This window comes from Lagopus muta, chromosome Z (genome assembly GCF_023343835.1).
Source record: "Lagopus muta isolate bLagMut1 chromosome Z, bLagMut1 primary, whole genome shotgun sequence".
NCBI lineage: Eukaryota > Metazoa > Chordata > Aves > Galliformes > Phasianidae > Lagopus > Lagopus muta.
This window is the reverse complement of record NC_064472.1, coordinates 65420943-65709300: the sequence shown is the minus strand read 5'-3', so window position 1 is coordinate 65709300 and position 288358 is coordinate 65420943.

Genomic DNA, 288358 nt, shown 5'->3' with positions numbered 1-288358 from the left:
CTTTTCATTTCTCTTCTGTTTTCTTTAGCTGCTTTCTTACTACTTTTAACTTTGGGGCCTTCTGCAGTTTCCCATCAATTTTTTAGTTTTCTTTCTTCATCCTTTCTTTCTCAATAAAGATCTTTTTATGCTGATGTCTGATATAGTTTATCTAGGGAGTATGTTACCTTCCTAAAACTACTGTAATGTCCCATCACACCGATGCAGAAGCAAGTTTTCTCGGCTGTTTGAAGAAGTATGTCCATCATACATATGAATATTTTCTACTGCGTTCCATAAAGCTGCATACAAGTATCCATATATGCTGATGCTGGAAGAAGAAAGCAAGCCCTAATGTTAGTCATGTTAGTCATTTCCCAATAACAACCACTATAAGGTAATTAATTGTATTCAGCATAGGTATGCTTTATATAATAACTATCTTCTTATCCCTGCACATGCATTTGCTATAATTTTTTTGTGTTTTAAATAAAACGTGAATTGTTATATATGTAAATGAAGATTTAATTGATGTTATTGGCTGGTTAGATGAATGATTTAGCAGGTGTGTCTGCAGGCATGTAAGGGATGCTGAAAGTGTGCTTTTGCACAAAATTGTTTCTACATAAATATGTTTATTGCAGGTGAGGACCTGTTCTCAAGAACAGCAGTATGGTAATTTTTCTATTGTTGGTGTTCTTGGGTTGAAATCTTGGAAAGGTAAGTTGCCACAAATTTAACAAAATGATGATGTTTTGGCATGCAAATTTTAGAAGCTGTGTAAAAGATCGAAAATAGTTTAACAGGGATCTAATAAATATTTACCTAATTCAAGGGACTGTCTGTAGGACTTCTACATAACTTCCCTCAAGTTCCAGCTCATTATCAATTCAGCCATTTGAATGGTAACCAAAAACTACCATTATCCAGATGTCCTGTTGTGAAAGGAACAATCAAGAAAATGAGCAGAGATTATGATTCCTACACAGATATACAGAGAAACATGGTAAGGAAAAGAGATGAACAGATGGAAAGAGCTGCAAAGAAGGAAGCCAAAAACCAATCAACCGACATAGCAAACAAGCACCCTCAAGAGAGACTGCGGTCCAGGCTTCAAAATTGCTTCTGAAAACATGCAAAAGAAAAAGCTCTGCAATCTACTTTTGCCTTGTCTGCCCTGTGAAGAAACAACTCTGTGGAGCCGCAGGCTGTTTCTTTACTGTGGCTACTTGCAACAGATTCACTGTGCTTTATTTTTGAGTGACACAAAAGGAAAAAATGTGCATGATAAGCAAAATCAGTATGTGTAATACAGCAAGAAACAGTTCCTCTGGAGTTCTGGGGTTAACCACAGACTAATAATAAAAACAAAGAGTAGTAGTAAAAACAATTATACAGCCAGAGCTGTATAACAAAACAAAATGATATCACTGGTGCTTGAATTGCAAAGGTCAGATGTGCAGTCCTGCTGAAAAACCTTGCATGTAGTAGCCTTGCCTAACCTGCTCATCAGTTGCCATAGCCTAGAGTGAATCAGTCTTGGTGGATTCAATTCCTTCTGCAAGGTTGAGTAATTCCCCACATACAAATGTCATTATTTTCTACTGAACCATATGCTTACATATGCACTGTATTTCTGACTCTTTAAAATGGTCAAAGCACTCAGCTTGAGTTTAACGAATGATGTTCTTGTCCAGAAAGCAACAGAAATATAAAAGCTGGGCCACCATACAGTCCCCCATCAGAAAGGAAAGCGGCAGAGACCCATTTACAGTCCCTTATGCATGTGACCAGCCCCCAAAGCACTTTGCTTTGTCAAATCTTTCATATAAAATTACAAAGAGACAATGAATTGCATGCGAAGGGCAAGGGGTATCAAAGATGCCTCCAGTAACATAAGTCTCTGCTATTTCAAGGAATTCCTTACACGTGAATGCAGAGCAATAGGATAGGTTTTGTCAGTGGTTAGAAAGAATGAACTGGTTGGAAATTTGCAGAAACTCAGGTGTTATAAGCAACAGACATGACATTTAATAAAAGCTCCAGCACTGTGTGAGAAGATTTCGGTTTCTTTTGAATCTCTGTAACAGTTTTCCACTAGTATTCATTGATATGCAGTCATGATGCATGGATATATTCTGATGGCAATCTTAAGATGATCTCTGCAAGGAGAACAAACTTTTCCTGTCTAGAAACTCTTCATCTCTCTCCACAGAGACTTTCCTTGGCTTCTGATGAGGATTTCAGTTAACAAGTGAAAAAGCTCAGCTTTTTTACTTTGTAAAACAATTGTACTGGCTTCTCAAAGACTTTCTGTGTAAAATTAAAGGAACATGCAGAACCTGTGACATCTTGTATGTACATACATGCAGGTACATGGAAAACTGGCATTTGTAAGCCTAACTAGCCAGCCTGCAAGTTCCTGTTTGCACAGGCTTGAGTGAGCATCAAGCTTACCCATCAGCCTAATCTGATAGCCTACCTTGGCAGCAAAGCTCTACCAAGAGCCCTGGGCTGGTTTACATCCCAAGCAGAGGGAGATGCAGAGATAATTCACAGATCTCTATCTGTAAAGAGAAGCTCAGTTGATCTAAGGGCATAGTAAAAAACAACAACCACAAAACCACAAGATGATAAAGACTAGAAGCTGCTTAGATTTGTCCTACTTATGCTTTGTAAGCATTATTTTGAGGTTATGCAAAATAACTGTGTCAAACCCACAAAAAAAAAAAAAATATATATATATATATATATATATATATATCAACACAAAAATACCCCTCTAGATCTAAGATTTTACTGTACTATGTGTTGTTTTGTTAGAGCTCAGTTCATGGCCATATGATTAAAACAGCCTTGTTCCCCTAAAAAGTATAAAATCACATAGGCTACCTTACAAAAGCAACAGTCAAATCCTGGGGTTTGCTGTAGTATATAAAAACACTTAGCACCATTAACCGTTTCCTGGGATAATCATGCAGCAGTGGGGTAAAGTAAAAGAGTGAAATACCACAAAAGATTTTTCATTTCTTGTATCTGAAGCTATGTGTAGAATTGCATAAGGAAAAGTTGCAGGGGTGGTTCAGCGACGACTAAAACAGGAAAAGCCAGGAGAATGGAGATACTGATCAGACATAAAAAGGGATAGGGGGACATCAAACACATAAAACATCATTTGGCAGTTTCCTACAAAGGTTTGTCTTCGGGCTATGTGACAGCAGTTATTATTGGCTTTGAAACTTTTTCCAGATCCCAAAGTGAGGGTAAAATGTTACTATTTCTCTGGCTGCAATTTTGAGAAAAATGCAATAAAGGTGGTTTTTGTTCCCCACCTCTGAGCATGCAATTGCTAATGGCTGGATACTGCATGGTGCTGGTTGACCTCCACTCGTGAGCCAACAGAACACTCAGCAACACTCAAAATGTTTTTTTTTTTTTCTTTTGTTTCTTTCTTTTTTTTTTTTTTTTTCCTAAAAGGCAGGAAAAAAATAGGCAGTAAAACCAACAGCTGTTAAACGGAAAAGACAGAAGACGAAAGAGCAGAGGAATTTTCATGGTTACGATCTATAGATCTGCCACAATGCCAGCCTTTCATCTCAGAGCAGCCTCGGCTTTGTTCTTGTGTCAGGACTCAGGAGCTGTGCTATGACAACTCTGCCCACCGGTGCCTCATAGAAAGAGCTGTTCCTTCACCCCAGCTTCATCTTCCACCGTGCTATGCCAAAATGCAGCATCAAGAGGTGTTGATTTCAATGACATTGTGATGCTAATGGGGGAAAGGAAAAAAAAAAAAAAAAAAAAAAAAAGGAAGCATTCCCTCTACAAAAAACTGTGTATTAAACCTGTGATGTCTAATTTGATTCTGCTGAACTTTGGCTGGCAAGGACAGTCCAAAACTCCATCCAGCATGGGATTTAAAACCATAAGGAGATAATTAACAGCAGCTTAATCTTTGCCCCAGCACCTCTGCAAAGAATGAGAGCTAGGGCAAAACTGGCTTGTATGCCAGTTCCCTGCAGCACAGCTACTGCTGAGGATGTTACAATATGAAAAGCATGTGCTGAAATACTCATGTCAAATGAGGAGGTGTAGTAGTAAACAAACCAGAAAAAAAAAATACAGCTTTCAAATTGGAACATTGCACCTTAGGAAGATGCCATGTCGTTCTAAAGTACCTTTCCCATTGAGGGAACAAAGCCATGTGCACAGGTCAGCTGCCAATCGGGGAGCAATACTCTGAAGTCTCCAGGAGAAGAAGCTCTTTCAGAAACAGACCAGCATACATTAGTACTGCTGGAAAGTTGCCTAAGTCTCAGAAAATGGGGGTTTAAATAGAATTATAGAATCATAGAATCGTTAAGGTTAGAAAAGACCTCCGAGATAGTCTAGTCCAACTGTCCTCTACCACCAATGTTGCCCACTAAACCACCTGGGGTGTCTTAGTACCACCTCTACACATTTCTTGAATACCTCCAGGGACAATAACTCAACTACCTCCTTGGGCAGCCCATTCTAGCACCTGACCACGCTTTTGGAGAATAATTTTTTCCTAATATCCAACCTGAACCTTTCCTGGTACAATTTGAAGCCATTCCCTCTACGTGTATCAGAAGTTACACTGGAGAAGATCCAACTCCCACCTTGACAGAACCTCCCTTCAGGTTACTGCAGAGCAATATTACCACTCTTGAGCCTCTGCTTCTCCAGACTGAGCAATCTTGTTTCCCTCAGCCTCATCTCATACGACTAATGCTCCAGACCCCACACCAGATCTGTTGCCCTTCTCTGAACATACTCCAGGGCCTCAATGTCTTTCTCGCAGTGAGGGGACCAAAACTGAACACCAGTTCTTGAGGTGCAGCCTCACCAGAGCTGAGAACAGAGGGATGATCACCTCCCTGATCTTGCTGGCAACACTATTTCTTATACAAGCCAGGATGCCATTGGTCTTTTTGGCTTCCTGGGCACACTACTGGCTCATGTTTAGCTGAGACCAACCAGCACGCCCACATCCTCTACATGGTATTCCAGCCTCTCTGTCCCAAGCCTGTAGTGTTGTCTGGGGTTCTTGTGACCAAAGTACAGGACCCAGCACTTGGTCTTGTTGAACTTCATCTCACCAGCCTCAGCCCAGTGATACAGCTTATCCAGTTCCCTCTGAAGGACCTTCCTACATCCAGACTAATCAACACTTCCTCCCAGATGGGTGCCATCTGCAAACCTGTTGAGGGTGCCTCAATGCCTTCATCCAGATCATCAATAAAAATATGGGACAGGACAGGCCCCAGCACTGATCCCTGGGGAACACCACTCATGACCAATCACCAGTTGAATTTAACTCTACCATCACTCTCTGGGCCTGGTCTTCCAGCCAGTTCTTTATCCAGCAAAGAGTTTACTTGTCCAAGCCATGGGCTGCCAGCTTCTCCCAGAGAATACTGTGGGAGACAGTGACAAAGAGTTTGCTGAATCTAGGTAGACTACATCAACAGCCTTTCTCTCATCCACGAGGCAGATCACAGAATATCATAGGAGATCATGTAGGCCAAGTAGGACATGCATTTCATGAACCCATGCTGGCTGGGCCTGTTCCCCTGGTTGTCCCTTCCACACAGCTGAATTCCCTTGCTGGGGATGCTCCCAGCAAGCTAGTGGGACTGAAGATACACTGTGAGTGTGACATTGCAAGTACATTTGTTATGGAAGTAAGAAGGTCACTGACTATTCAGCTGCAGGAAAAAACTTGATTAAGATCGATGATAATTTTTTGAAAGACAGTAATTTATTTCCATTTGTTCTACAATTTTAAGAGAACAAGATTAACAAATATTCAGTGATGAGTTTTTGATATTTTTAGTCATATCTTGTACATTTAAACCTTTCCACAGGACTATCAAGGGCAAGGAAAAAAGTGTCAAATTTGCACATAGACTTACCTAATGGCCTTTGTCTGATAAAGTTGTTTATGATTAATGCCATCTCTACTTTTACTTAATTTCTCTTTCTCCAGCAGTGAAGACTATCTTCTGGCACTGTTCACATGGGGGAGATTAGCCCCAAAGTCTGATCCTACTGAAAGAAGTTAGAAGACTCAAAACATTTGGAGACATAATGCAAATCGATAACCAAGTTTTTTTTTACTAAATGCCAGCTCATTGGCATTCTGTAGTGCATTCTAATTGAAAGCATTTGTGTTTTTAGCATGTTCTCTATTCTCCTAAATTTGCAGGTAGAATATCACCTTCAATGGCCATCACAAAAATCTGAGTAAAAACGTACATTTTCTGTCCTTGAATTAACATTGGCAGAGTAAATAGATAAGAGTGAGAGCTCCATATCATACACAAATTAATGGAGCTCCTACTCCTAAAGAAAAGAACAATAAGTGAATACTGAATTAATGAGGAAGTTACATTAGAATAATCGGTGCCATAAGAAGTAATGCTATGTTAGTTCTGCATTACTACACTTACCACACTGTTAAGAAGTGACACTGATTCTTGTGTCTTCCTGGAAATCTTTTGCTGCATGTAACTTGTCTTTTTCGATATATGCACAAGTAAATTATTTGTATTTGTGCATATAGATTGTATTGGAACTGTTGAATCATGGCCTAAACCTCTGATTGATCACTTGAGGTGAGCTCTGAGTCAGCTACGGGAACACAGGTGAAGGCAATTCATCTGTGTGATCGGAAGGGGTGGAGCCAGGCTGCACCTCTCCTAGACCCCATTTAAGGGCCAGTGAGGAAGGATCTCTCTCTGGAGATTGCTCCTTGTGGAGTTTCTTGTGAACCTATAGCACTGGTGAGCACTTTTCATTTATCTCTGATTATCTTTCCCAATCTGCTCTAGTAATCTAGTGGCTTTACTAGCCTTATATCTTAGTGATGTTACAAGACTATACATATATGTATGCATGTATATATTATGCATATATATATATATATATATACACATGATACGCATTTGCACACACATATCCATGTCCATTCTTAGTTCTTTCTTAATTTTAGGCATATATTAGAATTAAGAAGCAGTACATAAGCATCACCAATGTAAATGTTTTTAAATGTATTCATACTGGTGAAATACATGTGCAAGTGTTCTGTGATCAAATGTCCTCAATCGATGAGGGTATGAAGTATATTGGATTGACTTCAGTGAAAAGTATTTTGAGGCTACTTAAGTATAATGTTATATACATGTTATACATTACATATAGAGATTGCAACTGAAATTTAAACAAGACCATTCATAACTTAATACCATTTGAACTGAGAATTTGTAGCTCTTCTATATTTTCCAGAATCTAGTTATCAGACTGCAGATAACATGTTTTTAGTGTTGGAAACTGGCTTCCTGGTGAACCCAGTTGCCAGTTGTTTTGGTAGCTTTGCAGGTATGAGAATTATCTCTGTTGAAAGTGTTCCAAAGCCATCTTGTACTTAGAGATAATGTTTTTCCCTGGCTCCTTTTTGATTGGCAGTCCTATTACAGATATCATGTGGAATTTCTAGAAAGGATTATGGACATAAGGAAAAATATAATATTTGTGGTACAGTTACAGCAATGTATCAATTATCAAGTCTGTAAAATTAAAGGTAAGTGCAATAATATTAGTTGTATTTAATTTACATTTCTAGTGAAATCAGGGATCCAAATCCCAAGAGAAAATGAAAATAATAATGCATCTGTCATGTGATAAATGATTTCCGATATGGCCATCCTATAGTTTACGAAGTATGTGGTTTTGCAAGCCAGTCGAGCATGGTTACAAGGCAAATGTAGCTACAGTCCAAATCAGTAGAGGGAAATGAGACTGAGCTAAAAAGAACTGCAGCAAGTGATGTGGGAGATAATGTGTGCAGCAAGAACAAATGCACATGTAATTTGAATGATATTCACAAGTCTAATACAAAAGCATGCTTTAAAAAAAAAAATAATAATTCCCATGAAGGCAGGCATAACAATGTACTTACCATGCATGTAGAGTAAGTCTGACTTCAGATGAATGCACTGAACTGGGGCAGACAAGGGAGAGTTCTGGTCAACTGAAATACAGTAATAACTTTGCAAATCTGAACTTCATGTTAGCTCACGTTTAAAAGCTTAGTATCTAAATGCCAGGGCATTGAATGGCTGCCCATTTATTTGTCTTGAGTCATATCCTCAATAACATCTATTACAGATATAGAATAATATGCTAGTTGAGCATCTAGGAAGTGAAATACATTGTTAGACCAGCATTTCTTATATTTTCTCATTTTATGGTTATTACTGTTGCAACATTCTGCAGTGAGACAGTCATAATTTTTTCCTATGTCATTTTAAGGATTAACATGTGAGACAAGAGAGATTTGAGAGAAAATACATGCTACATTACTATTATGCTTGACCTTATCTCCGCCCATTAGTACTCCAAAGACTAATTGACTGATGTTCTCTTTTAATACAAGAAAAGCCTGAAAATTATAGTAACTTTAATTATTTCAGGCATTTTAACCTTCATGCATAGTAGCATTTGTCTCTTTAAAAGTACACAAACAAAGCCAAAAGGCTGATTTCTGGTGTCACAAAGTACAGACAGGGCAGACGATGAGAGATATATGTATCTCCACAAGAGAAGGCTGCTGGTTCAGAACTAGGTAAGACTGATGATGACCAAAATTTGCTGTGATAAGCTGTGGAGCAGAGTGCCAGCGTACCTCAGTAGACCTGTGCAGAAGCAGATTTACAGCAGCACAAATCAAGCACTTTATGGCCTCACTTGGCGGTTCTCCTACTGTCTCCACCATCCCATTCTGATCTGATTCAATAGCAGCCTGTCCAAATCCTTTATAAGAACTCTCCATGAAGCCAGAAAATGCTCTGTGGCAGATATGCAAGAGGACCCAGACCCACCAGGATGGTGCTATCAATCAACGATCTGACTTCACTCAGTGAGGACATGTGCCCACTCCTTGTAGCTCTATCCCTTGCCTAGTGATTTCTGTTGCAGGAACACACAAGAGCTGTTGCATCCAAGTTGGATTTGGACATATGGTGGGGATACTATGTATTCTGGATTATTGATTGCAGGAAAAGAAGCTGAAAGGGCATACAGGCACGTGGAGAAGGAAGGACTACCTCTCACTCACAGACCAATGTCCAGATAGTCTCTATGGAATTGTTTGGGGTTTTTTGAGACATCACTTTTAATTTCATTGCTGAGCATGTTGTTATGCAGTCTGTAATGTTGCTCTGATCTGCTGAAATTAGCTCTTGCCTAGTCCTAACCTACTTGCTGGTGGTGCAGATCATGAAGGTTTTGCATTGTCCCTACACAGCAACAGTCAAAACACAGCTGTGGTATCAGCACTGTTGGTCACAAACCCAAAAGACAGCAAAACAGAGGTTGCTATGAAGGTTAACTCCATCCCGGCCTGGCCCTGTGCACAAGTCAGTTTATCAACATGTACATGTTCTCCAGACATGTCAACTGATACTGAGAAAGCAGCTCTGTCAGCAACTTACTCCTCAGACTAGCTCCAGTATGTAGGCGTTGATAACAGAGATGGTGCCTTCAAACTGATTCCAATTGCTTTTTGAATAACAGGCAGTGATTCAGGACATCAAATTTTTGTTTGCATTAATAAGAATGTTGCTAGATAGCACTATTAGTACAACTTTATGTCCTATGGAGTGGAAAAGAAATTAATGTTGTGGCAGATCAATTTTCTGAGATTTTTGCATTCAACAGTTTATATATATGCATTTTTGTGTGTTATTTACTTTTCTGAGTACTTCAGGCCATACTTAGCAGTACATTATGAATTAGTATATAAGGTCCATAGAGGTTAGAAAAGGTCAGCCTAGCTACTGGGCCAAGCTGAAGTATAATGATCCATATTGTATGCAGTCTCTGCAAAGACCAGTTCATACAATTATTTATTTATGAGAGTACTCACCTTAGTTTTTATACAATGTGTGGACTACTTATGCAAAACTCTTCCTCATTAATAAATGGATTTTCAAGCAGTTTGATTGCAGTAATAAAGCAGATTTTCAAGCTGTTGGTGCCAAAGGCAGAAGGAAAGTAGCTTTTCTGAAGCGCTTGTTCACGCTTGTGGAGGAATTTTGAGACATCAAAAGATGGAAGAGGTCATTTAGGAACAATGGGGTCATCCATTAGCAAAATAATATTCTAATTGCTTTCCTTTTAACTCTTTATTGAGTAAACACATCCTCTCTCCTGTCATCCACTAGTTCTGAAGTTTGTGCTCTTGATTCAGATAGAAGATTGAAACAGAAAGAAACCCGTTTCATGTACCTGTGTACATATTCAGGGGAACTCACAGTGTCCCTGATCAGTCTAATTTCCATCAGTCAAGAATGATGGGAGAAATCAGGTCAGGACTACCCAAAATTGAAGCTATTTAAGTCCCTTATGTAAAAAAAAAAAAAAAAAAAAAAAAAAAAAAAAAAAAAAAGACTGTTGTTGATTCAAATAGTGAACATTTTTAGATGTTTTTACTGAGACTCAAAAAGGTTCTGGAGCTTAGACATAAACTGATAAATAATACTGCTTGAATATATTTGAGAAGTTATGCTATTTAAGCAAAAATAAAACATCTAGAAATAATGGAAAATGAAACTAGTATATCAGTATTGACAAGAAATATTATCAGCTGCGGTGAAAATCAATTTCCTCATAGACACAAATGTGGTTAGCATCAGACAGCACCTGGGAGACTAAACAGACTTTTCAGAAGACGAAATGGAGTCCCAGGTTGTAGAAGTGGATTCTTTCAGATCACAAAGAATTGAAGAAGCTGAACAGAAATTGATCACTGTGACAATATTAGTTGAATTTCTGTTCCTCTAGCTCCCAATTCAATACTTTAAACTTAACATTCTCTTCTTTTGAAGTTGATGATGCATATAGCCAGTGTGAAATGATTTAACTCAACATACACAATAGCTATTAAAAGAATTTTAGATTCAGGAAGAAAAACATTCTGGTGATTGAAAAGGAGAAAGAGAAATGTCACATTGCTCAGTTCTGAATAGAACAAACCCTGTTAAACTCTACTTGTTTTCAAACATCCATTCTTAATTTATCAAGATGATTTCATTTTGTTTCTCTGTTTTTTGCAGTGAGTTTAAATCTTAATTATTCTTCCCTACAGTGGACTTAGCTGTTTTTTCTTTTTCTTCTTTTGTTTGTTTTTCCACAGAAGGCATGAAGAATAATGGCCTAAAACCTGAAGAATGCATATGTAAAGCCTAATCAATAGCTCTAGTCAATTTCCTCTGGCCTTAGAAAGCACTGTAGGTTCAGGTATTGCTTTTGAAGGAGAGAAAAATAACAATTATCCAGAATTATTTAGATGAGGAGAAAGACAATTAACTGATAAGTTAGTGTTACCGATTTTATTTAGGACATACAAGTGCCATACTATCTCATCCAACTAGAGCAGTAATACAAGCAAATTATTCATTGTCATTGAATCAGCATTGTAGCTGGGAGGAAAGATTTTAATGGCCAGTTGGTTTAAAGAAGAGTTCTCTGAAAGGAATTGGTCAGCTGCCAGAAGCTGTTTGCAATGACAAATTGCTCACAATGGATTGTTTAGAGTGAAAACACTACTTTTTGTTTATGAAACAAATCTGCATGCCAATCAGTCAAGCATGGTTATGAAGGATGTTTACTGTAAGGTCATGAATGCAACAATGGTTTGCCTTCCTAAGTACATGCCATTTACTTGAAGCCCAAACCAACAAGTAGAATTAAAAGGAGTTAGAAACTTCAGAATTAGGTCTGCTATTGTCACAGAGGCTGTCTGGCACTCTTTTCATGTCCAATTCTTTCTTCATTGCCAATCTTCCTGTATTCAAGGGATAGTCTGAAAATATGTGTGCAATGGCTTGTGGACATTTTCAGGAATTCTAGTGATTGTGCTGGATCATTTAAATTCAGTAGCCTATCTTTCACAGCTGCAAAGCCTCTCTGTGTTTCATTCATTCAATCATCCGGTGTCTGTGAAGAAACAATATGACTGCCAATGCTCCCTTAGAGCTGCTAAGAAGTAAAAGTTGAAATTTGTTTTAAAATGTATTTCTTACAGCACAGCAATTTAGTGAGATATGCATGGCTCCCAGATGTTGCAAACAGATTATTTGCACAGTAGTGAGTAAAGGCAATCATTAATATTTTTGCCAGCAAATGTTATTGTGAATGCACAGAAGATTGCAATTAATTTTCTGTGCAGCAGAGAATGCAACCGATGTTCAACTGCACATTATGTGACATTTTCCTTGACTAGGTAGCAACAATTTCCAAGAGGCCACACTGAATCTCTATTTATTATTGCCTTAGTCTAAAATAATATATACCTGACTATTCTTTAAACTTTTATATATGGAACAGCTTCTGTGCAAGAAAAATGCTATGGAAATGTATAGTTACATTTTCTGACTAAAAACATTTTCCAGACAGATCTGTGTCACATCAAAATTTGCATTTCATGTTATAGCTGCCTACAAGTGTATTAATACATATCTTATGGGCATGGGGGGGATGTTTTGCATTAAAATCAATCCCTCAGCAGAGGGAAAAAGTACATTCTGCAGTCAGTGAGCAAGTTTTCAACCACAGGATCCTATACAGGTGTACAAGGGAAATAAAATTCCAGTGTATTCAGATGCTTTGAAAGAAAAAAGAGAAATATCACTACAGCTGTAATGTGAACTGAAACTGAGCTGTCTCTACAGTAGACTTTACTAAGCACAGGTGTCTAAGGTGCCCTTCTCCCCCACATTCTGATCAGTAGTGTGAGCTGGATATTCCTGTACTTGCCTGGCAGCAGGACTGTTCAAGCATCACAAAAAGTATAATCAGTTCAGCACAAAAGAAGGTCAAATCAGTTGGATTTTTTTCTACTGCCATCAGTAAGCCAACTGCAGAGGTAACAACTGGTCAGACATTGAGTACTTCAGTGTAAAATCTACCAACACTCTGGTTGAGAAGTCGTCATTCTGCTGTACTTCAGGACAAAGAATTATTGTTTTGGGGGAACATTTGCTCTTCAAATGCTTTCTTGAAATCTTTTATCTTGATATTTCCAAATTTAAATGCCAGTATATGTAAGTTTCTGTTTCAATGAAAGCATTACTACAGTGTCCAGACTTATTTTTGCATTTTGCAATTTTTATATTTCCAAGTTGGTCACACAGATAAGCTACTAAAACATGTGTGATTTGACATTTGCAAAAAAGCAATGGCATATTCATTTTGAGAGAGTGTGATGTCTTTATCTTCACCTATACTCAGGTTTTTGTTGTACTGAAGGTTACTCCAGTGTGCCAGTTCAATTATTTGCTCAGCCATGTTTTAAAGTATCTCTCTCCAGTAAATACATTTTGATTAAGTCAAGTAATTTTATACAGCCAACAGTTCCTCAGTACATTTCAAGAAGCATGATAGGAGCAGGTAGAGTGACCTGGCTTAAATAACAATTGACACAATCCCTAGGTCTAAAATGATCACACACATTTTTGTTGTGAAGCTCTTTGCTTATTTAATTCACACAGTTACCTGAAAAGGATTAATTAAGGATTCAGAAAATCTGTCAGACTGTTTATGCTTTCTGAGTCCCTTGTGTCATGGAACAGCATTAGAAGAAAACACTCAAAAAATTCAAAACAAATCTCTGCTTTTGACCACAATGATAATTGGTTTTATAGCCTTTTGAAAACAAAGCGGGACTTGAAATTGATAACATTTTCTCTGTTCTGGAGTAGAGTAAATATTTAATTTGCCTATAATCTTTTTCATGATAATATGTACTTCTTGTGCCAAGTTTAGTCTGAAAATTATTTGATAGTGAGCTTTGTGTTTCTTTTGTAATTGTCATTTAGTAAGAAAGCTCTTAGATAATTTCAAAATAGAGCCATAGAATCACCAAGGCTGGAAAAGACCAACCTTGGAAGGGAGGAGAGGAACCACCAAATAAACAAACATCCACAAACAACAACAACAGCACAAAACCAAACAAAATAAAACCTTGTTGGATACCTCTGCTAGAGACTCTGGGTCCTGTAAGAGTGAACTTTTTTCACAAGTATAAGCAGATATTTGCAAAAGACCCTCAATTTTGTGAAACTTATCACCTTGCATTGTCAGGTAGAAATACTGGGCTGGTGAGAATACTTCTTTGTTCCAATGTCTAGGGATCAGTAAGTGAGTTTATTTTTTACTCCCCTTCCAAGTACTGATTTCCTTTCCTATAACTGAGTAATAGCAGAGGAGGAGGAGGAACAGCAAAATGGAGAGGACTCTGATCTATGTGAACATTATTTTTGTGGTTTGTTTTCCTTTTTTAATACTAGTTTTGACAGACTTAGCTATAAACACTTTTTTGTAGGCTTTCTAATTTTGTCCATTACAATTTCTCAGCAAGTCAAACAGGTCTTGTAACTGGAGTAGATAAGCATGACAGAGAAAGGATTCTATAAACAGAGACAGAAAAAAATACAAGTTCACATCTGGGTCAGTGAACAATCACTGGTGTCTGAGAAACAATGTCAGTGAATAACAGCACTTAGCATTGCTTTAAAGAAATAAAGTGTTCTGGTCTGATCCACCCCTCAATGAAATCAGAGGGAATCTTTATCTTGATCATAATGGGAGCTGTGTAGAAATGTAGTCCAAACACCAAGATGGTTACATCTTTAACACATTCCACAGATCTAGCCATTTATTAGAAACATGGTATATTATATAATATTCAACTGGGAATCAGAGTGACTTTGGATGTAAAAATTAGCAAAAAGAAACAGAAAATGAGGGGAAAATTCATTTGCCATTGGCAGAAAATTGACTTTGCAGTGTTTTGTTATGTGAACATTCACAGAAATGTAGAAGGGGGTTCTTCTAATCCTAATTTTCATTAAGAAAATAGTGTAGAGATTGAAGATAAAACATTAAATATGTGCCAACATTTCTGAACTGAGTGTAAAGGGTAGTTTTGCACTGGCACTTAGCTAACAGTGCAGAACTTTAGTAAACATTTGAAATGTGCTTATACAAGCCCTGGTTTGCACCTGGCAGGTACGTACGAGTATAGAGTCTTGAAGATGTGCTTCATCTCTTGTTAAGGCAAAATTTGAATATAAGTTCTTATTTCCAAATTCTGCCCCTTACAGGGTAAAAGCAGCTGAAAATGTTGATTTCATAGGACAGGGAATGCAGTAGGCTGACATCACTTGCTGAGGTGAGCCATTTCAAAGACTTCTTGTTGAAAAAATTCTACCATACTTAATACTGAGGACTGTCCTCCTAGTGATGCCAGCTTAACCAAGACATTCTGGTGACTGAGTGGGAGACATGAGGAATATTGGCAGCCATAGATGTGTGGGAGTGGATTTACTCTGCTGTTGTCTTCCTGCCCAGATGCAGAGCACCAAGAGCTCCAGGGTGTCACTAGTCCATCTGCAATCAAGAGAATTGCTATGCACGTAAGTCAGCAAGGAATATGAGTCTCCAGACACATCACTGATTGATTAGCTGCACCTACAGCAATGACCCATCTGCTTCTAGCAGATTAAGCGGTGCAGCACTTAACCACATTGGAGTATTTGATGTTTTTAACGCATTCTTCCATTTTTTTTTAAGCCTTTTTTTCCACATTAATTATGAAATTAATCTTTATGTCACTGATCCTTCTGAAGTCTCATTATGTTGAATGAAAAATAAACAATTCTTACCATACAGAAATTATTCTGGAGTAAATATGTTGTGAGTGGAAAAACCCTGACAGAAAGAGGAATGACTGGACTGAGAAAGAAAACACAAGGCCTTCACAAAGGTACCTGTGAAAATTCAAGAACAGGAATTATCTCATACATAAACTAACAGTAAGAAAAATAAGTTGAAAAACCCAAAACTGATAGTTTACTAAGATCTCAGAGGTTTTATGTCTAGACTTCTGTTTTTGGATGCATATTTTGGCACTAATACATAGGTCACTGGCTTCATGCTCTCAACTGTGCAGTCTGATCAGTTTTCTGACCATTTAAAGATGGATCTTTCCCTGGGTAGTCTTAAGATGATTATTCTTCAGGTTGCTTCTTAGAACTTGAAAATAAAATCAGATAATACATTAATATTTCAAATATATTTCATGCATTCATATTACCAGGCATTACTACGTTAGGTAATTTTGATAGTATAATTAAAATGCTTAAAACTTTTCATTAAAGCGTCTTGGTTTATTTAAAATGTAATTAAATTATACTGAATTTGCAGACTTCATTAGATCTTCTTAAAGAAGTAGCAGAATATAGTTGTATAAACAACATAAATTCCACAATAACTGTTTTGCTCTACTGCTTAATGGAAAGGAAGTAAAATCTCAGATGTTCTAATGCACCCTATTGAGGTCTGTGTGTGTGTTGTTTTTTTTTTTTTTTTTAAAAAAAAAAAAGTACTCCACATTACAAATTACATTACAGCTAAAAATGTCAGGATGGCTATATTAACAATTTTTAAGATGAGCTGTGCAGCTAAAATGGAATCATTTAGCTTCACAAAAATCAGTTACCACATAATCAGATTGCTCTGTTGGTATATGTATGCTCACAAAAGTTATTCTAAGTGTTGTTAAATTTGAATTCATCTTTATTTAAATATTACTTGACTTCTCTACTGCTCAGTTTAGTCTGATTTTCCAAAGTTTTCCAAAGAATCTGTCATTTTTCCATGTTAGTAACTCTGACATGAAATTCTTGAAAACAATGGGACTTACCCATTATTTTCAGAGCAAAAGTCTAATATTTACTGCAGAAAACCCATCCTGCCCCATGCTGAGCTCCTGGTAGCAACTCTGGCAAATCATGAATCTGAAGAAAAAGAGGAGAAAGAATACTGTGGAGAGAGGCAACATTTATTTTTTTTCTTCTTTTTTCTCTCAATCAACTGCTGAATTCTGTTATTTAAAACAGGAAATAATGAATTTAATATGGTCTTTTTTGGGGGTGGAACAACATAAAGTCTGTTTGTGCCCGATCTACAGAACTTGCACTTTGAATTTATAGAAGGAAAAATGTAATAAGCAGATAAATCTTGTTTTCTTTTGTGTGAAGGTTTGTAGTTTTCCTGGTTCTTTTCTGTTGAAAGCTGTGTGATGTTACAGAGTGAGTACTGTTGAGAGCCTGTGCCATTACCTTGGCTTGCTGAAAGAGCAGGCATTGATATTTACTGCTGACCCAGTAACATCACACAGGGAAAATGAACAGCTTTCCAAAGGTCAAAACAGAGCCAGGAGCTGAACCCAGATTCCTGAATCCCATGCAAGTGTGAACTGTAACACTATCAATTTATTATAGTCATAAAATTAATTACTTTAACTTGAGCTTCTAGCATGCACAGAGCCAGCAGTACCTGTCCCTTCAGCTTTTTTGCAGGTTATTGCATCTGACTCCTTAAGAGCAAACTCTGAACCACAGAAATAAAATAAGCAGGGATCTCCAAATCCTCAGTGCAATTTTTTTAATTCTTCTTCTTTCGTTTGGAAATAGCATTAATCATCTTGCAAGTTAAACGAAATAATATTCTCATAGGCTCTCAGTTGCTCCTGATCAGATTATTGTTATTTACAAATTACAAAGTAAATTACGAATCTCAACCAGAAAATAATGCCAGCAGGCTAAATGTTTCATATTGTGGTTTCTGTTTTACCAGTTCTATTATGCCAGCATCACCTCCTCCATGACTGGCAGTTATTACGGAGCAATGTTAAAAAAGAATCCACTCAAGGAAACGTCTCTGTAGTACAAGATCATGTTCAGTTTCTATTATTGTTTGAAATATACAGCTCAGGTTCAAGTGGGGTTTTGCAACCAGACGGAAATCTTAGAGCTTGAAATGAACTCTCTCTAACCCAGGACCTTTCTGCCTCTCGCTTTCTCACTCTTTCTTTTTCTCTCCACCAAGCCCAAAGCCAGATAACACTTTCCTGCTGTGAATGTTTTAAAGTCATCCAACAGCCCTGGCAAATGAGAGAGCTGTCATAGTTTTTGGATGAGAAAATCATCTGTAGCTTGCACAGATCTATGAGCTGATAGGAGTTAATTGACAGCTTGCAGGATTTGGTCTCCAGGCAGTGTGAGAGGGAATGGAAGCCCTGCGGGTTTCATTTGGGCAGAGATAAAGTGGGTTTTTATTCAGTGCTCATGGAGAGAGCATAATTAACCTTTTAGAAGTTTTAAGAATTATCAAATTGTTATTCATTTTTGCAAATGAGAAACGAGATCTTCCTTTTCTGCCAGGAAAATGCCAGTGCAGTTTTCAAGGTCACTCGGTGATTTCCTTTGACTAAAAAAATGGGAATTGAAAAAAAGAAAATAGAGAAGAAAATTTGAAGATTGATAAGTAATATAAGGTCATGCATCATTTGTGATGTGAAATGAACAAATGCCTTTTTCTAATGAAATATATGTCAGTTAATACTTACTGTATGTTCATATTAACATGCTGGACACTACAGGTGATTAAGGTTTCAGTAATTATTGTAAATAAGGAAGTTGTCATTAGCCTGTCTTTTATGTTGCTGCAATAATATAAATACTTTTTATTTCTTAAAGGGAAAAATGCATGGGTATGCAATTTAAATGGCTTGATATTCAAGATGTGTAATACAATACTTTTAGATTCCAGGTTCCTGGAATTATTATATTACAACAGGGTTTATTAAACCTGTATTGAACCTTTTTTTTTTTTTCCCTATAAATTGAAAATAAATATGTCCCCTTAAACATTAGCATAAAAATTTGTGATGCCCTCATCACTTTTTAAGGAGGGGGGAGGGGAGGGCAACAGCTTCCATGAAATTATAGACTAGTGGAGCCATGTTTTAGATTCTATATGACTGAGTTCCACTTTTCTAAGTGAGCAGATGCAGGGAACAAAATAGCTTTTAAATTATAATCTTTTTTTCCTCCTAATATTATTTGTTGCGTATGTATCAGTTGTAGAGCAGTGTATTTCCTGCACATAAGAGTAGATCCAGACTCTGGTGTTGAATAGAGGAAATATGGCAGTCAGGAAAAGGCAGCCAGGACCATCACTGTCAGTTCAGCCATCCTTCCCATATAAGCTCTGCATTTTATGATGGAACACCTTTTCTGTCCACCCCTTCAATGGTGAAGCTCTCTATATGCACTACTCCTCTCTCTTTGCTCTTTCTCGCTCTTGCTCTTTCCCAAATTGACACTGGACTTTTCAGACCCGAGAACTGCACAGTATGATCAAAATCACTATGCCTCAAATCCTTCACGGTGTGGTGGCACTTGGTGACCTCCAACCACTCAAGTCAATGCAGTTTTTCTGCTACAGTGGGGGAATAAAACTCAGGTTGTGCGAGTGCTTTCTATAGGTGAGTTTCTGGCCTCTATACTGTAGCCTATTGTGGTAGAGTGTTCTCACTCCTCTGTTATTTTTTTCTGGGTGGAAATGAATGTCAGAACTGTGTAAACTTATGGCATGCTACTTTAATAACAACCTTGTAAATAAGTTTTCTGCTTAAAAAATGAACTTAAGCAACAAGGGATCCTAGACTTTGCAACAAGACTTTGAAGAACACTTATCTTTAACTTGCAAAGATTATCTTATCTTGTTTTGATGGAATCAATATTACAATTCACAAGAGAAGCTTTATTTCACTTCCTAAAACCCACAAATGGGGGGGAGGAGGGGGAAAGTATTTTTGGCATGATTTTTGTTTTTGTTACCTGCTCTTTGTAAAAATGAGGGCTTTTTGTTATTTATTTATTTATTTTCCTTAATTCTTACTACTTTGGTCCTTTTGATTTAGGCAGGATAAATGGTACGCTGATATCCTTGGTAACTCAAAAAATGCTGAGACTGCTGAGCTTGTTTTAAAGCTACCTCTTCAATTTTAGAATGTATCTGAGTATGGTAGTATAAGGGAGTCATAAATAAACATTTATCCTTCTTGTGGCATGGTCAGTGCTGTGCTTTTGACTTTACCGAGAAAGAATGCAGAAGGTTAGGCTAAGAAAACCTCATTTTTCAGACGTCATTAATCCAAAATTCATGGCTCCACTCTTCACTTAAGTGAATGGAAAAGCTCTACACACTTTAGCTTAGAACATGTGTGCTTTCCATTCTGGTTAGAAACAACCTCTTTTCTCAGAAAACAGTACAAGTCTCCCTGCTGACATATGATAGCCTCTTGTTACTGGAGGAAAATCATATTGCTTAATCAGACAAATGCAAGTAGCTTCTCAGTTTGATTTCTAGTGAATCTGTGAGAGGAGAATATTTCTGATTAGATTCTAGAAGGTTCTCCAGGTAAATCCTTTTATTACCATGAATTATTCATGCTCCCATCACAGTACAAGCAAATATGAAGAATTTCATTAATAGCACTGCCAAACAGCTAAATGTTCAACTATACATTTTAGCCTAAAACTCACACTGTTTTACAAAATGTATCTCTCTTATAAGTTTCAAAAAACTAATAATGAGCTAACATATCTTCAGACTTGCAGCAGGCCTTTAGGTTTTTCATTTCAGAAAACTTATTTAGTTTTTACAATATGAAAATTATAGACACAGTGACATTTAAACCTTTGCTTTTCATAGCATTTCACACTTACACCATTTTAAAAGACAGTTATTAACATTTACAAAAATCTTTCAGAAACCAAATGTTCTAACATGCAGAATTCCAATTATACTGTGTAAGAGGGTTATCGACTATTCTACAAGAATACTTTGAAGTGCTTGGTATTAAACCAAGAGCTAAAATGTCAGTTGCACATAGGCAATAAATTAAGGTTTATAAAACCATGTAAGATTTATTTAATATTACAATTTTGACCTTTAGACTGCCTTAACCATGGCTTGCTTAAATTTCTCTCCCTCTTACCTCCCTTCTTTATCTGTCTAATCTTACTTGAATGTTAAACAAACATTGTGATACCAGTTTTGCAAAGTAATGCAAACCATTTGTAGCATCAGTACTTCCTTCCAGCTGTTGTTGCACAGCTATACAATCCGTGTTCCATTTTTCATCAGAGGTTTTCTGACTTGTCCAGGCAGCAAAATGTGTAGCATTTCCAGGGCTGTCAGGCCACAGATGTTTAATTTTCTGCTTCTCATTACAAACATCCAAAACTTTCAATGAAATGTAAAACTAAAAACACAAATGCAGGTCAGCTCCTGCAACTGACAAGCAAAGACCTCATAACAGACCCTGAGAGTAAGACAGACAAAATCAGAAGAGAAGTGGCAATAGTTGGAGAAGAGGACCTTGCTGTTGAAGGAATAAACAATGCTTGCTGCAGAAAGGTTTAAGCGAATGTCAGTTTGAAACATATTTCAGCTTAGTTCACAGTGAACAACTTGCTATCCTGGAAATGTAAGGAATGAATTGACTGTTTTTTCCAACAACGAGACTCACTCCCCCCAGGTAAAGAAGCATCTATCAGAGGCTGGGTATCTAATCTGTTTTTTCCTTCTCTTGTTTCTGAGGTATTATTGATTAGTAATGACCAGAAAAGCCTGGAAAGCAATTAAGTATGGAAATAAATGCTGAAGAATCTGTAAATAAGGTCTGCAGTCACATAACACTGAGGAAGCATTGATACACGGGGAGGAAGGGAAGCCATCCGGAGGGACCTGGACAGGCTGGAGAAGTGGGCCCATGAAAACTTAATGGGGTTCAACAAGGTCAAGTGCAGTGTGCTGCATTTGGGTTGGGGCAATCCCAGGTTACAAACTGGGGGAAGATCTCCTTGAGAGCAGCCTTGCAGAGAAGGACTTGGGTGTCCTGGTGGGCCAGAAGCTGCAGATGTACCAGCAGTGTGCACTTGCAGCCCAGAAGGCCAACTGTGTTCTGGGCTGCATTAAAAAAGAGGTGGCCAGCAGGGAGAGGGAGGTGATTGTCCCCCTCTACTCGGCTCTTGTAAGGCCCCATCTGCAGTACTGCATCCAGGCCTGGGGCCCCCAGCACAGGAAGGATGTGGAGCTCTTGGAATGGGTCCAGAGGAGGGCACTAAGATGATCAGAGGGCTGGAGCACCTCTCCTGTGAGAAAAGGTTGAGGGAACTGGGATTGTTTAGCTTGGAGAAGAGAAGGCTCTGGGGAGAAATCATTGTTGGCCCTCTAGTACTTGAAGGGAGCACGTAAACAGGAGGGGGAATGGCTGTTTACATGGGCTGATAGTGATAGGACAATGGTTTTAAATTGAGACAGGGTAGGTTTAGGTTAGATATTAGGAAGTTCTTTACACAGAGGCTAGTGACGCACTGGAACAAGTTGCCCAAGGAGGTTGTGGATGCCCCATCCCTGGAGGCATTCAAGGCCAGGCTGGATGTGGCTCTGGGCAGCCTGGTCTGCTGGTTGGTGATCCTGTACCTAGCAGGGGGGTTGAAACTAGATGATCATTGTGGTACCTTTCTATAACCCAGCCCATTCTATGATATGATATGAGGCATGTGCTAAAAGGTAAGACAGTGTATACCCACTGAGATTGAATAATGCCCAGAGAACGCACATGGAAATTAGAAACTTAGCTTGATGAAGTTTTTTTTTTTTTCTTTGAAGAATAAGATAGGTGGTCCTGAGGAGAATTCATAGAGAAAAATACGCCAGACTGGTAGATATCACAAAGGAAATGGAAGAAGCAAATGTGGAAAACTGCACTAAAGCTTTACTCTAAATAAGATTCTGCCATCAGTTGAGCTGAGTGACTAAGTTGACTAAAAGGGCAAATAAAGAGCTAAAGCAGAGTCACTATCTGGGAGCTTCCCCTAGACGTTTTTCTTCAGATGTCTTAACTACAGAGATAAGGTTAAAATGTTGAGATTGACTGGACAGAGATCAGAAATTAAATTCAAATCCACGTTCATTTCATTTTGTCCAGACTGTAGTTTAAAAAACCATAGAGGTTACTCATATTTTCTTAAATTTGAAGATGTTTTTCAGAGATCAAAATATTCACTGTGTCACAGAATATTTCTTTTTCTGAAATTGAAAGATGAGCCACTGTAAAAGGGAACTCTGTTTTCTAATTCCACTCAAAAGCAACATAGAACTTTGCTTTGACAACATTTTTTTTTTCAGTTCGCCTTAGAGTATGAGTTTCAAGACAATTTGTTTAGGTTTTCTTTGTTTTAACTTCAGCTAAATATCTAAATAACTGTGCTGAACAAGATCGTGTAGTTACAAGATAACACATTTTTCCTCCATTTACTCCTTTTACTTTGCCAATGGGGATGGCAAAGTAAATGTAGGTATTTTGTTTTTCTGATTGCATGCCTTGCTGAAGGCATATGACTGATAACTGCTTTCCTTCCTCAACACGAGCATGAAAAAACCATGCCAAATTCTTAGCTGCAATTTGATCTATACAAGGAAACTATTCAGGTCGAGCAATTGTGCAGCCGTGCCACTCATGTACTGAATCCACCTTTTCTAACACTTTCCAGCTTCTCAGATTCCAAGAAAAAGTGTTTTTGGGAAGAGCTCAAACATCACAGGAAAGGGTTGTGTTGCCTTCTCCCATAAATCTTCCCTTGGCCCACACAAGTCTCTGTTTTAATTCACTTGCTGACATTCATTCTGCCCCTTTCAGCAGTCTTCAGCATAGAGAAGGGCCCCTTTCCTTTCTCTCCCTGTATAAACCACAGCAATTGCATTGTTCTGCTAACAGACAAATAAATAGCTGTACTGGAAAGGTAAATCTTAAATCACTCCACAGGCTTAGGTTTTTGTTGTTGTTGTTGTTGTTTTCAGCACAACTGAAGATTTTCTTTAAATGTTCCTTTCAGGAAACTTTCCCTCAGGATTCTTAACTGTCTCAATGCCTCAGCATGAACCTCAGAGCTCTGCTACACAAATTGCAATAATCTGAGGTGTAGCATTCCTGATGTTATGTGAAGGAAAATTAAGAGTCAGATCATAATAATTTGGATGAAATGGGTTTTCCATGAAGAGACACTTCATTCAGTCTAGCATTAAAATTGGCAGCAATTATTTGCAGGATCGTGGTCCCAGGAGAACTGTCATTTCAGAACAATACAATGGGCAGCTTTTCTCAGAACAGTGCAACATTCAATACTGCAGAGAGGCAATATTAGGGAGCTGCAGGAGAGGCAAGAAAGTGAAAAGGTTTATGTTATTGATTGCAGAAAAGAGGAACCTTCAGTCACATAGCAAATCAATCAGCTACTCTATTTTGGTCTGGTACATTATTCATTCACCACATTTTGTAGTGCATTTAATTGTTTGCTGTGTAATGAGCTTTGTAGACTTCTTGAGAAATTCCACAGGATTGAACTCAGAGAACTAACAGTTAAATCTTTGTTATCTTTAGGTTTTTGATTGTTTGTTTGTTAATGTTTCATCTCTCTCTTTCTCTTTTTCCCCTGACTGTTGCTGTACACAGGGGTTGAGGGCTCTCAATCAACTTTATTGAGTCACAGCAGTTTCTATACCTCTCAAGTGTCTAGATTTTATTGGAAAGTCCTCCACTTACAGGAATATGAATTATGGGCTATATGGTGTTTTCATGTTTTGTTCCAATTTTTACCCTGTGACCACTGAAGTTGCAAGCAGATATCTGTAAAAGCCTAAGAAATGCAGTCATATTCCTGTAAATTATGTTTATTATGTTCATTCAAATATTGTACAATTTTTTCCTGTCACTTAGAACTGACATTGATTTAAAGAAGAAAAACAAACAAACAATTAATACAATGAACTAATCCATTTAATTAACATAATCAGCATCATCACTTCCGTGTCCAGATTTTCTATATTTATATTTGGCTGGTAAAGATGCTGGCAGAAGTATAAGGCCAAAAATGTTAGAAGTAGAATTTGCACATTGAATCAGTGCAAAACTGATTTAGAGAACAATTAACATTACCAAAATTTGTAGGAAAACATAACTTCAGGATTTTAGCATCATTTGATATGTGTGGTTATTACATGTATTTGGAATTTTTCTATTGTTTACCCCAGTATGCTTAGCTCCATATTAAGCTAATTAAATAAGTGAAATAAACTATTTTCTTGTGGGACATAATCACTTTCTATTCAGTATATGTTGTGTTGCTGAACATTAAAGAGCAACCTAGTTTCCTGGAAACTAATGAGGATGTTGTTTGACTTAAATGGCACTACAGCCAAGGATCCTTACAGTTACTGTATGCTTTAAACTTTCCTTATATAATTCTTAAGTCACCAAAACCAGCCACAGAACTCCCTACATCTTTTCAACCCCTAACGCCTGGTCATCACTGGTTGTAAATGTGTATTATAAACAGGCTTATAATTCAGAGATATTAAATTTTGCCACCACATGATAGTTGGGATTTTCTTTTTGTTATGAAAAGGAAAAAAAGGTTAAGTGGACAGAATGAGAATGGAAGGAAGAAATTTGCTTCATCCAAAGGTGGTTTGTGTAGGGAGAAGCTTCTCTTCATTAGTATGATATACAAAGAATGGGGCACAAGTAACTGGTGTTACTTATTTTGATTGTTAGAGCCCTATTTTCTTATCCTGTACATGCGAATTACACCTGCTGTGCAAGTGCAGTTGAGGTGGTTGCATATATGAATGAAATAAGCAATTGAAGTAATTGTGCTCACGTGTTCAGAATAGACTTTGGCTTTGTGCCTTTGAATCTCTAGACCTCCAGCTGTCTGTAAGAGCTACTCATTCCATCATCCACTTTGATCAGACAAAAAGTGTAACTGTGGCGTAACAATATATAACAGTTTGGAGCTAATCTTGGGAGCATTAGTGAATGCTGTTCCTCTTTAACATCAAGACTTCTTCACCAGCACACAGGGTGAAGAACGTTGCATTTAAAGAAATTGCCAGGCAAACGTAGTCAGATAACATATAACTGTACTCTAGTCATTCCTTAGGGCCACCTGGGAACCACAGCCTGAGAGGATGTCATGTTATCTGGTCTCAGGAATTGTTCCCAATTTAAGTGATCTGTGTACCACATGTGATGCAGGCACCTGCTCAATTGGTTGCGATAAATACTGTAAAGCAGTGCCCACGTTATTCTAATGGGTGAATGGATAGTTCTAACTGTGAAATGCTCTTAGGATAGAGGGCCAGAAGTTATACTCTGTGGCAAGAGATTGCTCCAAATGAGCCCAAAGAAAATTTGGTCTGAAGGAGATGCAAAACCAAGTGTACACTTGGACACTGGCTCTGGGAGGATGTGGAGACGAGCTAACATAAAATTACAAAGAAAAGGTGCAGAAAAATGCAGAGAATAAGCAGGAAAGTGGAATGCAGGAGGGAGTTAAGGACAAATAGGAGAACAAGGAATGGTCAAGGAACAGTGAAGGTAAAGGAAAGAGAAAAATACTGAGGTCAGTGACAGTGTAGGTGAGCAGAAGGCTTTGGTATGAGAGAGTTTATACAGTGAAGCATAGGAGCTAATGGAGAGTCTGAAGAATCAGCCTCAGAGGAAAAGAAGAGGAAGAAAATTTTCTCTAGCCCAACATACAAAAAGAGAATAATGCTATTCCCAAAAGTCATTTCATGGGAGCACACTCCTGTGTGTTTTTTAAATAAGAAGGTTTTCATATAAAGCCTGTTTAGAAATAGAACAGTCTGAAAATTAAAAAAAAGAGAGAGAGAGAGAGAGAAAGAAAAAGAGCAGTAAAACTTTGAGCAGACATCTGCTATAGCAGCTGAGTGAGGACTCAGCTCTCTCATGGTTGTGACAAGGATTCTCACTGGGCTTAGCTTGGAATTATACCAGTCACTGACCATGCAGGCCCACTTTCATAGAGCAGCCAAGAGGATTGTAATGGACTGGAAGACCAGTCTTCTAAACAGCACAGATGGCATTGTAATACCAAGTATGAGAGCATGGTAAAAGCTGAATATCGGATTCTTTTTTTTTTTTTTTCCTTTCTCTGCAAGATGTGAGGTTTTAGAACATTTTGTCCTCTGCATTTTTTTTTAACAGATGTAAAAAGCAAAGTGGATGGAACCAGTAATTGGATAAAAAGCCACAATGCAGTCTCCTGCTTGTCTGGCTAATGTAATTTATCTAAAAATGCATCTCTTTGTACATTTGGGAAGCTGGGATGAGTTCGAGTGCTTTTCAAGTATGTTATAATTGTACACTTCTCTGCTGTAGAAGACCAACAGAAAAGTGGTCCCAGTAAGCAAAACAGATTTTTTTCTCCTTTTTTCTAATTCACCATAAACACCCATTTTCAGGACTGGTTACTGCACAAACAAGATAGAGAGGACTGAAAATCACTGAACATCAGTTATGCATTCTGCTTTAGGAGCAGCTTTTTCAACTTACGTTTGTATTTATAGATGCACTGCTGGACCAGACCCTATAGTGAGCTGTAACTGAGAACAGATTCAAGAGGAACATCAAGTACTTTTTAAAACTTCAGCACAGCAACAAAACTATTTGATCTTTCATTGGCAGAGTGTGGCTGTTGTAAAATAAAATAAAATAAAACACAGTCAGTACTCATTGCTGACTGTAGATGCATCCAGTCTGAACTAGGTTAATATAATTCCTTAAGTATTTTATGCATTACAATCAACTATTGGTCAGATAAACATATGTGCACATGCATGTGTTTGTGAGCTCATGATGCTTAACATTTTTCCTGCGTTATATTTTTTTCCCCTCTTAAAAGGATACTTTTCATTTTAACAGACACACTGGAATTCATAGGCTGATAAAAGTCTTTTTCACAAGCAGATTATTTTTGAAGGATCGTTTTATTTTATATACTCACAGAAAAATAACATGTAAATAATATAATATATGCCTCTTTTGTATCTGGAAGAAGATAATTTCTTCTAATCCCAATTTAATTTGTTAAGTGTAAGGCCATAACACAACAAGATACTTTAGGCTATGCAAAACAGTAGACGGCAGCTACATTTAATCATGACAAAGCCACTTACACATCCCCTGAGACAGGTTGGTGGGTTAGAATAACAGCTCCATTATTTGGAGTTTCATGTCTATCACCCTACTTATTAGCATAGTTCTGAGGTTAAACAGTGGTGTTAGATTTCTGTGTGCATCCTCCTACTTACTCATTATCAAATTACTGTACAATGTTCATTTAGAGTCATAGAATCATAGAATGACTGAGGTTGAAAAAGAAAATTCAGTTCAACGGTCCACCCACCACAAATATTTTCCACTAAACCATGTCACACAGTACTGCACCTAAACATTCCTTGAACAGTTTCAGGGTCAGCACTTCCACCACATCCCTGGACAGCCTGTTTCAATGCTTGACCGCTGTCTCAGAGAAAAAGAATTTCCTAACATCCAACCTGGATTTCCCCTGGCACAACTTGAGGCCATTCTCTCTTATTCTAATACTAGTTACATGGGAGCAGAGGCCAACCCCCACCTCACCACAGCCTCCTCTCAGATAGTTGTAAAGAGAGCTAAGGTCACCTCAGAGCCTCCTCTTATCCAGAAAGACCACTAAATACACATTTGTGGTCACATTTAGACCACTTTTGCTTAAATCAAGAAAATCCTGTCCTAAAATTGTGACTTCCTCATCAACAAGACCATAATCAATGCACTCAATTAGTATCTAACTTCAACATGGAACTGGAATCTCCTCAAAAACAGGTTTTGAAAATGTTTTACAGGAACAATATACTGAGTGTTTCAGTGATTTCAAGACTAAAGTCTCATCTTCGGAAGGCACTTAAATTCTTGCATATATCTATTTTTATTCAATGAAAGCATTTAAGGACAGAGGTCACTGACTCTTGTTTCATGACTAGAGCTCAAGTAGACTCACAAGTGATTTTCTTATCAAATATTCAGTGTTGACAAAAATATCCATCTTTAAGTATATAAATGCAAAATTCGTTATAAATTCCATGTGTAGGCTTCTATATGTGCTAGAATGAGACAAATAAATATTGTCCTCTGTGTTTAAGGGAACGTTTTGCTTCCTAGCTAATTTGCTCTCATCACATCTATTCAGAACATTAACTCCTAATACAAATATTCTACCATACTGCATGTCACTCTTTAACTCATGAGCAATGAATGCATGGCAGTCCTTACTCCCACCATGGTGATTAACATTTTTTCTGTAAAGCCTTCAAGACTGTCTTTAATTAGTTAATTGCCATGTTAATGTCTGAAACATAAAATAACAATGACAACTAAAAAGTGGGAACAACAAAAAAACAGCAAATGTTAACCTTGTAAGATATCAGCCAAAATATTTTTATTTCAGTAATTCACAACTTATTAGTATTTGTTAATACTTGTATGATATGACACCAAATGTAGGTGTGCATATGTGCCTACCTGGGCAGTGGCATTAGGTAAGCACAGACAGCAATAAATGGCTGAGATCTTAAATTACGAAACACAAAAAGTGTTCAGCATCTGTATATACGTCTATAAATGACAAACACATCTCTGAGTGTAGCACTATTTTCTCTTTTTCATAAACAGTTTACTATTTTAAGGACCAGCCTCTGCTTCTTCAAAGCCATGGCTGTTTCTTGCTCCTCTACCTCTGACTCCAACCAGGTTCACCAACAAATGATTTAGGAAAATCTTGAACAGAGCTAATTTAATTTATTCCTGCATGCAATTCAAACTGAACTAGAGGTGAACTGCATTAGATATTCCCACGGTTTGTGTGTGAAGCAACAAACAAGCAGAAATTGCAGATCACTATGAAGCTCCTGTCAGCTGTCATTTCCCACCGATATATTTTACAGTAATCATTACTTTTTGAAAACTGGTATACATTATAAATTACAAGGTTTATTTAAGTTTTGAAAATGTACTACATTCCTGCTCTGAAGTTTCTGATTTTTTTTATTATGTTTTTACACTAAATCTCTGCAAGTGTCTGCAAGACAGATATTATACTGTGTTTTAAATTGGTGTGAGATTTACATACATGCATTTCATTTTCTCTCTTTGGAATTGCTTGGTTTTTTTGTTTGTTTGTTTGTTTTTAAGCAATACATACAAAGAGGCTCTTTTCCTCTCTTCAGGATCCAAACTAATGTTTTTGTAAAATGCATCATGCCCAGAATACATGATAATGCATCTGTTTAACATGCAGCCTTACCAGAAGTACAAATTTGATATGTTTCACTTCTCTAACCTTATATTTTCAGTACAACACCATGCCTTTTTAGCACTGACTAGGAAATCAGATTGAATATGTCTGAGAATACAGTTTCACATTGTGCATAATCCTGCTTCTGCAATTGAAGAAAATCAATGAGGGTGAAGCATTGATCTCCTTGCAGAGTGCAAATGCAGTTAACTCTGAAACACACTGCAGGGAATTTTGTTATTTGAGCCATTTCATTGCTCGGTGTGTTTGCTAACCAAGTTCTTATCATGCAGAACCTCACTAGCTGAAGCATAGCTTTGGTTACATCTGTAGCAAAAACGATCCCCTTTGGAAGAAGAAGAAAGCTTTGCATAGGGACAGTTCTTCTATGAAGGGTATGTTTGTTCAAGGCTAAACTGAAATACTTTTTCTTCAATGACATTTCACAATGTCACCAAATATATGAAAGACTCAGGGAAAGATATATGAATGTGAATCGTTTAAGGAAAATGTTCTCTTCTGTTATGATGAATTATATTTTCGTCTCTGATAGTTTGTCAATGTTTTTTTTCTTACAAAAGGAGATGTGGACAAGTATTTCTTTATGATATTCCTACACATAGATACCTTCGTAATTATGGGAATGACAAATGCACATACACACATATAAACACAGTCCTTAGAGAGATGCAGGTTTTTTTTTTATTATTATTGCTATATAAGAACTATATTTCATTCTTGTCACCAGAAGTATTTTCATAACTTACAGCCTTCCAACAGAAGCAAATAAATAAAGTATTTTAAAGGTGATTGCAGATAATTCATTTACTGCTGTCATGGAATGATGTTTTCTTTAATGAAAATTTATATCATTTCCCTTGAAATAAAACTCTGTTAAATAATTTGTATTGAATGATGCAAGAGAAGTGACACATTCTGCAGTAAACACTGGCTGATATTTAACATTAAGCAACACTCTGACTTGCTGAAGTATTCTGACATCATTTGATGCACTGGCTCTGAGTTAAGATTTTCCACATTATTGCCTTTGTATAAATATATGTAGCAGTACCAGGTGGTATTCGTATTAAAACCTAATGCTCACAGATAAACATAAAGCTGCTGCTAGATAAAGCAGATCTTCAGAATATTAACAAGATTAAGATAATGAATTCTGCATACTAAGGGCAGACAGCAGCTCTAGTATTAGAAAAGAAAAAAAATAGAAAGAATGCTTTATTTAAAAATGTTTCATTTTGAATGCTCAAAATAGAGAAAGAAGAAATATTAACTGAAATGTTATATGAAGTATAAATGAAGAGGATACCCTAGAAGCATAGAACTGTTATCAGTAAACTTATATATATTACACACTATTTATCAAGGCTGCTCTGAAAGTAGTACATCTTATTTTATGTTTGCCTGTAATGTTAGAGGCAGATATTGCTGGCATGGTAGAGGCTGAACCTTCCCACCAATATCCCATTCAATGTTGCTGCCATATGTCAAATGGCAGCAGAGGGGCACTCGGACAGAATGCCATCTGACATGGGAGCGTGGATGAAGCAAAGGTGTGGAACTCAGTTCCTCCACGAGGAAACATGTCACCCATCAACATTTATCCATGCTTAATGAATACTTAGGGAGACCACTGATTTATCCAATCAGTGGATGAGAACACAGTGAGGCAGAGTGTGGAGCTTTTCAGCTGTGGCAAGGCTGGGTTGCTTCCTCTCATGTAGATTGTTATGAGCATGGCATGCAGGCTCTTGTTCATCACTGGTGAAGATGCGCAGCTAATGGTGGTGATTATGTTGAAAAAGAGTGCTTTGCATTTGAGAATTTGCTCTATCTAACGGTGTTGTTGTGCTCTTTGTAACTGCTGTAGCTTTCACAGAAATAAGTAGGAAGTATTACTACGGGAGTGAGCTGTGAATTAGTCCACATGCTTGGCATTATTATAGTGAAAAAATAAACAAAACAGGAGTTTCAAAATAAACATTTATTGTGGCCATTCTGTGTTATGCCAGAAACAGTGAGGCTCATGAGACTAGACTTTCTATTTTTAAGCAAGGAGCTGCTCTATACCAGAAATGATTACTACAACAACAACAACAAAAAACAACATGCAGAACTCAGTTGGAATCAAACCATTCAATACTAGTTCAGGAGCAGTGCAAATTATTAGTGAGCTCTTCATCTGTCACTAGTAGCAGTGGATTAAATCCACTCACTTTAAAATGTGAATATTTGATAAATTTTGATATTATACAGTGTGGCACTTTGTAACAACAGTGTGCAAATACAACAAAAATAATGTCTCTCAATGCACATAGCTCAAATATAAAATGTTACATTACCATATATGTGAATAAAAATGAAAAATACACTTTTAAACAGCAATCAAATTGAAGAGATATTCCCTTTTATGCTCACTGACTTTTGTGTGCCCAGTCATTTAAAATTTGATCTCACAAAATATGCAGTGATGAGATCTTCCCTAATAGACAGCCTAAGCTTGTTTTAAGCAATGTCTGTGAATGAGTATTAAACACCCATAAAACACCCAAACTCAACCCATCCTCTTCCAGATTCAATTGGCAGAATCCATGCCACTCGAACCTGCAGCTGTGACTTCAAATAACAGGAAAACCATGAACAATGAGAATCTTCACATGAGAAACACCTCCTCCCCCATCTGTTACTGATAGTGATTCTGTAATTTCTATCCTCTTTCCTTTGAAACTGTGATTTTAATTTCAGTTTTTTTCCCCTTTGTTCATGAAAATCATTGGCAAGATCCTGCTAGATTTCCTCCTGTAATGTTTCTAAGATCCACTCATTTCTGTAGCCAAAATTTACACACATTGCCCCATGAATACTGTATATCCAGAGAGAAGAATTTAACCCTAAGTTAAGAAAAAAAAGAGCTCAGTATTTCATCTACCTTATTATTAACACATCTCCACATACAAACTCTTGGTACTTTCCTTACATTTTTGTTCCCATCTTTCCCCACCTTCCCATAGCCTCATGAAATTCTTTTCTATGCATGTCCAAGATGCTTGTATGCAACTAATTCCTGAGCTCTGAGAAGTGGACCATAATCATGCTTTCTTCCCCCCCTCACCCCCTCACTTTTCCCATGCAGACTCCAAAATAAAACATTTCTTCAGCAAATATGGGAAACCCAATTTGCTTCTTTGAAAAATGTATGTACCAGTGAAATAAAGATATGTCAAAATGATATAGAATTAGACCTGTTTTTTCTTTCTTTTTCCCTCAATTAATCTCCCCACAAATCTCCAATCATTAAATAGTGCTTTCCAGATAAATGCCTGGAAATCACAGAGTCACAGAATTGTAGGGTTTGGAAATGACTTTAGGAGATGATCTAGTTCAACCCCACTGCTAATGCAGGTTTCTTATAGTTGGTTTCACAGTGAAGTATCCAGATAGCCTTTGTGCATCTCCAGAGGAGACTCTATCACCTCTCTGGGCAGCCCATCCCAGTGCTCCATCACAAGTTTTTCATGTTTAGATAGAACTTCTTGTGTACCATTTTATGACAATTGATCCTTGTTATGTTCAGTCACTGGGCACCAATGAAAAGTGCCTAGCCCCATCTCCTTGACACCTGCGTTTCAAATATTTAAAGTGTTGATAAGATCCCCTCTCAGTCTTCTCTACTCCTGGCTGAACAGTCCCATTTCTCTCAGTTTTTCATCTCATACAGGAGATGCTCCTGGCCCCTAATTATCTTTGTAGCCCTCCACTGAACACTGTCTTAGAAAGTTTCCTCTCTTTCTGGAACTGGGGAGCCCAAATGGACATAGTACTCCAGAAGTGGCCTCATCAGGACAGAGTAGAGGGGGAGGATCACCTCCTTGCCCTGCTTGTCATGCTCTTTTTAATGGACCCTAGGATACCATTCAACTTCTGGCCACAATGGCACTCTCCTGGCACATGGCCAGGACACCTAGATCCTTCTCTGCAGATCTCCTTCCCAGCAAGTCAGTCTATAACCTGTACTGATGCATGTGGTTATCGCTCCCCAGATGTAAGACTACACTGGCCCTTGTTCAACCTCATTAGTTTCCTCTCTGCCTTTCTCTCTAGACTGTCCAGGCCTTGTTGAATGGCAGCATAGTCTTCTGGTGTGTCAGCCACTCCTCCCAGCCTCATATCATCAGCAAACTTGATGAGGATGCATTCTGTCTATCTTCCAGGTCATTGATGAAGCCATCAAACAAGATCGGATCCAGTGCCAACTCCTGGAGAACACCATTAGATACATGTCTCCAAACTAGATTCTGTGATGCTGATCACAGAACTCCAAGCCCTGCCAATCAGCCAGTTCTCAGTCCACATCACTATCCACTCATCCATCCTACATATCTTAAGCTCACCCACAATGATGTTATGAGAGTGCTGAAATCAAGGTACAGAACATCCACTGCTCTCTCATCATCCATTCAGCCAGTCATAGAATCATAGAATCATAGAATTGCAAGTTTGGACATGACCTGCAAGGTCATCTAGTCCAACCATCCTCCCATTACCACTGCTACCACAGTCCTGTAAACCAAATCTTGCAGCTCCTCATCCAGGCGCCTCTTGAACACTGCCAGGGACAGCAACTCCACCACCTCCCTGGGCAGCCATTCCAGTGCCTGACCACCCTCTGAGAGGAAGAGTTCTTCCTTATGATTAACCTAAATCTTCTCTGGTACAACTTGTGGCTATTTCTCTAGGTCCTGTTTGTTGCCTGGGAGAAGAGGCCAAACCCCTCCTCGCCACAACCTCTCTTCAGCACAACATCATTTAAGGCTACCAGATTGGTCAAGAGTGATTTCCCCTTGGTGAATCCAGGTTGACTACTCCTGATAACCTGCTTGTCTTCCTTTTTTTTTTTTTTTTTTTTTTTTGAGGTAATATCCAGAAGAAATTGTTCTATCACCTCCCTAGAGGCAGAGGTGAGGCTAACTGGCCTGTAGTTTCCCAGATTCTCCTTGCCCTTTTTGAAGACTGAAGTGACATTAGCTTTCCTCCAGTCTACAGGCACCATTCTCCATGACCTTTCAAAAATGAAAGAGAATGAATTGGTAATCACTTCTGCCAGCTACTCTAGCACTCATGGGTGCATCCCACTGGGGCCATCGATTTATGTGTGCTTAGTTTGTCTAGATAATTTCTAATCAGATCCTACCTACTCAACCAAGAGGAATTCTTTCATTCTCCAGACTCCCTCTCTTACTTCCAAGATTTGGGACTCATAAGGGTCAGTCTTAGCAGTAAAGACTGAAGCAAAGAAGTTGTTCAGTAACTTCTGAGTTCTCTTCTCTTCTCAGTTATCAGGACACTCATCTTATTAAGGAGAAGGCTTTTTAGCTTTTTAGGTATGCCAGTAGCAAGACTAGAGAAAATGTGGGCCTCCATGTCTATGTGAACATCATGAGATTGTGGCCCTGCAACTGCACAGATTTCCAGTTCTTTCTGTTTATTCCCCATGCTGTGTGTGTTGGTATACAGGCACTACAGAGAAGAAAAGGGAGCAAAGAACTGAGGTTTCCCTAGAGGGATGCAGGAAGACCCCCCCATATATATACATACCCTTGGCGTGGCTAACCTTTTGACTCGTGGGCTTCATCAAAAGAAGTGCAGTCTGCAGGTTGAGAAAGGTGATCCTAACCCCTCTGCTCAGTGCTGGTGTGGCCTCACCTGGAGTACTGTGTCCAGATGTGGAGTCCTCAGTATGGAAGAGATGTGGACCTGCTGAAGCATGTCCAGAGAAGGGCCACAAAAATAATGCAAGAGATTGAACATTTCTCTTATAGGGACAAGCTGAGAGAGCTGGAGAAGAGAAGGCTCTGGGGAGAACTGATAGTAGCTTTAGAATGTCTAAAGCAGGGAAAGGGGGAGGGGGGTACAAGAAAGAAGGGGACAGACTCTTTACTAGAGTCTGTGACAGGACAAGGGGAAATGGTTTCCAACTAAAAGGGGAGATTTGGATTGGGTGTAATGAAAAAAAATAGTATGATAAATGTGGTGAGACACTGGAACAAGTTGCCCAGAGAGATGGTGAATGCCACATTCTTGGAGATGCTTAAGGTTGAGATGGATGGGGAACTGAATACCTGATTGACCTGTATATGTTCCTTGTTCCTTGTGTATGTTCCTATGCCATTGTGGAGGAGTTGGACTAGATGAGTTTTAAGGGTCCGTTTCAACTAAAATGATTCTGTGATTCTGTGTCATGCAAGGCAGCTAAGTAACATTCATCAATGTTCTGGTTAGTTTGGCTCATTCCCCAGTTGTTTACAGTGATGTAAGCACTGCCATTCTGGACCCTAACCCCTAGTTTAGAGGTCACCTCACTGATTTTGCCAGCTTACTGCCAAAGATTGCCCTGCTACTTTTATACACGTGGAAGCTAAAATACAAACATATAGAAAATCTAAAAAATTGTTAGTTTTGAAAACTCTACTGAAGTTCAAAGAGGCACTATTGAAGTTCATCAAGGGAATGAGAAAGGGTGCTCCTGTCTCTAAACTGCTTCCAAAGGGTACTGAGTATTGCCACAGACTATGGGGGCAGGCAGAGTTGTAGGCAGTCATCTCATTATTGTAAAGTCAGTCTTCCTGACTACCCTTTTTTTTTTTTCACCCTTGTCAGCTCTGGAGCTGAAGTTCAAGTCAAATTTCTTTACTTTTGTGCTTATTATCCATGCCACTATTGACTCACCTCAAAAGTAAATAGGTCACTGTGCTGTGTTTCTTTTTTTTAAATAAATATGTGATAAATCTAGCAGAAAAAATGCTATGTTGATATTGTCAGTAAAATATGTGATATCTCCAGTTTTTTGTTGTGCTTATGTGTTTTTCTTTTATTTTTTTTTTCTGCAGGTCATTTGTAAATTAATCCTGATTCCCACAAAATATCTTTTATGCATCTGTACTGAATAGTTTATGCAAACAAATATTAGTCCATGGCTTGTTTGCAAACTGCTGACTTAAAATGTTTGTTATTCATGGCAGATGACTGACAAGCGAGTTAACACTTTATTGATTTAGTGTTCTGATAATGTTTAAATTTTAAAGATGCCACAGTTGACTTTGAACTTTATGGGGAACTCTTTGGGTAGTTAGGGGGAAAGGAAGCATGAGCAGCCTAGATAAAAATAAAGCTAGCATAAAAATAAAAATATGAAACATAGGATCATAGTAAATCTGGCTTTAAAAAATAAATAAATAAAAATAAAAAATAAAAAAATAAAAAATAAAAAAAATAAATAAACACAGAAATAAGTCTTAAATATAAAGTATTTTTAGGAGAAAAACAATAACAACAACAACAAAAGAGCATTCTTAATCTATCAACTCAGCATGCTAATACGTTCATGTTATGATATGTCTCATACAGATTCACAAGTGAATTTCTTCTATTCTCTGAAATACTAAAATAATCTGAGTTTTGAATCACAAGGTTTCTTTAGACAATATATGTATATTACTCAATGAATCACAACAAAATATTAACAGTCATATATACCATTGAGATGAACATTCACTATATAAATACAACACAGCAATCCCATACGTAACATTTTTTATCATACTATAAAACATTTTACGAAAACATACCTAAGCTAGCTCTCTTCCTGTGAAGAGAATCAAGGAAAGATAAGCCAGAAACTTTTGCTAGTTAGAGAATGGCACCCAAAGACTGAGACCTGATGTCCATTTGCTGCCACCTTTGAAAGAAAGCTATCACTTCAGTTTCAACATCCTGCTATGCCTCATTGGCAGGCCTCAAGGAAAAAGTAGATTCAAATATTCATAATTTCCAGCTTCACAGGAGATATATGTGTGAGTTATATTTTCTTGATGGATAAGAAAGTGATGATAATTTTCAGTGACATCTTCATCACTTTCCTTGTGGGAGGCATAGTAGATTGCTATCTCAATGAAATGTTTTTGAGGAAGAAGATGATTCTGCATGTTTCTGATGAGGAATTGCAATAGAATACCAATTTTGAATTTTGAGTGTTGGAAGGAGAAGGAATTTACAAAGAATGGGTTTCCTAGCATTAAAGCCATAAACCCACATTGGGTGAAAGCTCCATTTAGTGTTTGTATGAAACAACGCCAAAGCATGTAACTTATTACATGCCAGTGAATTACTAATTGAATTGACATTATGCCATTGTTTTGTATACATCATAGCAAGTAATTGCTTACTTTTCCAACACGCACACAGAGATTGCAGTATTTCCTACGTAAAACCAGAGATATGTGGTACACAGTGCCCTTGCTGGTCAATGTCATACACTTAATCTAGACTCGAACTTCATGACTGTGTAGTCATTTTTAGTAAATGCATAGAGACTTAACTGGATTACAGGCCAAAATCTTACATACTGGGAGTTTTTGACCATTCAAAGTGTTATCAAAATATAAATAGATGTCTTTGGCTGAACTCTCTGCCACACCAGCCTTGGTCAGCACAGAGAGATTTGATCCGAGTCTGTGGTTCTTGCTGAGATATGCATTGCATCATTGTCAATTTTCAGCTTGTTACATTAATCAAAACCTATCCCATTTATTAAACTGCTTCCTGCAGCTCAGGTATTTGAAATTCAGAATGCCAGCAAGCAGCTGCCAGGCACCATGAAGGAAAGAGGTGGGGCAGATTTTAGTAATGTACAAATTGAATTTCAAGTAACTGAGCAGCCTCTTTATCTCTTAGTGACACAACCAGTGATTGTAACAGAGCCACAGTTCAATCATTGAGTAGTTACTATAGCCTTTCCCAGCAGTTCTTCCGGAACTGCTGATGAGTGTGACCTTTGCAAAAATGCACAAAGCCTTGATTTCTGCGTGGTTAACCTTTACAAGCTGGAACCCTCCTGTGGAACCTAACCACAAGGGAGGGATGCATTGGAATAAAAACACACTCACATGCATTTTGTGAAAGAAAATTAAAAAAAAAGAGAGGGGGATGGGGGGGAGGGTGGGAAAGAAAACAGAGAAAAGAGAGAGGAGAGGAAAAAAATGACCTAGGATAGAGGCATTTTAAAGTTTTTTCAAATCTTCAGTTACTTACATCTCTATTTTTGCACTTTGTACTTTGCATGCCCATTACATTCTATTATATTCCACGTGTAACAGTCAATCCAGAAGTCTAGCAACAAGGCTATTTTTCTCAGATATACTCTTTGTTCTTTAGAATTCAGATAAGAAGCTGGCAAAATGAAAATTAAGAGCAATCTTAACATTGTGTGCTCTGTCAAAATCATAGCATGTAATAGAACAGAATATCGAGTTTCCACACCCTGTCAGGGATTGGATTCCTCCATCACTGTTCCTCCTCTGTGTACCTGAAACCTTAGAGGTTCTAGCAGTCCAGATTTGTATATGAGAATAATCTACCGTAAGAGATTTTAGAAGAAAGTGAATGATAGTTCTCCCATTCTTAAACTTCAAAGCTTGAGCTCAGCCAAGGGCACCGTTTTCATGAATCATAGAGGAAGCATATTGCCTTATGCCAGGGATCTGTGCATCTCTGAGTCTTTCAAAGTTGGCTTAGAAAGCCAAAGCCAAAAATTTTCCTTACCAAGTTTTCTAGCAATGCCAAATGAATTATGAGTCAATTCCACAGCAAGTAAATGGGGATGAAAACTAGTGGAACATTTTGCAAGCTCTCCTAGAGGAATCTTGATGATAACTTACTTCTGTTCCAAGTTCCACTTTTATGGAATTATTATTATGATTAATAATAATAATATCAATCATAATAATAATGTATTATTGCTCCATCTTATTATGCCACTAATTGCTGTTTGGAAAGCTATACAAATATATCTTTGAAAAACATGGAAGGCAAAGTGAGATTGATCATATTTTATTTAGATCAGATTGATTTTATTCATTGGGTATGAAACATTGCAGAAATTAAATTTGGGATTAGAAATTTGGAAACATAAAAATATCAAAAACTAATACTTGCGGTGTAAATTGTGTATTATTTGATCTCATTATACACTATTCAGATTGGTGTATCAAAATCTTCTGTCTCAAATTTACTGTCCCAGAGCCTCTCCTTATCATACTGGTAGAAGAAAATGTGTGCTGCTGTATTGTTTTGGACAGTTTCATTGAAGTCAGGATATCAGCTAAAATATTTAATGCAGAATGAGAATGAGCAATATTAAAATACGAGAAGGATTAAGTGACAAAAGGCCATCAATGAAAGAACACAAACTAGATAATTAAGCATTTTTTTGTCTTTAATAACAATTTAGAAAATTTCATCCTTGGGAGGCCGTGTACTAATAGTTGCAATTTTTGACTGAATATATGCCAATACATTCTCTGAAACATTGACTGTAAGATACATGTGTGAAAACAGCTCCATTATAGTCTTCAAAGTGAAGCCACATGCTTCAACCCCAGCAGGAAAATGATTTTTAATTCATTCTAGATGACCTTTCCATTGAAAAGAAAAGCCCTGCCCTTAGGCTATTTAGAAAGGTTAGGTACACTTGCACTGTTATAAGGCATATATTTATTAGTGTTCTCCAGTGTTTGTTTTTTTTTTTTTTCACACCAACTGCAGTTAGCCTTAAGAAAAATCAAGCAACTCTAACCTTCATCCTTCCCATTTTCCCTTTTGTAGATCATTAACAACTTCCAAATGCCTGCTTTTTAGATCTGAGCGTAAAAAGTTTCATTGAAAAAAAGAGAAAAAGGAAAAGGAGCAACTGCATTACTGGTACTATTCAGCAAATTTAAAGCTTGTTTTGCTTGTTCTAAATAGAACAACTTAAAGGAAAACAAAAACAAAACAAAACAAAAACCTCTAGTGAAATACTGTTACATTTGCTGCTTTTAATCTCTGCCAATGAAGATTTTAGTATGGATATATGGAGTTAGCACCCAGGGGAGAGTGTTAATTACCAACAAAAGAAATCATGTTCTGTATGCAGAATGGTGAAAAGTCTTTATTAACTGTTAAGAAATAGTTAATTTGTCATTAGTCACAACACTGAACCAGAGGCTGCTGCTTATGAAGCATTGATTAAAGTTTATGGTAGCAATAACCTCACAGAAAAACATTTGTTACCGTACTTAATGACCAGATTTTAAACCATTAATCTTTCTCTGCTGATTAACCAACCAAATGGCTGTTAGGTATTTTTAACAACCAATATCACTGGTATTAACATTCAAGTTTTTTAAACATCAAGCAAGAATCTTAATGTATAGTCAGCAGAAATTTATTTATGTATAACACCGATGACAAGAGAAAAGAGCTTCTGTTCCAGACAGAGCAAATAAAAAGCTATAATTTGGCTTCTCCATGAACAGAGTACAAATGTTATGTGAGCATAGCTGCCATCAACCTCCTTCACAGAAGTAGTCAGAGATGAAGTGATTTACAAACACATGGAAGAAGTCCATAGGAGGGACTGGTATCAAGGTCAGCATCCCAGGGTCAGCAGCCACCTCTTTGCCCATCCCTGTGGTTACAAGAAGGTGAAATCTGCCTTAATAATACAAAGGCAGACCCACTCTATCTGAGAGGCCAGTTTCAGTTTCCACATGGAACAGCAAGTAAGTCTATCTACCAGTGTAAAGACAGGAGACACTACAACAAAAACACAATTTATTCTGGTTATAAATTCTTCATTAAGCCAATATCGTCACAACCAAATTCAAACTAATACATCCATCACTACAGCTGCTACTCTCCTTGTTTTCCCCTCACTATGTCTGTCATGTACTCTGCTGTAGACAAGCCTGTATTACAAAGCAAAGAACTTGTGTGAGTAATCCCTTTTGCTGAGTTATCTATTCTGTCCAAGTCTTGTAAAATAGATGATAAATTTACTCTGAAACCAGTAAAGCAACATTTCTATCAAGAGTGGTTCTGGAATATGAATTCCTCCCAAACTACTGCTTATCCCCTCTAGAAACATTTTTATTAGGTTGGTATATAGCATGTACTTCACTCTGAATGTTTTTAGTTATTAGGTCAATGCTCAAAGCAAAAAGAAATCCTATTGTTAGAAGTCCTGTTTGAATGTTACAAAACACTGCAAGACTTAAGACATGTTCCCCTGTGCAATGGTATATTGCAAACAAAGCAGAAAGACCTGTAGAGGATGAGTATCTCATTGTTACTGTTTCATTTTAACTTGGTAGAATATACATAGTGGTATACACCTGCACACATATGAGTGGCAGCCTTGCTGGATTCGAGGTGGAGTACTGGTAGCTTTAGTTATGCCTAAGCATCTGCCAGTTTATTGAGGTAAGGAAAATCAGACACAGAGAACAATGCTGGTGCAACCATAGCAGTAAAAACCTGCACGGTATCTGCACCATGGCACTCTGCTCTCTGGGACCTTAGAGTTTGGTTCTGAATGAGTTTTGATGCCCTCCTTCCTCAAAATTCTTTTATGCTTTCTGTTGACTCTGTATAGCAGTTTGATGAGCTTACACTTCTTCAGTATTTTTGTATCAGAAAACAAGAGCAAAGCTGAAACAAAGTGAGTCATCTATTTTAGTCTTCGTTTTCATTGCATGAGATAATACGGAGGTGTTAATTACAAGACTTCACTGAGACTTGACTAATAACAGTGTGCAAACAAATATATGTCAAACTCAGCTGCAGAACGTTTCTTCTAATAAGGTAAAACTAGCAATTAGAGCTGACAATGAAGTAATACTTTCCTTGAATATTCATTTATGAAGTCATTGCTTGAAGTCTTGCTTCTGTTTTCTTCAAGAAAACTAATGGGAACTCCTAGTCATTCATTAAAAATGACTTAAATATCATTTGGTGAGCAAGCACACTGGATTAATTCTCCTTTGTACTAATCCACTGACCCTTTGCATCAAAGGCAGAGAAGTAATGTTCTCTAAGATTCCCCAATCTGTGACCTTGACATAATGGGAACAAATTGAATTCCCAGAAGAAGAAAAATGACACTGACCATATAAAATCACTAACCGTGTGTCTGAAACACCATTCATTTCATTTAAATTCTACAGCAGGACTCCTTAGGTTACAAGAAGAAAGAATATGATTAGCACACTAAACTTAGTTCTGTCACTCGGTCTATGGCTTTTTTCCCCCTTCTTCACAAAGCAGTTTTGACATGCTTCTTTAAGCACACAGGCTTTGCGTTCCCATGCTGGATGAAAGCATACCAGGAGGAAGGAGGCTGCACATTCAAATCTATTTGTGTGCTTAGATGTCAAAATAAAAACAATTGCAGGCTCAAACTCAGCCACGCTGACTAATTCCATATCCATGGATTAATCATAACAATAAAAAACATTTAATGATTTCTCCTAAGTCTATTAAATAAAGATCATTCCGTTTACTTTCTTATGGTATGTTTAGTGGAAACTAGAAAATACAACCTGGAAAATCATTCACAAGAAAATATTTCTCATGTAATTGGCAAGCCAAAGATAGAGATTTGTTTAAAAATGTGAGAAAGAAAAATGATTATTCTGTTCGAAAAGATCCTTTCTTTGGTCACCAATATCCATTTTCTGTCTAGGTTACAATGTAAACTATTTCTAGTGTTAACATTTGGTGTGTATACACCGCTGCTGAGCATTGCTGAAATCATGTGGAATACAATGCTGCTCTAGAATATTTTTCTTCACTGTGATATCTTTCTGATATCCGAGTAATAGTTTGGATTTATACCATTTTATCTATTCCCAAATTCACTTTTATTTATTTGTTTGTTTCTAGATAACTAGATATCTGTGATAACTACTAGATAACTACTGAATCTAGATAACTACCGAAATCTGTGGGGAATTTTGTATCAATATCTGTATCAATATCTTTACACGCTGACACACTCTATCAGTTTCTAATACTTCAGTTCAATTCCTATCCTTTTCCACAAATTCAATTTTCATGCTGGCCTACTGATCTGAAAAGGAGAAGAAGAGGAGGCTAAAACTGTGACAGTAGCATTCTCCCACTTCTGCTTCCATTTGTGTGTTGGCTCCAGTGATAACAATAGACAGAGCTGATAAGCATAAATCTGTAAGCCTGTTGCAGAGACATAAATTGGAATGGCTTTTATTCTATGAGAATCTGAAGAATGGGAAAACTAAGATTTTTGTAGCTAATCCTGCTGCTCTAACTCAAAATACATCTACAGAAAAGGAGACTTTATAACACCTCTGTTACTTTCACAGACAACATCACACTGACAGGAAAGCTTTGATTAACTTTGAATTTCTTTTTGTAGTAAATCATAAAACCATAAAATGGCTTGGGTTGGAAGGTACCTCAAGGATCATCAGGTTCTTCCCACTCTGCTTCAAGCAGGATTGCCAATTGCTATATCAAGTTGCCCAAGGTCCCATGCAACTTAACCTTAAACACTTCCAGGGACAGGGTATCTCTGGGCAACCTGTTCCGCATGTCATCATTCCCTCTGTGAAATCTGTCTAAATCTTCCCTTCTTTACTTAATAACATTCCCCCTTGTCCTATTTCTATCTACCAACATAAAAAGTTGATTTTTCTCCTGCTTATAAGCTTCCTTCAAGTACTGGAAGGCCATAATGAGGTCACCCTGCAGCCTTCTCCAGAATAAGCAAGCCCAGCTCCTTCAACCTGTATTCATAGGAGAGGTGCTCCAACCCTTTGATTAGCCCCCATTTTTGGTGCCCTCTTCTGGGCCCTCTCCAACAGCTTCACATTTTTCTTGCTCTGGGATCCCCAGACTTGGATGCAGTACTCTAGATGGGGCCTCAAAATGGAAGAGGAGAGAGGGATAATCACCTCCATCACTCTACTTGCCACCTCTCTTCTGTTGCAGCCCAGGATACTATGGCTGCAAGCACACACTGCTGCCTCACATTTAATTTTTCATCTACCATGACCCCTAAGCCCTTCTCAACAGGGTTACTTTCAAGGAGTTCTTCTCCCAGACTGTATACGTATTGGGATTTCTTCGACCCAAGTGCAAAACCTTGCACTTTTCTCTGTTGTACTCATCAGGTTCGCACAGACTCTTTCAAGTTTATCAAGACCCTTCTGGATGGCATCCCTCCCTTTTGCTGAATCAACTGCATTATTCAGCTTGGTGTCATCAGCAAACCTGTGAAAGGTGCACTCAATCCGTCATTGATGTCATTTTTAAAGATGTTTAGAGTACCAGACTCCAGAAAGACATCTGTCAGACACCACTCCTTACCAGCCTCCACCTTGACACAGATTCATTGAGCACATCCCTCTGGCTGCAACCTTCCAACCAATTCCTTATCCACCAAATAGTCTACCCTTCAAATCCGTAACTCTCCAAATTAGAGATAAGGATGTGGCAGGGAGCATTTCAAGCCTGAAAACAAATAGAAATTAAGTTAGTAAATTCAAGATGAGGTCTGCAGGTAATAGACTTCATTAGATCAGTATGGTTGGATCATCAGCAATTTATTCATTTTTAAATAATTTATTTGCATATGAGATTATGAAGAGCTTTGCAATAGTAGCATTTTTCAAATACTGTTCAAAGTGCCTATCACTTGATTACACCTGTAACAAGGAGTTGATGTAGTGTTTTATGTATGCATGTTTCGTTCGTACATTTGTGACTTCTTAAAGCTACTGCCAACACATCGTTTCAGCTATGCAAAATTCACCATAAACATGGTTAAAAGCAAACAATTTTAAAGGAAACAAAATCAAAAGGAAAGCCTTTTTTTCAGTGAAAGAGAAATTTATACGAAATGTTTCTGTTAATTACTTCTTGCAGCAGGTATTGGCTGCCAAGGTAATGCATTACTATATCATTTGGAAAAAACTACAGTTGTAATTAGATGAGCAAATAAATGTTCATTTCAATTTATTAATATAGCTGCAGGCCTTGTTGCAATTTGTCTCATTTCTGAGACCAAGGCATCACAGGCTGCAAATGATTGTGGCAAAGTAACTGGCTTTAATAATGGATTCAGGAAGTGAATTATTCATGCAGAGGGGAGCAAGCCTTGATACTTTCCACTCCTTTAATTAACTGTGAGATTCTGACTAGCACTATGGTGTGTTTAAGCTTTCCAAGTTTATCTGCCCTAGAAATGTGAATTTTTCTTGTAACCACACACACACACACACACAAATCTGTTTATCAACAGCTTAATCCAGAAAATGCAATCCTGACAAAATAACTGCTCTGTCATTGTTATTTTCTAATCCTCACATTTGTGATCTGTCATGAAAGCACCATTTCTACAAGTTGTGTTACAATCTCAGCCCCTAAATTAACTCAGCTCTCCTCTGTAAAATATGCAGCAAATTCATGAAAAGGTTACCTTATAATTGCTATCCAGTGCTATTTTCCTAACTGGAGCACAGGATGAATTTGGAGTCCCTGTTGCCCTCCCCTTTCCTCCTTACCCCTTTCCTCCTTACCCCTTCCCCCCTCCCCTTTCTTCCTTACTCCTTCCCCCCTCCCCTTTCCTCTTTACCTCTTTCCCCCTTCCCCTTCCCCTTCCCCTTCCCCTTCCCCTTCCCCTTCCCTTCCCCTTTCCCCTCTCCTTCCCCTCTCCTTCCCCTCTCCTTCCCCTTCCCCTTCCCGTTCCCCTTCCTCTCTCTCTCTCTTTTTCATTCTTTCCATATCTGTGAGCCCAGGTATATATACACATATTCATAATTTCTTGCATCTGACTTCAAAGCAGGAAGAATTAGAAAGAGTATATCTCAGGAAAGATTAATTAAAATATACAAAGTAATTGAGCTGCTCCTCTTCATATACTAGAGAAAACTTTTGTTTAAAAAATTGTTGGTTTATAACTGCTTAATGAGCTATAAAATACATTTTTAAGCCTGTATTTGGTGTAGCATCAAACAAACATTCTAAACTCATACCAAATGTAAGCACTGCAATTATTTCTATGGGATTTGGCATGTTATTTATGTGGGTTTACCAGTGTGCCTTAATTGCTTCCTGCTGAGGGTCACAGATTACAGTTTCTAAATGGAAAAAACATATTAAAAACAAACAAACAAGACAAAACAAAACAACAACAAAAAAACCTTCAAAAAAAAAAAAAAAAAGAAAAAGCCTTCAGAATTTTCCTAATTTTTATTATTATGTGCAGAACTGAACAAGAGAAAAACACTTCAGATATGCTTTCTGCTGAGATATAAATCAATGGTTTTGTTGCAGTCACATTAGTAACATGCTTAGATAATTGACTGCCCCTTACCTGACAGATCTACACTGCTATTACCTGTTACTAAGCAAGTTAAAAATGTAGTGCACATGAACATTTATTGAGCAATTTTTGTATTGCAGTGATAGGCTTCTTTTGACTTTCAGCATTTTTGAACTAATGAAAGAATCTGGGGGAGGTCTTATTCTGCACTTCTTTGTAGAAATTGAATCACTATTTCTATAAATCAAATACCATGTTAAAAGCTCTGTGAAGTAAACAATGTATGTGAATTAGCTGCACAATCTTAGTCAATATAAATCAAAGTGGCTTTATGAAGGTATTGATGTTTTCAACTTTTGCGAAGGTTGAATGCATTTAGGCATTTACCCCCAGGGAGACTTTTGATCCAAATGAATCTATTCACTTTGAAAACAGATCACGGTCACGGCAGCAAACAGTCTTCTATACACCCGACTAAATGTGGTCCCTGTATTAACTGTAGTAGATTTGTAGCAATATGAGTGCTATTTTTGACACGAGAAAAATAAGTGTTGAAAATAAGTATTTGATTGCAGTGTATGGGTTATATTTTAAATCATTTTTTCCTTTTTTTTCTCCTTAGTTTTAGGTAAAGTGAACTGCGATAAAATGCAAATATGATAACATTTTAATGTATTCCATGCAAAAGAGAGAGGTGATTGTAATAGTGGATATGTTATTCTCTCGCTTTCTTTACTAGATTAAAATAATGCCTCCTGTAAATTGTGAAACTGTATTTTAAAATTGATAAAGTGTATTTTGCATTTCTGCAAATGTTCTGCAAGATGTGCCAAATCTACTCTGGACTGCTGTTTGTAAATCTTGATTAACTCCTGTGAAGCCTTCCTGTTGGCTTTAACACATCTACTTGACATTGATACTGATGAACCAGATACAGTGGGATGTTGTTATCCTGGAAGCTGCACGCATCGAAAGTGGTATTTATTTCTACATAAATGATGACTGTGAGAAAAATACCTTATTTCTGTTTGAATAAGATTATGAAAACAGCCAGGCTTTAGAGCAGGCATGCCCAACACATGTGCCACCAGTACAGCCCATAATGCAGACACCTCCTGTTCCACACCATCATGCCAATGTCTCTTCCCTGCCCAGCAACCCAACTTAGCCCCAAGTGTGCACCAACTGCTCACCAGCAACCACACATTGGTATGCAACTGGCAGTGTCTTGAGCTGAAACCAAGGCAGGGTGCAGTACAGTGCTAACTCAAGTTATGCCAAATAATTGTACAGCTTCTGATATACTGCCTAAACACAGACCTGTAAACAGCAAAAAAATGTGCAGCCCTTGCTTTTTGTTTTGATGAAGGAACTTGAGAAATGGTTTCAAGATTGCTGAGAAAATCATTTGTTTGCAGTTTGTGACTTCGTTTTAATCAACATAAATACAATACCTGGAAAACTTCAAATGGAATATATAGAGTTGCAATCAGATATTCAACTAAAAGAAAAATTCGATCATTAGGCTTCTATCTTACCAGAGGAAAATGTCCCTCACAATCATGTCTTGCATGGCACCGCTTTTTGGTAGTATGTGTATTTGTGAACAACTGACTTTAAAGGACAATGTATAGGAGAAGTAAACTGGGTGGTGAGGCCCTGGAACAGGTTGCCCAAGGAGGTTGTGGATGCCCCATCCCTGGAGGCATTCCAGGCCAGCCTGTATATGGCTCTGGGCAGCTTGGTCTGGTGATTGGTGACCCTGCACATAGCAGGGGGTTGGAACTCGGCATCATTTAGGTCCTTTTCAACCCAGGCCATTCTATGATTCTGTTTCATCATAAATCTCTGATGAACACGTTGGGAACTCACCAAGTACTGCATGCACTGCCACTGAGCAAGCCTGATGCATTAATTTTACAAAAAGGATAAATATCCTACTAATTTTATGGTTTTGTTGCTATTTTTATGTTTTAATAAAAATATTTTAAAAATAACTTTAGTTATTTATATGCATTAACTACGCTATACATTTTAGATGCAGCCCAAGATAATCACTCTTCTCTCGGTGCGGCCCAGGCAAGCCAAAATGTTGGACACCCAAACTTCACAGGATTAGCTCTAGAACAAGGAACTTCATGACTGCAACCATACAGCAAGATTGAGGTATCATATGATGCCTTTTTTGATAAAGAAAGCTACACCTTTTGGCTCAAACATAAAAAACAAACCAACAAAAAATCCACCAACAGCCTACCAACCAACCACCAAAAAACCTGTTTTGCTGTATGCGTTCACCTGACATTTTTGAACCTTCTCTCTCTACATTTCTTTGTAGAAGCACATACCATGGGATACTTGGGCTTAAAGTGCAATGCATTGCCAGTACATCAGAGTACATAAGGGCAAGCCTCCTTTGAATCACTTTGCCTTTCTCTCCAATAATCTGGAAATATATAAATATCTCTTCAAACCCATCGTGCTTAATAAATGTCAGGTTGCCTCTGAGGGTGCTTGCAAGAGACAGCTACGGATTGAAGGAAACACACAACAAATGAAAAACAAAAGTAGTGTGCAGTTGGAACATACAGATCTTACAAAGCACAGACGAAGGGTCGTAAATTAAAATATCCTCCACAATGCTTTTTTTTTTTTTTTTTTTTTTTTAATCTCTCCTTCTCTAAAGAATAGTGCAGCATTCAAGTGTGGGAGCGTTCCTCTTAAACCTGTAAATCACGCATTTAACCGTGCCGGCTGCTGCAGAACCATGGCGGTGGGGGAGGGGAGAAATAAATACTGGTCAGGCAGTGTGTTAATAAAACATTTACACGAGCAGTTTATGTGGTAGTAATGAAAAAGGCCTCTTTCATCCCATCCTTTCATTACTTAGCACAATCTTTAAGAGGATTAAGCTTAAAAAAAAAAAAAAAAAAAAAGCTGTGAGTGGGGGGAGGTGGGTAGAATGTGCTTATCAGTTGATTCTCAGGATCGGTGGTGCTGAGTTCTTAATAGATTGCCCCTGGATTTGGGATTATTGCAGCGCAAACTCTTTCAGGCATCGCTGCAGAACAGAAAGCAGTTTGTTTTAGCAGCGTTCTCACCCTTGGATGAAGAGAGCTATTGACTTTGTGATTAAATGACACAGGACTTTAAGTCGCTGCAGACTGATCCCTTCTGCAGCTTCTTCTTTCCCTTAAGGAAGGGACTACACGTTTACAGTGATTTATTTAAGGTGGATGATGCAGACTGCAATGAGACATGCACTGATTCCTCAACGAACACGACTAAAAGCTGCTGACGCTTTGATTTTAGGAACATGAGAAGGTGATTCACTGAGAAAATCACTGCACGTGAGCTAGGGTTCACTTCCATAGGTGATAATATATCCTCCAGGAGACCCTCTGCAACTCCTTGTCCAAAGGTTTTTGTTCTGCGTGGATGGGGAATCATTCAGTGTAGGGGCAGGCTTTGCAAGATATGTGCACACCTTCCCCTACCTCCTGCAGCCCATGTGCCTTGCACTGTGCTGTGCCTAGCCCTGCACTTGTGGCCATTGGCCACTGCTCCTTGGGCTGTTTTGTCACAGAAGTCAGGCATGCTTCTGTGAGGATGTCTCTGATCCAAATCTGAAAATGTGAGCTTAGCTCACTCATCTACTTTGATGATGAGAGGGCTGGCCTGAAGCTGGTGCAGGCTGCCATACCCTGTTTGAAAACTCTTCTCTGCTGGCTAAAGAAATTAAACAGTAAAAGGAAAATAGCCCAAACCTGCAGATTCAATGTTTCTGAAATCCATTTCTCATATAGCAGTATAGTGTTTCTTTTAGTATATCATTTCTTATAGTAGTATAATCTTGTTTTCCATTAGATATTTAATTTTCTATTAGGTGTGAGGACCTACAGCAGAAGAAATCAGCTATTTATGTTTGATTGCCTGGCATGTATCATGACGTTAAAAAAGAATATTGGATTACATGAGAGGAAGTAAACATTTCTATTCATATTTCCACTCTCAAGGGAAATTAAACGCTTTATTTTCTCTATAACTGCTAATGACATTGTATGGGAGTAGTTCTCAACAACAATGAAACAAATTACAATTAATGATCTATTTAATCTAGTGATTAAGTAAGTTTTCCAGTACACTTAAAAATATGGAAAAAGACTCCCTGCATCTGGAAATATCAAAGGGTGTAAATATAAATAATAAATGTACTTTATAATTCACTAACTGTCTGCCCATTGCTGATAGGTTTGGAAGCTGTTTGGACAGAGCATCTGAAACAGGTCTAAAATGGCACTCTCTTGCCTTTGAGTTCTCAATTTTAGTGTTTCTATGCTTTTGTTTCTTGACAGAAAGGAATCAAAATGAGATGTTTGGGCAGGGTTGTAGGATAGAATAATGAACCCTGAAACCTTTCCAGCTGTCATTTTTCTATTCGTCTTTTGACTTAGTCCTGGAGATATTTATTTATTGAGCTTTTCAGTCTGAATGGAGCTTTTAACTAAGAGCAAACATTTCACAACTGAAAACTGCTCGAGTTAATTATTTTGCAGCATTTAGTATTTTCTTTTTATTTCATAGAGAAGTCTATTATTAACAGAATATTAAAGTAGCATAGCTAAGCATTTAGTTGTCAGAATACACAAACTCAGCACCGTATCCTGAACATTTTCACTTCAATAGACTTTAATTACATAATTATTCTTCAGTATTGCTGGAGTTTTGTTTCTTTTTCTACAGTCTGTATATAACATATAGTAAGATCCTTCCCCAGTATTTTATAGTCCATTTCTTTCAATATGACAGCAATTTTGTATATTTCAGTAAGTTTGTTTTCAGATAGCACATTTTGATTTGGTGTTTAAAGAAATTTAGATACATTTCTATGACAGACAGCGTAGTAGTTCTTGTTACAAACATTCCAGATAGAAGGATTAGAACATAGCAAGAAACATAACGTCCCTGGGAAATGTAGGTATATATGCATATTAGTGTTAGTGCATGCACTTATGTTAATGTCTAAGTGTATGCACACATGTAGTCCATGTAGAAACACACATATTCATGGCATTCTTAAAAAAAAAAGAAAACGTCGAAAAAACAGGTTTTACTAAAAATGAAATCATCAGTGTAACTTGATTCAAAGTGAACATTTATAGACTTATTTTCTATTTAATCAAGTAAAAGTGACATTTTAAAACTTGTACTTCAAATATTATTTAAAATATATTTTAAATAAAATTTTAGAGGTGAGGACTGCTGAGCAATCTCACCTTATGATCTCCAGGAAGTGAGCAGCTCTGTTCTCTTCATATCTTGTTCTTTCTTTTCCTGGCTTTGTACCGGATCAAGTTGTATTCAATATGTCTTCAGAAAACTGACCTGGATAATGTATCATAAACTTAGCTAGCTTATTGAGAGGTGTATGAGAGAATTCAGGATTGTACCACCAGATGCAGGGAAGTGAAAGAGAATTGAAAAGAAATGGAGTGGGGAGATTAGACCTGTTGTTTGCAGTGATGGGGGAATTTTACATTAATCCATAGAGACTGCAATACTGAAAATAGAATGTTTGAAGCATGTCGTGCTAAATGGTCATTTTAAAAAATATTTACCTTAAAATTAATAATAATTAAGGAGAGTAATTAGTTGCTATTCATAAATAAACATACAAAGAATCTGTATCCTTTGAGTGTTTCCTATACACAACTTCCAAGCAGAATTTTGTTCACAGCCTTATTGCACCAGACAGCTATTGTGATTTTCAAAAAAAGCAAAAAATACCTGTGTAGAATAGTAGTCCTGCAAAAAAATGTGCAGGACTGCACATTTGATTTGCTTTCTGTGATGCTTTGTTTTGAGTCAGTTCAATCTCTGCTTTCTGTGATGCTTTGTTTTGAGTCAGTTCAATCTCCATTCTTGCAAGTTTTCAGACCCTGATGGGAAAAATGTCCTGAGCACCATGGTCTGCCCTCAGACCTGATCCTGCAGTGAGCAGCACATTGGATCAGAGACCTCCTAGGGTCTTTCCCAACCTGAATTATCCTATGATCCTGATCTGTCTCATGTAATTTAAATCATAAGTCACAAAATATATGTACGAGTCTTTTTTAAGATTGGCTCATGAATGTTCAGTGACAGCAGTAAATATTCTAAAAAGGAAATTGCATGTGACCCCATAATCAAGCACCACATGTAAGTATCAAAAGGCAATAATAGTACTGGAAATGTGACAATGATGGAAACAAAAGCTAAACACAAACACTTTATGAAAAGGCAAAATCCACGCTACGCAAAATTCAGAGCAATAAGGTAAGAAACATGTTTGGTAGGAGTTCTTGATTATATTTGTAAACTGGCTCAGTTCCTGTAAACAAGGGCAGAAATCATCAGTGTGAAATTCTCAGCCTCCCATGGAAAAAAATGAAATCAATCTACTTTGCTACTCCAAATGCAAATCAGGTAAAATTAAGAAAGAGAGCAAAGATTATTTCGTGTGGTTGGACTTATGCTCACGGAGAGATACAGATGTAAATAGGCTAGGAAACCAAAGCTGTTCAAATTTAAAGTCTAAAAGGTCAATTTAGAGAGAAACAAAAGAAATCCAAAAGAAAAGATTTGGGAAGCATGCACCACACAGTCACCATCTCAAGAAGAGATAAAGTTCATAGAGAAGTGTGAATTTTAAATTCATTTCCAGAACAGCTCAAAATTGAAAATTCTCAAACTTAACACTGCCCCTCTTCTCTAAACACAAAAATCTCTCACCTAGGTTGGACAGTAAATTAAATCCAGGTTTACCTTGCTGAGGATGCACATAATCCCCTGGCTCCTCCCACTCTTTCGCAAACCAGAAAACTGTAAAACAGTTCCTCTTACCCCAGAAGAAAGAACTGTGAAATAAATTTCCCATTGTTATCACAGCACAAATAAAGAGTACATTAGCTGTTTGTATCTTAACTGGATTAAACTAATATGGGTCCTCTGGCAAAGACACAGCAGTAAACTTGCTGTGCAATTTACACGTGCCTTTTATAGAAACAAGGACAATGCACTTTGTATTTCTAATCCTATCTCATCCATTTCCCCAAACTCAAGTAACAAATGTAATATGATCACGTCCCTTTACAGTATGGTGGAAATGCACAGCAGTCCTATATCTCCTACTCTCTCTCTGTGAAGGTGCAAGCAATTAAAAATTCTCACACCGTCTTTAAAATGGACAGTGTTCAAGAACTCTCAAGTAAATAAAGCTAAGCTTTAGAGAATAACAAAACTGAGACATTCTCTTATCATTATAATTAGTATTTCAAGACCGAAAGTTCCCAGGTTTGGATCTGGTTCACTCCTAGAATTGTAATGCTGGCACAGAAAGGGACACCTTTTGTTATCATATTATTCCTTCTAACATTTTGGATACATATGGCAAACAATTGACTATGGCATTAAAAATCTGTGACTAGAACAAAAGGAGGTGAGGAAACTGAATGTGAAGACTTTTTTCTCGTATCTTTTCTCAAAATATCTCTGTGAAACAGATTTTTTCACAACTGACACTAGTATAGAGTGATATTTTTCTTCTTTGAGCAACTCATCCTGAAGTAGAATTCTCCTTTCCTTTTGTTCACTGATCTTCTCCAACAATGGATTGCAAAAGCTTTGTTATGCTGAGTAATAACAAGGAATGTGCATGGCTGACTTGATTTATGCAGATATGGAGAAGATTGTTAGCCCCTCTCTAGCTTAATTTCCTTGTCAGTAAAATGTTTCTGGAGGATTTCATTTGTTATCATTTATACAATACTTTAACATTTCTAGATGGTTAGAAGTGCATAAATATACAAGAACCGTTCCAAAATTAATGCCTCCTGTTTTATTATGTTGGCCCACAGTGCCAGAGGCAGATGTTGCGGTATGACTGCAAAGGATGAACCTTCACAGCAATATCCCACTTTGTTTTGTTGGATATTCATGCAACAGACAGCAGAAGAGAGGCAGTCTGGTAAAATGGCATCTGTCATAGAAGTGTGGATGAAGCAAAGGAGTGGAACTGAATTTCTCCATGTGGAAAAAAATACACCCGTTCACATTCATTGGAGACCAAACAGTGGATGTGAGCACAGTGAGGCAATGGGTGGTGTGTTTCAGCTGTGGTGACAGTGACATGGTCACCTCTGCTCTTGCAGATTTGTACAAGAGCAGCGTGCAGGCCCTAGCAAAAAAAAAATATATAGTTAATGCTGGTGATTATATTGAAAAATAGCGTTTTATAGATGAATATTTGCTCTATCAAACAGTGTCACTGTGCTCTTAATCTGTTGTAGTTTCCATGGAAATAAATCAGAGACTTACTTTTAGAGTTTTCTATGAATGAATGATATGTATGTATATATATGCTGAAGTCCTCTTTTGTCCTAAATGATGCTTATAAAAATTTTTATCTGTTTGATGTAAATAATGAATTTTCCTCTAGTGAAAACCATCCTTAACTCTTTTTTTTTCCCTTTTTTCTTCTTCTTTTTATTTATTTATTTATTTATTTATTAAATATCTTTTTAACTATATGCCCCTAGAATATTTCACCTCATGTTTTTTGGCAATGAATTAGGAAATTTGTTGAGCATCCTGAGCACCATCTTCTAGACTTCTTAAGCCTGTAAATCTCCTTTCTTGGTCTTGCTGGTATGGCCTTTCTGAACCAAAAGCATAACAGTTTGACAATCATAACTGTTTCCTACATAGCACAACCCTCTGTATTTCTTGCCTGTACTATAGTGATGAAGTCATACAGTAACAAATTGTCATACTTCACACTGAACATTGTTAAGCTACTAGTATTTCACACCAAATATTACCTCATAATTTCTCAAGAAATGTTGGAATTTAAAATACCAATGTTATCTATTGTTGTATTCTTGTCACAGTTATTCTCCGTACAGTAGTAAGCACTGTACCAAATTAAAGACAAGCTGGAAAATAAGAGAAGGTCTGTATTCCTGAGTCACTGGTGTCTTTTTTTGTGTGTTGGGAGGCACTGATACATGAGTGTTACAAGTGTTACAGAAATGTCTTTGTTTAAGTATGAATTTATGTATAATTTATATACATTTATATATTTATTTATATAATAAATGCCTTTCACATCCACTAATAACACAGGAATGCTTCCAAGTTTTTTATTTCTTTGAAAAATAAGAAAATTTTCTCAGCTTCAGCGGAGAACCTTATTTGGGAAAGAAAAGTAAGGGTAAAAGTCCTAGTAAACTTATGCATCGTTTTAGATATTCTTTTAGATATCTTAGATATATTCTTTAGATATCTTAGATATATTTTAGATAAACTTTTAGATATTCTGAAATTCATTTCAGAATTAAGTATTTTATTTAATTTCCTGATCTTCGAAATTCCCTAAGCACTCAAATCCCATAGAAAAACACTGTTTGTATGTGTATTAATTTGATTCATTATGACAATGCTATAATATGCCAGAAACAAGCCATGAGGTAAGCCTTTAGTCTGCGCTACATTTTATACAATTCAGAAAATCAATAGTAATGGTCAAAAAACAGTAATTCAAATAGGTGAATAATACCACATCCACACATTTTCTAGTAAGTGGAAACATGAATCGTAAAAGAGAAACACAAAAATTGGTCTGCAATAGTATCTGCTCTACAATAAATGGCAAGACATAAAGTAGCATCCATAAAAGCAATGAATCATCTAACTCTACAGGAATTTACCAGCATTGCCTGTCTGATAAGTGAATTTGGTGTTCTTGATCACCTGGGGTAACATCAAACAAGTCATATGTTTAAAAGGATCTTCCCAATAGAAATTTTCAACCCCTGGTAAATACATGGAGAAATTTTTTCAAGGAGTTAGAGAAGAATGCACAAAATGGTATCTGTCTCTCTTTCATGGGTTTGTTTAGCCTCTGAAGGCTAATATAAACATTTGAAAATGATAGAAGGACTCTCATTTCAGTGGGATTTGGAATATGTACTACAGGAAGTGTCACTGTATGCTTAAGATACTTCTCCAGTTGAAGAAGTTGACTAGTTTCTGTTCAACACCCTGAGCTCTGAACTAACTAACAGTATGAAATTATATTGCTGTCATAGTCTATGCATGCAACACAGTGCTAAAATATACACTTCTGATTTTGTTATTGCTTACATTTTGTAAGTAAATTTCTTCTAGAATTTCACCGTTTAGAATACTCTGTATGTAGGACCAACATACAGCTTCAGAAAAACAACTAAAGCAATAGTTGAGAAGCTAATGTTAATATATTAATTCTTCCATCACTTTTCACTACCAAAAGAAATAGAGTGAATCTAAGGTAAGCCATTTTCATAATGACTGGATGTGACTTGGAGTCCAGGCTGCCTATAGATCTCCTTACTAACTGAACTGATTAAAGAAGAATGGCTTTCGTTTGCACACAAAGGAATATTGCTTCAGCCACATTTAAGGAACAAATATATTTATATATTTCTTCATTCATAAGCAAAACAGATTTTCATAGAACCTATATCCCCACACACAGACAGCTGAAAGTATAACAGTCACACTGGCAACAACATTGCAATTCATCTGCTTTGGTAATGGTGAATAAAAATTTCCATGATGAAGTCTATGTGTGTCAGGCAAGATCATACAAACCAATCAGAAAGATTCTTCTCTGACAAAAGCATACACCTTGAAGTTGTTAGGTATCCTACAGGTGACACCATCGTGGGCACCAAAATAGACGGGATGCCCACGGTCTTAAACACTGGAAGCCTAAGAAAAAATAATTGTAAGCAAGGCAATTGGAGCACTGCATATAGGAGGAAATCTCAGCAGCCTGGCAAACTTTCTGCTTTTCTTTTTTTTTTTCTTTGGGGAATGGATTTTTACATATGTTACTTTACTTTCTACTCCTTACACAACATACTGTAGCACTTGTCAAGTGCTGTATCTCTTCAATCTTCTGTAAGGTTTAATTCCTTTTAATAATTAAAAATAATGATTTGATTGAAGGCCTGGTTTCTCTAGGAACTACATTTTTCTGCTGAGGGTCACTGAGCCATGAGCATTTCATGTACACACAAACACTTTTACAATTCTCTTTGTGAAAACTACATCAACTTCTGTGTTTGTAATGACATCTGAGACAGCCTGGCTGGCAAAATTCCTGAACTAGTAATGAATGCACTAAATACTACAGACATTTCTGAAGTTCCATCTGAGTAGAAGGGCAGAAAATCAAAGTTATTGTGATTGAAGTGTATAGGCAAAGTGTTTGGACCTATGCATAAATAAATGAAGTTGGTTTTCTCTGGTATCTTAAATTTCTGCAACTTAGAAAAAGAGATTCGTATGATAAAACACGTTGCTATATTATCGGATAACAAACTTCTTACTTCATCTATCTATGTGGCATCATATTGATAATGGTGATCTAACACGCAACAAGTTATCAGAAGTTTTGTGTCAGCTGGAGGAAGTTTTTCACTCAAAGGTTGGTGATGCACTGAAAATGTTGCCTAAGGAGTTTGTGGATGCTCCATCTCTGGAGGCATTCAAGGCCAGGCTGCATGTGGCTCTGGGCAGCCTGATCTGGTGGTTGGCAACCCTGCACATAGCAGGGGGGTTGAAGCTAGATGATCATTGTGGTTCTTTCCACCCCAGGCCATTCTATGATTCTATGATTCTATGATTCTATGATAACAGGATCACATCTCTGAGGACATTAGCACTACAGGGAACTCACAATAGTTCGTGGAACTTATCACTTCTATTTGAAAAAACCCACATGCTGAAAACACTGATTATTGTCTAGGAGTGAAATTCATTTCTTCGCACATGAAAATTGCTCAAGGACCTCACATCCCTCTGATCCCAATTACATTCTTAGAGGAGCAATGCTAAAGCGGTGTTAAAAGATGTCAAAAAGGTGATTCAGAAGCACTAAGCAGGAGAGGATTTATTTCCCCTTGAATATGACTGCTGGAGAGTAAGTTGATCTGATAAATTTTTTTCTCTGAGGAACTTGTACTGTAAGGCTTACACAAATGAATTCACATGAGTGTGAATGCATGTGTACTTTGTCAACGAAAGCCAAAATGTCACGCATCCATCTCTGCAAGTTTAAATTAAAATCACAAACTGTAAGAACAGAAAAAAAAAACAACCATATCTTATTTAGAAATTGTCTCTAATCTCATGTAATAAAAGAAAAGTAAAAACTATGACTGCCACCATTTTTTTCTTAGCCCTCACTAGCCTCTGGGAAGTCCAAAATCATTATAAATTTTATACCCTTAGGAAGAAAGAAATGACACATGAGAACTTTATGCAATAGATACAATATGTAAATCAACGTACTAGAGACAATAACATTGCTGTAAGCTAATATAATCAGAAGTGTGATCTTCTTTTTTCTTTTCATGAAGAATTTTGTAAGGTGAAAAAAGGAAACTCAATTCTGAGAAAGCACCAGTGAAGAACAAGTGGCTATCTGTGACATTCCATTTCTTAGCAGCTTAGAGATTAATGCTCTCTTGTGTAGCTTATGCATTACTATTCCTAGCTATCCAGAAATGAAAAATCATGTACTCAGCTCATTCTTTGCTGCATAAATGTTATACAAAGAGAATGGAAATTTGCACATAACTCTTCCTTTCTGTTAAAATATTCCAGACTTGATAATGTTAGGATGAGAAATACCTTAATGTCTGTGTGCTTTCCTACCCAGGATCGGTGATACAGCTTAATACATTCTAATTGTAGGATGGGAAATGAGAGATTTAAATTTTATTACATGATGGAGAGGCCATACTGATTTTAAAAGTCTTGACGTATTATATTACATAGAAAATCTAATAATAATCTTTCCACATCCAAAATCACTAAGGGCAGAACTGTCTGACTTATCAACAACTGACAACTAAGGAATAACATAACGATGCCAGTTACATTGGAAGGAAACTGAACATCAGAGACTTAGGCTGTGTCAAGGAGATTTAATGCAAAGAGCTATTCAAACACATGCAGCAAATATTGTGCTAGAAAAGACTGTGCATCCACATCTTGTTGAAGAATGATATTTTGGACGTATAATGCAGTTCAGTTAGGCCTCCCCTTGAAATGGAAAACTTTGTTCTGTCAGCAAAATAAGTGAAAGTTGAGCCTGATAGAGTAAGCTCTTCTAGAGACAAGATTGTCAATGATTAATTTGTTACTAGAATCAACAATGTAAACTGAATTTACTTTGAGTATTGAGGTCAGGAAGATAAAGTGATTCCATATTCAATAGTGTAAAGAAAGACATCTAAGCTCTCAAATATCCTTCTTTGCAGTGCTCCTCACTCCTTCTATAATAGTTTCTTATAAGAAATTCCTGGTGTAAATTTATCAGAAAGCCAATATTGTCATGACGTGTTGTAATTCTTCAAGACAAAGCAGCTCCTCAGCTTTGTATGTTTGTGTTTAGTTTCCATGCAGTGAACTATTCAGATAATACGCTGTCAGGCGAAATAAGAAAATCAGCTAGTTTCTAAAGCTGGGAGAAAAGTGGAAAATTGATTGTGAATTTCCTAAGACTATCAGTTTTAGAATTATTTCAGAATGTAAGGCTTTAGAAAGACATTTCTTTATGTATAGAAACTAGGCCTTCAGATTCAAGTATTATCACACTGACCAAATGAAGAGATTTTCATCCATTATGAACTGAGTGTTATTTAAGATAGCAGAAGTCATCCATGGGAAGCTCGTCCTCTGAGTTTCTTTTTCTTTTTATATCAGAAGCATAAGAATGGAAGAAAACAAGATACTAAAGTTAAAATTGAAGGCTAGGAGAAAGGAAAAAGCTAGTTCCTCTTCAAAGTGCTGCGTATATGCTAATGATAAGAATAAAGAGGGCCAGGTTTCTGCCTCTCTCTCCAGACTTAAAATCTGTGATGCTACAAAGACTTTCAAAAATCTTTAGGAGGTTGTTGAACTCAAATTTTACATTTTTAGAAGTTAAATATATCTTTCTGATTTTTATTTTTTTTTTAATAGAATATCCCAGCTTCGTCTAAATCTTGAATCAGGCAGAAAGTAAAAAATTGTATGAAAAAAGGAAGGACTAGGAAATATACTAGCTTTTATCCAAACTAAATTAATTTCATTGCTCTTAATATCAACCATAAAAATATATTAACTTGTTAGTACTAGAAATCTGTTCCTCCCGTGCAATAATTTCTACCCCTGCAAAAATAAAGATGACTGCTGGTGCTTACTAGACTGTAATCCCCACATTTCTCACCAGAGATCATCTCACAGTTTGCATTTGGCCAGCTCAACTAATCAAGTACAAAATGCGTATATTAAATTTGAACTTCCTGATTCTGTAGTAATTTTAAACCTGACATTGCAAAATCATGTGTGTGAGTATTCTGCTTTCAAATTATTTGCTTTAAGGGAGAAAACACATGGATGACATTGTATATATTCACAGCTCTAATCACTTTAAAATTGCATTTGATGTAACTGATTTTCTAAGATATTTTAAGTTTGAGCATTACCCATCTGTTGTTAATTGGGATTTGTCTACCCACATTTTTACTCCTCAACACATTGCTTTTCATGACATGATAGAAATTACATTTTAAGTTTAGATTTTCAAAGAGCCTCATATTTCATAATGATTTTTCACACTCAGAATTCATTAGTTCTGCTAGCTATTGTGCCATGCAATGGCGTAATATTGAAGAAAGCAGAGGTCAAACTTTTCAAACGGTTGTGTTAAACTAATGAAAGTACCTGGAAGAGAGGCTTTTGTTTTATACTTCCTGCACTTTTGAGTAATAAACGTCTAAGATTTTGACAATTTCATTAATGTTTTAAAACAATGAAGAAAAACAAAGCCATTTCACAAATTAAGAACACTTCTTGCTTTTCCAGCTGTAATTCACACTTTGAATGGATCAAAAAGAAATGTAAAGAAACTTAAGAAGGAGAAAGGAGAGAGAAGATTTATGATAGAATAAATAGTAAAAATAAGAAAGTGTTATTTCTCTTTGCCAAGGAACAAGAGCCTGTCCTTTTGGAATACAATTTTTCATTTTCCTTTGGGAAAGCCGTCAATCTCTTAGGAACTTCAATGGTGTTTCCTGACAAGTTTCCCTGTGATTTTACTAAACATCTGGCCTCTGTGGTATGCAATTATATTACTCTTTTCTCTTCACACTGACCTCCAAGTTCAACTGCCTCTGACCTGAGCAGCAGGAGAGAGTAAGCAACTTCGTACTGTGTGAAAAGAAAATCACTGAAGCTGGAAGTTGAATGTGAAGTCATTACTGGGGCATATGGAAATACAAGAGAGTTGCTCAGCATACAACCTAGCAAGAAAACACAACACAGAATCTAAGCAGGGCCAATGGTACTATTTGTCAGTTTCGGAATACATGGATCAAGGCAAAATCTTCTCATACTACCTTAACTCTTGATTTTTCTTGTGAAAGTAAGCTTTCATATTGTAGTAGAGCAAAAGAGTCACAGGCTTTGAAACAGGTAAAAGAATATAAGGCTAATTGAGGGCGCATTGCTCAGATGAATATTTTTCCCATCTGAAATGATGGAGAAGAACAATTCATTTGCTTTGGCTAAAAAATATATACCAGAGGCCTCATTCTGTCAGAGACATGCACTTGTTAAATGCTCTAAGTGATTAGGACATTAACCCATATAACATCAGCAAGCATACTTCTGTACATGCTTCAGTCCTCCTCAAGATAAATTACACCCAAATCATGTTAATCTTCCTCGTGTAGAGGGAGTAGGAAACATGGACCAATATTACAACTCATAGAAGAAGGAATTGTGCATTAAGGATGCATAACATCAGGTGCATGCAGAGGGCACATCATTGTAATTCTGCCCCAAGGGTTAAAATTGGACAACCAGTGTCATCATTAATCTTGTAGAACTGTCTAATATGGTACAGCCATTTAGTCCAACAAAGCCCTCCTTAAAAGCCAGAATACATATTTGATTTTGATCCAGTGACAAATGCCCTTTGATAGCTTTCTGGCAGGCCAGTAACTTGCTAGATTTTAGTATCTGTAGGAAAGCTGAACAGAAGTGTCATTACAAAGTGCTCCAAGTTTCAGATCATTTCTGATATGGCCCATAGGCTTTTATAAGACTCACTTGCAGAGGACAGTCTTTGGAGTCTACTATGAAACGGAAAGCACCAATACTCATTCATACTCCTGTTATACTATAAACAAATGAAGAATATGCAATCACTGTAGTTTCTTGCAGATAATTCATTCAGTATTTAAAAATTAGTCATGCTAAGTTTTTTATTCAGTGTGCTATTTGCATACCGTTTAGAAACCAGGCATCAAATGAGCACTGAACTCTCTCCAGCTTTTGAATAATTAAAAGAATATTAAAGAAAGCACAACTTTTTTTTTTTTTTTTTTTTTTTTTCACATAATCATCCTTTGAACATTAGGAATCTGTTCACAGAAATTAATTAGGTTATGCGCATGTCAGTTCAAATGTTCCAGCCTTTAATCACTCAAAAATATTTGGAAAGGGCTTTTATTTTTTTTCCTCTCTGCGTAGAATTTATTTATGCAATTTATCACCACAGACCCAGTGTTGCAATACATTGCAACTCTTCATTTGCTCCCACTGAAACATATACTACTTCCAGTGAAAACAGAGAGAATGGGATCAAAATAAGATTTCTGTAAATATTGAACATTTTCATAAAAGTTCCATTAACTACAGCTCTGTAGAGCAGGCAGTTCAGAATATGCCAAGAAGCTGTATGCATTTTATTTGCCTTAAACTCAACAGTTTGATTAGGAAAAAGCACTTACTGTGGTAACCCTTGTGTAACATGGAGACTGAGAAAACTTTTTTTAAGACACAGATACTACACATAACATATGTGGCTTGTGGATTTGCACACTGCCCTATTCATGAGCAGTGAGAATGAAACCATCTTACCCTCAGCAGCTATGTCTTGAAAACCATACTTCTGGAAAAGAACATTATTTATGTTACGTATGAATAGTTACAGTTTGTGTGTTTAAGATGTAAATACCTCCTTTTGGTTGAACACCCACTGGAATGCACAAGATATCCTTACCTCCTTCAATGCTCCAGGAGTGCAAAGTTGGACTAAATGACTAGTGATGTGGAATAACATTATGAACATCACAAATGGGACTTTTATACATTTTCCATAATGAATGGAGAGAGCATAAAGCCACTGCACATGCAGCCATATCCCATGAATCCACAGAAGTTCAGATCAGGAGTGGTATAACTGGAAACATATGATTAAAATTTAGTGGAAGGTTATTTTTTTAAGTAGATACCTATTTGAAATCAGAGAAAAGAAAACATGATTAAATACACACACGTTCATGTCCTTTTTACAGTTGTGCTTACACACAGATATTTCTGTGAATAAATGCACACATCTAATTTCAGCATTGAATCCACTAGTATTGAGATGAGTTTCCAGTTCACAAGGGGAGGGTTCCTTATAAAAGAAGATATTGGTTAACTCTGTGAACATTCATTCTTGTCAGCCAATTATAGGTGTATTGTTGTCTTCCTCAACTACCTTTTAATTTTTCCATAGAGGTCCAGATAGTCCTTTATTGTATCTTTGCATTCAGTGGATAGCAGGTAACTATTCTTTAGCATTTCTTACTTTACATGGATACTACTGACTATTCTCCTCTAGAAAAGGTTTCAAATTATGTCATGTAGAGACTTGCTCCCGTGGAGTCTTACAGGAGGCATGCTCTATTCCAAACTATTTCCAGGAGAATGAAGGAAAATATAGCTACCTACTTCCAAATATGAGGACAACGTGAACAAATATGGTAGCAGAGTCTTTAGGTTAGGAGGCCATCCCATCCTATGAAACTCCAGAAATGAAACACTTTTCAAAATGCAAATACACATGACAGGACAAGAGTTTGTTGTGAATATGCAATGTGGCACATGTGAAAATAATCAACAGAGAGTTATTTAAAGCATATATTCCTAGAGTTGGGACCATCTGTTTTGTTCAGCACTGGAAGAGGATTTAGTGCCATGAAAAATGAGAGTATTCCTTGATCCATCAGGAGGTTGCTGTTCATAGCATCTTCCTAATACAACAACAAATGACAGTGGCATAATTCCACAATGTGCACTGCAACCAAGATTAACTTTTTTTTTTAAATACACAACCCATTTGCTGCAATTTGCATAAACCTGGAAATGAGAGAACACAAAATGGAGATAAGACATTTCCCCTACCATCTCATTACTTCAAGATGTGCCACATATTGCTTTCAGTTATTTATGTTATCAGTTTTTAATCTCTTTCCTAGGAAATAAACCAAATTATAATTTAATACTAAAAGAATTTTGTTGGCAGCATGTAGTCAAAGAGGATATTCCGTTTAATTTCTGTGGAGTTATTCCTTCTAAACTAGACATGTCTGAAGAGCTTCCAGTTGGAATCTAAGGCAAACAGTACAGGAGAATAGGAAAGGAAGCAAACAAAAAGAGAGAGGATGAGCACAAGCATGCCTTTCTGATTTGCTGTTTTGTTTGTTCAACAGAACAGCAAGGATTATCAGATAGACTATTGTAAACCATTGCCTTTTCCTTCTAATGTAAACTCAGAGTGGGATGGCTACATACTTTAAAAATTATGTCATGCTAAATAATTATTTTGCAGAGCCACTGGCACAAGAAAGCAAATACTCTTCTATTGCCATTCTTCAAGAAATAAGAAAAGCCCAAATGAACATGTTTTAGGGAGGGCATGCATGTAAGAGAAAAATGGTTCAGTAATAAGTAATAGGCGGATAAAGTGTGAAAGTCTTCTAATGTTACTGTGCTGGCTAGCTTTGATAAATTGCCACATAGAAGAAGGAAGAATTGGAATTAAGAGCTTGCTGTTTCTCTGGGGGCTATGCTCCTGCTGGAATCAAACCTCAAAGCTATTAACATGTCCAGCTGACTGAAAAAGCCTGCACCAAAGGATATTTTAATTTTTCATAATGTCTAAGAGATGCCTAAATAAGCTCAAACAGCCAAGCCTTTATTCTAGCATCCATGGAAATCTTCTATTTAAGGGACTATGTGACTGATGCAGTGTATTGGACCCTCAGGGGAAAAATCTCAAGACTAAATATGAATTCATCAGTTTCTAAAACACAGCCACATTTCCAGGAAAGCATATACATCACGTTTCACTAAAAAATACCTATTTCCCATGTTTTTCATGTACCAGGAGTAAATGACTGGCTTAACAGATGTAAGGATTAATATTAGTCATGGGAATGTGTAAACTAAATACTTTTTAAAAAAACTACCCTTTAAATCCCATTAGTTCAATCTGACATTGAACGCGACCTGATTTAGAAATGATTTACACTGCACAGATTGTTTGTCCAGATTTAGAGTTCTTTTATGAAATGAAAAACGTGACGACTAATTTAATACTTCTCAAATGAATAGGCATGGGACTTTAAATCTTCCTGTGACAGAGATAACTGCATTTTGTCTTAGTGTTAATAAATTCACTTTTGTAAGATTGTTCCTTTTTCCATGATTCATTCCTGGTTACTACCCATCAGTCTTTGTGTAAAACTATCTACTCCATCGGAAAACAAAAACAAGAAAACACAACATATCCAGCCAGAGAACAGATACACGGGATTAGTACATTATTAAGAATAAAGAGCAGCTTTCAGTTCCCTGTCATGGATGATATTTATCACATTTCTCTCTACCCAACTCTTAAGAGCACTGAAGAGATAAAGTGGGCTGGGTGTATTTTTCCTGCCTAGCGTGTTTTACAGCAACAATAACAATCAGAAGACTGCGAGGAGATGCACGTATTCTTCTTCTTCCCAGTTTTTATTTTTCTTAGAAATGAAAAAAACTACTTATGCAAAAAATGGGCTTAGACTTTTGTGTCTGTTATGCTAATATATTCATAGAAAAAGCTGATGCTAAGGGCGGTTCTCCAATTAAGACAAATGAGGCACATTGAATTTCTCCCTCAGGGCACAGTAGGGGTGCTGGCAAAATCTACTTTATTCTTTTCTGTCAGGGCTGAACTGGAAACAAAAGCATGAAAATTCAACACATCCACTTACAGAATAATAAAGGCTGTTGTTTAAAGCGTGAAGAGTTTTGGCACCCTTCTGGGGCCTTATGCAAATCATTCTTCCTCTCAACTGTTACCAAGCCATCGGTCTTGGAAATTAAAGATGTACTTGGTCGGTTAACAGCTGAAAAGAGAAGAGCAGCCTGAAAGTCAATTAGATTTGCATTAAGCAAATAAATCAGGTCTGACTGATATTGGCTAAACTAAAATGCATTATTACAGTCTGACAGTAATTCTAATTTGATTGACAAATGTATGTAGTGTATTATTAAGCTAAATGAAAAATGAGAATAATCCCATTATTTTTTTAGAACTGCTTTCAAGGAAATAGCCTTCCCCTCCCCAAAAACACAATAAAGACCACCAATGTTGTATCTACAGCAGGGATTTAAAAAAAAAAAAAAAAAAAAAAAAAAAAAAAAAAAAAAAAAGCAAGCAAGCATGTGTTTTATGAGGCTGAAATTTTGTAGATTTTTTTTTTTTTGTCTGCGTTCCTCAATGCAGAAATGCATAAGATGCATAAGATTAAGGTAATCTTATTACTACTACTACTGTTATTATTTTTTCTTTGTACTTCCTTCGTACAGAAGGCTTTATCCTAGCATGTTGTTTGGAGTAGCATTATTGTTAGCCATTGCACCAACTTTTACAATAGCAGCAAATTTTAAGGAAAATAAAAAGGGTTAGCAGATAAGAAATTAATAATCAGCTCAGTACTATCAGTGCCAACAGAATGTGTAATTAAGAAAAATGCCCAGATTTAGCCTTACAGGACAGCGTATGCAACAGTATGTGAACGCAGTTCAGACAACTATTCTTTATGTAAATGTGAAATAGGATTTGTAATGTAAATGATGCCGTAGACCTGTTACCACTGGTACTTGTGTACTAACAGCCAGTCTCTACCTTCCAGCCAAAGGCTGGTTCCCTTTCAGAAGCCAGGCATATGCAGGCATACTCAAGCATGTGTTGAAATCTGACAGCCAGTTTTATTATCCCTTCCACTTCCTGATAATAAAATATTAATGCTTCACATTGTTTGTTTTTATTGTGAAAGGGAAAGATAGTGCACGGCACTAAGACAGTCAGGAGCCAGGACCTGCCTATCAAAATATAACACAAAGCGCAGACAGATCAGTGCTAACTTTAGGATAATCTAATCAGAAAGTACAATGGTAGCTAATAAAGTGGCAAGGGAAAGGTTTGTGGTGCAACTGGTGCACCAATAAGTGCACAGTTTTAGTCACTGCTTTTTGGAATTAGTTTTTATATATCTGAAGGATATCACAAGAATTTTAATAAGGAAAACGTGTCAAGTGTTGCCTCAAGCTTTTTCTGCATTCATAGTTTTGAGGAATCCTGTTTTTTAGAGATAACATATGGAAAACAGAAGATGGGTGTGAGTGAGTAAATGTGGCAGAACAGAGGGAAGTGGAAAAAAAAAAATTGTAAATGCTTTTTAAACTCCAAATTCAGGGTGAGAGCTGGCAGCACATTGTAAGAAAGTATTCATAAACATGGCCTGGAATAAAAATAATGCATCCACTTTGATGGTGTTTACAGCTGGCTTTATCTGTTTTCCATAAACATTTGTACAAGTGACTTTTTTTGTTGTTTTATTTTCAAGAATGCTAATTGAAAGCAAAGAGCTGCACAATAACTATGCGAACTTTTGAAGTAAAAGCTCATTGTTGTTTTTCCTTTCTGAAATGAATAAGGAACTTTCACAATAAAAAAATAGTGAACAACATGGTTGTTGTTGAAAAATATTGTCAAAAATTTGTTGTGCTTCTGGGTTTGCTTAAAATACTTGTACCTAGCTTTGTTATGCTAGGTATTTGCATTTGATATGTTTTATTACAAGACATAACTATTGAGGAATTAAATGGTTTACAATTTCAAAATTATCTATATGTATATATAGATTCTTCCTTACATTTTCAAAAAGATTTCTTTTCCATCCATCCATCTGTCATCCAAAATCCGGGAAGAAAACTCGCTAACTCCAATGTGGTGTTAGAAAGCAGCATTCCTTTATTCCTCACAATATGTACCAGGTGACTCAATCAATCAGGAGTACATTCTCAGAGTCTGAGTTCTACATTTAAACAGTTAAGATGTATATATGCAGTACAATGGCATACATATCCATTCTTTTTTGCAAGAACTTATTAATATATGCTTATGTCTCTTTGGGCATATGTGGTAGGGGCTTCTGGTAGTCTTAGACCACTTACTTCCTCCTCATTTTACCATCAGCTTCTTTCCAGTGCTCCTTGGCTGACCTCTTAACTATTTCACCCGAATTTGGCAAATTTTCATTGCTTGTTATGCCATAATGAGCAACTTTCTATCTTGGCGCACTATGACCCAAAACAATATGTACGAAATCCTAGGGAAAAGTCCTTGCGTCTGGTGGGTGCAAAGATAAAAGTGGTTTATTGTGACTTCAGTGCTTCTGTGAAGCGGGATCGTGAAAAGCAAGGCTGTTCACATACAACACAAAGCTAAACTGGAAAGTTTTAGAACCAGCACTCATTGATTACTTTTGCTAACATATTTGTCCTTAAACTAATATACTGATTCCTTTTGCTAAACTGACCAATATCACATCTTCAGAACCACAGTCACGAGATAACTCCTGTAGCAGGGAGGTGGAAAGCAGCATGGTGGCCAGAGCTGCTTGCCAGCAGGATCACCCCTGGTGTCAGTCCAAGCCTCCCATGAGGGATCTTGCATAGCTCCGGGCAGCCCATCTCCTGGGGAAAGGTTTCCCAGTGCCAGCCTTTGGTCCTCCTGCAATGCCCTGCTGAGAAGAGCCCAGTTCTGGCTCCCTAGCCAGAACTAATTTATACAAAAAGCATACATACCCACGAGTATTCTAGAAATACTTATTTTCAATTACTGTTACCAGTTTTTTGTAAAGGAACTTTGATGGTTAACACTAAGGACACATAACAGACTGTGTCACAAACACTGCGATAAACATAGGTGTATTTGGGAAAATCAGCATTCATTCCTTTGTGACCAGTGCTGTACTTGAGAACACTGGTTCTTTGACACCTGGTAGCCTACAGGTTGGATAGATAAGCATGGGGAACTTCTGCTCTCCCTTGAGCATCAGCACTTGCTCAGGTGGCATGGCTGAGGTAACATTTGAAGTCTTCTCACTCGGTGCAGCCAGAGTCCACTATTTATCACCTGCTTCATATGTCAAACTCACTTGACATAATATTTCTTTAAAATGTTAGATTCTCACAGGTAGTAGAAAAAAAGATTCTGTCCTCTCCCAACATCTTGTGCCCTTTTCAGTCCCCCTTACTGTCAGGACAGTATAAGAAGCTGAGAAATATCCTTGGTTCTGTACAGCACTGCTCAGCAACAACTAGAAAAGTCAGTGTTTTATTGACATGTATTTCTTCTGAAGCCAAAAACCAGCTAAACCAAGACACAAGACACATTAGACACAATGGACACAAAGACCATTATGTCACTAACATTGTGTATTTCATAGTAAATGACCGTCTTTTCCAGACATTGTTTGCTACCAAGGGTTGAAAAGAAATGGAAGTGCCAACACAGCAGAATTTGCTACCTGTATCTCTTCTCGCATGCATCTGGAACTCACTTAGGGAGCTGAATTTTCCATACTAGGTCACATATGTTTGCTGTACTGCCACTTTAATAACTGACAATGGAAATAGTATTAAAGAAGTCTCCTAACTTTTCCTACCTGTGTAGACATGCACTTTTCATCAATCGTCAAACATCTCCAGGAGTGAGACTACAGGCCTCTAAGATCTTTGATCCTTCTCTTCAAAGAGAAAATAAATGCATCTCTAGTTTCCATTTCATCAGTTTTACAAGTGCTAATGATGAAACACCCAAACTACTTACAGACAGAATTGATTTTGCTCTTCCATTCTTAACAAACCATCTTTTCCCCCACATTTGGCAAAAACTATTTTCAAGTACTCACAGTTCAGACTTGCTAGAATTAGAATTGAGAGTTATGTTGTTCTTTAAACACCTCCTACTAAAGCCCCAGTATAGAGTGAGGGCTGCATAGGTATTGTTTCTGGTTCAGCACATTGCACCTGATATATTGTACCCACTTAGATACCACTAAATATAATCTACTATAATCTATATAAAAATTGTTCCAAACAAGCAGCACTTTGTTGAACATAAAGAAAAAGTGAAGAGGAAATTAATCTCATTTGTGACATTTTAGCCCTCACAATTTTATCACAGCAAACTATTCTAAGTATAATAATGCTTTCTCCTCTCCTCTCCTCTCCTCTCCTCTCCTCTCCTCTCCTCTCCTCTCCTCTCCTCTCCTCTCCTCTCCTCTCCTCTCCTCTCCTCTCCTCTCCTCTCCTCTCCTCTCCTCTCCTCTCCTCTCCTCTCCTCTCCTCTCCTCTCCTCTCCTCTCCTCTCCTCTCCTCTCCTCTCCTCTCTCTCCTCTCCTCTCTAGAGAGTATCTCTAGAATTGTTCTCTTAATGTTTGCTTGATGGTTTTAGTTGTTCTTTTCTTGTAGGCACACAATTGTTGTCTTGATCTTTCCGATAAATAGAGCTACACTACAGCTTTGTAGTGAATCCAGTTGGCTTAGTAATGTGATTGTAGTCAGAATTCCAAGGAGAGGAGAAAAATAAAAATAGTGACACTGCTGCTGTCACTAGTGCTGAAATGCTCCACCCACCACCTGACTGTGCTCACATCCACTATTTGGTCTTCATAAATATTTAGCAAGCATCTATGAATATCCATGGATGCTTTTTCCCCACACAGAGGAATTCATCTCCACACCTTTGCTTCTTCTTTGCAATTTCATGCCAGGTGCCATTCTGTCAGACTGGCCCCCTCTGCTGCCATCTCTCACATGGCAACAAAATGCAATGGGACATTGCTGGGAAGGTTCAACCTCCAGTGCCATATCACCAGTGTCTACTTATGACATTGTGGGCCATCATAATAAAACAGGAACAACCTCCACATTTCTGGTACAACTGTACACCTACTGATGGCCTGTTTCTTACCCCCCTCCCTGTTCTTTATTTTCTTAGTAACTTAAATGGCTACACACGTCTATATCATAATTTTGGAAAATTTTAACTGTATGAAACTCAGAAAGCTAAACACAACAAGCAAAGAAACAACAAAAAATAATAATAATTAAGAAAATCTGTTTCTGAAATGTATGGAATATGTGAACAGTTTGTATTTTCCAGATAGTAAACATGTAGAAGCATGTTCCTTGTACCATGAAATATGCAGTCTCTCCTGCTATTCCCACATTTTCAGGATACTGGAGTTAGTCTTTTGAGTCTGAAAGAAGGACAGCCTTATATTAAATAGATGAAGTCTCAGAAGTGGGTAAGGGGCAGTGATTTCTTCAAAAGCTTGTGAGTTTAATCAGGTGGAGCTTTTGTCACTGGTTTTACCAGCTTCAGGGCATCCTGGAGGTGACAGGTAAAGAAAAAGCTTTGAATGCATTGCTATTGCGTATTCCTATAACCTTTCAATTGTGTGGTTGAGAAACCAAGGGACCTGACACTTATTTCATGTGGAAAGGGGTCACTCAGCTAATAGTTTCTCCATAGAGATCACAGGGGTTGCTGCTTTTCTTTTTTGAAGCCAGAGGAGGCAAAGAAGGCAAGGAAGGGTTGTGTGTCTACCCACACTGTGATGAATGGAAATGGAAAATTTTCTCTCCTTTGTCAGTTATAGGTTCTAAACAACAATTGGTCTGCTTCTATCGCACATTGCATGTACAGTTCATAATCAAACTATGCAATGGCCAAAAAAACAGTGTGAAACTACCCATGTCCAATTCACTCTATTCAAAATGAAATTACTGAAAAGGACTTTTCCAATCACGCTGGTGCCTTTCAATGAAAAATAAAACTTTGGGCACTGATTAACCCTTAACCATTCAAAAGCAGATCTATGAATAAGGTGGTGTTGAAGGGAAAGAATTAGGAAGTGGTAGGATGAGTTGTAGAAACTGTTTCTATTGCCAGAGCTAAAATAACAATGACCAGAGAGCCAAACAAAGTGTGTTTATTCTCAGTTACTATTGTCTTGTAGATTGTAACTTAAAATGTTGTTTTTTTTTTTGTTTTTTTTTTTTTTGGGGGGGGGGGGGGGGGGGGGGGGGGCATCACAAAATTAAGCATTTATTGGAAAAAAAAAAAAAGTAGTTTCCTTCCCCATACCCATAAACATCTCCAAAGTGTGAAACTGGGCTATTCTGCAGAGAAAAAAATGGTCAACTCTTATTATATTTGTTCAGCTGGTCATTTTGCATGCTTATGGAATGCATCTGCACAAATTCTGTACTTCTTTTACATTCAGAAAATGATATTTTAGAACAAGTTCTTGTAAAACAATACTTCTTTTTCTGCGGTTTGAGGAAAAGCCAACACAAATTTTAGATTTCTTCCTTTTTTAATATACAAACTCCATAATAAACAAAACTAACTCCATAAAGTAGATTTACAATACTGCCATTGTGTAGGGCTCAGCATAGCTACAAAATATTACGTTGGGCAAAATTAATGCTGCTGAAAATATATGTTGCCAACTGCTTGGATAATTACAAGGAAAAGCAGTCAGTAATGAATTCCTTAACTCAGAATTCAAATCTTGGGATTGAATGTTACCCATTATTGTAGTTCAAATGCAACTATCTCTAGAATTGTTCTTTTAATGTTTGCTCGATGGTTTTAGTTGTTCTTTTCTTGTAGGCACACAATTGTTGTCTTGATCTTTCCGATAAAAAGAGCTACACTATAGCTTTGTAGTGAATCCAGTTGGCTTGGTAATGTGATCGTAGTCAGAATTCCAAAGTGGGAAGACAAAAGCCTAGAAAATATAAGGCTGAGAGCTGTTTGTTCAGGGCTGTGGGAATCTAACACAGGCCTTCAAACCAATGACCTCTCTCCATTACATCCACATTCATAAAGTGACTATCCAATTCTACGCTCTTTTGTCTTTTCCCGAACTAGAGTTTGAACCACACTTGAAGCAAATGTGGCAATTTCTTTGTAGCTCTATTCCTACCAAAACTCCCAGCATGCTATAATTCTTTTCCTTCATGTTAAAGTTCAATTTAGTTTAGCTTGTTCTAAGTTACATTTATTTCTGTAAATAACCGTGCATCAACAAAAAGGGTTTTACTTGGACAAAAGCAGAAGCTGCTTTCCAAGGCAAGTGTCAGTTTTCACAGGGTCACAAATTACATTCCTAAAATATTTTATAAGGCTTTACAAAAAGTAAAATTAAAATGCATGTCTGTCATTCATGTCTTAATAGAAAACATGGGATTCTAAATTGTATCTGAGTAATCCACTGCATCTGTAGATCTCAAAGGACTTTGAAAAGTGCTCTGTGAAAGCTGAGGCACAGAGCTCATGTTCCAAGTCAGAAACAGAAAGAGGAACAAAATATGGGACTGGCAACAGCAGCTCCACCATATGTCTTGCTGCTACACTGAAATGCAAAACAGAAGCAAAAGAGCTAGCAGAAGGACTGAGAAGCTGGAAGAGTGATCGAGGCTTGGCTAACTTCTCAGCAACTGGAGCAGTTCGTTGCCGGTGGCCTTCTTTAAGTGCAACAACAGCTGAGATGAATGACAGAATGACAGCTAGAGCAAATGTGTGTCTGTCGTTCCAGATGAATGATATTTGGCTGGGGCATTGTGGCAAGATTTACACCTTGGAGAACCTTTGGAAAATATGCAAGGAGTGAGAACTGAGCCACTGACCTGGGATAAACTCAGAGGGAGTCAGCAAAACCAAGAAAGCATTTGTCATATTGTTTCAGAAGAGGGGCTGTCTGCCTTCTCAAGATGCCCAGAAAATTGACAGAAAAACATGGTTCAGCAAAGACAAGTTGCTACCAGTTCCTGAATCTGCAGGAAAAAGTGCTGTGGGAGGAGGGACCGAGCCTTTCCAGAAACACGTCTTACTCTGTGGTGTTGACAGGAGGTATGGAGGTATCTTAAGTTCTCCTTGACTTTACTTCTTCCCTGAATCATACATAGGATGTCAGGGAAGGATACCTATGAGATGTATCGCAAAGTCATATCTACTAGCACTTTCATTTATTTCCTTTCCTTTTAAGGAATGAAATATAAATAAATACATCAATCACAGAGTATCAGAATTGATTACAAAGACAGCTGAGATTGAGAGGGGCAACTGTGATACCTCACTCCTCCCCACCCCCGATACATTTTGCCTCATAACACAGAGATATCAACAATTACTGTCTCTGTTTTACAACGGCTTTCTGCTTGCAGAACTTTATTAGAACAGTTGTTGCTGCAGTGGTCTGGGCAGTTTCTGAGCTACCCAACCACCTCAAACTTGTTTTCTTGTTGTACATGGTCGATGTGTGGGTAGGGCACGTGCATGGTGACACGCTTAAGGATCAGTTGACTCTCATCCGAAAGACTGTGATCAGTGCCTGCACATTTGCACTATTCAGACCATGACCAAAGTGTGTGTTATGCCCAGGGCATCAGCCCCATCGACTGACTGCTGACCTTGTGAACTGAGCAATACTAGCTGTGGATTACCATCAGGAACATGTAACTAACAGGGACAACCACATTTTACCATTCCCTCACTCAGAGTATCAACTTAATGATACTAATGCCCAAGCAAGGTGGAGAAAAAGCTATGAAAGCCAAGGAGCAGGTTACATCTATTCTTATTCTTGTCTTGGCTCTCCATTCACAGTGAACAAAGCGCTCGTGTGTCCAAAATAGAAATTACCCTTTGTGTTGATTCCAGAGAAGCTGCCAGAATTTAAGTTCTGAAATAAAGGGAACTTAGGTGTGGATTTAGATAAATAAAATAATAGTAATTTAGAACATGTAATCCATGCACGTTGCACATACTCCTTTTAGCACAAAATATAAAGGTATCCTTGTCTTATCTCCATAAGACCAGATCTCTGGCCACAAGGATAACTTTCAAACTTCTAACATTTCTGCTGTTTTAATTCAGTGGCAGGTAAGCCTAAAAAGGCTGGAACTCAAGAAGTTTTCATAGTCAGATAAGTTCCTGATTGCACTGAAAATAATGGCTCCCACAGCTTTCAACAAAAGCTGATCTCACTAGTAGCAAGTAGTTTACTGTTGGGAATTTAATGACCACTTAATCCTGCTAAAGAATACGAGGAACGATCTTGTCACAGGTGATGCTGGGAGAAGATCTTTGAATCTGATAGAATATTTCTAACACTGTTCTTCTCTACCATCTTGAACCATCTTGTTTTTTTTTCCCCCTATGGTTTAAAAGATGTAGGTTTGGGTCTGTTTTAAAAAAAATCTTGGTTGGTACTCACTGGCATTTCAGTTACTTAAGCAGTACTAAAAGTCTGACCAGAAGCTAATGATTCCCATTCATATGAGAATTCTATTTTCTTGTGTTAAATTTCCAACAGAACTTTGTATTCAGTGGCTTCTTTGTTGGCAATCTATCTAATCTTACCTTCCTAAGCTTTACAAAAGACAGGCCATTTTATTTTTCTTTTGAAATTTTCCAATTTAATTTAGCAAAAGGACAAATGCAAGTTTTATTAAATGTCTCCTGTTGTTGCTCCTTGCCTTTGTTATATGTAGGCACTCCTCAACATTTCAGTTATAAGAAGCTTCTCATCAAACTGCTATTTCACATTTAACAAAAGCTTGCGCCATTTCATTACCATTTTCTGTAATGCATCTTTCTGAGATTTATGGTCTGTTTCCACCTCAACTGATTTCTGCCTGTAAACTCATTTATGAAGTTGTTCATAACTGTAAACAATTACCGCTCTCTCAGCAAGAACATAGTTGTGTTGCGTTGTAGTTAGTGTTTCAGAGGAATTAAGTTAATTTGTCAAATGAACAGATCTCAGCACATGTAATGTCACAGTGACTCAGATGTGACATTCCTTGTTAATCTCCAGCAATTGTAATACTTGTGCTTAGTAATGCTCTTGTTTAATTCCCCACAATTTCTTCTTTCCTACTTATGTAGTGCTACCCATTCCTGTATATAGATTAGTATTTGAATAAGTATGAAAAATTCAAGATGCTTGTGTGCTTATGAAACTCTTCAAGTCTGAGATCTTATTTTTAGTGTTTCTTACAAATTTTTGCTTCTAGTTGGGAATACGTATGATGAGGATATGGCCTCCTGGGTCATTGAGTCCAGCCAACTTCCTTTTAATTGTTCCTTTTTGCTTTTTTCCTTTCACAGCTTTATCAACTGCTTAAAATATTTTTTTTTTATTTCTAGTATTGGAAGGCTATATTAATTCTCTGAATGAGTAGAACGGAACAGAACAGAACAGAACAGAATAGAATAGAATAGAATAGAATAGAATAGAATAGAATAGAATAGAATAGTTCATTTGGAAGAGACCTACAGAGATTTTCAAGTTCAACTGCCAGACCACTCAGGGCTAGCAAAAAGTTAAAAGTCATATTATTTAGGGAATAATCCAAATGCCTTCTGAACACTCACAAGCATAGGGCATTAACCAGCTCTATATGAAATCTTTTCCAGAATTTGACTATCCTCACAGTAAAGCAATGTTTCCTAGTGCCCAGTCAGACCCTCTCCTGCTGTAGCTCTGTACCATTTCTATGCATACTCTCAAAGGTTACCATGGAGCTGAGACCAGCACATCCTTCTATGCTTCCCTTCCTTGGAAATTTTCAGAGAGCAGTGAAGATGTCTCTCAGTATCCTCTTTTCCAGACCAGTCAAGCCAAGACTCCTTTATCTCTCCTTGCAGGACTTGCCTTGCAGTCCTTCTGTTGTCTTTGGAAGATGCATTGAAGGGCCTTAGCATCCTTTTCAGAAGGGGTGCTCTTAAAGTGGTGTTCCCTATTTTATTGTGTTGGGTCCACAGTGTTACAGGCAGATATTGGTGGTTTGGCTGTAGAGCTTGAACCTTCTCACCAGTATTCAGTTACATGTCGTTGCCAGCTGACAGATGGCAGCAGGGGGGCAATCTGACAAAATGGTGTCTGACATGAAAGTGTATATAAAGAAGTGTATCACTGAATTTTTCCATGTGGAAAAGTTGCATGCCCTGATACTCATGGATGCTTGCTGAACATTTACAAAGAGCAAACTGTGGTTGTGAACACAGTGAGGTGGTGAATGTTGCATTTCAGCCATGGTGACAGCAACATCTCCACTGGTACAGACTTTTAAGAGCATAGCATCAGTTCTCCTATTCAATACTGGTGAAAATGAATTGCTAGTCATTATGACTTTGTTGAAAAGCACTGTTTTGTAGCTGAGAAATTGCTCAGTATTTGATAATACTGTTTTGTGTTCTTTGTATATGTTATAGTTTCCATGGAAATAAATAGGAGGCATAACTTTCAGAGCAACCTACATGTACTGCGAAGTCTAAAACTGCACTCCGTATTCAAGACAAGGCTGCACCAATGCTAAATGTAGCGGGAAAATAACCTCCTTTGACTGGCTGGCTGTATCATGTTTAATGTATCCCAAAATACACTTTGTGCTCTTGGATACCAGGACAGACTGCTGACTCATGCTGAGCCTGCTGTCACCAGCACCTCCAGATCCCCTTCTATTCAGCTGCTCCCCAGCCACTCACCTCTTATCAGTACTGGTCTCCAATATTACTTCATCCCATGGGAATATCCAGCATTTTCCTTTGTTGAATTTCATGTCATTGTTGATCACTCAGTGCTCCAATCAATCTAGATTCCCTGGCAAGTCTTCTTGTCTCTCCAGGTTGTTTTAATTTAGTGTCAGTGGCCAACTCCCTAAGTATGCATTCCACTCCTGCATCTAGGTCATTTAAAAATGCTGAACGGAACGAAGCCATGGGGAACACTACTAACCACAGGCCACTACATGGGTGTAGCCCCCTTTACTAAGGACATCTGGAGCTCTGCTATTCAGTCAGTTCATCACCCAGCATAGTATGAACCTGTTCTAATAATTTGTCCAGAAGCATGCCATGAAAAGTGATAATAGCCATGATAGATAAGTTTATCTATCTTTTTATAGCATACTTTGATAACATTTATGATTATGTAAACATGGAAAAATATTACTTAATCCACTAGGAAGTAATTGTAAAAACTTATGATGAATTTCTTTCTTCCTTTTACTTACACTAACTATTCTTTCATCTGCAATTTATTCTAAAGCTTTGCATGTTCCTGAAGTTAATTCTTGTCTTGATCACTTTCCCTCTTAAATACAAGTATTTCATTTGCATTTTGTATCTCTGTTTTCTCCTCAGTGGATAGATTCATTAAAAAAAAACAAAACAAACAAACAAAAAAAAACCAACAAAAAAACAACACTAAAGAATCTACTGCTTTCTGAGAAGGACCTTTTAAAGCTCAAGATGGAGAGTATTTAGCCCATTTATCCTGAGAGATAATGTGAGTCAAGATGTGCTGCAATTTCATGGCTGTGAGATTTCCTTCTATCCTATAAATCAAAATATCTTATTCAACTCAAATATTTTTATGGGAAGTTGTTTCCTTTAAAAACATTATTTTTAATTAACATAAAGAAGGTGTGTTTGGATTTTTCATAATCAAACTGAAAAACAGGCTATTTACTGAGATTTTATTTGAATCAGATAGATGCAAATTCTAGTTCTTATTTATCCATGTGGACTAGATAAATAAAACTATATTTTAAATTCACTGCCTAATTTATGGATGCAGCTGCAATCATATGTAGTTGTGCAATATACAATGATTTTTCACAAGTGAAATTTTCTCTTAAAATAGTTTTTAGGTGGCTAAAAGAAAGAGAAAACTAATGGTAGTAGTAGTCCACCAATCCTTACTTGAATCTGTGCTAGAATTTTTAAACAACCAAACATTTTTTGTTTGTTTGTTTGTAAATACAAATAACTAGAACAGAAAATGTAGGTCCTGCCATCTCCCCTTTTTCCCCCTATCAGGATTCTGTTACCATTTGCAAGACTGATGCCTGAGGTGACATCTTGCCCATCCTCAGCTGAGATTCCCAAAAATGGCTAGACATGCACTGCTGCAGACTGAGTTTATCTGTCTGCTGGGTTTCATCTCATATTACCTTATTGGTGTCAAATATTGTTTTGAAATCAGTTAAGATTAGTTATAAAACAATATCTTAAATATTTTTGCCCTTAAAGATTGATAGCAGTTTTCTTTTTCTCTGCTGTGACTGTGTTGTTTGTGCTTTCACATCTCTGTGTAAACAGGAACAAATATCTGAAGCATCTAACAGTGGAGGAGTGAACAAGAACACACAAGAAGAATGCTACAATGATTACATAGGAAGAGAAAGCAAATGTGGTATAAAGACTCGCCTTACTAATCAAGTTTTCAGTCCTAGTAACACATTTTTCACTGAGCATCTTGGTCAAAGTTTGGTCTGCATGGAGGTATGATCAGCTTATTCTCACTTTATATTTTGAACTCAAATATTGAACAGTATTTCAAATGATGTGATGAAAGAAGTGATAATGTAGCATTTAAGAGAGTATAGTTTTAAAAACAACAATCAAACCTAACAAACACAGTACAACAAATCAAAATACAACACCCGGAGCATTTTTAAGTTTATGTTCTTGAAAGCTTTTAAGACACAATGTTTGATTAAAAGGCCACTTCAGATATTAACAACTGGGTTACTTGACGGCATTTATGACATAAGAATATAATGATTAAGAGCCCCATGCTTCATGTGCAGAGTAGCAAAATGTGAAGTAACAAGCAGAGAGCTGCTGGGTAAGAGAATCAAATGTACTGCAGTTAAAAACAAAATTCTGCCTTCAGAGATTGTACTCTCTATGCACTAAGAATTATGTTCCATGCTTCCAGAAAATACATATATTCTTGCTTACTAACATTTTGTCATCCAAAATTTTAAATGAAATTAAAACTGCTTTCCTGTGTGCATCTGTTTCTATCAAATACACAGATACTTCTCTTTCTAATGCCCTTCCTCCACCAGTGATTCCTGAGCTAATTCATAACACTTGACATTAATCACATGCACAGATAAACAAAGACTTTGCTTTAATATAAAAACTAATTTAGAACATATTTCTAAATTACTGCTTGTTATTGCAGTCAATTTAATTAGGTAGTTAATGACAATATCTGTTCATAATCCAAGTAGTCAAAAATACGAAGTTCAGTAATTAGACCATATAATTCCTTAACAACTCAATTTTATAATGGAAAAGTGCTGTGCTTTAAGTCAATTTGCTTCTAATACTCTCTTACATTCAAAATTAGAAATTCCTTAGAGTATTATTTTGACATTCAAAGCCTGGGAGAGACTATTTGAGTTACAAAGCTCAGTTCCCCTCTACATTGCATGTAAGCTATATTGCATTTTATATATTTTTCCCAGACCTTACTGGCTGAATCCTATTTACCTATACTAAGTAGAAGAATCTGCTTTAAAATTGTCGCAAAAATGCAACCTTTATTAGAGAGCTATAATGATAAAATAATTACAGACCAATTTAGCAAGTAATATTTGAAGTTATTATCAACCCAGACATTATTTCATTAAACATGACAAAGGAAAGTATAGTTGAGCATTTAAAACTGTTTTAAAAAAATAAATAAAAAACAATAACACAACAAATTGAACAAAGGTAATACCACAAATCCAAACTGACACTTACAGCAACCCATTGCAATGAAAAAAATCCTGTCAAAGAAGTATTAGAATAAGCTAATTTCATTTCTCGCAGCTGCCTGCCTTTCAATTCTTCATCCCTGCTATCAGGTTTGAATAAATTTCATCTCTTTCACACTACAAGTAATGAGCAGGCAATGACTTATGGAGCAAAGGGACCAAGTTGAGGCAGAATTAGAATACAATTTTAATGAGACAGAGCTGAGAAAGTGGAAGTGTTACTCTTCTGACAGTCTTGGCAAAATACCCAACATTATTTCAAATGCTTTTTCCTCTCCATAGATAAATTGGTTTTTTGTTGTTGTTGTTTTTTAATGGGAATACTCAGGGGAATACTTTTAACAGTACATTGTCAATATGATTTAAGTAAAGAACAATTTATTAAAGAATTTATTTTATAGAAAACCAAATAAGACTTAATGTAAAGTACACTAGAAGTCATGCAGATCACACTGGATGACAAACAGGAAGCTGATCCTCCACTCTACTGGTGCCCTTCCAGAGAATCAGTTTCTTCAAAGTCTTCTTGTGGTCAACTGAATAAAAGTACAGCATCCTTCAGATGCTTACAGAATTACAGTCATGAGGCTTAGGAAGTCTTCACCTAATCTGGACATAGCAAATATTTCTAGTCGTGATAACTGTGTATTCAGCAGCAGTCCAACACTGTGAATTTCAAAAGAGAATGAGGCCTCCAGAAATTGGGTCCTGGATTAAAAAAGAAAAAAGGAAGGTAAGCTTATACAGAAGTAAACCAGCAGAATTTCAATCCAAGATCTAGTCACAGGATAAGATGCATTTAAAATAAGGATGAATTCTGGCACCCTTGAAAAGTGATAAGAGATAACAAACCATTTGCAAAAAGCAACTATGAACTGAGGAAAATGTATATATTAAATGTGAGGAAAAATATGAAAGACTTGAACAATAGTTAGTTTACTAGCTTTACTTAGTCTTATGAGCATGTCATTTGTGCCCAATATTCAAATGTTATTTACAGTCACTGAAATCAATCTATTAGTGGAAGAAGTTGAAAGAACAATAATTAGAACACGCATGTACTACTTTATTTCCTATGAAACCCTGAATCACAGAATCACAGAATCACCAAGATTGGAACAGGCTATCAAGATCATCCAGTCCAGCCATCCACCTATCGCCAATAGTTCTCACAACTATTCTCACTTTTCCTGACAAACCGAAGCTACTCTCCAAGCTAGCTGATCCAAAAGTTGTCTAACTACTTTAATGCTTCTTAATGGGTCTTATAATCCTGGGTTCTGTGCCACGACAATGTGGTCACACAGCTCCTACTCTGGATCAAGTTCAGGTTTGCTTAGATTTTGTTGTCATGCACCTGCTGCGTAGGTGTAACTCAACAAAACTACTTTCTGTCATTTTTACTCCATGAAGCCAATTCGTTCTCACTTTAAATATTGATAAGAATGAACATTTAAAAGAAGTATTTTAAAACCCCAGTGCTTTTAAAAACTAATGTAAAGCTAGTGAAACAAAGAAGCAAATCAGACTATGCAAAAAGGATTACAAAAAAGGGTTATAAAAATAAAATAAAAGGAAAAATCCAATAGTCTTAAATTTCACATATTAATCAAAAGAGGACTTACAATTTTACCTCAGTAAATTTAAGAATTTTGCAGACTCAGGCAGAACATGATTCAAATTTTCCTTGTGTTGGAAATATAAACAGTTAATTCATGCATTCCCTACACAAGGTCTGTGTAACAGTTGTGTTAAAAGAGAAGCCTGAAGATAGAGTTGTATGAAGGAAAAAAGATCCCCAATATAACTGTGTGAACTTAATTTCTGAACTCTTCTTTCAAAATGGTATTACACGTTCTTATTTTTGTTTTTTTTTTTAACCTAAGATATCTGACTGTAATGGGTCATTACTGACATGTACGCCATTGAGGTTGAAGAAGATTTATTTCATGATTTATTTCATGATATAGATTTAGACTTATACTAGATTTATACACATTACTAAGAAGGCTACCACAGCCATTTTCTTTCTTTTGAAAGGCTTTTGTTGTATTGAGTCTATATGCTTGACAAGTCTGAATGTTGTGCAAGGACAGCCTGTAATCTGCTAGTGAACACCATAAATTGCTTTGTACAAAGTATTAAGACAGCATATCCTTACCTGAAATATGCTCAGTAACTATATATATATATATATTTCAAATAAAAACCTAAAGAGGTTCATTGTGTTGGTTTACTGGACCAGAATTCTATAAAATACTAACTCTTATAAAACTAACAGAACTTGAATAAATGTCTCTGTTGTGGGGCAAATGTTGGCTTTCCCGTAAGAGACTTAGTTCCTTCTGTCTTCAGTTCTGGTTTCTATTAAGTGAGCTTGCTGGCTGCAGGCACCATCACTCTCATAATTCATTCACCTTTATTGCCATGATGCTCTTAACTTGCAAGAGGCATCAGTCCTGCCTGCCAACCACATCCTGTGTTGTTTGATGACAGAAGAGGAAAGTAAGGGCATACAGTCCCCAGGGACTTCCCATAAGGAAACACTTTTATGATCTTTGCCACAAAGATATAAAACAGTCAGAAAAATAAACTAAACAATGAAAGGTAAACACAGTAGGAGAGAAAACTGAAGTAAACTCATCCTGGAGACCTTCTCATTTTGATAGCTAGACATTGTTTGCTTCTGAGTGATTTTCTTTATTTGCCCAGAGATAAGCTGATTATGTGTTCATGTCCTTAAACCATTCTGAAATTTGTATAAACTCTCAGACTTCTTCCTAATGCAAACCAGTGCATGTTATCTTATCCAAGACACTGTGAGGAATGATGCTCCAGACTTATTCATCCGGTCATTATTGTGAGGTGAGTGCAGCCACAGTTTTGTACTCACAACCTTCCTTATGGGCTGGTGCTCTTACTGTCCTCAACGTAGTTAGTCATAGAATCGTAGAATGGCTTGGGTTGGAAAGGACACCAAGAATTATCAGGTTCCAACCCCTTGCACAGGCAGGGCCACCAGCCTCCAGATCTAATACCAGACCAGGCTGTACAGGGCCCACCCAACCTGGCCTTGAACACCTCCAGGGATGGGGGCATCCACAGCCTCTCTGGGTAGCCTGTTCCAGACTGTTAATAATATCACCGGAAAAATACTTTGATGAGAATTTATTCCCTACAGTGTCAGAGGGCCTCTTCATGTGAGTTCTATTTTTGGTAAATCATAAAAATCAGCATTTAAAAAATGACAATTGTTTCTCATTAAAGCTTTTGTCTCTTTGGCCTTGAAATATTTGAAGGAAGCATAAAAACAGGAAAGGGTACAACAGTTTACAAGGGTGGACAATGATAGGACAAGGGGGAATGGTTTTAAACTGAGACAGGGGAGGTTTAGGTTATATATAAGGAGGAAGTTTTTCACACAGAGGATGATGACACACTGGAACAGGTTGCCCAAGGAGGCTGTGGATGCCCCATCCCTGGAGGCATTCAAGGCCAGGCTGGATGTGGCTCTGGGCAGCCTGGTCTGCTGGTTGGTGACCCTGCACACATCAGGGGGTTGAAGCTAGATGATCATTGTGGCCCTTTTCAACCCAGGCCATTCTATTATCCTTTCCTAAGAATTTTGTATTCCTGACTCATATTCATCTCCATAACTATCTCCACAAAGCTGAAATAAACCAAATTTACATGGAAGAATAATGAGAGGCTGAGGTGATACAAGAAGTTTTATATAAAATAAAAGCAGTATAGTATCTGAAAGGATAGCTTTCTCATTTCTTTCAACATGTTTTCTCCACTTCCTTAGTAGAGATGTTGGCTGTCAGCTATGACAGTTTGGAGAGAGGTTTAAGAAAAACAAGGAAATTAGAAATATAACCAGTTGTCATTGTATTACAGAAAAGCAAAAAGAACTGTCCTTTCCCACATTTCTAATGGAAAAAACAATTAGTTGTTTGACTGGTTTTATGCTTGTCAAGGGAGAACATAACAAAAGCAAAGACATCCTGTATCTGCTAATCAAGACTTTAAACAGTTGTTCAAAAGTAGAGCACCAGGACACTGCTATGAAGAAAATGCAAAGGAAATAAAAAACAAAGTTTTTTCTCTCCTCTTTTGCCCTCTCTGCTCTGGCTTTGTTTTTCCTTCAGTGATTGCTTCCTGTACATTTTTCAGTGTGTAAAACATCTGTGATTTGCTGCAAGCACTGTCTATTTGTACTGAACCTCGCAGCAGGTGCCACTTAAAAAAAAAAAACAACAAAAAAACAGCAATACAAAAAAAAAAAAAAAAACAACAAAAAAAAAAAACACAAAAAAACAAGCAGCAACCCATGAGTGTTATCCCATGACCCTGCAGGGTCATTTTACTTGTTATTTCACAATGCATGTGAGAAGGAGGCTTCCTATGAAAAGGCTGTGTGTAGCCAGCAAGCAAGATAGAACAGCTTCCCATTATCATAGCAGAATGCGGATTTATATAACAGTGAACTTTGTGAAAGAAAATTTTACAAATAATTTAATATGTTAATTCAAAAAACAGGCCATGCTGAACAGCTGCATAATATATTGTCCATTTTTATATAGGGATTAGAAAATGTCTTTAAAGCTTTCATGAGAGCACAACCTTATTCTCGTGACTTTAATGTTTAACATCCGTGCAGCTGTTGAAGACTGGTATTTCTTAAATGAAATTGAAATGAAACATTTTCATAGGATAAAATTATACCTGATTACTACAGGATCTCTTTAATGCAGTGTGTATTTAACACTTCTCAAAAAAAAAAAAAAAAAAAAAAAAAAAAAAAAGGTGTACTTTAACATCATAGAGAAACATTGTCCTTTAAACATCATGTTAGGAATTCAGTTAAGGGAAATTACTGAATCTAATTGTAGTTCACCAATCCCCACCAGCTTTCTTTCTTCTTCTGAGCAATATTTATAAGGGTCATTGAATAAAAAGCCTGAAGGAACTTCCTTAAACTGGATATTTATTTAGCTCTTCCAGATCTGCCCTCTTCCCTTCCCCCACCGTTGTTTCCACTGCAGCTCATTGTGAAAACCAGAGCCGTGAAGCATGAAAGATTATGTCCTGATACAAGACAGTGCTGGAGTTTTAACCTTCCATGCTAATAAGATTGGTCTTAATTGTCCTCCCAAGTGTCTGCAACAAAGCTAATTTCAGAGAGTGAGAGATAACCCTTGTAGATGACCTAATTAAATTCTCAGGAAAACTATTATTTTTTAAGCTAAGGTGCTTCAGCCATTGGCTATTTAATAACTGAAGTTTAAAATGTCTAGAAATGTGGCATCTGCAATTTATGCTCAGCCAGAATACTTCTTTCATGTCAGTAGTATGTACAGACTCAGAAAAGTGAACCTTTCATTTTAATTCAGTATGGTCCTCACAAATCTGTAAAACAACCAAAATATTTGTTCCACACCAGCATGTTTAAATCTAGTTAGTGTATCATTTCTGTATGAATTAAATACACAACAGAATACACATGCCAAGTTGTTATGTTTAAAATAAAATTAGAGAAACTAAAGATGGGAACTGTCTCCCCTCTGGTCAAGTAATTGCAAAATTATGCATGTCAATTCATTAGCTGTACTGAAAGCATTCTCAGACTGACCAGCTCTCACTATGGTAACACTACATCTTACCATTATAAATGTTGGCTGGAATGCTGCATTTAAGCCTTTATAAAATGTATGCTGTGTGCTTTACTTAACACTGAACTAATATTTAGAACAAGCATTTGGAAAATTTGAATTGTCTAAGAGAAAAGCAATTTGTTTATGATCAGCATCTGGTTGTTAAGATAAGGAGCTATTCCCCAGACAGGTATGATTAGTCTGAAGAGGTGAAGAAGAAAGAAAAAAGCCCAAGGACAGTTCTGAACAGCTTTCAGCTATCAGGCCAGTGCTCCTGCTGTTAGATCAGTGGCTGACAGTGGCATGTCTCCTTTGTACCAAAGGAAACTCACACTGACATCTTAACTTGCTAAACTAGCCATGGCTATCATTTCATGCAGGGGAATAAGAGAATGAGGAAACTGAGAGAATATAAAATATTAAAGAAAAGGAAAAGAAAGCGCCCGATGTACACTTCAAACCTCTTCAGCATCCAGTTTTCTGTAAATAGCATGCATTCCACTCACTTTAGGCATTACTGGAAATGGACTCCATCTGGAAGGTTTTCTATGTTTGTAGCAGAAATGCAGGGTCCCCCAAATCCATTACTAAATGGGCTTTGGATTTTTTGCACTAAGATGGATGCCTTCTTTTCAATATCTTATCTACAATTCTAAGAGCTCCCTGCACCTTTGTTTTCTGTGATCCTAAAATAGAGAATGTAAGAAAGAATACTTATGCCCTATTTAACAAGAGGGCAAACTTTTTTTTGTGAGCATTTCTAACAATTCAACTGTCTTTAAAATGTGCACATTTTAAAAGCAAATATGCTAATAAGAGCATTACTTTAGATTGTGCATATAAATCAAGAAAGAATATGCTTTGTAAAACTCCCCTTAACTCACTCCGTAAGAGTAAAGCAGCACGAAGTGCACTCTGTTGTTTTAGTGCTAAGATCCTAGATCAATGAGGCTACTGGAAACTAAAGACCTCAATCACATTAGAGAATCACATGGGACCAGACTAAGAGAGAAAGTCATACCACAGAGATCCTATCTGGTTTAGGAAAGAGAAGGCGGTTGTCAGACTTCCTGTGCACACACTGGCTTCAGCAATCCCTTTTTTTTTCCATAATCAGAACAAAAATCTTTGCTTCACAAGACATCCTTAGGCATCAGTCCTGCTTGCTCAGTCCTGCTCCTTATGCCTTATTGACAGATGAGTTTTTCCTCCTAAGACAAAAATCAGTGCAAAATTTCTTGTAATATTCCCAAGCTTTCACTCAGACGGCACTTGTGCTGGCTCCTTGCTTAAGCTAAAACGAATGCCGAGTGACTTAATTACAGTCTGCATAAACTAATACACTAAAAAGTAAACACATATTGACAGAAGCAAGAGCTTTCTGATATGCCCTTGATAACTGAAATACAGTTCAGGATTTAAATGGTAAGATTATTCACATCTTCTAGCAACTCTTCTGTAACACAGCTCAATTATGCAGTTCGTTGATGCTGGTTACCCACAGACTCTCTTTACACCTTTTAATTCTCAAAACTTTTTCCAAGAATTGACTAAAAAACATTCTCAAAAGTGAAGCTAATGAAACCATAAACCTATTAACGAAAAGGTTTCCTTTATTGAATTTGTTAAAGACGCATCAATCTGACAAGCAGAGGTCAGTGAAGTTCAAACCCCAAATGTTCACATCCTCCAGGAGAATGGGACATTATTAATATTTTTGTACAGAGCTCATGAGTCAAGCAGCTTCTCAATGATGAAATGAAAAGGGTATTCCACTGTGCACTGTGAAATATATTATATATCTTCCACATAGTTGGTTGGGGATCAACTGCCAGCTTCTTCACGGTGTGAGCTCTTGATTGAAGCCCCAGCTGTGTTCAAGGGATTGAAAGAGACCTTGAAAATGGCAAAGCAAGAACTAGCATTCAGAGCTGACAAAACAAAACTGACAGGAGAAGCAATAGTTATTCGTTCTGAGTGCTCATCATAGGAAATGTCAATGAAGAGAAGAAAGAAAAAGAGAAAAGAGGGTGGGAGGAATCAAACAGAAGTTTTAGCATGACTTGAATATGCTCTTCTGTTTTCTCACTCCTTTTCTTTTCTTCTTAAATAAAAATAGAAAAACAGCTTAGAGTTTGGAGAAAAAATTAAATGCAGGAGTGAGAAGAAAACAAACTCATGCCTCGTGCATTCAGAGCTGTAATAAAAGAATGCCTGATTCTTAATACCACGTTGGTCTTAAGGAATTCTTTTTCAGACTTGCGTTTTTGTCCAGTAACAGTTTTGGTGACCAGGTGGGACAAAGCCTCTGAACTTTGCAGATTTGTAGGATCTCTGTATACTCCAGGCAGCATCGAGGGATTCTCAGACAAAAGCTGCTGATCCCAGCACTGTGAAAAGATTGTGGGCTTATGCTAAAACATTACATGGTATCGGTCTTAGGAAAGGAAAGTCAGAAATGCTGTAAGCACTGCTGCTCACTCTGCAGCACCAGTAAAGCATGGACTAGATACCAACAAGAGGAAAAATGGGGTAGAGGGGAGCAAACAGAAATCAGAGGAAGAGAAATACAGAGAAGTTCAAGTTTGGGGTAAAGGAGACCAAGCATGGACAAAATAGATTTTGAAATATATTTCAGTTTGGGAAAAGAAATATGTCAGCAAGAGGGAGAGTGAGAGATTTAAGTACAATGGGCACCTTTGAGGCAAACTCTAGGATTCAGCAGTGACAGATTTGTGATTGTGGAAAGAATTGTCCAGAGCATACAGGAAGCACACAGATAAGGCAGCAAAGGCAAAGGGAACTGTCATTAGAACTCAAGATCCAAACTGGAATTATTTGCAAGTAATACTGGATGTTTCGCTGGCATATAAGGAGAGGACTGTAGTGTTAGCAAAGCTGAAGGAAGAAGGAGAGAGAATCTGTGCTCAGAGAACACAACAGAGAACAGCACTATCCTCCACTGATCCTGAGTGGGACCCATATAACCCAGGTACTGACTAAATATCAGCTGGAAAAGGAAAGGGATGTTGAAGTGCAGTTATTGTCTATTTTGATAAGGCAGTCAGATCTGAACATTGGATGCAAACATAGTATCATAGAATCATAGAGTGGTTTGGCTTGGAAATGACTTTTAAGATGATATAGTTCCAACCCTCTGCTATAGGCAGGGACACCTCCCTCTAGACCAGGTTGCTCACAGCACCGTGCAGCTTGGTCTTGAGTGCTTCCATGGAAGGAGCATCCACAGCTTCTCTGGACAACCTGTTCCAATGTCTCATCACCCTCACAGTCACAAATTTCTTCGTAATATCTAGTCTAAACCTACCTTCTTCCAGTTTAAAGCCATTTCCCCTCATCCTCTTGATACATAAAATAGTCCCTTACAAAAAAGTCCCTCCCCAGCTTTCCTATAGATCCCCCTCAGATACTAGAAGGCTGCTGTTAGATCTCCTCGGAGCCTTCTCCAGGCTGAAAAGCCCCAGCTCTCTCAGCATGTCCCCATAGAGGAGGTGCTCCAGCCCTCTGATCATCTTTATGTCCCTCCTCTGGGCCTGCTCCAACAGCTCCATGTCCTTGCTGTGTTGATGCCCCAGAACTGGATGCAGTACTCCAGGTGGGACCTCCCGAGGGCAGAGTAGAGAGGCAGAATCACCTCCCTTGACCTGCTGGTCACATTTCCCTTGATGCAATTCAGGACATGGTTGGCCTTCTGGATTGCAAGTGTACATTGCAGGCTCATGTTGAATCTTTCATCAGCTAGAATTCGTAACACAGGAGGCTAGGAAGATGATTCTGGGACAAAAGGTGACAGTAATAGTGCCACATGTGGTTACAACTTTCCTGGAACAAAAAAGGGGACATCAGTTCCACAGCAGAATGCTGAAATACCTATCTTGTGTTACTGGAATGAGAGGACATGAGGTTGAAAGTACCTAATTTTTTGAACCCTGCAGTATATTTAATAGAGAGGGCAGGAGAACACAACTGGAAATTATTGAGCAGATGTATTCCAACTGAGTTGACTTGTGAGATGCTGCCTTTGAAGTGGTGGACTGGGAGCTGGTTGTAGGTGGCTTCAGCTTTCTGAAAGAGTGAGTTAAAAAGCAGGTTATGCTGTAATGACCCAAAATGAGGAGGTAGAGGGCAAAGATTTGTCTCCTAGTATCTCAGCACAAAAAGTTGAACTGACTGCCTTATTGCCACATGAACAAATGAAGAAACTGGCAGAAGGTTATCAGCAGTTGACACACTTGAGAATAGAGTCAATGATCAAAAGTATTAGATATGGTTTTAAGTGTGTGAGTGGCAGGAATAGAAAGAGTGTTGTGAATAGATATGAAATGTTCTTGAAAAACAATCCTCATCAACCTAAATGACCTCCACTCAGAGCAACGAAGAAAGGAAATTTTCCAGAAGATTATTAGCAGGTAGATTTTTTTTTAATTACCACAGTAACATGGGTAGAGGTACATATTGAGACTAGTAGATACTTTTTTATGATTTTCAAAGGCTTTTCCTTCTCTGACCAACAGAGCAAGGGAGGTAGAAAAATGTCTTTTAGAAAAGATAATTCTAAGATTTGGAGTCCCCATATGTATGTCTTAGGATAAGGGGACCTCACTTCATTGCACTTAACTATAATAATATATTACAATATAGTTGGAAAGGGATATTGGCAACATACAGGTAGGAATGAACAGTGAGCTGAATTGGGTACTGGACTAATTGGAATCATGAAGAAAAATTTAGGAGACAGTAGTCACATAACATGTTCTGACATTAGCAGAGCAATGTAAAACTAGTGTCTCAAAGGCATGTAAAAAAGAGATCCCAGCACCAGAATATTCAGTTTAGGTTACCTTAGATGGATATTCTGGGCTATGTGTCTACATCTGAGTTCTGTCACCCAACAAATAACCCTGGAATTCGTGACCCTCTGCCCCACATGGAAACGAAGCCCTATTAATAACAAGTTGTGAGGCAGAGTTAAAAGGGCGACTGAAGATCAGGAAGAATCTTGAACCAAGCCACCCTCAGCTGTAGAATTTGGGTGGGGACTTCATAGATTTTGTACAGGACAAAGAGTGTGTAGATTTTTAAAGTGGGACAAAGAACATTGTTGTATTCATATCTCTAACATTACACAAGATTTGCAAGCAGAAGACAGTCAGATAACAAAGTTGTCTAGATAAAATACTCCAGGTGATTGGAGAATCGTTCCAGGATAGCTTACTTCATTATTAGAAAGATTTATATTTCTTGATTTAATAATCATCATAGTCTTAGGTGTTTGGGCTGTGTAAAGAAAATAATAGAAAAGAATATGTGGTATTAACTTGAAAATTTGTCAGTGTAGCTTCGAAAGTTATTGAGCACAGTGGATGTGGTTATTTAATTATTTACTTTTGCATCTTAGTGATTTTGTAATGTATCGTTAAGAGATACATTGTTTTAATAAAATGGTCTGTTGAATTTTAATTGTAGATTTTTCTGCATAGTAAGACTACCAAAATATGTAACTTTGGAAGTCTCAGAGCGGGGGATTGTTGTGGAACATTGTGACTGTTTTGGATAACAGGAGATAGATTGTTTGCAGACTTCCTGCCAACAAAGCGAGACCAACACACAAGGCCACCCTAGAGATAACCACTAAGATCCACTTGCTTCTGTAGTCAGCAAAGCATGCCACAAAAAGAACTTTCCATCCCTAATAAGGTAAAAAGTTCAAATAAAGGACGAACTAAGATGACCACCATGGGTCCCAGGACCATCATCACAAAAGGATTGAGGATATGCAAGGAAGTGGAACTCTACGTTAATGATTTTGGGGAATTATTGATTATGTATGTACTGTCCAGGAAGACATTAACATATGTAACAAATAATGAAAATTAGTTGAAGATCTTTTGTACCAGAGATGCACAATTAGGTGAAGTTATACCTCATGCACCCAGTGCCATAACAAAAGAATTCCTGCTTCTTAATACCACATTGGCCTTAAGGAATTAGTTTTCTGGCTAGTGTTTTTGTCTGGTAATGCTGTGAGTTAGAATTAACCAAGGCCATGGAACTGTGTTAGTGTAAGACAAGTGTAAATTAAAAACAAAAACAAAAACAAAACAAAACATAAAAAGGTCAGCTTCATTACAAAATCTCATAGGAGAGTTACAATTTTAAGGGAGGTCTGCATCTTGTTATTCCAATCAGAACAAACCAACCTTAATTCCACTATATATCACAGAATCACAGAATGGCCTGGGTTGGAAGGGACCTCAAGGATCATGAACCTCCAACCCCCTGCCACATGCAGGGCCACCAACCTCCCCATTTAATACCAGACCAGGCTGCCCAGGGCCCCATCCAACCTGGCCTTGAACACCTCCAGGGACGGGGCATCCACAGCCTCTCTGGGCAGCTGTTCCAGCACCTCACCACTCTCTCTGAAAAGAATTTCCCTCTGACATTCAACCTAAGTCTTCCCTTGCTCAACTTAAAACCATTTTCCCTTGTTCTGCTGTTATCTACCCTTTCAAAGAGTTGATTCCCCTCCTGTTTGCAGGCTCCCTTTAAGCACTGAAAGGCTGCAATGAAGTCCCCCCACAGCCTTCTTTTCTCCAGGCTGAACAAGCCCAGCTCCCTCAGCCTGTCTTCGTAGGGGAGGCTCTCCAGTCCCCTGATCATCTTTGTGGCTCTCCTCTGGACCCTCCCAAGCAGCCCTCTGTCTTTTTTGTACTGGGGGCTCCAGACCTGGACGCAGTACTGCAGACGAGGCCTCACAAGAGCAGAGTAAGAGGGACAATCACCTCCCTGTTCCTGCTGGCCACCCCTCTGCTGATGGAGCCCAGGATACTATTTGCTTTCCAAACTACAAGAGCACACTGCTGGCTCATGTTAAGTTTTTCATCTGTCAGGACCCCCAGGTCCTTCTCTGCAGGGCTGCTCACAAGGACTGTTCCTCCCAGTCTGTAGATATACCAGGGATTCTTCCATCCCCAGAGCAAAACCTTGCACTTTGCTGTGTTGAACCTCTTAGATTCACCCGGGCCCACCTTTAGTCTGTTGAGGTCCCTCTGAATGGCATTCCTTCCTTCAACCGTGTCAACTGCACCACTCAGCTTGGTGTTATCAGCAAACTTGATGAGGGTGCACTCAATTCCATCATCGATGTTACTGATAGACAGACCCTTGGGGGACACCACTCATTACCAGCCTCTACCTGTACATAGAACCATTAATCACCACCATCTGTTTGCAGCCTTTCAACCAGTTTCTTATCCATCGAGTGGTCCACCCATCACATCTAAATCTCTCCAATTTGGAGATAAGGATGTTGTGGGGGACCGTGTCAAACAACTTGCTCAAGTCCAGGTAAATGACATCGGTTGCCTTTCCCTTGTCCACCAGTGTCGTCACTCCATCATAGAAGCCACCAGGTAGGTTAAGCATGACCTTCCTCTGATAGCCACGCTTCCTGTCTTGGATCACACACTCATTCCTCATGTCATCAAGCCATGTCATCCCGGAGGATCCGTTCCATGATCTTTCCAGGCACAGAGGCGAGAATCACCGGCCTTTATTTCCATTGGTCCTCCTTGCTCCCCTTCTTATAAATGGGAGTGATGTGATCCTTCCTCCAGTCATCTGGGACCTCACCTGACAGCCATGACTTTCCAAATATGATGGAGAGCAGCACGGCAACCAGCTCAGCCAGCTCCTTCAGAGCCCTGGCATGCACACCATCCCGCCCCATAGACCTGTACACATTCAGTCTCATAAGGTGGTCTCAAACTTGCTCTGCCCTTACAGTGGTGTGGAGGTTTGCTTCCCCAGTCCCCACCTAGAGGTTTAGGGATGCAGGGCTCAGGGACATGAAAAATACTGGAATCCTGGCTGCCAGTGAAGACCGAGGCAAAGAGCTCATTCAGTACCTCAGCCTTCTCTTCATCCACTGAAGCCGGCTCTCCTTTTACATTTACAAAAGGAGGTACTCTCTGGCCAATGTACCTGTAGAATGTCTTCATATTGTTCTTCACACTCCTCACCAAGTTCTGTTCTGCCTGTGCCGTGGCTTTCCTGATCCCACATCTGCAAGTCCAGACGGCATCCCTGTATTCTTCCCAGGTGACCTGCCCTTGTTTCCAGAGCATATATGCACCTTTCTTTGCCCTCAGTAACTCTTCATAAAATATGACTGAGATACTTATGACTCCTGGAAACAGTAGGTGGTATTTTTGGAGGGCAGGAAGTATCTAAGGTCAGCCTATATTTGTTATGTGAAAGATGCATAAAGAAAATAGACACTTTCCATTTGCAAAAGCATGGTACTTTTGTCACTGTGCTTTCAACTTTCAATGCTTCTAACATTGCTTTCCCCCCTGTAACATGTTTTTTGTTGTTGTTGTTGTTTTTTTGTGTGTGTGTGCAAGACCATTCTTCAGCAATCCAAGTGTTGAAATGTCAATTGATATCCCTGGAGACTTCATTTCCACTGTCTGACACTGCCAACATCATCATGTGGTTCAGGGTTTATCTTTCTTGCTGTGATTGAGCTGGAAAATCTAAATCAACCCTGCATAGAAATTTGAGTAGAGGCCAGCCACAGTCAGGTAGATACTATATATTTTTTGACCAATATATAGGAGAAAGTGTGAGAGCAGTTAGCTTTAAAAGAAATTTTATATGGGCTGCACATCTCATAGTCTGGCTGCATATAACAATTTGTTTAATAAAAACCATAGCAAGAAAATGAGAGAAAGAGAAAAGCGGTATTAAGAGAGCAGTGGTAAAGAGTCTTCTGACAGGAAGCAGATAGATTTTTAGGGAAATAAATGTATAAAAGAAGGCTACAGAGAAATTTCATGTAATCTCAGATGTAATTCAGTGTCATCTCTTATTAGGAGATGTGGCCAAGAGAATAGTTCACTGGAGTGGGATCTGGCAAAACTTATGCTTTATCTCTTGTTCTCTGCTGACTGAATCAGCACTGGGCAAATTTTCCTCACCTCACTGGGCTACCTCACATCTGTTTAGTTTGTAGAATTTATGGAAAAGAAGCATTTTTACAGTTTTTGTAATCTACCTACAAAAGAATTTCTAGGAAGGATCACTTCTTATACAAAAAGTTCAGTAATTATATTTCAAACACAGATTAATAGTTCCATTCTGATACCAGTGCACCGTATTTCTATGTTTGGTTAACAGGTCAACGCCTTTAACAACATATTTGTTCAGTGAAAGAGTGCTGAACTACAGGGACTAGAAATGGCTTTGTCACTTTCTAGATGACAGCTCTTATTTTACATTGCATTCTGGCAGAGGAATTGCCACAAATCGTCCATCTTTCTCAGCGAGACATTTGCTTCTCTAGCTGTTGGAAATGCTTTTGTTTAAATTGCACATGTATAACTCCACTGTGGTTGGAAGAAAGGTTGCTTGGTTTTCAAAACGAGCTTACACTGTAGTAACTCACGCATCTCTTGGTAAAATCAATCAGAAAACAATAGAAGAGCAAAATACAGTTATTAAGCATGAGACATTTTAAAAAATAAAAACAATCACTTTGCTAAAGGTTAAGAAACTCATCTTTTGTATTTGAAAGAGAATATAAATGTGCCCATGTTTAAAAACAACACAAAAAAATCTGAAGCATAGAGAAATTCTAGAGTTGTGGCTAGGCTGAAGTGTAAATGGGACTTAATTCATATTAGATGTTTCAGTTATCAATTAAAGACAGCCAAATAACTTGTGCAAGCACATGGAAAAGCAGACTTGAATTGAATGCACTTTGATAAGAAAAACTGTAAAAATTACCTTCATCTTTGACTAATCCTGAAGCCATTCTGTTCAGTAAAGAAAACATTTATGGTGGAAACTAGTGATTTCAGCACACAGCAATTTTGGACTTTTGCTGTTTGGTCTTTTTTGTGGTGTATGCTGCTTTTGTAAAGAGTGGTCTTGAATAATCCATGACAACTCCTTCTCAGTCATTCAGTACATGTGCTTCAGATAATGTTACCCTGGGATGAAATTTACTGTGAACAATGGTTGTCAATAAATCAACACTGTTGATTTGAGAGCAAACATTGTGGATGGTGAAAAAGGCAGAACTGACTGAAAAAGAAATGGTTGAGAACTAGAAAATCTGAACCTTTTGTAGTGAGATGACAGTAAAATGAGCTGAAATAAATACAACTGTATTTGTGCCTAATTCAGATCAACACTAGTTTATGAGGGGGAGATGCATTCTTAGAGCAAAATTAAAAATATCTAAAAAGTTCATAGTTTATTACTTCATTCCCCAAATAAATCAAAGGTAAGAAGGACGAAGTCATTTCAGTGCATTTATGTTTAATAAAACTATTTCTGTTAATAAATAAATAAAGCTTTTCCTACTGTTGAACAAGAACTAACAAATCCCTTTACTGTCACTGAATTGTAATTAATAGTACATAAATATTACTCACCTTAAAGTGAACGGGACTGTTGTTATTTGTGTAAGAATTGTAAACAGATTTCATAGAAAGGGAGCTTATTTTCAGTCTCATAAAGAGGGCAAAGTTTTGCCTTCTGCATATTTATAAGCACATACAATATCACACCTACATTAGTTCTTCCAGAAAGAGTGAGGGTCCGTAACAAGGAAAAGTGAAAATGAATTCTCACTTCTGTGAACCCAAGTTCTCATTTTACATCGAGTCCTATCAGCAAGTTGTAGCTGCTCGCACTGTGCCCCAACTACAATTTTGATCCTTCCTTATCTTTATGGTAAGGATTTTCAAGCTCTTCCTTGAAACTTGCTAATCAACTTCTCCTTGGACAATTTCTTTTTTCAGCACACAGTATCTTACTTTAATATTTGTGATTAATAAGTCTTTTCAAAGCAAAGTACTGTTTATTTTCAACAGTAGGAACAAACTAAGAACAAAAAGAAATTTTAATGCTATTTCCAATCCTTTTGTGGACCTCTACAAGAGCAAACTACTCAGCACGTTTGAACAGGAGCAGGGAAAATTTAGCTACTCAGTGAGATTTCCAAATAGGGTAAATTTGCAAGTGTTCTCTCTGTATCTCAATAACTCTCCACTTATCGGATAGAATGTTCAGTCTCCAGATGGTAATTTTTCTTCTCAGTTCACTCTAGGCTTTCCTTCACCATACCAATCAAAAAATCAATTCCCTGTGTAACTGCAGACAATCTGCCTAGGTATTTCACTCGGAACAAAGCATCCCTGGCCCAACTCGTATTTACAATTGAACAAACTCGTAGTTTTAGTGATGATTATCCAGTGCTTAGAGCAGTTTAAGAATATCATTCTGTTCAAGCCATTTTTTTTCCCCCACCAGAATTGTAGCCATGTCCACAGATAAAGTGTAATAATAACATTTGTAAGATCACCTTCATAGAACTGACAGGGTTTTTTTTGTTTGTTTTATATTATTTTTGATGCCACTTGCATAATTATCTCTGAACACACTTCTGTCTGCTCTTACTCAACAAGTTACAGGGCAGCAACTCCTTTGGACCAGCTGGGTCTCACTTAGAGGGTCTGACTGTAAGTGTGTCAAGAAAAGCTTTATATGTGCATATCTGTTCTCACATAAAGAAGCTTTGGAGCCACTCTCCAGTCATCCCTGCAGAGCAATGAAGTCCCATCACACCTTTCCTAGTTATGCCAGAATTGCTGTTTGACATTAATTGCTTTAGCTGCAACCCCCCTGAACACATCCCCTCCGCACCATAGAAGATGGAATTTCCTTCCAAACATATTGGCCATGAGGGAAAAGGCTAACTAAGAAAACTGAGTTTTCTGCTTCAGCTGAAAATTTCAGTTCAAGTGCAAGTCAGAAGTGCTTTGCTGTTCATAGTAATAGAATTAAAATCTGCTAGATATCATACTTAATCCTGTGTGCTTGTATGGGTTTTCTTTTCTCTGTTCCAGTGTTCTAGATAGTTATGTCATATTTCACAAATGCACAACAGATTTTTAAGAAAAATAGTCTTTCTTTTTGGAAAGCATCTACTTAGTCACCAGTGAAATTGTTTGTTTGATACAGATTCTCCTAGGAAAAAATAGCAAGTAAGAACTTGCATCATAGAATCATAGAATCGTCAAGGTTGGAAAAGATCTCCAAGATCATCCAGTCCTACCATCCGCCCATCATCAATATTTTCCACTAAGTCATGTCCCTCAGTACAACATCTAACCCCTTCTTGAACACCCCCAGGGATAGTGATTCCTCCACCTTCCTGGGCAACCCTTTCCAGTGCCTGACCACTCTCTTTTTTGAAGTATTTCCTAATGTCCAACCTGAATCTCCCCAGGTGCAACTTGAGGCCATTCCCTCTAGTCTGGGAGAATACTATAGGAGACAGTGTCAAAGACTTTACTGAAGTCCAAGTAGAATACATCTATAGCTTTTCCCTCATCCACCGGGTGGGTCACTTGATCATAGAAGGAGATCATGTTGGCCAAACAGGACCTGCCTTTCATGAGCCCATGCTGTCTAGGCCTGATCCCCTGGCTGTCCTACTCATCATGCTGTGTGGTCTCCCTCAAGATGATCTGCTCCACAACTTTTCCTGGCACTGAGTTCAGGCTGACAGGCCTGTAGTTCTCTGGATTCTCCTTGGGACCTTTCTTGTAGATTGGAGTCACATTGGCAAGCCTCCAATCCTCTGGGGCATCTCCAGTTTACCAGGAATACTGATAGACGGTGGAAAGTGCCTTGGCTATCACCTCCACCAGTTCCCTCAGCACCTTTGTTGGATCCTATCTGGTTCCAAAGGACTTGTGGTAGTCCAGGTGAAGTAGTAGGTCTCTAAACTGCTTCCACTTGAATCATGGGGGAGTTTATACTGCTATCCATCCAAGACTTTCAGATCAGGAAGTAGAGTACCTTGAGGATAACTGGTCTAACTTTTAAAGACAGATGTAAAGAAGGCATGGAGAACTTCTGCCTTTTCCTTTTCCTCAGTGGTCACGTTCCCTGCCACATCCAGTAAAGGGTGGAGCTTTTCCTTAGCCCTCCTCTTACTTTTAATATATTTGTAAAAATGTTTTTTTGTTCTCTTTTGCCCCAATGGCCAGGTTGAGTTCAAGGTGGGCTTATGCTTTTCTGATTTTTTCCCTGAACATCCTGTCTGATTCTTTGTACTATCTCAGAGTTGCCTGTCCCTTATTCCAGATTCTCTTTTTGTCTTGGAGACCAAGAATATTTTCTTGTTCATCCACACCGGTATTCATCTCTGCCATCTCATCTTGTAGCACAGGAGGACAGCCTGCTCCTGTGCCTCTAAGACTTCCTTACTGAGGAACAACCTGCCTTCTTGGACCCCTTTTCTCTTCAGGACTGAATTCCAATGGACTCTCCCTGCCAGTGTCCCAAACACTTCAAAGCCCTCCTCCCGGAAGTCAAAGGCAGCAGCTTTGCTGCTCCTCCCCCTAGCTTCCCCCACCCCAACTTCACCAAGAATTGATAATTCTACCACTTCACAATCACATTGTCAAAGACAGCTACTGACCTCCTCATCTCCACCAGTCCTTCTCTGTTTGTGAGCAGCACGTAGAATCTGTAGGTTATACACATTCAAAAAATAAATCTTAAACTTGTTTGTAAATGTATGTTGATCCAAATTGTTCTTTGTTGGAACATATACTCCAACTTTAAAATAATAGGAAGGTCTGTCTTTTCAAGCTGTGTGTACCTCATAATAGCTTCAATGTATTTGATTTACATGCCTTTATAGTTGGCTCTTATATTCATACAAATTCACTTGTATTAATTTGTTAGACATTGAACAACTTCAGAAAGAAAAAAAAGAAAAGAGACAGGATGTCTAAAGTATTTTATCTACCTGATCCCTTGTAGCTGTTAATTATTATTTTCTCCCCTCTTCCAGGTCCAATATTCAGTATCAATGAAATGAGAAATGGAAAAGAGTGGGGTGGAGAGATTTTGTGAAAGTTTAGGTAGGAAGTCATTGTAGGAAATCCTGATAATTCATCCTTTATCCTTATTGTAGGTGAATTTTCCTTTTCCATTGCTCTCCTAATAAGTCCCAGCTGGTTTTAATGACAGGATTTATAGGGTGTTTCCAGACTGTTGTGAATTGCAACCAACAGACCCTGCAGAAACTGTATCCTGCATCATAAGATCATTTTCACCAGGGGCATGAGTGCTGGGGTATCATATAATAGAGGCTATCATTCTTTAACTTCAAAAGAATTCTTATAAACTACATGGGCCGCCTTTTCCCCCCACTCTCACCTTTCTTCCTATGAAACAATTTCACAAATATTTATAGCCAAAGGGCATGGAAGTTACCTTCCATTGCCCATATGAGTTAGAAAAGGTTCCCTTCTCTTTTCAATTACCAGAAATTTGGCAGCCTTCCAGGTTTCCCTTGTAATTGTCCTAATAACCAAAAGAACATCTGGATTTCTACTTCATGTGCACAGTTACAACTTAGAGGGGGGGACAAAATCAGGTTACTTACTTGTTTGGTGTACAGAGGTAGAACCAATTCAGACCTTATTGAGGAAAATACTGGTGCACTGGTTTGGAGTCTATTCAGCTGGGAAAGATGAGTAATTTGTGATTAGAAACATACCTATTATACTAGGTCAACAGTCAAGGTCCAGTGCCTTCAACACAGATGTTACTGTCACTGTAAAAAATCCAGCTTGTTTGAAGTGAAAAATGCAGCTGATCATTTAAGTGGTTATCTACACTTCTACATAAAAAACAAACAAACAAACAAACAAAAAAAAACAATTGGTAAAAGGAACAGATTATATATATATATTTTTTAATATGATGTTAAGTCAACTGGCATAGTAATTCCTGTATTATACTACTGTAGATTTAAGTCTATGGTAGATCACAAGCATATATACATTATGCAGGAGTAAATGCTTCAAATTATGGGAAATACAAGAAAAAATATTTTCATAAGATGGGATTAATTTTGAAATTTACTGTAATACTGGAATAGTGATAACTCTGTAGAACGGAGCCATCATGAAGCAACAAAAGGACAACACAAATATGTGAAACAGTTTCACACTGCCTCATTATATTTGGTTTATTTTCAGATTATGAATTCTAACTATACTTGTTATTTACTTTGCACTTTTGGCTCATTTTATTCAATGTATGCCATTTATTCAATATACGCCATAGCGTATCAAACCACTATTAAAAAACAACAGCAACAAACTATCACCCTCCAGTCAAAAATAACTAGTTCAAGCATGTAATACGTAATACTTAAGTTCCCTGCAATTCTTGAGAGTATGCAGATATTTTAGAAATAGCACTGAGAAGAAATAAAGAGGAGAAAATTCTAAATCCTTCTAGGCTTTAATCCAGCAGAAAATATGATACTTTCTTGGCATTTTTAACTATTTCTCAGTGGAAGTATACTTGATAAGGATATTTGAAAGAAGAAAAACATCAGTAATGTAGGGAAATATTAAAGCATGAATGGCAGAGTGAGCATCTCCAACACTTTTTCTGGAAGCACTTCTATGCATATGACCTAATTTGTATCTGTTTCTGCAAATAGTAAACAACAAGGGAAGTAGACAGTTAAGTTTAACAGCTGTGGTAATAAAATGACTCAGCAGAAGAAAAATGAGCCTGAGAGAATATTGCTCAATTTTTGTATCTCATGGGTAAAGTTCTGGGTAATATTTTTGTGTGCCTCAGAATATGCTTAGAGAATCAGTTAAATATCGCAACACTTGAGATTTATGTATTTATACAATACATATATGCTCAGAACATTGGAATCTTAATTCTGAGTTTAAAAACATAATACATGCAGATTATGTTAGTACTTGGGCTGCTATGAAAATGATGCCTCCTGTTTATTTCCATGGAAGTTACAACAGATATGAAGAGCATAATGACACTGTTTTACAGAGCAATTATCAGATACAAAATGCTGTTTTTCAACATAGTCATCATAATTAGCTATGTGTTTTCATCCATGATGAAAAAGAACCTACATGCAGCACATGTAATAGTCTGCAACAATGTATGTGACAACCATTTCAAAGCTCTCTGACAAGTGTCATTGCTAGGACACTATTGCAACCCAATCCATCATTCATTGGCCCAAATAGATGGAAGTCAGAAGCTGCCAAATCCAGACTGTATGATGGGTGTAATAAAACAGTCCAGCCATGGTTGGTAATGTACCCAACAATCTTCAAACTGATATGGGAGGGAAATGATTTTAAGTTGAGGGAGGGAAGATTTAGTTTGGATGTCAGGTTAAAGTTCTTTACAGAGAGAGTGGTGAGGTGCTGGAACAGGCTGCCCAGAGAGACTGTGGATGCCCCATCCCTGGAGGTGTTTAAAGCCAGGTTGGATGGGGCCCTGGGCAGCCTGGTCTATCATTAAATGTGGAGGTTGATGGCCCTGCATGAGGTAGGGGGGTTGGAGATTCATAATCCTTGAGGTCCCTTCCAACCCAGGCCATTCTGTGATTCTGTGATACAGTTTTCTTTCTGTTCTGTGTGAGCATTCATGAAACCTACCTGGTGATACTCAATATTGCCATTGTTTCCAATGCACTGAAGCCAATACTGACCTTTGTACACAGTTCCTGGGTTGTTATCTGCTGATTTGTGTGGATGACCTGATTGAGATGCTGTTTATTTTGTGGTGCGACAGCTGTGTATGACCATCTGGAACTTCATTCATGTTGTTGTTATACCGTTGATACACAGAGCAACCACGTCACTATGCTCACATCAATTGTTCTGCCCCCATAAATATCAATGAATGTAAATGGGCGTCATTTTTTCTGCTTGGAAGGATTCAATTTCACATCTTTGCTTCATCCACATTTCCATGTCAGATGCCATTCTGTCAGACTGCCCCTCTGCTCCATCTGTCACACAGCAACAAAATGTAACGGAATATTTTTGGGAAGGTTCAACACCTACTGTCATACCATCAACATCTGCCTCTGACATCATGGGCCACCATAAAATAGGAAACATTTCTTTCAGAGCAGCTTCCATACACCTGATGGTGTAGGATCAAAAAAAACCTGTAAAAGTAAAGAAGTCATAAAAGCCTCCTGATTATGCAAAACTAGATTGCACAAGGCTTCTATTTCCTCACTTTCTTGAATAAAATAGGAGTCTGCAGAGGCTTCTTGGTCCAATAGTTGTGAGTTTGGACGTTATTCAGATATCTTGATAAGTCAAAGATACGAGTGGAACAGATTCAAATACACAAATGTCTAGAATACAATGAATTTTAAAAGACTTTCCCTTTTTAAGAGAGTTTTCCCTTTTCGTGGAAAAGGCTTGATGTCATGGTTTTGTGATTTTTGGTTTTCGGTATTCCACATCATAACATCATGTGGTGCACTGGAGTTAAAGTGTTAATGCTCCAATTCCTGGTACCTGTCCCTGTACTTCAAAGAAGTCATGGGATCTGGCCCTTCTGGGTTGGGTGGTCTCTTACAGCCTTGCAGGGGGGATTGGAGTGTGCTTTCCTAGCTGTACCAAGCTTTTCAGGTTTGACTCAGTCTCAGGAACTATGTCTTGTATTTTATTTGATTTATTAGTCACATATCATAGTTAGTAAAATAAGCTTTTCTCCAGAGATCGTTACCGCTGTTTTTCTTTTCCTTCCTTGAGCCCAGCTCACATCTCCCTACCCCTTTTCCCTTTCCCTTCCCATTCTGTGGGACGGGGAGCCTACTGCCCCCTGTCAAGTGTATAGATTGATCTAGTGAACTCTGTGACACTTGAGAAGGATAACCATCCTCTCACTACAAATCCTTTCTCAGGCTTCAATACCACCCTACCTTCTTCTTCCTTTTGATGTTGCGAAAGTGACCTGCTGAGAAACTGAATGTCATGATTCAAGAGTCATCCTATATGGAATTCCAGTTTTCATTTACATTTGGGCAATGATACTGAGTACCCAGCTACATCTACCCAGGAAACCAAGAGCAATCCAAACACCCTCACAGCAGTGCGCCCTTATAGGAACGCTCCACCTCATCAGCCAGACTTTCAGCACCTAAAGATTAAGGAAGATATATACAAACAAGAAGAATTTCCAAGTTGAAGAGAGGTGGGAAGAAGGTGAGGCTCCCATTTTTCAAGCAGTGTCCCTGATTACCAATTTCTCTGCTCCAGTGGAAGGAAAGGTGTACTTGTAGCGCCTATGCCCTAAAGTACATTTTTCAACTGCCTGGGACAGTGGTGCTCCATGGTATTCATGAACACCAAATCAGTGGGGGACACATTTTAGTGCCATTAGTTTCAGTGGAACTTCCTGTAAGTCATAGGTAATTATTCTAGTAATTCAAAGGCAACTACTGTCTTTGCTCAAGCACTATGGAATGTAAATAGATGCACACTCTCTGTGAAAAACTATCTTTCCAAGGATTAATTATTTAAGGATATTATCAATTATTTAAACTATCTTACATATTAATCTTGAGTTCAGAATTTCAAAATAGATCAGTATGAAAACCAAGCCATAAATGGAAAAAAACTTTATCAAATCATGTTTGACCATGTGATTGCTGCTTTCCAGAAATATACACATAAAGCACAAGTACCATGTGTGCTTGCAAAATTATAACCACATATCACTTGTACATATGATGCTACAGCCATCTATTTCTATAAAATTTCTATTAAATTTGTGTCACTAAATAGCAGTTGAGGTATCTATAATATTTATGTCTGTTGCACTCTTAGAATCACACAGAATTGTTAAAACTGGTAAGGACCTCTGGATGTCATCTGGTCAATCTTCCTGTTCAGGCAGGGTCACTTGGGAGTCGCTTGTCCAGAATCATGTCCAGACAGCTTATGAAGTTCTCCAAGAAGGGAGATTAGTGCTCAGTCATCTGCACAATGCAACAACTGTTTCCTGATGTTCAGAGGGAACCTGTTACACTCCAGTTTGTGCCCACTGCCTCTTGTCCTGGCACTTGGCACCTCTGGGAAGAGCATGTCTCTGTCCTCTTTATACCCTCCTTCCCTGATTGACAAGATCCCTTCCAAGCCTTCTCTTCTCCAGGCTGAGCAGTTCCAGTTCTATCAGACTCCTCTCATAGGAGAAAAGATCCTGCCCCATCATCCAGGGTCATTAACGATGATATTAAATAGGATGGGACATAGGATTTCCTTTGGGTGCATTGCTAGTTGCCTGCCTCCAACCAGGATTTGTGTCACTGATCATCATTCTCTGGACATCTGTTTCAACTAATTTTCAGTACACCTCACTGTCTGTTTGTCCAATCCATCTTTCAACAGCTTCTGTATAAGCATATGTTGGAAGACTCACTGAAGTGCAGGAAGACAAATTTCACTGCTTTCCTCTCATCTACCATATCTGCCATTTCATCACAGAATATCGTATTAAAGCTAGTCAAGTATGATTTTCCCTTGGTGAATCTATGCTGACTACTCCTGATGATTAGCTTGTTCTTTGTGTACCTGGAAATGGTTTCCTGAATTAGCTGTTCCATCGCCTTTCTAGGAATCAATCATAGAATCATTTGAGTTGGAAAGCACCCTTAAAGATCTTCTAGTCCAATTCCTCTGCAATGAACAGGGACATTTGCAGCTTGTTCATGTTGTTCAGAGTCCTGTGCAGCCTGACACTGAATATCTCCAAAGATGGGGGCATTTACCACCTCTCCGGGCAATCAGTTCCATTGCTTCACCACTCTTGTTGTAAAAAAGCTTCTTCCTTATATCCAGTCTAAATCTTCTCTCCTTTACTCTGAAATCATTTTCCATTTTTCTGTCACAACAGACCCTGCTAATAAGTCTGTTCCCTTCTATCCTATAGTCCCCCTTCAGATATTGTGAAGTTGCTATCAGGTCTCTCTGGAGCCTTCTCTTTTTCAGGCCGAATATCTCCAGCTATCTCAGCCTGTCCTCATAGGGAAGGTGTTCCACCTGTTGGATCATTTTTGTGGCCCTCCTCTGGGAGCACTCTAACAGGTTCACATCTTTTCTGTAGTGTTAACTGCATATCTGGACACAGTACTCCAGGTGAGATCTCTCTTTATTGGCTAGAGGGTGGCTGCTGTTTGAGGAGTGGCTGAACATCAGTCAGCAGGTGGTGAAGCTCTGTGTTGCTAGAGGGGCATTGGTCAGCAAACAGTTGTATTGTTAGCTGGGCATTGAACAGCAGGTGGAAAATAATTGCATTGTGGATATATATGCAATATATAAATATATATTGCAGTGATAACTATATGTGTAGCTATCATTTTATTTTTGTTTCCATTTCCCTTTTCTTAGTAAATAGCTTTTATCTCAACCCATGAGTTCCAGTTTGTTTCTATTTATTTCCCCCATCCCACTAAAGGGGGGAGTGGGAGAACAGCTGTAGGATGCTTAGACTCCCACTGGGGTAAACCATTATAACCTTGCTTTTTGCCCTCCTCTCTCCTCTCAGGACTGTGTAGGTTCAGATCCACTGAACTGCAGTTCATGATCACTGCAGGCAAGACAGTTTTTGACTTTCACACCCACATGGGGCCCCTGTTTTTTGGTTAGTATGAGGCCCGGCACAGCATCCTTCCTCACTGTCTATCTGTTGAGTCTGGAAGTTGTTATTGGTGCAATCCAGGATTCTCCTGGATTGCTTATGCATTGCTTTATTTTTCCCTATTTATTTTGTAGATATTTGGGGCAGTTGAAATCCTATGAGCACCAGGACCAGTGAAATTGAGGCTGCTCTTCTCAGTCTGTAGTCACTTTCATTCATCTGTTCTTCTTGGTCCGATGGCTTATAGAACACACTCACTACAGTGTCACCTTTACCTGTCTTCGCTTTAATTCTAGCTCATAAACTCTAGATTGACTCCTCAGCCATCCCAAGAGAGAGCTCCATGCATTCTGGATGCTCTCTCACACAAAGGACAATATATCCTTCTTATCTTCCCAGACTGCCCTTCCTAAGCAGCCTCTATCTATTTTCAGTAATAACAGTCCAGCCACAGGAGCCATTCCACTATGACTCCTTGATCCCAACAAAGCCCTCGGACAGTACACAGTTCTCTAACTAATTATTTTTATTTCCTATGCTGCATGTATTAGCATACACACATTTCATGGGGCACTTCAGCATGCTGATTTCTCTGAGCCTTTTTTTCTTAAAATAATGGTGCCTTGTAGGCATGTCTTGCTTAATGCAAATCCTGGCAGTGACTCTGCTTAAGCCCTGTTTTGTTGATTTTGTGAACCCTGCCTATCACATCACTCCAGGCCCTCAGCTTGTCGACCTTGTCAATCACTCCCTCACAGGGATGATGGTGACTCTCTCCCTCCCTTGTCATTTCTACTTTAATGCTCTCCTTAACAGGTCAGCCACCCCCCTGACAAGGATAGCTATGTCTATTGATGCACGTCCCATCTTTCCCAGGTAGATGCTGATCTGAAAACAGATTCCCATGGACACATAGCATAAAATTCTGTCACTAACACCAGTTCTTCACCCAATTATTAGCTTGTATTATTAATGCCCTCCTTCCTCCTCATATTGATTCTCCTCACCAGCAGGATTGAGGAGAACCCCACCTTGGCCCCCTTTATTTGAAGGAGGAGATGACACTAAGTTCTTTCTGAAAGGCCTTTCTCTTCTCTAATATCAGCTTAGTGACTTCTCAGCCAGTAAGTAAGATTTAGTGACTTGCTGAATATCTACTGCTGTAAACTATACAGAGTGGAGGGATGTTCTCAAAAAAAGCTCACTCTAGTTACCAAACCACAGCTGGGCTTCGCATGTAATCTCACACTCTTTTAAGAAGGATTTCTGGGAGCTGTAAAGATAATTGTTTCATATTTCACATGTTTCACCTGTCCAAGTCTGGCTAAATTGTCAGCAAGTAACTAAAAATATATCAAGAAGATAGTATTTGAAAGAGAAAATTCAATAGCATGTTACAGTATTTTAGAAATGTCTTGCTCCATTTTATTTTGCAACTTTCACATTACAGTACCCCTGATCCTACCTAGAGGAATGGCTGAAATATTCTAAAACGCTGATGAAGAAAATATATGAACAAATTCTTCCAACAGAGGTTCATCAAGGATAAAATTATATTTCAGTGATGAAAAACAGAAAATAAAAGTATCCACACAGGTCTAGACAACTTCTGAGACCAAGCAGATATTTCTCTAATTATTCCAAACCTCTCTGTTCCTTCACATTTTCTCTTGTGAGAATCTTACTCAGAACACAACTACAATTACACCTACCTCATGAGTTCATTAGAAAAACTGGGTCTACTGTGAACCTGGAATAGGCATCTGTGACTATTTACATTGGTGATGTTTACATCAGCTCTGTTATATCCTCTGTAGCTGTCAGAAGTAAAATCTTCTAGGGGCATTATCCACAACTGTAAGCAGCCAGAAGAAAATCAGTCAGTTCTGAGGGTTTGAATATTAGCATGCAGAGAAGCAGGCAATTGAAAATAAGCAACTAAGCAGTAGAGAAGATGTTCTATTTGATTTCTTTGAAGATAGCCAGTGGGAGCAGTAAGCAAAGCATGAGGGAGGAAAACATTTCTATTTTTCTCTTGTAAGTGACACCCCTGCATATGCAGCATTGGAGAATTTATGAACAGATGGATAAATAGGTATGCACCACTTATTTTATGAAGCTAAATGACAGGAGCAATGTAAAGCCCTGTGAGAGCAAGTTAATGTCACGGTCTTTCCTGTGTATCAGAGTTTTTGGGGAACAGTATAAAAAACACATTAGTGCACCTTTTCTCTGTTCCTCTTTGGCAGGAAATGTTTTCATTGTGCATACACCAAGCTGTGGCCTCAAAGGCTTTTGAAGAACAGTTTTAATCTTTCCTTCAGCTTCCTTTGTATCTCATGAACCCTGCAAAAAAAAAAAAAACTCCACAAAACCTGTTTTGAACTGTGCTCTGTTTTCTTACTTGTTCCCTTTTAACTGATAATGGAGACTGTTTAAAAATAGAACACTGGAATATGAGAAATCATGTAAAATAGAATCTGGTTTTTAACTAATGTGTGATTGTAAAATCACCTTAGTTTCTGCTGTGTAGATCAGGCATTTTCTCTGTTAAAAGGAAAACCCCTGGCTCTACTGATCAGGTTGTGTATTTTTTTTCTGTATCCAGCCCTCCATAGTGTTCGGCTTCTCAGCTCAGGATTCTTATGACACTTGATCATATGTCATGAGCAGCTCAAAAGGTTGTTTAAGATGAAGGAGATTTGTTGGAGAAAAGGGAATAGAAGGGGACTGTACTCCCCTGCTCCACTGATCAATTCCTGGTGCTTTGCAACTTCAAGGTCCTGGAATGACAGCTTTGCTTAGCGGCAGACTTGCATTCCCTTTCATAAGACAATCTGCGCAGTCTCACATGAGGGACAATGGAGGTCAAACAACACTTCACTCTGCAGAGCAGCTATCAAACACTCCATGGTGCTCAAAGATATCCAGGCATTTCTTTATCTTCACGCACATACCTATCTGCTACAAGCACAATGCAATATGTTATTTAAATTAGGCTATGAGATCCAGATATGGAAAAAAACCCACATATTTTAGATAGCATATTATCTTAACAAGACAGCATTAGAAATATGCATAATTTCTAGTATAGTGGATCAATTACTATCACTATTACTGTGAAGCAAAACTTTTGCCATAACTTACTCAGTTACGTAGGTGAATAATTCCTCAGTTAAAGATTTTGAATACATATCCATACACACTCTCATATAATCCTGGCTGTAATTTCATCAACCTGAAATTCCCAACATCAAACAAAAGCTAAATACCATGTTGTTTAAAGAAGATGGAGACATTTGATAATGACTGAGAGAGGAGGAGGGGGAATATCAAAAGGGAATGTAATTGCTATCAGCAGGACATGGGAGGAAATGACAACAGCATGTAAATCTACTTCAATAAAATATTGCTATCATAATATAATTCATCTCTCAGAACTTTTCTGCTTTCCACCTTAGAAAACAAGTAAAACTAGAATTTCCCCTGTTTTGTTACACATTTAAGAAAGTAGCCAAACTAGTTAGACAGTTATCCCAATTAAGGCATTTAAAGCATCAAACCTGACCAACTAAATTACAAGTGAGTTGAAAGTAAAATTTTTGTTATTGGACTTAAATTTTCATTTCTGAAATTTGTTCAAGGTCATGGAATGATCAAGTTTGAAAGTTACAAGAAATGATTTTAGGATTCCTTTTTTTTCTTGTTCTTGACCAGTTCCTTGCATTTTATCACTTTGTTGCCATGGTTATGCGTTCACACATTTCTGCAAATAAATATGCCAAAGTATATTTACGATTTCATTTTTCTTAAAGAATTAACCACCTTCCCTTCAAGAATTCCTTGATTTTGAGAATCATGACCAGTTCTTGTGTATGAAGAGCAAATCCAGAAGAGTCCATGCATAGTTAATCTAAATATGAGTTACAACGTTGGTTCCAATACCCTTCACAGATCTTGCAGATTTCTTAAAACTAAACAAATTAAATCAATGGAATTTGTCAATTCTACTGAATTCAATGAGTAGCTTGAAAAATAAGTCATTGTCAGCTGATGAGTTTCTGGTAGTCACTCTAATCTCCACTAGCAAGCATCTCTAAACATAGAATTCATATGACTTTAATAATGGTTGTGGCATCCTATACTCATGGGTGGTTGGAATTAAGTCCAATAGCATAATTTGCCTACATCTGATTACACTGAGTAATGTTGGGAAAATAATAAATACATTGTTGTCTTCCTGAAGGAGCTGTTCCTTGTGTTCATGCTTGGTACAAGAAAAATTCAAGCTGTCAATTCAGTAATGAACTTTTCCTGGTTGCTGTTGTACAGCTTGGCAGTACTGTGAGCAAACACGGAAAAGGGGAAAAAGAGACACGCATTTATCAACTTACCACTGTTGCTCTCGTTAGCATACCCAAAGTTAGAGCTTGATATGCAGCCAGCTTTCTACACGAGGGGGAAACTGAATGGTAAACAATTGAAATGTACTCTTTCTCATAAAAAAATGAAAAATTAAAGTTCTTATCTCTCAGAAATCTTTTGCGAGCAGCATAAAACAATATATTAGGAAATTCACAATTCTCTTATTAGGCTTATTCCCTGTATCTCCAAAACTGAGAGGTTAATTTAATTGTGAAAAAGAAGGAATATGCCAGAATGCCTCCCTACATCGTGGGAAGAAACAAAGCAGGCCCCTCTTTTTGGGCAATCACTGCAATATCAGGTATATCACATTGCAGAAACTAGCATGTTTGCAATTCCTAACAAGCATTCTGAGATTGATAAGACATTATATACATTGATTAGAAAATGTAAACTCATGAGAAAGAGCATTCATAAGGTAGCAGGAGGAGGGGTGGGAAGACACTCCCTTTACTCTTTCTGTGCTTGCTGCACTCATACAGAAAATTCCCTGCTCAACAGATGAAGGAAAGCAAGCTTTATGCAAGGTGCAGGTGGGTGTTTCTATCAAAGCTTAAGAGCTAAAGAACAAAGCACAGCAATTATGAGTTCTCCGTATTAACATTTACGACCCTTAGCAGATATATTACAGATGACTTCCAGAGAACTACAGAATTAGAATTTTAAGAAATTCACTGAGCACTACTAACAAAATCACTTGATCACTGGTAGTTTCTTATTTCAGTTTTAATAAGGAATTGATGCTAGCAGGAGAGCATTCAAGAATCTGGAAGGAAATAATTTCAAGCCTTTCTTTTTTTTTTTTTTTCTTTTAAGTACTTGGTTTTGGCAGCTGAGAATCTTTTTCCCTTTTTTATCTCCTGATAGCTACAAACATGTCATTTAACATTATTTGCATGAATGTGTGGAGTTGATAGATTTAGATAGTATGGACGGATGGCAGGTTTTTCTTTACCATAAATCCTACCCACACCAGGCAGCATGAGAGAAGCTTTTTGATAGATAACATGAACTGAAGCTTTTTGATAGATAACAAACTCATTAATCATGTTTCTCTATGTGCTGCAAGAGGAATTTTAAATGTGCCACATTTGGCACTTGAAAAAGTTTCTTGCTTCCAGAGCACAGCAGTTATTGCTCTGTGCTTTTAGACTAGCCTGAGTAGCCATTTCAGTGTGAAGAGAAATGGTTAGTGGGGGTTAAATTTAGTGTAACACCAAACAAGGACAAGCTTCATGGTGCTATCATTAATGCTCCCTTCCTCTTCCCAGAGAGCATTGGCAGGTTTCCAGTTTATTAAAACAACAATCAAAGGCAGATCTTCTTTCTGTATACACAATGATTCAAGGATGGATCATTTACTCAAACAGAGCTGTTCACTGAGTATAAAAGCAAAAATGCATTTCAGGGAAAATAGCTCATGAATATTGTTCAAAAAAACCCCACCAAAACTGACAACAACAACAAAACACTCCACAGTTGTGGCTCACACAAAAGCACTCCAAAGAGTATTAAATAAAAATGCCAAGATGCCAAGTTGGTTTTTCTTTTCTTTTTTTTTCTTTTTTTTTTGTTTGTTTGTTCATTTATTTCTGAAAGCTCAAAACACAACATTCAGAATTAAAGTACTTTCAAAAGGTTAATTGCTGATTATTTGCAGAAAGGAGCCTTCACTTTTGCAAGCCTGTTATTTAACAAAATATTAAAGAAAATTCTGTGCATGGCTGGTATGTATTGTAATGTAAAGAAAAGATTGTAAATACACAACTAAGTTGATTTACGTGAAAAAATAATGATGGTGATTGTGTGTACTGTGATAGAATAGGTACACATTTCTATAAAAAAGTAGGGCTTGGATTTAGGGAATTTTGGCTTGTGAAATAACTGCTGTGAGATGATGGGCTGCAAGTTTGTCTCAGTTCTGTGGTTCACATCATGCTTTGGTAAAGATGGGGGTAGGGGAGGAATGTAGGAAAGAAGCAGACACAAGGCACTGAAAAGAAAATGCAAAGAAAAATGGAGTTCAGAGTAAACTGAGTGGAAAACTAAATACACAGAAGGCGAAATCCTAACTCTATTGAAGTCACTGGGCTCTGTGCCACGGGATTCAAGGAAGCCAAGATTCCATCCAGAGACTTCTTCAATAAAAATAAAAAAGAGAAGCAGAAGAGAACAGTATTTAAAGATACATATGTTGTCTATCATATATAGATCACCTGTTGGTGTATAGTCTCATATTTGGGGGGAGAGCCATTTTCCTGTTTTCTCTGTATAACACAAACATCTTCATCTAGAAGACAAAACACACTTGTATTTCTTATTTTCAGCAGCATAAATAGTGAAATACTGAAAAAGAATGAAACGTTTTTTCAAGGGGAAGGGAACAGAGTGTTTGTAAATCTTGTCTATGTAGACTCCACCTCAAAAGCTCAGCCTTTTAGGAGATTTACACATCACTTGTAAAAACCTTTCCTGTCCTTGTAACACAATGATTATATCTCAAAGAATAATTCTAGAGGTTAAACAGGATTGCTGTGCATCCAGATGGCAGCTAAAGATGTAAGACAAACAGACTTCGCACACGAAGCCTTCTCACAGCTAGTGGAGCCTCAGGGAGAAGTGTCTGTAAAATTTGCTTTGTTTGCAGGCTGCATTTGGTAAACTCGAATCTTTGATAGTGACACAATTGTATTGAATGGTAGCCATGAGTGAATGCTTGTTGAACTTTTAAGATATGATTCAGCACAGCACTATGAGAACAGAGCACAATAACATTAAACACCAGATGGTATTTCAAAGCCCATCAGATACACAGATCCCTTTTCTTCTGTACAAAAGATTGGCAAGGCCTCATGTTTGAAAAAAAGTCCATTAAGATAAATGGAGTTGATTTGGTTTTGTCTTGCTAGGGCTATTATAAGAAAGTCATCTAAATAGGTCAAATTACAAACTGCTCCAGATCAAAGGAGAACAACTGCAGTAGCGGGTCAAATTGATCCAAGCTATCCAAGCAGGTCAACTGGATCAGCACAAAACCCTAAACTGCAGCGCAGAAACTCCTCAGCGTGAGGCTTGACAGTAATAATTAACAGAAACAATGTCTTTTTCACATTAGAAGCTAGGAAGGCTTTAGCTGGACAGATTGATCAGAAATCTCTTCCCCAGTTGCCAGAGTGGGCTTATGAAAGGGATGCTGGGACCCCATGCTCATGAGGGAGAAGCACTCCTGCAGCCCTGCGTGCACAGCAGGTGAGGTGCCATGATATGGCACTACCTGCCTGAGCGGCAAACTCAGTCCTTACTGTCACGATTTATTTTGCCCTCTGGCAGCATTGTGTCTGTCAGCTGTTCTTGGTGATCCACAGGCACTGCACAGTTCATGTGAGCAATTGGTGTGGGACAATCTCTGTGTGGCTGATGGGATCAGTGTGGGGGATGTGTGGGGCTGTGCTGTTGGTTTCAAAGCTTACAGTCTGAAGACGGAATTTCAGGGTAAAAGCTATTATAAAACAGCTAGAAAATGTTGGTGAAGAAAGGCATGAAGAGGAAGAAGGGAAATGTCTCAGCAAGCTGAACACTTAGCTGAATATAAGAATGCTGACTTTATGACCCTTTCCCCACCAGTCTCTGCTGGCAAAGCTACAAACATGAGCCCCAACCAATTAACAAAGATGTCTAATCGCAATATGGAATACATATAAAAACCTGCCAAACAAGCAATTGTTTTGGCTTCATCTTAGACACCTACGTGTCTCGCACTGCCTTCCTCAAATGTCAGCAACAAACACTGCTAGCAAATCAACCAAATGACTGAAACAGTCATTTTTGTGAGCATCCAGTGGGCATCCTCCTTGCAACTGCATTGGTCTTCATTGAATCTAGAGAGACTATTCTGTGAGGAAATAGTTACCTAGGGACTGTGTAAACCTGTGGGTTTGTATTTTGTTTTTTTTTTTTTTCCAATTCAACCTAAGTCTTATGATGCTGCAGCCTGGCAACAGCTAAATCAATGAATACATTGTCCTGTTGTAGTCATTAGACTGCTTGATTCTGTTGCATTGGAGGCTTTCTAGGGTGCAGGAGGATATCTGATTTTTTTGTTTAGAAGTAGCTTCAGGCACTAGAAACTTGCCAGGAATGCCAGTGGCTTTAATAATTGATTCATATTTCCCCTCAGCTGCAAATATTCTGGTTTTCTGGGAGGCTAGGTGCAGTGAAATGCTATGGTCATTCAAAAAGCTGAAGGTGTCAAAACCCCTGATGATTTCTTATGCTTGAACACATCACACAGAAGCAATTAAACTGACAAAGGGAAAAAAGCTCTCCTCAGTGCAGATTTATGCTGTGTTCCCATTCATGGACAAATCAGAAAACATTTCAAATGCCTTGACTGAGTAATGAATGGGTTCTGGTTTAGTTACTGTGCTGACAGCAGGTTTTAAATTCTATTGAGTCAGGCAAGGGAGAAAGTGAATAGGGTCGAATTACAGGAAAGGATTAATGAAGGGTTTCTTGCTGAACATACTGTTGCAGTGTTCTCTCAGTCACTATACCAAGCAGTCACTGATTTTTGCCTTAAGGACTGTATTTTTATAACCTAAAATATGCCTCCTTAGACAAATCCCCATCAGGCAATGTGTCAACACTTCATTGGTTTCAATAGAATTAGCTTCCTAAATGCTCTTTTCTGAATCAATTTTTGTACTTGAAAATGCATTACAAGGAACATTTACTACAACTACAGTACAATGATGTATAATACGACAAACACAGTTTTAATCAGTGCAAGCTGTAACAACAAATATACTACACATATGGTCTCTTTTTCTTTCATTCCGTTTTGCTCTTCTGCATTCATAGTTAAAATCCATTCTTTTGTCCTTCTACAATCATTAGTTGCTGCAATTAAATTTAAATATTATCACATAAAAAAGCACACAGCAGACAACGCAGCAACAAATTCAGGATGACGACAAATGCCTACATATTGTTATGTTCTTATTGCTCACCACATATAGAAAATCATGCACAGTCATAAAATTATTTTCCTAGGAAAGAAAATATGCACACAGCCTGCACTCTTTGTTGTGTGTGAAATTGCATGTCAGCTCCATTTGCCAGGCTTAGCTGGATCACATTCACTGAAGAGGCTGCCAAAGACTGTCGAGATGCCACAAAACCAGTTCTGGAGTATCTACTGTATGAGCTCAGTCAGATGCTGAGATTACGTTAGCATGGCGACAGCGATCTGAAGGATTGGGATAAATATCCTTTTCTTTTTTTTCTTTTGCCAATATGTTTCTGTCAGCCTCCCTCCACAGTATAATTTTTAAAGGAGTCTGTTTTTTCCTCTTTCAATAAACTAGGATTCATTAGATTAGAACACTGAACAACAAATTACTTAACTTCCAGATCTTGTTTCTACTTTGTTACTATATTATACTCTCCTGAAACCCCATCTTCTGGCATTTTCAATGACGAAAATCATTAGGAATCTGAAGAACACTTTGTTCAATGGCTGGGAATTCCTGACATGTCCTGAGCTGAGGCAAAGCAAGTAACAAGGAAAAAGTTTTGATTTCTCACCCATATTCTCAGGTTAGTACCCTCATGCTTCACAAAAAGGAACCTTTTCATACAAAAAAAAAAAAAAAAAAAGAGGAGTTTAATTTCATCTGTGCAAGTACAATGGCATGATGTACACCTGACTCATGATGGCCTGCTTCTGCCACCGAAGAGATAACAGTGATCACTTTGGTTTCTATTAAAGCTGCAGGATAGCCTCTCCCAGTTTCAAATTCTTGCCTGTGCTCATGCAGATACAGTGCACAAAGCTCCCCACACATAAACAAGAAATACTGCAGTATGTTGTATCTCTGTCAGGGCTCCTAAAGGAGCATTTGTATTAACAGGGAATATTCAAGCAGTTGTTTTCAAGAGCTAGATTTCCCCTTGAACTAAACTGAACTAAACTGAACTAAAGATTTGCCAATTCTTAATATGGGAACTCTGCAAGTGGAAAATAAACATTTTATATAGAGAAAGCTAATAAAGAAACATGTAACAGTATAAAAGTAGATGTACAGCATTAGACTTCAGACCTTCCTCTGTCTGTCCTATATGTCCTCCAGTCACAGCAGCCAACAAGACTGGAAAAATGAGAACAGAAGCTCCCCTCCCTCTGACTTTGTCCCTCATTCTGGCAGTTCTTGGCTCAAGAGCTTCCAAGAGCCTGGTCTGTGTGACCTGGCCTTTACTGGGATTTTCTATCATAGATTTGTCTGATCACTTTTGATGCCATCTGAGTGGAATCAGGAAGATGATAAGTTTACAGAGAGTGAGTCAAATAACTTGAAAAGACTTTTTTTCTTTCTTTTCTTTTCTTTTTTTTTTTTTTTTTTTCCTGGCAGAGATAAATGTACAAAATTTCCATAGAAAACCTTCATTAACTCCAATGGTAGGCAATTTCTGGACCCAAAGTCCCTCTTCTTTCATTTTTTCTCAGTATGCAATGGGTGAACAAACAACTTGCCACTCTGACTGGCAAAGATCATTGAGTAATCCAAGCTGACAAATGCAAACTTCAGTGGCCCAGGGTCTGAAAAGAGTTTGCACCTATTTATCTGAGAAAAAATAATAAAACTGGGTCAGTAGGAATAATACCTCAAGAACCTCCTAATATAATTAACTAACCTAATAAATTATAAGGTTCATTAGCTTCAGTGATGACTTAAATGTCAGATATAACCAACTCAGCAGGGATGATGAAATCTGATTATTTCTGCACAAATAATCTGGAAAACACTCCCTGCCTCTTTCATATTAGTATTTTAAACATGAAATCAAGACTGCTGGTGGAGAACACAATTAAAAAACAACAGCAATCACAGCAATAACACCAATCACGATGGGGGAAGTTCATTATAAAGTTGCATCTTTGTATTTCTATGGATAGTACTGAGTGTAGATAATGGGACAAAAACTATATGCAGAGGTGTTATTTAAAAATAATTCCTATGCTAGCCGTCAGAACACAAAAAAATCTCAATGTCATATGGTCCAATATGAATGTATGCAAGTAAAAATACCTTTAGTTCTCTGAAGCCTGAAGGTTTGTGTTTCATCACAGCACTCCATACCACCTATCTTGTTATATTTCTCAATATCCACACATTCACTGTTATGCTTTCCTTATGTTTTGCACAACCTCACAGTTAGGCCGGTGAACAGGTTTTTGCTTGGAGCTGAACCACAGTAAACAGAAGAGTAAAGCACTGCAAGAATTTCACTTGAAATTTCACTTGAACTAGTATTGAACCTGACAGGAAAGCTTTCACTGATAAATACAAGAGTGACTCTGGGAGATTTATTTAATCTCCTTGTTTAAAATTTTAGCTAAATAAAAAGATTCCAACTTTCTGACCAAACATCAGAGTTTTAGGGAAGCTGTCTATTTGCTTGTGTCCCTGTTTAAGATGGGGCAGAAATGATTTTCATCACAGTGTCTGGTATGATGCAGCATTTTGTCTTTTGGAGAAAAAACAGTGTTGTCAATGCACCTATGTTTTATTTATTGCTGAGCAGCACTGCACAGAGCCAGGAGTTTTTCCGTTCTCTGAGCTTTTTTAGTTTTTATCTCAACCTATGAGTTCCACTTTTTCTTCCTGTTCTCTCCCCTATCCCACTGGGAGCACGAGGAAAGAGTGAAAGGCTTTGTGGTGCTTAGCAGCTTGCAGAGTTAAACCACAACAGCATAGTAGCTTTTGTTTCAAATTCATTCTATGCTGTGCTCTGGTCTTCATAGTATGAGGTAAAGAATACGTTCCTCACATGAGAAAAACAATGTTGTGGCATATTTCAGACAAAAATATTGTAGTTGCATCACTTCTGATAGATCTTGGAATATAAACGTGCTAGCAGTTTAACTAATGCTTCAAAATTTATTTTGATTATAGTAAACCTTTTATCACATAAATATAACATCCTTGTAACATATAGATTATGACATCTCCAAACACTCACTGGTGACAAATTGAAATAATAATAAACTAGGCTGATCGTGTACGTCCAGATATCCTATTTTTTAAAATTCCGTTTCTGGTAACCATTTTGTAGAATTCTCATTAGATTATTTCAACAGTATAAATCATCTGCCAGGAAATAAATAAACAAACAAACAAATGAACAAACAACTTTTAAAAAAATCAATCAAAAAACATCAACACCAACCAAAATACAAGCAAACAAACAAAAGATTTCTTAACATTAATGTTACGAGAGAAGGTCCTCGGAAGGACTTTCTATCAAATGAAACAGCCTGATTGGTTTGATATGAAAGAATAACTTTGCAAAAATAAATAGCAGGATTAGAGCACTGTTGTTCATCAAAAGGGGTCTGCAACACCTGTTTTACAGTCAAAATTTTGTGCTTTTTAAATAACCATCTCATTGGATTATTATCAGAAAACCACACAAAGGTAGCAAGCTTTATGAATAAGTAGCAAACATTATTAATACACAATTTTCTTCTGAGAGGAAGAGCAAAACGCCACACTTTGTGTTTTCTCTCAAAGTTAGTATTCAAGCAAGGAAACTTTCTCCTCTGGAAGAGTTAATGCATTATAGACCATAGATATATGAAAATAAGAATGCTCACCTTTGTGAGCTCTGTATATTGTTTACATGATTGTTTTAAAGATTTGTTTCTGTTCTTTTGTGATTACTAAAATAAAGTTGTGTCACATTGCTGAATTTCAGGCAAGAAAAGAAAAAAATGAATCATTAGCATAACTCTAAAAGATCCTTAACTTTGTTGAACTCCTCCAAAAAATCAGCACTCATTAGTTCCACCTAAATCCTGAAGAGCTGTTCATTTTTTTCTGTCTGCATTTTATATATATATCATGAGAAGTATTATGAATTGGGTTTAATTTACATAGGTGCAAAACTGATGGGATTCTGGAACAAAAGCCCACGTTTGCAGAACAGTTTACAGTAATCTCAACATAATAATGGCAGACCCCAGGGCAGCCTTTCAACAACAATCAGAGCTGTGATTCTGGCAGAAATGATAAGAAAATGAAAGTTCTTTATCTCAATTATGACAGCCTATAAAAGAATGTATGCTTTGGATTTAATCTTTATTTTTTTCTAAGGTGTCCTCGAGTAACATTAACTGGAAACCATGTGTGATGATGTTTCTCTTGCATAAGATGGACATTAGTACATTACTGTAGTAAATAAGTTATAAATTTTGTTTTATTTCAAAATGAACTGTCTTGTGTCTGATGCTAGCACAAATCTCAGAATCTTTCTCCTTCTGTTGCTACAGTCCTAAAAATGCTACTATACAGTGCATACAGATAACCCCATATGTTCATATGAAAACTTCAAATTCACAAAGTGGAGAGACCATGGGATTATTGTATACCAGAAGTATGTATGCTAATATATACCAAATTCAAACATGAGAATTTAAATAGCTTTAAAACGAAAACAGCAGAGTAGCCTACAGTCTACAAGAGGGAGAACCATATTCTGTGCGATGAGAGCATTAGGGACTGGAAAACAAGGAGATATTTCTGGATAAAAAGGAAATATCATACTCAGTTTTAAGGGTAAAAAGAATTACCCATAACCTCTGTGCTGGAAAAGATAATGGAACAGATCCTGCTGGAATCTATGCTAAGGCATGTGGAAGACAGGGAGGTGATATGGGAGAATCAGCATGGCTTCACCAGTGGCAAATCCTGCCGGACCAACCTAGTAGCTTCTTATGATGGTGTCACTGCATCCATGGACAAGGGAAGAGTCACTGAGGTCATCTGTTGACTTTAATAAGGCCTTTGACACAATATTCAGATTTAGGCTTGGAACAGGGATTCAAATTTCAAGGATTCTATTGATCATTGTTCTACTTTACCTGGAAGAATTTCAAGACCAGCACACAAATAACTCTTCTGTATGCAATTTATAATACCTGATACTTGCATTTTCTTCAGCTCTGTTATTAAAATCGTGCAGATATTCTTGAACACAGCTGGCTTCTCACTAACTCATCACCCTGCATGAATATGCCAGAAATTTAATCTGACACTACACAAATGCTTGACTATTTTTAGCAACATTACATCCAATTTCAAAGATTTTTAAGCTAGCATTAGAAGATTAGAAATCATAAGCAGTTCTTTATCTCTACAATACATGCAGGGATGGAAGATAGACACATGTATTACCAGCACATATTCAAATTTTTTACATGTTGTATCTTGGCTTCTAAGTACACAGCCGTACATAGTCGAGATTCAGATTTGGTTATTCTAAGACATTTTTTTAAATTTAATCTGTATGTCTTTACATGTACACTGGTTTTATATTAAAAAGAGACATGCACTATTCTGAAGGCATGTTTTCAGTTAACTACAAACAGAAAGTTGATTGCAGGCTGATTTGATGGTAGGTAACAGTGTTTGTATCCTTTTGATGTTAGATTTAGAAGTAGACAGGAAATGTCTACTCGCCCACACAACTACTGAAGTTTAGGAAGCTTTTCCTTTCCATACATAGACAAATCCTAGGCATTTCAAAACAGTTCTGTGCATGTGTTAGGGTGAAAAAGATGCAGTGGGAAAATGGTATGTGATTCACTCATTTCCAAACAGTTTGGATATTCACTAATGTATACAAGTTCAAGATCAGATCCTTGATTGAGTCAAGCACTAAGAGACAGCTGTTTTGGGATGAGCATTTCTTTGTGTTGCCTACTGGAGATGTATATACCCGCAGGGCCAGGAAGACACCATTTGCTTGGCACAAGGTTTAGAACACTCATAGTTCACAGCAGCTTTTGTTCTGAAGAGTAACCTACATTTCAGGACAGGTAGTTTTGAAAAAGGAGTACAACAGGTAGAAGACTTGGCCAGGGCATAGAACTATTGCCTTAGCTGCTTCCAAAGGTTTTTATAAATTTTTTTTTTTAATATAATAATAATAATAATTGTTATTATTATTATTATTGTTGTTTTTATGCAGGCTGTTATAAAACATGCACAAGTGTGAGGTACTAATTTAGACACCAGCTCAGGGACAATCTGGCAGGTACTGAAATGGCAACTCTGAGGGGGAAGTCTTTCAGGGAACTGTTAAGTGACACTGTCTCCACTGCAGAATTTTCTGGACTGATATGAGATTTGAAGTCAGGAGACAGTTTCCCTTTGACTTTGTTTGTGTTAGATGAGATCAGTAACTCTGATTTCTGAAGAAAAATGTACTGATCAAAAGTTCTTACTTCTGAACTTCTTTTCAACACTTGTTACCATATCTCAAAGAACAACCATTCTATGAAACTGCAAATAAAAAATGAGTAAAAGCGTACTTAATTTTTAACCACTTTTATGATAGAAACTAAGTTAGAGTAATGAAAAAGAATCCTAAGGTAAGCTGCCAGTCACTTCTCTTGTTCCTCAAAAATACTTGCCATTTGCTGAAAATTCTTTATTATCTTCATGAAAAAAATAAACCTTTCTGTTGTACAAAATGAACATGATGCATCCCACAAGCAATTGTTATTAAAAAATATTTTCTGTGAGCTTTTTAGACAAACAGTCTCTGTACATCCCACAGATCTGATATTTCTATCGGCTTTACATGCAAGATGCTCAGAAAGTTTAGTAATGCATAGTAATATAAAAAACTGACAAACCTTAACATCCACAGCTATTCTAAGTTATGCACAAGGTGTGAATTAACAGCAAGTGCTAGAAGATGGGTTTATTATTACCACGAAGGGATATGCAATTATTAAATGTAGTGTGTTTGTTCTTCTTGGCTGAGCAAGTGTTTGAATCTCATGGAATTTAAACAGCAGAAGTCTGATACACCCTTTTTGCTTTCTCCTTTTCCTGAACAAAAGCAAAGTTATTTTTTTTCCAAATAATTTTCACAATAATAAGTAGCTTTGCAGCTAATTTTTAATCACATAAACGTAACTTCCCTGCCAAATTTTTGCAAGTGCAGTAATGGATCAGAAGGTTGGCTGTGAATTGTGAGCCCTTGTGAAGTTTCTTAATTGAGGAGCAATGCTAACTCAGCTTTGCTTAACTCATTTACTCTGCATCTCAACTTGTAAATTAATCATTGATGGCAACATCAATTTGGTTGTAATTAATCATACAGGGAGGAGCAAAGAAATTGCACTGAAGTGAGTCATATTAACAACGTTATCTGATTGCTCTCGGTGTAATTTACCAGGATCTTGATGCTCACATGCAAGGTTTCAAGCTGGTACTTTGGCACACAAGGAAGCCCATAAATTGCTGTGTATGATAGCTGGGATAATCGGTAGCAAAACTAGCTGTATTTGTAGATTCTAATGAGCCCTGCTTTGATGCATCACTTTTGTGCACATAATTGCACAGGTTCTCAGCTGTTGATCTTTCAAATATCCAATGAAGGAAAGGACCTCTACTGCCTCTATGTTAAAGAATTAATAACAAGGAGCCTGCTTTCAGGCAAGCCAAGGAGAATTCCATCCTGGTGAAATTAAGCTGCAGGCAAAGATAACATATTGCATTTAAAGTACAAGTCAGCTGGAGAAAATCAAATCTGAAAATGAATAGCTAAACAGATTCTTATTAATGAGTAGGACTCTTTTCTGAAAAAAAAAGAGCAAGTGAAAAGATTAGATGTTGATGTTTTTATGAGACAAGGGTAAATTTAGTTCTGCTGTTTTGAAACTCTTTTGTTATTGGTATAATGAAGATCTTGAATGACTTGAATGCCTTCAGTTGAAGTGTTTTATGCATCCAGATAACGTGAAAACAGATTGACTGTCATAATTATATTTTTAAAACAAGGTCTAAAACTGAAAAGTTGTTTGCATATCACATAACAACTAAAGGAACTACATGTTAGTCCAAGCTTGGTAACTATTTACTGGCACATGTAGCCTAAATCTGAAACTTGAGTCTACATTTGACCAGATGTTTTCAAAGTCTCAAGGGAGTATACATAGAATCATGGAATCATAGAATCATGGAAAGGTTTGAGTTGGAAGGGACCTTTAAGATCATCAAGTTCCAAGCCCCTCCCACTAGATCAGGTTGCTCAAAGACCCATCCAGCCTTGGTTTGGATGCTTCCAGGAAGCGTTGCATATATTAATAAATACTTGGAGATAAATGAGCATGCAAATAAATGGACATGCAAATAAAGACTGTTATTTCACACAGCATTGTATACTAATGCTATGAATATATTAAAATTAATTATCCTAGTTTTATGATTCCAGGCTTTTAAGATACAGTTCCAATAAAACAGTTTGTTCATGGTGTAGTTTCACAGTGAGCGCATGAGAAAATAATTCCTCCTATTTGTGTTCAGGAAAATTACAATTGATGGAAAAAGCACAATATAACTTTGATAGAGCAAGTTCTCAGCTACATAATATTGGTTTTTAAAATAGTCATCACCACTAATTATGCATGTCACCAGTGATCAACAAGAGCCTACATGTTGTGCTGGAAAATTCTGCACCAGCACCAGCAGAGGCAACCGCAGTTTCTCAGCTGCTATGATGGTGTAGTTTCTAGGAAAATGTTGCCCACGCAGTCCAGTACTTCACTGTGCTGATATCCATGTTTAGTCCTTATAAATGTTCAATAAAAATTGATGAAGGTCAATTGGTGCGATTGCTTACTACATGGAAGAATTCAATTCCACACACAGCGACAAAATGGAAGGGAATATTGATGGAAAGGTTCAACCTCTACTGCCATATCACCAACGTCCACATCTGACATCGTGGGCAATCATCATAAAATAGGAGGCATTACTTTTATAGCAGTCCTCATGAACTGCTGAAGCTGAGTTGAAGAATACTGTGCATGGGTGTTCTCTCTAAATCTCTGTACAATACAATACTTACCCATAATTGGTGTTCAATGCCAGCTGAGTTCACTGCAAGCTGTCTAATCAAGTCAGTGCTTGCAAATATTTCCTATGTTTTTTGAGAGGATTATTGCTTTCCTGAAAAGCTACCCTAGTTTGAACTCACAAGACTAATAGGAGGAAATCTTAATCTCCCTAGTTTTGTTTTTGAAAGGAAAAATAGAGGTAATGTTGCTCACTAGTTACTTGAACTTTACTTTCAGTGGTGAGTGGAGACAGGACAAGGGGAAACGGCCAGAAACTGGAGCATAGGAAGTTCTGCACAAACATGCGCAAGAACTTCTTTACAGTGAGGTGACGGAGCACTGGAACAGGCTGCCCAGGGAGGTGGTGGAGTCTCCTTCTCTGGAGATGTTCAAGACCTGCCTGGAGGCCTACCTGTGCGACCTGCGGTAGGGAACCTGCTTTGGCAGGGGGGTTGGACTCGATGATCTCTGGAGGTCCCTTCCAACCCCTACAATTCTGTGATTCTGTGATTCTGTGAACTCTGAAATTTCAGAGTTCACTGTTTTTTAGTCAGTTGCAAGGCCTGTGATGTCAATTGCAATCTTGTGATGCACAACACTAAGGCAGGCACCAATCCCTATAAAATAGTAGGAATAAAGAATTTGTAAAAAACAGTCTAATTCCCATAAGAAACCGTACTGCTTTTCTTCAGAAAAGCAGAAGACATTGTGGTACCTGTAGGTAAATCATACATCAGTCTCAGTCTATATTACACAACAGAGAAGCAGCCAGAAAATACGATAGATCACCTAGCAGATAAAATTTTAAATCTGAATAGAGAATTTCCATTTTATATGCTGAAAATAAATAAATAAATACTGGCATACTGTATTCATAAAATCATAGAATGGCTTACACTGGGAGGAACATTGCAACCCACCAGATCAGGATGCTCTGGATCTCACACAACCTGGCCTTGAACACTTCCAGGGATGAGACATTCACAGCTTATCTGGATGACCTCTGCCTGTTACTCACCACTCTCACAGCAAATAATTTCTTTTGAATATCTACTTGAAACCTACCTTCTTTCAGTTTTAAACAATTCCCTCATGTCCTATCACTATCAGGCTTTGTAAATAGCTGGTAGCCATCTGAATTATAGAGCTTCCTTTAAGCACCAGAAGGCTGCAATGAGGTCTTCCCAGGGTGTTCTCCAGGCTAAACAAGGCCAGCTCTCTCAGCCTGTCTTCGTAGGAGAGGTGCTCCAACACTCTGATTACCTTCATGGCCCTCTTTCGGACCTGCTCCAATAGCTCCACATCTTTCCTGTGTTGGCGGCCACAGGCCTGGATGTAATAGTTTTGTCTTCAAAATGGCAGAAGGGGACAATCACCTCCCTCATCCTTCTGGCTACCCCTCTTTCAATGCATCTAAGAATAAAGTTGGCATTCCAGGCTGCAAGTTCACACTGCTAGCTCATGTCCATCTTTTCATCTAGCAGAACACGCAATTCCTTTTGCATAGCGCTGCTCTCAAAGTGTTTTTCTCCCTGTCTGTACACAAATCTGAGATTGCTCCAATCCAAGCGCAGCACGTTGCACTTGGCCTTGTTGAACCTCATTAAGCCTACTTTTCAAACTTGTTCAGGTCCCCTTGGATGGCATCCCTTCCTTCTGTTGTACCAGCTGCACCACTCAGCTTGATGTTATCTGCAAACCTGCTGAGGGTGAGCTTGATCCCACTGTATGTGTCACTGATAAAGAGAACTGGTCCCAAGACAGAGGAAAACCACTTGTCACTAGCTTCCATCTGGATGTAGAATTCCTGACCAGAAACCTTTGGCTGCAACCATCCAACCAATTTATCTATTGAATATATCACACTGTAAATCCACATCTCTCTAATTTACAGATAAGGATGTGGTATGAGACCAGACCAAAGGCATTGCAGAAGTCCAGATAGATGACATCAGTTTTTCTTCATCTGTGCAGTCAGTCTGTTGTAGAAGGCCACAAGACCTGTTAGCAATGATCTGTTCTTGATGAAGCCATGCCGGCTGTTTTAGATCATGTCCTCAACTAACATAGCTTTTGGAAGGATCTTCCCATGCACAGAGGTGAAGCTCATTGATTTGTAGTTCCTCAAGTCCTTCCTACTCAATGTCTTAACAGTGAATGTCATGGCTCTTAGTCCAGTCATCAGAAGCTACATCTGACAGCCCTGACTTCAAACATGATGCAGAGTGTTATCCTCTTAGGACCTGGAGATGCTTGTTTTCTGTCCTCATAGACTTGGACAAGTTCAGTTTCATCAGGTGGTCTTGAACTTTTTCTTTTCTTACACTGGAAGGGATTTTGCTTTCCCAGTCCTTTCCTGGAGGGATGTGAGACATGGGAATCCTGACTGCTAGTTCAGAGTGAGGCAAAGAACTTGTTGAGTCCTTCAGCCTTCAGATATTTTTTAAATTTGAAAAAATCTGCATTTTTTTAGCCTAGCTGTAAACACTGTGAAATAACACATTCCTATGCTGTATATTTTTCTCTTGCATAGAGTATATTTGTGGAAGTTAGTTTTCAAAATGATTTAGTGCTCTCCTAGGAAGCAGCTATAATTTGTACTGCTAAGCCCTGCCACATATATCTGAAACTCTCTAAATTTAATGTGACCATAAGAAGGACAGCAGGTAGGAGATGAAAGAGCTTTTCAGATTATTTGTCAATGCCAAGAATGTTTTCAGGATGGCAAGATTTCTTCTATGCTTAATTAAACGCATGTGAGTAGTGACACATTTTAAAAAATGAATTTTACAAACTAAGGTAAGGACTTCATATAATTTAAAGACCCTACATAATTCACCAGATCTTATTAGTATACCCTATTTCCCATTAAAATTGAAAGTAACTATTAAAATCAACAAGACTGTTTGTAGAGTAAGATCTGTCTCAGCTGAAATTACAAAAAGGTTTCTACTATTCCATCTTCGAATATTTGTAGTATTTTATATGCTCCTTATCCTTTAAGAAAGGGTTAAGATCCCTGATGGAAATAATGTTCCTATCAGTGCAGTCCATTAAGGCTTCAGGAGGGTGATCCAGTGAAGTTTTCAGAACTGTAGATTTTCTTTATTTATGAATAGGTGACTTCATAATATTCAGCATCTTTTCTCCTGGAGGACATGAAAAGACAGTAAATATTGACACAAAAGAAGTGTTATGCAGCTGTGAAAGTTATTCAACGTACACAGCCACACTTAAGCTGTCCCATAGATATAACCTTCCTGTAAGATTGAGTATTGCATGGTAACATACTAGAGTCATTATCCTCACATGTGTTGGCTCTCCTGCAATGTCTGAATTGGATTGTAATTGTTGAAATAGGAGTTTCAGATCAGTTTAAAAAAGGAAAACTCCTCTTATTTTTATTTACTGACATACCAATCCTTGTTACATATGAAATTTATTACAGGAAAGACATGCTATCATCACTGAAAGTTGTTCATAAAAATATTTTTGGGTCAAGAATTAGTCTTCTAACAGAAAAAGTTCTATTGATTGATATCTCTCCGTTAACAGCTATATGTCAAGAACAGGCAGCAACAAATTAAAATCTCATTTAAAATTTATTTCTCTTGTCAATTGCCTTTAAGCTTTGGAAAACTGGCTCTGCTGAAGGCCTAAAAGTACGTAGTAGTGGCTGGTGATGTGTTTTCTTGTTCCTAAGTAAAATTTGGAGGGTCATGACCACAGATGCTACTTTTAAATGTACAAATTCAGGAAGTGTATCCCATTCAGTATGAGAGCCAAACTGGGGCTCCTTCTGTTAAGCACAAGACTTTCTGTATAAAAAGGAAAATATCTATGTCTTTGAGAAAATAGAAGGAAGTTTTTTTGGTTTTTTGCTTTTTTGTGGATGTTTACAATATTTTACAAGATGTCATACACACAACAATCTCCTGACACTACATTTAATTAAAAATTAAAAACTAATGTTTTTGAATGCTCTTCTCTCTCTCTTATTTTGTGACAATTATCAGTATCCTAAACCAGTCTGAACTTTTATTATGTTATGGATAATTAACAGGTGACTGGTGTCTAAGATATATATTCTTTCACACACATTATAGTAAGACATTGCTATGATTTTCTTCCATATCAGATTTTAGTAAATTTCAGTAAAAACAGCTGTCTCACCTTTCCTTTCACACCTGAGTATCTCCAAGACCCTTCTTTATTACTTGGAGCAACAATATGAAATTTGGACAATAATCTTCAGGAACATATATGGCAACTAGTTACAAGTGAAAACAACAACATAAATCTTTACAATTAGGCAAAAATAATTAAGTAAATCTCTTGATGTTCTCATCAAGTCAGTATGTCTGATTGCTGCTCAGTACAATGAGTGTGAGATTCTGCTCCCTGCTAAAGTGTAATGTCTGAATTCATTTTCACGTGGAAAAGATTTGTCCATTACAGAACTGCAGGAAATGGCATTTAATTTAGAAGTTTGCCTCATTCTATTTCTTTATTTATTGTTCCTATTGATTTACAACCATATAGAAAAACTAACCATGCACACATTCACATGCACATTTATTAAAGCAAGCTAGATATTTTCTGGCAAAAATGCATATTTTGCCCCAATCAGAAAATGCTATAGTGATATATTACCACAGTCGATTTTCCTCTGAAAAGAAATAAAAGTTTTTTATGTTCCCTGTATGTCTGATTGTGATGAGAACCTGGAACCTGTGTAACTGCCTTCTGGGTTCACAATCCTTATCTAAAAGAGGCATACACAGATGCTGAGCTTTCTGCAACAGGAAACACAAACTTTAGTTAAAAAGTGTGTTGAACGGTCTATTTCTTTTGATGTTTCAATATTTTTCAGTTATCACTGGATGAGTAAAAACAAATACTGAAATTTGTGGAAGCTCCCATGGGTAGTCAACCCTTGCTATCTATCCCTGAGGAGATGATCCCCCAACGACCCAAGTACAAGCTGTTCTTATGTGCTGGCAAGAACGCCTCGTGACACGAGAGTACCCTAAAATACCCATGCAAAACATACCTTGAGGTTTGTCTTCATGATAGTGGGAAGTCTTTTTCTCTATCAGACTTATCTGCAGGGATTAGGTGTGAAAAGAGACAGAAAAACTGCCTGTGGCCATTCTCAGAACAGAATCACCAAATAAGGTGTATTTAAACAATGAATGCAAACTGATTTCTGCAGAACAAAGCCAGTTGAAATCAGGACTTCTAAAGGATTTTACCCCTCTTTTTTATTCCAGATCCAAGAAAATAAGTTTTTCATTCCACCCACAAAACCCAGGGCAGAGCTGGTGGCAATGGAGGACACAGCTAATACAGTCCTCAGTTTCTGCTGATAACACCTTCACAAAGAAAGACAGACCTAGTGTTAAGGTCAAGGAATATCAGACTGTAGGCCATGACTTTGCATATTTTGCTCAGCGATAAGGGGCACAACACTGTTTTAAGATTTGTTTCTCATTAAAAAAACTACAGCAATGCTTGCTAGTACTTTTTCCCCCCAGCTGAATTTTCTTGATGCAGACTCAAAGCTGTTAAGGAGAATTTCACAGCTATTGGATGAGAAGTCATTCACCTCCTGCTTTGTGTGTTCAGCAGCTCAAGCACCTCTAAAGAATATACACATCAAACTTTGAAGGTAAAGTCGATTCACTTTTTATACTCCTGGAATTACCAGAAAAGTGACAGTCATTCCTAGAAGAATGTACCCTCTCTCCTATTTCCTTGAAGCTCACTGAACATTTATAGAGCGCAGATTTCCAAGTAATGTTACAGTACAACATTATGTGACATTTTACTTAATGTTGCCAATGTTATTGAAAGCAGCGTTGAAAATGATGCATGCCATTGAAGTTCCCACTTGAGGTAGAGCACCAAGGTCACCAAAGCAGTGACACATGTTTGCAGAGATACCTTAGGACTCTTGCAGTGCAGCAGTACCCTTTAACAAGACACTTCTGATTCAGCATCTCAGAGAGTCTACAGCACTTGATCAAAACTCCCATGGCAAATTTTTTCTCGTCACATAAAAATTTATTTCTCACTTATAAGGCAAAGTACAGGACTCAAAATAATCATGCTGACATAAATATTTATAGTTCTATTTTAAAATTTTCTTTATTAAAATATTTTCAAACCATAGTATCTGGACATTCTAAAGACTAAATTTGGGAATTGGTTTTCCAAATAAAGTTCGATATGAGTTTGAATACATAAGTTTTATCTAAATGCAATAAAATTTGATGTTTCTGTGATCAGTGAAAAGGTACAGTTGTCCAGATATCATAGGTGTTCAAAAGGAAACAAGCCACATTGAAGGGTCGTCTTGGGAGTCCTTCTTTTGCTGAGAAAGTGCTATTAATTCAGCTTCTGGCAAATGGGAACATTCGAAGTATGAACTTTGAATAATGAGTGCATAATGGAAATGTTGATAGACACTTGAAAATATTTTAGAGAGCATTTCAATAGTGCAGTAAAGCACAGGAGAAAAGGAAGTATGTTGTGGAAGGACTCCTCAGAAATCAGCAAATACAAAGAGACGCAGATCATTTATTCAGGTCAAACTGTTGATACGTGGTTGACAGTAAATAGACAACACACTGTTAGAGATAGTTAAAGAATCTTTGAGATAGTATCATTATTCTGTTTTAAAAGATAAGGAAAGAGGAAAAAATGATACAATATACTCATAAATTGGATTTACGATCTGTTTAGATAATTGTAGCAACTGAACTATTAACATCCATAGGCATACATACAAGATTTATTCTACTTTTAAAATATTTGTTTTCCTCTTTGTAATGTAACATCCTGCACTTCTGCAATCATGCAATTGCATGTTGCTCATGAACCACATTTGGCTGCTCGCCCAATTAGTGACTTTTATTGCTGCATTGATTAGGGAAGCAAATATAGAAAGAGGTCACAAGCTTTCACTGATTCAATTAGTAAGCTGTGACCAAGCACAACATGCTAATAACTTACCACTTGGAGCAAAGCAGAGGAAAAAAATCACGCTAAAAATATTTGGTCAGCCTAACAAGATAGAAATGCCAATGCCAAACTCAGCTGTTGGTATAAATCGGCTCTGGACTTCATCCAGGTTTCTATTTGATTGGCCACATTTCTCCATGCTTATTTCAGGATCTTAATTTCAATGCTGAGATTGACATTTGTAAGAATTTTAGCAGCTGTAAATTAATCCCAATTATGCAAGTGAAGTTCAAGAAAATTTATGTACACTTCAGAGTAAAGCACTTGGAAATAAGGATGAGAAGGAGATTCACAGCAGTCAGTATGGATTTACAGTGGGAAAATCATATATGATAACCTTCTACAATAGCTTTAGTTTAGAGTATGAGGGTAGCAGTGGATATTATTTGGCTTGATTTTGAAAGTATTTTAACACTTTCTCCCACCACAACCTCAATGACAAAACGAGGATTGTTCCTGACCAGCACTATGAGCTTTACAGAAAACTAGTTGAACTGCCAAGATCAAAAGTTTGCAGTCAGTGTGTGATGTCAGCCTGCAGGTGCTGATACTATACCAGTACTGTTTAAACTCTGTTAATGACCTGGATGATGGGACAGTGTATATTTGCATACAGTCAGCAAGTGTGCAAGAGATAAAATAGTAGGGGAACAGTTTCAGACGGATGGCTGCTCTGTCACTCAGAAGGACCTCAAAAAGGTGATGAAAGGGGCACACTTCGAATTGCCCACTTTGCTTGCAGTTTCTCAAGGAACTGGGTGAGGTATTAAAGAATAACAATCAAAATGTAAATTATAACTTCTTGATACATATCTTTTTATAGCAGCACAGTATTTTTTATATTATACATTCAGTAACCTCGAGATATAATGAACTGCTACAGAGAACAAGATTTTATGTCACTGATTTGCTCAAACCCTGGGAGCCACTCAATTCCACCCACATTGTATCAAGATGCCATTGTGGAAGGAGTGAGTTTTTTGTTACACAAGGGGATATTGACTTGAGACAGCTCGAGCAATGTATGTGATCATTATGTAAACATCTTTAGAAATAGTCCTACTTACCACCTAATACATTCATTTTATCTAATTCCATGTTATATTAATATGTGAGAAACAGTATTATCAACTGTTAAAATACAAGTCAGATGGAGTTACTTCAAAGAAATTCAAAATTGTATTTAAAGAGAAACTTTTATTGGCACCAGGGTAAAAAAAAAAAAAGATAAAAAATATTAAAAAATCAAAACCTTATTTCTCCATTAGTTTTCAATTATGAGCTTTCTTGCTTTAGTATGAGCAGTATAATTGTTAAAGCACCTCAGAATACACCTATTCTGGCATGTCTACATCTGCTTTGCTTTAATACCAACATCCAGAATGAAGATATGTAACCAAATCTCAGGTACTTTCATAGGTACTGAATATATAGCATTGATTAAATTCTGACCTGATTAGGAATTTCCAGTATATGCTACCAATGTTCATCTTTGTTATTGTAACCCTTTCTTTGTTAAGTGTTGGCAGTCAGTTATACACTTGGATATATGTTGCTGCTGCATCAAGGCTCTGACTACATATAGTCTAGCTACCACAGATTTTTTTATATTTCCCTTACTTTTACAGTAGCATTTTCATCTTCTTTATTGTGTTTTATTTTTTTTTTCCTCGGGCTAGAAGGATATTTCAGTTTTAATTTCATGTTCATTTTATGATTGCTGAAAGAGGGGTTGGCTATTTATCTGAGGAATCTTTCAGAGACAGCTTTTCTAAAGGTTGTTCAAAATATTTTTTGTTTGCAGTAGTCTTCACCTTCTCTCATGTTACTTATAACGGTAACGTACAAATTACAAATACTGTTGTGTAAATTTTCTCTATACCACAGAATCATAGAGAACGGCTTTGGTGGAAGGGAATGTATTTCGAAGATTACTCAGTTCCAACTGCCCTCCCATAGACAGGATTGCCAGTCACTGGATCAGGCTGCCCAGAACCCATCCAGCCTGGCCTTGAACTCCTCCAGGGATGGAGTATGCATTCCCTCTACGGGCAGCAATTCCATATCAAGGAACATACCTCATTTACAGTGAAATTAGTGGGATATCGTCCTGTACTCTTCTCTTAGACTCCTTCCATGGCAAGCCCATAATTAAATTTTCAGAATATTTAAATCATGTGTTCACTACATTATAAAATACAATAGTAGCATTAGTTTAGGAGACTTTTATATGCAAATGGTTTTTTTTTTTCTTGTTCAGTTCTTTTTAAAAATGACAATAGATTACATTAATGGGACAATTCATGTGCATAATGCCAAGCATTTACTTAAGTGTTTGTTCAAATGGTTTCTTTGTATACAAAAGAGCCAGGAAAATTAAGTTTATGCAGCTAGTTTTCCCTATTTTCTGGACTGGGAGAAATGCAAATGGGAATTTATTTCTGCTTCAGGGTCTAATAAAAGTTAGCACCTGTCTTTAACAGACTAAACTAAGCAAGTCTGGGAAACAAACACTGAACACTGGGGATCCTTTCTGTACTTTCTGGAAAGGAGTATTAAATCATGTATTGAGTACTTAAAATATCAGAGACATTAGAACAACAAGTATAGTGAAAAGACATAAAGCATCGAAGGGGGATTCAGAGGAAATTTGTAGAAGTTTGGGCATAGGTATTATAGTAATTATTTTTATATATTATTTATGTTGATCCTGAAAAGCAAAATCCGATCTCAGCTGCAAGGGAAGTGCATGCTCTGCTTTTGAAGAAAAACAACAGTCTGTCAGAAACTCTTCGCTGCTTAGCTGTCTCTGTTGTACGCTCCAGTTACAAATAATGAGGCTGTTGCTGAATATTTTATGAATATTTACATGCTAAGAAATGATGGAAAGAGATTAGAATAGAAGGAACAGACTGCAGCACTTTGTTCTGTAGTTTATAAATTACTTACATACAATTTGTTTTAGTTTTGTTTGAATTATGAAGTGCATTTCTGATTTTGTTCTCAAATACTGTGCATTTCAGAAAACAGTCAAAATCAGCCACAAATGATTGCTCGACCATTTTGCCCTGGTGAATACTTTTTATATAACTGGAAGACAGTTAAACCAATTCTAGCTATTTAGATGCAAGACAATGAGAAATGAAACACCCTCAGCTTGCAGTCAAAGCCCAGTGGTTTAAAGTTTCTGGGGGGAAACCCATCACTGTACACTCTTACAGATGCAAGGCTATTCTATACGAAATGCCACAAAACTGAATGAGCCCCCCCATGGTTAACGCATAGGTAAATGTCCATGTAAGGACTGTTTGGCTACTTAAAGTCCTCCGGACTTTTCTGGAGCACAACTGTTTCACAATTGTTATTTTCTGGAATTCTAACTGTTCGGTTTTGCATCTCAGCTGCTTTCAACTCCTGACCTCTTTAAACCCTTGTGCTGTGTCTAACAGCCTGCCAAAAATCTGCCAGCCACATTCTGCTGAGGATGATGGTACTAAGATCACTTCTCAATAGATGTTGCTGATTTTGAATTAGACTGTATTATCAGAAATAGAATAAATTACAATTCAAGTCACTTGCTATTAAAACTTTCAATCAGTGATAAACAAAGGTAAACGCTTGTGGTGGAAAATTGGTAAGGTTGTATATTAAATAATAAAAATATACATTTCTGGAGATAGAACTTCAATTTTTCTCTGGAAACAGGGACATGCAAAATCTGGAACACATATTTTGCAATAAAAGTAAATGCAGGTGTGTAAAGAAAGTGGAGTTCTCACTAAAAAAATGAAAAATCAGCTACAAATGACCCCACATCCTCTTTCACTTTGAAATAATCCATTTGGGTTTATCGCATGTGCTTAAAAACATTCCTCTTGCTGCTTGATAAACACTTTGAGAATACTTGTGCATATCTGAATCACTTTAATCTTCTCAAGTTCTTTCCTAGTCCTTTAAAGACTTAATGGAAAGAGCTGTTTAGCAAAGCTGGAACTAGGACGTGTTCTTTGCTGTTTACAGATTCCTAGAACTGGTAAATAGCAACAGCTTTGGAAATATGTGCAGACTTGAAATGCTGCCTGACTTTGAAGCTTATGTCTTGCTTATGACAACTATCAGTAGTTATGAATCTGCTCTCCATTTTTGCTCTCCTACCAGTGCTCATCTCTTTCCAGTTTAAGATACTTCATTTGGGATGGGCTCCAGCCTTTATAGCAGATGTATCCAGTTTGCCTCTTCCTCATCCGTGTCCTCCTCATATCCCTGTGTGAAGATGGCATTCTCACTGCTGATGTGGTGTACTATGGGAGCCCATGAAAAATACCCTTTGTTTACCATTGCTTTGCGCACTTCACAGAAGACCCTGGGTAGCAGAAAGTGTTGAATGATGTTTACATTGGCTTATTTTAGGTACTGAATTTAGGGTGCTTGTCTCCACAGCCTATTTACAAAGCTAGTAGAGGGAAAGGAAGATTCCCCCGAAGAGGAATTTTGAGCACTTGGTATGAACTCATAACTTAAATCACTCTCAAAAAAATAACATTTCTCTCCTTGTATTTCTGATATGGAAAGCCAGTGCAAACCAACCCATTCTGACACATCCCATGAAGTTCAAACACTAGCCTGAGGTACAAAACTGCCCTTAGCATAGTAGTGGTCCCTACACAGAACAGGGAAGTTCAACATAGTGAGTGCTGGAATCAGAGATACATTTCTAGCAGTTTAGCCCAACAATGTTAAATAAATACAACATTTTGAAGAAAAACTACACTTTTTTTTCTGTCGTATATATACATTTATTAGAAATCACCTTGATTGTTTTGAGCAGTGACAAGTACAGTCAGGTTCAAGCTTTGGTAAGAATGTAAGAGGGGATGTCAAATATATGGACAAAGGGAAACATCAGTGATATCTTGTATTACATCTGTACCTGAGATAGGCAGACACGACATATTCCACATAACAAAATGCAGAGACAGCACATAGTACAGAAATACATGTACATCTGGAGTAGATTTAGTAACCTATGTCTCTGTTTTGGAAAGGGAGGGGAGATAAATGTTTGGAATGCCTTAAAGGGGAAGAAGGAGTGGATAAAACCCCCTTTGGCATCTCCAGGCCTGTTCACAAACAGAAAGATATTGGACACAATCTTTACACTCTCAGATTCCTTCTGGATCCTCTTAACCCCTGGAAGGTAGACTGCTGCTGAACCAAATTCAAAAGAACAAATTTCCACATGATGAAAAACCCACAGCATTCTGGACACACACTCAGAAGATGTAACACGAGGATGACTGGGAAGCTGGGATTCCTGAGCACAGTGATGTCTAGTTTTACCCTAAAGTCAGCTAACTGTTCATTCAACAGGATGGATGTTATGCTGGAGTCTTGAGTGTGTCTGCTTTGTGTCAATTGTAATTCACATACAGGACTTTTAATCTATCTTGTTTTCTTATCCCCTTTGCAACTACAAGTGTGTACAAAAGTTTCTTGTATCTTCGTGATCTGACAACCACTCAAGTATTTGCAATTTTGTTATTCTTCCACTGTACTCTTGGAAGAAAAACATTGCTCTACAACATGGATGCTTTTTCTTCAACTTTACATCGGCAAATTTCAGAATTTTATATATGTAAATACACATATACATATCTTTATATATAAATACATGCACACATTGGTAACAATTTGCTTGCTTCTCTATGTATATTTAAAAAATGGACTGAATTATGCTAGAGGAACGAGACATGAAAGTTTTATCTGTTACACAAATTCTACATGGGAATCAAGGTTTTTAAAGAAAATTAGGGTTATTACACACTTTTATGGACCTCTGAGAAGCCTACAACAAAAAAAGCCTACAACATCGAGAAGGGGACACTTGGAAGAAGTGCTAGGATTTCTGCATATATTGGGTTTTTTTGCGCACTTTGCTTGGCTTTTTTTTTGTGTGTGTGTTTTTTTGTTTGGTTTTGTTTTGTTTTGTAAACATAAAGCCACGGAAAAGATCTAGTAAACCAGATAAATTTCTTGATGCTTATTCTAACTGAAATAAAGCACCAAACCACGTGAGCTTTAGCCAATGCTGATTATCTAATATCTTTTTTGTAATCTCTTAGTCTTTTATTTAAACAGACTGCATCTACCTTAGTCCAACCTTTCATAAGCTGCTTTAGCTTTAGCCAGCACTTCCCTTCTCTGAAGATTTATTTTGTCTGTTGACTGACTTTTGATTACTTCCATATTGTTCTGAATCAGCTTGCTGTCCCTAAAGACTTTTCCCACTTTATCTTTGTTTCCTTTGTCTCTTCCTTCTTACATGTAAAAATTGACGACATTTTCAATTGCATCTAAATCCTGTAGATACGATGATCTCTCAAAACTGATTGTTTCCATTCTCTGGTACTTTAGCCCTATAATTGCTTATTATTTTTAGGAAATCTGTTTTGAATAAGCTTCTGAAAAACGATGCAAGTTAGGTAAAATTCTGCATGGAGTAAAAAACATTAAGAGAACCATAGATGGAGAAAAAAATATATACATTTTTTTCTTTCCAACCTGGACAGGGTTGCTGTGTTCTTAGGTAAGCAGCAGAAATGAAGATGAATCAAAGAACACAGATTTAGCATTTTCTTTTCCAGTAGTTCTGACTTCCTTCCATAAAAAAAGGGTTGGTGTTAGATGAGATTTTTATGCAAACATTTACAAAAGATTTTTTTTTTCTCTTTGTTTCTTCATGAATTTCACCTTTGTACTATTCCTGTTAGCAAGGACAGAAGAAGTTCTCCCTTTGATTACTGTTTCAAGATTCCTTTTATCCTCTTCTTGTATATTTTCTTTGCACTTCATAAGTTCTGGTATTGCTCATTTTTCAAATGAAAGGTCAGTTCCAAGTCTACATTAGTGTTTCAGAAATGAAACCGTCAAATGAATCAACATGTGAATATCCCTGTCCACTCCTCTCCCCATTGTGAAAAGAGAAATATGACAACTTGGATTAATTTTAAACAAGTACAAGTTCTTACATTTTGAATTCAGTCTTTTAAGTAGGTCTTTCATCAAAGTTTAATTAACCAACTAAGTGTATCAGTCGATTGATAGCTATTTAGAAGCATACAGCAATTGCCTCTTGTCTTTGAATTGCAATCCTATGAACATATTGAAAAATTCTTGCATTCACCAGGGCATTACGGCAGAATTTTTTGGCAGCCTTGTCTCTAGAAGCAATAGAAATTCTTCTTATTGTATGAGTAATAGGATTCTGTTATGGTTCCATGGATTCTATGATTCTCTATTTAGATTTGTATCCAATTCCATTTGAAACAAGAATTTTAAGTAGACTGCATAACTAAATAGTCATGTTGCTCAAATTTTTCTTTTACTTTGAAAAGCTGGCAACAATTTCTTCCCCACCATGTAGCAAACAAGTCAAGAAATGTATAATTGTATGGATATGGAGAAGTTCTTGGATTTTAGTTTTTTTAATAGCTGCCACCTTTTGTCAGAAACATTCTTCTAATACTATCTAGGCCAAATACTGTTTTCATCTTCCAGTAAGGCAAAGGTTCAAACTAGTATTGTTATACCAGGATAGTCAAGGAGAAAGCCCAACATTTTTTCAAGGAGATCAAAATAAATACAATACAAGGAAATAAACAAATCCCAAAATATGTATGGTGCCCATTAAAATAAAATGCTGACATTACCTTTTCAAAATTTGTTGGTTTTTTTCTGATGTGGTAAGAAATTCCTTATATTTTGACTGCCATTCTGTAGGGCTCCTTTCAAAGCAGGGAAACCAATTCCAGTTCCCAATGAACTGATGGAAATGCTTAAATTTTCTTCCAGACTCCTTTCTCTGTTAAGAAACAGTGAAACTCTGGATCCCACTACCAAGTATCCAGGTCAACCATCAGTTCCTAGATATCCTAAGGAAGTCAATATGTATTGTGCATGAAGAACATATCTTGAAGTTGGCCAGACTTGTTCAGTGCCCTTTAAATTCTGAAAATCCAACAAAAAACTCTTAACAAATGCAAAACTGCATTTAACTGCATTTGGAATTTTGTTATTGCAGTTATGGACATCTATAGTACAAAGGCTAGATGATATTAGACTTTACTTCCTATTACATTACTTGTGCAAAGAGGAAAAAAACAAAAACAAAGAACACCTACACATCTTAAAGAAAGAGGGTAATTTTGTACTCTATCAGGAACAAGGAAATACTGGAAAAGCTTTGATTTTCTTCGAGTTATCAAATATTTACCTTGTTCTATAAAATAAATTGCAGGATAAAGAATATTGTTTTTTTCCAAATGGATTTGCATTATATTTCTGCTCATTAATTTTTTGAGACTTATTAATGTATCATTTAAAGCTTTAGTTAGAAAGTATGCCAAATTACTTCTGTAAGAAAATTAACATCATAGCAAATTAGCTGATAGACACTAATCAAATTGTCTCGACACCAAGATATCAAGATGCAAAGCACAAAATTATTTATTTAGAGACATTTAGAGCTTATTTCAGGATACAATATCTTTTTATTTTTCAATATATTGCCGTATTAATGTAACCCTACTATTTGAACCCTGTGACCTCTTTTCAATGAAATGCAAAACCATGCAAGGCAGAGTGTTCATGATTTTATTGCACATTAGGGTATTCAGAAATCTTCAAGATGGTCACCACCATTTTATTATTATTATTTTTTTCTCTCACTGATGGGAAAGCTTTATTATAAACCTTTAGCTTCTCAAGTCATAGTTTCATACGTGGAAGCAATGAGGACAAGGTGTGGACCACACCATGCCATGTAATGCTGCTTAGAGATGCCTGTGTGAAGCAGGATGTCACAAAATCAGGACAAGATTGACCCGTGCTGCTACTCTTACCACTGAGACTGATGATTAAGCAGCACGCCATTGGGATAGATTTCCTGCAGAAGTATTGTTCAGTTAGACACTGGGACTTACTGGAAAATTTTTAAAAGATTACTCATTTTCACTTCAAAATGTACAGCATTCTGAAAGTCAACCTCCTTAGCCCCTCCCTTACCCTGTCCTTCAGCATAGAAACTCCCAATATTAACACTGGCTGACAAAGATCCTTTCAAATACGCTCTGATGAATCTCTATGAATACACAAAGGCAGTGTGTATCTAAAAGCAGAACGGAATTCTGTAAGAAGCCTGCCTGCTTGAAATATGTGAGCTAGTTTCATGGGGACAAAATTATCATAAGCACACAGTAGCTAATTTCCTAAATGCAATAATGTGGTTATTTGCCATAATGGTCACAGGCACTCCATCAGTCCACATTAAAGACTAAGAGGTTAATCATTTTGAGTTTAGAAGAAAAAAAATATCTGACAGGCTTGCCTTTAAATAACAGGATTGTAAATGCATTTGAAAAAAAAAAAAGTAATTGTGGCCTTATAACCTTTAAAAAGAGGCATTTGTATTAATGTATTTATTTATTAAATCCTTTCCTACCTGTGACCACATATGCTCAGTATGTGTAATTTTATAGATCGGTTATGAACTTCTATAAAGATGTGTGAAATGAAAATATTGACAGTTGAGTTTTCTGGCACGAATGTGACATTCTTCAAAGTGAAGGTCAAAACATTGACAATCATGGATATTCCACAGCTCCAAAAATAAGCAAAAACATCCGAACAAACTTTAGAATTTTCCTGGAGGATTTGGTATTGCTTTAGCTCAGCCACATTTAAATCCTGCCATTTCCCTTGCCAGACAGGCAAATGGTCAGCAATGATAGTTTGCCTTTCCACTGCTTCTCAGAAAGTCACAGAAAGGAAAAAATCATGAAGCAAACAGAAAAATACTTTGGAAAGCTGGAGCACACAGATGTGAATTTAGGAAAGCAAAGTGCAGAATCTGTTTGACAAGTTTTCTCCAGGACTGATAGACATAAAATTGAGCACAGCTGGGAAGTAGGTGCTGCAAAAGAGAGAAAAATTGGAAAGCTATAGAACAAGAACAAAAAACTACCTTCTCCAGCACAAGGTTAATAGCAAAAACTTGCAGTAAAATAAAGCAAGTTAGTACTTCACCCTCTAATACTCTCAGTTTTGCCTTTTAGCTTAGGAAAAAAATTAATCACCAACACACATCTAGGGTGATGATGAAGACTGCATTAAGAAAAGGAGCAAAGAATCTCCTGCCACCACCTACCACTGAACACTGGATATTTTCGACATAAAATTCTCCCTACTGCATCACAGATGTTTAACATGGAGCAAACCTTCTTATTATAACCTCTATCGTCATTCTAAACATTCCCTACAGAAAAGGAGGACAGCACTCCATTCATATATACCTGTAAATAGGAGCGTAACAACTTGAATCCTAGGGTTATCAGTCAGAAAGTTTATGTGAGTTAAAAAGCACCATAAATATCCCACAGTTACAACCTGCCTGTCATGGGCAAGGTTGCCACACTGTATCAGGTTGCCCAAAGCCCATAGGACTTGGCCTTCCACGTTTGCAGGGTTGAGATATCTACAGCTTCCCTGGACAACATGTTCCAGCATCTCACCACCTCATAGTGAAGAATGTTTTCCTTATAACTAACCTAAATCTACCGTCTTAAAGTTTCAGATGCTTACCATTCATCCTGTCACTACATTCCCTGGTAAAAAGACCCTACATCTTTCCCGTAGGCCTTCTTTAATTACTACAAGACCACTATAAATTCTCTCCAGAGTCTTCTATAGGCTATATAACCCAAGTGTTCTCAGCCTTTCTTCTTAGAATTGGCACTTGAAATGAAATCCCAACCCACATGGAGTCTATGAGAGTTTGGCTTTCAAAGGCAGTTGATTACGCAACCAAATAAAGTTTAATGTGAACCACGACCAGTGAAAGAAAGTTTTTCTGGAAAAACATGAGATGGGGCTCATTGACTCAGAAAATTCCTCTCAGTTGCATGCTCAGAGTGTCCAGAATTTCATCTTTTCCTCCTGGCTATCCACATGTCAACATTTGTATATACATACATACATACATACATACATACATACAGATAGATAGATCTGTATGCATGTATATAATTTTTTTTTTTTAATTAAAGTTGTTCAAGACACAGTCAGATGTGCTGCAGCTAGGGCCGAGACTTAACATGGAGTCAAATAAATCTGAACAACAGCTTGTGTGATATTGAGTGGTGAAACGTAGGTCATAGTATAGAACAGCTCTTCCTTGCATCTGCTAATTCTTTGATGTACAACTGCATAACCCACACAGGGGAGCAAGGGCCACTCTGTAGGTGGTTCAGGCATGAGAGAACACAGTGTGATTCAAGGTATTTATTTCTTATTTAGTCACCCACTTCACTAATAAGTGAAGCGTGTCTTATTCAATAAAAAGGTCCAAACCTGAAATACAGTCTGGAACATGATGATAGAGGAAGGCAGAACATCAGAAAGGCCTTGAAATCTCCTTTTTGTTGCATGAAGAACAAGCTGTAAACAAGGAATGAATTTATGTAATTCTGGTTTGTTTGTTTGTTTTTCACTCTGGCAGCTGAATTTCACACAGAATTTGATTATAATAAAGCATTCTACTAGGCAAACCAATAAAGAGAACCATTAGCCTACGCTGGAGGAAATGAAAGCAGACAAGATTTTTTGAATCAAAAAAACAAGGCTGAATTGGGGAAAATTTTTTTACAAAAATTAAGGCCTTACATGTTTTGCTGAATATTTTTTGAGAATTGTCTGGAATCAAAACAGCACCCATAGGGAAAAAATGAAAAACATTATGCAATCTAAAAGCCAGATATGATCAGCTAACCATCTCATACTGGACTGTAGTTGTTTGCAAAATTTTTAAGATAGCATTTATTAGGAATTTATTAATACCAGAAAAAAAAAAAACCAAAAAAAACCAAACAAACAAACAAAAAAAAACCCAACAACCTCTAAAATTGTCACAAATTTCAACATCATCATTTTGAAAATGACTAGCCCAATGCTGTTGCTGTGCAACTTCTTTGGCTCTAATCAGTGTATGAGTACCTCCTGATAAGCTGTTTTAAGGATCTCATGGTCCTGCATGGAGTCATAGTAACTGCCAAAAATTGCTGGAATGAAAGGGGAGGATTATTATAAAAGCCTGAATAGCATAGTTTAAAAATTAATCAAGCAAATGGAAAAAAATGCAAGACAGATCAAAATCCTCTGTTTATCCACAACATCAAATAAAACGTTACCAGCCATTATGCAAGATCTACTTTGCCAGTTCAGCATAACCCTGACCTCATGAACTGTATGAAATTATTGAAAATTCTAGATCCTGCTGCAAAACGGGCCCTGACTCCCAGACTGACACCCAACTTTGATGTCAGCTTGGGCCTGGGGCTCTTCATAAGTACTTACAAGAATGCCAAATGGCTGTGGGTTCTGGTTTTGGGTGGAATGACAGCCAAATAATTACACAGAAGCCATGGAGGGACAGCTGTTGTGTGGAAATGACTTCTAGTTAACAGGTGTAGCTGACAGACTACAACAACTGGGAAATTATTTCATAGATTTGACTAAGAAGAGAATCTGAGACAGCTGACAAAAGGCAACAACAGGTGGGTTTTCATTCAGATATACCATTTCAAGAAGCAGATCCTTAACTGCCCTTTGGTACCTCATTAAAGCGTAAGCCAGAAACTGATCTGATTTGATTTCAATCTCAACTTTCAAAAATAAAGAAAACATGGGTACTATAAGAGAATAAAAAAGCTTGTAAAAGCTCTATCTCTGTGCACAAGAGGGCAAGTATTTCTGACTCCAAAAAACAGCATTTATATTTCTAAATATTTACACAAGTATCTAGGATAACAGCAGAGAAATTTCAAAATCAAAGACAGCTTTTCAAAGTTGGGCTTGTTGATAAGGAAAACAAATACAAGAAAAAAAAAAAACACCAGTGCTGTCTTCTTTCCACATTCTCCATTTCATTCTTTTTTTTGCTTCAGTAGCATGCAGGTGTAAGAGATCACAGGCTTCTGAGACTCTCTTTAGGATTTTTAAATCCAAAAGGTACAGAGAGTGAAGGATTCCATGCTATCTGAGACTGACCACAAAAGCTGGAAAAATACAGAACACGAAAGTGTAAGACAGTATTATCTTTGAAGCTCAAGGGTACATTATATGGCTATTGTCTTATATGAGTGGTTGCCTCTGGTTATGGTGGCTACGTTGGGGTTCAAATATACTAGGATTGAACTCTTGAAAAACAGAATTGACTTCTAAAAAAAACCCATGCATTTGGATTGCTGATGAGCTCAAAAATGAAGCACTGAGAAAAAAAAAGAAAAAAGAAGAAACTATGAGAAATACTACATAATGAAAAAGAAAGAACAGTCTAAACATTCTGGATTTCACTGCACTTTACTCTGCAAGAGTGTGTAAGAAAGCATTAAACCAGTGAAAGAAAAAAACTTACCGCCTCAAGCAACCACTGTAACACACAACCCAGAAAAGAAATTTTAGATTCATCAACTTCAGTAACAGCCACCAAATCCTTCTTGATGATATATGAAGGGAGAAAGAGGAAACAGACAAGCTAAATATCTGCAGGAAACAGGACAAATGAAAGGAAGTTGAAAAAAAATTCATTTACCTGCACTGCCAAATAGGAACAGATGGTGAGATCCAAGGGGAGATAAAGACTGGAAACCTAGCAATTCATCCTGTAAGCTTTCAAAGATCCAGCACAGCTGAGAAATCTAACAACCCTATAACAGCAACATTAAACAACAATAAAACAATACTTTAAAATAGGTCAGGTAAAATAGAGTGAACATGCTTAGTAGAGGGAGTTGAATGCTTTCAACAAGTCCATGAAAGGTTCCTGAAATCAGACTGGAAGCAGTTACCAAGCAGAAAATGTTTTAGGGGAAAAATAAAGGCAAATTGTGTGCTACAATGTATGAATGAAGCAAACCGTTACCGTGCTGAGATTCCGAGCAATCTCAACAAACATTTCAAAAAGCTCAATGGAAAAATAGGATCAGTTTGAATTTCAAGGCACTATATAAATTAGTTTCTGGAACACTACATTTTTAAAATGAACACTCATTAAAATAACACAGAGCTAAAGACAGTAAAACACAAAGAAGTGCTGTTTAACAGCACAATATTTGGCTTCATATAATGTTTTTCAGGCCCAAAGGCATAAATGTTGGCTTTCTCCTACTAAATTCTCCTGGCCATGGACTACAGATGTCGTAAATGAAAGGTCCAGAGTTTTGAAAGTCCTCATATAACTGCTATTTTGCTCAAAGACCAGGATTTCTCTATCAGTGCTGTACTTCTAAAAGCTCATCACATAATCTGAAAAGCTTGCCTGGAAAGCTTCAAGGGAGCTTAAGAGAAGATTGTACATATGGCTGGAAACTTGACTTGACACAGAACAGCTGTAGCTGCTACATTTTTGCCTCCCTTTTCAATTTCAATTGCACTGCAATCCAAAACAGTTAAGACTGCAGTCCTGGGGCCAAGTCTAAGTGTTTCAAACAGGAGAGAGGACAAAGACAGAGACAGAACGGCCTAGGTCTGTTGCATCAGTCAACAGTTGTACTCAAGCCCAGGGAGCATACCAGCACCACTGAGTGAACAGCAGTAGAGTATCATCTGCATACATGGCATGGACTATAAACAGTACAAGAATAAAAGAGGAATGTTTTTACGAGATCGCAATATTAGGTTTGACCTTAATACAGAAATCTCATGTTAGATCTGCAGTTGCTTTGACTGTAAGATTACTATCATGGTTTAGCAAAAATGTGCACACAACACATATATTTTACCTAAACATAAAAGACTTCTAATTCATTAAATTGAACTGGAATAATTGAGACATTTAGAAATTGAAAGAATAGTGAGGAGAGAAACAAATATTCTGTGGTTCCATAAACTCCATCTCATTGGTAAATCAAGCTAGTTACACAGTTACAATTAAACATGCACAGAAGGCTTCCATTCTAGCTACAGGAGTGAACATCTATACCTTGTGAGCATTAACTAATACTTAAACCTGACAAAAGATAAAATAAAAGTGTTCCAGATTTTGTCATTCTCAAATGAGATTTCCCTCTCTGTTTTAATTAAGAGGTTGGACAAACTTCAGGCAAATGGCTTCTACTGACATATCTTTTTTATTAGAAGATCTTGACCCTCCTGTGCACAGGCATCAGGAGGTGTTCAGGGGTAACCTCGGGGTCCTCTTGGCCCAGATGATTTTTCTTTATAATTAAAGACCATATTCATAGGTGGCAAAGTCAGTATTTCAGATGCTTTCCATCCAATTATGATACCATGTCAAGTGTATGAGAAAAACACAAGGCAATTCTTGGTCCCTGGACTTAGGAATCCTTTCCTCTTTTCTTTAGAAAACATGGGAACTCCTCCTATTTGGATGTCCATTTGTCTCATGCTGTCCTGCCTTGCTCTATGAGTGGTTATAGTGTGACTACAGTTTGACATTGTTGTCTGACCAAAGAGATTTTGGCTGTGACTATGGAGTGACTATGTCTTGGATGGAGAATAGATAAGCTCGTCTACCCCAGCAGGCATTGCAATAGAATGGATGGAAATTTAGCACCTCAGAAGCACACTCCTGAGTCCACAGCAACATTAAACATTTATTTAAGAACAGTCCCTTAAGTTTCTATTGAAGATAAATCTGCTAAGCAATCCAAAATCAACATAGATCATCGCGAAAACAAGGAAAGAAAAATTTGGCTGAAGTTCCTGTGATGTTATAAAAGACATTTCCTTGCTAACCATCCTCTTCATTCAGTTATGGAGAGACTAGATTGATGCCTAAAAATCCACAAGTGAGAAGGTGGAGAACAGTTTGCTTTCCTGTCTTTCGCCTTCACTGGAGACACGATTTTCATGTATGCTAATTGCCATCTTTCCTAGGAGGCTATTGTTTGGCAGGATGGAATCAGCAAAAACGCTGTTATACTACTGCTGGCAGTCACTGTCTGTAATTTCCCATTTGTAAGCAGAGACTGAATGACCTGTAACATAAAAGCCCCTGGAACATTCTAGCAGTAGTTGCTTGAGAAAATTGCTGAAAACAGATAGTCTTCTTGAAAGCTCCTTCCATTAACATTTATTTATTTCCTGCTACATTAAAAGCTCATCATAATCTCATGTTTCCAACTCAAACTTCCCTTTCACCATCATTGAAGTCTTTTTTCCCTTCATCATACAGTACAGGAGAAAACAGTGCTGCCTTTTTAGAAACCCTCCCTGGAAAGTCTTTAGGGAAACTTGCAAAATGCCGTGTTAGATAATTTGTTTTTTACTATGTTTTCATGGGTCCCTTTAGTTTCATCTGCTCCTTTTATTATTATTATTTTTTTATTGTTATTTTTATTTTGTATTGGTTTATCTAGCCTGAAGTGAGCAGAAACGTTTTCCTTCTGAGGAACAAGACAATGAAGTCATGCAGAACCCAATAGTGGTGACTTACTTTAAAAAGACAAAAAATGCAGAAGAAAATGAAGAAAATGGGGAGTTTTGTACTTGTAGAATCCCAGGTTTGTAAAAGCACTTAGACAACAGAGATATAAATAAGCACCGAAGGAGTTTTTAATAGTGCCAAGACATTAGGGCTTAGACCACAAGGTACTTATTTTGTAACTTTCTGAAGTCTGCCTATCTGTAGCTTTTCATGCCTAACTAATCTTAAAAGCACAGCTCCAACTGCCCTGTGTACACAAGATGAGTAACAGCATCTAATGGATGTGGTTTGTTGTTTTAATTTATCCACGTAAGGAAAGTATCTATCATCACCAGAGCAACCATGCACAAAGAAAGAAGGCAGTCATATACATCTTCACACACCACAAGCATACGCACACCATGTATACACACTCACCCTCTTGGTGTTGTGATGAAAGTCTATTTCTGAGAGAAAACAGCACAGAAGCTGCACATGTTGGTTATGTGAGTTTTCTGGCACAAAAGGGAGAATCTTTGCTGAGGAAGCTCTCCAACATGGCCTTTGCCACCCTGTCTTTCCCTTTCCTCAGTCTCTGCTTTAGATTACATTAAAACCCCAGATCTGTAAAAGGCCTGAGGGAAGAATGTGCTCACATTTCCTTCTTCTCAAAATTTAGAATTACAAATTAATCTACAGGAAACAATTGCTTGAGCAATTTAGAAATGTTGTGGGCAAGAGTCCACACGTTTCATTTACAGAAGTGAGGAGGATAAAAAGAGAAGGAGAGAAAGGAGTAGAATCATAGGCTGCTATTGTGTTACTCCATGCCTCGCTGTATTGATAGCATTCACTTCAGCTTCTTAGCAAGGTTAAGCTTGATAATTGAAAATGTTCGTAGCATTACAGTACTAATGTAGCTACATTGTACTTATACACTTGGTTCCAGCATGATGAAATTATCAGCTATTTAACAGTCTTTTTATGGTTTTCTGACTGCAGTACTTTAATCCATACCGTAATCCAAATGCAATGCCTGTCACACTTTTTTTTCTCTGAAGAAATGAGCAATGTTGAACAATGAATAGAATTTTATATTGACGTCTACAAAACATTTTCTCCCAGGGCAAATGCTGTTTTTTGTCCTTCTTTGTCATTGTATCTGAAGGCTTCTGACCTTTTTTTGTTTGTTTGTTTTTGTTTTTGTTATATCTGACACCTGTTGAAAATATTTGGCTCATAAACTTGCAACAAAAGATGTCAAATGAAAGATAGAGTTACACTGGAAAGAAAACATTTTTAGTCAGCATAACCTAAGCAAAAATATTCTCGATATGTCATGCACCACAGCTCTGTGCAGGGTTATTTATTTTGTGTTATGTACTGTGTGGGCAGCATAATTTGAGATAGTGAGAAGACTAATGATTTTATGCTAAAGCAGATTTCTCAGAAAACTCCAGACAGTTTAGAAAGCTAATCCACTGCAAAAGAAACCTCCAATAGGAAATGTAATAGAAGACAGAATGCATAACAGTTGCCGTGTCACTCTATCTAAAATAAAACTGTGAAGAAAATAAAAGAATGAAGTCATTAAAAAAGAAGTATTTGATACATCCCTTCTTTCAGCAACTGAAGTAGATATTCAAAGAGAATTCAAGGGTTATTGGGCACCTATTTCCACGGTGCTTTGAAGATTCCTCTTCTAAAGAAGTAGCTGGGCTCTCGTAACTCTGCTAACAAGGAAATTCATGCTGAAAATTCGTGGGACTTAGTTTCAGCATTTTTCAAAGCTAACATCCTGACGTTTATATAGATATATAAAACAAAACAAGCAAGCAGACGTCACAAAAGCAAATTCAACCATTTTCTGTGAGACTGTATCAGAACAAGTAAAATTAAGCAAAATTAGTGTTGTATTCTACAAAATCATTGCATTTATGTTTATGTAGTGCTCACAGGAAAAACTCAAGTGGTAAGAGTTATATTACACTAAAGACAACATATGCATATAAAAAGTACTGAAGAAAGGAGAAGCAAAAACCAAAGCCCTAAGCATCTAGGGGAAACAAGTGTATTGGAAAAAAATTTTGGCTGCATCTGCAATTCAAGGAACAGTGAGCTTAAGAAATTAATCACTTCAGCATCCCCACTTATCATGCTTTGCTTTGGTCCTTGTAGTGGTATTGATGTTTGCACCTTCAGTAAGTTTGCAGATGACACCAACTTGAGCAAAATTGTTGATCTGTCTGAAGGTAGAAAGGCCCTACAGAGGAATTTGGATAGGTTGGATATATGGGCTGAGGCCAATTGTATGAGCTCCAACAAACCCAAGTGCTTGGTCCTACTCTTTTTGTCACAAGAACTCCATGCATCACTGTTGTTGTAAAGTGGCTGAAAAACTGCCTGGAAGAAAATGATCTGGTTAATCAACAGCTAGCTGAACACGAACCAGCAGTGCGTTCAGGTGGTCAAGAAACCCAATGGCATCCTGGCTTGTATCAGAAATAGCGTAGGCAGCATGACTAAGGAGATGATCATTCCCCTTTACTTAGCACTGGTGAGGCCACACTTCAAGTACTTAGTGCAGCTGTGGGCCCCTCATTACAAGAAAGACACTGAAGCCGTGGAGCATATTCAGAGAAGAGCAAAAGAGTGAGGGGTCTGGAGCACAAGTCCTATGAGGAGCAGCTGTGATTGTTCAGTCTGCAGAGGAGAAAGTAAAGAAGAGATCTTACGGTTCTGTACAGCTTCCTGAAAGGAGGGTCTGGAGAGGTGGGCATCAGCCCTCTTTTCCCAGGTAACTACAGGTAGGATGAGAAGGAATGGTCTGGAGTTGTGCCAGGGGAGGTTCAGGCTGGATATTAGGGAACTTTCTTCTCAGAAAGTTACACTGGAACAGATTGTCCAGGGAAGCGATGTAATCACCATCCCTAGAGGTTTAAAAGAAAAAGGGTAGATGTGACACTTAAAGGCATGATTTAGAGAACATCGTGGTGATAGTTGATCGTTGAAGTAGATAATCTTTTCCAAACTTAAAAATTCTATGATTCCTCTGAGAGGAAACTGAGTGTGAAGTTTCCACTCCAGGTGCAAATCTAATGACATTCAGGCTTTAATGTTGGCATTCAGTATCTGAGCAAGAGGCTGGTGCTTCAGATAACTTTGAACCACATATGATGATAATATTTGGTCTATGGAAATCAACTAAATTTAGTCTGAGTGAAAACTATAAACCATGTATGGAATAAATACCAGGAACTCAGTATAATCTACATGAATCTACTGCCCCTCTCCAGCTGCATCAAACTGCTACCCATGTGAGCATAACCTCCATCCTTCAAAATATATATGTTCCTATTATCTCTAGCCAGTGGTAAGTATGAGGTTTCTGTGTGAACATACCTCTTCATAGCCTTGCACTGAGGTTTTCTTTTGTAAAAGTATCTTTTGCTTGGACGGACACTTTTCCTTTTAATATCTGATGTGTACACCAGTGAATGTAGTCAGGAGATTTCTATTGATTGCTCTCAAGCAATTTAGTTCGGTCATGGTTGTAGTGGATTTGTAATTATACTGAGGAGAGGTATTATTGACTTTCCCTAGTAATTACCAGGCTGACATCAGATTCTTCTATAGTAGAAACTAACTTACATCTCTCTGACCAAGTTACCATGATGAGATGGTATTACATTTTTCTTTTTCCTCCCCTAAGCAAAAGCAAGCCTATAATTTTATTTTCTAAGCAACATAGAGGAGGAAATTTAACACCATATTCCTTTTAAGGGAATTATGTGTACTTACAACAGAAAATACATTTCACCTTAATTAGAACAAGTTTAGGGATCTTGGATATTCTCTTACTACTAGTATATTTGTAGAAAAGCAATGCCAAAGCAGATTTGAGCTAAAAGACAGTAGACAGTTGCTATTTGAAGACCTGTAATAGCATTATCTGAACTTCTCTGGAAGCTCATCCTTTGCATTTGTAGCCATTGTTATCAGTTAGAATTCCTTAAGGATTATACCAGCATCTTGGTCTCCTGAGCCCTGAGATAAAAATGAGAAAGAATGTCAGCAGTAGGCATAAAGGCACATACATATTTTCCTTTGTAATAGAAACTGGAGGCAAACTAGCCTGTTTCAGTAGTCCAAAACCATATTTCTGTGGTCACAACAGGACTTTCAAGTTCACACTGGCATGCATAATGTGCATGCACAATGTTTGAAAAGCAAACCAAACCATATAATTTCAAACTTGGAATTATCCATCGTACTCTTCACAAAAGCTATGAAAACCAGAAGCTGATGCTGTTTGTAGTATTTCCAACTTGCTTGTTACTATTTGCTTTGCAGTTATTGACACCATCCTTGTGAAAAATAATTGCTAGGATAAGGAGGAGTAATCTCTGCTCCTGAGTTAATGCTCTGTTTGCCCTGTCATGTACAATATTTGAATGACTTACTACTCTCTTGGGTGATTGGCCTCTGACTAGGCTTAAGTGTAGGCAGAGAGGTGAGGAAAGTTTGCAAGTGGGCAGGGATTTAGAGGGAAGTTTCCACACAATAGCAATCAGCAGGGCTGCTCCATGTAGAAATCCAAGCCACAAAATACTACCATGCATGAAGAGGCCTGGCAATGGCAAAGACACAAGAAGCACTCACAGCTCCACAAGAAACACTTCCTGAACTGATGCCCTCTTCCTGATCATATCTTAGTTTCAGCTGGGAAGAAATGTTTTCTTTAGAGTGTCTGGTATGACGTTATGTTTTAGTTTTAGGAGAAAAGCAATTGACAACACACCAAATTTTATAGTTGCTGTTAAGCAGTGCTGTACAGAGCCAGGGCCATTCTCAGCAAAGAGCACAGGGAGATGGAAGGGAATGGAACTAGGACAGTTGACTTACGCTGGCCAAAAGGATATTCTACACCATATGACATCATGAGGAAGGGGTGGGACTTCATCTTTTTCTCTTCTGCTGCTCTGGGAGTGAGTTGCGCATCAGTCAGGGCATGGCGAGCAATTTCTTGTGCATCACTTGTTATATACATTCACACACACACATACAGTATATATATAGTCATAACTATTATCCTTTTCTCTGTCTTTGCAAATAGTTTTATCTCAACCCATGAGTTTTACTTCGTTTTCTTTCCCCCGTATTTTCTCCCCCATCCAACTAGGAAGAGGGGAGAGAGACAACGGCTGTGCAGTGCTGAGCCACCTGCTGGGTTAAGCCACAACAGCCCAGTTGCATCATTAGTGCACAAAAACTTCCTAGCATCCGAGACATAACATTCCTCATACGAGGCAGCAGCACCTATCTCTAGTGTGCAAATGCAAAGCTATTTTGTTCACTCTTTCTGTCATCAAGCATTATGGATTCCTTGAAAGATGCTGGAATATTTGGTCTGTCAACCAGCATAGCAGGTGGATCATTCCTGGCACCAGCTCACAATGTGGAAAGGGCTGTGAATGCCTCACTGAAGCACAGGAAATAAGTGAAAGAGACAAAGGAGGTCCTGCAGAGAGCAGCCCCAGAAGCAGCCAAGCTCAGAAGCAAGATTTGGCAGGCATGTTTGTTGTTATTTAAGTTAACTACAAAGGAAGCCCCCAGGAGGGAGGAAATCTGGAGCATATCCAGTGTGGACATGTGCTGTGTTCAGAGCAAGGTTAAGAATGCAATTTTCAGAAGGCATAACTTATAGATATTTGTATGCAAATACATTTACTCACTGAAGTTTTCAGGAGCTAGAAAACAGCATTTCTCTTAGCCCCAATATTTGGTGCTGCCTGTGATATAAGAGTTGTTGATGGGAATGTCAGAGCCGTTGATTACATTTTGCAAAGGACGCTCTGATCTTGCTGCTAAATTCATGTATAGCATTACTATTTGTTGTAGTGATGGGTATTGTGTATTTTTTAAACTGTGTTTGCACTGGAAAGGGAAAGATCAGACTCAAAACTTCTTAGAGTGCCCTTTGAGTTGAGTATATTCTCCCATGGACACCTATCATCTCTATAGAAAGCACACTGATATTTTGCAGCTATACCTTGGGAATGCCAAAAAGTTAAGACTGCATGCATAATTTTCCAATCATGCTTTTTCTTTCTTCCTTATGATCATACTTATTTTGAGTATGCACAGAAAAGCTGATAAGTCTGTCATCTCCTTGGGGTAACATTTTCCAAAGACTTTAAATTAGCTTTTAGAAATAGCTTGAACATGAAGGGATCTAGTTCTCATCACAAGTCAATGACTGTGCTCATATTAGCAATTTTCTTGCAACAGCTGAACAGAAACACTGATGCAAAGCAATTGTTGCTGAGCTCTTTGCATGCCCTTTATGGTACGGTGCAGTAGGGGAGGGGAATTTAACTCACAGTTACATACTTGTGTGAAAATTCAAGCAAGTTCTGCCTAAAGCTGCCAATGTAGACATACTCTTCAAGATCTTTATAAGGCAAATACTTCAGTTGCATCTGAAAATAGTGCTTAGAATCCAAGGTCAGTTTGTATAGTGGAAAAATAGACGAAGATGGCTGCTTCCTGTCATACACAACTGATTGCTGCAGTAATCCTGGCAGGCATTAAGCAGAACAAGACATAAAAATTCTCAATATTTTTAGTGAGCAGCAGCAGGATATTTACACCCAGTGTTCCAGGAAAGCAGTAAAGCAGTAAAAGGTTACGTTGTTTAGACTTGGGGGACAAAAACTGATCACTGAGCCTAGTTTCACTCACAATTAGAATGTAATGAATAAAATTAGCAGTTTAAAATCTGTGCTGTTATTTCTCAAGTAGCACAATATAATCTTGTTTGTTCTGTGTTTTATTTTTGCAACTTAAAATATGTAGGCATCACTCATTGCATTGCTATGTCCTTTCCATGCCATGCCTGAGCAGAGTCCTTGAAATTCACTTATGTTACTTCCAGAATTTAACATGATTGAAACTAATTTTACTATCATTGTTAAATGTACTGAGCTCACGAGGAGCTATTTTCCAAGGCTCATAACCTAGCCAAATCAAATCCATTTTTTTCTTCTGGAATACACAAAGCACATGTCTGCCCATTACTGTCTCTCTCACTGCTAGCTTTTAACTTCCAGCCTCCAGCTGTTTTGGCTGGGGAGCTGCTTAACATAAATTAAATAAACAAATAAATGCAAAACGAAGTTAATGAATACTCTCTCTGTTCTCCCCTGCCTTCTAAGCTTTTCCACTGACTTATTCCTCAGGAAGCACTGCTTTTAATGCGGAGTGACCCTGTGAACCACACAGGACTCATTGTCATGCTCAGGCAATTTGAAGGGTTTAGGTTAGCTGTATCACAATCCCCATCAGCGACAAGAAAATGTTTTTTTATGCACTTGCATGAAGTATAGCAGAGATTTAATTGGTCTGATTCCATTCACCCTTATGCAAAAGTATAAATAAAACATTCCTGGCCTTATTTGCTCTAGTAGCCCTAGAAATCAGTTATGGAGCTATTCTACAGGAACACAGCATGATTTCACACAGACAGCTCAGAACTGCACAGAGAACTGTCTTCCTGAAAGCCTCTTTCTCTTCCTTCTCAGTGTAATGACAAAAAATGAACAGTGAACAGAAGAAAGCCTAACTGAGAGATCTTAAAACTGGAGCAGTACAAAGTCTACTGGCACTGCCTGGACTCACAGAAGGGACAAACTCACTGTTGCAAAGGATATTGGTTCCAAACTGCTGTCAAAATTATAAGCCTGTCAAATAATAAAGTACAGCTAGGAAAATCACTCAGATTCTGAGAATTATTTATATATGCCCCAAATTTCATGAGTAGTTTTTCAGACGTCCCTTGTCTCTCCAGATGGGGTTTTATTTTGAGTTAACACTAATCTAACAGGCAGGACCTGCTGATTTACTATCAGATTCTCTCTTATTGTCAGATTAAAAACACAACAAGCAGCATCTCAACACTGAACCTAATAATCACATATTTTGTCTTCAATTATGTATATGTTAATAACAAAGGAGGTCTCAATTACTGTCAGCATTTTCTTCTGAATGTTTCTGTAGTTTTTATCCCTTGATTAGTAAATCAAGTTTCACGCTAAGTTGTGCCAGTAGCTACATGAGCTTATATAGAATTCAGCTCAGAATTTGGATTCAAGTACGTGGGCACAAGGGAAAATATAAACATGCTCTCTAAACTAAGCTAGTTATCCAGATAAACATATAGTCAAACCTCCAATCAAAATTTTTACATGTTTTTTTTTAACCTATTTAATTGGCTGTCTAGTAGTCATCTATCAGCTATATTAATCTGATTTTTGAGCTTATCAAATGGCTACCCCTTTGAAAGATTTTCCTATTTGGTGATCTAAATACAACTACGTCATCAGTAAAAAATGTTTAAAATAGCTCAACAGGAGCCCAAAGGAAAAATACAGTCCCAAGCCCTGTGATCATCTCCTTGGAAACAGTCTGGCGTGGAACACAGACAGAAGATAATCTGAAAAATGACCAATTTGTATTCAGAGGTGCATATGCATTCATATCTAGTTAAATCAATATGAACAGACAGATCTATGTACATACACGTGTGCTTCACAAAGAGACAGAGGAGATTTCTGAACTGCATTACCGTGAATGTTTCTAAAGTCTATGCCTGCATTAAGTTGCATTTAGTTCTTGTGTCGGAAACTGAGAGGCCAGGAATAGGCTGAACCCAAAATGTTTCTCGTGTCATAAAAGCTCAGCTAGGCAGAAAGCTGAGAACATAGTGGTTGACAAAGATAGAGCAGAAAGCTCCATGGCTTATCCTTAATTAGGTGTTGGCACTGGTTCTTGTCAAACAAGGGGAAAGAAAGTATGCTGAAGCACACTGACACACACAGACAGCACCAGTCACAGTTGGAGAGAATACAAAGTGCATTCAAGCTGGCATTGAAAGGGATTTAGATAAGTACTTGAGGTAACAAAAATCGAAAAAAGAGGATGATAGCAATGGAAGCTTTAGATGAATTGCAACGGAGTGCACCTTTATTACAGCTTATCAGTCTCCAGACAGCAACAAACCAGCCTTCCTAGTGCATTTCTCTTCTTGGTCTCCTGGATTAAGGTCAAAGTAACTCAAATTTATATGTTCTGTCTCTTGCTGCTCACACGCATTCACCACACATTTTTGTGAATTGGTATACTAAGGATGAAAGCCTCAGCTCCTTGAATATAACAAAGGCATTTTCACTGTCAAAGAGGCTTTGTTTCTCCCCTCAAACAATTATTGGCAGGAAGAGCTTGCAAACAATGTGATATTAAAAGGTCATAATAGTATAGCTGGAATAAATACGCATCTGGCAGTATGCCAGTCCTAATTCTTCTCATCTAGAACTGCTCTTCTATTTTACAATCATTTGACATATTCAAATAACTAATATGTGCATTTGTTAGTAATACATATAGACAGTATCCTAACATACATAAAAGCTGTGTGTTTTCACAATGTGTATAAGCACTTCAAGCAATAAGCTGTGCACATTTAGCTACCAGATGGTAGTTCTTATCACAGATAAAAGCATATATATGTTACTATAACTACACTCTCAAAAAAGAAAATGATAAGAAAAAATACCCTCCCTATCACAGCTTACATTATCCACTTACTTTGGCAGAAAACAGCATATGTTTTATTGCTAGGGAAATGCAGCATTTGGGAGAAAAATATTATTTTGAAGGGGGAAAAAAGGCAGAAAACTAGGGTGACAGATTTAATGTGAATGTTCAGTGAAAGGTTTTTCTTGTGTAACAATAATATCTTAGACTGCACATGTTGCAATTAATATTTTTGTTAACTGCGCTCATATAACAGAAGTTCCCATCTTAATTTTCCACTCTTATTTATTTATTTACTTCTTGTACAACATGAGCTTCACAGGAGGTCTGTAAGTCAGAATTTTTGGGAATTGCTTTTCAGTGGGGTACCATTACATTCTGTTAAAAAAAAAAGAAAAAAAAAAAGGACAAGGAAAGGAGGGAGGAAGGAGGAAGGGAAGAAGGGAGGGGAGGAAAAAAAGCCCACATCAAAACCACAGCAAAAGGAGGATATTTAATTCACTAAAAGTAAGAGGAACATTAAACTAAATCATCTTTATGACCCAATCTACATCCATTCAGAAGGATATTAGGAGTTCACAACTCTGTTTTCTTTGTTTTGCGCTTCGTTAGCCCCAAAACACACACAGACACACAGAAAGAAATCCTTAAAAAAAACAACCCTGTGTGCTAAGAGCCTTCCATTCCCACAGGTGGGCTCAGCTCCTTTCAGTTCACTGTACAACACCTGTGGCTGAGCAGCCTTGCATGCATTTTGACTCACGGTGCCCCACGCTCTCCAAGTACCGACACAGCCCTGATCGCATCCAGCAGTGCAATATATTCCACTTCGGGTCAAAAGCAGGGAGAGAGTAGTATTAACATTACAGTAATCTATGAAGATGTTTTCACCAGGCTAGATAGGCTAATGTTACACAGAGCTTTTAAAGAATGCAAGGATAAGGAACAGCAGTAATTCTCAGGGGAAAATGCAGTGTGCAGAGTATAGCCCTAGATGACAGTAGTTGGAGCATTGTCATAGCTGAATGAAACAGTTCCTTGTTGGGGATGTTAGAATTTGAATATGGATACAAGCTCACCATCAATTTCCTCTTTCAGGCATCTAAAAATAATTGAAAAAAATGTTTTCCCTTGATCAAAAGGAGAATTCCTCACTGTAGGGGGGAAAAAAAAAAAGGAGTATGGAAATAGGTCAGTGCTACCTCCTGTAACAGATAAACCTTGAGCATTTTAAAGCACGAAATGTTGTTCTTTGAAAGGGAATCACATGTATCTTTCAATATACACTGCACATTTCTCAGGTATGGTGCAACTGTGATCAAGTGTGCCCCAGAAATATACATGATTACACTGTGATTATTGAAAACACCACTGCAATGCAATACAAGCATGTTGACGCACAGAACTGAAAATCACTGTTTGTAACTGACGGAAAGAAAGAAAAATCAAATCAAAACCCCCAGCAAAACCAACAACACACACACAAACCCAGAACATATTTTTCAACCGCTCTCCAACACATTTCAGAGAAACTAGTTCAAGATTCACGCCTTTAGGCACATCAGAAACCATTAAGAAGTACATTTCTGGAAATCATCATGTATAAAAATTCAATTTAGGCTGCTAGAGATTTTCTTTCAAGCTCTAAGGAAAAAAAATTTGGCTGGAAATGAACCATCTGCAAATCCACACAATTAAGTATAAGACTATGTTTTAATGTACTTCAAACCATGTGGCACTGACATGAAAGATAACTTAAATAACAATAGAGATTCAGTAGATGGAAATACATTGTTCTTTAATTAAAAAAAAATAATTGCTTAAGATCCATCACAGTAGCATATCATTTCTCATATGAAAGTGCAGGCTTCATTTGTATTTTGCTAGTTGTTAATTTTCACCCATCTCACTCCTTCATCTGCATCTTAATAAGCAGATGTTAAATGGTCGTGTTTTTAGCGGACCTGATTGTGATCTCTGAAGTTCACTGTTAGTTACCATTTGGCAAACAGGATTTTATCCTCATTTGCAGAACAGCACTCTGTTTTTCCTGTAACCTCATTTTTAGCAGCATACGCACACGCGTGTGTCTTTACACAGGTTTCCTCTCCAGGCAGAGGAGTGGTGGTTTGGAAGGTGGTTGACTGGTGGGAGAGGTCTGTAGGAAGTCCAGCTGGAGTGCAGTGGCTCCCACCCCCTCTGCTCAGCCTTCTGCACGCTAATCACCCTGACCAGTATCTGTCCCTGACAGGCAGACTGCTCAGCCTGGCAGTTAACAAATGCAATCTGATGGCAACCGTGCCGGCTGTGCCACATGCTCCAGTAGCTCCTGCACCCTGCTCCTCCCGTTACACAGGCAGCTGGAAAGAGTTTACAGAGCTGTAATTGCCTCCGTTATGAAACATCTTCACCTGTTTTCCAGAGCTAAGCTGAATCATAGAAGAAATTATTAACTGTGGCTGTTTTCATACCAGCTTAATTTGAGCTGATGCTGCTATTCACTTAACACAGATGAATAGGTGTGTAGGACGAGACTTTAAACAGAGATGACACACCAATGAATATTTGCTAGCAAGCGTTCCGCAGGGAGCTGGGCTGAAGAACAACAGGCGATTGTTAGAAGCAAACGGATGGGGATGAGAAGAGGGGGGAAGGAGCTACTGCCATCACTGCCTGTGTTGACAATAATTTTCCAGCCTGGTGTCAGATTTTAACAGCTAAATCTTTTTTTTTTTTTTTTTCAATTAGTTTCCACAAAGGTTGGCAAACACTGACTGACTTTTTGTGCGTACACAATGGTGTGAGAAAACAACACTGCATCAGACGTGGCCAGAAATACACTACTCAGCCAAACAGGCATTAAAATTTAATAGTCTGCTTTCATTTGCACTGCAGTGTGCTTCAAAATGATTGTAAATTACAGCATTCTGCTTACTTTTGACTAAACAAGGCATGCTCTAGCATTTGATTTAGAAGTAATGTATGCTTGACATATGAAACAAATCTTGCAGATGTAATTTATCACACGGTGTTCTACGTTTCAATAGAAATAGCTGCACTAGCGATCACCCCTTTGATGACTGGCTATGACTTAGATGTGGCATTTAGATAAATTTGCTGTTGGAGTAAGAATAAGGCCAGGATTTACCTGCGACCTTCAAAGATGAGGGGGCACTCCTTGCATTTGACTTCCAGAACCATTAATCAAATACCTCATCAAGTCTTAGAGGAAGCGGGCCCCACGTGCAGCACCTTTGTAAATTAACTTCACTGTGAAATCCCCGCAGGTTGCAGATGAACAGTCCTTGACCTTTCTGCTCTCCACTCCCACCTCCACACATGTGCTTCACATATCCACAATTAGTCCAAGTGCAGTAGGAAAGAGCTGCAGAGACTGCACATCCACAGGCAGGCCCAAACACAAGAAGGGGCTCCAACCAATACAAGCAGACACATGGCAACCAAGCAGTTGCTGATTTTGGCATTTGGTTTGGTATGATATTCAACAGTTACCCACATTATTTGCACGTAAATGTATTATTCTGAGTGCTAGTCATTGCAGGTCACTGTCTCCTTCCTGTCGGAAGAGAATATTACAGTATAATAGGATAAGCATTACTGAATCTTTTAGATCTTTTTTATAAGTAAGATGTTAGAGGTAGCAAGTCCATGTTTTGTAGCCCATGCTGAACATTTGGGTGACTTTCTTTTAACTAAGAGGTCTGCCTGTCTAATGAGATGAGTCAAGATGCTTCTTGCACCCAATCCCGATGCAAAAAGCAACAGGAGAAATGAAGCAGCCTATGTGGATGTGGGGATGAGCAGTGTCCAGAGTGTTGCAAAGTCCTTTGAAAGACTGAAATTTTGTAAGCCATGGCTTTAGTACTTCTGTGAGGAATCATTCCTCATTCTGACCACTCTCTTCTTGAATATGTACCATTTTAGAGCACTTAATTATACTGCTGATGTCATATTAAAACAACACAGCCTTATTTACTATCCTAAAATGTAAAGCTGTGTTTATAATTAAAATGCTGAACAGTTACATTGACACGATCTCTAACTTATTACAGAGTTGTGAGGTTTAATTAATTTGTAAAGCTTTTGAAGCCTTTGGAAGAAAGCTCTTTGGAAATGCTAAGTGAGTCATGTTCACTTGCACCAGCCAAGAAAACAGACTGATACTCCTACTATATATGCTGTCAAGAAGCACCAGCTACAAACAGGTTTCATTTTTAACAGTCTTAATAAAAGAGATGTGCTGTTTTAAAAAATTGGATACATCCATCCGTTGCACACAAACGAAATCTGAACTTAACTATGAAACCTTCCTTTCCCAGGTTGTTTCAGAAAGAAAGGTATCACAATTTTTCAGTTCAAATTATAAAGTATTATCTGCAGGAGAAAAGAAAGCAAGAAAATGCAGTACAGCTTTTATGAAAGGCAAATAGAAAAAGTATGGTGTTTCAGGTAAAGACTATCCCTCTGCAGTAAAGGCAAGGGAAATGGAACACCTTCAATAGGAAGAGGAGATGCTCAGATGGAACCACATGAGCATTTTTACTTTTTTTCCCCTCAAATTCTCCATCTTTTAGGAGCGCTGCTGTGCAACGTATTGTCTCTTTTGTAGCTCAACAACTGGGAGAAAGAGTAGTAGGAAAGAAAGATCAGAAAGGAAAGCTGCAAAAGTTTTGTGTTCTGCCCTTTCTGAGAGCTGCTATAGGTTCCCCTTATTACTGACTATTCAGGCCCTTGTTTTTGGGCACTAAGTGGCAGAGGGAAGTGGGCAGGTAGAATTCACTTCCCTTTCGGGGTAGAAAGAAATAGTATCTGTACATTACATCCTTTGTATTTTTATCCTAGTAGTTTTTCCCATTTACTATAAATAGAACTTGCAGCAACTTGCTCTTTGAGGAACTCTCACCCAGAAAGCTCTGTACATTTCACTGTGCTCCCCTATGGGCCAAAAGCCAGAAAAATGAAGCAATGCAACTGTGGAAGTAGCCAGCACATAGACTAGTTAAAGAGCTCCTTCTCTGTTCGATAATAATGCCATGCAGAAAAATAGAGCTAATGCTGGAAGGTCATATGTACGAAAGAGAATATTTGGAAGAGTGAAATCCTTTTAGATCTGATATAGCTTGTGGGCCTTAACTTCCCATTTCTTCACACTAGGAAAAGATTTTTCCTCTAGCAAACATAAGCAGTAAATATTATAAGTATTTAAATTCCTCTTTTGCTTTCTACTTTCTTCTGGAGAGAAAGGGTAGAAGACACAAGAACTATAGCTTTGCTGGTAAAAGAAGGATTCAGAAAGCAGAACTGAAGAGTAAGACTTTTGCCTCAAACCGTAGACCAAATTTTAGAAAGCCACACAAACATGCACTTCAAAAAATAAAACAATCAGCAAGAAAAAAAAAAAATCCCCATTAAAACAATACAGTCCAAATCCCGAGTTACATACTGTGTCTTAATTCAAATCAGGAAAACCAATAGGAAGCAATTAAAAATAATTAAAATCATAAAACTAATAGCTGAACAAGACACATTACAGGAAATCACCTACTAGAAAGGAAAATCTATTCCTCTTATCTAGCAGACCCCTTTGAGAACAGCAATAAGGTAGTTACTATAAATATCATTTACTTTGGCTTTGAAAAAGTCATTGACGAAATACCTTATAAGAAATTCAAATGGTGAAGGCATAAGGATTTATATACTGCCAGGAATTAGAAATCAGGTAACAGATTAAAGAAGAAGAAGGAAAATAAAAATAAAAATAAAAATAAAAATAAAAATAAAAATAAAAATAAAAAAAATAAAAAAAATGAGAGAGAGAGAATGAGAGAGATTGAGTCTAATGGTTAGTTTGCATTATCAGTGTCTTGCCGTGGGATTTTTCATGTTCCTATACTAGGAGAAGACTGTTCTCTTTATTAAGGCTCTGGGAAAAAAAAAAAAAAAAAGTGGGAAAAAATTTGCAGACAACACAATTATTTAGATTAGTCATCACTAGAGTAGGCTAAGAAGGTCCAAAGGGACTTTACAAAACTAAATGAATAGGCAGCAGGGCTACTTGCATATGAAGCTGACAAATACGAGATAATGCAGATAGGAAGGAGTAATTAGAAGTAATCAGACTAAATTAATTATAAACATCTGGGCATCTGAGCATACACTGCAATGCAAAGCTCTACACAATAGAGCTATTGAGGAAGCCAGCAGCACTGTAATGCCTCCTTGGACTTTTCCTAGAATGCCTGGGTGCACTGGGGCAAATTAAAGAACTGCTTGCTTGGACCTGCTCACAGTCAGATCCTCTTCAAGTTTCACAGCTTAAGGATGGGAAAAGGCTTTCTTCCTTCCCTCTCAAGTTAACCACATTGAAGCTCTTCACTTATTCAGAGATGCTATTTCCAAACTCTAAGCAAGTATCATTTGTAATTATCACTTTAAAGAAGTCCTAGGAGCCATGCAGGATTCCAGCAAGTGTAATTAACATCAAGTACAAAGTGGTGCTGCCCTCCTGCTGCCCTCCCCACCTGCTGCCTGTCTGGAGCTACCCCCCTGCTGCTCCATCCACCTGCTGGCTGTCTGGGATGGAGTTCCAGCTGCTTCACCCACCTGCTTGCCCGCCTCCTCACAGGCACCCTAGGAATGCTGCTATGCCTCTGTGCCCAAAATGGCCTCCCATGGAGTTGGCAGTGCCCCAACGTGGCCTCCCATGGAGCAGACAGGACCCTTGGAACATGTGCAGAAGTATGGGAGGGCTGCTGTGGCTGAGAGAAGGCAGAGAAGTTGCAGGTGTGGGAGGAGGAGATATCCTCCTGATAACACCAGGATCTCATGACCTGAGAGATGTAAAGGATATTGGCTACCCTTATGGGAGCTGCAGTTCAGGCCCCAGAGCCCAAGTCTAGTTCCGCCTTATCATTCAGTATGGGTTGGAATTTCTTGTTTCTCTGTAATTGAATCTCACTGGAAAGGAAAAAAAAAAGGTCTCAGTCATAGGTAGAAACATTCAAGAGTATTTCAGATATCTAGACATTACCACTATGTTTGGTTTCAAGCAGAGAAGTCAGAAAATGTTTAAAAATAGTGTTAGCTTGTAATGGTCATCTTCTGCTATGGATCAAAAAGACCAGCTACACTATGCAGTTAAGTCCTCTGCCATCAAGAAAATGAAAGTGTTGTATCATCACCTGTTGGAAAAGAGCTGTGAGGAAAAGGACTCAGGGGTCCTGGTTAACAGCAGGTTGGCCATGAGCAGGTAGCCTGTCCGTTTTGGTCAAGAATTAAAATGGTATACGGGGATACATCAAGAAGAGCATGGTCAGCAGGGTGAGGGAACTGATCTTTCTCTATCCTGGTGAAGCCACATGTGGAGTATTCAGAGCAGTTCTGGGTTCCTCAGTTCAAAAAAAACCAGAGAACTTCTGGAACATCTCCCATGTGAGGAAAGTCTGAGAGACCAAGTACTGTTCAATCTGGAGAAAAGAAAATTGAAGGGGAATATCACCATTTATAAATATAAAAAAGAGTGTAGTCAGGTTGATGGAACAAGACTCTTTTTCAATACAGTGATTCTGTAATATCTCCTTTCCTTTCACATTTTAAGTTTTGCATTTTGTCATTGAAGAAAAGTATCCCATACGCAGTATGACCTGACTGTACACAAATAAATAGCATAAATAGTAGTTGTGAAGGGATTTCATAGAAACATAGAATCGTAGAATGGCTTGGGTTGGAAAGGACCTCAAGGATCGATCACCAAGATCCCAACCCCCCTGCTGCATGCAGGGCCACCAACCTCCATATATAGTATTTGACCAGGCTGCCCAGGACCCCATCCAATCTGCTCTTGAAATCCTCCAGGGATCGGGAATCTACAACTTCTCTGGGCAGCCTGTTCCAGTATCTTGCCACTCTCTTGTTAAAGAACTTTTTACTAGGCATTGTATATATCTATATACAAGCTGTATTTTACCATGATGGACATTATTATTTTTACTTAAAAATGGATTGTCTTCCAAATTTGAAATGAAACACTGATATAGAGGGATTTAACTTCCTTGAACCACATATCAGCATGTTGGAGCACCTTGGAACAACTACCATAATTTGTACATAAATATATACACAGCATCAAATCAGGTGTTGAAAGGCTGCAGTGAGGTCACCCCGCAACCTTCTTTTCTCCAGGCTGAACAAGCCCAGTTCCCTCAGCCTGTCTTGGTAGAAGAGGTGCTCCAGCCCTCTGATCATCTTCATTGCTCTCCTCTGAACCCTCTCCAACAGCTCTCTGTCTTTTTTGTACTGGGGCTCCAGACCTGGACACAGCACTGCAGATGGGGCCTCACTCTCAAGAGCAGAGTAGAGGGGGACAATCACCTCCCTTTCCCTGCTGGCCACCCCTCTTCTGATGGAGTCCAGGATACCATTTGCCTTCTGAGCCACAAGGGCACATTGCTGGCTCATTTTAAGTTTTTCATCTATGAAGACCCCCAGGTCCTCCGCAGGGCTGGAGTCTGGAGTCTTTTGTGGGCTATTCAAAACAATAGCCTTCAACTTTATGTCTGGGATGATTCCTATCTGCAAGGAAGGTCCAAATTTATTTATCTTGGGCATATATTGCTAAATTTGCCATGTAAAGAAGCAACTTTCATTTATGCACTAGAAACCATTCAAATGACTTTGTTCGCTGAACTTTAATTTCTTGTAAAAAATGTTTTCACAACACACAGTTTAAGTATTTTATAAATAAAACATAGCTGCTTTTTAGGCATTTTAACAGTCTTGCAGAAAAGAACTTTTGTCTAAAGTGTTATGAATTATTTTGTTTCCAGGCATCAATATTAAATATGGCCACATGCTAACAAAGAAAAAAATGATGGGAAATTTTTACTGCTTTTTTCTTCTGTACTGACTGCATGGTACAGTGTGAAACATTTACATCTCCTGAACAATTTGTTATCAGTTGTAATGGAAAACAAGAGCAGTAGATGTTTACAGAGTATTATTGCAGCCATAAGGCTTGAGGAGCTTTTTGTAATGGCGTGGGGATGATATTATGGTACATAACTGATTTTTAAACAAAGCCTTCAAAGAGCAATTTTTATTTTAAGGAAAGCAGGTTATCCTTCTGGTTGATTGTCCTTTTCCTGCTTTATTGCCTATAAGGGAGGGACTTTCACTCATGCTGGAGACCAAGGAATCTCTTAGTGCTGGAAACTGTGTTCCCACTTGTCCACAGCATCAGCAGGAGAAAAGCAAATTCTCTGCTCAGTAAACAGTTTCTTGCACACTCTACTCAAGCACTTACTGACCTCTGTAGCTGCCAAGGCTTAGCTTCTGCTCTCCAAACATGATGTGTTCCCACTGACTGTAAAGACGTGCAAGATGTGCCCAGCTATGCTTGGAGAATGTACTTACCATATGTGTCACAGATCTTGCTCCAAGGCAGCTCCATGAACCACGCTGGCACTCCTGTTCATCTACACACCAGATTTTCTGGTTGGTATTAAGACAGGGTGAGGTCACACACTGTGATATCAAGCTAATGGCTTAAAAAAAAAAAAAAAAAGCAAAAAGCAATGTTTTTGTCAGAATGTAGCTGTTTTCCCAAATTGTGAAGGTGAAAAAATTGACGTTTTTGATGCAGGCGCTTGGATTCTAAAGTCTTCAGCAAAATACGCAATTGCTACAGCTTTCTACTGTCCTACTTTGCTAAATGACCTACTGAACTGAAAGGAGCTTTTTCCTAATCCACCAGCAGCAGTTGGCTCCCTTTCCTCCCTCTGACTGTTCAGTCATTTTATCAGCTTGAAGTTATGGGAGAAAAATAAAATGCCAATAAATGAAGGTCTTGGCATTCATTCTGTGTGCTATTTGCTAGCAGCAGTAAAAGGGAAAAAATGGAACCAGGCTAGGCAGTCTAGAGGGAAACTGTGGAAATTACTTGTAACTAAGAGGATGTGACCTTCTGCATAATTCATAATCATTAGTCTAAGTGACACTTCTGCAGTATGTGCAGTAGTGCTCTCCAATACAAAATGTCTGAGCCCAAATGGCCCACTCAGCAGCAGGCAGTTTGTGATCAGATTTCCCTGAAAGACAGCACTCAAAGCTACATTTCCTTTGTGTATATGTGTATGCAAGCTTTATTTTTATTATTACTGTTTTATATTTAAGTAAAGGTTTTTGCTCAGCTTCATCATGTGTGCAATTTAAGGGTCGGTCAGGCAATTCTTTAAAACTGCATAAAGGCAGTTCTGCTGTGCCTTGGAGACAGCACTGCAGTAACATTCTGTGCATACATCTGCATGATTTCTCAAAGCTAATTCAAATTTAATGCATTGGTAATTCCTTTTCTGCAGAAGTCACCCAGCAATAATCTGAAGGTTACAGAATGATCTTCCAGATCTTATTTGATCTTAAGTGTTATTTCACTTCTAAAATAGTGTAAACCGGCAGGCAATGTTATAATGGGTAGAATTAGACTTTCAAAGAGTCACTCCACTCTTTTTACAATCCTAAACATAGTAACCTGGTGTCAAAAGTATTTTTAGAAGGTGCAGCCAAAAGAAAGTTACAGCATTTAAATCGGCTACAAGAAAGTTTACAACACCGTACTGTCAAAGGAACATTACAACACAGACCTGAACCACTGGAAACCTTAATAAACAGGGATAATTATGTGTGTGGATGCGCACTTATTTATTTACCTAATTTGAACAATATATGAGGATCACCAAAACTGTTTATAGAAAATGTTAATTATTCACAACTAAATTTTGATGTAAATTAGCCTAACCAAATGAACAAAATAAAAATTATGCTCCTCTTGGGGTTTAGATGTCACAGTACTAATGGGCTATTAGTTTCCATTTCATCCAGGCAGACACTTAATGTAAGATGTTACTGTGTTGGACTACATAAAACAGCAAGTTAAATTGGTTTCGTTGACAATGACCAGCTCTAAACAGAATAAATCTTTTCAGTTTTAGACAGCCACATTACAATTTAGTCCTACTTAACCTTATGTTTGACCATGACAACAAGCAACTATAAGGATATAATTAGATTCACTGAACCCTATGACTTTTTCCTACACTGTAGCTGGATTCAGTACAAACACGAAGCCAGTCCCTGTGGCTTGGCTTGGTTATGAGATACAGCTGGCAAGCTGGAAATAATAGCAAAAGCTGAGTTGTTATGAGAAGCACATATTTGGACACACAAAAACTGCTTGATTTTAGATCAGACAGAGCTTCTACCCCTGGCATATTTTAAACAATATTTATTTGCAGCTAAATCCAGAAAATATTCCACAATGCCTTCCTTAACCCTTACAGTGTCTCCTGAAGATCATAAATATAAGCCATTTTTTCCCCCACTGCCCTCTGTGTATTTTCAGAAAATAGAAGCTGTATCATTCCACTGTCTCAGCTACTTGTTTTTTATCACCTACACAGGCCATTCTGAGACTTGGACAAGAGAATTTAAACATCTTGGATTGCTGAGAAAAAGTATTTTTGATGTCAGTTTCTCTTACTGAAGAAATATTCTGCAGTCTATACCAAAGAGAACAGATGTTTTGGTGAGGCTAATCCAAGTTGGCTTCTTCTGGTTTAATACTGTTTGTGGGAACAACTTTCTCAGCTGAATGAATTGTTAGGAAAATTTGGGTTACATCAAGACCTTAGACTGTAATGGAGAGTCTTCTAAGTTTCTGAAGAGAGTGTTTCACCGAAGTCCTTACCTCCACACCTCAGAATAAACATGCCTAGAGGTGTATAAAAATTACTGTGTGATGGTAATTTAGAATAATATGACTAAAATGTCATGCATTTAGTCCCTGGAAGGATTAGTGTTTCCAGAGAGTGGCCTTTTTTGTGGTCAGCACAAAATGGTTGCCAGAGAAAAACACTACATCTATTTCCACATTAAAATAATAGTAACAGAATTGTTTCTAGTCATCCATGCTTGAATCTGCTTAGGAAGAAAAAAGGCCTTCTTGCAGCTTCTTGCCAATTTTTATGTAGCCTATAAAAATTAAAAAGAAATAAAAAGTAGAAATTAACATTCCTTCCTACCCTTTGTAAGTCATTTCTAAAGAAGGACATAATTTGCAAGACAAACATTTGATACTTATTATTTGCCAAGTTCTATATTGTGTTTTTTTCTTTAAAGATATTTTATTGCATGAATTGTGAATGTCAACAATGACTTATTACCTTGAACAAGTTTAAAAGAAAGGCTAATATGATTTCTTATAGCAAAAGCCCTATGACAGCTGTTCCACAGAGTCAATTACACTGCTGTATGCTCTCAAGCAGACTTATTTTTCACAGTCAGAGTGAATGAGGAACAAGATGAACAAACATCTCCATAGCAATTGAGGACTGACTTTCTTTGGTTTGCAGTGCTTGGAATAAAGGGATCCTGCCTAATGAACTGAAACCATCTATCACTGAGCAATACAGAGCAAGCATTATTGCCCTGTCACCCCCAGAAGAGTTAACACAGAAAATATGACCTGCACAGTCTGCTAGTAGTTTTCAGACTCCACCAAAAGAATAAGACAACAACACTGTAATTCTTAACGGAAAAAAAATATACATATATTTAAAACATACATAGTTCCAATTAATGCTAGGTCCAGAGCGGTACGCTTCTGATACACCCCTGCAGGAACTGAAAGTTCAAAATAAAAAGCACTTTCAACTGCCAAGGAAATTCTCATCTCAGTAAATGCAAACAAAAGGGGGAAAAAAAAAATAGACAGATCTTTCCTTAAAAATAAAAAAAATGAAATCCCTAGAGATCTGCAAAAGTAACCACTTGGTCCCCAGAGAGTAAGAGTTACTGAGCAACAAGCTAAGCTTACACACTGAAGTACATATTTGTCTACACATTGGTGTTGTAGATGAGGTAAAATTCAGTATTTGCAAAAATATTTTCATATGGTCTATGCAGGCAGCAAGGCTATACACAAAAAGGAACCAAGGAGATAATAAATAGTAGTGCCCTCCTCAGTGTTTTTTTTTCTTCACTACTTTTGTGTCAGATGTGATATCTTACATTACCAATACAAACTGCTTAAGTCTTCAGGATTATAAGTAGTAAGGTTTTTCAAACTGATCCCTGTGGTGCCTTGGTCAAGAATACCTTTGTATGACTGGTTTCCTGGTGATTCACTTAATTCATTAAAGATACCAATATTTTTAAGATCAAGTCATTGCTAGTAAGAACTATTTATGCTCTTGGAATTCTAAACTATGTTAATCAGACTATGTTTTGACTCATCTGTTCTTTGAACTGCTCTTATTCAATCATTTTATCCAGGCAGAAGAAAAAAAGAAGAAAAAAAATAAGGTTTGTCATGGTTTATGTGGAAAAAGATTCTAAAATGTGAAGTTAGATGCTTACAGTTTATGTACCTAGTATATCCTTTATCATTCCTTGTTATTGTGTGCAATCAGTACAATTACACAGTTTGGGAAATATATCACATTATTAAAACTCTCTTTTTTAACATTTTGGTGCCAAAACCCTATAATACCACACTGTCTCCCTCTGAAACAAATACAGAACGGCAAGAACTGTAAGCAATTCCTTTTCAAATGTATAAATATGAATGTGAAAGTATTTTCAATATTTTTGAATAATATATTAAAAAAAAAAAGATCCTTAACTATGCAATTAACTAGAAAAATAGTAACATGTCTTATTTATCTTTGACTGACCATGTGACGTCAGACTAATCTTTACTGACCGTGAACTGAATCTCATACTGTCTGTGTGTATGAGATCCACATAGTTTCTTGAGTGCACCAAATAGATAATACTGCTGAAACACATCAACAAGAGCAGAGCTAAGGGAGAAGTAATCTGGCATACCACATGAGAAAATTATATTATCATCCCAATGTAGATTGCCCAATACTCACAAACCCTTTCCCTTGATAATCATCTTCACACTCAGCTGCACTTCATAGCTTGTTGGCCACGTTGCAGTGTTGTTTACTCCCAGGTTTACTTGATGTTGGCCATTTGAAAACATTATCATTTAAATTAGTTGCTGTAATTAATGAGTATGTTTCATATGTGTTCCACAGGAATGCAGAGGTAAAAATGCTTGGAGTTAAAAATCTCTATTTTTATTTAGTTTAAGCATCTTGGGAAACAGAGAACAGACTACAAAGATTTATTTCAACATAAGATAACACAATAGGAATCCAAGGGAATGAACACTTTACATTAAAGGTATTTTAAAGTCTATTTGGACATCATAAGCTCATGACTTTTTCTATGTATCCACTATGGTGGATACTTTAAAACATTGTTTCACACTCTCTGCCTTCCTAATTATGTTTATAACATTGCCGCATTTTTGAAATACCTGCATTGGCTACAAAGTTTTGGCATTGATACATTTATTGAAACATATGACATTCAAAAACAATTGGCATTTGCCAAGTATTGATGCCCTTGTGATTTAGACACCAGTTTGTCTCAAGAAATCTGTTTTTTGGGCAATTTGGGAATATGCATTGCAGTATGGGGAGGTTGTGTATGAGTATCCTGATCGGGACGTACAGGGAGGAATCTCATCTATGGCCTCATCTTGTCAAAAAAGGGAATTAGCCTGCAGTTTGGTGTGTATCATTAATACTACAAGTGCATTTTCAGAAGTTTGGCTGGAAATAGCAGTGTTCTCTAATTTCCTAAATGTTACAAAAAGTAACAGATACACAACCTACTTGTCTCAGAAACATGCCTGCTGACCTTCAATTAGGTATTTATCAAACAATTTTTACCATTAATTAATGTCAAAATGTCATGGCTCTTCTCTCTAGATTTTTTATAGAGACAGTAAATTAAAAGCTCTCTTTTTAATCAAGAAAATATTTGAAATGTAGAAAGTAAAATTCTTCTAATTCTTTGCTTGACTGAGAAACACAATAGCTCCCAGTCATACAAAAGTCCTTGATTACCATTTCAGATTATGGTGTCATTTCTCTCTACTATTGCAGAACTGTGTTTCTAAATCAAATTTTACCATTAACAGCATTTAAAACTTCCAAAAAAATTCCATCCTTCTTCTTTGCATGAAGTAACTTTAAAAAATGTATTCCTTGGCTTGTCTTTAAATTTACGGTATCCTGATTTCAGCTAGGACAGGGTTGATTTTCTTCATGTTTTAATTGCTGTGAACAGTGCTGTACAGCACAAGGAACATTTTGGTTTCTCATCGTCTCATACTGTCCTTCCATTGAGGAGGGCTGAGGGACACAAGGAGCTTAGTGGGGAGAGAACCAGGACAGCTTACCCAAAGGGCCTAGGGGATATTATATAGCATACGATGTCATGTGAAAAAAGTTATAAAACTGAGGGGAGTTGGCTGGAGGGGCAGCTGCTGCTCGGCAACTGGCTGAGCATCTGTTTGTTGGTGGTGAGCAATTGTGTTCTAGATCACTTGTTTTGTAAGTATATATAGCTATCTTTACTATTACTTATCCTTTTCTTTTCTTTCTTGGTAAATATACATTTTTAGCTTCTATTTTTGGGTTCTGCTCTTCTGCTTTTTATTTTTTTCTGATTCTCTCCTCCATCCCTCTGGGATGTGAAGGAGTGAGATGTGGTGCTGAATTGCCTTCAGGGTTAAACCACATCACATTAGTATTTTTATTTTTACAGTCCTGGATAACCAAGGCAGGACAGAGCATCTTCGTGGAGGTCTTCCCAACAGCTCTGGCATATAGGCATGCCAGCCACCCACCTTCTCTGTGGACAGCCCTATTTCCAACTGCTGATGCCCTGCCATGTTGTTAGATACTGAGGAGATTTCAGGAGGAACGGCCAGTGCAGGACAATGAACCCCAGTGAGTAAATGACATTCTGCACTTGCTGCCTTCCTGTGTGCACCAATGTGGGCAAAAAGTGACAGATGCTAAAAACAACAGTGCTATACTTTCCACAAACAGCACTTGTACGAAATGTTTAATTTGGCTGAATGCATCTTAATCCATTTCTAATGCCACAAAACACATTATCATAGTTAATTCAAACAGTTCTTTAATCAATTTAATAAACATTAACTTATTAAAGCAGTTCTTGAGTCAACCATAGTCCATGTCCTCAATTAACCCGAGTTATAAAATACTCATCTAAATGAATAGAAATCAAAGAGGGTGCTGATTTCAAAGATAAGCTCCAGTGTTTGGATGGGAAGAGAAAAGAATGAAGAAGTATTTCCTGGCAGATTCAATTTAGCTGCGTTAGTTTTGCTTTGAATACAAACAAGCAACAATATTTACCACATCTACCTGCAAGAATAAAAGGTGTCTTGGAAAAGAAATATGGAACACATGATACTGAGTTATTGCTTACTCTGCTTCTGTATTCTTTTTCTCTCCTGAAGAAAATAGTTTAGTTTATTAGACCTACTGATGTCCCAAGACATAGATGCTGTTCAAAATTCTCCCTGATCCTTGTGCAGGAAACTTTAGTTTTCTGAACTGTAGACCTATGTGACCTATTTATCCTCCATTAAAGCCCTGCCCTGGGGGACAGGTTTGCAGATGGAAGGACAGAGGATGAAAAAGAATGGCTTGCTATGTTAAAAAATACCTCAGTCCACACTAGCTTTGCAAAGAAATGAACTGTTAATAATTTGGTTTCTTTGCAAATTCAGAGCATTCTGCTGAGTTGTGGACAAAGAGGAATGCAAAGCTTGCACAGGTATGCATATCTCTTCCCTGCAGGCCACATGGCAGAGGAGACTGCTTCAGCTAGGACTGATACGGAATCTCCCATAGCATAGTTAATCCTTATGCCCCACATTGCTTAAAATGAAAGGAGATGAACACTCCAGAGTGGGGGAAGGGGTGAGGAGAGAATTACCATCATGCTCTCACTATGTCATCATATCTGAGAGCTCTGGTATCTGAAAACAGATCTGAGGAAGAACATGTAGTCAGAGACAAGTGTGATAAATTATCAAGAACTGCAGTGCACTCCAACTACAAAAGCAATTAAAAACTTTCACACAAGCTATTCCACCTCATCCAAGCTTTAATCTGAACCTCAAATCTGTGTTTTTTTAGAATAGCTTTTATTGGTGTTTGTCAACAGATTTTCCTTATGTATGAAAAAGGCATTTATTTATAATTGGGATCATGTTCAGATTGCAATTGCAAAAACACAGCTTAAAGGTATGTTAACATGTATCTTAGTTTTTGGTTCTTTGCCCAAATATTCTAGAGCAGAGTGTGGAGGGGGATGCATGCAGGCAGCATCCTGGTAAGTCCAGGGTATATTATACCCTTAACATATGGTTATGCATTTCCTCATGTCTTAGCAGCTTTCATATACTGCTGCTTCTACACCTCAAAAAGCAGCAAGAAAGAGATCTTTAGCATTATATCCCTTTCAGTAACAATGAAAAGAGATAGCAAATTGCCCAGTGAGGTTGCGGATGCCCCATCCCTGGAGGCATTCAAGGCCAGGCTGGATGTGGCTCTGGGCAGCCTGGTCTGCTGGTTGGCGACCCTGCACATAGAAGGGGGTTGAAGCTAGATGGTCATTGTGGTCCTTTTCAACCCAGCCTATTCTATGATGCTATGATTATTTCCCTATGATTTTTCTTCACAGTAGTGATTGAAGTTGGAAGAACAACCCAGACTTCCAAAATGTCGAGCCATTGTCCACTTAAGAGGAAAACACTGCCTTTGGAATTGAGAGGTAAATGTACAGTAAGTTATTTCACAACTAGAATGTGCACAACATTATGTCACATATCATGATATCGTGATAGTTATAGTGATAACACATTATGGTCTCTATGTAATTATTTTTTCATTACTTTTCAATTGCTTTTCACAACGATTCAGTTCTAATTTTACCTAATTTTACCTGATTTTTACCTAAGCTTGCTCTGAAACAAAAAGGCTTAGATAGTTTTATTTACTATGAGAAGCTGATTTTTATTCTTGTATCAGAAAAACTGGAGAAACTGTTAGAAATTTCTATGTTATGGCAGGAGACCGTTTTGACCTAACTAAATTCACAAAGGCAGATTTGGGCACAGGAAATAAAATTTAAACCTAAAGATATTTACTTATACAACCCAGTTTGCTAGCTGCATAGAGAGAGAGAGGAAAGAGAAAGAGAGAGGGTTAACATTTTAATTACAGTACCACGAAGGGAAAAAATAAACATATTAAACTATGAAGCAGTGATCATTATCAAGTCTTAAAGAGAAGATCAGAGTCTAAGTCAGGCATTTCTAACAAGAACATCAGTAAGGTTCATTAACTACCCTTACAGCTTTCTGAATATGGTAATTTACATTAAAATGGATTCAGTGACACCAATTGCTCATTACTGTCAGTTTGTGTTTAGGTTCATAAAATAAAACCATAAAAAAATTCATTCTCATTGTACTTTCAGAGGAGTATTCTAAGGGATGAGAAGAATAAAGATTGTTGCTCAGTAGCGTGCAGCTTTATCTGCACATAGACACCAACAACATAGTGCCCTGAGACAGGTACTCTCTGATTTCATCTGCCTTCACATAGACTGTACACTGTCTCAGAACCCTTCTTTTTCCTTTTTTTTTTTTTTTTTTTCCCCTTTTTCTTTTTTCTTTTCTTTCTTTTTTTTCCCTCTTGTTTCCTTTTCCTTTTCCTTTCCCCCCTTTGTCCTGTTTCCTTTTCCTTTTTACTCCTTCTTTTTCTTTTCTTCTTTCTTTTTTTTTTTTTCTTTTTCTTCTTTTTTCCCCAGAATTTCTAGCCTCTGTAATTCTTTCCTATGTACTTACTAAATCACATCATTTACTTGCTCCTTATTATTTCTTTCTAGGAATTAGAGTCTACAGAGTGTTCATTGGCTTAACCTACTGACATTTTAACTCAATTTAACATTTTAACTTAATAACATTATAGTTTGATATATGTAAAACATGAAAGCTATGCAAGCATTCTAACCCAACTGAAGTTGTAGGCACAGTTCTGCTAAGCATGTTCAAACTGTTTAAACAAGTCATTAAAATAGAAAAAAAACATTACCAAAGGATACATGAACTGGCTGAAAACCTCTTTGTCTACTCTAGTTTTTGTTTTGTTTTGTTTTGCTTTGTTTTTTCATGTTCTCAGAAGATGCAATCAGCCCTAAGGAACCAGAGTTCTTTGGTTTTTGATCCCAAGCTATACTGAGCACATGCATTCAGGTCTAGCAGGCAAAATAATATTTTAAGCAATTATCTGATGTAGCTGAAGGGGAAAAGAATAGCAAGGGAATGATAGAATAGCAAGGGAATGATAAACAAGGACTTCAGATGTGAGACGGAAGTGATCTATTCCTCAGTGTATGAAGAGATAAGAAACAAGGATTAATATTATTAACACAAATACATAAAAAATAATATTATTGAGAAGGATTCCTGTGCTGCTGAGGGGGATAGCCTCTTTGGGACTAAGAGATATATATTTTGTCACTGCCTCTAGAAACGTGGTAAGTTAAACGTGTTGCTGGATGGCGAACTAATGTGCAGCTGAACAAATATTTCTACTGAGACCTAAATTAATATCTTTAAATGATAACTTAAATCAACCTTTAAAAATAATAATTTTCTTAAATCAATTTGAAGTCTTCTGCTAGGGACTTGTCTACAGAAAACTAAAGTAAAAACATTTTTCATTTGGAAAATATGCTCTCTTTTTCAAAAGAAAAAGTAACATCTTTCAGTTACGTACATTAGTTTTCTTTAGTGAATATTTGCTGCTCGGTTTCACATGATGTTTTCCTAGGGGTATTTTGTTCTGCTGGATAAAGAACGGATACCTGCTGGACATGTGTAGGTAATGCAATACATTTGTCTTTTCAGAGTCATCCATAGGTATGACACGTTCGTTGTTTGATTCTGTACTTTTTGTTTGGGGATTGTAAAATCAGTATAACTGCAACTGACATCACATTAACACAGAACATGTCTGCCAAAATCTCGCTCACTTATCCATCTAAAGAGAAAACATATAAGCATTCTACTTCATCTCCTTATTTCCACTTCTGCATACTCTGTACTGTTTCCTCTTTGCTTTTCTGCAAATTCTGTTTTCTACTTCTTTTATTCAAATGTGGATTTCTCTTTCAATTCTCAGTTTCTGTCTCAGGTTCTGCTCTGTTTATTGCTTTTGCTTTAGATACTAATTCAGCACTGCAAATAACAATGGCAATGTGTGTTCTGCTAAGAATAATTATAACAGTGCAGACAAGTTAAATAGACTCATGTCCCCTGAGAATAAGACGAGGCTTAGATTCCCAGAACCAGGCAGCTCAAGACAAAATCTAGTTAAGTGAAAGTAATATTCCAAATAGCAACATTTTACTCTTACACATACATTTCAGAGATATGTTTTCCCAGATATTTATCACTTCAGCAGATGAAGTCAGATATCTTCCAGAGATGATTAAGAAGAAAATCATTCCAGAGGCAGATACCTCTCTTCATCTTGCATGTTTTTCTCAGAAGGTATCACTATTTCTTCTATGGCCTCTAAATTAAATCACAGTCTGCAAGAGAAAGAAGAAGCAGTAAGGAAGGCAAATCAAAGAACTAATTTTGCTGTTATACAAAAGCTACTTAGTTTTAAGTACAAGGAGATTTGCCAATGGTCTGTTTTGAAAAACTCACTCTGTTAGCAGTATACCATTTGCTACTTGGCAAGCATCCAAAACCAGCATATTATAGAAAACAGAAAATTCTGTCTCTGCCTAAAAACTCTTACAAGAAACAGAAGATAAATAAGTAATATTAATAATGCTATACAAACCATTTTTATGAAATGACCGTGCAATGTTTTAATTTCACTCACATGAAAGTAACGTTAAAATAAGGGTGCATGTAGGGATTCCAGTGAGACCTAAATGGGATAGTGATAGATAAGCAAAGACACTATCCTAGCTTCCAAGAGCTGACATTTAGCCTTGTTTAAACATAGATACACTGCTGTAAAGGCACAGATACAACATCATTTGATCTTACAAATCTAAAGCAAGAAGATAAAAAAAAAGAATGTCAGTAGAGACAAATGCCTTTGTGCTAGAAAAACCTTTTCTTACCTTTAGAGTTCCATCAATTCAATGGAAAAAAAATACAAATGCAAAATCTAAAATCATCACCACTCCAAAACTTAAAAAAGTCCACATTAAACAACCAGAGACTTGCTCCAAATGAGCTTAACACGCAGTTCTCTGCTAATTATTCCAATAAACACAGCTAGGACTGGGGGATGAGGAAGACTCTCCAAATATATGTTTTGGGTGAAAAGTTGAACATTTCATAAATTGAAAAGTCTTGGGAAGATAAAAATAGTATTTTAATGCATCCTCATCTATTTAGCCCTTCAAAAAATGTCGTTTCAAAAAACCCCAACCCTTCCTTGCCTGATTATTTTCATTTTCCCTTATATTAAAATAAAAATCTAACATAAGCTAGCAAAATGTAGTGATAATCTTACCATGTTCAATCCAAAATTTCTTCCCATTCACTTAATCAACTTTGTAGAAACTTGACATATGACAGTATCTCCTCTAGCTTTCTTTAGACTAGGGTCAATTATGATGAAGTGAAAAGTCCAAGCTAAGTAATGTTTATTAGGGCTTGAATATTTCTTAAAAAGTTGGAGTTCCCACAATATTTTTATTTACAAAGCTATTCTTGGTAACTACAATGGGATTAGAATGCAACCAGCATTCTTAGGAAACCCTATTTTTTCTGAATACTACCAATACAGCTTTAAAATTTTAAGATGTTAATTTATTTAATATATTTGTTTATGCAAGTGTAATGTACCTAATGCATTTTTACTGCTCTACAGACAGTGTAAAAAAATTGCAGAATGACAAAGCTTCCTACTGGGGCATGTAAGCCCTACCAAAACCCACTTTTGAAAGATGCAGCTGTCAATATATGCTCCACCAAGAAGGAGAAGACTTCTATTGTGTCATATTGTAGTAAAGCATCATTTCAGTAACCTGACTAAATCTATGTACGCAAAAGCTAGGTTATGAAACCAATGTGAAAATTCCATTAACATACTGCTATTCTAAGTACACAGCATTCAAATAAACAAACAAACAAACAAACAAACAAATAAATAAAATGCTGTTTAACAGCCCATCCCACGTGGGTAAGCAGTACTTATATAAAATATTTCATTTGCAGTTATTTCTGTAAACACACATGGCCAATTCTTCCAAACTGTTTACTTGAAATATGTTAATAGTGGTGCAACACAAATCATTTATTAGTGCTTTATGGTTAATTAATGAGCTAGTATTTATTATATTGTTTGCTTATGAGAGCATTGCATGATTTCATGCCAAAGCTTTCATGATCATTTAGGACCTGCTATATATTCTCCTTTTCTGATGGGCAGTTCATCTAGGATTTCAAAGGTGGGTACTTTTAAACTATAGTTAAATCCAGAATAAACTCTCATTATACTCAGAACACCAATATTCCTTCTGCTACATTTTTCAAGGAGTTACTGACCTATTTTTAGCCAAATGTGCTTAAAAAGGAGCATTTATGTATGTTTTCTGTTCTTGATTTGGATTTAGGTTACTGCGCTCAGCTTGCATCACCCAATGAACCCTTTGTATGTCATAAACTCTCTGTAGATCAGAATCTAAATTTACCATAAGGATTCATTTAACAAGAAGCTTTTTGACTATATGCCTATGATGGAATGCAAAAAATAGAGTACAAGTCTACATTTTCCTTCCCCTCCCCCCCTCCCCCCCCCCCCAACCAAGATGATTAGAATTCAGTCATTGACTTTCCCATTTCAAATGCTGTCCCTTAGACATAAAAAGCACTCATCATGAGATGCTCTGCTTTTCAAACAAGACATAAATGGAAGTACAAGCTTAACAATTCAGGTCATTCATGAACTGGAAAGGAAAATTCACTGTGAAAAAAACAATAAGTTCCCAGATCACGGCTCTTACAGTCTAATCTCTGAAATATTAATTCTGAAAAATAAGAATTTTGCATCTATGATGAGATTTTTCTTGTAGAGTCTTGTAGAAAAGATAGTGGCAGAATTTTATTAAAATGACATGGTCAGTAATTAGCATTTTTAGTGGTGCATCTGAAGATTTAGATATATTGAGAGTTGCTCTGTACCTACATTTGAAAGAATACTTATTCACACTTTCTATCACAATAAATTTTCAAAGTCTGCCTCAGTATGGTTTTTTTCCAGTCTTGTATTTTATTCAAAGAGTGAACATGGTCATTCTTTGTAAGCATGCATATTTCTCTTCCCCCAGCATGATTTACTCTAAGAAAATAGGGGAGACAGAGGAGATGTCTCCACTCACTGCCCTGAGTAGCTCAGGAGAGGTGGTGAATGGCCTGTGTAAGTGTTGTGTGTGGTCCCTTTGCAGTTAATGACATAGATTAAGCATTTTCAGTGCAAATATCAGATGTTTAAAGCTGTTTCTTCCACCTGTGATTTCACCCTGAAATGTTCAGCTACGTGAAGGGCAGAAAGGCCTTTCCTTTACTTAGAACTACATCAAGAAACAATATTGTTCCAAGTGATTGGATGTAACTAATTTTAAGAACAAACTATATCTCACACTTCTTGGTCTGACTTCAACTTACCAGCTTATCATGCTTTATGAAAGCTCACTGGCATGGAAAGAACAGTATACCTCTATCATATATTGAAAACACTGCAGTCTCCTTCAATGGCTGATAAGCAGTTGCAGCTGAAGAGTTAATTGTGTATGGATGTCAATCATCATCAGTCAGTCAATCATGCAACTAATTCCTTCAGGGGTCATAGTTCCTATGAAGACAGCAGTTGAGAGGAGGAGCTCACAGAGAGTCTCACCACCTAGTTAACAGTTTATTCATACTGAGTCACTCCTTATAGAAACAGATGATGTAGTCCATTCAGCACATGGTAAACCTGCTGGGAATTTTTTTTTTTTTTTTTTTTTTTTTGACATTTAAACCAAAATAGTCATTTGTAGAACAGGAGGGAAAAAGTATCTCTGTTTTTGCACTGTCATTGCAAACATTTTACAATAGAAAACTGAATATGTCTTCCTTGTTCTTTTTTCGCTCCTCACCATAGTTGTCTTTTGCTAGCAACAAAAGAATTTGGAAAAAGAATGAATGAAATAGAGTTCCTTTGTTTTTTTGTTTTGTAATCAATATACTAATTCATGCAATAATACATTTCTCTGCATTCTGTCATGTCTTAAGAAGTAATAATTAGTTTTGCCCAACTATATTGCATTTGCCATTTCCTTAAATATAATTCTTAGAGAGACTAATTCCTTCTATCACAAGGATGGACCTGCTTTCATAAGAATGAAATTTCTAACAAGTCGTTTATCATCTTAACATAAGATGAGCCTAAAAGTTGCTAAGAAGATTCTTTAAGAGAACTGGAAATTTCCTTCAGTTTCTAAGCAAAACCAAACAAACCAAAAACAAAACCCAAACAGCTATTTCAAAGATTTCAAAAGGTCACCTAATTACACTATGTTTGAAAAGGAACAGAAAAATCTTTGAAGATCCTGGCACAGAAGCAAGGAGTAAGTGTATATAACTGAGGAAAATGTGTAATTAGGGCTTCATCAGTAAAAGATAGGTAACCATCATCTTCATTCCTGAACTCAGTTCTTTTCCTGCTAACTTTAAGCATACTTCATAAAAGCTAAGTGGAATAAATATTTAGTGTACACATACTCAAGATGTTTTTCATCTCACTTCAACAGCTGACTTAATGCCCAAATCCACAATTAGAATTATTTCAGGAAAGGAAAATTGGAGCTTAAAGGGCAACAGTGCTCTTCCAAGTCCTTGGCTATCCCTGAGAGCCAGACTGCTCTCCTAGTAATGGATGCACACATAAAAAAAAAACCAAAGAGAAATGTAGTATACAGATCCCAGTTCTTACCACAGCTGTCAGTCATGGGGAAATTGTTTGTAGATTTGTATCAAGTCTTTTTTTTTTTTTTTTTTTCCCCAATTCTAAATATAGCAGATAAATAGATTTTTGAGTGAAATTCAAGGTTTTGCCCAAAACTAATAGTACTTTATACCACACACTTCAGAGAAAAGTGTGGAAATCTGCACTAGCAAATATGTTCTCTGAACCTTTTAGGGTTCAGAGGCCCTACTGTGCCTCTGAAGCTGAAGCTGAACATCAAAGTTCATATACAAGGGATTAATACCCTTTATTAATACCCTTAATCTTTAGATGGTATGAAAGAAATGCAACCAGCAAGAGAAGATTAAGTTCCCTTTTATTCTGTTGGGGTTTTTTGTTTTTTGATGTTGTTGTTGTTGTTGTTGTTTTGTTTGTTTGTTTGGACTTTGAACTTGATTTCAAGACTATCTCAAACTGCTTTTGTTGGCTGCAGAGGCAATGATTTCAGAAGTAGATCAAATCAGTCTTAGCTTCATAATGTGCCTCTACTGAAGACAAATGTTTTAAATGGATTTGGATTGCTCCTTGTATTTTCAGCACAGCCATCAGATTAATTATAGTTTGCTTTTCTTTTTTTTTTTCCTACTATTTGACAGTTAGAGATAAAAAGATAAAAGGTCATATTGTGTTCACGGATATGTTGCATTTAGAGAGCAGAAGACAAGTTTTACACCAGTTCCAGCCAACAGAACTGCAATATAAAGTGAGCTGAAGTTAACTGTACAGTACAGTTATTGGCTAAGATGTCACCTTAAAATAAGCTTTTCTATACATGTCTTCAGATCAAATGGTAGCCATCAAAATGTTGCATTTTAAGATTATGTAGAAGAGTAACAAATGCTGAGTAAAATGTATAAGAAAGTAGCAGACATAAATATGAGAAATATAAAATACAGTTAAGAATTATCTGTTGCGTAAGAGGGCTAATAAGCAGCATCAGTGACAATACATACATATCATGGTAATATTAAAGGTTAGAGCAAGATTTAAGGCTTTACCTTTCATTCTTTGAACTTTAGAGTCAAGCAAACTCTAAACAAAGCACAAAAAAAAATAGCGTTAAAAATCCAAAGTGAAACATTACATTTTACCTCACAGAGTAGATGCAAATGATATGTTATAGTTGCTGTCAAAAATGAAAAAGGGAACACATTAATTATATCAATTTTAATCAGGCAGCTTTTACATGCAATAATTAAAATGCAGAGCATGGGAATTTCCTGTTGGATCCCATAGGAAAAAAAAAAAAAAAAAAAAAGGATTTTTAAATGATGGGTATTTTATTTTTCTATTGTATAATACTGGTCTGATTTGGATCCAAACCAGGCATTTTTTAAACTTCACATGGACCGGAAACTCTCTGAACTCTGCAGCTGTTAAGTCAAATTGATGATCTCATCAATTTCACTGCTCGTACCCGCAACAAATTGACAGAAAGGTCGAATTTACTGAGCAGCTGCTAGAGGTTCCCATGAACAGTTTAGCCAGCATGTTAACTCACGCTAGGAACAAAATATTTCTCTTCTTTTTTTTTTTGCCACGAGGTTGATGCTACAGGACACTGTCCTGAGCCACTTCTATGAATATTAGCAGACAAATTAACAGCAGAATCCATTCAAACATTTAAAATAAACAAACAAATAAATAATCCTCTACCTTCAGCATTCAATATAATGTAAAGAAATAGAATTGAGAAAATTGCCTTTTCAAGAGAAGGATCAAATCTCCAAATAAAAATGCTTTTCATTTTAAGTTCCAATCCTGTCTCCTTGGAGGATAATTGGCTCTAAAATAGTACAAAGAACTGCTGACAGATGTTGTTTTGCCTTTCAAAAATTATTTCAGAAAGAACCCCTCCCTAAAGAAATGCATTATTTTCTGAAAAATTATTTGTGTCCCTACCTTAAGGCACTTCCTTAATGACTTTTCAAGAATAATCTACTTTGCTTACTCAGCCCACATCTTCAGTGGTGTTGCATCCAGGGCACATTCATTTCTGTGAAGGAGGTAATTCTTTTACCCAGAGAGGTATTTCATTATTATACCACATCCTACATGAAAAACAAACACACAAACATACAAATAAACAAAAAACCTAATACACTTGTTGTTGTTTTATACAGCATCCCCCCCTCCCCTTTTTTTCCCATTACTAACAATTTTCTGCTGGACTATCTGGAGTACAGCCTCCTGGGCAATGTATGTATCTGTCTATGAATGTTGCCTTTTCTAAAGCACTTCGGTGTGAAGACTAGTGTGCTTTTAGTTGTCCTTTGATATGCTTGCTCTTTACTTTGTGCCCCAGTCCCATAAAAGAGAAACTCTCAAATATACTCTGATGTACTGCAAAAATTGCCACACATGTGAAATGTCTCAGCAGAGAACACAAACTAATAGTAAAACAAAGGAGCTGTGTAATCAGACTTTTTTATTTGTTTTACAGTAAACAAATAAAAAAGAATTAGTGCCTCAGTCTCTAGTTCAACCTTATAGACTGAGTCTTAAGAGGTCCTGACAGAATTTGTGCAGTAATCAAGAGATGCATCAGCTTCTACAGAAAAGATTTCATACCCATCAGCTTATTAGTCAGTTACTAATCTACTGTTTACATTTCCAAAGAAAACAAAAAAGTCACAGTGCAAACGGAATAACAGTGAAAGAATCTTACTAATCTGTGTCAGTATTTACCAAATATAGAATAGCACAAGTTGGAAATACTGCAGTTCTCTGATAGAAGATTTGAGATAAGAATTTCCCCCATGCCTAACTTGCAGTAGGTCTTGAACACACTTTGCAAGCCTACCTATTCAACATAGCATTCTGAACAAAAATGAATTTTAATGTGCTGCTCCTAAGGAATTTCTTACTTCCACAGTTATAATAAAAGTAACTACAAGCTTGATAAGTTTTTAAACTAATCTAGAGAAGTAAAAAAATAAAAAACAAAATCAAAGCCAAAACCAAAACAAAACAATCCACAACCTGTTCCAACAAACACAATATAACCAATCAAACAAAAAAGCCCTTTCAATTTATAACATCAATTTACATTACATTTTTACAAAATAACATCTTCCTTTCAAGCTTTTGAAGCTTAAAAAATAACTTCACATTTACCAAGCTTAAAGCTCCCTTTACAGAGCAGGGAGAAGGAAAAGAGGGAAAGGAAGAAGAGAAAGAATTTGTACAAGGATGTCTACAGTTCACAACAAACACTAAACATAAGTTAAACTACTGCAGAGAAGAGGTCAGCTGAAAGCTAAAAGGAGCTTTCAAAGCTGCAGGAATTAAGTTTGCTTTCTAGAAGGAAATGAGAAATTAAGCAAAATAATGAGATAAGAAAAAAATGGAACAGGAAAAAAACCACAACTTTTTCTGGATTCATTTTGATATACTAACTTAGCCAATAAAAATGTTTAAACCTCAGTTACAGCTCCCTGGGGAATGGCAGCTATTATCCCCTATTGAGCTGGTTCTTACCATACAAAGTCTGAACAATTCATACAGAAAAATAAACCATAACATTCCTGTTTGTTATTATTTCAGTCGAGAGGTGCTGACATTAAACAGTTCTGCACTGCTGCTATAAATCAGCATGCTGTGGATGCTCTCAGCACGGGAATAGGGTACCCTGGTAACAGCTCTCATCAAGGCAGAATTCTTCAAATTAAACTGTTCTTACTGTAGTTTTCATTAGTCAGTTACTAACTATTAAGATACTTTTATATCTGAACCATTGCCATTGGATATTGCTTTTTAATATGCAAATTATATATAAACATGATTAGGCAGCTCATATCGGGTTGACGTCTTGATCTCTCTTTTGTAATGACTACAGTGTCAGAGATAACATCCTGGTCTGTACTAAAATTAATTTTCCATTTAAAAGTCCTGTATTTCTGCGGTGATTGATAGGCTATTTCCTTACTCACCAGCATTCTTAAGGTACAATGCAAGAGAAAAAGGTTGTAATGCATTCTTTTGATCATGATATAAAGCAATCAGAGTTGGTAGTTCTAATTGCATTTCTCTCCCTGCTAGATCTCTTGTCATTTTGTTTGATTGAGAATTATGTATTTATGGTTGCAAGAAAAAAGAGCTTCAGAATATTTGAATCTGTATTTTAGTTTCTTATATATCAGATATGGAAATGTAACTCATTTCAATAGGATCCTTCATAAATTTTCAAATTTTCTTTTTGTTTCTTTTCAAAAATATTGATAAAAAATTACTGGAGTTTCTAAGCACACAAAAGTTTTTTCATCTAGGACATTTCTCTATCTCCTAAGCAAAGATACCCAGTTTTTATTTCTTACTGCCCTTTCCCACGTTCAAATACTTGAGGAGTACATTCTATGGTGAAAATCCTACTTACACTTCATTCATCCTCTTTTTTATCTGCTCTTTGTTATACTTCTTTGGCTAAGTTCCATTTATTTAAATTTATTATTTGTTCCTGTCTGAAGCTGTGTTCTTTGGTTGCTGCTACACGAACATTTGCAAGAAGCAGCAGAACTACTATAGGGTATTTTTGTTTGGTTGGGTTTTTGCCTTCACAGAGCTTTGTTAAGCTCAGAAAAAATCATCTTTCTCAGCATTACTCTACATTAGCAAGCGCAGAAGAGCCATGTACGGGACAACTCTTAAAAGTCTGTACATATAAACAAATTTCTTTGACTATCATTTCTCATTAATTCCCCTCCTGAAACAGTTCAAATGAACTGCAAGTGCCATGACAACTATGTCTGCATGGCATATTCCTTTTCCTATATCAAACCTGAGGGCCTCTAGACCATTCCTAGCTGAAATGTATTGTAAGCTCAGGTATCAACAATCTGGCAAAAACTTTCAGAGTCTCATATTAATAAAGCTAGTGACTAGACAGTGTCACACTATAGGTTATTCAGTAGTGAAAACAACAGCAGAAACTCAGCCAGCATCTTATCCCCTGGATGTGCATAAGCTGATGCTTCATGTACTCCCAGAAATAAGTGTACTTATGTAACTTACGTACACAGTGATCAGCTTATGGATCCAGAACAGCCAGAACAGTCCTGAAAATCCTTGTAGCGAAAGAAAATCACTTATCTCTGAGAGAGCATGTATTTTGGAACTCCATAGACAGGAAGGCTGCACATCATTCTGAGATTTACTTGATAAATATCTCTTTGATAGTGAAAGCCCTTTGGTATACATAATAAAGACTTCTGAGCCTTCCTTGTGCTTTTTTGTTGGTAACTGCAAACTTAATCATCAAGAACAATGCCTTGAATTCATGAAAATAAACAGAATAAAGAAGGATTAGTTAAGACCTTCTCATCTTAAACACTAAGTATAGAAAAGTGAAAGTTGGGAAAAGCAGAGAAAGAAATAGTCAAGATAGATAACAAAATATATAGTAAAACAACATACATCGCAAAACCAAAATAATTTGTAACAAAAACTCAAGCATATAAGTTCTGTATAAGCATTCCTAATTCCATGAGAAGTGCAGCTTTCTGAACATCTCTGAAAATGGCCTAAGGGACAATTAATCCCTATTAGGGGAGAGACCTGAGTATTTTCTCCCGCTGCAAGGCAGCAAGTTCCTGGCTGACATGCTGCCATTCCCTCTTAACTCACTCAAGTCCTTGTACATCCAGCTACTCAGCTGTCCAATTTGGAACTCCGTTTGAGTAGATTTGCATGAAACCAAGTCAATAAAATTCTATCCAATACTATAACAAACAAGCATTGGTAACATTTAAAAAAATGGTTATTCCTGCAAATTTCATACTGACACCACGGGTTTAGCAATTTTCAGATGTTTCTCAGCACTGTCAGAAAGACCTTGAATTTCTTTCTAGGGCTATGGATAGAGAAGCCATTGCTGCTCTTCCATTACTATACTTATGCTTCAGCAGCACATCAAGTAGATTACAAAAATACTGTTCATACCATACCATTTACAAGAGAAAAGATATGAAATGTCAAACTGAAAAAAAAAAAAAAAAGCCAAACATGCACAATAAAAGGATGCACTGGGCTGATCTGAACCGAGAATAGAAGTTTACCCTACAGGGACCAGGTGTACTGCCAGCAAGCCACACATGTATGATGAACGAGGCAGTAAAAATGTGGTTATAGAAGTATGATGATAGTTCTGTGTCCATAAGGCATCCATTCCTAAAGTACATTTGTGCATCCGCTATATATTTTGATATTGTTTCTTTTTCAGCTTCGTTATTTGAGAAGGTGAGAATCTACACGCAAAAGTCCATAAAAAGAATAAAGTTAGAAGAGTCCATAGGGTGACAACATGAGTGACTAGGAAGATTTATTGTCAGAAAGAACAGAGAGTATTGTAAATGCCAAAGAAGACTGCAGAGGCTGAAGGCAGCTCTGCCTTCTAGTATTGCATTGCATTAAGGATGAATTATGTTTTACCTTTTATTTTGCACCCCCCTCTAACTCAGTTTGCAGTCTGCTCCTCTCAAAGAACAGAGTAGCTTTTATCCTGGTGACTTTCTGGAGCACAGTAGGCTACTTTCCAATAACAAATTTTCATTTCCACTATTTACCAGGCTGGCAAAAAAAGTAAAAAGATATTAAGTTTTGTGCAAGAAATATGAAGTCTGCTTTTCCTTAGACAGAATGAGCAGATACAAATGAGAGTAGAAAGAAGAATAACATGAAGCAAAACAAACAAATAAATAAAAGACAAAGCAAAGAGTATCAGTACACTATACATTTTTACACAACATGCCAGCCATGCAAACTCCTAAATTTTACTAGCAAAGATTGAGCATAAGTGGTTGCCAGGTTAAAATGCTCTGCTGTGGTTAGGTCAGAGCAACCTGCTCCATGTACACAAACAAAGGACTGTCTATCCAGCAACTGTGTTATTTGTTTTCTACTTTGATGACAGTGAGCACACAAAGAGCAACATCTGGAACTGTGCTGTAAAGTTCATTTGAAAGAACTGGAAAGAAGCCCTGGTCACAGGGCTTAAGCAGAAAATACAACAAGAATGAATGTTTAGATCAAATAACTCAGATTCAAGAATTTCAAAAAGCCAGAGCATATGACACCACAATACACATCTCAGCAGTCTGGACATTAAAAATGGGAAGTCTGATACAAATTACTGAGCAAGAATGTGCTTTTTAGATATGTGGTACACAATAAACAATGCTAAAGAACCCTATCCTGCCATGAAATGAATTTGCATGAGGCTCATATTTACAGCAACTTAAAAGGTTAGTTGTACCAATATCTCAATCCAGTTGCTACTTCTAGATAAAAGCAGACTAATGTACATGGTGGACAGGTGCTTAAGGACTCTCTTGATCTGTCCCCAAGGACAAAAAAACACACTGATATAGCCCCAGTTGACACAGATATGTCAGTTTTCTTCCAATTTGTTTTTTTTTCTTGCCTCAGCAATAAGCATAGCAAGAATTCTGTGACTCCATATAATTTTGCTTATGCTGAGAAATTTACACCAGCTTAATTGGTGCTAAGCTAAATTCTGTCAGTGCTATGCAAAATAATTTTATTGTGCTAAAGAGTCAAGGCTATTAAGTCAGTGCATAAACAAGACAGCTGTTGTTCAGAGCTCATAATATTCATACTTTAACTGTCAAAGGAAAAACACCAAACATTTACAGTTAAAAATTAAATATAGGTTAAGAAACTTCACCTTTCTCACAGCAGCTGTTTCAATATTATACTGCATACCACATTGCCAGTTAATAAGAAATTGACAGCTCATTTATGTAGCATTCACTTCCTATTTCTTACATTTGTCAGGGCTTATCCTATCCTGGCCATCAAGGCATACTACTCTAAAGTTTTGCAGAAACTGAAAGTATATAAAAACCAGCCTTCTTACTTCATCAGTTAAGAGAAGTCAGGAGAAAACACTGCTAACTGAGAGTAGAACAAAGTATGATTCAATCAGCAAAATGATTAGACCAATGTGACTCTTGTACCAGCAGCCACAGGACAAACAACCTTATTAATATTAAAAATAACTTTTTGATGTTTTCTAGTGATTTGTTCACTGATCTAAAATAGTTTGAAAATAAATGGTTTCTACAGTGGGCAACAATCTGCCCAGTTTTGAAGACTGTGTTCTCAGTCAATGCAAGTATGAACCTATTGCACATATTTAAACAAACTGCAAAACTACTCCTAACAAAGTATCTTCACCACTGTAAAAGGAAGACATGCTTTTAAAGCCGTAGAATTCTATATGCTCATGCTATGGTTTTACTTCTCCTTTCTTTTACAGAAAGTAACAAAAAATAATCTGTGCAAAAAAAAAATACAGGCAGGTCATGTAATGACTGAATTTGACAGGCATCCAGAAGTTAAAACCAAAATATTACAATTCCTGATGCTAATTCTTTAACACTATGGCCTAACTGTAATACTGATGGCCATCCTTTCATTTCTATGTACTTCATAACACAGAAATTGCAATAGCCTTCAGAAAACTAAATTACACTTTTGTGGTAATTAAGTGTTAGGGTAGGTAACATTGAGAACAAAATATGCTTTAGGTAAAACACCAATTCTGGTCACAGCTGGACAACCTGGCAACCAGATGTCTGATGCTACAGAACTTCAGACAACATACTTGGCTTAGAAAAAATGAATGGAATTACATGAAGTTGGAGCAGATCTGTCTTTACAAAACAGAAATCTTTTTATCTTTGTATAAAAAAGAGCAAACAGAAACAAACCAAACAAAATCATGAGACAGCGTTAAAGATTTTGTCTGATATTTAAGTACAGAGGAAGGAAAATTCTTGACTCTTTAAATTTATAAAATGTGCAGTGGAGGTACAAGGGTAACATATGCTAACCCTGTATTGCTTGCCTGGATGGAAGGGAACAGTTTGAAGCTTAGTTGACCTATTTCTTCTAACCTGAATCTTCTGAAGAATATCTATTGAAGAGTAAGAGCACTGCTAAGTCAGCTAGTGAACATAATCTTAATGCCTGCATATAGTATTTAGCATGGTTTTTCATGCATTCACTCCTAAAAGACAGAAAAAGAAAAAGAAAAAAAAAAAAAAAAGAACAGCAGGAGCAATGGCAACAACATAAGCAACCAGAAAATGAAATTTTGCCCAAAGAACAGAGGAAATAGTTTAAATCTTGAAAACCAACATCAAGCAAAATGCATATATGAAAAATCGTGGGTTCCAGTAGAGTATTTGCATAGCATGTCTACTTTATTTCATCTGTTCATCCAAGAAAACCTCAAATTTATCTAACCTAACCAAGGCAGGGTGGCTCTTTTTCCCTGTCTGCTTTCCTTTCAGCTTTCTCTACTTAATGTGCAGGGTGCATCAGATTTCTGAAGACCAAGAATATTTAGTTTTCATATGAAAGAAAAAAAAAAAGGCATAATGTGGCAACCAGGCTCTGACTCAGATGTGAACGATCCAAATTCTTTATTACAGGTTCTCGCATAACTTACATACATTCACAAGTTTCCTTTTTTAGCTTTCCCATCTGCCTTTACATGTCAACAAAGTATTCCACACTCAATCACGTATACAGTTGGTTACAGTACAATACAGTACAGTACAGTCAGAGCCATAGGCCATTCCTTTTGCTTTTCTCTTCTGGGCATGCCCCTGGCTCTCAGCCTTGCTTTCTCATGCTGTTTATCTTGCTTCATAGCTGCTGCTGTGAAGAATCTTTCTTGTATTCCCATGTATAGGATATGACACGAAAGTCTGAAGCAAAATCATTATTTGGTATTCAAGAAACAGGAATGTTTCTCACCTCTCTGATAAGATTTCCTTAGTTTTTGGTATCTTGTTCCTGATACTGCTATGTAAAACACAGAAAATGAGGCTGTAGTATATTTTTTTTAGCAGGAGAACATTCATTCCAAAGAAAAGTTAAATTTCAAATTGAAAAGGTAATTAAAAAATATCAATGATATTTTTCTTTTTAGGATAATAACCATAAAGAAAAAAATACATTTTCAAAGAGAATTATTTTTGTAGAAATATTTTAAACATCAGTGGCAAAAAGCTCTTCTCCTTGAAATCAAATCATGTTTCCTGGAGAAACATCCTGAAGCTAGGATTTCATCCAGAGCTCTAACACTTTGTAATGTTAAGGACCTGTTCATTTAATTGTGGAGGTTGGTGGCCCTGCATGTGGGAGGGGGTTGGATATTCATGATCCTTGAGGTCCCTTCCAACCCTGGCCATTCTGTGATTCTGTGAAACGTCTCTATTCTTAGCCTCTTGAGATGTGTGACTACTCATTTTCAACGAAACATTTTGCCTGCTTAAGGATATCTATCTATGCTTGCTGTGTGTTTGCTTGTTTATATGCCTGCATTCTCAGATGACCACTTAGAACAATCTTGTGATCTTAGAGTAAGTGAAATGCAGTTGAAATGAATTGATTCCCAACTGAGTCAGTTTAATTCAAAGCCATTTATACGTCTTGACTGACACAGGGTAACAGTTTTTTTTCCGCTTGTAATGTTTGAGCAAAGGGGTTGGGAGCAAGAGGAAGAGAAGCAAGTTACAACCTTGTGAGTGTTCTCAAAGTATGCGTGTATAATACAATGTTAATCAACGAGCTCATACTGAAAATACAACATTGTAGACACAGGGAAAGGAAAAACCAAAAGAAACAAACAAGCAAAAAACCAACTCCATAGTCTCTATGCTGTTTCCATGAAAACTGACTGTGACTTACAATGGCTTGTGGTTATTAACAAGGTAAACCTTTCTGAAGATTTCAGTTGCAATCAGGAAGATCAACATACTGTCAATCTGACATAAATTACACAATTTTCAGGTTATGTTAGAATAATTAAATAATCTATTATATCCAAAATTAAAAGACAGAACCTACAAGGCTATCCTCACCCTCTCCTCACCCTGCACCGAAAACTGTCTCGTCATTTTGTCAAGTATATCAAGACCTCCATTCTGGCAAAGTGATTCATTTTCTGGATTTTTAAGTTAATGGGATATCTTCAATCAGTGTTCAAGAAAGAATAATTTGTGTTTATGAAATTGTATAGGTAAATCAAAATTCATCTGTAATATTTATAATAATCAGAAAATACATTGTGGTATCTCACTACGAAGCCAATTCTCATTTCAAATAAGGCCATTATCCTGACAGTGCTTAACTATGAAATTACCTTTGCACACATATGTTCATTGTCTGCAGTGCTACTTATATTTGAGAAATTAAATTCAAGCATAAGCTATTCAGAGAAGTCATGAGAAGTAGCTTAAATTAGATACAAGTGAATGAATATAAAGAATCCCACACTTTGCCATGTTAAATTTATGAATAACATACAGCAGAAGGAAGACTATAAGTTCCAAATATTATATTTCACAATAAATCCACTCTAAGTACAGTCAATTCAATGCAAAAATAACTAAATGAGATGGTGTGACAGAGCCTGTGAGATTAGAAGGGTTTAAAAATTCCTTTTGACATAAGATCCTAAGAACCTTACAATTAGATTTTACACTTCATCTGTATGATGCTTAAGATATTTACCCACAGCATTTTTGCAGTTCACCAACCCTGCTTACAACAAAAGAAACCCAAAGACATTATGATATACATTAGAGAGATGGATAGGAAAATATGGATTTAATTATATTTTTCCCCCCACAAAAACTTCAGAGTAAACTTCACTACTAAAGACATGTACTATCTAGCTGTGATTTAAAACCAGATTCATTTCCATTCTACTTATTGTATTATGAAAGTTATGTAATTCATACGTAGAATGATTCGAGTTTTCTGATTCAAAGTCTTATGAAGCAAAATATCATTGTAACGGTGCTGAAGCATCAGTTGCACTAATAAAATGAACATGCTCATACACGTATTATTTATTTGTAATAATAAATAGCGTGTCTGTCAATCCCTTTATGAAAGTTTCTAAAGGTCAAGAAGCTTTCATTGCAAAGCTTAATAAAAACTTGAAAACTACCTTCATAATTGATTGGAGAGTTACACTGTTTGACACAGATTGCTAGAAGCACTTCACAGTAGTGGTAAGTTACAGAGCACTTAAAAAATGCTGACGGAAATCATGCTTTATGAACTTATTTCATGAATATTTTACTGTAATCTTCAGAACTTAGAGAGGAAAAAACACTTGTTTCTTATATGCTTAGCATCCTGATTTCCTATTTTAAAGGTCTAACAAAGGGGGAGGCAAACAGAACAAAATCAGTGTGTGTAAGGGAAGGTTATACTGAGTGAATTCAAACACAAAAAAAAATGTTGATGGGAAGAGGTGTGTTGTGGTTTCAGCTGAGGCACTGATGTTTTTGTTGTGGCAGGGTGATGGGAGTGCAGCTGCCATGGGGCTGAGCTTGGTCCCTCTCCAAAGGAAAGGCCTCTGCCATGTTGGTACGGGACAGGGACCAGGGCAGAGCCAGGACAGCCAGTCTGAAGTAGGCACAGGGTTGTTCCATGCCATGCTTCACAATTTTGTTTCCATTTTCCCTTTTTTTTCTCTTAGTACATAGCTTGTACCCCAGCCTGTGAATTCTATTTTGTTTCTTTTTCTCCCCCTTATCCCACCAGGAGGGCAGTGAACGATTGGCTGCATGGTGTGAAGTTGCCACCAATCTGAACCACAAGGTGTTTGCAAAATGCAAACTGGAAACAGCAAATATTAAAATACTGCTTCTTAATTTCAACTTTGTCTTCTCCACACCACTGAGGAAGTGAAGAGAACACAAGAAGGTCACAGATCAGAAAGTGTTTTACACATTTTCACACATTATGTTGTTGCTTTTTTTTTTTTTTTTTTTTTTTTTTTAAAGCGTGACCTGACTTTACAAGCTGAGTATTGGGGAACATCAGCTGTGTAAACACTAACCTTAACCTTTTGCTTGGATCTCCCCACAACAGTTGTCTCTTGTCTTTTTATTACCTGTTTAGTTCTGTTCATTGCTTTTCCTAAATACGAAGATAACGTTTAAACAGCAGGTCTTATATTATGTAATTACTATTTCAGACTTGAGCAAAACTGCTCAGTTCTTCCAATTGCCTGTCGTAGGGTCAGCTGGGAAAGAGTTGACTCTATCAAAGAAAAATCAACTTTGTCTGAGAAACCAGGACATTGCCTGTGAATTTCTTTTGTTATTTTCTGCCCTGTTGCAGTTCACTGTGAAATACATCATTTAGCAAAAAATCTGGAAAAAGTAGATGAAAAATAATGAAAAAGTTGATGTGTAACAGAAGTTACACATGTGAATTATCAGAGTCAATAATGCTTCAAAATCAATAAGAGAAAAATGTTGCTCTTTTAAAGTGTCATATTAAAAAAATGTTTTGATGAAAATTGCTGCCTGCATCCAATTTAGGAAGACATCTGCTCGTATGTGCTTAAAATAAAAGGGTGGTTGACTTAATTAATTATTTACAGACATGCAATATGGCAACAGTGTCATTATGAACTCTCTTCTAAGATCTCCTCTGGCTACTCATGGTAGGGTGTCAATTTGCTTGTTTTTCTGCTAGGTGCACAGAATTATAGCTCTGTTCTCTGAAATGAGATTCTTCTATTCCACTTGCAAAATGGTATCCAAGTCAGTGAAAAGAACCACATAATTACTCTATTGCTGGGAAAACAAACAAACAAACAAACAAACAAAAACGAACAAACAAAAAAACCACCCTTGTTTCATAATAAAATAACTCTACTTTGAACACAGTTTTGAACCAAGATTTTTGAAGCTGATGGGCACAGATCTAGCATAAAAAGTTTCCTAGAATCAAAAACCTTTATTAAGTGTTCTTGTTCACTTTTAAAGGGAGTCTTTTAAACATAAGTATATATTTTCATTTTTTATGAATTTTCCTAATTCTGCAGCAACATATTAAGTTCTTAACTAATAATCAGACCAGTACCGGTGACTTACTGAATTCAGAGGGGCAAACTATTTGCCAGAAAGGATACAGAAATATTAGGATCTCTGAAGAGCAGTAGATACAACCTTCAGACCCTTTCAGCTACTGGAATATTAAGACTTCAGGTCGGAGAAATTTAAAGAGGATTTTCAACCACATATCACCACTTTATTACAGAGAATAAGTTTCAAGAAAAAGAGCTTAATGAAAATATCCCACACTTGCATGACCTCGCCAAGCATTTATCAATAGCTCCCAACAAGAACAGAAGAGAAAATCAAGTATGGATTCCCCAAAGCTCTGCTCCCAATCATGTACTATTTCAGTCACTAATGACCTAGATAACGGACTAGGGTATAATTAGTACATTGGAAGATGATACCATGATAAAAGCAGTAGCATGTGCTGGAGGGCAACTTCAGAACACAGAATGGTCTTAGCAAACTCAATAGATAGACAAACAGAGGAGAAGGAAAGAGAGAAAGAAAGAGAGAAAAGCTCTGGTCCTTGTTAAATTGCATGCAACAAAAATATACACATTCAAAAACATTCATAAATTCTGCTAGTTATCTAATATAAAGAACACTTATTGTGAAACATTTATGCTGCAGAGAACTCTGTAGTGTATTAAACTATTAAAGAAGTGGAAGAAAAGGGAGGAAAAAAAAAAGATACTCCCCGCGATTCCAGAACAAAATGCATTAAAATTATCCCTAGAAAATATCTGTGTTATTCTGGCCTCATTTTTAAAAACAAAGAAAGCAAAACAAAAGACAACTAAAAACATCCCACAAATATGCTTCAGCCATGTAGATTTTAATAAGCTTAATTCAAGCTCAGACCAATTCATTCCAATTCAGTGACGGGTTAAGTCAACTACTAGCAAATGTAAGATCTATCTGAGAAGCAGCACCCTTGGTGATAACAAAAGATCTTTATTGAAAACATATCACAAACTTTCATGCTGCTTTTTATTTTCTTTTCTTTTTTTCTGTATGAATAACCTAGTTTAATAACAGTATCTCATGTAATTTATACAATTTCTGGAGAAAATCTTAACTTATTTGTTATCAAATTGAAATAGGCATTCCTTAGAACTCACAAAAGAAAAAAATAGGAAAAAAATAAAATAAGAAAAAAAATGTTGAGAAACCTCATCTTCTTCTTCAGCCTAGAAGCAGACTGTTTTAAAATGCTCTTGTTTGTAATTGGTTTAATAAACACTGCACTTTTACAAATTACCTTTGTGTGTTCAGCTGTGGTGATAAATTGTTGTTCTATCTTAACACAGACCTCATTCATCTAATTTATTCTAAATGTCACTTGTTTTCTGACCTAAGCAGTATGCTTATTTCTCTTTGGTTTAAGTCTTCTGGGAACCATAGTATTTCCAAAGCAGGTCTAACCTAATGTGGAAAAGATTTCAGGGATGCTATCAACTCAATGTTTAATTGGTTAATCTGAGCAGGTTCTGGTTGACACTGTGTTCTTTGTGCTGAGGTCTTTTGTCTGCAGAGAGACAAGGACAAGAAAGCTAGTACTTGTGTGTGTCTAGCATCCAGAATGAACCACTTTCTCTGCATTTATTACACTGACATTATATACTTGGAGAGAAACTGCAACTGTGCTTTCCCTTTGGGAACAAAAAGCACTCAATTTTGACAAGTCTATGGTCAGTTTGAATAACATATGCATAAATGGGCATTTTTCAGAGTTAAGAAAGGGCTTTAACACTTTTAAGGGAGTGAGAGTTGAGAAACTGCAGTTGAATATCTCAAGACAGGAAGAAGCAGCTGCTTAGCTGTTATTATAGACTCCAAGGACTGAGCTTTGATGTTTATGTGTAGTGCTAATGCTAGGAAGCTCCTTAGTCTGTTGCTTTGAAAAAGTAATTTCCTCTGAAACTTCTATAAAGGAATCTTTCCTAATCTATTTCAATGGAGAAATATTCCACCCTATTATTTACTACTTAAAAATTAACGATATATGGTTTTGAACTGACAGCTGCAGTATTTCCACTACTATTCAAAGACACTTTCCAAACATCAGAAGACCAGAGACTTACTAGCTTCACAGCCTAGCTCCACTGTTTGGTGTATTTCAGTAGAAAGGCAGAAGGAATTCAGAAGTGTTAACAAAACATCTTGTACTTTGAGCCAATTTCCCCATCTTATAAAGATGCATTCCCATTTAGCATGGCTGATGGTGTCACTTTGCAGGTAGACTGTAGGTTGGACTCAGTTTATTAAGTTGGAGGATAGCTGCTGCAGCCTTCAGCAGTTCCAGACTTTCAACTCAATAAGAGACAGTGTAATCAGTTTTCTCCTTACAAATTTGTGCCTGAAAAATGCATTCTATCTGTGAAGAGAGAGCAGGAAAGGACAAAGATAATTGTTTAGGAATAATAAATTAAATTGTATTCGTAGCTAGTGCACAGCCATACACTTTCCATAGCGCTCCTGTGATGTTCCAAACTTAAAGATTTTCTTGATCTATCTTCGCTGAGGAACTAGACTCTTCTAAATGTGTGTTTCTCTGTAACACTGTGCTCCTAGGATGACCGTCATTCAGAGGCAATATGAAAATCTGAGTATATCTGATAGTGTTAGGCACACAGATGTATGGAGTAGGATGTTAACTACTTGGTTGACATAATTGCTTTCCCAAGTTTTGGTGAGGCTTTGAAGACACAGAAATACCACTTCAATCTCAGCTACTCAGTACCTCAGCAGCATTTCTTACCAACACTTCTGTTCACCTTTATCTGTATGCTCACATACATGGCACTATTTCAGATCCCAAACTTGTTTGCACTCTTTGGATGAGGTTATGTTTTTTGCTGATGAATAAGCTTTCATAACCATCTCTTCTTAAACAAATAAAATGAATGCATTCAGCTTTTACATGAGGCTGGATAAAATGTGTCCCGTGGCCCTAAACTGTCTCATTTACATTTTTACTTCATAACACAATCTTTGTCTTTTAACTATTATATTTATTTATTTGTATGTTGAAATTTCCACTGGGAGAAAAACGAACAAGCAAAAATAAAGCAACAACATAATTTGATGTTTTGAAGAAGTTGAACGGTCTCTATGTTTTCAGTGTAAGCTCAAGTCTTGCCTCTTTGTTTCTCTGGTACTTACTCCCATGATATGCAAACTGTGGAACCATTTCAGTGTCCCAGAGGAAAATGGGAGTCTTGGAAGCTGAAGTGGAGTTTGTACTTTGTACAAGCTTTATAAATTTATACAGTTTCTACTTGGGAAAGTTTTCTTTCCAGTGATGACAAGCCCCCCCTGCACAAGAGCCCCCTTGCATGAATCCTAAAGCTGGCTGAAAACCAAGGGGTGGGCAACGTACTTGCAAACTGAAATTAGCTTTCATAAATCTTGTCAGATTTCTATGTGCTGTTGATCATGCCACAAGTCATTTGCTAGAAGCCTTATGTGAAAGTAGATTGGAGAGGCTGCCATACCCCTGAGTAGTCTTTCATCAGTCTATCCATTTTCACACGTTATTTTGACATAAAATGAGTACAATTCTTCACATTTTGATTGCTGTTTTTGTTGCAAGTTCAGAAAATACAAGTAGGACCAAGCACTCAAGTTGTAGAAATAAATGAGGACACACCAATGTCAGTAGACAATGAAAGGGAAATAACAACATCATGAAAGTGAATAATTAAATAAATTAAATAAATTAAATAAATTTAAATAAATTAAATAAAGCATAATTTTTTTGCAAAAAAAGGAAGTTTTTTATGCTTTACATGTTCTTCTCACAGAACTACATGGTAATTTAAAAATACTTAAATAATGCATCTCTCGATGCTAATGTTCCTCTGTCAATCTTTTAGTTTCTTGGAGATATCATTTAAGGAGTAGATGCTATTAAGTCAATTGAAAAAGAAGAGGTGTGACAAAGATCAAGAGAGAAAAAACAAGTCACTTGTGACAATTTGATCTCAATTTCTAAATATGTGAAAATGATTTTATTAAGATTTATGATACAATAAATACATTTATGATACAAATAGCAAGGTACTATTTCTATTATTTGGTTGGTTTGTGTAAAAATATCTGCTGAAACAGACGCATGATCAGTCTGCCAAAATTTTCCACTCAGAAGTTACCTTTCTGGAAATATTTAACCATAAATGCCTACTACATAAGTAGGTGCACAGTGTATTGAAAGACAATCAAGTCTTTGTCATATCTTTTTCAAATGGCTACAACAGTATTCAAATAATAGATCAGTGCTTGTAATTTTGAAAATTTGGAATAGTCCTAGACATAATAAATCATTTCAGTATATAAAGTATAAAACACAGATGTTACCAGGATGCCTTCTCAGCCATTGTTTTGATGTGAACTATTATTTCCTAAATTTTCTATGAATCCAGACACTGATAAAAGCAAAAAGGAAATGAAAATCAAAGCTGATAGATGAGGCCACAGATCCTCAAAGGTTCTTTTTTAAGAAAGAAGCTCTACTTACAGACAAAGCTGTATGATGACGGAAAGATTTTGGCAGAATAATTATTTTATAATCACTACTATATTTCTAAAATTTCTTGTAGTGCCTTTTGGGGACTTAGTCCATTTATGACATATTTATTATGAGTTAAATATAGATTCAGTTCAAATTTTCCTATTTTGATTTTGGAAGGGAATTTCAAGGGAGAAAGAAAAAAAAAATGGAAGGCTGGTAATAACAAAATCTCCCATATTATCATTCCCAGTGATTATTAAATATAAATGTATCTCTAATGTAAAATGGAATTTTACATTAGAGGCTGGGTCTTTTAAATAATAAGTTTTGTTTAGGCACCAGTGCAGTTGTAGTATAGATTACTACGACTTTGCAATTTGCCTAAATAATATAGCAATAATCATTTTGTCAGGCTCCCACATCCTGTTTCACATATTTATTCTCCAAACATGCTGTTTCATGAGACTACTCAGAAAATGATATAGTTTTCATATAGCATATCAAATTCTGCTTCCTTTACTAAAGTACATATGCCACATGAATACTAATTATTTGTATTAAGCAACTACTAAAGTCTAATGCAGAACAATGCATATCACACATTCTGCTCACACTGTGAAGTCCCTGTCAAGAGAGAAAAATAACAGAGACCCTGTCAGAAGTTAAAAGAAAAAACTTCCCAAAATTGTTAAATCAGATACAATCTAATCTTTGACAATATTCAAAACAGTGGAGATTCTGCCATTAAACACCCATACTACTGTACATAGTAAGGGTGTAAGCAACAGGTCTACACTGCCTGAAGTCCTATTAGGAACATATGGCATTAGTCAGCCCCATAGTCAACATGCCATGCAGTGCTGATGGAAGTTGGTATTGGGATAAATAGAAATGATGTCTGTGTAAATGACAGTCCTTGAAGAAATATTCTTGACATGTTGAACATGTTGCATTTTAGGGAAATAAGGTGGTCAGATGTGACAATGGGGTTATTAGCTCCTGGCAGGAGCTGCTAAGTTAGCAGTACAAATATAACTTTCTGAGGACCTCTTACAAACTTCAATGATTTTCAGCCAGATTGTTCATGTAAAATATATTTTACATTTACAAAAGCGTATTAAATCATCTTTATAAGAATGCTTAAATGTCAATATTCACTGTAAGTTTCATTTAAATGTCAAGGGCAGAGTAGAGGGGATAATCACACACCTTGCCTTGATGCAATCCCTCTGTTGATTCAGCCCAGGCTGCATCACAATACTGACTCATGTCTGGCTTTTTTGCCCACTGGGATCCCTATGTCCATCATTATAGCACTATTCATTCAAGGAGTTCTTCCAGTCTGTACACATATCTGGCTCACGTACACATTGACTAACATTTAGGTCCCCAGGTCTTCCTTTCTCCATTTCTTAAAAAATGGAAGTGGTATTTCCCTTTTCTCTGTTACTGTGGACTTCTTCTGACAGACATGACTTTTTGAATATGATGGAGTGTGTATTGGCAACCACATTAGGCATTTTCTTCAGGACCCTGAGAAGCATGTCATCTGGCCCTATAGACTTGCTCACATTCAGCCCCATCATGCAGTCTTGAACTTGCTCCTTGCTTACAGTGGATTGGATTTAGCTCACCCAACCCTTGCCCAGAGATTTATGAGAGACATGGGAAGCCTGACCATCAGTGAAGACTAAGGCAAAAAGGCCTTAAGGCAAAAACTTGCCTCAACCTTATCCATGGCTGTTGTTGCCACTTCTGCCTTCTCATTTGTCAGAGAAGGTGCACTCTCCTTGGCCTTCCTTTTCTGATTAATATATCTATAGAAATCTCTTGTTATTTTTCACATGCCTCACCAAGTTCTGATTTTTGTGCACCTTGGTTTTCTTGCGTCTACACATCTAGCCACCATTACTGCATTCCTCACAGGTCACAAGATGCCTGTACATTTCCCTCTTATCCCTCCCTTTGGCCAGGCGATCCTTGTTCTGCCATGCTGGTTTCCTGCTTCCTTTTCCTGATTTCTAATACTGGGGGAAGGAGAGCTCTTGTGCTCCCAGAAAGTATCCCAAAAGAACTTCCAATTCTGCTCCACTCCTTTTTCCCTAGGACAAGTTGCTGGGACATCTCATTCCAAAATTCCTTGAAGAGATGTAAGTTCCCACTTCTGAAGTTCAGGGTTTTGACTCTGCTCTTTACAAGGCCCATATTCCTCGAGATCGCTGACTCAACCCATGCATAGTCTCTACTGCCCAGACTGCCTCTAGTCTTAAACTCTTTAATGATTTTTGTGGTAGTCTGCATCAGATCCAGAAACACTTCTCCACTGGTTGGCTTGTCAAATATTTGGAACAAAAGTCATCCTCGAGGAATCTCCTGGATGGTCTGGAGCTCACTGTGTTTTTTTTCTCAGCAGTTTTCAGGTGATTGAAATTCACCATCAGGAAGAGAGTCTGCAAGTACCATGTTTCTTGTAACTGATTTCTAAGATATTATCCACAGGTGGATCCACCTTAATCTGGTGGCCTGCAGTAGACCCCAACTACCACACTAATAATTGGTCCAGTTCTGACTGTGGCTGTTTTTTGGAGGCAGCTCTTTTCAGTCTATCCACTTCTTAACATAATGTCAGTTGTGTCAATCTTTGGTCAGGTTTCACTGGAGCACATTCCATTAAATGCCTTTTCTTAGCAGGACTAAAGGGCAGGAATAGTCAGGTTTGAGGACTCTGCTCAGTGGAAGTACTCCACTGCATTCTGCCTCATACTTTGTACAGCTTGCAGCAGAGTTCAGTTACTACATTCACGTATTTTTCATGTTTGAAGATGAAAAAATCAACTGTGATAACACAGTCTGAGTCTTCCAGGAAGAACTGCTGAGCAATTTTTGACCGTTCCATAAGCTGGTGAAGGATTTTCTGTCCTGGTAACAGTCCTGAAAAAGGCTTCACTACATTGGATCTGTCAAACAGCTTTGCCTGTTTGAGATTTCCAGGCCAGTTTTGCATATGGCAAAGATTAAAATACTTCAAGCAAAATATGCTTACAGTTATTTTAATCTCAACAATGTCACCTGATACAAAATGAGTGCTTGCTATAGGCTCAAAAAAAAAATTAAAAAGGAAATTATTGGATTTTTGTTTCATTCAAATAAGAATTTTCCTTTCAGCAGATCAATTATGTTTCCATGTTTTCCAGTGTAAGTCCCTGCACTCTCCTCCCTCCCTCCTGCTCTCTATCCCAGAAAAAAAACACCAACAAACCTTCTGTAAGGAGGAGAAAATCAATAATTAGATTTGGAGTTTCTCTTTTCTGAGATTTCTTTGGACATTTTGAATGTCTTTTGGCAACAATGCCTGGGCAATCTGCTCTTGCTTACTGCTTTAGGAATGGGGTTGATCTGCATGATCTTGTCAGGTCCCTTCAATCTCAACTGTTCTGAGAGTTTGAATTTCAGCACATCCATTGCCCAAAGGAATATCTCATGTGAGAGTTAAAGAAGAGACCATGGAGCCATGGCATAGAAAAGAGCTCATGTGGAGAAGATATTCCATTAGAATGCTGTTGCTTCCATTGGGACCAACAGATCAGAGAGCTGTGACCAGCTGTGTGATAATGCAACAAATTAGGTGTTGCTGGAACAAGATTACTCTAGGCAAGATGTGTAAAATCTATATGTCAGAGTTGTTTTTTTAAGACGTTTCATCTATTTTCTCTCTTCTATTCTGTGGTATAAAATATTGCTGTATTATAATAAACATGTTAAGGATCATAGGAGAAATACATAGTCCCTAAGAGGGACGTGGGGGTGAGGCAACTCACGATGAGGCCCACGTTTTGCAATTCTTATCTTCACACTTCAGATTCATAATTTCTCTTAGCAAGTTTCCTTATATTTGATTTCTCATTTCGATTTTGTTTTCCCATTAGTTTATGTGGAATTTGACAAAGCATTGTGAAGCTCGTGACTAAATAAACTAATAATCACTAGTGTTTGTATAAGAATTATTAAACTTTTTTTTCTGTTCACAGTATCATAAATCAGCATAATATACCTTCACGCAGCAGTGTGTAATCGTGACGAAAATTCTTGACTGCTTTGGATTTCCAATTTTACTGCAGTTTCTCATATTATTGATATGCCACAATTAACAGAAATTAGAGACTGAAGACACACATTCACTTTCTTCCTCTGGCAATTTAAACCAGAAAATTCTGTAGTATTAATAAATGTATTTATGCTTCAAATTCTCTTCACGGAACTGTGAATTTTGAACATCAAGAAAATAAATGTGATGTTCCTTCAGATTAGGTCTGTGTCTTTGAAAAACACTGTGTTAGAATGTTAATTGAGTTTGACATAAGCATGGATATAAAATGCATCATGCCACTCAACTTACCAGCAGCGAAACTGATTACCAATTATAATCATTCTCTGCATGGTGACAGCATACCAAGATGGAGATGTTGAATATTTCAGTTTGCAATATTATCAGGGTTGTTTAAAGTACTGACTACGTGTCCTGAAACCAATAGAGGTAATTGGTATGCATGTAAGAGCTGGCAGTCTGAGCACATCACTTATTTATAGAGTCTTTTGATGTAACTGAGAAAAAAAAAATGTTAATAAAACACGGTTCAAAAGAAAATTTACACTCACCATTATAATACGACATAAAGTACAAATTATTGTACCTAAATAACTGTTTTCCAGTGAATAGTGTTCCTTTTTCCTTTTATAGTTCTTGTCCACTGAAACCCAAAAGAGGAGAGGAACACAAAGAAAAAGAAGACTATTAGTTCTTTTCGTTTTATGATGCAGCTGTCTAGAAATTAAGATATATACACAAGACAGGGAGTGGAAAATCACTGGCTATGTCATTGCTTCATAATCTTCTTATTTACTCCACACATTGCTTTATGGTCCTCTTAAGGCACACTCATCAACAGATTTCAAGTCAACAACTGATATGAAGCTTGAAATGGGCCAGAAAACAGGACGTAACAATGTGACCCCAGTCGAAAGGCAGTAAGACAGTTCAATTAGCCTTTAGTCTTTCTACTGTAAGGACATCAGTAATCCTAACTTCTTTTCAAACAGAAAGACAAACCTAAAATCTTAGGATAATATTTGCACAGTGCTTCTTATTTACTTCTTTACTTTTGTTCTCAGAATTGGTGATTAGTATCTATACAAAAAACTGTGAGGGGATAAAAAAAATAAACAACGTTAGAATAACTAGATAAGAAATGGAAAGTGATTCAACATTAAAAAGAATTGGTAAGAAGTAGTTTCATTAAGCACAGAATTTATTCTCTATGGAGTGAAGAAAATCTTTAAAGCTGAATGCAAAATAATAGAGGGAGTTTAGAGAGGTCAGGCTATTCCAGATAGGCCAAATATTATGATACTATATAATATTTGCTAAGAAATCCTACTTAAGCTTGTTAGTGATTGTTATGCTCATGCCCAACTGATGGCAAATTAAAGTTGATAAGAGTTCACTATTATCATTTCCTTAAAGTTCTCCATTGGCATTTCCTGCTTTTTTAGTGCTTTGTTCTCACCTCAATTCACTATATATGTATTTTTTAAGGAGCTGCCAGTAGTTCATATAAGTTCAGTAGCAAATCACTGGTGTTTTTTGGTCTTCATTATTTTCCACAAGACACCTGACCATGGGGGCAATGAAAATTCCCCACAAATCTAGACCTTCCTCAATAGCATCTTCCAATGTCTGCTAGCACCTCATAGATCTTGCCTTACAGAGAAGCAGATGCCAGAAAAACTAATTAAAAGCAAAACGATGAATAAATTCATGTTAGTGACTTCTGTACTCAGGTTGTTTCATTAAAGTCATATAAAACTCTCTGTTTTGTCATGGAAGGTTACACCTGTCTATCAGATATACTTGTTAGCCTTATGGCTTGTCTGTGGAGCTGCAATCATACAGCTCTTCTTGATTTCACTTTGGCTCAATGGAATACCTAGGACTACTCTTCTCCATTTTAATATTTAAAGTGGTTGAAATTAAATGCTTATTTACAAGTACATCCTCTTGAGACTATAATTTTGCTGAAGCAATATTTAATTACTTATAGCATATTTGCATGATTAGAGCATGAAGAGAAATATGGGCAGTGAAACTTGGGTAAGGTCAAATTCCCTGCAGATTGACTGATATTGAGATTGTAAATCCTGAAGAAAATAACATGCGTATGAGGTGGGCAGGAAAAAGATAAATTCTGCTTAACAGTATATGTTGCTGGGCTAATCAAATTCATGTTTTATTCATAAAACACGTAATATAATGTTTGGATGTAAAGCACTATTTCCCTGGTGCCTAAGCCCTTAATACATGCCAAGACACAGCAAGAGGCAGGAACATAGGATCAAACAGACACACTCAAAACACACAGATTTTTAGAAGTATATTGGAAGTCTGAGTGAAGTCCAAGCCTACTGCCAATAAATAAATTCACACAACATGGGGAGCGGATCATGATGAACAGTGTAAGATGTCCTTCAGACAAATGGCTAATCAGCCTATTTGCAAACAAACTGCACATCTAGAGCCTGCCCTTAGCAGGGAAAGCTCCAGGTAACCATCTTATGGGTCATCTTTTTCTAAGGGCTCTTTCAAGAAATGTCTCTGCAGGAGATGGGTACAAATCAGCCAGTGGGACTTAGATCTACGTTACAGCAGCTACTGCAGGAATTAGATGCAGAGAGGCCGACTGGTCCAGTGGTGGAGCACTGAAGTTGGACCACTGTTCTCTTTTGCTTTTGTAACCAGAACACTTAAAATTTATGAACAACAGCATCATTTTCTTAAAAACTGAAAGAAGTAAACTTTACATTCAGTGCAAAACTCCCATTGATCGGCCAGTGAACTGAAGTTAGATTCTCTCCTACTATCTGTGAAGATACGCAGGTGATACAGTGCTGCAACACATTAATACTCATTAATAAAAGGTATTGAAAAGTGCCTGTAGAGAAAAGCCCAGAGAGCTTTAATGCATTGTGATACAAAAATTACTGTTGCCATTTCAAGTCTTCTAATGCTTATCAGTCTACAGGATAACTAAGTTTTCTCGTCTGTACCAGTCCTCTTCTTCTGTCTGTCTGCAGGTTTGTGACTGGGTCCATGGCCATTATTTTCACTGCTGTCAGCCCAAAGTATGCATACTTGCAGCTGGCATGCTGGTCCTGCAATCCAATTAGGATTTCAGATTGGATCCTCTTTATGTTGGGGAGCTGGGCTGCCATCACCCTGCTGCTAGGTCCAGTACAGCACCTGCAGGAAAGGATGAGCAAGTTTGGAGCAATCCCAGCTGCAGAGACAAAGAAGTAAATCACAGCTTAAAACCAGTTGAGTCCACTACAAGATTTTCATGGATGCCACATTTTAAGACTGAAACCATTCCTTGCACATCATCAAGGATGCAGCTGTCAGGAGGAGAAAATTACATTGATTTGTCCTCAGAGAATGCTACGCTAATTTAGGAAATACACACAAAGGACATACGAAACAAACATCAATTAGAAGAGGAAACATGAAAGATATCTTTCAGCATATTCACTGCCCTGTATTATTTTTCCAAGTGCACTCAACCAATCATCATCTCAGTCTGCTTCATTATTAGGAAATTGTAAAATAAAAACTGAGTATTTTTATCTTCCCATTAAAAACACTGAATCTCATTTCCTTTGCAGGAAGATTTGCATGACTGGCACAAAAGGCATGATTGACTCACCATCTTGCAGTGGTCACTTTATTCACAAAAATATCTGTGAAAGAACTGAAATTACAGTTTAGTTCTTTTTGGTTTATAGAGAAAGACATATTAATAATGAAGTGATAGCAGCAACCTCACAGGTGCAAGTTTTGAGTTGGATTTTAAAAAAACCATAACAAAATAGTTATTGAGCTGTCATAAGAGCCAAGAGCATAAGAAGAAAATATAGACAGAAGGGCATTATTTTGTTTAGATTCAAAGTGTGATGACTACAGTTATTAGCATATTAATGCTAATTGAACAAGATTTTATTTTCAGAGGATGCACATTATGTGGGAAAGAAACAGAGCTGACATTTTTGAAAACAGTATCTATTTTCTTCCTATTATTTAACCAACAACTACACGTCAGGATCGAGAAAGCAGTGATGATATTTGCAGGGCTTTCAGAAGCTGCAGTGGCCTTGGGCATGACACGCTCATGACCTCACATCTGCTGCGCCACTTTCAGGCAGAGAGCTGCTTCCAAGGACACACTGGCATACAAGCTGCTTCTGTGGACAGAACACTTGTTTTTTCACTCTCACGAGGACATCTAATGCTAAACACTATGCACAGAAAGCAGGAAAGCCATATAAACTTGTGTCATTATCGGACACTGGCCACTCTCCACCCTATATCCTGCTGGGTCCTTTGTCTTCTTCAAGTAGTCTTCTTCCTGGTGGATTGGGAAAGCAGAGTGCACGTCAGAGAAAGAAGGAAGGCAGAAGGAAGGGTGGACTTGCAAGGTGGCAGAAAAGGCAATTAATATACAATTTTCCATTAACTTTTTGAATGATCATGCTCCTATGCTGGACTCCTTTCTTCTGATATCCCTTCCAACAAAAAACAAACAAACAAACAAACAAACAAACAAAAAAAAACCCAACCATTAAGAAAGCTCTTTGATAGGCACCGACTTCTGACAAATACACTTATTTTTCTGCTGCAATGCATTAACGTTCACAATCTGCTAGGTAAGACAGATATGCTTTAAAGCTTAAGTGTTGCTGCTGCTGTGATGTTTCCTCTTCAGATGCAGATCTGTGTCTGTTTGCACAAGGACCATTTTAATATAGAGCAGTTATAGCAAAATTTGCAAAACAAAACAGGAAATCTGCACTCCTAAGTAAGCAATTTAGCCACAGATAAGGAAATGATGCATGCTACTCTGCCTCATCCCATAAATTGAAAATAAAAACAATAATGGAGTAGTCTGCAATAAAAAAGAAACAAATTACAAATATTACACTATTGATTTCAAAGCTCTGTAATTTTAGAGAGGCGCTTTCAGTTTCTGTCAGTGTTATAAATCCCGAAGATGATTGGAGACCATTTCAGGAACACAGCCTTTTCAAAAACCAGTCATTATTTGCAGTGTTTTGAATAAAAACTAAGGTGGCACAAATGTTTAAACAGATGGCTCAGTGATATGCCTTTTTTCTTTATTTTAATCATAGTTATTAGAGAAACCCTCATTTTTTAATGTGTTTTAAATGGGCATAGAAAATTTTAGTCTGATAATGACCTTTGTACATCATGCTGCAAATTGATTTTGATGACCTTTCACTCTCAGATAATTAGGCTTGATGCACATTCATTTAGTTCCCACTGCACTAAGCCTGTCTATACACTGGGCCTTGCAAATCCACCCTTCTGCTTTTTGTCTCTTAGTACCCAGTGCTGATTTGTTACTGCTGGAGAGCTTGGTGTTTGTTTTTTTTGTGTGTGTGTGCGTGCAAAAACTAGAATTTATCTTCTCCTAAGATGTTAACTTCCATGCAATGTCAAATTTGGGATGAAAATGACAGGAAGAGCTTCTTCTGTTTTAATAATAAAAGGTTCAAAAAAAATCAGCTCATAATGCCAAGTACAACCTCTTTGTCACTTCTGTGCCTAACTCAGATTTATTTTTGCATCTAAACGAAATCTAATTTGAATGGTTTGTTGACTCTCAGCTTAAATTCTCATTCAGTTCTTTACAAATTTCATGCACTCAACATCATAATTTGTGTAGAAAAGACTATGATATCCTAGGGAAACATAATTTCCAGGATGAAAAAAGTCACAAATATTGATAAACCCCAATAAAAAAAGAGCCCATGCTTATAGAAATGCAATGACTGAAGGATGAAAAATGCAGCCTATAGAGAAAATATACGAACATAGCTGTCTCTAATAAAACACTCTTCCAAAGGCGTCAGCTGCTCTACATGTAAATATTATATAACTAAGTACTCCTGTTGTTTCAGGATATACACTGTAAGTGTATCCTTTATGTGTTCTGTGAGCTACCATAACATTTTAAATGTGAAACAGTAAAAATCACTTATTTAAAAAGTAGTCATGCTGAAATGTAAAATATAACAGGTTTTTCCTCAGAAGCCTATAATGGAATTAATAGCCAACTAGTAATTCCTAAATGCATTACAGAAGCAGGATTCTTTCTATCTTGCTAAATGCATTATTGAAGCAGGATTCTTCCTATCTTTTGATAACATATTGATCCTGTATTTAATGTCTAACAAGCTAATACAGGTAATTGAGGTAACAGTATGAGAGTTATTTCAAGAAAAAGAAATATCAGTAAGGCTGTCCTGCATTTGTAAAACACTGTACAAACAAATCAGCCAAATAAATGTTCCTTTGTACACTTGTGTTACCAGCCTGCGTGGTGGATGAAGCTCTGCAGTGCCAGAGCTCTGCCACTAAAGATAAAGGCAGAGGCCTTTCATTCAAACTTTGCAGGGAAGTTGATATGCATGTGCAAATGAAGGGGAGAGAGAGAGAGAAAAACACACAACTCACAAACAACTCAGGAATAGTGCTGTTTTGTAAAAGGGCAGCGCATTTCAGCTTCCTGTGGAGAAAGGCAGAATTGTTTTTTTGACTTGGCCTGGTGTCAACCCAGGCAAGTCGTATTAACTTCAGCCCAACAAGATAAGATCTGTGTATTTCTGTGCTGAAAAGGGAACGAAAGCAGGATATAGAGATCCCAGAGGGCTACAAAATCTTAAAACACGACAAGCTTAACAGAGCACTCATGATAAGATATTTTTATTATTAATGCTACTATTATATTTGTCAGCAAAAGCAAACTCCAAGAGACACAAAAGTCTGGAACATAGCCAGAATGTGTCTACAGTCTTATAAGCAGGAAAGAAAAGATCTTTCTATGTTTCTTGCGGTGTAAGATCCACAAGGGCAAGGACTTTGTGTTCTCTTTTATTCTGTACAGCTCTCAACACAATGTCAGCTCTTAATAAATAATAAATAAAATAATGACTTGGAGAACATATAAAAAGATGAGTAGGGAGGACATACTAAATTATTCATAAATGTTCCCAACAATGACACTTTCCAATTAAAGTGTCATCCTATCGTCTGTGTGGGTGAGACAACAACCTTCATCTCTTACGAGTGTGACAGCACTAAGAGCAAAAGGATTTTGTCATATATCAATACATAGGAAGTTATGTTCGCAACAAATTTTCTGTACAAATTTTTAAATGTGGAATTTTTCTATAATTGTCTTACTTACATCACTGAAACTACTCCAGCCTTCTTTTTTAAATTTTATTTTAATAAAATTAATAGGCTGTAATTTAATGAAGAATATGAGTGAAAGGCTCATGAATTATTTGACAGTTCTCTGTTTGAGCAAGTCACTGTAATAAAAAGTGATATAATAGTTATAATAGCAACCAATTTCCCTCTGTTGCAGGCCTACCCATCTGAGTTACAGGAGATTATTTCTGTTCCATCTCAGAAAACCAGAAGTAGTGTGGATTCTTCTATCAGCCTGTGTAAACTAGTTCAACTTCATGTTGTTCTAGGCTGGTTATATTAACATTGCATATTACACGAACTAAAGCATGAGCTATTTCATTACCCTTTGTACTGTATATGGCAGACTTTCCTGAAGTCATTGCCACAACTCTTCCTACCTCAAATACAACCAGGAATACCAGTGTGTTCTACATAACGTGGGCCTACACACTGCATCTCTCTCTCTGCTCTGTACTTTCTCAGTTTCCTGCAAAGACAGTGAGAAATACAGGGAGAGGCAAGGAAAGAAGGTGAAACACGGATCTGTTCTTCCAGCCCTGAGGAAATTGTTCAGAACTGTAGGTTATTGATCTTCTCCTGTGGTTCTATTTTGAGTCATGCAGCATTAAGTGTGGTTCTCAAAATTACAGCACCGGGAGCCATGAAGATATGTTACTGTAAACAGTGCAATTCATTGCAACAAAGAGTGAGATTCTAGCTATTGAAGTCACAGAATTTGAAATACTGGACTCCAGAAGACTCAAATACAGAAAACAGAACAGAGCAGCTTGAAATAGATAGTGTTAAACATAATTCGTAAATTTATCCCCTGACCAGCATGAAATAACATGAAATTTGTGCTGCCAGTAGTTAGGGAAAATTTCCAAGGCCTGACGACTTCAGGAAAATGTTGTGTGCCCTGGTTTACAGGTACTGGAAGAGAGCAAGAGGGAGCTAAGATAAAAGCTGGGCACAGAACCTTACAGTGCGCCAGAGTGGCACAAAGCACTCTTCACGTTCCCTACGAAAAGATTTACTGTTAGGAATGCTTGGAAATGGACACCTGTCAATTTTTCCCCACAGCAGTGTCTTACTTTTACTTTTCCCCCCCTTTATTTCAGATATCTGGATTAGGGTATGAAATTTCTTAACAGTAGCACTGTGCTTACCTCTAGAATATTACATGGACATCTCTCTTTATGTACTTTATTTGTTGATTATATAAACTTTGAGGTCTAATATCCAGGTAAAGAAATATAATTTATTTCAGTTTTATTCAATAGATAATTGACATAAAACAAACTTGGCGAGTTTCAAGGACCTTTTTCTTTTCTTTCTTTCTTTTTCATCTGAAACTAATAGTGGGCTTTTAGCATGTAGGAGATGAATATAAAATGCTGTGAAGAGCACTAATATGCAGAATATTTCCTATATCACCTTTATTACTTCCAGCTGAGCTAATGCACAAAACCTTTGAGCTGGCTTCTTAGGTCACTCTGCACAATCACTTCATTCCCTTTCATGTCAGCAAGTTTTGGCTTGATAAATTAAAGCAGAAAAATGCTGGGTAAAGCACTGCAGACCTGCTCAATTCATTTTGCAGCAATTTTCTCAAGGCTGTCTCGTGAATGACCCGCTATCTTCCTCTTCTCCTTATCATTTTCCCATCTGGAAAAGTCTGAGCCATGTGGTACACAGGCAAGTAATTGGTCTGAGACTGCTACTTTCAAAAGCCGTTAACAATCACAACTCTTAAAATCACCACTCTCCTGTAGACAAGGTTAATAGTAGTCCATAGGAGAGGTAGGAAGGTCAGCAGTTAACTTTTACTAAAATAAATGCCAAGTGAATTGCTTGATTTTCATTGTTAAAGCAAACATAAAATATGAATTGCAGTTTTTGGAGGCTCCTACTGAAGATTACAGTTGAAAAGATGGAATTTGAACTTTAGAACCCTAATGACAATTGATAGACACCCTTTGTGTATATCCCTTTTGGATATCTTATTCATTTTTTTCCTCTGAACCTGAAGCGCAGCTTTAATTTTACGGAGTTTGGCAAGTATGATAATTTAGAAATTATCTTGGCAGTCTAGCATAATGTTTTAAAATCCAAAAATTGAAGATGTTTTATTTTCAGGAGAGAGGGACAAACCTGAAGAAGACACTGATTGCTAATGACATCAATTCTGTCAGTACAATGTCATAAATAAAAGGAAAAATCTATGCAGAAATTACAACTAATGTCAAACTTTAAGTCTGAATTTTCTAACTAGACCTTGCTAAATGAAATTCAGAAAAGTCCTATGGAGATAAGTGTTTGGGCTAGAAAGTGTGAGGTAAAAAAGGAAGCAAACAGTGCTGTCACTATTGACAATTGTATATCATCTGGAAGAATAAGAAACAAAGAAAGAATTTATTATCTATATAAGAGGGACATTAATCAGTATCTAAGAAAGAATTGATAATAACTATAGTGAATCAATAAAAGAAAGGAAAAATATTTCTTAATGGTGACAACGTATGCTACAGAGCAACAATAACTGCTGTTATTTGCTAGTTTAGAAAAAGCACTGATTATATATACAGTAGTATCTCAGATAGATCTGTATGTGTGCTTGCAGCCCCGCACACATGCTTTCTACTTCTGATGAATGCCAAATATTATTCCTGAAACAAACTGAGTCCACCTGATAGTCCAAATATTATGATGAAGTGATTATGTAGCTAAAAAGAAAGTCCCCTTATTTAATTACAGGAAAGGTAAAGGAAAGGATTTGAGAGTTTAAAATACTTCAAGTGAGTGGCAATAATTTGCCTCAAAAATTTTTTACCTCATGAAATTAAGTAAAATATATATATATATACATGCATATATATATCTATATATATATATATATATATAAAACTTTGATCTGTGTTTATTTGTAACACAAATTTTTATTATTTGCATTCTGCACTTTTCTGTACAGATTGATCTCGGTCATTCAGAGATTTTTATGCAATGGAATCTGCCGGTGTCTATGAGGGTAATACTGGGTGTATCTGTTTAAATTATTTGTAAACTTTAGGCCCTTTTTTTAAACTGCTTTCCTCCTCCCTTTACTCCTGAAGTCCTGAAAAGCTCAATGAATTGCCCAAGGGTTTATGGAGCCCTTCACTTTGGGTCACTATTTCGATTCAAGTCTAAGTCATCAGTGAACCAGGAGTCCTTACCATCTGAAGGTGAGTTTATGCTCTTTTGTAATGTATTGGTGGCTTTAGTCAGTTTCCTTTGAGGAAACTTTTATACACGTTCACATTAGGAAAGAAATAAAAACCATATTGTTAAATAACAAGAAATTATTGGGATTTTAAAGGAGACATTGTCTTTGCCATTGCCTGCAGGGCTGTGCCTCCTTTGATTAGTTAATGTTCATTTTTCTAATGGAACGATCTTTTCCAATAGCCTTTCTTACCTATAAGTGTCCTTTTCCACTTCCTACATTCTTTATAAGTAGATTTAACAAATCAGTGTTCAAGTTGACAGAGTAATATGTGAACAAAATGATGGGGAAGATCTGATTTGTTTAAAATCTTTTTATCAGATACTGAAACTCCAATAACAGAATGACAATAACTGTCAGGGATGCTTATCTATTGGAGATAATTTTAAAATTAGATTTCTTATCTATATTTATATTATCCTCACCTATATGGTCTTAGATGCTCTGGCTAATTTCTTGGCTTGTCCTAATTTCTGCTATCAACACATCTTGTTCTTTACTTATAACAACAATATATCTAATGACACCGTTGACTTCATCCTAATTCAATTTCATCAAGGTTTAGCTGGCAAAACCCTCTAATGTACTAAATAAAGAAATCTCAGCTCTGCTAGACTAAAACACGTTCCTATGAATTACACACTTCCACTGGACTTGGAGAAATGTAGTCACACTCTTTCCATAAAATAACAGCATTATGACTTCCGAATTTCCTTCTCCAGTTTTCCAGTCTTTTTTTTTTTTCTCTTTTCTTTTGGTTCATTGCTACAGATAATCTTCCATGAAAAACATTCAAACTGTACATATACACATATATATATATATATGGATATATGTGTATATATATGGATATATGTGTATATACATGGATATATATGTGTGCGTATATATGTAGATATATGTATATATATGTATATATATAAGTAGTGTTACATATATTTTACTATATAAAGGAAAAACTCACATCATCAAGATTGAATTTAATGTTTAAATGATATTTACCTCTGGATTTATTAGCTCTGAAAGCTAACCTGTGAATTTAATTAACTCTTGGATTGCGATGAGAAAAAAACAATGCAACTGTTGATATTTGCATACAAAAACCTGTTTTTTCAAAGTGGAGTATATAAACAACATCCCACTGAAAATCCTTGCAATATATGCTGAGGTGTGCATTTACTGAAAAAATGAGCTAACTTAGTGTTTTCTTGCTGAATGACTGTTAGTGCTGTGATGATATATTAATTTGTTATATATGTATTTGTTAATTTGTATAAAATGTATTTTTAATTCATTCTTATAGTGAATCAATTCAAGAATGATGTTAAAAAGTAGAGGAAATGGGAGGCTAGGGTGGGGGTGCAGGAGCACATGTGCAGAATGAATTTTGCCCTTTTGGAGAATTTCCCAAGAATGCATACAGTTCAGAGCCCACTAAGATTGTTCCACAACCAAACATCTAATGCACTAAACAGCATCAAGAGTGGTGGCAAAGAATCACTGCAAAATTAGAATGAAAAGCCTTGGTGGTGACAGTTGCTCTCTAACACTGACTCAGTGACATGAGTATTAAAACAACAACAACAATAAGACACCAGAAAACAAATAAATAATAATAAAAAGAACCAACAACCAAACTGCAAGAGAAAAGGAAGCAAGTAAAAAAAAAAAAAGAAAGTTAGAAAATAGGACAGACCTGAAAATATTGCTCCCTCCAGGTAACAGGTTTTCTTATTTCAGCTGCTGAAGTCTCATTTATTCCCTGTAAATAAATCAAAATATCTGAGCACTCTTGCAGACACACTAGCCATAGGCTCCCCAAGGGAAAGTTAAAGTCTTTAAATCCATGAAGCAATAAGAATATTGCCTTTTAATTGTTTTCAATTCCATGTTTCTTTTTATAAAGAAATATGCAAAAATACATGGAAAAATATATTTCTGCCTACAAACTGTTTGGGCTGATTGAACTGTCCATTAATAGGAGGGTGACACAGAAAGAGAAAGGATAATATTCTCAGGACTTCTTATAGAAGGTCAGCATCAACATATATTGTTCTTGAATCAGAGAGATTTATTGTTCTTAACACGTACAGATGGGAAGCAGCCAAGGAAGCCTGGAAAATAGTGTGTAATGACTAATATTAACATAAAAAAGAAATTTCCCATTAAAGCATGTTTTGGCTAATGATTTAAAACACTACTCACTGTTTAAGTGCTGCTGTCCCTTGAATGCATTTATATTACAACCAAATACACTTAGTGGAGGACAGTTCTCCTTTTGGAAGCTCTCATTAAATATTTAATGTAAAAAACTGATGTCAAAGGTGAAGAAAGAAAAATATGAAGTTAGTAAACTATGTATTTAAGTAGCCTTCTTTAAAGTATTGCTTCATGCTTGTGTTAATAATAGACCTCTGCTTCACACTTTCGTGAAATAGCAGAGTTGAAGGAAATGTAATGGGGAACAAAAAAGCGGACACCCACAGAATGAGAGGGACGGAAAATCCACTAACCTAAGTTATACAGCTGTGACTGCTCATTGTTTTCCTTTGCTTTTTATGTAGCGTGGTGTCTATGTCTGACAAAGCAAGATACAGGGATTATTCACTGGGACTGAGAAAAAAAAGGTATGATTACAATTTAGTATTGAAATAAAGTGGAATATCTCTACATTGCTTACATTAGCTAAATTTGCTTTCCATTCTGTTTCCTCTTTCTACACCTCTGATATTATGAGATTTGGTTGGAATGGATGTACCAAGGAGCTGAGCAGTTCTCACCTTCTTTGAGCGTGGCTTTTTTGCCATGAAAATTTAAGTAGGCCTTAAACTTTTTGAAAATTTGGAGCCTTATTTCAAATCAAATCTCCAGGTCACTTGACTGCCTCTGGTATTCATGGAATAATAATTCAGGAACTGGTGTGGCATCTAAGTCAGGTTTACACGACCTCATGACAATTTGCAAAAGCTATTGATAAAACAAACTGAAATTTGCACTGTAGTAGGAGATGGACACCAGAAGCCTCACTTTAACCCTGTCAAGCTCAGCAGTGACTTAGAGACATTATCAGAGCTCTGTACACACTTACAGATGTGTTAACAGATGTCTTAACCATAGCCCCCACACAATGCCAGACATAGCAGATAGGAAGAATTCAAGGGCTTGGTTGGAATATATATGATCTGCAAACTTTTTATTACAGCAGCAATTCTGTAGTTAAAACAGTCCATATAATGGATGGGAGGACCTTATCACAAATTTGTTCCAAGTGTCATTCTTAGCACGTAAGTCCATCATTTTCCAGACCAGCAGACTCATGGCAGCAAGGTCCAGCCTTGTTGTTTACTTTTAGTGGAGTGCTTTTAACAAAGTAGTGGACTCTTATCCTGAACTGAAGATACATAACGCTCATCACTGTCTGTCAGATGTTATATATTTAACAGCTTTTGCATTTTCTGGATGAGAGGTCTTGATGTTTACCTTTAAATTGTCAATCCTTCAGTGTAACTAGTAACTATTCACAGATGTCTTCATCAGTTTGCCCTGGAGATGAGTTCAGAATAAATGAAACTAACAGGACAATTTAAATACAGGGAAGAAGCTGTATTCAAAGTCATGTGCAGGTTTCACTTCACCAGACTATTCAAAGGAACTCTTCCAGTGCCAGTAACACTTGACTGGGATCTACCATTTACTTGGAAAAGACTAGCATTATTTGGAAACAGACCTTTTCTACTTTAAATATTTGATATTGCATGCTTTCTCCTCTTAAGAGATTGCAAAAAAGGGGGAGACCAAAACAGTGGGCTGGACACTATGATTGACACACTACTTAGTAGTTAACATGACAGTATTTGAACAGCACTATCCACGTTGAAAATACAGAAATAATCCTAATCTTCTGTGAAGACCATCAGTATTCCTAACTGCCATCTCTGGATAGCAGTGAAACTTGAGAGGACTAGCTCCAGTAAGCTCCAGTGCCCCATAGCCCCCTTTCTTGGTGAATATGAAGCAATCAACTTCTCTATTAATTCAAACTCCACTGAAACAGTTTGCTATAAATAAAGTCAGCACACTTCTCTCTCTCTCTTTCTCTGTTTTTTTTTTTTTTTGTTATTGTTTTGTTTATTTTTCATTTGTTTTTTTGTTTGTTTGTTTGTTTTTTCCCCTTAGATTATACTGCTTGAATTTGAGCACCTTGTAATCAGAAGGGCTGCCCTGAAAGTAATGCCTCCTATTTTGTTATGTTGGCCTGTGAGGTGGATGTTCTTGGCAGGGCAGTAGAAGATGAACCTTCCTACCAATATTCTGTTACGTTTTGTTGCCACATGACAGATGGCAGCAGAGAAGCAGTCTGACAAAATGCCATCTGACATGGAAGTGTAGATGAAGCAAAGGCGGGGAAATAAGTTATCTTTATACTTCATGTGGAAAAAATTGCACCCATCAACATTTATCAACATTTGCTGAATGCTCATGGTGATCAAACAGTGGATGTTAGCACAGTGATTGTTAGCATATTTTTATGTTAATTGAATGTTATTCATGCCTGTAGTTACGGCTTTTGTGGACAATCTGCAAGTAAGAGAGTAAACACACATCTATCTATACATTTAGTACACGTACAGAGGAATGAGAAAGAACTTGGAAGCTGTAACAATTAGTACCTGTCTTACTCCCATTCATAGAAAGGAAAGGAGGTTCTTTTAAAATATGTATACCCGATGGCGAGATTAAGACACAGTGGGTCAAATATTAGCCTGACCAGTTTATTACAAATCCTAGTTGTTCAGGGAGACAGGGGAGGGAAGACAGGTGATAGAAAAGACAGGAAATAAAAGCAAGGAGTGTTTGTAGGAAGCAAGAGAGAGTCACCACCATGGGTATAGTGTGGTTTGTTGTTCAGTTGTTGATCTTCAGTAGTGATGGGTCGCTGGGAGTTGTTGTTCGGTTGACAACAACAAACTTTTCAATGGCAGTACAAACTTATTTATAAATCCAAAGTGTTCGAGTCAGCTCTCTTTAGAGTGGCAGCTTGTGGCTTTGGGATCTCAGCAGAAACTTCTTTGCTCCCATCTCCCAGGCCTTGCAAGAAGATAAGAGGGAGCAGAGAGGTTTGCACCTGCATCCTGTTTTTCACAGGACACGATGGTATCATTCCCTATTTTTTCCATACCAAGCTGGAGCTATTTGGTCACAAGCCAGATCTTCTGCCAGTAAACACAATTGAGCACTCTCTTCCAGAGGCAAACAGCTCCAAAGAAATGCTTTCAAATGTAAAATTGTCCACACAATGATGCCAACTACCACATGGCAACACCCACCTCTCATCTCCAAGATAAGTCAGTCTTATTGCAAGAAATGCCTCAGAAAGCAAGCTTTGAGCCAAAAACAAAGAAGTGTTCAGACAGTACCTTACTTCACAGCTGGCCAAGGCAAAAAAATACTGAGTCCTGGAAGCTATCTTCCATAGCAGCTGTAAACATGATCCTTCCAGTCTGGGATAGTTTGGGCCTTTTGCACAAGCACCTTATGTTCCCACTGTGTGTGGAACACAGCTTCTGAGACTGTCTAATCAGTACCTACTGAAAACACAATATTCACTAAACAGTAGGAGAGAAAAAAAACATTTTTCTTTCAGTTACAGTCTGTACTCTGCTCTTCCAGTACACTGTCCCCAGGTGAATGAGATTCTGTTCATGTACAAGCATCATATAAAAAACTACATCTAGAACAAGTTCCTTTCTTTTGATCTTATATATAAGCATGAATTCAATAATCCAAAAGAACAACAAGGTGGAACAGAGCTGGTATCTCATTCATTAAAATCAGACTATTTTACTGGCTTAATTGACTCTTTGCTTGAAACATTTTTGTAAAGGCTTTATGTCTTTATGGCTGAGTTATTCTTAGATTGTAAGGTTACTTAGAGGTGGAATAATCACAGTTGAAATGTAGACTGTTTTCTGTCTTTATCACAGTCAGATCAGGAAATAAATGGTGATGAACTTCCATGCTTCCACTCACTCTTCCATCAGAGCTAACTTACCAGGAAACAATTGCACGTTGTTTTCCATCAGCAGACATCTATGATTATAATCATTCATCCTAAATCATGGATTTACGATAAGGTCTTATAACACAAACTGTGATAGAAATTTGATTTTGCTGCTGCAGAAAGAGAGGGAAAAATGGATTTTATAAGGCAGACCACTAATCAAACTTTGGAGCACTGGTAGAGCAACTAAACGTAATGGATAAGCAGTTGCTATCCTGCAATTGTATAGTAGAGTATTAGTGATCTCAGAAGTGATTTGCTATTTGGATCATTGAATTAAAAAAAATATCTAATTGCATTGTATATCTTGGGGGCTATTGTATGGTGCCTGCTTTTGGCTCTGTTTTAACAACATACCTCATTTTCTTCACTATCCCAAATGAGATCTGTTTCAAAGGAATAGGTTACCAGCATTTCCATAGAGTGTTTACAAATGATGCAGGTATCTAGCTGATGAATATGTAAACATGTTTATATGTGTGATATATATTTCATTGTCTTATTCATGCACACAGACTTTAGAAAAAAACATCACAACGATTCAGAAAATGAAGAAAAATTGATTATTTGCCACTATAAGGAACAATGAGAAGAAGATTTTTTATTTTTAACTTAATTTAAACAATAGAAAGAGAGAATGAGAGTGGGGGGAAAAAAAACAACCACACACATACACAAAAACTGCCTTAATTTTGCTAACTCTGACATTTTAGCAGGCTAGGATTGAGATTCTTTTGTAGAGTCATTTTACACTGTCTGAGTAACTAGATCAAAAAGCAGTGTCAAATGCCCAAAGCAGTGTTTGTCAGCAGTTCTTTTTTATTTCAAAGCATCTGAATAGAGGAAGGCTAGTACATTTTTTTTTTTTTTAACAGGCATAGGAAGGCTCTTGTTGGCAGCCCTTTGCTGCAGAATGAATACACGCCATGAGTATAGACCATTTGTCTGCTGATTACAGCAGACCCCAGGGGAGCTGGTGTTAGCTCTCATTTTTGCCTCTTTCTCAGCGTCTCCTTGCTGTGGCAGTCCTGTCTACCCCCCTCCCCCTCAGCTCTGTTCCCAGCTTTGAGTCAACCTGACTTGGCAGTGGTATATTTAAGACTGTTTTCCAAATTAAAATCAGACTAGGATTTTTGAAATGTGTTGACTTGCCTTGAAGGTTAACGCAGACAAGGAAAAAAAAAAAAAAAAAAAAAAAAAAAAGAGGAAGCTATTCTCATTTGGAATTCAGTACTGATCCTAATGAATGTATTTGGTATTCATGTGAATCTCACATGTATTTCCATAAGACTGCTACTGTAATGTAACACTGGTACTAAAAACACCGAGGGGAGGACACTTAAAATAAAATGCCACGGAATAAAAGAAAGGATGTACAATGTGTTTCTGTAGCAACTCTACATTATGCCTGTTGTTTTAATATTTGATTTATAAGCTTTTTTTCCCATCCCCCACTTATTTCCATAGAACTTTCTCAGAGAAAAAATGAAAAACATCTTTTTACTGTGCTAAATATGTAGCTTTATGATTCAGTACTCCCAGGGGCAGTAGTGATGTATGTGCTATCAAATTACACGGATTTTACACACCTATTTTCTCTGATATCCAATAAGAAACGTTTACTTACTGCACTAACCTTGCATTACTCATGCTACGGTTTGGAAAAAAAGAGCACATTGCACCAAGTACATTCCTGCTGTCCCATTTTTTCCCCTCACAATATTTTAAAGGAAAAAATAAATGTTCTGCTCTGGCAAATCATACAAGCATAGAATCATAGAACCATGGCTTGAGCTTGAAAGGATCTTAAAGACCAGGTAGTTCCAACCCCATGCCATAGGCAGGGTTTCCAACCACAAGATCAGACTGCCTAGGGCTCCATCCAGCCTGGCATTGTGGCTTCTGGGTACCAGGCATCCACAGCCTTTCTGGGCAACCTGTTCATGTTTCACCACTCTGAGTGAAAAATATCTTCCTAATATCTAATCTAAATCTCCCACCTCTTAATTTAAAGCTGTTTCTTCTTGTCCTATCACTATCAGACTGCATAAAAGATCAGTCTTCCTCATGCTTATAAGCTGCCTTTAGGTACTGGAAGGCTATAATGACATCTCTCCATAGCCTTCACTTCTCCATGCTAAAGAAGCCCAACTCCTTCAACATTTCTTAATAGGAGAGACTCCAGCCCTCTGATTATCTTTGTATCTTTCCTCTGGACCCACTCCAACAGCACTCCAACATCCTTCCCATGCTGGAAGCAGTACTGCAGATGGAGCTTTACAAGGTTAGAGTAGAGGGGGACAATACCCTGCCTCACCCAGTTGGCCACCCTCCTGTTGATACAGCCCAAGATACAGTTGGCTGTCTGGGCTGCAAGCACACACAGCTAGTTCATGTCCAGCTTTCTGCTCACTAGGACCCCCAAGTCCTTCTCCACAGGGCTATTCTCAATGAGTTCTTCTACTAGACTGTACACATATAATTTCCTAAGATTTCTAATTTATTTTTAAAATAGAGTAAATGGCCAAATTTCAGTGACAATGGATTTTGAACAACCCAGAACTATGCCAGTGGAAAATCATCAGTTCTGATATAAATTCAATCATTCTTCCACTTTTCTTTTTCAGTAACCTAATTGTACCTAACAGCTTTTTTTTTTCTTTCATGAGATGCTGGAGAAACAAAGTGAGCAACAACTTGAAAAAATTAACTGTATAAAAATCTATGTATATTCCTGTTGTGGTCTTGCAATCAGCCATTCCTGAGACAGGAATTATCTTTCTCCATTCTTCACTGACTTACATACCTTTAAGTTTTCTCCTCTAACTCTCTGTTCAAGAACAAAACTTTTGCACCTTAAAACTACTTGTTTGGGAACAAATGAGTCATAGAGGAAGAGCAAAGTTGGAGTGAGTGCATGGACATAAGGGAATGAAGACAATGTAAACCAAGTTTATCTATTAAGTAAAATCTCAGCTTTCAGCATATTTCTGTTTCAAGGGAAGGTCTTAGAAATGAAATGAAACTGTATTTCTACTGAAATTATCCTAGAAAAAACGTGCAGAAAGCATGATGTCTTGTAGAACATGAACCTACATGTCCATTTAAGAGACTTATTCACCTGCACAGGAAAGCAGTTACCTTAAAGGAAACTCATAATTTTTCCTCTACACAAATGAAAAGAGTTTGCATATTTTGGAAAGTAACTGATGGAGAAGTTATCCTTTACAAATGAGGACATTATGGGGTCAAGCTTACTACACCAGATCTCTTTAAACAGCCCTCTAGAAACATGATACTCCAGTAATTTACAGAAGTGTCCTTACGAAGACTGCCTCATTAGGGACCTATAGAGTACTTGGATTTATGAGAAAAGAGGACTGAATCCTATGCTAGTGATCAATGTAGAGAAAATATTTTAAATTGTTGGCTGTTTAGTTGCTGACTAGTATAGGCATGAGAGTAGACAAAGCATCACATTATTATATACATCCTATTCTGCATTACACCCATTTACATTTCCATGAAGAAATATTCAGAGGAATTCACTTTGTAATGAAAGTTGACTCCCCATATACACACATGCATTTTATAAAAATATAAATATTTTAGATTATATCCATTTCTTTTCTTTCATGGAAGTCTGTTATAAAATACAGCATATTAACAGTCAGTCTAGTTCCAATGACTTGAGTAATAGGTTTTGATTTAGAACAAATTATTCTGAAGCATGATTTTATAAGCCCCAAATGTATTTTAGTAGCCAATGGAATTGAAGAAAGATTTTTTTTTTTTTTCTGTCAGACCCTTAACAAAAGCATAAAGAAAGGTGATGTGGTTGAAAAATGAAACAAACCTCCCATATCATGAAAAAGAGATCCAACAATATGTTATTCTCTCAAGAGCTCCCTTATTTGAGAAAAAAAAATGAATTGATGAGTCTAAGGTGGCAAAACTTTATCTTCACTTATTTCTTGATCACAGTGGAGATTTGGTAACTACTTTTCTAATAATGTTGAATATCATGTGAGCAGGAATCATTATACAAGAAAAATAAAAGGCTCTACAGAAAGGCTTGCTTGCCCTATATCAAAGCCTTGTAAATATTTATGATCTGCATACATATTATTACCACAGCTGCCATTACTCTCTGTAGAATTTTGAATTAAATTACTTTCCCACTTAGACTACTGTGATAGGAAATTGAATATTCCTTTGCAGTCAGTACTACAAATGCTATTATTTTTATATAGTGAGATCACAGAATCACAGAATCGCAGGGGTTGGAAGAGAACTCAGGAAATCATTAAGTCCAACACCGTGCTAAAGCAGATTCCCTACAATAGGTCACACAGGTTGGTCCATACAGGTTTTGAGTATCTCCACAGAAGGAGACTCCTCTCTGAACCTCTCTGAACAGCCTGTTCCAGTGCTCCATCACCCTTACTGTAAAGAAATTCTTCTGCATGGTATTACAGAACTTCCTATGTTCAAGTTTCAGGCCATTACTACCAACCCCGGTCTCATCCATTTACCTCTCAACTTCCTTTAAATATTCATAAATGTTTAACAGATCCTCTCTCAGTCTTCTTTTCCCCAGGCTGAACAGACCCAGGTTATTCAGCCTTTCCTCATAAGAGAGGTGCTCCAGGCTCTTTAACGTCTTTGTGGCCCTCCATCAGACTCCTTCTAGGAGATGCCTGTCCTTTTTAATTGGAGAACCCAGAAGTGGTTCCAGTATTCTGAATGTGGCCTCACCAGCACAGAGTAAAGGGGGAGGATCACTTCCTTTGACCTGTTGGCCACGCTCTTTGTAAAGCACCACATAGATCAGCAGAAGCTCCAAAACACTTTACATGTAACAAAAGTTAATTTGCTGTCTTATGTGCTATTTTTTTTAATTACACTTTCATCGAGTCTGTTATCTTACTGGCATTTTCCCCAAGCTGTTTAAAATGAAAGATGTACTTCGATATTTTGTATTCCACACTTTGTCCCTTCATTTTCAGCAGAGTGGGTTCACAGTTGTACTTTTTTTTTTTGTAGGCGTTTGTGATGAACAAGAAATTTTTTTAGATAAGAAAAAGTGACTAGGCAAGTGCTAACGCTGGCACTGTCAGTGACAGAAATATGCCTTGAAACACACGTGGAGAATAAACAAAGCTGCAACCAATCATCTTACATTCTTATTAACGAAGGTAAAAACTAATAAATGTTCACCAATTCTCCTGCAAATAAACTCAAAATGATATCAGCAAACTTATCTTCTCCTTTCCTTTGTTGTGGAAAGCATACTTGCACTTGTCCACTTATTATATTTCATGTGATGCGTGATGGTTTTCAGCTGAGGGTTGGAGACATTTTCTAACACACTATCTTGTTCACTGGGTGTTGTCACAAGATCAAAATTTAACTGCATATAACTACTACAGGTTAGTCTGAAAATGTCCTTTCTTTTTCAGGAAGACATCAAAGACAATATCCATGAATTTACACAGAATTAAATAGCTGCTAAAAGAAAAATGTTGCTTAACTGGATATTTTTTTTTCATCTTTATACAATATATTTTTTTATTTAATGGAATTGGAAGGAAAAAAGAAAAAGAAATTCTGAAAGTAATTTATAAGATAATAATTTTCTAAATTGATTGATTGAAAAGTGCTTCCTTTGTCTTACAGCTGTATACTGCATGTATCACTATACTATACTATATACCAAACAGTACTGTATGCTGTTGCTACACTATATGCACATGAGCATATATGTGTACTATATGCTGTACTTCCTATTTGTAATCAGGGCCCTGAGTAGAAATAGATTTGGACTGGGATATGAATTATATAAAAGCACAACAAATTTACAGGATGAGAAAAAATGAGACATCTGATGGGATTACTCAGCAGACTTCATTTTGTTTATTCCACTTACGCTGTCTTTCCATATACATTTTCTATTTGGTAATAAAACTAGGTCTATAATCTTGTAAAATGTTTGTCTATAATCTGGCAAAAAAGTTTTCAGATTTCAAATTGTCTTTTGGACATAATCATCTCTCTTTTTTTTTTCCAAAACTTGTACGTTTAACTCACTGTTGGATCAGAGCCTTATTTAGAAGCAACAGGTTTTTTTGCTCCTGTAGCCATATTAAATTTTAAAGATGAAATTATTTCAAATGCCCTCTGTGAATCTCTGGGATGGATGTATTCTGCTACGACACTTTCTAATATCTTGGTATTCAAGTGCCAATTTACAAAGCAGAGGCATCAAATGGTGAGCAGAAATATGTTAAAATACACTTTCATGGGAGGCAACAACAGACTGCCAGGTTAGGACATTTTAAATAATTTCACTGATATGGCAAAATAATGTGCACCTCTTCAATGATTTATAGAAAATAATTCTACATTTCAGATTAGTTGAGATTTTGTTCTGAAGTTCTTACCTGCTAGACTTGTAAATCCAGCTCCCATCATGTCTTTGCATAGAATGCAGTATTACTTAGTTCTGGCCAAAGCAAATCTAGCTTATCCTCCAAAACAAAGAACCTGCTTTGTATATATCTTATGAGAGAGAAATACATGTAAAACACACTTCTGAGATTCCATGTTGCAAGTTCTCTTGTTTCGGCCTGATAAACACTGAAAATATACAGAATGCTTTCTATAAACTAAATTTGTGTTTTACAACACACAGCTCCCTGTATACATTGAATGACTAAGTGAGAAAGGAGAACAGCTGTATTAAGAAAGAAGGAGCTGTGAAACTACATAAAAAGGGAGAACTATTAGGAATGTCAGGGTTTCCCAGTAAAAGCTCTCAGAAAATTACTAACCAGATGTGTTTAATGACAAATTCCAAGCCCACCAGAAATCAGAAATCATGTGCTTTTGGAATTAGTTGTATTAAACAATCTTACTTTACATCTTACCTTAACCAATTATCAGAATGGACACAAATAACAGTATAAAAGTAAATGATAGTTTCAGGTTAATTCATTTATTTAATTCTTTTACGGCATTATTTTAAATTATTTAAATTAAGTCTACAGAAGCATGAAGACTGTTATTCCATCTGAAAGAAAAACTTCTTGAGACAGAAAAATATCCTTCATGAATTCATCCATTCTGAATTCATGAAGGAATTAGCAATTCTGAATATTTGAAAGACAAGATTCAGCCCTGAGCAAAAGCTTTGACATGGCTTTTGAATTTCCAGGAAAGAGGTCTGAAAGAGCAGGTAGGACTTGAAACCTTGTAATATTTACTATCTAGTTTAATGATCCAAAAGTCTATGCTGAATCAGAGGTAGAAATGTTAAAGTAATTACCTTGGAAAGTCAATTTAATGAATGCCCAAGATGTGAAAGCATTATTTCTGTAATCTTTTCTATTGCCCAATTTATCATTTTTATTGTTCATTTACCTATGTTATATAGTTATAGTATGAATTATATTCCCTAATATTCTTTTTCTTTTTTTTTTTTTAATATTACTTGTTAGATTGCTGCTGAAAAGATCCTTTTTAAAGAGAGACCCTTGTGGTTGCATAAAAATCTGTCTAAACTTAAGTCAATTATCCTCTCGTGTGTTTTGGAAAAAAATCCCATTCTTGGTACTATAGTTATCAGAAATATTTATTTGAATGAAGATTTAAATCTCTAGTGTTTCTTTTCATTTGTAACATGGCATGGCCATATTACTGAATTTGTGTCTTGCAGTATCCACTGTACTGACCTTGATCCAGAAAACTTCTCTGAATCCATAAATTATTTCATACCAGTAACTCCTTAACTGCTTAGCTGAAACATGAGAGATTCATGGTAATGCACAACAGTGCTGACAAGACCCAGTAATAGCACAAGTCTGAAAGATGTAAATGCAATATTCTTTTCTAAATTCAGAGGTAATACAAATTAGCTGAAGGAGAAAATGACCTTCATTAGGATTTTAGGAAGGCTCATGTCTTAGTCTGCTATTACTCATATCTTATGTTTTGAAAAGGATTGCTTAACAATCCTGCAGGAATCTCAAATATTTGGCAGTGACCATATAAGCCCTGGGATTATTTTTTTATTACTTTTTTTTTTTTTTTTTTTTTTTTTTAATAATGTTATTATCAGTATTTGTTTAAAAAAAAAAAAAAAAGACCTCATTGGAAACCTCAATGTGGAATAATTAACTATATAGTTGACACCATAGTAAAAAAAACACACACTTTGCATATTTGTAGTCAGAGCGTTTATCTGAAATACACTGATTTACTAATCAATGGCAAGAGGTAAGTAAGCAAGAGGCAACTATTAGAAAGCTGGTGAAAATAAAATTAAGTAAAGTGGAATAATAATGGAACAACAGAAAAAAGAGAAGTGGAAGATAAAGATCGACATGTAAAATGTGACAGCCATAGGGTTGCTTTGCATTTACAGAGTGACTGAATCATGGCCAGACACTATTGATTCTAAAGGCCTTACAGAAACTTTAAAGATACTGGATACTTGCAGATATTCAGGACGTACATCTATTCAGCAACCCAATGGTGCAATGATTAACCTCATCCACTGAAAAGAAAGGAGATTAATTGGTGCCCACTCAGAGAATTAAGGACTGTCCAGCTCATTCTTAAGAAAAAAACAGATTAAGTTTCACTCCTATAAGCTAACACCAGCAATTTTAAACATATAGGTTAGGGTCGACAGTAGAGACTGCAGGATGTAAAACCATTCCAAGGGCAAGGATTTAATGACAAAGAGCATACAATGTACTTCATGTAGACCTGTGCCATTTGCTTTTTTAGGCATTTATTGGCAAGATATATTCTCTTGAACTCGAACCTAAGCCCAACAGTAATATCCATTAGAGGACATCCATGTGAGTGAAATACTGTTGGCATGAAAAGCCACCAATACCTATTCTGCCTGCTGTTGCAGCCATGGCTTATTTCAAGCTGTGAAAGACTGGTTATTCACTACATCTTCATGCCATTTTTAGGCAACTCACATGCCAAATTTAAACTTTCAAAACACTTGTCTGGCTGGTAAATATTTCACAGGATACACATGTGAGACAACTAATGGCTGTTCAAGAATTGGTGTACAAACCTTGTGGACTCCTGTAAAGCTTGTAAGTCTAGAAATAACACTGAAATGGAATCGTACGATAATCATATGATTATATTTTTGATACATTGCATAATGTTTAAATACAAAAATATAAATGCATTTAGAGCTTAGGCTGTCCTTTATTGTATCAAATTAAATCGGATTTAATGCCTACTTGTGTGTCATGCAGATCAGATCCATTTGTACAAGACTATACAGAGTGGAGCTGGTTCAAATGAATAAATAGCTTTTTCATTACTTCACTCTATTCTGCTGTCTCTTTTCCTGTCCTTTGTAATGTAATGGAGGACAGCTGTGGCAGTGTAGTGAATATTAACTAACCTCAGCGCTTCATCAGATTGTGACTTTAATCCCTGCAAATACCACTAAAATCAAAATTTAATTACACTCAGCGTAGCTCTGTTAATGCCTGAAAAATATTTAACAATTAGTGGTTGACTTAATTAAGCAAACTGCCTTTTACAAAGCAACCTGAAAAGTTTCTCCATTTTATCCCTTAGACTAATTAGTCTGATGTAAGCTTACAGCGCTTCATTTAGTGTTACTGAGTCTGCTGCTGATCCATTTTCTGAAGTTTAACAGCCTTTAATGGAGCAGAAGTTAAAAAAAAAGAAAAAAGAAAAAGAAAAAGAAAAAGAAGAAAATAAGAAGAAAGAGGAAAGAAAAAAAAAAGAAAAAAAAAAGATTAATTAAGCCCTACTACCCCTTAAAAATAAAATAAACACTTCCTAGCAAACCAGGAACTTTTTATTTGCTGATAAACATTTAAATAGTTCAAAATGTCTTAGCTGTGATTGTATTATTTGTATGTTTTCAGTATATGTTGAATAACATGCAAATTGGGGTATAGCCATGTGTATAAGAGCAGAACGGCTTGTGCACCCAGAACATAAAGAGTGAAAAGAGTCAGCCCTGCATGGCATATTCAAGCATTTGTTTAGAAAATTTCTAATATAGAGTGTGAGAATTTAAAGGTAGAAAGGCCTCTCAAAGCTGGCAATAACAATTAAGTCTTGTTACTCCAATTAACATAAAAATAGAATCACAGAATCGTAGAATGTTTTATATTTCTTTGATGTTCTTTGCTTGTGCTGTTATGATACAATATCCATTCCTCTTGTTTCTGTGGATTTTAATCTAAGTTGCAATTCTGAATACCATCAATTACAGATGTGCTGTGTTTGCTTTCTGAAAATGTAAGGATTGCAAGAAATTCCTATAAACTGCGTTCGAATAGCAACATTAACATCCAGTATCCTAGAAAAAGTATTAGTTAGCAGTACAAAGCTCAGGATATATCATTTCAGTATTTGAAATATTAATGTGATGACACATTTCTCCATATTTTATTGGCAGTACAGATTCATTTAACTGTGGTGGCAGGTATTTGCCTGAGGATAGTTAATTATACGTATTTTAAACTTTTCAAGATAATGCTTTATGGTTCTTCACTTTCAGAGCTAATGAGTGTAGTATTAATCCGTTCACTTGGGCAGAGTGAGTATAGTAGGCTTAACAAAAATTACTAAGTTCCTTCAGTAGGGACCACTGCCCGTGTACAAAGCACTTTTTTACAATCATTTGCATCCTTTAAAAGTTTCAGATCATACCACTGTCAACACTTATGAATACATTATCTTCACTTTGAATCTACTGGTGAACCATTTGGAAAAGCTTGCCGTGTAAGGAAATATCTTGCACTCAAATAATTTAGAAAACTAAAGAACTTCTGTTCACCATTGAGGTAGCTAAATATTAAGTAAAATGTGCTATAGAAATGAGATTGCTTCTACTGAACTATAAAAAACCGAAATACAAAATTGTTTCAGGCTACTTTAAATCAGAATGTTCTACCTTTTTCACATGCTTGTCTCTCACTGAGTTTTCTATGAACTTAGACTAGCTGTCTGTTTTCTAAAAGGATGAATATGATGCTGTATAGTTAGGTTGTTTTTTTTTTTTTAATTTCAATCTGATATCTTTTATATTTCAATCTGATATTTTGTTCCATATGAGTGGAGTTTTCTCTACTTTAATATATCACGTTTTTCTGTTAAAAAAACCATTCTGTGCCAAAGATAAAAGAAATAATTCTTAAATGAATGAGGAATTGATTGCCTAAAAGAAAATAAAGTGCAGTTTGGTACAGTTCAACTTAATTGGCGTCCTTGTCTTTTGGGCTAATGATTGATTGAGGATGGAGATTAAATTACCATTCATAATACTGGAGATGTAATCTTTTCAAGTCATGGTTTAAATACTGAATGTTGACTGAAAATAATGGACAGAAGCACCTGGCAACTATATAAACGTTCCTTTCAGAGAAAGTTTTTTGAAGGGGAGAAAAATAAGCTACATTCCAAAATTGAAAGAAATATAAAAGTTCTTATAATTACTCTAAGGACAAAAAAGTACAACCACCACAGTTTTAAATGCTTTCTGTGCCATGTACATTGAATTCACATACTTTTATTTACATTGTCATTTAAGTAACTATTTCCTTGTGAATATACACCTGCACTACTGTTAAATAAATGTTTGCCATCAAATTCCATTCTTTCAGTATGTTTGCTCATTGAAAAACACATAACACTTCTCTTTAATGATACATATAATCCACTTATAATGGTCATTTTACATCTTTTCTCCAAAGCAATGTATATATATTATGTAAATGTATATATTTTTCTTCGTAATAGTCATAAATGCTCTCTTGATTTCAATGTACAAAATCAACATGTTAAAAAGATAAGCAAAATTTGCTCAAATTTCATTCACCCCAGATCTATTGCTACAATTTTTCAAATGAGTCACTTTCCACTGTTTTCAGGAAAAAAAGATATGATGTAAGAAACTAGCTTTTACTACAAAACTTCTGTGCAAAACTCCAGATGAGAGTTTTCAAGGATTTAGTTGGATTTTTTTTTCCTCCATTTCACTTTTTGTGCAGTAATTAGTATAAAAATATGGAAATTTCAAACTTCAGAACAAACATACTTTTTATGCACTGGTACATATTTTTACTTATATGATCTTAATGTAAGTGCTTAAAAGTTCTTCTGTAGCAGTCACAATATATATTCTGAATTCAAAGGGGAAAGTACAGAATCACAGAATCACAGAATCACCCGGGTTGGAAGGGACCCCAAGGATCATGTAGTTCCAACCCCCCTGCCTAGCAGGGCCACCAACATACATATTCAGATCAGGTTGCCCAGGACCCCGTCCAACCTGGCCTTAAACACGTCCAAGGACGGGGCATCCACAACCTCCCTGGGCAGCCCGTTCCAGGGCCTAACCACTCTCCTAGTAAAGAACTTCCCCCTAACATCTAACCTAAATCTTCCCTCCTTCAACTTGGATCCATTTCCCCTAGTCCTGCTGTTGTCAGCCCTTTTGAAGAGTTTACTCCCCTCCTGGGTGTAGGTTCCCTTCAGGTACTGATAGGCTGCAATGAGGTCACCCCGCAGCCTTCTCTTCTCCAGGCTGAACAAGCCCAACTCCCTCAGCCTGTCCTCATAGGGGAGGTGCTCCAGCCCCCTGATCATCTTAGTCGCCCTCCTCTGGACCCTTTCCAAAATCTCAATGTCTTTCTTGTACTGAGGGCTCCACACCTGGACACAGTACTCCAGATGGGGCCTCACAAGAGCCGTGTAGAGAGGGACAATCAAGGGCACTCTACAGATGTAATAGGAAGTGTTGATGACTTTTGCAACCAAATAAGCAGTAATTAGGAAAGCTTCCAGACCTACTCAGCAGATGAATAGGTCTAGAAACCTCAATACTGAATTTGGTTTATATTTGCTCCCTTAAATTTTTTTGTTTACTTTTTCCTTGCAAATAGAACAACCTCTTACAAATTTTACAGCTCAGCGTAATATACAGCAACTTTAACAACAGTGTTACAAATTAGAAGCATCCAAACAGATTACACTGAAAGGTGGCCAGCATTTTACATCACATGTTATACATATGAGATGATTAAAAGCTGTATTATTTTCTAAGTCTAATATGCTTGAAAGAAACATTGTTTTCTTTGCTTAGTGGTGACAGTGTCATTACAAATTATTTCTTGCGTGTTTTTTTTTTTTTCTGTCATTCAGGAGAGCTATGTATATAGATGGTACAACAATAATAATCAACAATATTAATTCTGGTCACTATAAAAAAACTTCCCTTTATCCTTGAATAAGCTGGTTATTTAAAAGAAAAAGAAAAAAAAGAGTAGACATTTTACTTTAAATAAACTGTACTAGAACAACCTTAAAAAAATGTAGGCCATCTTTTAATTTACAGAACAAACAATACCAGAATCTATTTAGAAAACAAAACAAAAACATAGCAACAAAACAAACAACTGAATTTAATTCCCTGTTAGCCTCTGAATACTCAATGAATGTGGCAGTTGTGAGATATGTTACAAAACAGTGTTTTGAAAACTTCCAATTACTCATCTCAGATGGTTAATACGAACATTTTCATGGGTCATGATGTGAGGACCTACGTGGAGTACTGCATCTAAGCCTGAGACGTATGTTGTTGTGGTTTAGACCAGTGCATTTTGGATGTGATCAGCCAATTTGCATAATTCCTACTAAATCTGTTTATATCATGCAACAGTTATGTTGGAAATGGCTGCTCTGAATGAGGAAGACAACCCGTTCTGTTCCCAAAACATTTGGACACAGGCAGGAGTGGAGGGACTGGAAACAACAAGGAGCAAAGACAAATCCTTTTCATTTCCACGTCAGTACTACTGTATGTGGAAAACTGGGCATCAATAATACAAATAGACAGAAGCCATGTAAGTAAACTAAGGTTCCAGATGTTTTCAGTCTCTGGCGATTACAGTCTTTCTTACCTAATACAGGTATCTTTCCCCCTACGAACTTCCAAGGTCTAAACCTTTCTTGGCTCAGACTTTGCCTTACAAGAATTTCATCCTTTGGCTGTATTGCTCTAATGTATTGGCATCAAACAGGATCCATTGAATAAAACATCATACTAAATTAAGAGACTGATGCCTACAGAGGGGTGGCAGTCTGCATAATTCTAAGACATATTTAGGGACATCTGACTGCAAAGTCAAAGGAAGGAAATAAATGCCCTTATGGCAATGCTGAGAGTATCATTCAGGAAGACAAGCATCTGGACTCTGAAAATGTCAAGCTGTACACATAACTGATGCATGTATGACTCAGGAGTGACTTGAATGCTAAGCCATTGTTTTCTAAAAAAGACAAAGAAGGGAGGTAACAAGTATACCTAATCCAACATGACAACTCCTAAATAAAAAGCTCACAAGAAATTTTGGTTTGGATCTCAAAAAATCAAACATCCCAATTCAAACTTGTCACTTTTTTTTTCAAGTGGGGAGAGCAGCATTTCCTTGTATCCTGCTCCAGCTGCCTTTTGGTAAGATAGTTTGCTAGTTTTGCATTGACTTTACAGAAATGTGGTGCAAATAACTGTTGGTTATGAAAATACAGTGCTAGAAGAATGATTCATGAAATGCATACAGCAGCAAGAAGAAGAAGAAACTAGGGGAGATTACCAAGGGACTAAGTACAGCAGTTTGCAGGCATCTTCCTGAAATATCCCAAGAATTTTCATCTTACTTGTTCCTCATATGCAAAGCCAATTATCAGCATTATATTTAAACAACAAGACAAGTGGAAAGAAACAACAATAAGAATGACCAAAATGTTCCAGAAGACAGAAATAAGAAAGTTTGACACCATTTTCCTAGGTTTCACAATAGTCAGAAGATCATTAGAAAAAAATCCCATGAGTCAGAAAGTAAATTAAGCATTGTGTTTAATAGAAAGCCAGAGAAATCCAGCAGGTTCCAGTCAGTTCTATCTGCTAAAAGGTTGTCTTGAAGTCTCACTTAGTTGCAGAGCATTTTCAACACTTTCATGACTATCTGTCCTTAGACAAGATCTACTTCAGATGCAAACAAATGAAAAACCTGTCTACCTGGAAGCAAAACTGCATGTCAGGGAATATGAGGCAGGAAAGAGAGGAGAAAGAAGAGTGAAAGAGAAAGAAAGAGAAAAATTATTTTACACTGCCAGGAGAAACTAGAAATATTGCAGAGTAAATGTTTCAAAGACAATCAGCCGTGATTACATTTCTTTTCAAAATGCTCTAAAGATAAAAGCAAATCTGTCAATCAAGTGGAAAATAAGTGTGCGTGTGCCCCCACAACCATTAGTTGCCCTCCAGAACAATGATAGCTTATAGCACTACTTATTATGTTTGTAAGTTCCATGCATATTCTGTGTATAAAGGAGAGCATATGAGATTGTGAATCATCTCAATTTTTTCCATGGAAAACCATCTTTAATTTTTAACTCAAAGATTTCAATTACATCGATTTACTTCCATATAGGTTTCAAAGTCTGTCTTGAAGCTATTAAGGTTACATTTTCTGAAGTAAAAATCATATCAGGATCTTAGCAGTCTGATGGTTAAAAATGTTCTCATTTTTAGTTTAAATTATTTATGATAAATGCATAAATGTCCACCTTGTACTCATTATATAGTTGGACCCCCCCAAAACTATAGAAAATGAACATATTTCCTCCCCATCTCAAGACTACTTTTTTATGCAGGTTAGATATGACAAGATATTTTTAATCTCTCATCCTCCAAAGACAAAGAGCTTCCCTGGAATTTTAGGCCCTTGTAATTCTTGTTTAAGTCCTGTGGAAATAAAAGTTGTATTCAACCATACAATGAGATTTTACACTGCAGACTGGTACTGGTACATTGACATTTAAAATATCTTACCTCTTACTCTCCAGAATCACAATGATTTTATTCACAGTCGCATCAGCCTAGCAACTCTCAGTTATCCCATGATCAATTGACTTATATTTCATCATCCCCATTGAAGGTGCCTTCAGCAGTGTTGGAAGATCTTGTTCTTAATGCATGAATGCATTCCTTTGCATTTTCAGCTCTGAAATGGAATTCCTGTTTCTGTTCCTATGCACAAGATCATCCCATTCATCACAGATGATGACTTTATCTTCCTCACTGAGAGAAACACTTGGCTACCACATACCCACAGTTTTACCCTGAGATTTCTAGCCTTTTTCTTTGGCAGGGGATTTCTGCCGAGCTATCTGGGCAGTGGAGATATGCCCCAGCACTGATCTGCCCCACACTCCAGCTGGGAGTGCAGCCCTATTCCATCCCATTCTCTCTCCCTCAGTCCCCTAAATTTAGAGGTGAGATGAGGGATAAAATGTCAATTCCATATCTGAAAAGAAGAAAAGGCTGAGTGAGTCTAAATTTAGGGATGGTACTGTGAGAGGGCAGAGTATCTACTCAGCTCCTGTTTACAGGTTTGAGGTTGGGGGCACTATTGCTTATGAGGTGCTGCAGCACTGCAAGGTGCACCTGTGAATGAGGGAGAGTGAATGGTACCAGGGCAGAGATAAAGGCTGCATCTGGAGAAGAAGCTCTTCTTGCAAACAAGGCTGCTTCTTCCATACCTCCCCAGCCCCTTCATTTACATGGATGTCATGTTGCTTTACCTTCCTTCTAAGAATGCAGCAGCCATCTAAAGTCTAAAATCACTAAACAAAGAAGAATATTCTGAATGCTGCAAAGAAAACTGCTAGTCCGGGCATATCCAACCCACACCCCAATGGGCTGCATTCAACCTGGGATAACTAGTAATGCAACCACACTCTACTCCACACCATCATACACTGTGATTGCCTGTACTAATAGTTCAACCTAACTCCTGGCATCTCAAAAGCAAACAGAACGCAAAAATAAGGAACAATCACGGATGAAGGAAGACTGCTAACAAGAAAAAAGGTAGATGAGTACTTTCTCTGGGGACAAATAACACAGTACTGTGCTTAAAATACAAGGAAATCATGTCAGTTTTCAGAGATTGTAATTTGATAAGACTTCATAAGGAAAAGCATCATTCTGAATTTTAAGCATATCAAGGAATGTCCAAGTAGCAGAACTGAAAAAAGTGTATAATCTCAACACTTTTAAAAATGCTTTAACTCAAATCAACTCTATTATAGAATATAGATATGTGTTAGAAAATCTGATTGCAAAAAAAAAAAAAAAAAAGAAAATCAAAACCATTTACTGATGCTGAGTTTATTAAGCAATGTATGGAAAGCATGGCAAACATGATTTACTCTGATTTAAAAAACAACAACAACAACAACAAAAAAACAACCCAACCAGCCTTTTCAAAAATCTGTTCAAAAATTAGCCAGGCATATTGAACAAACAGGAAAATCTCCCCACATAAATTTGGAGAGCACAGCTGCTAGCTTCAAATGTTATGTTTTGGAGATAGATGAAAGCACTGATGTTGTAGATATGGCTCAACTTGCCATTTTTATTACAGATACTAATAGTGAATATGATGTCACTGAAGACATGAGTTCTTTGGTGTTTTTGGTGCCTGGAAAAGATACAACTAAATCTCTGTTTGTTGAAGCAGTAAAAATTACATTATATTAAATATAAAATTTACATTGAGACAATTTCTATCTTACCAAACATCTATCATACCACAGAAAATTACTGCCCATTTCACAGGTGTGCCTTATTTATGTCATGCCTTATTGGCAGTACATATGTTTGTGAACAACTATTTTCAAGAATGAAGTAAAGGAGGAGTGAAAGTTCATCAAAAATCTCTGGTAAACACCGTGAGGAATAGTTAAGAATTGCAACCCCTTTCATTTAATGAGGCTGGCACATTATTTTCACAAAAAAAAAAGGTCAAATACCCCATTAGTTTTGTATTTGTGTTGTTAATTTTTTTTAAAACAATTTTTTTAAATAAAAAATAAAAAATTATAAAAAAAAGAAACAAGTTTTGTTATTTATATACATTAGCTACATTACATAATTTTTACACAGCTCAAGACAATTCATCTTTACTCAGTGTGACCCAGGCAAGTGAAATGTTTGGACACCCACACACTAGTCACCACACTGATAATTCCCCTTTAATTAACTGGTTTCACTTTTAATTTCTCACCTCTCATGCTTGTATTAATAACCACCAACTCCATCTTATATGACAAGCTACTATAGGACACTGTAGGAAACACATTAATTATATAGAATTAAAATAGATTAGGTATAATGCATTAACCTTTTCAAAGAAATCAGTTACCTTATACAAATGAAATAAAGAAAAAAAAACAACAACCCAAACAAATAAAAAAAACCTCTCAAAACCACAACAAAACTTTTACCTTATACAATCGACCTTTCAGGAAACCCTGCTGCATCTTATTCTTTCCATTCACCCCCATACCTTTAATTATGCTTTTCTTTTACAGTCTGTTCAAGACTTTTCACACTACTGAATTTCTACTTCTGCATTAGAAACATCTCTCTCTTTTCTTCACATACCACGTACATCTCACTGTTTTTAAAGGCAGATACTGTTTTGTCACTGTCCACTTTTAGATCTGACTATTGCATTAAATTGCTTTGCTATTGCAGAACAATACTGTTTCAGCTTTTGCTAATAGTTTCAGTTGATTGCAGGGTTTTTTTTTTTTTTCTACCTTCCTTAGTGGTTTTTCATGAAGCAGTCTAAATTAGTTCTCTGTGTTAGATGTTGCACAACTTTTATATCTTATGTCCTCCCTATTAGCATATTTATCGTTTACAGTATTGAAGCTCCTATTGCTTAATAAGAAGCACCAGAGCTGTAGGAGACCTCTTCATCTATAGTGGATCAACAGCAATAGTAAAGGATGTGGCAAAATGTATCTACTGGGTTTTCATACCACTATGACCCATGATTTTGCAAGGCTGATCTTCCCCTGAGGTTCACACACCTTGACAGCCACATTTAGCTCTACAGCACTGATTTGGCATTTAGTAAACACAATGTCACTGTACAGAAAAAAATACTTCAGATGTCTGTAACCTGCAACTTTTTGACCTGCATCTTTCCTCACTTACTATGTGAAATCATAGGCCAGTTTTACAAAGATATTACAATAATCAGTGAACAGTTGCAGCACAACTCAATTATTAGACATTGTATACACCAGACTGATTCCCGGAGGTGAATCCATGCAGTTAGTTGTTGATAAAGAAACACTGCTTACATGCGTGACTAGTGCCTATATGCTGTTTATTATCAAGTTTTAAATCCCTCCTACTTTTATTCTAGCTGAAAGGATATACACAGATAAAATATGATTCTTTAGATCTTTCAAGCAAGAGAGCTAATATCAATAAAAATGGCACTATGTAGTCACAGTTCGTTCTTACAGTCAATATTGTTAGCCTTTACATAATTTCTAATGAATACTTGTACTAAGAAATAATTGCACTTGCAAAGAATTATAATCCACATTATTAAATTTTATATGTGTATATTATATATTAAATACTCAGGATATCAAGATCATATTTCCAATCAAAGTCACAAAACGTGCTTTAGAAGGGTGAAAATCTGGAAATCCATCTGAAATGAATTTTTAAGTTGAAAATAAAGGCAATATTAATTCAATATGTGCAGTACATGCAAATGCAAAGCTACTTCCTTCCATCAATCTGAAAATGGGACTATGAGCATTTTAGGAGCTCTAAAAGGTTTGTATACATGTTGTAAGATATAGTAAGACTCATTCCTAACATTTCCCTGTAAATAGCAGTATTTTCTCTTGCTTACAAATATATAAAATCGCAAGGACAAATACAGTGAAAGTACAAGATTTTTCCTTCTTTTCTACTCTGTGTTAATCATTTTTCTCTGAGTGAGGAAGACCAAGATTCACACCCTTATTGTTGAATTGTGCAAGTCAGAAGTTATGCTTTTCACTTCCCTCAAGGCTGAAGTGAGAGGGCAGATCCCTAGAATGACAATCCTCTATCAGTCAAAAGTATTTAGATTTAGTATTTCTCAGAGTGTGTCAAAATGTAGTTTGCCATTCTCTGTGTAGTTATGGACCAGGACACACAGCAGCAGAACAGTACAACATATGCCTGTATGTGGCTTGCTTACGTAAAAGAGAAAAAAATATCACTACTTCCTGTCACTCCTGAAGTCCAAAGTACTGAGGACAGAAAAAGGAATGCACTGGAAAGGTCAACTGACAGAGCATTTTTTTTTTTTTCCTTTAGAAGAAACTACATTAGAAAATTCCAGCAGAAAGAAGTAGATAACATCCAGACAGAAGAATTGTTTGTTATTACAGGTAGGAATCAGAGAAAAAAAAAACCAACCAAAAACAACATTTCATGTTGTAAGATTATGAGCTGAACAGGTTAGTCACACTAGATATCTGTTATGTAAATTTAGTCCAAATAAAAGATGAAGAACAACAACAAAAAAGATTATAGAAGTGATATACACATGAAAAACTATCAAACAAGCCAAAAAAAGCAAACAGGAACAAGCAGAACACAATTACAGGGCCGTGTATGCTGAATCCATTTAACTTGCATGTAGAGTCACAGTAGCTGAGGCTGGGGTAGGTGCTTTGCACAGGTAGCTGGTTTCTGTCAGCACTACTGATACTATCCACTGGTGATGCTCTCATTACAAAAGCAGGCTCAAAAGTATTCTTGTCCCTGAAGTCTCATTGATGTTAAGCACCTGGATGTGAACATTTAGCTGTGTTCCAATAAAACAGTGGGTATCTGTTAATTACAAAACCAAGAAATCAAACCTACTTGTTCCTGCTGCCTGGAAATTGTGTCTAGAGCTGATTGGAAGTACCAGGAATCCAAAATGTTGATAATAGCAGACAAAGCACTGGCCAGTTTCTTGGAGGGCTGCTAAGTTTCTAATATCCAAGTTTCTCTGGCAGGTTCATTCATGCCACTATAACTAGTCTATGTATATTGGAGTGAAAAGGCAAAATCCTCAATTTCAGATGAGGAACCAGCAAATCCTGGGCCGTACAGGAGCTAATGCATCCTGCACATGTCAGGGAGTGCCTAACCCAGATCCTAACAGGTCTGGCCAGCAGCTACTGGAGTCTCCCAGAACTTTGTGTTTAAATATTTACAACGAAGTATTTGAGAATGCATTCTCTATATACTTGTTAACTCAGCTTTTAAATGATCTCACCTAACTAAGCAGTTGTCAATTTAACCAGGATGAATTCTGTGGCTTGGGCAGCATGACAAGAAACTAGAAAGGCGTAAGTTAGTACAAGCTGTTAGTCAAGGAGCATCAGCTGATCTGCAGCCAAAACAGCGAGCAGTTACCTCAGCATGGAGAAGTCTTCAGATAACACTGGTTATTGCAGGCATATCTTCTTCCTCTTACTTATCTTCTTGTGCTCCGGGGCCAAAGGTGCCCTGAAGTGTGATAGTGTGGAACAGCAGTGCCATGGTATAGTTTAAAACTGCCACTGTTTTGGACCTAAGAAAGGAGAACTGTTTCTCTAATGCTCTGCTGACTTTGTTAGACTTGAACTCATGTCAAGGTGCAGTAAGAAACATAAAACATAAATTACTAGAGATAATTTAGGATATTTATATTGATATTTATAGCAAATTTTATTTATTTATTTGATTTCATTTATACAATATTGCAATGAAGACTTCAAGTGAAAAATATAACTTGATTATCCTAATTTCTGAGATTTTTCCAGGAGACAATCATCATGTATACTGATCAAGGCAAGAAAAAAAAGAGCCCACACAGTCTTACTGTGGAAGAACACAACAGCTGTAAAAAGTCTTTATAATGGCTTTCCCTTCAGTAGTGTCACACTTCAAAAAGAGGAACAAAAACAAACTGTACAAAGGCTAAGAAATGTTAATCTCCTCTAGCAGTAAATGTGCCATGAACAGCATGGAGCACACAGTGTTTGCTTAGTGCAATTAGTGAGATCAAGGCTGGTGAAATCTAAGAAACACATTAACTTGTAAAGTTTAAAGGACCAGATATAATGGCCGGCATTGAAGTTATTGGTCATCTTGCTGCAGAAATAGGGGGAAAAGGCTGAGCTCCCAAAAAGTTCGAATATTTAAGTAGTTGCCAAATGTATACAGTACTCAGAAGTCATGGTCATTAGATATTTACCCGAACATTGACTATGGAGTCTAAGGAAACACAACGGATAATATCTTTAAATGAATCAAAAATTGTCAAATGAAGATAGTTTAGCCTCTAGTGAAATACAAAAAGCACATCCAGATGTACAAAATAGAAAGCATTGCTTAGTTGCTTAGATATTTATTCCCTTTTGTTGCTTGAATATCCTCCTTTTCTTTCCACCAGTCTATTTTTCTCTAATTAGTCTTTCTCTATTGGTAAAGAATTTGGGTGTATGCCAAGAATGTGTTAAGGCTTCCCAGATGGGCATGGCATCTACATTTGGCATTGGAAATTTTCTTCTGTTCCTTGTTTCAGAATAAACAAGCTAACACTACCTGGCAGTATAAGACATCTATTTAATTACTTAATTACTTGAGAAATGCTTTCACTGAACACTTCTGGAAAAAAAAAAAAACCACCAAAAACCAACAACAACACCTGAAGTTCTTCCTGCTTTGGAAATAACACACTTACTGATTTTTATGTGCAGGGCTAAGTGCAAGCACACCAAACTTGTCAGGGTGTGTAGGGCATGTTGTCCACTATAGAAAAATGCAATTAGTGCTGGACAGTTTTTGTCATATCTGTTAACAATTATTAGATTACATAAGAGATAAAAAAAAAGTCTTTTTAAAATCATAACATCTAACCTTGCAGTCAAAAGACTGCTGAAATAAAAGCATTTTCTTTAAAAAGATACTACAAATCCCTTGACATGCAGATTATCCAGTTCTCCCAACATAAGCCCTTCAAACATATAATGTGTTCTGTCTCCAAACTGATCCTGAAGTCCATCACCATTGTTTATTACTCAGATATTTCTAAGATTAGAATTTAGACTCTCCAAGATTTTTCAAACACATTTCCTTCATTTAATATTCTTTAATATTACTACGTAAGATAAAGAACCACAGATTCAAAATACATGCATAAAAGTACCAACTTTTTTTTATGTCCTCACATAAATCTTACTAATTTAAAGTAACTAAAGGGAATGGGATCTGAATTAAACAAAGTGATCCCTTTCTCATGCCCTGTGTAAAATATGTCTACCCATTGGTTCATCACATGTTCACAGAATCATAGAATTGTTTCAGTTGGAAGAGACCCTTAAAGGCCATCTATTCCAACTCCTCTGCAATAAACAGGGACATCTGCAGCTCAGTCAGGTTGCTCAAAGACAGTTGAATACCTCCAGGCGTGGAGCATTCACCATGTATCTGGACAACCAGTTCCAGTGTTTCACCACCCTCATTGTAAAAGTCTTTTTCGTTATAGCCAACCTAAATCTACCCTCTTTAAATTAAAACCATTTCCTCTTGTCTTATCAGAACTTCAAAAAGAGTATATCCCCTTCTTTTTTATACTCCCTTCTTTTGAAATGCTTCTTGTCAAGCTCCAGGATTTATGTTTGCTAAGATAAGCTATTTTAATTTAGCAGATTTTTTTTTTTTTTCTCATGTTCAAAACTTAAGCTTTTCTATAGATGTAAGCTACTTTATTCCTGTGTCTCAGTTTCAGCAGGCATGAAATTGTTTTTTTTCAGATCGTCTGGTGTGATGCTATGTTTTGATTCTAGGAGAAAAGCAATGTTGACAACACTCTGATGTTTATAGTTGCTGCTGAGCAGAGCTGTACAGAGCCAAGGCTGTTCTCAGTGAAGGGCCCAAGAAGATAAAAATGGAACAGATTTGGAACAGTTGACTTAAACTGGCTGAAGTGATATTCTGTTACATATAACATCATGTGAAAGGAGTTTTGAAGAAGGTGGAAAGGCACCTCTCACTCTTCAGCTACCGGGGGAGTGAGTTGGGCATTGGTCAGGCAGTGGTGAGCAATTGCTTGTACATCACTTGTTATATACATTCATATATATATATATATATATATAGTCATAATCATTATCCATTTCCTTTTCTTAGTAAATAACTTTATCTCAAACCTCAAGTTCTACTTTGATTCTTTTTTCAGTTCTCTCCCCCACCTCCTGGAAAGGAGAGTGAGCAAAAGACTGTGTGGTACTGAGCCACCTGCTGGGTAAAACCACCACATCCTTCCAAAGGAATATAGAACAGTATAAAGGGAAATGTCTCCACAGGCAGTATGAAAAGGGCTATCAAGACAGAAGAAGAGAGCAGATAATTTGAGTTACTTTAAAGCACTTGTCTTTGGGTGTGTTTCCTTTAATAGTTCTATTAATTATACTGACATAATATGTCCATATCCAAATATGTTCAAATGTGGAGCACATAACTTTGAGAGGATTCAGATAGAAAGCTTTTATCATTGCAGAGGGGAATCAGAAACAAACAAACAAAAAGAGATGTGGATATTAACTTCAAGCATATGACAGCTAAAGCTACCAATATGAACTATCATGAAACAAAACAAATTAAAACTTAGCATAATTCAAAAATATTCCTGTAAAGTATTATCAGCCTACAAAGCAGTGGTCAGATCTTATCTGGAAAAGAATTCTGAATGAATATTCCAGAAGATAAATTTTATTAATTTAATATTTTATTTTGGTTTCAAAACAAAACTTTCTTGGAGGACAATATAAATGGACAGTCTATTTAACAAGAAGTTGTCTTTATCGGTTAAAGAAGTGAAAGCTGTAAATGCATTAAATATACATCAGATACTACTGAGGAGATGGACTAGTTTAAACTAAAACAAAAATAAATAGGCTTAAATTGACAATGAGTTGTCTAGGAAATCTACAGAAAGGAGGCTCCAGGGAAAGATTTTCAAAGAAGCTATTTGGATAAAAACAAACAGAAGAACTAACTTAAACTCACTTTATGAAAGGTATTACATAGCATAGTTTCCAGTTCTGACTGGGTGTGGGAGACAACAATCCAGAAATTCCCACTCTAACAACATAAATTCTCTAGTTTTCCTCCTTCTTTAACTGTGGAAGATATTTTTCCAATCCACCTTGCAAAGTGTAGGTTTGAAAGCAGCATAATCTGATCTGCACAGGTCTTCATGGGGAGGATGCATACAGAGATGCTCAGTACTCCAAACTGTGAGCTACATTTTTTGAGCTTAATGGTTCATTTTTAGTTCCAGTGTCCATCTTATATCAAAGTAAATATGGACACTGCTTCCTTTCAGCACTGCAGCAGTCTGGTCTTTCATTATTTCTAATTAGGGAGTTTCTTTACTTTCATGCCTGCACATAACTTCTATTACCGTTAATGGAAATTCTGTTTGTGCACTGATCTGAGAACAGACCCTTCAGATATCATGTAAATAGCTTTACAGTTGACTGGCCATTGCTGACCAACTGTGCAAACTGATATCCTCAAGCACTACTTATCACAAATTGTAGTTAGACTAGAAAAAAATATTTCTTGGGCTCTAAAGGTCAGTGTAGGGGGAAATAAATTGCTTATTTTAGTATAAAAGCACCATGAAAGCATTAGTTTAGTTCACCCTAAATTAATGCTCACAGTAAGTCCTCCTAAAGCTGGCAGAATTGACTAAGATTTCACCCATTGTAGGTAACACTGAAAGCAGGATTCATTCCCAAAGATAATCTAGCTGTCTGTTGTAGGTTAATTATACCAGCTCCATATGAAAATAAGGAAAGAAAACATTGGGAATAAACCTCCTCTGGGAAATACCTGTCTCTTTTCCCAGAACTCAAATTACAAGTACAACACTTCTTTTTGCAGTGACTCAAATCATGAGCTGAATCACTCCCTGGATATAAGCCACTGCAGAGGAATTCTTGAGTTACAAAGTACATCTTTTGCATGATATCCTTGAAGAGTATTATGACGTCTCATTACCTAGCTTAAATTCTACAAAATGTATATAAAATTTCAATTCTGATTAGATAATTTCTGAAACAACTAATACTGGTTGGAAGTCAGTATTAATAGAGGCATACAGTAACAAAACTGGAAATGACCATTTTAGGAAATTACTGATGTTCTAAAAGCAAGTGGTTTACGTGGAATAATCTATTTAGAATAATTATTTATATATACGGAGCCAGAAATAAGTAATTACTATGGAAATAATCTACATTTCCTGTCAGTAGCCCTGCACTATTTCTCAGTAATAAACTATTTTGTCCTTTTTCCCCAGGCAACGTGGAATAAGTCCAGTAAAACAGTAAATACTGTTCTCATCTATTAATATTACTATTTTGTTATTCAGAAAGGACAGAGCTGAAAACTAAGCAGCAGTTATGAGAATGCTGTTGAAAGGAAGGAAGAAGGATCAAAGGAAGGAAGGAATAGAAAGGATAGTAAAACAACAAAGCTCTAAGCTTGTGATTTGACTGCCATACAGTCTTGCTCATCATCACAAGCCTGAATACACACAAAAGACTTTTGATGAAATGGAACCTTATAAAATATATGAAGAAAAACAAAGTTTTCTGACCTAGAAGGTACGAAACATGACATATCCCATGCTGAGCTATCAAAATTATTGTGATGCAGACACAATAGTGGCACTGATACAACAATTTTATCCTTTATCTGTGTTAAAAGTAAAAAAAAAAAAGTCAGAGTGGAGAAAACATTGTGCGGTAATTTGTTTTCCTTCCTGAAAGTATAATTACTTGGACATACGGTATACAAATGAATTCCTTTTCATTCCAATGCAGTAATCCCTATTGCTTTGTGATTCATTTACTTGTTACACTTCTCCTTTCTGACTATAAGAAAATTAAAAACAGATAATTTCACTAAATTCTATTGTTGCAATAAAAAGTTAAGCAATCTAAATCATAGTAACAGTCCCAAAATAGCAGTGATCCCCATGAAAATAGTGGAATTGGAGCTGAACCTACATTCAGAGCTCTAAATAAAACAAGGATGAAAACGTATCTGAGATAAAGATGTTTGAGTTAGGGAAAAAAAAAAAAAAAAAAAAAAAAGAAGGCATTGAATGCATTTTGCAGCAAATGATTTTAAGTACTCTAAGTACTTTTATTCCCCAGTCGTGATGTCATTATGCTCTAAATTTCACACTGAATGGAATCTGGAATGTAGGTCAACACAGATATAAAAACACACATATTATGATGACTTTATCTCCTGAGTATGATTCAACGGGACTTACTTCATACAAAGGCAAGTTTTTTTCTCCCTCATTCTCTTTCATCCAATCACGCAAAGAAATGAAGCCCCGGTGAACCTACTCACCAGGTGGCTTTTTTTTCTTTACTTAGCAACAACAGCTATAGAGCTTCACTTGGTTTGGGTTTTCTCAAATGCTGGACTTGTTAACACTCGTCAAACATGGAAAAAATAAAACAGTGTATTTAATTTCTTTCTCAGTGTGAAAGCATTGTGCAAAGGAACAGCAGATATCTAGGCAGTAACAAGTACAGCACAAAACATTTACAACATTTACACTGTCTGAGAAAAGAGACTCCAGCTCCTGTACCATCTTCTTGGTGGGTCCTTCAACACATGACTGTCAATATGTTCATGGGAATGAGCAATGTTCAGTCCAGCCAGGATCCACTTACTGCAAGTCTACAAAATTCAGAGTATTTACAAAAGATATGGAGCATGTTTTTGGAGGAAAGAATCCGATTCCACTATCACCAAGGCACAGCGCACAGACGATAAAGCTTTTCTTCATTACAAAATCGGTGTCAAATTGTTAAGACCACTAACAACGTCAGCCTAAGTCACTCTCATTAATTTGAGAGGTGAAGGTAGCATTTCCAAACTGAAGGCTTCTCTTTTTTTGTTGTGTTTTGTTTTATTTGTTTTAATCAGCTAAATAATGAGCCAGGGGTAGAGCTGCTTAACCAGGCCAAGGGAAGAAGAAAGCAGAATCATCTTAAAAGGCCAATCCAGGACTTAATAGCCTACAACAAAACACTAAGCAGGTCAGCTTCACGGTTCAGCAATTCCTAAAAGCGCTGTCTACTTCTCAACAGCTTATCAGCGGCCAGTGTATAAGATCTCCCAATGAGATCTGATTTACAGCACTAAAGGGCTTTGCGGCAGAAATGAAGGGCAGGAATTGCACGCTGTTTTCTGTGTATTCTGCCTGTACACAGACACATAAAAAATAAATAAATATGGGAAACTAAATTAGCCTCGGTGATAAGGATCTCTTTCATTATCATATGCAGGTCACAATGCCTGGAAAAGCTGGTTTGTTTTTTTCTGAGTCAAAGTCAGAGTTTATCTTGTTAAGCTATCTAATTGAACACAGCCCATGTGATAGAACAACACTAAGTGCATTAAATGAGGAGACTGTGTGTGTGAAGGGGTGTGTTTATTCCTGCATTGTGCTTGGAGGGTGTAGCTTCCTGGAAATTACCTTTTAACAGCTGTTTTAATGGCTGAAGAAAAAATATGCATCCAATTTCTATAATACATTTTCTGTGCACACATACACACACACAATCTCCAAATTAGTTTAGTTTGTTGCAATGGTGAAACAATATTTCATCTTAAGCATAAGGAACATGTCCTGATCAGCATTTGCCTGGGGTAAATCTGGAATAATTTCATTGTTGTCAGAGAGGAACAATGGCAGATCTACACTGAGGCAAACAAGATCAAAATCAGAACCCAAATGTCAAGCAAGATAAAAGCATAAACAGCATGATTAAAACCACTGTTGCACAAACCAGGGACCTGTGCAGATCTCAGTAAAGTGAATTATATATAATAACACTTACAAGTCTCCTAGTAATTTTAGATTTGTCTTTTTACGTAAATGCTTAAGTTATGATAAAAAACAGAGCTGTGTCAATTCTTTTCAGTCTCAGCACATTTGCTATTAGCATAAGAAATGCTGCTTATGGCAGAGGCAGCCGTGCTTGAAATTTCTGAATTAATGGATTTGATTTCCTCTTGAGACAAACCATCAGCCTTTCAGTAATGGAAATAGATATAGTTGGTAAAACAAATAAAAAGCTGGGATGCAGATAAAATGGGTCTCAGTTTAAAATAGTAATGTTGTAATTGAAGTGAACAATTACGGGTTTGCTCCTAAGCACAAAAGAAATACCACAAAAATGAGGTAATGTTTTTGTTAAGTATAGTCATTTCAAGAAAATGTAGAGCCGCAGATGTCATTGTCTGGAAAAAGGAAAGCTATACTTATCCTCCTTTGCTGAGATCCTTTGATAGCATTCTGATAATTTTAATAATAATTATTAATATTAAACCTAAATTTCACATTGCGGGGGGGAGGAAGAAGGAATGAGGGAAAGGTAAAAGCTTTTTAACTGGTTGCTAAACCAGAAAGACTTTCTCGCCTTTCAAGGGATTTTGGTTATCAAAGATCAGAAGCCTGAAGTAAGAATTTTAGGAGGGCAGGGGGAGGGAAACAATTTTCTGCTGGGAGAAGAAAGACCTCTTGTTTGCACTCTTAGTTAGAGCTTTGATACTAGACAGCCTGCCACAGGGAGGGAAGGATGCTGGCAGTACAGAGGGGCAGCTGCGAGCTGGGGGCCAGTGGGGAGTAGGCTCTGCACCTGATCTATTTGCTGAAAAGATTTTCTCTAACTGGGTTCAGCTTCTGGCTGGCTTTCAGCTGTATGCATCACTGGGGAGAGAAGCAGAGATTTTCAGTGTGTGAGAGCCTTTCACGTTAACGTGTGATGGTAAAAGTAATGAAGCAGACCAAAAGCCAATGTGTCACCTCTAATCTGAGAATGCATTCATTAACGTTGAGCCATCAAAATGCTCTGCCCTGTCCTGTATTTCCTCTTCCTTTGTTTGCATGACCAGGGGCGTTCTCATCACAATTCTTGCTAGACAAATATTAATTAACAGGTCACAATCAGTGACGTGGCTGTTAGCAAAATACATAGCACTCTTGCCCTTCAGAAGGGCAAGCCATTGGGACTTTATCTGGCACAGCCAGTGCTGCCCACGGCTTGCATTTCTATCCATACATTTGTTTTTACATCACTATGCTACCCAACACTGATATCTCTGTAATCAGCACAGCCTGTAGCTGCATAGTGCCATAGTTCCAGGAGCAAGTTTTCAGGCATTTTCAGCCTCCTAATTGCATTGGCAAGGATAACTGCAGTGCGGTGCAGAGCATCCCAGGGTTTGGCTGCCAGTGCTGAGGGGCTGGGTCCCTCATCAAAGGCTGCAGCTGCTTCTTCTCCAGGAGCTTGTCGTGAGGAAACTCTAAATGCAATGTTTTGTTAGCGTTCATTATTTAATTATATCAGCCTCCAGTGGCCTGCATGGTATTTCACACATCCAGACAGAGCTCTGACATATAAATGAATTTTCTAAACTACTGTGTCAGGCATGCCTGTTCTGCAAGATATAATAGCAGCCTATTTACATATGTCACTCCGAAGTCCTCACACAGAGATTTTACTGCTTTCTTCACACTCTTGCACTTATGTAAATACATCTACACAGTACAGGTGGATTTCTGAATTGTCAAGTGATTTTTTTCCACTAGCAGACAATTTTTGAAAGAAATTAAAACCAAGAGCATCGTGGATTAAATGTGTTCACTACTTTATTTGGTGTTTTAAAAGCTTTTCTGAAATGTTTTAAACAAGATGATGTGCACCCATGGAATTAAATACACACTTAATCTGTGGAGGAAATAAAATTGTCTGACACAAAGATTTAAATCTTTATTTTCCTCCCTAGACACACTGGCTGGTGACACATAAATGTACTTTTTTTTCCTTCCCTTTGACAGAGTAATAAAAATCTCATTATCTCTGAATAGACAGCAATTTCATTATCTAATCTTTTTACCAAAAGGTTAGTTAATTAATCAGAAACAAATCCTGATTATTATTTCAATAGAATTAGAAAGACAAATCACCAGAGTATGGCTAAATAGGGCAAGCCTGTGGTTTAACCTGACTCATTTACATCCAAGTACAATGATTGTCAGGAGCTCGCAGTGAGCAAACAGCCCCTGGAACATAAGCCAGCAGATGGTTTTCTCTCATCACTAGCCTTTCCTCTCCTCTAATGCCTCTGATCCCATTACCTCACTGAATCCGTTGCCAGGGTAACTGTTAAATTGCTGTGAAAGGCATCATAATAAAGTAACCTGTCACACTGGCAATAAAAGCAGCAGAATTTTCCTGTTCACTGAACTTTTCAGCTCATCAATACTCACTTTATGGAGAAATTCAGCACTACACACAGGTCAGGTGCAGGAATTATACCATGAGACTTTTGAAAAGCAAACCAAAGTTCATGTAAACATGGGAAAGGTATAATTAAAGATGGGATTCAGAGATGTGCACAAAGCTAATGCTTTCTACTCACCACAGAAGGTGAGGACGAGATCAGAGATGCTCAAGCTTCTCCCCTTTTTAAGCACACTCCATAAATAACCTTTACTGCAGGCTAGCAGGAAGGTGATTAATCCAAAATCATTTTGATGGTGTTTAAAAAACCGTAACCTCCATTGCATCAGGCTCCTTTCAGCAGCTGTTCTCTGGCCTATTTGCTAAAGTGGATTTTGGTATTACAGAATAACCTGATGCCAGGATTCATTTAAAAGCATTTGCCAACACTTGTCTACATTCCATTGCTTTACGGACTTTTGAATCAAGCTTGATATCTTTAATGAGATTTTGCAACATGTAGCCAATTTCAGTTGCAGGGGAACAAAAAAACCAACACCATCACTTTCCTGATCTTCCCATCTGAAATTAGTCTTTCCAGTTTTCTACCATAACGTGTCCTACTGCACTGTCGATCCAAAAGAATAAGAGTGAGGTTTTGGTTTTTTTTCTGATTTTTTTTTCTTTTTTTGTCTAAAAACATATGTTAAAATATTTTCCATAGTATACAAAGGTAGAAGAGCTGTTTCCACTGATCTGAGCTGCATTTGATCCTGTCATGCAGAAAAGAGCTTCCTCACTTCAGTTAGGCTCAGAAAAAAACTTTAAGAACATGAATGAAAAAAGAGAGTGCATATCTAACCCTTGTAATTAGCTATTTGCCAACTTTACACTTTCATCTTATTTTGGTAACACCATTATTTATGCAGCAGTAACTTTGTAATATGTGAGTTTGCTCACTGAGATAATTGTCTCTCTATCTCTTTTTCTATATTTGGACATGCTTACCTTGTTAAGCAAAATGGCAAGAATTTCCTCGATTGACAGCAAGCAGGTCCTACATTGCCAACTCCAGCTGCAGGCCATAAAAATACATGTATTTAATTAGAAGCCAAAGTATACAGTGCTGAGAGGATTTAAAACAGGACTTGTAACAGACAGATCTTTGTGTGCATTGTCTTTTGCTTCTGATCACCAAGTTCAAGACAATACTCTTCATCAGGCAGCTTGAATGAAGCAATGTTTGTTGCATTCCTGAAACTTCTCAAAACTGCTGGAGCTCAAAGAGAACAGAAAGATTATGTCCTGATAGATGTTTCAGTGACTGCTTTTATAATGTCACTTTTCATCTTCCTGCACAGACCAGCCTTCCTCCAAATTCTGGAAATCTTCAATGGAATCAATCATTTCTGAGATTCACAAAACTTTAAACCTCTCTGATCTGGCACATATAAGAACTCCAGTATAGCTAAAACTGGAAATATGCCTTCAAACAGGCAGAAATTCTTGCTCTTTCCACATGCCCAGTGGAGTAAGAAATGCTCCCAAAAGATCTGCCAGCCATTTCTATGTGTGAGAATCCTTCTCTGTTTTTTTTGGCTCAAAGCTTGCTTCCTGAGGTTTTTCTTGTGATAAGACTCTGAGTGATTTGTTGAGGAGGCAACTAATGGGTGCTAACTGTGTGACAATCGATATCGCTTTGGGAACATTTGCAAGCCCCTTCCCCCAGAACTGCTTGCTCTGTAGAAGAGCGGAAGATCTGGCCTGTGACTAAACCGCTCCAGCTAAGTATGGAAGGCTGGGGGATGATACCATTGTATCCTGCGAAGGCAAGATGCAAGTTGGTGCCTCCCTGCTTCCTCTTATCTACTGGCAAGGCCAGGAAGATAAGAACAAGGGAGTTTCCTGCTGAGGCCCCAGAGCCAGAAGCTGCCACTCAAAGGAGAGCTGACTCGACCACTTTGGATTTGAGCTGTCACTCCAAAAACAGCTGACTTCACCACTTTGAAAGCATTGAAAAGGGGCCATCATCGCCATGGTCGTCGTCGTCGTCGTCCTTCTCACCGTCGTCATTGGCAACAGGACAACTCTGCCTGATGACCCACCGCTACTGAGGATCAAAAGACTGAACTACGAACCTCGCTGGATCCATGGTGGTGACTATCTCCCTCTTGCTGCCTATAGAGACTCCTTGCTTCTTCTTTTCTATCTTTTCTATCGCCCTCCTTCCCTTCCCCCATTACCCTAATCACAATAGTGTCCGTTCTCCCCTTCCCCATTCCCCCTGATTAAGATTTGTAATAAACTGGTTGGACCAACATTTGAACCGTTGCTTCTTAATCTCACGCCGGGTATATAGATAATAAAAGAACCTCTTCTCCCTCCTATAAATTGGAGCGAGACATTTTTTTAATGGCGTAGTCGTTGCAGGATACCCACCGTGAGAGTGTTGTCCTTCCAGATATAGTCTGAAACTTTCTTTGTGTGCACCTCCTGGAGTTGCATGGAGCGATAGTTTTGAAAACTTAGACGTGAGTCCTTCTCCAGGAAGACCGCTCCACATTCTGAAACTTTACAGTTTATGTGTATACCTCTCGGGGACGTATGAATTAATTTTGATTAAGTGTGTGCCTCCTCGAGAAGACCTCTCTGAATTTTGCGATTTTAAGTGTCTTGTAACTTAAGTGTGAAATTTGCATCTTTTTGTGTGCTCCCCTCAGACAAAGGGAAGAGTGCTTTGAGCATTTGCATTTGTAAAGTGTCTGTTTCCCTGGGGAGATAAGGAGTCACTTGAGCTTTTGAATACGTGCACCTCCCTTAGTGTAGGTCTCTCATTGTACTGAAAAAATGAGCGACAGCATTGCCACCATGAAAAGTGAAGATGTATTATTTGATCTTTTAGAAAAACATGGTGCTCGACCCTCTTTATCAGGTATGGATTGGGCACGACAGAACTGGTATAACTTGCAGAGTGTTTCGGACCGTATTAGTGTTCTGCAAAACAATGCTCGAACCCGAGCTGGAAAAGGAAAGTCGTTTATTTGTGCCGTACTCGGGGCTACTTTAAAAGCAGCCGTGGAGTTCCGAAATGAAAAGCATTCGGCAGAACTCCAAACCATACAAGCACTGCAGGAATCGGTTAAAGTAACACAAGAATTGGTGAAAACTCTGCAGAATCAAATAGTGAACCTTGAGGAACAATTGGAAAGAGAGAAACGTAATTCGGCTTTGTTGCAAATGGCTTTTAAGGAACTGCTAACGTGTAAGCATGCCAGCCATACCATCACCCATAGTTTGCCTCGAGAAAAAACTTTTCCTCAGGTGGAACTACCAGGAAAGAAGGAAAGGCTAGATAAATTAGAAACTCCAATAGCCCCATTGCGTCCTTTGATAAAAACTGAATACACATTCGATAACAGTGAGGATCTAGATCCTCAAATGAATGTTAAAGAAATTCCCTTCTCAGCCACTGAACTAGCAAAATTGAAAAAGGATTTCAGCCGCTCTCCAAAGGAATCAGAGACAGAGTATGTATGGAGGGTTAGCCTCACTGGTGGAGACCAGATTCTGCTAACAGAAAAGGAGGCGGAAGGTTATTGGGGACCAGGAGTATTTTTAACTACTGGCAACAGTCGTGCTCCCTGGTCCTTAACACAGAGGGCTGCTTATTGGGCAGGTGGTCTCAACCCTTTAGAGCGGGGAGACCCTCTTGCCATTACTGGAACAACTGACCAGTTAGTAGAGAGCGTTCAAAAGGCTGCTTGTCTCCAAATGATGTACGATAGAAAGCTGCAGCCACATCATGAATCACCTATGATGATGCCTGTTGATCCGGAGAGAATGACTGCTTTAATTAGGGGGCTTCCAGAGTCGTTAAAACCTATAGGTATACAACTGCAAGGAAAAATAGAGGCTATGTCTCAGGGAGAGAGAACCCAGCCAGTGTTAGAAGGAACTGTAACCCCCAACCATCTGCAGTCAGGAAACAAAGTGTGGACGTGGGGAGAGGTTGCCCAAGAGTTAATTAACTATGGAAGGAAATATGGGCCAGTGGTTTCTTCCTCCACTAAATTTGAGCCAAGTGAAGTAAGACTTGCAGCAGTCAGCCTTGCCCCCAGGCCTCCTAGCCCAAAGCTCAGTGGGACTGGAAGGGTCTCACTGTCAGTAAAAATAGGTAGGCGAAATATTGATCATAAACGTAATTGTCTCTGGACACTGGGCTGGCAAAAGGGTGTTCCACGAGATTTGATGAATGGATTACCCACTGTCAGGTTGGAGAAATTAGTTAACTGGTGGCCAGAACAAAAGCTCCAGAATCTCGAGGAAAGCAAAACCCCAGGTCCTAGGGTCTCTCCCAGGGAACCTGAACGGCTATCCAAGCCATTACAAAACTGATGTCTTCGCCCCTCCCAAGTGAGCGGGGTGGGGGCGGTGAAGGGTGGATGCATGAGAAAGCTCACAACAAAGGGAAACAAGATCGTCGATTTAAACCTTTTGCTAAAAGTCTCACCACTCTTGCCAGTTATCCCTGTGAGTCACGATCCAGTGGCTGATAAGCCAGGGAAACACTGTTACCTCCCTGGCCAGACTGTGTCGATTGACTCAGCTAACCTGAGGCCAGTTCCCCTAACCTTAACAAGATCCCTTAACAAATATCTTTGGAAGGCTAAAGACACCCCGAAAAAGGAATATGAAATCAACACTTGCTGGATTGTTCCCTCATTTTTTAACCATATTAACAAAGCCCAAAAAGGGCAAGTCGGTGTCTTGTTTTATTTCACAGAAGATCCCCGTGGGACCTTGACAGAACACAAAAAGGCTAATAGCTGATTTTAACTATTTGTGTTTTGTGACAGAAATACTGAAGATTTGATCATGCTAGAACACAGAATGTACCTCTTGATTACATTTTTTGGTTGCAATAGTGTTATGTTTTTTGTTGTTATGGGTGTGGGTGGTGATTGGTATCAGTCCTTGGATCTGTTAAACTTCACAACTGGGTTCAGGGCTTTTTACAGGTCATCCTGGCTTACTGGTACTCCCTGCACAGTGATACCATTTCTTTTGACCCCTTTCTTTCACCCCTTTTTTACCAAACTGATTATGATTTGCATGTAACTCCTCCACAGTGTTTCCAAATTCCTAACAAACTGGGAAATGAATCAAGGGACCCATCTAATACCTATTAGATGTGGTCACAAAAGAAATCTATCATAAAGCCCTTTTGCACTGATGCTTTTCAGTGTCACACCAGTCCAGGAGTTCCATCCAAAACATTGTTGGATGTTGTTGGAACATGGTTTCCAACATGGTTGTTGGAAAGTGCCTAAGTTTTAAAAGAGAAGTGTATGTTTCTGGGATTACCCCTCTGTGATGGTTTGTACTGTGGGGTATCCTGCACACACTGTCCTGTGAAAAGTTCTGTGGACTGTAACAATACTTGAACTTGCCAAACTAATATTTGTATCTCTTAGCATTTGAATTGCTTTGGAAATGCTCAAGTGTAAAGTTCTCGAGACACTAAATCATCTTAGAAAACATTCCATGGCAAGTCCACATATTGTCAAATTAGACTAGATACACTTTTAGTGAATTAACTGAAGTGTAGTATTGTATGGCTATTCATAAACACCACAACCTCTACTGAAGAATTCCCATCTGGATCCTGGCTTACACTGGGAGTTCCTGGGTGGGGAAAGCAGCTGACACAAATACCTAAGTTTGTTTTACCTATTTATTATTATTATTATTATTATTGGTTATTGCCAAATGTATGGATGTCTCTTTTCACTTTCTACCTTTAATTCATCATGTAACATTCATGTCACCACTCCTGAGGTATCACCGAGTGGTGTCTGTGGCAAATTGAATGATTCTAATTGTTGTCTAAAGATTGATGATAATGGTGAAGTTGTTAAACAAATTGCCCAGGGTATATGGAAAATAGCCCATGTTCCTGACCAAACCTGGAAGGGCCTAGACGTTGATTTCTTTTCCTGGCTTCCAGGTGGCCCATGGGTCAAACGTATCCTATTTTCTCTACTGTGTGTTGTTGCAACTCTTATGTTTGTACCTTGTATGATTCCATGTTTTATTCAACTTATACAATGTGTCGTATCCTCCATGTACTTTGTAACTACTTCAACTGATGATGGACAAGTCCAACAGATCAGGGCAACATCTGTAACCAAGCCCAAGAAATCTTTTGTAGTAATTGTGTAACGATTATCTTCCCCTTCTCCCCCTCCTCCTTCCCCCCCTGCTTCTTTGCTGTCTTTTTCTTCTCTGCCTTTTCCTCACCACCATGGAGGGTCACTTATGCTTTATTTCAAGCAATCTTTGAGCCACGGGGTGGTGTGAGAATCCTTCTCTGTTTTTTTTGGCTCAAAGCTTGCTTCCTGAGGTTTTTCTTGTGATAAGACTCTGAGTGATTTGTTGAGGAGGCAACTAATGGGTGCTAACTGTGTGACAATCGATATCGCTTTGGGAACATTTGCAAGCCCCTTCCCCCAGAACTGCTTGCTCTGTAGAAGAGCGGAAGATCTGGCCTGTGACTAAACCGCTCCAGCTAAGTATGGAAGGCTGGGGGATGATACCATTGTATCCTGCGAAGGCAAGATGCAAGTTGGTGCCTCCCTGCTTCCTCTTATCTACTGGCAAGGCCAGGAAGATAAGAACAAGGGAGTTTCCTGCTGAGGCCCCAGAGCCAGAAGCTGCCACTCAAAGGAGAGCTGACTCGACCACTTTGGATTTGAGCTGTCACTCCAAAAACAGCTGACTTCACCACTTTGAAAGCATTGAAAAGGGGCCATCATCGCCATGGTCGTCGTCGTCGTCGTCCTTCTCACCGTCGTCATTGGCAACAGGACAACTCTGCCTGATGACCCACCGCTACTGAGGATCAAAAGACTGAACTACGAACCTCGCTGGATCCATGGTGGTGACTATCTCCCTCTTGCTGCCTATAGAGACTCCTTGCTTCTTCTTTTCTATCTTTTCTATCGCCCTCCTTCCCTTCCCCCATTACCCTAATCACAATAGTGTCCGTTCTCCCCTTCCCCATTCCCCCTGATTAAGATTTGTAATAAACTGGTTGGACCAACATTTGAACCGTTGCTTCTTAATCTCACGCCGGGTATATAGATAATAAAAGAACCTCCTCTCCCTCCTATAAATTGGAGCGAGACACTATGGTGTAAAAGACCAAGTAATAAATCCTGTGCAGAGTCTTTTTCTCACAGTATTTAATGCTTTAAAAGTGGAAATATCAAGAACAGCAATGTGTAGACAGGGCTTTAAAAAAGAGCAATTTTTAATAGTCGCTATTGTTCTAATTTAAAGCTTACTTAAAATGATGAGCATACCGTATTGTTTGCACTTATGCTCTGGCTACATGCAAACATAAATGAGATGCTGACATGGATAGAGCTCTTCCTTTTAAAAATGTGTGTGAATATTCATGAGCAGCATTTGTTAAATTATTTTTCCAGCTCCAGAAATGCAGAGAGCAGGGCGTGCTCTGTGTGAGCATGCATGGAGAAGCTACTCTGTCACAAAGACTTGGTGGGAAGTGGCTCTGTCTTCTGGTGACAAGTCCCACTCTAGACTGATTCTGCTTTCCCTGCAGCTGCATCTACATATGCAAAAACCATCAGGGGAATTTATTCTGGGCTGAATAACAAGTGGCTCCATTTTTGGATGGCAACATGGATATATTGGCATATAGTGAATTCACCCAAATCTGAAAAGTTACAGTGCCAAAAGTGATATCAGAACAGCTTTAGGCCTGTAGTTCTGGGGAAAGAAAGAGGAGTAATTGTGCACCAGATGCACCTTGCACCAGATGCTGTGTGCTTGCCACTGTCCTCCTCACCAGCACACTGTGTCCGGGTGTGGAACACGTGCCTTTTTCTCTTTTCTTTTTGTGATTAAACTCATCCCTATGCAGTAGAACATCCCTGGCCACTGATCACTGCAGACCGTCTGCAGCTCCATTTGCCGACTGAACTGTGGGGGCCTCCTACAGTCTTTGTGCAGGTGTGGATTTCTGTCTTCCACTTTAATGCAAAAGGATGGGCACTGGCGAAAGTGGCACAGAGCCTTCCAATCCACTGAGCAGAGTCAGTCTCTCACCACTCTAAACAGCCATGATGTCAGAGCATCTTCTTCTCAAAAATAGCCACATTTTGTGCTTCTAGCAAGGTCAGGACACACTGCATTGAAAATTTTCATCCTGTTCCTAGCTTGATTACAATTGAAGGCTACAGCTCTGCCAGAAACAAAAATCCACTCCCCGTCCTTACCCCAATTTTTAGTGTTTATTCATTTTAGCTCTTTTGTCTGTTTGAAACAGGAATATTTTCCTTACTCCACTTCTCTCTCTGAATATTTCTCACTGTCTGTCATAGCTACTAGTAATGAAGTTCAAGGGAGAAAAAATGAGTATGGGCACAAATTAAAACCATATTGAACTACTCTTTCAGTGCAAACTGCAGCAGGCCCAACTCATCCACATCCAGGGAGAAAAAAATCCACACCGCAGCAGATTGCAATGGAGTTGTATTGATTTGCATCAGTCAAGTAACCAAAATGCATCAATTAATCTTAGTGGAGTGAAAGAGTTGGGAAGGACGAAAGATCTGTCCCTCACAGTTACTATATGATTTATTTGATCTTTATTATATATATGATCAATTCTGTTAGCTTAAATTATTTTTCTATATCTCATCCGAAGACAGTGAAATAATGCAGAAGTGCACCTCTATTTGTTTTCTTTTTTAATGTTTTACTATACCCTATATATTGTTCTTTCTTCTCATATAGAAGTTAACATTTCTCAGATCCAGCATGGTCAATTATATATTGTCAGTCACTTACTGTGACATAAAAGTCTGTGATGCAACCAGCTATTTGTAGTTCTTCATAACGCCCAAGACCGGAGTGGGGAAGGGACAACAAAAGCCCTCAACAACTCTTCATTCTTGATGTTGCTTCTATTTTGTGCTATGACTTCATGTTCCCTAAAGAAACAAGACCATCAAAAGCAGTGCACAAAACACATCCTCTTCAAACATTGAGAATGATTACTTCATCAAGTTTTGCCTTTCAGCAACAATACATGTGGTAGCAGCTATGCAGTAGCACTTTGAGACCATGGATACTCCGGAATCCAGTAAGAAAACTGTGACTCCCACATAAAGAGCAGATGAAAGTCATTTTTCCTCACTGAAAGTTGTGCTGAGATTTGAGAAGCTTAAAGAACTGACACAGCAGATGTCTTCAGCCACTTGGAGCTGATGTTCTACCCTCCCCATTTTTAATAGATTTTTGAAAATATATGTAAAGAAATATTCCTAATAAAAATCTTCCACAGTTTTACCTGTCTGGTTTGCATCAGAGTTTCATACAAAAGAGCACGTTTTTGATCCCTGACTTTCCATCTCTTTCTTTACCTTTCCATCTCTTCCACTTGCTCTTATCTGCATTACTTTGGCTTCCATATTTTATATATTTTATCAACAGAAAATTCAATATCACAGGCTGAAGATCAAAGATGAAATTTAATCTTCAGATTCTGCTGTTCATGCTTATAGACCAATCAAGTGCCACTCCTGCTCCCTGTGACAGTAGCAGAATCCTTGATTCAATTACAGGTTACAGTCAATGGGGATCATGCTTTAATCTGTGTACAAACTAAAGGATAAAATAGAAACATGTACGCATTCTAAGTATAATACTTTATTATGGTTCAATGTCAAGCAGTATTGCCATAATACAGTCTGGTTTCAAAAAATGGATGGGATTAAATTGTCTGCTCAGCTATATCTGCCTGTTATATACATACTAGCATGCATACTGCTCTGCTTCCCTATCTGACTCTCACAAAGACTCTGATCCACTACACATTGCATGATCACAAAAACTGCAGTGATTCTGAAGGACTCCCAGTATTATACAGGATTAGACCAGTATTCTAAACTTGATAGGATTTCTCAAATACCATTCACATACAAGATGTTATTCAAGGGATTAATTCCACTGAAATAATTGAAATTTTTGCTCAAGTGTTAGCATGTTCACACATAAGGAAGTCCATAATGAGTTTCTATGTTTACCACTGTCTTTTTAACACTAGGTGTTACATTTTTCACCAAGGTCAGTTTAAAGGAAGACGTAATTGCAGACAAGCAGGCCAGTCCACAAATCTGACAGTATTCTACCATTCTACTGTAAAGCATTCCCTGAGCTCCATTATTGTTATTCCAATTATGGAAAGAGCTTAAACACATGCTTAATTTCAAGATGTGTTTCAAATATTATGGGATATTGGCATGTGTTTAAGTGCTTCCATGAATGGATTAACTAAACAGTGACAGGAGCAACAGCAGAGAGTCCTCCCCTCCCCTCCCCTCCCCTCCCCTCCCCTCCCCTCCCCTCCCCTCCCCTCCCCTCCCCTCCCCTCCCTTCCCTTCTCTTTTTCTTTTTCTTTTTCTTTTTCTTTTTCTTTTTCTTTTTCTTTTTCTTTTTCTTTTTCTTTTTCTTTTTCTTTTTCTTTTTCTTTTTCTTTTTCTTTTTCTTTTTCTTTTTCTTTTTCTTTTTCTTTTTCTTTTCCTTTTCCTTTTCCTTTTTCTTTTCCTTTTCCTTTTCCTTTTCCTTTTCCTTTTTCTTTTTCTTTTTCTTTTTCTTTTGAAGGAGAGTAAATCATCTTGGCACTGTGTGTAAGTACATGGCATCTCACCCAAAGCTCATATCACCTACAAGCCACCAGTAACCTATTTATCAACTACCAGAACCATTTTAACGTGTCAGTAAAAAAATACACTGCTTTGATGTCTAATGTGATTAAGGTTCTTAGCTTGCAGTTTATTAAATCTCCACGTTTCCTTCTTGTTATTTCCTTTGAATAGCACTTATAAAAAAGCATAAATTTAAGCAGATAAATTTAAAATATACTGAAGAAGAAATAGGGAATATCATCTGTATAATTATGTTTCACACATGAAAAAGGGCCTTTCATGAGCTTCCTTTCCAAAGAAGTTCCTATGGTTCTCTCAAGTTACAGTTTCCATGCCAAGACACAACTGAATGGAAAGATATGTGAAAAAACAAACAGCGTGCTTCCCACTGGTATATCTAGAGCAGGTTTTGAGAGCTTACTTACAGTGGGTGCCATTTAAAAACCAGCATTTGTCAACAGGTATCATGCAGTTACCACAGTTGTTTCTTATTATGCTCTGGTACTTCAGATGCAGCTTGGTGACAGCCCTTGGCAAACACTGGCTTTTAAGTGGCAACGAGTATAATTGCGGCATTCATGAAAGGGAGCAATGAGCAGTGCTTATTGAAAAGGAGCCAGGTATCTCATTGTGTGGGCCAGTGCCATGCCTGCTTTCCCACACTGCGCTGCCAATGCTGCCTGGCCCCAGCAGCTGGGCAGCCACTGCCCCAGCCCTGCAGCTGAGCCTGCCACAGCTCTCAGCTTTGCAGTGGGTTCTATAATGAGACAGTTTTGAAAGGACAAGAATGAGAGGGCATCAAGCATGTTTCCAAGCTCGACATAAAAGCAAGACTCATCTAATCTGCTGTAGTTCTGTGTACAGCTTTCTCTGGTCTGATGGAGATCAAGAAATTAGGAGGTTCATAAAAATGGCATGATTCTGGGTAAATATAGAAACAAGAATGAATTAACATTGTGAAACAAATTCCACATTTGAGTTAAAATTCATAAATTGGAATGATGTTGTCATATGAGCTAAAAGTTTACAATGACATTCATAAAAAATACTTACACTGAATAGAATCCTATTTAATTTGCAAAGACTGGTTCTGGATGACAGATTTAATGCTATCCATATACATAATTGTTATCCTTGCATGTACCATCATGTATCTATTATCTGAAAGTCATGAAAGTTTCTGTAGTCTGAAAGGGGAAAAAAAAAAAACAATGCCCATTTGTTAATGAAGACTGTTTGTACTAAGGGGTTAATTACAGCTACACAAACCAGCTGAAATTCAGCACACTTTCACTGTGCTGTGAACATAGCATAGGCAGCATGTAACACACTAATGTTCAGTGTGTGGACAGTGGTTTCTCTGAATAGTTTCACTGAAATGAATAGGCCTAACTTGCATAAGCAAGATCTTACAAGACTGGAGTATATTTATATTCATACTGAAACCGTAACTTCCTTGTTCGCTGCTACTTAGATTGCCTTATTAATCTGCTGGCGTCATCCCTCAAATTCATTGAGGCATATCCAAAGCAGTGAAATGAAGCACTGTCTGCAATCTGGGGGACTCCGAACAGTCACTTAAATGCAAATAGTGGAAGTCTGCTGAACCAAAGACAATTATCTGAGAAGTAAATTCATTTTTTCATCTATAAGTCATTATTTCTGCAGTGGTAGAGAAAAATGAGAACTAAAATATTTATGTCTCCTAATACCATACATTTCAGTGTACCATTTATGCCTTGCTGCAAGCTACCTTTCTGCACATTTGGCAAGGCAAACCTATATAAGAAAAGCAGTACTCTGAAGATTGCTGATGTGTGTGTTTATGGATGACTAGCACAGGTACTGGCAATTTTCGTTGGACATGATTATACATCCAGTAGACCTATAGGAATGCATAGGCTAACCTGTTTCATCTGTGCACAAGGACACATTCTATCATTTAACTTGGATCCATAATTCTTGTTTTTATGCTATCATCAGACCTGTATGATCGTGTATAAGAAAATATCACAGTCAAGCAGAGACACAAGGAATTCTCTTAACATAAGGCCAATCCCCACATAGTCAGAAGGCACCATGGCAGCTAGTGTACCACCATCTCTGAGACCATCAATAATAAAGAAGGGAACATATCATCATCTAGCACAGTTAAATTATGCATCATCTTTTTATTATCTTTTTATCTGTCAAAAACCTGTTTTATTTTTACTCAGACAGAAACAGCAAATATTCAGGATAACTTTTTCCTCTACAATTTTAGTACTGAAAGTCATTCCTGGATGGAGTAGAAACAAAATAATGGGAGACAGTGTTCAGTTTCCTTCTCATAACAGGTCATGAAAATCTGGTCTGATTAGGCATGCATGCACACACATTTACTCTATCATTAAGGTTTGCTTTCATTGCCTAATATTTTTTAATAATTGTCATGTTAATTGCATTGCTATGTAAAAATAAATAAGTAACTTCAGTTCCCAACAGCTCCCAAGGAAAGCAAAACAAAGTGTCTATTCCAACAACATTTGCTGATGTGTGTGTTTTTGGCTATGCCACTTTACCAGGAAAAAAAGACTATAATTAAGACAAAAAAAAAAAAAAAAAAAAAAAAAAAAACCTGATTAAAAATAATCAGTACAAAATCATTGAAAACAAAAATGAATAAAAGAAATACAGACAAGTAGGAAAATAAATTTATGGCTCAAGTTGTATGGATGTTTTATAACTTTGCTGTTAATTACTGTGGTTATTCTGACAGCATATCTGGAAAAAAAAAAAATATCTACAATTTCCTTGATAAAGAGTTAAAAGATAATCCCATCTGATATTGATCTCTTTGCAAAGTTCCAAGAATAAAGCTTCTGTTCAGCAGGCTTCTGTCTCCTCCCACATTTCGTTTCCCTGAGAAAAGAGTAGTAATGAAAAAAGGCTCCTTGTCGGAGCAATACAGCTATCATGCTGGGTCATGAAACTAATTATGTTTTGTGATGCTGGAAATTCTCCATTTCTGTGCAAAGAGGCACTTCTGCATGATACATGAATGTTGGAAAGGCAGTACATTGTGCTCTTTCATCTCTGTCACTATATATTTATTCTGACTCTGCTCCTAAATTATTCATTTTCTTTAAGCAATCAATATTAATAATCTGATTTGCTCCCTGGCATTTTTAGTCACACTTCTGTTTAACTGACTGCAAATAAAGGTCACTTGGAGGCTTCCTGCTGCTGTTCTGAAGGTCCTTGTCTAATTAATTCCCAACACTTTTTTTTTTTTGTGACTCTGATTAGCAGTTGCAATCAAGTTCAGCAATTAGCTGCCTCCTTGCACAGTGATTTGCTCACTCCACCTCCCTGTATAAAGCTACATTTGATCATTACTCTTCAAAGGCATAAGGAGGAATTTAAATTCATTTGTTTTGTGTTTCCTGACCATGCAGAACAGATCGATTTGTCACTGCTTGTACATAACCTTTGCTCATCTACATCATACCTACTAATCAACCCCAATCCCTCCAACAGATTTCATAAAGGTAATGAATGGCCCCTTCAGCAAACTGCTTATGATACACCTAATCTCAGCCTCTTCTATACAGTGTTCAACAAACAGCTACAGCTCATCAAATCATTCTTAGTTATTTAAGCACTCCTGTGGTTTTGCTCACATCAAATTACATTTAAAAAGGGAGCCTGCTTCAGATTCAGTGGATTTATCTTCCTCTGCTCAGGACTGAGGGACAAGTCCTCTGCGTAAATGCCTTTGGAAGGCATTCTAATTCACAAGAAGACTGAGATCACGCCTGTGCTGGAGCTTGAGAAATAATTATCTTTTGAACCCCTTTTTTCTTTAATTCCTAGCATCATGGAAAAGTTGTTGGAAATTTCAGTGCTTTACTGGCTATTAAGAAAGACTACAGTTAAGAAGGATGTCAAGTTTGCATCTGTGAGGCTAAATTGAGTCAATCTACTGCAGATGCTCTTCAGCACTCTGAATATGAAGAGCAGGGATAAGGAGATTAAGAATTATATTAAACACTTCAGCAAGATCATCAGCATTTTTATATGCTTCCCTAATTAGTCTCCATATTCTCCATTCTTATTACTGCATTTTGGGTAACAATTTGTAGGTAATACTGTTTGATGGAATATTTCTGAAAAAAAATCCAACACTACTAAAAGTGAAAAAAACAACAACTAATATAATTCTGATATTCAGGGATTTTTAAAATTTTATTTTATATAAACTCATTGATTCTAGAGTTTCTAATTCCAATGCAGATTCTGTATAGATAGTTATTTCAATTTAGATTCTTTCTGTTGTCTGAACAGAAAAATTAACACATGCACACAATATACACCCTTCTGCTGAAGTCTGTTTCAGTGCTTTCACAGTTGAATGCATCTACACGTTCTTGTTAAAGAAATGACAGAACTACATTTTTGAGAAAGATGATCCTGTTGGTACTTGTACCCACAATATTTTCTGTTAACATTATTATTATTTTTCATATTAAAGTCCTGGCCAAATAAGTAAAAAGTAGAACTGACAAAACATCAGAACAGAATGAATGGATCTTTAGGACACAGTCGGACTTTAGAGAAGGAAACATGAGTCTAAATTACTACATACTGGGGATTGCATGAGATATGAGAACTGTCACTTTTCTTTCACAACTCACTGTCTATGTCTCATTTCATTTTGACCTGAGTTTGGATGCCAAGAGGTGGGAGGAGGGGAGTATCTGTATATAGATTTAAGTGCCCTGAAAAGGACAGAGATAAAAATTTAGCCTAGGTAAACTACAGTTACAATTTACTAAGCATATAAAAGCAGTTCCTTGAACTCGAGCATATTTCTCCTCCTAGCACCACTTCTGACAGCAGCAAGCCAGACCATGCATGCCTTGAACAAGCAAATTTTCTTTTTCCTTTCTGTTCTGGCAAGCATGTTCATTTCATCTCACAGGGGATCTGACAGCTTTCCCTACTTTCTAAAGCAATTCTTTAGCACTCATTGAAATCTGCTGTAAGTGAAAGGCAGCAAAGCTGTCTAGCATTAGTGTGCTGAGACAGGCAACCAGGGCAGTAAGCTCAGACAGCCAGCTTGCTCATAGTGTGATGCACAAAATCAAGGCTGGAAGCAACTGTTTGGTCTCTCTTGGACTGACTACTTAGTGAACACAGGCATGCAATATAGTCTGCTTATTAGCTAGATGATGTCATGGTAAATGACTACATAAAACATATGGTGCTTTGAAATTTAGGCATGCACACGTAGCAGGGTATTTGTAGGTGCAGCAGTTGGGGATGTAGAAGTTGCACAACTTTCTGGTCTCATCCCCTAAGTGAGCATCTTGGAACAGTTAAATATTATAAATTCCTTGGAGCTACTGGAATTTTGTGTCAGTTAAATGCATTTTTTTCATTGGAAAAATATACTTTATTAAAAAAAAATAAATTTTTCTTGAAGGGACAAGTGATGAAATCTGTAAATGAAAAATATGCACAAAAAAACCCCCAAAAATAACAAAAAAAGAACTATGAAAGAACCAACAAAATATTTGTTACAGAGTCATAAATGTTTGTTTGAATATCTGCCACGGTGAATTCCTCAACAGTAAAAAATTTACCTGGCTTTTCTTTACCAGTTTTCTTTCCTGTAGACATTCTTAAGTTAAAGATGTAAAAAACATGATAACTAGGTTTTGCTTGCTTATGGTCTGTTGCATAAGATCACATGCCATTATTGTTTTTTTTATAGCACAGAAAGATCCAACACTTGGACCAAAACACTCACTGTCTGTGTAATCTTGCAAAAAAAAAAAGCCATTAGCTCTTCATCTTTGTGTAATAGTATTTATAATTACTCACTGGAGAGGTAGTACTTATGAAAGCCTTCCTGAAAGTAATTCCTTGCAAGCATGTAAAGGATTAAATAGATATTTGCTTTCTTGTGCTTGAAGGAGCAAAGAAATCTGTAGAAGGAATGAATTCTTCCTCCTGATCCATCTTTTGCTTCATTCCTCAGACATGTGTACAGCAGCAGTTGAGGCTGAGGAAACCCAAGAACAGCTGCACCACACCATTTCTTTACTAACATAGCGGTTACTTACGAGGATGGCTCAGTAGAATGAGACTTGAAATCTGTACTATTTAGTTGGAACTCACCACCTCTTGAAAGGTATATTAACCCTTTCCTTCTCCATCTGCCTCAAGGAAAGTTTTACGCTGCTTAGTGATTTTTTTCCACAACTTACCCCACAACAGAGCTACAAACCTGTCTTCTTTTACAGTATACAAAATTCATAGGACAGTGCAAAAGCAGCATTTTGCCTATATTTGTTAAACATTTGTCCTTCCTTGAAATCCTTAAGGCAGTTGACTATCATATCATACAGAAGCATTGTCAATACTGTGATACTTCATGATTATGGTGGGAGCAAAAGGCCTTAAATAAGGCATTTAAACATGGCATATGGGAGACTCTGTTAGTAAAATGATTTAACCTAATGACAGTGAATGGTAATGCCCATGGCTTAACTGATACAGCATTAACACAAATTTATCAAGCAACAAGCAGATTAATGGTGATTTGGAACACACTTTTAATGCAGACAGTCTTTTAATTACACAAGTCACATAGTGAAGATGGAGAAGATTTTTGTTGTTAAGATGTTCCTACATAGTTTTTTTTTCCTCTTGGTCGAGGCCAATTAAGTTTATGGACTTCACTGATATCTGTTTTGACAATGAAATCAAGAAACTATAATTACATTATTTGCAAACAATGAAGCTCTCAAGTCTGTGTATACTTGTTGTTACTTGTTATGATTTCTTTCATTTCTCACATCCTTTTTTTTCCCACAATAAAAAATAAAGTGCATAAAGAAACTATGTTCATGGAACATTAAGTTTACACAGTGAACTATTCAAATGTCAAGAAATGCCAAAGTTAAGGATGAATGCACAACTGTAACAATGTCCTCTTGAGTATTACAATTGTCTTCAGGTACATGTCCACAGTTATGTGGTCACATAGAGCAATGTAAGCTATATGCCAGACAAATAGACTATGAAAGTCATTGGAATGAATGTTCCTCCTACCCAGGGTATGAATAATTGATTAAAGAGACAACAGAAATAAAACTATTTGTGTCCTAAGAAAAAAAAAGGAGAGGAATCTTGACCTGTCAAGGCATTTCTCTAAGAGAATATAGACTGTGGTCTCCTAAATTTATTTCCATCCGTTGCTACCTTTGAAATAATGGTAGCTATGGCATTGTAGAGTTCACAATTTCTTGCATCCCTGTGGTTCACAGAATCACAGAACCACAGAATCACCCGGGTTGGAAGGGACCTCAAGGATCATGTAGTTCCAACCCCCCTGCCTGGCAGGGCCACCAAACATACACATTCAGATCAGGTTGCCCAGGACCCCGTCCAACCTGGCCTTAAACACGTCCAAGGACGGGGCATCCACAACCTCCCTGGGCAGCCCGTTCCAGGGCCTAACCACTCTCCTTGTAAAGAACTTCCCCCTAACATCCAACCTAAATCTTCCCTCCTTCAACTTGGATCCATTTCCCCTAGTCCTGCTGTTGTCAGCCCTTTTGAAGAGTTTACTCCCCTCCTGGGTGTAGGTTCCCTTCAGGTATTGATAGGCTGCAATGAGGTCACCCCGCAGCCTTCTCTTCTTCAGGCTGAACAAGCCCAACTCCCTCAGCCTGTCCTCATAGGTTCCTGTATAAGAATTCCTCAGGGAATGCAGCTGTTATCTATGTTCTTTCCTGAAATGGCGATATAGTCTGAGCTGCATTGGAAATTTGATTAATTTGGGGATGACAAAGAAAAGAACCTTCCCTTCCCTTCCCTTCCCTTCCCTTCCCTTCCCTTCCCTTCCCTTCCCTTCCCTTCCCTTCCCTTCCCTTCCCTTCCCTTCCCTTCCCTTCCCTTCCCTTCCCTTCCCTTCCCTTCCCTTCCCTTCCCTTCCCTTCCCTTCCCTTCCCTTCCCTTCCCTTCCCTTCCCTTCCCTTCCCTTCCCTTCCCTTCCCTTCCCTTCCCTTCCCTTCCCTTCCCTTCCCTTCCCTTCCCTTCCCTTCCCTTCCCTTCCCTTCCTCTGCCCTCTCCTTTTTTATTCTTTCATTTCTTTTAATTTTTTTTAATTATTTTAAATAGTCACCCTTTAGCGTGGATGAAAAGGACCTGGATCCTAACAGTGGACAACTTGAATGACTCAGGAGTCTCCAGAGATCATTTCTTGATTCTATTAAATATCAAGCAAGTGCCATCTTAAATCTTCATTACATGAAATATTTGAAGGGTACTCCACACGAAATCTCACTATTTCCCAGCCCTCAGCAACTCAAAATATTGAGAGTCTGAAAACCAATTTTACCTAAAGGTCCTGTTACCTTAAAAAAGCATAAGCATATTTCATTCTTTCTTTCTAAAGGCAATGTAACAGAGAAGGTGAATAAAAAAAAACCACCAGTTTGGGAGTGACAGGAACATTAGCTCTTCAGTAAAGTTTACAGAGATTCAAACCTTTCATCAAAAATCAATTCCTATATTATTGCTGCATATGCACGGATCAAGAAAACTACACTAAAGTTTTATTCAGTGAAAGAATCTCATGGAACTAGTGAAATGCAAGTGTGGTTAAACACATGGTTCTGAGTATAGTTAAAAGCTGAATAGGCAGCCTTGCAGCACCAGAGTGTTATAGAAAATGGTGCAAAGGGTTTGTGCAAAGGTTATAAGAGTATGTTTTCTCCTATAGAATTTAGGTAGTTAATTCTGTCATAATGTTTTTGATGACCTCTCTGATTAACTGATTATGTAATAAGTAAAAATCAGGATATAGACATTTGTTATTTTCTTTGAATCGGATAATACTTACCTTTCAAATGGTAAGAATGCAACAGCACATCTCTGTATGCTCCTATACCTCTACAGGAGTGCAGCAGTGAAGGCTCCTGGGCATCTGTGAGAAGTTGGAACAATTTTTGGCTCAAAGCTCTTTCAGCAGCACGTGTCCCCCTGTGGACAAATGAGTCATCACTGGATCCCCAATGGTGACTTTTTCTGCTTTGTATCTCATTCGCTAGGATTACTCTCTTTACTACCACTAACTTTACCATCTTTCCCACATTTCATAAATACTTTGAATTTTTAATCATAGAATCATAGAATCACAAGGTTGGAAACGACCTATAAGGTCATCTAATCCAACCGTCTCATCACCATTGCCACCACAAGCAGTAAACCACATCATGCAGCACGTCATCCATACACCTCTTGACCACTGCCAGGGTCGGCGACTCCACCACCTCTCTGGGCAGGCCATTCCAGTGCCTGATCACTCTCTGAGAGAAAAAGTTCTTCCTTATGTCCAACCTAAACCTTCTCTGATACAACTTGCATTGCCTGGGAGAAGAGGCCAAATCCCTCTTCACCACAACCTCCCTTCAGGAGGGAGGTTGTGGTACAATATATTGGTAGGACAACATTTGGCCTCATTTGGTCTTAATCTCTTTTGGATATATATATATGTATTGAACCATCTCTTTCAAAAACTGGACCGATATAGCATCAAATACCAGAAGCACACTAATTCTTTACTAGCCTCACCAGCACCACAAAAGCATTTTACTTACTCAAAAGTACAGTCTAATTCTTAGAGAAGATTTTTATATATATATATATATATATATATATATATATATATATATATATATATATAAAATTATACTATCAGTGACACTGGTTAGGTTTAGACTGTTGTGGGGAATCTCTAATTATGAGCAACTTCTTATTTTTATATTCATGGTAGAGATTAAAGAAGAGAAAACTCAGATGAGGATTTGTGTTGGTCTTCCCATTTCACGGCTATTCTGCCAATCAGGAATACCTCTTGTTGGTGTAGGCTACGATTACTCTGATGTAGCTTTTCCTTCCTATTGTTTACAAGTGACTAAAGTTTATCAGAATCAAGCAGACAACTAGCAGACAAGAGGACAAGGAATAATCTCTGAAGCCTTGTGGCAGAACAAGGCAAGAGCACTGGCAAGAGGTCACTGAACAGAAGGCAAGAAAATTTCCTGAATGCCTGAAAGGAAATACATACTTTACAAGTGAGCCTTCAAGACAAAATCATGACTCATTCAGACAAGAAGAACAGATGTTTGAGTTGAAAGTGTCCTAGACAATAAGAGGAACTATTAACTTATATGAAAATAACATTATGAAGAGAACTAGAAGGAAGACCTAAAAAGGCTAGTTTTATAACCAGAATATATTCATCTTGTATGTTCTATTGCATGCTTTACTTTAATATTTGTGGATTGTTATCTTTCTGATCATACATTTCAACTCTGGGTAATGCACATGTGATGGTATCTTACTTCTCCTGTTCAGTTTCAGTTACTTCCCTCTGTTTGTTAATATCCAAATAAATCCAGTTTGAGTGTGAGGCTTTAAGACAGAAGCATCAGGTTGAAGACTATGGAAAAATAATTGCATAGCTACAGGAATGGATAATCTGTGAGTGGTAAATTAGTCCCCAGACAACTTACTGGTAAGCCTTGCTAGTGATAACAAAATCTTTTCCTTACTATAGACTTCATATGTAAATTAAATATATATATATATAAAATATACATATATATATATGGTAAATATCTTCACTTTAATACTTCTACAATCTCATCCCAAACTTACACACATACATGGCTATCTCTGTACACCTTAGATATTCCATTTGCAAAGCGAAGTGAAATTTCATTATTTTGAGAACACTCATTCAAATATCACTTTATGCACAGTTTTTGTTTAGAGGTTTTTTTTCTGTTAACAAATATTTTCGTAGGATTAAGTTACCACTAACTGACAAGCTTCTTGGAGAATGCAAGCTGAGCTTGGCAGAGCTCAGACAGTTGTGGTCATCAGTGCAGAATCTGGCTGGAAGTCTGTAACTATTGGTACTCTCTAGGGGTTGGTGCTATAGGTCTGGTCTTGTTCAACAAAGATAGAGTGCATTCTCAGCAAGTTTGCTGATGATACAAAATTGGGAAGAGTAGCTAGACCTACAGCCTGGAGAGTTGGAAAGGAAGGAACCTGGTGAGGTTTAATAAGAGCAAGCATAGAGTCTTGCACCTGGGGAGGAATAACCGCATGCATCAGTACAAGTTAGGAGCTGACCTGTTGGAAATGAGCTCTGCAGAGAAGGGCTTGACGGTCCTTGTAGACAACAGGTTGACCATCAGCCATCAATGTGCCCTTGTGACCAAGAAGGTCAGTGGTATCCTGGGGTGCATTAAAAGAGTGTGTTCAGCAGGCCAAGGGAGGTGATTCTCCCCCTCTACTCTGCTCTAGTGAGGCCACATTTAGAATACTGTGTCCAGTTCTGGACTTCCCAGTTTAAAAAACAAAAAAAAAACAAAAAAAAAACAAAACAACAACAACACAACAAGGATCTCCTAGAAGAAGTCTAGCAGGGTGCCACAAAGATAATTAAGGGTCTGGAAGGTGCTGATTAAGGGGCTCCCATAAGAAGAAAGCTGAATAAGATGGTTATGTTCAGCCTGGGGAAAAGAAGATTGAGGGGGGATCTGATAAATGTTTATAGATGTCTGAAGACAGATGGAAGGCAAATGGATGAAGCCAGTGTCTTCTCAGTGTTGTGTAGGGATAAGACAAGGCCTAAAACTTGAACACAGGAAGTTTAACACAGACACGTGGAAGAACTTGTTTATGGCAAGGGTGTCAGAGTGCTGGAAGAGGTTGCTCAGAGAGGTTGTGGAGTCTCCTTCTATGGGGATATTCAAGATCTGTCTGGATGCCTACCTGTGTGACCTCTTGCAGAGGTAGCTGCTTCAGCCACTGAGTAGGGCTTGATTACCTCTTGAGTTCCCTTCCAAACTCTGCAATTCTGTGATTCTGTGGTTCTGTGATTTATTTGTTTGTCCCTTAATCCTTATCCAGAGTATCTCAACTGTCTTGTTGCCAACTGATAGGTCTGTACTTTCCAGCCTCTCCATTACACACAGCACCACTATTGTCTCTCCTTCCTTGCCTGTCTCTTCTGGAAAACCTCTAACTGTCCAAGGCAGCACACCAATCAGAGGACTCTTCTCATCAGTTTATGCTTATACCAATTATACTGTAGCTCTGGGACTAAGCCAAGGCTTCTAGTTCTTCCTGCTTGTTCTGCATGCTACATGCATTGGTGTAGAAGCATTTCATATGTGCTTCATTATACCCATCACCTTGTAGAGCAAACTGAAGAATCTCACCAGCACACAGACCCCTCTGATTGTGGCATGCCATCTGTTAATTTACCACCAGCAGTATAGGTGCAATTCAGCTGGGCTAATGATCTCAACCCCAGCCCAGGCACATCCATAACAAGCAAGCCTGGTTTTATTCTCATCCCCTTTCAAATCTAGTTTAAAGCCCTCTCAACAAGCACTGTCAAATACTGCTCTAGAATGCTTTTCCCCTTTGAGACTTGTGGAACACATCTGTTGCCAGCAGGCACAGTACTGAATAAACTGCCTCATGATTAAAAAAAGAAACAAAATTGGTCTGATAGCACTAGCTGCTTAGCCATGTGTTGATCAGATGTTCCTCTCCTGCTCCTCTCACTATTTTCACTGCTTCTGAAGGGACTGAGGAAAACACCACCTAAGTTACTGCTCCTTCAGTTAGCCATCCTAGCACCTTTAAGTTCATCTTGATAATTCATCTTGATCTTCTGGTTTCTCCCCTAGACGTCATCACTGTCAACTTGAACTACGATACGAGGGTAATAATCACAATACTACAGCAGACCAGGAGGCTTCCTGTTCATTTCCCTGGCCTTGTCTCCATAGAGGCAGCAGACTTCCCTATGGATAGGTCTCAATCAGCATACTGGGCCCTCTGTTCTCCTCAGAAAGGAGTTGCCTATGACAACTGCCTTGGTTTTCTTCTTGGCAGAGGTAATCATAAGGCATGGTGCTGACTGCCCTGGACAGCCCTCTGAATGGATCTGGCCCTTCCGGGTGGGGGGGCAGGCTCTTACTGCCTTGCAGTGGGTGCTGGAGGGTGCTTTCCTAGCCGTTCCAAGCTTCTCAGGTTTGACTCGGTCTCTCTCTCTCATCTTGTCTGATTTATTAATCTCAATTTTAATTAAATTGTATTATACTGTGTTATCTTGTATTCTGGTATTATAGTAAAATAAGTTTTCCTCCATAGATTGTTGCCCTGCTGCTGCTGGAACCTGTTCCTTCTCTTCCTTGTCACTTATGTCTCCTCCAAGGGACCAAAGCTGTAGGAAAGGTGCTGCTTCCTTAGGTTTCCTGCATGTAGTCTTTCCCAAGCCTTCCAGTTCACTCGTAGCTCCTAATTTTCACTTTTCTTCCACTGAATTCTCACTGATTTCACTCAATTCTCACTGAATTCTTCCCCTCAGTGAGGGGACTAAAACAGAACACAGAATTTAGGGTGCAACCTTACCAGTGACAAGTACAATCACCTCCCCAGTCCTTCTGGCTACACAGTTTCTGATGCAAGCCAGAATGCCATTGGCTTTCCTGGCCACTTGGGCATACTGTTGGCTATCAAATAATACTCTCAAATCATTCTGCCATGCATCTTTTCACCTACTCTGCTCCAAGCATGTCGCAGTGGATGGGGTTGTTGTGACCAAAGTGCAGGACCTGGCTTTTGGTTTTGTTGTTCCCATAAAATAGGCCTCATGCCATAGATTCAGCCTGTCCAGATCCCTCTGTAGGGCATTCCTATCCAGGCAGAGCAATTCATTCACAAGATGAGTTACCTGGCCGTAGAAAGAGATCAGGTTAGTCAAGTAGGACCTGCCCTTCATGAACCTATGCTGGCGAGGCCTGATCCCCTGATGGTTCTGTACGTGCTGTGTGATTACATTCAAATTGGCAAATCTCCAGTCATCTGGGATTTTTTTAGTTGACCGGGACTAATAATAAATGAGAGAAGTAAAGTAGGCACTGAGAACCTCAGCTTCTTCTTCATCCTCAGTGGTGAGTTTCCCTGCTGCATGAAAAAAAAAAAAAGAGATTCTACTTGGCCCTGCTTTTATTTTTTATTTTTTATTTTTTGTTAATATATCTGTGTCTTTCAATCATCTTTAGCAATGATGGTTTGATTATGTTCTTGGTGGGCTTTTGGCTTTCTAATTTTCCCTCTGTAGATTCTAGTAATGTCTTTGCACTCTTCGCAGGTTGTTTGTCCTTTCTTCCAAATATATTAAACTCTTTTTTTGCCCAGAGTTTCAGCAAAATCTTCTTTTTTAGCAAGGCTGGGCTTCTTCCCTGCTTGCTCATCTTATGACACATGGGGACAGCCTATTTCTGCACCTTTAATATTTCCTTCTTGAGGGACGTCCAGCCTTCTTGAAGCCCTTTGCCCTTCAGAACTGACTCCCAAGGGATTCTCCCAACCAATGTCATCAACAGCTCAAAGTCCACCCTCCAGAAGCCCAAGATAGTAGTCTTGTTGACTGCACTACTGTCTTCAACAACAGTTGAGAACCCTGGTATTTACTGGCCACTATGCCCAAGACAGCTTCCAAACACCACATTTCCCACAAGTCCTTCTCTGTAAACAGCAGGTCTAGAAGGGTACTTCCCCGGCTAGGCTCTCTTCCCTGCTTTTTCAAGAAGTTACTGTCACAGAATCCAGAAACCTCCTACTTTGCTTCTTCTCTGCTGTATTGTATTTCCACCATACACCTGGGAAGTAGAAGTCCCCATGAGAACAAGTAATTACATGATTTCTGCTAGCTGCTCATTGAATGCTTCATCTCTTTATCTTGTTGGGCAACCTGTAGCAGATCCACACCAAGATGTCAGCCTTGTTTGCCTTCCTCCTGGTCTTTCGCCTAAGGACTCAACATCATCATTTCCAGCAGTAAGCTCTACAACATCAAAACACTGCTGAACACAGAGCCACTCCATCACCTCTCCTTCTTGGCCCATCCCTTCTGAAGAGCTTATAGCCTTTTATTGCAGCATTCCAATGAGAATGATCTCATTATGTCTCAGTGATGGCAAATTGGACATCATTTTCCTGCACAATGGCTACCACTTTCTCTGCTTTGTTGTCCACACTGTGTGCACTGATACAGAAATCCTTCAGCTGGGCTATTTGTCTCACTCTCACCCCTGACATGCTGTCCCAAGGCTCATCTCTAGTTAGCTTAGTTTTATCTTTTTCCCTCTTTAAGCCTAGTTTACAGTCCTCTGGAACAGCAAGCCACTTCATCACATAGCTGATTCTCCTTTCATGTTTCCTTCTCTTTTCTGATTTTAAATGTGTGTTGCTAATTTGGTATTTATTCACTTTTCTTACTACATTTATTTACTAGCTGTGTACATACTCCCACTCATTCATTTTATGTTTTATATATAAAAATAAAGTGCAGACTATTTAATAGGTATAGCTCTCTGTCATCTGTCTGTGTTGCTTGTTTAGCAAGAAAAATGTTAATAATCCTTAACAGATTTTAGAGTAAGTAAATCTTATCTGTCTCACTAATTTCTACATAAATATATTCTGTATTCTTATATGATAAAAATTAACTTGCTTTTGGAGACAGTAAAATTGTTTTAATTTTTTTGAGCAGGGAGATACAATTAAAAGTGAGGTCGTTTTAACAGATTCCTCTTGTTCTCCATTGTTCCTTGGCTTCTGAAAACAACCATTTGGGAAAGAACAAAACCCTTGTGAAGAGGAAACAAACTAGTAATGGAACTTAAGGGAGAGAATAAGAAGTAAGGGATAAATAGAGATCAAAAAGCCATTTTTTTCCACCATGACTGAGAATAAAATGTCTTTTTCTACAGGTACAATCCAACATGAATCCAGTGTATCTAAATATTACATGTGTAAAATTATTTCTACAAGAGTTTTTAGAAAACTTGATACACATCTATATTCATGGAATCCGTATTTGTTAGAAACATGATATGATTTGCAAGTCTTTTTATAGCCTTAAGAAACACTTTCGAGATTGTATTATATAAAGTTTTCTAGGAGTAGTCTTCTGTGAGTTTCTTGGTCTTTGAACAGCATCCTTGCCTCAGATTCACTACCAAGAAAACAACTCATACCTAATTCTCATTGTTTTAAAATGTACAGGATCTCTGGAATGTACTATTATAAAACTACACATTTTTTGCTTTCCTCTCATAAACTAAAAATCAATAATGAAAATAAAATATATTATTTTTTAAGGAAGTTCTTTATGTTACGTTTCTCCTGGTGAAATTGCAATAAGCTAGAGTAGTATTTGTTGTTTTTATTTTTACAAATGAAAGGGTATGACAGAAGGGAGTGATCTGGATACGTCAGTCTTCGATAAAATTTATGTATATAGATATGCATATACAGAAACACATGCAGAGGTGCATTTATGTAGACAATTATAAGCTCAAAGTTACTTTAAAACTATTTCTATCTGTACAGAAATATGTAGAAATTTTCTCCACTCATTAAAATACTGGGAACCTACATATTATTTTCACCAATTATTCCATAAGTAAATGCTGATTTAATCCTGTTTCCCTAATTTATTCTCTTCTGTAGCTCAGTCTGAAGCAACTCAAATGAAGAATGGACATTTAGACAGTCTTCACTTTTGATATGGAGAAGTAATAACTGCACAGACTTCAATTTTATGATATTTCTCTGCCATTTTCTAGACATCTCACATGTGATGTGCTACTAAGGGATGTGTTTTAGTAGGAAAATATTTGTGGTGAGCAGATGGTTGAGCTGGATAGTCTTGGAAATCTTTTCCAACCTTGGTGATTCTATGATTCTATGTCTCAGACAATTCAACTGATAACCCTACCACGCCAAAACTCCTGGCTACCGAACAGGCCACACTATCCTTTGGAAACAGTTGCTTTCTGTGCAGCCAAGTCATTAACCTAGAAAACAAAGCTTTGGACTTAGTCTTCCTCTCAATGGATTGTTGTGGCAAACTGTGAGTTGTTTAAATAAGCCAACAGGCTTACCATAGTTTGATGCAAGAGATTATACCAGCTGCTGAAGTTTACAGCCTGAAAAATGTCAGAAATCCATTTGCAAATAAGGACAGAGAGAGACCAGGAGAGACTTTAATCAGTAAATATGACAAACAGAAGCATGCAGGAACTCCATCAAAATGAAAGAGAGAAGAAAAGATAGGGAAGAGGGTGATCATAAAGGCTGCAGGAAGAACTATGCTGAACAATGGGGATGCAGTCAAGAATGCTGCTGTGGATTTCCTCAAATATTCTGATCTGTGTTGGGCAAGCAACTGAGCCACTTGGGTAGCCCCCATACTTCTGACTGCTTCTAATCTGAACTGCATCTGTTGATTTGTTTGTTTTTCTTCAGCCTATATCTGCTCTTCAGAGAGCAACGTTTAGCAAGGAATGAGCTGACAACAGAGCGGGAAAGCTCTGGCCTTTGCTTTAACACATCCCACGCTCTGGCATCTTGCAGCATTCCTTGAGTGGGAGTTTTGGGAAGAGACACTATGTGCTACTCACACACAGATGGGATTCAGAGGGTTTTTTTGTTTTTGTTTTTGTTTTTTTAAACATGAAAAACCACGCACAAACAAACAGCATATTTAGGAAAAAAAGTGAAAAAGGGCATTTGTTTGGGTTGAAAAATTCCCTTCCTCCTACTTCTTCATCTGATTGCGTTGTTAGCAACCACATCTGTCATTAAAAAAAAGAGGCAGAAGAAGGTCTCTGAAAATACATGCTTACAAAAAAAAGTAAAAATATGAGGTTGAAAGGCAAACACAATAAGCAGGAAGCTTGACTGGGCTACTTTGCTAACAAAACAGAGCTGAAGCCTACAGGGCTTAACAACATGACTATTGGGGATTATTTGGCAAAACAGCATGTGGAATAGTACAGTTTACTTTCCTGGACTGGTGAATGGAATTTATTGGACATCAAGTTTGACTGCACATGTCTAGCCTGGGATCCTTCCCACATGTCCGCCTGTGGGTGCGCTATTTAGTTATGCTCCAAGTTCATGCTGTCAGGAGAAAATATGTGCCATGTGCAAGACTGCAATCTCTGCGTGCTGAAGCACCCCAGCAACCCATTCATGGTGGTCACAACCACCATGCCTTTCTGTGAAGTCTGTAGACTTTCACACAAGTTGAGGAATGGGAAATTTATTAAAAAAGAAAAAAAGAAAAAAAAGCATATCTATTATCTTTTTCCTTCCACTTCACAGCCCCTTGCCTGAGCCCTTCAGATTATTGACTCCAATACCGACAGCTATCAAGATAAAGACTTTGCCTATCACAAGATTACCTCACTACAAAAAGACCTTTGGTCTGCCCTTTGGGTGTGATGGTACTTCTTCAGAGTCTGTGGTAAGGATATACTGCACCAAATAGTAATTCTGCTGTTCATGCAAGAAAATGCATTGTGAAATGGGAAAAACAGCATCATTGTAAAAAGAAGGGGGAATGGAAAAAACTTTGAAGAGCTGAAAAAGAAATAAAGAGGTTTTTTGTTGTTGTTGTTGTTTTTGTTTTTCCTCAGTGTTTTTTCTGATATTAACTTATTGCTGCTTTCTGAACACTCATCTTAACTTATATGAATGAGAGAAATGATTAGAAAACTGTGTGAGATCTGTGTTGTATCTTTATGCACAGTTAGGCATATCAGTAAATGACAGAAGTGACTCACAACAGTTAGACAGAGGGGAGAGTAGGATAGCACTCTGTTTGACAGGTTCATTATGACTTCGTAGCTTTTTTGAACAAAATTTTTCACGCACACTCTTGTATGTTTTGATGAGTAAAAGCAGAAATTCCTGAGACTTAAAATATTCTTATCAATTATGTTTACTGTGACGACGTGACAGTTGGAATAGCTTAACTGTAAAAACGGGAGATTCAGAGGGCAGGATGTGCACATCATAAATCCTTCAAAGTATTTTGGTGGGCTCCAGGATGCGTAGGTTTCTGTTTATGCTTCCTTCTGGAAGAGCAGGACTCTTCTACACATTAAGATTTCAGAAATCCCTCTTGAATTTAATGATTCTGCAATTCAGTTACAGACAGCATATGTAAAGTATTGAGAAGATATGAAAAATGCAGCAGCAGCATCTCTCTGTTTTTCTGAAAATGCAATTATACTACACATCTCATATAAATTAAAGTCTTTTTTGACAAAGCCCTTTTTTCCTTTTTCAGATTAATAATCTTCAGCACTTGCATGCTGTCTAGCAATCAGACTTGTGCCATAAAACATGAGAGTAAGTTCAAGGACCATTTAGCAAATGTAATTCTCTTGAGATTCATATAAATTCAGACACACATCTGCACTGATATGTATCAATATTTATATGAATTAATACACCCACAAATATTTTTTATATAACATATCAAAGAATGTATAAGTTCTTTCTTTCCCCCCACAGTGATTCAATACATGATTAGACACAATAAAAACCTCATCTTATCAAACAAGCGCATTTGAGAAGGCTGTCAGTGGTAACTGTGTAGAGATATAACTCTACAAAAGCATGCAGTTCTCCCAAGTTTGCTCTCATAAAAGATTTATTTCTATCATAAACTGTCACCTTTCCCTTGGTCCTCTGACATTACAGTGCTGTCACATCCAGCGCAGTGGGGTAGCTGGGATTTTTTCTTTTTTCAAATATGAAGACTGACAGGCAGTTCACAGTGCTAAAGAACAAGATATTACTGCATATATAACATTTGTACCAGCTCAGTGGCTACAGCAAACAAAGCAATAAACTTTCTACTTTTTTCATCTATGAAAAAAAAATTCTGACAGAGAATGAGCCATATGAATGTGTTGTACATAAAAAAAAATTGACCTGGTTCAGAACAGGTATCTTACCATAAAATCATTTCCAATTCTCATTATAATTTACTAACTTCTTATTCATTTTTTTCCTTGTATTTTGGTGTTGATACTATATTGTTCATGTACATCGTTTGTCAGAACAAAAGCAATATTTGCACCACCTTCTCATCATCTAACTTTAGTAATGAATGGCTGCCTCATCACTCCAGTCTCTCTCGACCATAGAGGAAATTTAAGGTGCCTGATTTGGCTTAATTGCACCTACAACTGAAATGGAATGGGTATTGTAAACACCCCCCATGTGCAGTCTGCTCTGAAAGGTTTTATGTGGCATTATGGACTGCGGTCCTTATTTACTGATTTTTACCAATGCTCATTGTGAAGGAGGCTATTAATATTACAGCATTTATACACGTCTCCTTATTGTGACCCTCTGTATGCTTAACAGTCCTGTCAATCTACTCTACAGAGGCTTGGACTACCTAGTAAGAACAGATGGATTTCCTTTACAACTGAGGGTCAAAGATAAAGGAACATGCTCTTAGATATGTCAGTACATGAATTAAAGTGTAGTAATGAATTTGTGGTCTACTTTGTGACTTTATTTTAGACCTCGACCTTAATATCACATTTAACTGAGCACAATCATAGGTCAGAAATTAGAAAGGTTTAAGCAATCTTCTACTCTACCAAGGGACCGTGATTTAATCAGATGTGATTTAACATGCTCCTCAAAGTTTAGGGAGCATCAGAGTAAGGGTACTAAGAAGGAAACTGTCACCATAGTTACAACATCCACACTGAAAAAGCACAGTAAGGCTTTGGAGTGCAGTTCTTACACTTTGCAAAAGCTTGCAGTCTAGCATCAACAGTTTTTAATGCTAATTTTTTTTTCATTGTTTTTAGATGAATGACTATGAAAATCTTCTGATTTTCAACTGTTTACAACATAGCTACTTTGAAGAATTACATCATTCAAGCTGTGTATTTCATCATTCTCTAGGAGAAAACCCACCCTCAGTTCCAAATACTTAAAAGTGTAGCAGTTAACAAGTCAAGTATCTCAAAGTCCCTAAGGGTCAGACATGGGTGGGACTGCTGGGAGGCAGATTGTGAGCGTCTGAGAGTGGAAGTGGAGAGGCAGAGTTCCTTCATCTCCCTGAAAGTGGCAAAGTGGAAAAAGCAATCATATAATTGTGATACCCTAATCTTTTCCCTTTAGAAGGCAAAAGAAGAAGGAGGTTTGAGGAGAGAGCGTCAGCAGCTGGGACTTGACCTGTGTTCTGATGAAAATAAACTACTATCTATTATTGTCATCCTAAATTCATTTACAATAATTCTAACCTTAGCCTTTTCCCAGGCTTTTCTTTGTTTTTTAAATAAGATGATAAACATTGAGATCTGCCAGCAAGATGGAAAGTGGTTTGTAGTTTGAAGCATTGTAACAATCCTAGAGGCTTTGGTAATGCTTTAAAATAAAAAAAGTACAATACATTTTACTTTAAAATGATGTTGGAAGTAGAAGGTTCAGGCATGAACACTGAAGGCCGATAAAGACAAATCCTCCAGAAAGTCTGTGGAAGTTGCTTTTATAATTGCTTAAGATCTTGCCTGCATACATTTGACCTAATCCCAAATAAAGGATTTATGATTCCATAACAAGGAATTTATGTTTTAGAACTGTGATATGTCAAGGTAAGGAAAGGCATTCACTTTAGAAGAGTTACTTGGAAATTGCAGAAAATTGATAGTTATGCAGAATACCTGGACATATCAGCAAAAAATAAGATTACACCTAGGAAACATTGGGCTTGAAAAAGCCTGGCAAACATTTTGCAAATTAAATACTATGGTTCATAAGCTCAAAACCATGGAATAAATCATGTATCTTACCACATATGACCCTTGGCTCCATATCACCACCAACATCATTTGTCAATTTTAATACTAAGGCTGAAATGGCTGAAAGACAAACATGAAAATCCATTTTCTCTAATGGTAATAAACTCAGTATGTCAACAAATAATGTACTATGTGATTAACAGAATAGATCTTCCAATAATTTTCCCTGAGTCAATACCATTGCAATAAGTCAGCAATTAGTAGGAGCTTATATAAAATCTCTTGAGTGACAGCATGAATCTCTTAAGTAAAGAAAAATAAAACCTGCCATTTCTTACTTTTACTTTTAGATACTTTTATTTATTTATTTTGGTACACTTAGCCATAAGTCTTCACTTTTGTGCGTGGAGGAAAAGAAAGAAAGTCAACATCAATTTCTAGAGAGACAGTTCTCCCTACAATGACCACACAAAAGAAGCAGTAAAAGAGTCATTAATTTAAGTTTCCCACAGTCTGCTTAAATCTTCCCCAAAATTTAGAGGTATCTGACAGTAAACTAACAGTCCAGAAACTGAAAGATTAGGAAATGAGGTGATGAATTAGTCTTGATTTCCTTTAGTGTTACAGATTACAAGCAGTTAATTTCTGAAGGCCTGTGAAATTCATTTGCTCATAACACTTAGTAATAGAATATGTAGATTAAAATTTTGAATAATGAAA